General features: G+C 38.3%; 6 protein-coding genes across 12 annotated transcripts in view; 2 read left to right on the top strand and 4 right to left on the bottom strand.

The window, feature by feature from the left end:
• Window positions 1-39,563: 39,563 nt before the first annotated feature.
• Window positions 39,564-202,657, top strand: LOC127622341 (protein furry homolog-like). 4 transcript variants are annotated; one of them, XM_052096417.1, is made up of 62 exons: window positions 39,564-40,299; window positions 80,379-80,593; window positions 84,544-84,597; window positions 92,656-92,795; window positions 94,515-94,611; window positions 94,921-95,000; window positions 96,988-97,068; window positions 102,689-102,857; window positions 106,146-106,238; window positions 106,713-106,811; window positions 107,501-107,602; window positions 111,292-111,336; window positions 112,587-112,690; window positions 117,176-117,284; window positions 117,558-117,644; window positions 117,763-117,934; window positions 118,284-118,416; window positions 119,172-119,279; window positions 119,632-119,869; window positions 123,707-123,871; window positions 124,002-124,088; window positions 124,706-124,974; window positions 132,624-132,831; window positions 134,109-134,233; window positions 135,858-135,915; window positions 136,056-136,147; window positions 136,906-137,078; window positions 137,260-137,420; window positions 137,498-137,608; window positions 141,056-141,210; window positions 141,332-141,431; window positions 141,552-141,720; window positions 142,095-142,363; window positions 142,692-142,832; window positions 143,040-143,208; window positions 143,323-143,407; window positions 143,540-143,652; window positions 144,532-144,682; window positions 144,983-145,086; window positions 146,161-146,343; window positions 146,611-146,806; window positions 150,722-150,843; window positions 151,859-152,046; window positions 152,130-152,224; window positions 154,321-154,967; window positions 155,365-155,633; window positions 155,767-155,907; window positions 158,809-159,009; window positions 159,235-159,396; window positions 160,607-160,681; window positions 160,776-160,952; window positions 164,174-164,368; window positions 165,977-166,159; window positions 179,146-179,531; window positions 186,066-186,273; window positions 187,099-187,248; window positions 187,929-188,027; window positions 190,121-190,189; window positions 194,187-194,204; window positions 196,268-196,378; window positions 198,200-198,393; window positions 200,826-202,657. In XM_052096417.1, exons 1-62 carry the CDS (start codon window positions 40,080-40,082, stop codon window positions 201,121-201,123), a joined length of 9,618 nt encoding a protein of 3,205 aa, XP_051952377.1. In that variant the 5' UTR covers window positions 39,564-40,079; the 3' UTR covers window positions 201,124-202,657. The 4 variants fall into 4 exon arrangements, with proteins under 4 accessions (XP_051952377.1, XP_051952378.1, XP_051952379.1 ...); XM_052096418.1 differs by lacking the exon at window positions 111,292-111,336; XM_052096419.1 differs by lacking the exons at window positions 39,564-40,299; window positions 111,292-111,336 and adding an exon at window positions 63,608-63,690.
• A 1,616-nt stretch (window positions 202,658-204,273) lies between these two features.
• LOC127622441 (zygote arrest protein 1-like) lies at window positions 204,274-206,644 on the bottom strand. Its single transcript, XM_052096547.1, has 4 exons — window positions 205,991-206,644; window positions 204,810-204,902; window positions 204,588-204,662; window positions 204,274-204,417 (listed from the first exon to the last, which is right to left on the bottom strand). The coding sequence occupies exons 1-4, from the start codon at window positions 206,642-206,644 to the stop codon at window positions 204,274-204,276; spliced, it is 966 nt and encodes a 321-aa protein (XP_051952507.1).
• Window positions 206,645-207,875: 1,231 nt separating this feature from the next.
• LOC127622352 (sodium/bile acid cotransporter 4-like) lies at window positions 207,876-212,779 on the bottom strand. Its single transcript, XM_052096435.1, has 3 exons — window positions 212,169-212,779; window positions 210,613-210,823; window positions 207,876-209,782 (listed from the first exon to the last, which is right to left on the bottom strand). Exons 1-3 carry the CDS (start codon window positions 212,726-212,728, stop codon window positions 209,246-209,248), a joined length of 1,308 nt encoding a protein of 435 aa, XP_051952395.1. The 5' UTR covers window positions 212,729-212,779; the 3' UTR covers window positions 207,876-209,245.
• A 2,585-nt stretch (window positions 212,780-215,364) lies between these two features.
• si:dkey-90m5.4 (leucine-rich alpha-2-glycoprotein) lies at window positions 215,365-217,587 on the top strand. Its single transcript, XM_052096131.1, has 3 exons — window positions 215,365-215,504; window positions 216,222-216,579; window positions 216,713-217,587. Exons 2-3 carry the CDS (start codon window positions 216,246-216,248, stop codon window positions 217,360-217,362), a joined length of 984 nt encoding a protein of 327 aa, XP_051952091.1. The 5' UTR covers window positions 215,365-215,504; window positions 216,222-216,245; the 3' UTR covers window positions 217,363-217,587.
• A 153-nt stretch (window positions 217,588-217,740) lies between these two features.
• Window positions 217,741-255,254, bottom strand: slain2 (SLAIN motif family, member 2). Of its 4 annotated transcripts, XM_052096127.1 has the most exons (10): window positions 254,593-255,254; window positions 243,942-244,084; window positions 230,909-231,079; window positions 227,659-227,829; window positions 226,940-227,281; window positions 225,647-225,787; window positions 224,003-224,083; window positions 223,063-223,101; window positions 221,142-221,349; window positions 217,741-219,657 (listed from the first exon to the last, which is right to left on the bottom strand). In XM_052096127.1, exons 1-10 carry the CDS (start codon window positions 255,054-255,056, stop codon window positions 219,591-219,593), a joined length of 1,827 nt encoding a protein of 608 aa, XP_051952087.1. In that variant the 5' UTR covers window positions 255,057-255,254; the 3' UTR covers window positions 217,741-219,590. The 4 variants fall into 4 exon arrangements, with proteins under 4 accessions (XP_051952087.1, XP_051952088.1, XP_051952089.1 ...); XM_052096128.1 differs by lacking the exon at window positions 223,063-223,101; XM_052096129.1 differs by lacking the exon at window positions 224,003-224,083.
• A 1,363-nt stretch (window positions 255,255-256,617) lies between these two features.
• The window catches only part of LOC127622208 (anaphase-promoting complex subunit 4-like), a 19,890-nt gene continuing 14,226 nt past the window's right edge, over window positions 256,618-262,281 (bottom strand). Inside the window, exons 24-29 of the mRNA XM_052096216.1 lie at window positions 259,975-260,013; window positions 259,754-259,855; window positions 259,530-259,625; window positions 259,244-259,411; window positions 258,934-259,057; window positions 256,618-257,154 (exon numbers count right to left, since the gene is read on the bottom strand). Coding sequence (XP_051952176.1) covers window positions 256,909-257,154; window positions 258,934-259,057; window positions 259,244-259,411; window positions 259,530-259,625; window positions 259,754-259,855; window positions 259,975-260,013 — 775 coding nt within the window. The 3' untranslated portion in view covers window positions 256,618-256,908. The remainder of the gene's footprint in view (window positions 257,155-258,933; window positions 259,058-259,243; window positions 259,412-259,529; window positions 259,626-259,753; window positions 259,856-259,974; window positions 260,014-262,281) is intronic.

Below are 262,281 nucleotides of genomic sequence, written 5' to 3'. Positions count from 1 at the left end.
ATCCACTATAAATATTTTGGAGGATGAGGGTTTGAGAGATTTAATGTGCATTGCAATGAAAACGGAAACTACAGGGATTAGATATTTCAATTAGTCAACCTACCACTTAGATTTTGGGAAAGGTTTAATGTCACTTGAATTGGTGATATTAGTGCATTTCTGTCATTATAGTGTGGAAGGCTTTGTTTGGAAAATGTTTAAAAAAATTTTTGTTACATATTGATTTATTTTCTAAGAAGGAACTAAATGCATTTTGACAGAAAATAACTACATTGAGTCAAATTTCAGCACTTTCAAAATCTGTGATTTTAATGTGATTTTAAATATTTTAATCAATTGACAGCACAAGTTCTCAGTAATTGCCTCCTAACTGGAACTAATACTCCTTGGTAATTAGTCCCACATAAATGAAAGAGATATACAGAGTAATTATCCCATGGGACCTGGGACAATTTTGTCATTTAGGAAGGAGAGGAAAGGGATTAATTGGTTTGTGACTCCGTGTCTAATCATGCATCCTAATTTAAAAATTTGCCTGAGGTTCCAGTGTTTTTACACCCTCTTAAACACACTTCTTATTTAATACATTATTCAAGATGTAATCACAACAGCGGCTGCTGCTCATCTCACAAGAACAGTGTAGTTACATTACAGGTGCATTGCATCTTATTCTGTCTCTTGTTTATCTTCAACCTACATGTTTGGATGGCATGTTGTGAAATGTTTTCTACACTTTTCCTGATTGTTTTTTCTTCAGAATCTCATGTCTTGTATGAAAGTGTGAAAGAAAAATTCAAACAGTGAGTGCTTGTGGTTTTTGCACAAAAAATGGTGACTTGAAGGAATGGGGCCGGTCAGTCTGGTGTAGGTGGCAAACTAATGTACATGTGGGCATTTTGGAACTCGGGCCGCACAGAGCTGGATTTTACCACAGATAAAGAGGGCATTTTTGTCTTTTTTTTTTTTTTTTCAATTCCGATAATATAGTCTGACATATTTTTACCCCTGGCCTCTTGTGCCCTTTACGGGTGTTGTTTAGTTGAACAATTGCACAGTGAACTGACAGACTCATTAATCCAGCAGACCTTTGAGCGTTGTGGATGACGATCATAACCGTATTTTCCATAAACCTACTTTGCTGAGAGTTAGCTTGTCATTGTGACAGGGCAGATCTGTTTTCAACTGGCTCTCTGTGATTGCCATTAAAATGAATGCAGCATTTAAATTAGATTAAATATTAAATTATTTCAGATTAAAGACTGATATGATAGTTATTCTAAAGCTATATATGATAGTATTTAGTAGTGAAGAAAGGGATAAGATGGAGAGTTCGACATTTTTGCACATGCACCTTACCATGTGAGATCTATGTATATTTCTGTGCATCTGGATATACTTTGCATGCATGTGTAAGTTCGTATGCTTTTGTTAATCGGGTAGTTCTGACCTTTAATGCTGATGAGTGTTGGGATAACAACTGGCTGTCATGATCTGTCTGTTTCACATGTGCCGTCTGTCACTCATACGATTTCAGACGCGGTGAATAATTCTCTCAAACTTTGATTCTGTCTCACCTTGATGGCAGAAAGACTGATAGTATGTGTGTTTAAGTTGGATGATTGAAGTTAGAGAGTTGGAAGAAATAAAAAATATTTTGGTAACCTGTTTTAAAAATTTACATTATTTTTTTTTTTATATTAAATTCAGGGCTGTCAAGATTACTCAATTCAAAACAAACTTTTACTCAACATGCAATAAAATGACCTTGGTGCTGAACTTTTGCTATACTGAAAGAGTACACTTACCTGAAACATTTATTTGATGTTATAAGGGTGAAGGATGCACCACAAATGATTGTCTTTGGGGGTTGAATGACATTTGTGGAGAGAATTCGTTATTTTTTATGAAAAAATTTGGGTAAATTGAACTCTTCACTCAAATGTTTATTAAAAGCTTTTACTGTTTACTTTTTTGATGGTTTTAGTTGATGTGTTTTAATTCACATCGCCAGAATGTATTGCTGGTCAGAGGGGATTAATCATTTTGATTGCAACTGTCTTGTTTTATATAACAAAATTAAGTTTTATAAGTTAAAATGATATAATATTTATTTATTGAATACAAATGGACTAAATGCACCATTATACATGGGTTACTACCTAGCTCAGACAATGCACTGACTGGTCGATGTGTAGTTTTGCACATCCTTACCATTTACATGCAAATTATACATTACAGAGTGGAAAACAATTGTCATTTCAGATATTTTTGTCAGAGAAAAAGGAGTTAAAGTTTTTTACTTACGGTAATCTTTTTATGAAAATTTTTATCAAAACATCAAATCGCAATATTTACAGAATCGCAATATTGCAATACATATCGAATTGGCTAAGAAATATTGTTGTAATATCGAAACTGGAGGTCTGTGGCAATTCCCAACCCTATCTTTTAAGCTCTCAGGGGAGTGTAAGGAAGTGTGAGGAATGCAAAGAGTCCAGCTGACTGATCTGGACAGCAGGGGCCGGTTGCACCAGCAATATGTAAGTTACAACTTAGCCTAGTTATGGCGTAAATGGGCACGGTCACAATTTACGCTCTACTAAATATTTGAGCGTTGCACCATTAAACCTAGGTAGAATGTAACCCACGTATAAACTATATATTTATGGAAGCCTCTGACCAGAAGCAACGGTTGGAATAAAAAAGCAGACTCATTTAATGACATCAATGAGCTCATGTTTTGCATGACAGGCATCAGTCATTTCAACATACAGTATGATGTTGACATTTACACTAATATAAGAGAGAGAGAAAAACCTACTTTTAAGCTGCTCTTCAGCATGAAACCGTTCTAACGGTGCCGTTTTCAGGGTCTATCAACCGTTCAACACATTCAAAAAATATATAGGATATTATAATTAATAAATGTCTATTTTTCCAGCCTGTTGTATTAGTATTGATTTATCACCCCTTATTTATTTTAGATACGAGTTCATATATATTGTTATTTACACAGGGCAAATAAACTATTTATCAAATCTACTTTTATTACGTATCGTATTTTAATTGGGATATAATTTATTACAGCTGACAGTTTTGTGAGCAAACAAGGTTTGAACATCAACCGTAACAATATTAAATTGAAATTGACAGCTTTTTGACACTTCTGTGTCAAATTTGAAGCCTGTTTATAGATCCAATAAATACAGGTAAACGTCATATGTGACTACGTATATTACTTTACGGATAGAGTTAAGTCTTGCCTTAAGAACAAGTGGTGCAACCAAATTAAGCACCGACTTCATTACAAACTATCTAGTAGTTACTAAGCCCTTAGTGTGAACTTTACGTCCCAACTTACGTAAGAACTTACGCACAGCTGGTGCAACCCTACCCAGATCAATGCTTAGAGGTGAAATCTATCTGTCGAACTCCCGTCCATACATGCACAAGAATGGGGAAGAACAAGGTTTCACAAGCAAATCAAAACAGGTCTATCTGTTTCCAAAGAGTTCAAAGATCATGAAGTGTTTGAATCAGTCTTTCCTACACCGCTGCAAAAAAAGTTGATGTGCGTTTGCCATCCGTCTTGAGAAAAAGACTGGGTGCGAAGTAATGAATATCACAACTTTCTCTAATGTTGTCGTGTATTGGTTGGACTCAAACAACAACAACAATGATGAAGCAAGATGTTGCGGGGCAACTCTCATCTTAAAAGCAGCCCTCTCCCCACTGCAAAGACCGAGTGCGAGCTAAAAGTTGATGAGCAAGCCGATTCTTTGCGAACTAGAGTGCTTCTGTTTACGCTTTAAAAATTGCTTGTGCTCGTTGAGGACCCCCCCCTTACAGAATCCTGTAGGAAATACTGGTTTAAATGATTAAGACATGCACAGACAAAGAGATGTGCCTGAACATGTGAGGTGAGACCGGTATATTATAGGCATTTCCTTTTATTTCTTAATGCAGTGACCAGGGGTCAGCACATTTCTCACTACTGGCTCAGTTGCCTCTTTAATAATTTAGTGACTTTCTACTTTTGCCTTCTAATTAAAGAGAGAGAGGTGGGAGGACATATTGCACACCAGACCTCAACCTGCATTATCCATATGATCTCCACAAACCACAATGAGAATGTGCACTAAAGACTGGTATATATTTCCATCGGTATGGGCACATTTTCCACAAATTGCATGACAAATAAAATATTTGGCAGTCCCACTTCATCAGGGAAAAATATTACATAAAACATCCATGGGAGCAGATTTAATTCTCAAACTGAACCTTCTTCATCAGTTGATAGATAATAGAAATGAGCTCATCCATTATAATGCCATAAATGTTCTTGCACACAGCACCCTTAATGAATATGCAAAAGAGTTCCAGAGAACATAAAACACTAAACTCACGCTTCCCATAAGAGCTGATAAGAAAATGGGTTAAACTTTGACCAACGTTCAGACACATGCAAAACACAACACTGTTCACTAATGCCAAGCTGTTACATGAATTAAAGTGGACAACTAGGTCATTACTCTGACCTTCGACCCTAAAACTCTCTCTAAACCAAGATTAAACTTTAGCTTTCTCAAATATGCTATGCCTTCTTTTTACCCTGGGACTTTTGCATCTTTTAGGATTACATATGCAAAAATAAATACAAACAAAAATCATCTACACCGACAGAGATTGTGGGTCGGTCACAGCTGTTGACCATATTGGTGAGAAACTTTCTTTTGTGCCATATCTTATCGGTTTCCCTTTTTTCTCTCTTTCATATTCTGAGAGGATGTAAGAGTAATCGATTGACCTTATGTTAAAGGGATAGTTCACCCAAAATGTTTGTTATCATTTATGACTAGGGTGGGGTACAAACATAGATTTTCTGGTGCATTGCAAATTTCATTTGAACGATTTTGATACTGATTCCAAGATCGCTATTTTACTCTATGCAGCAATCACTCGCAAATGAGACAAAACTTTGCACTATGCAACTAAAAATTGGCTGCTAAATTCTCTGATTTCTCTCACCAGTGTTTGAGTAGTATAGTGATGAAAAAGTTCAGCACCAAGATCCTTTTATTACATGTTGAGTAAATGTTTTCAGGTTTCGGACACCTCTCTATTGGAATCTTTACACATTTCTCATGAGCAGAATTTTCCAGCTCATTGACATTCTTTGGTTTCTGTGCTGCTACTGCTTCCTTAAATCCCAACAAAGAGTTTCAATGGTATTTTAATCATGGACTGAAAGGGCTCTTCAAGGACATTCCACCACACATCCCTAAACCAGATTTTGGACAACTTGGATGTATCCTTGGTGTTATTGTCTTGCTGGAAAGTCCAGTGATCACCAATCTTAAATTTACACTCTGAAGGCATCATCACATTCTTGCCAAAATGGCCTGATACCTGAAAGAATCCATGGTGTCAGTCACATAGTCAGGATAGCTGTTTCCTGCACCCGCAAAACACCCCCATAACATGACTGACCCACCTCCATGCTTGACCGTGGGGATAGTGTCGTTCAAGTCATCACCATTCTTTTCTTACTCCATAAATACTGCTGACCCATGGGTATAAAACTCATTTTCAGTTTAGTGTCAAACATCCTTTAAACCTTCCAAGACTCCACAGGTCCTTTCAAATTCCTTGAATATTCAAGTCAACAATTTCCTTGATGTTTTGTTTTCATCCACACCCAAGAAGGTTGCTGTTGTTTCATATTTAAAAAATGTATGAATGGTGCTGCAAACTTTGTCTATTGGAAATTGAAGTGCCTTGGATATGTACTTTTAGCCATGACCTTTCTTGTGTAATGAAGTAATCTCCTCTATTTGCTTTTGTGACAGATTATATTTAATTGCATTTTTGCATAAAATAAATTTTTGCTTGCTATGCTAAACTTAAATAAAAGAAAAATTGTGCCATTGTAGAGTGATGGCTTATTTTTGTTTTAAAACAATTACATATGTAGTCTTAAATATTTAAGAAACTGATAACAGGTTGAATAATTATGACATGGCTGTATTTTTAAATAATCCTGCTATTTAGAAATATTAGTTTACATATATTCACACTATGACCTTGAATATGTCACTCAACTGATATAGATGTAATCTTAAATTCTGGTTCATCAGAAAAGCTATCATTTGTAAATCCTTACAGTCTTGGGGTATTGAATTATTTTGATTGCAATTGTACGTTACCATAGGCTATTACTATTGTCATAATGATACTTTAGCAACATAAAATTGGAGGCTAAAGATTAAACTTGTTCAAGAACCATTTCTGGGGCTGTACTAAATGATGACACACATGACAATTCACTAGTTGTCCCAATGTCATTGCATGTTATTTACATATGCATGTAATGTAACATATAATGTAATGTTACATATGCATGCAAGATGGCGGCACGGTAGCACGCAGCAGGCTCGTTTCGTTCCGACAGAAATACAGCTCTCTACGGTAAGACTCACGGTGATGGCTTGTGTGTTTACATCAACACGGAATGGTGCAAGAACTCTATATTAGTCTCTAGTTACTGTTCATCGCTGTTGGAGCTTGTGACTGTTAGATGCAGACCTTTTTATTTACCACGGGAATTCACCACTGTTTGCATAACCGGAGTTTACATTTCTCCCAGCGCTAACACTAAGGAAGTGCTCTGTGAACTGTATGGTGCTATGAGCGAACTGCAGAACGCTCACCCCGATGGACTGTTTATTGTCGCCGGAGAGTTCAACCATGCAAATCTCAAGACTCCCTAAAGTGCTCCCTAAATTCCATCAGTATGTGGACTTTGCAACGAGAGGGGTGAACGCGCTTGATCTTGTTTACACAAACATCCCAGGCGCGTACCGAGCGGAGCCCCGCCCCCACCTCGGCTACTCAGACCCCATCTCTCTTATGTTAATTTCAGCATACAAACCGCTCGTCAGATGCACAAAACTGCTTCAGAAGCAGGTGAAAACCTGGCCAGCAGGAGCCATCTCTGCTCTTCAGAACTGTTTTGAGTGTACTGACTGGCACATGTTCAGGGAGGCTGCAACATATTGCGATTCTATCAACTTGGAGGAATACACAACATCAGTGACCAGCTACATCAGCAAGTGCATTGATGATGTCACTTTCTCCAAGACCATCACCACACGCTCCAACCAGAAGCCGTGATTGACTGCGGAGGTGCGCACGCTGCTGAGGACCCAAGACTCTGCTTTCAGAGCAGGCGATAAGGCAGCCCTAAGAACAGCTAGGGCCAAACTGTCCCGGGCAATCGGAGAGGCAAAGCGCTCACACGCCCAGAGAATCCACAGTCACTTCCAGGACAACGGTGACACGCGGCGCACGTGGCAGGGCACCCAGGACATCACCGACTACAGGACAACATCAGTTGCCTTTGACAAAGATGCCTCCCTTCAAGATGCGCTGAATGACTTCTGCGCTCGGTTTGAAGTGCAGAATGACGTTGTGGCGAGGTAAACCACCCCTCCTCCCAATGACCAGGTGCTCTGTCCTACCACGGCGGATGTGAGGACAACTCTATGGAGAGTCAACCCACAGAAGGCTGCTGGACCAGACAACATTCCTGGCAGAGTGCTCAGAGGATGTGCAGACCAGCTAGCAGATGTTCTTACCGACATCTTCAACATCTGTCTGAGCAGCGCTGTCGTTCCAACGTGCTTCAAAGCCACCACCATCATCCCCATGCCAAAGAAGTCTTCAGTGTCCTGCCTCAACGACTAACATCCCGTCGCACTCACACCAATCATCATGAAGTGCTACGAGAGGCTCGTCATGAGGCACATTAAGACCCAGCTGCCCCCCTCACTAGACCCACTGCAGTTTGCGTATTGTCCCAACCGTTCAACGGACGATGCCATCGCCACCACCCTCCATCTGGCCCTCACCCACCTAGACAAAAAGGACTCATACATTCAAATGATTTTCATAGATTTCAGCTCAGCATTCTACACGATAATTCCTCAGCCCCTGATTGTAAAGCTGAATCTGCTGGGCCTGGACACCTCCCTCTGCAACTGGATCCTGGACTTCCTGACTGGAAGACCTCAGTCAGTCTGGATCGGGAAGAGCATCTCCACCACCACCACCACACTGAACACTGGGGCCCCCCAGGGCTGTGTGCTCAGTCCACTGCTGTTCACTCTGCTGACTCACGACTGTGCGGCAATGCACAGCTCGAGCCACATCGTCAAGTTCGCAGATGACACGACCGTGGTGGGTCTCATCGGCAAGAACGACGTGTCAGCATACAGAAAGGAGGTGCAGCGGTTAACGGACTGGTGTATAGCCAACAACCTGTCCCTGAATTTCGACAAAACAAAAGAGATGGTTGTTGACTTTAGGAGAGCACAAAGTGAACACTCTCCGCTGAACATCGACGGCTCTTCTGTAGAGATCAACAAATTCCTTGGTTTTCACCTGGCGGAGAACCTCACCTGGTCCCTCAACACCAGCTCTATCACCAAGAAAGCCCAGCAGCGTCTCTACTTTCTTCGAAGGCTGAGGAAAGCACATCTCCCACCCCCCATCCTCACTACATTCTATAGAGGGACTATTGAGAGCATCCTGAGCAGCTGCATCACTGCCTGGTTTGGGACTTGCACCGTTTCGGACTTGCAAAGCCCTGCAGAGTATAGTGAGGACAGCTGAGAAGTCATCGGGGTCTCTCTTCCCTCCATCAAAGACATTTACAAAAAACACTGTATCCGCAAAGCAACCAGCATTGTGGACGACCCCACACACCCTTCAACCAAACTCTTTACCCTCCTGCCGTCTGGCAAGAGGTACCGAAGCATTCGGGCCTTCAAAATAATCTGGTGTGTTTCCTCAAGCACGCGTCTTTGTGTCACATCATTTCTTGTCTGCAGTGGTGGATAAATATGCGAAATTACCCGCCACAGCATGTGAATACCCTGGCTGTTGAATTATATATATACTGTGGGGGTGTGAAATGTAGTTTTTGGCATCCAAAAACAGCTAAACTATTTATTAAAGGTGCTATAAGTAAGATTGACAACAAGCTTTTGCTTTTGAAATGGGAAATGCAGTCCAAATTCAAAATATTATAACAGGAGCATTGATCACGACAGAGGATTTTGACGTCCAACAGCGAACAAATGGCATAGCTGTGGCAGGGGTGCATTAAAGGACTAAATTTAAAGAATGAAAGAGACAAAACATCTCAGAGAAAAACTGTTATGTGGAACTCTACACAAATATAGCTTCCTATATATTTTTCTATTGATCATTGTAGCGGTAAGATAAACATGTATTTCATCGGGGAGGCTATTTTAAAATAGTTTGGCTCAAGAATCGTGATTTGTAACGGAATACATTTTTCCCCCCAGCCCTATTAAAAGAGTGATCTGAGTGCTTCTTAAAGGGCCACATTTGTTGTATTTTTTTTACTTGATTTGAACCTGTAATGTAATTTTTATTGATTTCACATATTTGAACATAGAAAAACAAAGCATATATACACAGAATCAATATTAGCCCCCAACAACATCTCAGTGGTCGTACATGATACACACACACACACACACACACACACACACACACACACACACACACACACACACACACACACACACACACAAAAATATAATAATAATAATCACACATCCATAAACCTCAGATATCTGCCCCATTTCTCCACAAACAAGTTAAACTTCCACAGTCTTGTAAATGACTCTTCTTCAAAGACCGCCACCCTCCCCATCTCCGCAAAACTCCTGAAATGAGGGTGCTCCAGCTGACCTCAATCCCCTTAAAATTATCTTTTTGGCTATCATGACACTGGTTAAGAACCAACTCTTTATGTGTCTATTCTCAACTTCAATGACCGCCCCATTGCCCAAAATACAGAGTCTGGGGCAAAACGTTACCGGGTGCTTAATACATCACATAAAAACTCTGAACCTTCAACCAAACCTCCTGGATTTTAACACACTCCCAAAAGACGTGTTATGTCTCCATCCTCTGATTGGCATTGCCAGCAGGTGGGTGTGTCTTTTAAGACCAAGCCTGTACAATCTAGAGGGAGGTCCAATAGAATTGATGTAAAACATTTTAATTGCACAAGGTGCACCCTTGCATCTCTAGATGCAGACTTGATGTTTTTTAGAATCCTAGCCCACTCTCCCTCCTCAAATTCCATGTTTAAATCTTTCTCCCATAATCTCTTGAGAGAAGTTGAAGCTCTGTACCCCAGACTCTGAATTTGTATGGAGTAATACACTGGAACCTCATGATCTTTTTTAAAAGCAGTGATCACCATCCCCATAGTATCTGCCGCTTTATGGGGTGTATGCTATTCCAAAAAATAGTACAGCGCTAGTGGCGCAGATGTAAATACCTAATAAACAGATCTGGGGATCCCAAAATGTTGAACCAAATTTTCGAAGGTTCTCAACACTCCACTCTCATATAGGTCACCAAGTGTAGTAAACCCCCCCCCCCACACACACAATTCACTCTAACAAGGAGAAAGGGGGCTTATTAATACATCATTTGGGGTTCAGCCTTAAACTCGAGGCCACATTTAGATACCAAATTAAACACTCAGGACACTTCTCCATACCGAGTGCAAATACGAGATTACGGGGTGTAATTTAACTTCTCCGGTTAGTTTGATAGAAAATCTTTGCAATGGCTAAATTGGGGCAAGAACGTCCTGTTCAATACAAAACCAGGGAGGGGCTCTTTCAGGTGGAAACAACCAGTAAGCCAAATGTCTGAGACCGAACGCATAATAATAAAACAAAATCATGGGTAGGCCTAGCCCACCTTTGTTAATCGTCCTAAACGGCTTACTGAAATGTAATCTGGGACGTTTCCTATTCCAAATAAAGGACTTCTCTATGCTATCAATTGGCTTGAAATAAGAGAGGGGGACATCTACAGGAAGAGTTTGTAGCAGGTTGTTGAATTTTGGAAAATTATTCATTTTAATAACATTAACCTTCCCTATCATCGATACATTTATGAAGTCCAATGAAATGAAGCCCACCTGCCCACATGGCTCAAACCTTTTTTTATTAAAGGGTCAAAATTAACTAACTAAATCAGACAAATTTGCTGGGAATAAAATAACCAAATACTTAATGCCCTGTTTGGGCCACTGGAAGGCGCACAGCAGAAAAGCCATTACAGGGCAGTATGCTGTCGGAGCCAAAACTTTGGATTTAGACCAATTGTATCCTGAGAACATCGAAAAGGAATTAATAATTCTGTGGCAAAGGCATAGATTTAGTAGGGTCGGAGACAAATAATATAATATCATCTGCGTAAAGCAGAAGCTTATGCGCCATACCTCCCGCCATCACCTCTTGAAAATCATCCTGCTTTCTTATTGCGGCTTCTAATGGTTCCTGGGCAAGACGAAACAATAATGGGGAAAGTGCAACCCTGCCGGGTGCCTCTATCCGGAGTAAAATAATCTGAAATTAACCCATTTGTTTGTACCGCTGCTTGGATCTTTGCCCTTTTAAAGTATCAGACGGATCTAGGCTTGTGTCATGGTTGGCGGAAGATTTCCATTCTTTAATGATTACGTATAAACTTCTAGCAAATGTGCAGCCAGTTCTGTAGCATAATATCTTAAATACTCCATGGCAAAGCCATCTGGCCCTGGAGCCCTGCCTGTAGGCAAGGCCTTAATTAACTTGCTGAGCTCCTCCAAGGTTATCTCAGAATTAAGAGAATTATTTTGCTCCGTCATCAGTTTAGGGAGTTCTGAATGTTCCATCAGTAGACGAAGATGTGGAACTATAGTTTATATACTCCAAAAGATTTCCCCAAAAGCAGATTTACTGAGGGAAAGGTAGAAAAAGACTCTCTCTGCTTTATATCTTTTATATATAGCCAGAGGTTTTCCTGCTTTGTCACCTGACTCAAAGTATGACCGTCTTGCCCTGAATAGCCAAAACTCCACCACCTGTGGCAAAATAGTATTATATCTGTATTTCAATCAGGTCAATTCTCTGTGGCCATCAGGCGACATGAGGCCTTGGCACTTTTAATATCTTTCCAACTCCATGAGTTCTCGTGCTTTTGGATTTTTTGATGAATGAGGCATAATGCATGATCCGACCCCTAAGAACTGCCTTAAGTGCCTCCCAAGCCATGCCCACATAGGATACTGAGGACCAGTTGGTCTCCATCTAAACATTGATTTCAGCCTTTAACATTTGTTGGAAATCAGGATTTTGCAAAAGGTATACATAAAAGTGCATAAACTATATGATTTATTTTTCTCCATATGTGGCAACACCTCTAAACACACCAGGGTGTGATCTGAGACTAAGATGTTTCCAATTTAGCAATCAACAACAGATGAAATGAGGGACTTGGATAAAAAAAAATGTATTCTAGAATAAGTCTTATGGACCGATGAAAAGAATGTATAGCCCCTACCAGATGGGTTCAAAAGTCTCCAGATATCTGTAAGACCATGTTACATATCCTGAGAAGCGTCAATGTTGCTCTAGGGGGCTAACACACTCCATCAAAGTCTCCTCCCAATATTATATCATGAGGGGTGCCAGCGGCTTGCAACATCTCTTCAAGATGTATAAAAAAGACCTGATCATCAGCGTTAAGTGCATATTTATTAACCAAAGTCAACCTTTGCCCCTGAATTTCAGCTAAATCTCTAATGAATCTTCCTAATTTATCTTTAGTCTATTTAAGACATTTGAATTGTAGATGTGTACTTATCAATGTAATGACAGCACTAAAGAAAACATACCCACCCCATATCTTCCCCAATTTTTCAGCTTCCTGTGGGGAAAGATGTGTTTCTTGAAGAAACACTATATCATATTTATGTTTACATTTATGCATTTGGCATCTGCTTTTATCCAAAAAGGGGCCTCCGGAGGGGCTTGTGCATGTAAGTGTCTTTTAATGTCACCAGAGCCTGAGGATTTTGAATTCTTTGACATTGGCTTCATAGAACAATTATGGAACAGTGTATCAAGTCTCACCAGTTTATGACATAAAAAGAATTGAAAACAAGCAAAGTGTGCAGATCTCGCCATTCACACATCTGAACCTTGCATGGTGTCATGTGACTTCTGAACTTGTAATGTTAAACTTTTTCTTCTGGCCTTTTTTGCTTCCGTACCTTTCAGACTTCTTTATGTAAATGTGTTGTAAATGTCTGTACCTTTCAGACTTCTTTATGTTATGATTCTCCTCTCCTGATATGGCCCATTTAAAATCCTTTGTCAAATACAAGCACCATGTTCCAGAAAAGTATAATGTGGTTGGCTACCTGATCTAGTACTCAAATGAAGAGCTTAAGGGCCCAGAGTAATCAGACTGTGTGGTCTTTTTATGTCACTGTACACTTTCTCTGTGTTAAGCTATGGGCTGTGCTGTTTGTGTGTTTTGTATTCTTTAATTTAGCTCAGCTCTGGACAGACACACTTTGCTCTGTTACTGCTTGGCTTTGGGCCTTGGGCCCTGGGCCCTTGGTCTTGCCAAGAAATCAAGCCCCTCCTTATCCTGGGAGTGTAGTTCTTTTTGTGTCTGTGTATACCATTGGGTTTGTTATCACTCAAAGACTGTCTAAACATCTTCAAAGGAAATTATTTGTCAGCTTTAGTGTGAGACCTGTGAATGCTCATGTGAGTATGTTTAGGGCTCTCAGACATGAAGCGCTTTCTAAATGTGAATGTATACATGACCGTGACAGCCGATAGTGGTGTCTTTGTTTTGTGAGTGAGATTATTTTGGAAGGTGAATGCTTAGTTCTTTTTTGTGGCTGTTTTGGTGTAACAGGATGTTCGATTTGCATCTCATGTGTGACTAAAGAAGCGCTGGCAAGCGCTAATGCAGACCGCCTGTGTGTATGTCCACAAGCAGGTGAACCTAAATTCTCACAGTGGTTGGACAGTATTGCTGTAAAATATTTTTTTAATTTGAGCCTTTTGATCGATATTCAATATACTATCACTACCAATTTTTACAGTTGAGTGTATAAGTTTGCATCCCCCTTGCAGAATCTGCAAGATGTTAAAATGAAAGAGGTCTCATAAAAATAGCATTTATTAAGAATTATCGATTCCGAATTGAAGTTTGCATCTTAAAAGGTTAGTCCACCCACAAATGAACATTCCCTCATCATTTACTCATCCTCATGCCATCCCCGATGTGTATGACTTTTTCTTTAGCAGAAATTTTGGAAGAATATTGCAGGTCTATACAATGCAAGTGAATGGGTGCCAGATTTTTTTTTTTAAGCTCCAAAAATCACATATAGCCATCTTAAAAGTGATCATACTTCTCCAGTGAATTAATTAATGTCATCTGAAGCTAAGGGGTGTGTGTGTGTGTGTGTGTGTGTGTGTGTGTGTGTGTGTGTGTGTGTGTGTGTGTGTGTGTGTGTGTGTGTGTGTGTGTGTGTGGCTACATATTGCCAATTTTCTTCACGATAAGAAATACACAGTGACACATTGTATGAATAATATTATCAATAAATCGCGATCCATCATGTTATAATCTAGCTGCATTAAGCATGCATGCTCGAGGTACGAGCGTCCCCGCAAGAGAGTGTGCATCAGCTGGATGCAGTTTCAATCTCTTCTCCCTTAGATTGGAACATTCATGCAACTCATAGAAGAGGCACTGACCACACAGAGAAATGCCAGTTTCAGAGTTGATAGCTATTTACATGATCTGCTTCCATATTATTTGAACTTTTATAAGCTATTACGCATTAAATATAACTGCAATTAAGATGTAACGGCAGGGTTTTTCCTTCAAAGAGCTCCGGCTCCACAATGAGAGTGCTTCTGTATTTAATTATTTTGTTTTTCTGCATTATAATTCCCCTATACTTTGCGATCTACATCACTGTGGCAGGGCGGAGGGTGGGGCCGGGTCCTGATCCTACGCACCCGGTCCCGTATTCGGCTAATCAAGCCTCTGAGGTTTAAAGGCCGACTGCAGAGTATCGTGCGGGAGAGAGAGATCGTTTATGGACATGTCTGTCATGTGTGTGTTTGTGTCTTCTTTTAAGTTTATCATTAAAACTATTATTTATATTGAAAAGACGGTTCTCGCCTCCTCCTTTCCATTGAATACCTTTTACAATCACCTTGAGCTGTTTGTAAAGTTTAAAGTGCATCTGGACTGTGAGCTGATTAATTCTTCCTCTCCTCCGTCAGCTGCGAACTGTAGTACTGCTCTTGCACATCATCATTAGTGTAATGTGATCTCATGTTAAGTTAAATGAGAACATTTTGTCGACAATTTGATATTTGTCGACGTTGTGGATAACGTCATCTAATTGTTTCAGCCGAATGGAAAAGCATTGATTTACCATTTATGTGGTGAAACTTCACATGTAGATACCTTATTAGAATCCTTGAATCCTTTATTTCCTTAATATCCTCACATATTATACACACAGTTTTTTGCATATATACAGTGAAATGTATTAGTTTTCACATATCCCAGCTAAGCTGGGGTCCGAGTGCAGGGTCAGCCATGATATGGCGCCCCTGGAGCAGATAGGGTTAAAGGCCTTGCTCAAGGGCCCAACAGTGGCATCTTGGTGGTGCTGACCTTCTGGTCAGTAAACCTGAGCCTCAACCACTGAGCCACCACTGCCCCTATTAGCAGCTGTTCCTATGGACCATGATACTGTTTCCACACAAAATCAGTTTATGCAGTGGTCTGAGCAAGGAGCTCGGTCTGAGGCGTCTCCATTTACTTGCATTCAAACTGATTCAAACAGCTCTCCTTGTTGATCTTTTCAAAATGGTGCCGCAGTTGTCAATCCAAACCATCCAAATGAGGAATCGATGTATGAATATCTATGCTCTTCTGTTGTAAACAACACTGCACTGCACTATTTTGTTTTATATTTCACGCATCATTTCTAGCAAGATGCTGCGTGACCTTGACCCTTGTAAAAAATATTTTGAATATTGATCTTCTTACACCTAGCGTTTTGCTTCAGTGATGTGGATTACTTTTATGATGGCTATATGTGGTTTTTGGTGCTTTAAAAATTTGGTACCCATTCACTTGAAATGAATTGACCTACAGAGCTGAAACGTTCTTCTAAAAATCTTCATTTGTGTTAGTCCTAAAAGTCCTAATCATCTGAGTAAATGATGAGAAAATTAAATTTTTGTGTGAGCTATTCCTTTTAAGGCTCTTAAACTCGAGTTGCAAAACAAGTAAAAAGTAACCTAATCTAGTGACACAATTTTTAGAAATCTTAAATCCTAAAAGAAGGTGCATAAAAATGATCGCAATATTCGTGATGGTGCTAATTTTCTGTCGCCAGCATAATCATTGCAAATATTTTTAGAATGGGGACTTTCACATCAAATGCATCCTAAAAAAGATAGATGGAGCACAATACTTAATATCTGTGGCTCAGCTGGTAGAGCATGCCGCTAGCAATGCCAAGATTATGTGTTCAATTCCCAGGGAACACACAAAACTGTTACAAAGCTTCTGCCAAATGCTTAAACTTAAATGCTCCTGCACAATATTAAAAAAAATAAACAAGCGCAGCAACAGTCTAGCGCATGTTTACACAAGAAAGCAATTGACAAACGGCGTAAACAGATGGACTGACAGTTGCCAATGCAGGCCACCTTCTCTTGATTGTCTGCCTATTTGTGTATACGTTTATCTCTGGGGATTCTCCACTAGCATTCATCTTGGATTTACTCTGTGGTCCATGTTTGGCTCATTTGATGTGCAGTGTAAATATGCTTCATTATCCACCCCTGTGATTGAGCCACAGTGTCATTGAGCACTGCAGCAGCCCTGAGTAGTAATTATAGCTAATTACAGATAGACACATGTAGTCTGCCTAACACTTAACACTCCTATAAATAATTATTTGGCAGCATCTTGGTTTTTGCTCTAGCTGCAGCGGAACTTTCTGCGCTTGTGTGGGTGGGAAATAGTGTGTAACTGAGTTTACGTAACTTCCTCTTGGACTCATATTTGAATGACTGGGTGGAGAAAGGGAGGGAGGTGGTAATCTGTTGTTTACTTCCCAGGACAAGACCTGTAATCCTGCCTCATACTCCGTCAGATGCCTCCAGACCTGCTTTGGGCAGCCCATCACCCTCCATCTTTACAGAACAGCCTGAAATCACATATTTATGTATTTACTTAATATGAGAGAAAAAGTTGTGGGTGCATTGCATCCATTTTCACAAGTCAAAAATTGCTGAAATAACAAAATTTGCTGTGTAGTATGACACTTACGTTTAGAGAGAGGGAGTTTATTTCTAAGCTCCTGATGCTGGTTGATTGATTTACAGGAGTATTGATGGACATGTTTGATTTTCTGCCTGATGAACACATGAAACTGTTCTATTTTCCCTTAGATTGATGTGACCTGATCCTCATGACCAGCTGCTCAGTTTGACACAGTCCCCTCCCCCAACTCTATGGCCCTCGGGTATGTCTGCCACACCTTTTTATTTTGCCCCTGGCTGGTTTTGTGTCTACTGAAAGTATTTTAGTTAATCTTGTATTTCACTTTGATTCTTGGCAACATCTGCTGTGATGTTGCCAAGTAAGACATGTTTTTGGAACAACATCTTTTGTTTGTCTAACCCTTTCCATATCCCTACAATCTGTTTCTGATGGTTGATCAATTGGTGCCTTGTTAATCCAAGAACATGGCCTACTTGACAAAATCACAGTTAGACCCTTTCACATTACTTCTAAAACTCTAAATATTATTTACCCCAACTACATATTGATATCCCATAACGAAGCACAAAAAAGTACATGATTCAACAACAGAGCTTGAAATAGGATATGCAGTTGTTGGCATGCTGAGAGATTTTGTGAACGCTGGCTTGAGTTAAGCTGAATCATGTTAGTAAAGTCAAAATGTGCAGGATGCTGGTTACATCATACTGCTTTAAAGATTGCTTCATCATAAACACAGACGTCTGACTCTGTGCAGATTTTTCTTGTATCGTGTTAAGGACAGGAATGTGTTTCTTTATGATCGTCAATGATCAAAGTAGAATGGTAGCCAGAGAGCAGTGGCTCTGAAGTCATCAGTCAAATCAAGCTTTGGTGGTTGTAGCATGAAGATTGATGGTTAGGTTGCTACCATAAAGGTCTGCAGGGTTGATCCTAATTAGTTGCGACCTATGAATTTTAAAGTTATTGGGATCCCTTATCCCAAACCAACTAGCTCAGAGGTGAATTGCAACATTAAAATCTTTGTTTTTAGTCAAAACATTTTTTGAAAATCTGACAAAAAGACAACGGTACAAGTCTGTGTGCTTACTGTCTTTCATGAGGGCACGGACTACAATCCCATGAAGCATTGTGATTGACGTAATGAATATAAAACTATGGAAATATATAGTTGTTGACACAACTATAGAAACATTATTGTTTATGGCGAAATATTCTAATATACACAAATATTTAAGTAGTTTATATAATTATTATATATGTATAAGTGGGGTTACTGTAGGGTGCTAGCAATGCCAAGATCATGGGCTAGATTCCCAGGGAATACACAAAACTGTTACACTGTATAACTTGAATGCACTGTAAGTCACTTTGGATAAAAGTGTCTGCCAAATGCATGTAAGTTTGAGAGTGCAGGGAGACCAACTCTTTCGCATTATTCAGAGTGCACCATGAGGGTGAGCTGTTAATTCCGTGCTTATTTCACTGGCTTTCTTGGTCACGGTTCTCTGATTGGTTAAGCTTTCTCCGCTGGCCTATGGGTAATGTTGTTGTTTACCATGAATTCCGCTATTAAAGTCGATATTTAAACAATGAAGTTGAAATAACGGAGACGGATTGATTAAACATGAAGCATATACCATGAATGAATAACCTCGGAGCTCATGGTAGGTCATTCTTTAAATGGGTCATGAAATGCTCTTCATTTATATAGTTTCATTATCTTCCCTGATGCCCACTGATAATGTTTACGTTTTTTTTTCACACCAAGAGAGTCATAATTTTGTAATATATGATAATTTCCCACTCTGTCTCTGACCATCTTTCTGAAAAGCTTGATTTTTGCCTCAGCCTCAGTTTACTTCAACGTAAACGCCCTCTGTTATGATTAGCTAACAGCGTGCAGTCCCTAGAATTCAGCCATTTTTGAAACCCAGTCGGAAGAGAATAAACGATCACCAAAACATTAGAAATGTACATTTCACGGGTTTACACAATGCACATCCAAAACATTGCATCTGAATATATTACACTATTAATTTCAAGCACAACTGTTAACACCGAATGCTATAACCAATGATGCTTTCTACCATGGAAGCCTCCGTTGTGGCGTGCAACTCCAACAGTAAACAAACAGGTGTCCTGTTCCATTTTTTGCTGGCGCTACTTCTGACAAAAACACAAAAAGGAACGTTTCAGAAAGTTCGTGTCGACGCGGCCAGTGTAGATAATCTCACGCTGTAGCCTACTGTTTTTAACTGCTTCATATCCTTCAATGACAATCCCTTCGTTTTATGACTGCTTCACAAGACACATATCCAGTTTGTCATCCAGCACTGAGGTGCACATCGCCGGAAACAACTCCAAACGCTAAAAGGTGTCTATCTAGTCTGTGTTTACATACACCAACAATTAAAAATATCAATGGTAGGCTAACAAACAGTTTGTTGAGCAGTTTAAGCAACAAAACAACAGGAGCCACAGCAGTTGATGAAACGTATCTTCTCTTCAAAGTTGAAACTTGACACAGCGTCTTTTAAAAGTGTACCAGAGAGAGATGACAACAGTCAAAGACGTCTGTTTAGTACATGGTTGTATACACAAATTATTCAAAATAGTTCAGATGGCTACTCTTTTGTGTTCAGAAGTTGTTAGGCCACAGACAGTAGGGCTTTTGTCCTTCTCTCTGTCTCTGTTTATGAGCCAAGTGAGCACCAGTAGGCAGGGCCATGGGTGCAATGATTTTAAAATAGGCATTGATGTTGTTGCTAAAGAGGCCGTCTTGAATTAATGAATACCCCAAGTGACATAGGGAAGTTGCGGAAGTAGGAATGGGGCATTTTGGCAGCTTGGTTTCAATAAATGCTTTTATTGCATTAAGGATTAAGTTTTGAGTTATGGAATTTACGGGATGTTTTATAATAGAATGACCTCTTATATGTTGATCCCTTTAAAGGATTATGAAGGTAACTATAATTATAGTTACATTGAAAATAAATTTGTCTATGGAAGAAATTAATGGAATTTTTACTTCCGGAGCCAGACTTTTGTGCTCTATAGAGCGTAACATTGCCCCCCCCACTTTTGCAGCTTTTGCTCTTCTTGAAGTATTTTTCTCATAAAAATTTTTCCATGGGGATTTCATAAAATCCTTCATAAAACGTTCACTGCTGGTCTTGTTTGGCACGCTTTGATGCTATTCTCTTGATTGGGGGATCTTTCTTGTCAGGATAATGGGTAGTTAAGTTCTTCAACAGAAATTCTGCTATTAAACACATTTTAAAAACATTAAGTTGAAATAATTTGGGTTGATATCTTAGAAGCATATACCATCAATTTACAACCTTGGAAATCATGTAAGATCTGTCTTTAAAAGTTTATAAGTTGTTGTTACAAATCAATTAATAGAGACTGATAATTGGTATTATTAAAATATTCACAGTGCATAGTGTTTTTATTGTTTATATTATTTAGTTATTAAAATGTGTAAAAAAGCAGAAACAAAAATGGTTCAAGACCCCCAGAATACTAGATCAGTGCCATTTAAAAAGCCAGTTTGGTGCAACTTTAAAGCTACACAATGTATCATTTGGCCCTCTAGCGGTTAAATTAAATTGCATTTGGTTGTGGTTCGGCTCTGCTCCTCTGCATGGATGAATGTGGTTCGATGCACCGGCCTACACATGGATACAGCACAGACCGAATGGACAAATAAATAATGAAAGGAAACGAAAAGACTGATATTGAAAATGTCATCTGAGCAGATAAGTGCCATATCTTATGCTGTTGTTTTGACTTATTGGAAACATTGAAGTTTTGAAATAAATGACATTACAAAAGTTAGGCAGCGTTTGTTAACATTAGCCATAATGATTGTTAGTTTGAGAAGGTCAAACATTGTGAACACTGCAGGATATTCTGGCCAAATAGACCACAGTAGTTACTAATTTATATATTTTCATTGTTACCAACCAGTGGTCAACATCATTTCAAGACTCACATGTCCTTGGCATGCCTAGGACTAAATTATTTATTTATATAAATTATTGCCATTATGAAGAGAAATACACACTTGTGCTAGCAAGTGAATAGTTCTGCACCGATTACAGTATAATTATTTTATTTCACTACACACACACACACACACAGACAGACAGACAGACAGACAGACAGACAGACAGACAGACAGACAGACAGACATGTGTGTGATTACACAGCTATACATAAACCATATCAATAAAATATCTTACATGGAAGAAAAAATCCATCTCAGGTTCTCTTTTAAATCCTTTCAGTTGTCACCACCTCTGAATAGCCAAGCCGATGTTGATCCGGGTTTTATAACAAACTCTGTTGCTTTCCCTTTTTGCTTGTATACTCTGCTCTGTTCGGGGTTTCTTTGTTTTTACAAAGTGATTCCCCAGAGGTTTGCCGTTTTGAATGATCCATGGTCAATTTTTCTCATTAGTTTGACAACAAAGTTTCAGCTTCACGCTACTCACACACCATACACGCACTACAGTAGCCGGAGCTAATTTTCTTTGTGTGCGGATATGACATCAACATGCACAGGCGAATGACGAATTTCACGTGAAGAAATCACGTGATTTCTAAAATATAAATGATTATTATAGGTTTATCAAATTGTATTTGGGTAAAGACATGGTTTAGAAGATGGATATTTGTTGCACTCTCATTAATAAGAGTTTATTTTTTTTAATAAAAACGTTACATAGTGTAGCTTTAAATGTAATTGGACACCCCTGTGAGATTTGTATATTTACACTGAAACTATAGTAAGAGTTCTCATCAGACTCAACTCTGTGGGATGTTTCACGACTAGATTAGCCCTGAGTCAGCCAGTGAAGTAAGTTTGTTTAGATTGTTGAATTAAGACCCTGAGAGTGGAGAGGGCAACAGTTTACTTTTGTGAGATCATCTGTTGCACTTGTGAAAGCCAAGTCATTTAACAGACTAATGATTGTCAGTTGTGTGCTTCCAAAATGGTTATGGGCTTGTTTAGTGTGTATTTGAATGTGCATGTTTCATTTGGTGAATGGGTTTCATGGCTTGAGTAGTTAAGTTAAGCTGACATAAATCACTTTAAGTTAAGTGGATGTACCGGTCTAACAAGTTTGATTCTTGACCTCGAATATGTGTGTTTTTTTTTGCATTCTTGACTGATGACGGCTCTGGCCCCATTACAAAAATGTGTCAATCAATCCCAAAACCAACAGGACTCAACAATAACGATTTCTGGCTCAGTTGGACGAGTAGATTTTACCTTTAATAATTTAATATTTTAAAATGTATTAAAAATATATTTGGAGTTTTCTTTACCAATGAAAAAACTTACTACAACAACAAATTTGTCCTGCTGGTCTGATTGGGCAGGTAGTTCAGATTTTTACTTGCCCTACCAATATATTTATTGTCCCCACCGCATATGAAAAAGTGTTTTTTGTTTTTTTTGTTTTTTTTGAACGTGTTAGCCAGCTAGATAAATTTACCTTTACCAGAATTCAGAACAACAATATTTGTTGTAACCACATGTTACGTTTGTAAGGCATAACATACAATAAATGTAAAAATGTAGTGATCACGCAGCCCAGGCCCAATATTGCAAATGACAGCTCTGTTAATTGACCCAAAGGACACTCACACTGGCCCTGGGACATCGAGCCTTTCTTATTGATCCCTAAGACCTTGAACTAATCAGCAGGCAAACAAAAGGGAAATGGAGGGAGTATGTAAATAAAGCAGAAAATGAAAGAATTGTTAGATAATATTTTGGGTTGTTGGAGCTGTTGAAATCAGCATCCTGTGAAAAACTGTCTATGCAACACCGGAAGTATGAATGAGGGACAGTCTGCAACTACACAGCATTTCAGCAAAAGCCTGTTTCCTAAGAAAAGAGATTGTGAGCAGAGATGTGTTCTTGATGCCTCCGTGGTTTAGATTTTAGTTTAGATCACTGGACAGAATCGTCATGCTTTTTGAAGACTTGTCCTGAACCAATTAGATAGCCAGTGCTGCTGTTAATCTCTGACATTAAAGTGCTGATTCAGGGCCAGTTTCGTTCTCCATTTAACGTGTGAGCTGGTTTTCCTGTTTTGCCCAAGTAGGTCTTTGTGTTGCTATAAGAGAGATGTGTTGAGCATTGTTCCTGCTGTTTCCCCTCTGACATTCCTCTGCTGATTTGAATCAGGGGGCGTACAAGGGCTAAACGATTTGAACAAAAAATGTAATTGAAAGTATTTTGAAAAATATTGCAATTGCGATTTGAACTGATATAGGATTATGAACATTTACAAAACCTTGTAAGCATTTCCTTTTGACCAAAAAAGACTCACACTTGAGTTTAGTGAACCAGACTAAAATGAAAATTACACATAAGCAGAGCGAGTAAAATAAATAAAACATATTCACATTACCTTCACAGTGTATCTGTTGTCTGTGTAGATGTTTTATCCACTTTGTGAAAGGGTCTGAGCCTACTTTTCATAATTATTGGGTTCCAAAAAATAAAAGTTTTTATTTGTAACTTTACGGAAACATATGTATTTTTTTATTATAATAATAATTATTATTGCTGTTATAAAACAGTACCATATTTATGTAATAATTTCTTAACTTGCATGCAGTATTGCTATATGGTCAGGTTAAACCTTTAAGCCTTTAGTTTAGCGAAAGAGTTCAATTTAGTTGGGATTGGCCTTGCTATTCTGAGAAATGCTGTGTCATCCACTCTTCTGTCCACAGAAACCCAGTGTTATGAGATTACTTCAGATTCGGATAGTAACTTTTACACTGCATGCCGAAGCAAGACAGAAGCAGTGCATATTATTTCCGGTGTCCATGTTAACAAATGAGTGCATATACATCGGAATCAGAAGAAGCGCGTCAGAGCGTGGCAGAAGCAGCGCGTGGCAGAAGCAGCGCGTGACCTGCACTGCAGCGGGAGTTTTGCCGTTGAGTCTATTTTTGCTGCGCTGCTGCATTAAAGTGAACGTGCACTGTTGATGGATGTAATGAAAATTAGTTAACACAAAAAAGCAAATATTGCACAGATTAAGCATATATTTGTAGTCTAGTGTGTTTTTATTTTAATTACATCTCATAGGGAAACAAAAAATAAATGTCATAATTAAAAGGTAATTATTTTAATCATTTAGCTTAAGCAGACATACAGTTTTATAATGAAAAACTAAAATTTACTGCAAGTCATTTTCTTAAACAAAATGTAACTGCCTTTTTATATACTATTACTTTTAGAGCCAGTCTAAAGGGTTAACAACAATACTATATACTGCCGAGTGTGCTACCAAATGTAAACAAATTCAATTCAAACAGAATGTGTAGTAAGTAAATTCAGAACTTGCCTCACTCTTTTATTGAAAGAAAGTTGTATTGAAGTGCTCTAATGCCATCAACTTTTTATAAGGATTAATTAACAAAGGGGATTAACTTGTACCTGTCTGTTGGTGAAGACAGTGAGTTAACATATCGGAATTGCACCCATTTTGTGAGGAAATTACTCAACCCTTATATACGTTTTGGCTGGTGTTTGAATAAAGAGATGTCGCTATTCAGTGGTTGTGCATAATTACTTTTTTCTGACGATATTGTTAAGCTATATTATTAAATGTGATCGAGACAAACCGAGGGATAAAACCGTCCTCTGTTGTGCAAACAACATTCAGGCTCATCGTACTCCCATTCCACTAAATAATGATGTTGGAAAATGAGTAGAGATTATTGAGTTGGGTGTCACTACATTAAATAATTCTGTAAGTCTGCATTAGACAACACGCATCATGTAAATAAGATTTCATGACGGTCAAGCAATAGCTCACTCCTGATAACCATTTTATAACTTTAATTTCTGTATAGAGCGCATCAGTTTCTGCAGCAGCACACTTGTTTTTGGCTGTGAAATTGTCGTGACACACTGCTTCGGTTCAGCTCACGCACTGCTTCGGCATGCAATGTAAAATGGGCATTAGAGGGCATGCTTATTTTGATTGATACAAATCTGCAATTTGTAATTCTGGAACGCTGTAAGGGTGCTTTCACACTTGTCTCGATGGCTTGGACTGAACCCGAGTTTGTTTCCTCCGCTGCCCCCGCTGGTCACTGTTCACATCATATTATTTGGCTCCAAACTGTGGTTGCGTTATCAACATGAGTACAACTGGGCAGCTGTTTACCACTGTATATAGGTAACAACTCAAGAAGACGTCGGCTTAAATGTGTTAAGTGAAGTAATAAAGTTTGTCTCTGGATTTACCACCAAAACTTTACATGTACAGAACCAAATGTGTTTGTCTGCCATAGATGAATTGAATGAGCAGTAATGTGAAAATGTTTAGTGTTTGTCTGCTGCGAGCCCACGGATGCGTTGCAAGTATGGTTGCTCCGATACCAAAATTTTGGCTTCGGTACGATACAAGCCCTGGTACCTCGGTATCGCTACTAACTGATTTTTTTTAAAGAAATTACACATTATTTTTATTATACAATTACCTAATTGTGTTTAATCAAATACATACTGTACTGCTTTTAATCAAATGAAAATATTATTCTTTTCAACTAATATATATACATACATACATACACAATATTGTGCAAAACTTTTAGGCACTTAAGATAAAACTTAAGAACATTTTTTTTTTAAGAAGGTTATTTATATCTTCAGCTTTTAGTGTGTCAAAAGGAAACTTACATTTTAGACTCCCAAACATTACTATTTTTTTTTTATTCAAGCTTTTGACATTGACAGGGTTTAAACATAATTGGCCAATCTGAGCTAAAACAAATTGCCCAGATGGCTACACTCCACAGAATATCCACTAAAGTACATTATCACAATATATATCACAAATAATTACCACACACACAAAAAGGGGAAGAGGGAAAAAAAAAAAAAAAAGGTTAAAATAAGCACACCAACAAATTACATCAGAATTGTGTAGTTATTTAGTCCTTCCATGCCAGGTTCTGTATTCCCAGCGCTAGCCGATGCGTCTCTCCCACCCCAAGATAAGTGAGGAAGGGGTCCCATACTCTATAGAATTTAAAAGGTTTATCTTTTAATGCTGTTGAAAAAGCTTCATATGGAATAAGGCCTTTGGCTGAGTTAATCCACTGTGCTATTGATGGGGCTCGATCTGTTATCCAGCAAACAAGTATGCATTTGCGAGCACAGTGTAGTAAGATTTGGAGAAGGTGTGCTCCTTGGAATTTGGACGGGAGTTCCTGGCTCATCCCGAGCAAACATGTCTTTGGTCCTAATTGTAAAGAGCAGCGAAATATACTCTCAAGTTCCCTTAGGATGTCCATCCAGAATAGTTGTATTGTTGAGCAGCTCCAGAAACAGTGGATGAGGGTTCCTTCTAGTCTTTTACATTTATTACAGAGGTTGGAGAGTTTTGGGTTCACTTTATGTCTTTGGGCTGGAGACACATGCAAACGATGAACAAATTTAAATTGCATTTCCTAGGCAGACTTGTTGGCTAGATAGGAGGGCATCTCACATATGGCTTCCCAATCAGTTGTCTGAATTTCTTCCCCCAAGTCCTTTTCCCATAACACCCTAGTTTTATCTGAACTATCTGTATTTGCCCTTATCAAAATGTCATAGAAGATTTTGGATGCAGATCGAGATGACGTAAGTTTATTTAATAGTCTATTCTGCTTGCAGTTTTATGGACTCCAGAAAAAAACGTGTATTCTCTATCTCTGGGATGAAGGGCTCGTCAAACATCTACCAGACCAATTTCTTCACAAATCCCATTCAGAGCTTGTGCTCTGTTGGAAGGCCTATCATTAGATGGTTTATTTAATTGTTCCTCAATTGGGGACACGCATAGCCCATTTGAATAGACTCTAAGATTTTTTGTTATGAAACTGCGTATTTGGTGGTATACCAAGAAGAGCTTCTTATTGATATCATATTTTGCAGTAAATTGTTCGAAGGTCATTAGCTGTTTAGTCTCCATCAAATCTCCTATGACATGTATTCCTTTATCTTTCAAATGTATTAGGCCATCATTCATCCCCGGGGGAAAATCTGGGTTGTTATGCAAGGGTGTGAGTAGTGAAAGATGGGAGCCAAGCCCTTCTGTTTTGCGTACTAATCTCCATATTTTAATCATATTTTTAAGGATGAAATTATCTTTAGTTAGAGTTCGCTGTGTTTTGGGCGACAGATATAGTAGATTCCATAAAGGGATTGGCCCAAGAGTTGTGGCTTCTGCGCTAATCCAAGTTGAGTTTGGATCGTTCAAGTGCCATTCCAGTGTAAATCGAAGTTGGGCAGAGAGCTGATATAGGTTAATGTCTGGGGCCGCTAGACCTCCACATCTACTCAAGAGTGTTAAAAAGCTATATCTCAGTCTAGGTCTTATAGGGACGAAATTGCTTTTATACAGACTTTCCAGCCTCTGTGTAATCTTTATACCCAAATACACAAAACCTGCCGGAGACCATTTAAATGGGTGAGAAATTGTAGGGTTGTGGGTGTGCGATTTACTTAACGGCATTGCTTCTGACTTTGAAAAATTTATTTTATACCCAGAGAAAGAGCCAAAATTAGAAATTGTATCAATAAGATGTGGAATTGATTGTTGTGGAGAGGCGAGGTAAATTAAGATGTCATCGGCGTACGGTGAAATTTTATAAGTTTTCTCTTCCAGTCTAAGTCCTTCAATGGTTGGGTCATCTCTAATGGCCGTAGCCAGCGGTTCAATAGCCAGCGCGAACAGCAGCGGCGACATCGGGCAGCCTTGTCTGGTACCACGTGCTAAAGTAAATCTGGGGGATTTAAGACCGTTAGTAATGACTCTGGCTGTGGGGGAAGAATACAAAATCCTAACCCATTTAATAAATGCATCACCCAAGTTAAATTTAGAGAGTACTGAGAATAAGTATGGCCATTCGACCCTATCGAATGCCTTCTCAGCATCTAATGAGATGACCAGTCCAGAGTTTGCGTGCTGATTTGAATGTTGAATTATGTTAAGAAGCCTTCTAATATTATGAGCTGAGGATCTGCCTTTGACAAAGCCTGTCTGGTCAGGATTAATTATTTTGGGGAGAATTGATTCCAGCCGAGTGGCTAATATCTTTGCCAAAATTTTTGTGTCCACATTTAGCAGAGAAATGGGGCGATATGAGCCGCACTCCTCAGGGCATTTACCTTTTTTTAAAAAGACACATATGTTGGCTTCTGTCATGGAGTCAGGAAGCTTATCAGAATCAAATGAATACTGGATCATTTCATGCATTAAGCTCCCTAGCTCCATTTTAAATTTCTGAAAAAATTCCACTGTAAACCCATCGGGCCCTGGTGCCTTTCCTTTGGGAAGACTATTAATACAATTCAAAATTTCGCTCAGCTCAATTGGTTTGTTTAACATCTGTCTTTGCTCCTCAGTTGATTCCTGTATATTTAAGTTTGCAAAGAATTTACTCATATTATCACCAGAAGAAGGGCTTGATTGGGAAGAATAAAGCCTCTTATAAAACGCTGTAAAGATTTTGTTGATTACTTCGTTATCATGATGACACTTGCCTTCTTTATCTTTGATACTGGATATGACCTGGGCTTGGGATCGGCTTTGCAATAAATTGGCTAGATATTTGTTAGGTTTATTGGCAAATTCATACATCCGCTGTCTAGCAAAGAAAACTGACTTTTCAGCTTTATTAGTAAGTATTGCTTCAAGAGAGGTTTTGACAGTTTCTATCTCGGCAAGAAGCACATCTGAGGGACAAGTGTTATATTTTGTTTTTAAATCATGGAGAATAATTTCTAATTTTCTCTGATCTGCCAGCTGCTTTTTTTTCTGGTTGGATACATAGGATATAATTAATCCCCTAATATATGCTTTAGCCGTGTCCCAGAGCAAATTGGGAGACACTTCTGGGGTTCTATTGTCCATAAGAAATAGCTTAACTTGCTCTTTAAGGTAGGATTCAAAATTTGGGTCATGAACGAGCCATGATTTGAATTTCCAGGAAGCCGGGTGGTATATTTGGTTGGATAGGCCTAACCTAAGAAAAACGGGAGCATGATCCAAAATTACAATGTTGCCAATATTACAGTCTATTACATTATGGAGTGAAATTTTGGGAGAGAAAAAATAGTCTATTCTGCTTGCAGTTTTATGGACTCCAGAAAAAAACGTGTATTCTCTATCTCTGGGATGAAGGGCTCGTCAAACATCTACCAGACCAATTTCTACACAAATCCCATTCAGAGCTTGTGCTCTGTTGGAAGGCCTATCATTAGATGGTAGCGATTTGTCAAGTTTTGGTTGCAGCGTACAGTTGAAGTCACCAGCGATTACACTATGTTCACACTGCCATTCAGCAAACTTAGAAAACACCTGTGTAATTAACTCATTAGATTGAATTGGGGGGAAATAGACATTCATAAGGGTAATGGGTTGTCCAGCTAGTGTAGCTTTGAGCAGGATAAACCGTCCTGATTTATCGGAATATGTATTAATATCTGATAATGGTATACATTTATTTACAAGAATGACAACTCCCCTACTTTTACTGGTGAATGACGAGCCATACACTTGTCCCACCCAGTCTCTCTTCAATTTGACGTGCTCGCTGTCTGTTAGGTGTGTCTCTTGCAGAAATGCAATGTGAATTTGTTCTTTTTTTAAGTAATTTAGAATCTTTTTTCTTTTTACTGGGTTATGAACACCCTTTACATTCCAACTACATATGTTTAATATAGATTTATTCGTTGACATAGCCAAGGGGTAGTTTAATATACCAACAGCACCAGTATATGTGAGATGCCCTGCCCTGTTTTAAAGTGCAACTAGTCTGTTCAATTCTAATACCCATAAAAATTGGAGATGAGAGAAAAGAAAAAGAAAAAAAAGAGAAAAAAGAAAAGAAAAAAAAATGAATTTGTGTTGCCCTGCATGTCGAACATATAACATAGAACTATTTACATTTAGCATCTTATAGACATTTTTGAAAATAGACAAGGGAAGTCTGACGCTGGTCGGTTTCACATTTGAGAGCAGTAGTGATCGCAACTCTGTCTCCTTGGAAACATAACATGACCGAAGCTTAGACAGAACAAACAAAAAATGCGCGGTATTCAAAAGGAACACCGCGAAATCAAAGAGCTTTGATATAATTCTCGGCAAACCGCTGAGGCAACAGCCTTCTATATACTTATTGGTTCAGTATTTAAATCATACCATTGTTATATTCTCCTTTTATTTTCCCTTTAATGGTCTACCCCCTAAAACTCTGAACAGAAATTTTCCACACGTACTGGGGGGTGCAGAAGTGTCATTAAATCACAGAGAGCATGAGCAAACTGATACCTTATCCTTCGGCCTCTCCGGGGCGATTTGGGCCTGAGAAACTGGTAGTTGATGGTTCGGGCATACCGTCGAGGAAAGACTCAGCCTCTGTCGGCTGTTTGAAGAACTTCCCGCCGCCGTTGTGCTGTACTCGAAGAGTTGCTGGATATATCATGGCGAAACGAATTCCTCGTTCACGGTGTCGTCTTTTCACATCTCCAAAGGCTTGTCTTTTCCTCACTATGGCCACAGAAAAGTCTTCAAAGATAGAGATGTTTTGCCGTTTGTAGACCAGCTGACTCGCGGCTCTCGCTGCTTGCAGGATGCGCGCCTTGTCTTGAAAATTATGTAGTTTTACCAACATCGCTCTCGGTCTTTCTCCTGATGTGGAAACCCGTGAAGGGACTCGATGCGCGCGCTCTTTCTTTACCTGGCGGTGCTTGAATTCGGTGTTAAGCAGATTGGGCAGCCAGGTCCCTTCTTCCCCTTCAGGTAGGCCAATGATTCGTAAATTGCATCGCCTGCTCCTATTCTCCAGGTCATCTATCTTGTCCAGGGCCGCGTCAAGCTTTTTTTTCATTTCGTTCAAGTCCGCGCTGTCTCTTGAGACCGTGTCTTCCACTGTCGATATACGCGTTTCAGCTTTGGTGATTCGGTTCTCCATCTCCTCGAGATGTGTCCCTACCACCGACAATTTCTCTAGCACTGGGTCAATCTTGTTTTCCAAAGCCTTATCGACGCCCGCCAGGACTTCTGCTGTTATTTTCTTCCCAAGTGCGTCCATGTCGCTAGGACTCATTGGAACATCCGCCATTTTCGGAGAGGAGCGCGTGTTAAAGTTCGTTAATATTCTGTTACGAAGTCTATGACTGGAATCAGGTTGTTTCTTAGGCATGTCTTGTCACTTCTGCATTTAATTTCCGCCCTCCCAGAGATGATATTAAGTTTAAGGAGGGAGATTTTTCAAGGCTTTGCCGGAACTCGTCGTCAACACGACCACTCCATTGAATGCGTCACGTGACCCCGCAAACATTACTTTTGCAAATAGAAATTATTAGAATAGAAGAACAGGGCGCTCTGCCCCCACTGAACATTGTGTCAGTCTGAGATTACACATAGAGACAGAAGCAATTGAGCCTAAATAAAAAAAAAAACTGTGGTGAATTCTCCAAGAAACTTGGGACATCTTATTTGCCAACAACCAAGAAAAACTGTGTCCAGGTTTACCTAGTCAAATTAGGGCTGTTTAAAAGGCAAAGGTGGCCACACCAAATATTGATTTAGCTTTTTTGTGTTTACAGTATTTTGTAAGATGTTAATTGATGAATGAAAACAATTTCTGACATATATCTTATATATAACTTTTGCACAGTACAGCACGTTTTGAAAAAAGATGCACAACAGAGCTTTACGGTATAAATGAAAACAATCTCATTATCTGAGGCAAAAGGATGCAATGGCTGAATCACAACAAGCTGATATTCAGTACACTTGCTGTGATATTTTTTTCCCTCAGGCTATCCATCAAAGAACAATTAAATTGCCCCATTGAGCAATAATTATGTGCAACAAACAGTTTAAGTCCATTTATGCTATCCAACATATCCACTTCTGCCATTACTTACATTGCTCTGTACATAATATACAGTTTTTTGTTCTTTATATAACAGATTGTAATAGATTTGCACTACGTGTGTGTATGTGGGTATGTATGAAGGTGAGTGTATGTACGTATATGTATAATTATTTATTTTAATTCTTTTTGTTTTTAATTACCTATGTCTTGCTGCTGTTTTTGGTATTGTTTGTATTGTTGTACACTGGAAGTTCCTGTCACCAAGACAAATTCCTTGTATGTGTAAGCATACTTTGCAGTAAAGCTGATTCTGATATTGATTACAGATAATACTAATAATATAACCATTTAATGTTTATATTATTTTACTGTAGTAATTATTTTACTGTTGTAATATTTTTCTGTTGTAATATCTTCAGTGTCACGCAATCAGATGAGTAGAGCTCTCTTTTCAGTGGGACTTTTATTTGGAAAGATCTTTGAAGTTCTTCCTGTATACAGTTTATTATATCAAGCTTCCCAAAACTCACAAGCTGAAATCTCCGAGCTGCAATGGATATATATATCATTTGAGAGTTCACAGCCGTTTATACACGAAAGACGCCAATTACATACTTTAATTTGGTACTGAAATGAACAACATGATGATACCCTAGTTTGAAGAGATGTGAAGAATATGAGCTGCTCTCTGAAGGTGAATAATTTGGACACAATATGACACATGCATTATACCATTACAATTGCGATCACGAGCCTGCAAAGATGCAAATTATACATGATCAATAGCGGTTCACTTCCGTGATTTAAGATGATTGCGTGCATATTGGCAGCGAACCGTACTAGAGGTCGACTGATAGTAGGTTTTGCCAATGCGATAACTAAGGTCGAAAAACAGGCTGATAGCAGATTAATCGGCTGATAGTTTTTTAAAATGTGTAATATGAATGAAAACATTCCGCTCAATGTAAAATAGTGCTTAACTTTAGTATCACTTTCAGTGGCAATACTTTATTCATTTTCCCACACTGGTAGAAAGCATTGCCTTACAAAGCCAATAGCCCCTGCTTCATCATGTATCATATTGATCATATTCTATATGCTTCATCACTTCTGACAATATTTATTATTTTATTTTATTGTCATATTAAATATATGAATGATTATATATATATGAATGAACAAGAAAGGGACAAAGAAAAAGGGATAGAAATAAAATCAACTGAAGTCATCTTTTTAAAGGTAATTTTAGAATGACATTGAATAAATGATGATATGTGCCCTCACATGAAAACATTGTATTATTTAATGGTGTACCCTCTCATGAATGTAAAATTTATATTTCAGACATATATATTTTATCCTGCTGTAACGTTTGTTTTGTTTATGTACATAAATATGTAATACAATTAGGAAGCTTGGACAGATGTTAATTTTGTCAGAACAGAGAAAAGTTTGGGAAACTTTATAGTAAAAAAATAAAACTTTATTCATTTCTGACAATATTTATTATTTTATTTTATATGTAATTTGCTTGTGCTTGGTCTTCTGAAGCAAACAAATGGCCGAGAAAAAGCAACAACTCAGGCAGCCTGTTCATACAAGTTTGACAGTAATGATTAATTTACTACTGATAATCAGCTTATAAATCTTCTTTGCAAGCAAAACCTCTTTGGAGTGCTCATGTTTATTATCTGAATGGAGCATATTGGACGCCCCTTAACCCAAGAAAAAATTCTCAACAGATCTGTACGAATTCATAAGTGACACTTTTTTTTTTTTTTCAAAGTGGTGTTTTAAGAGGAAAGGTAAGCAGTTAACATCCTTGAATTGTAACATTGTTCTAACCATTCGAACAGCTTATGTTAGCTTTAATGTTAGCATACTCCCCACCTTGTTAGCAATGCAATTCTCCAGTGCAGTGATCAGTTATTAACAAATTAAATATCAAACCACCTTTGGTTGTCTTAAATGACTGATTTATTGTTCCATGACAATAATAATAATGTCCATGGTATACATAACTTGGCTTTTCTCTGTCAATGTTTCAAACCATTTTGAAGTGTCTCTATAAATAAATAGCCTTGTCACTTTGCACATAAAAAAACTCCATGAGGAGTCAATGTTTTTTTTTTTTTTACCTCTAGAGGGCACCATTATATTGTTAGACCAAGGACATTAGACCGTAGAACCCTCCAGCGCCGGCCCGTTTCCTTTTTTCGATAGCCGATAATTTAATTTAAAAAATGCACCTATTGGCCCCGATTAATTAGTAAGTCTGATATATCAGACGACCTCTAAACCATACAGAAGTTCACATGAACCGTACCCCAGACCACCTTTTCTAGCAGGCTCTGGTGCTGATTGATGGAGCACACAGAGTTCGGAAAACAGTGCTTACAGGACAATCCACATGGAGCAACTTGGAGTTAAGAGCTTGCTCAAGGACACAATGTTGGTAGCTGTGGGGATGAACTGGCAACCTTCTGCTTACAATGTCTGTGCTTAAGCCCACCATCACTCTTGCTAACAGCTGAATGAATGTATTTTTTTGCCATTTCATCATCGACATTGGCAGAGTTTTAGTGCCCTCAGATATTGGAAGACCAGTGGCTTGTGTTTATATATCTGTTATAGTGAAGTGTGGAAATAATGGCTGAGTTAGTAACTTTTCAGAGAAATGTGTGGTTATCCCACGTCACTGTCATAATGGCCATAATGCCACCCGCTTCAAGTCCAGTCTGGCTTAGATTGTATGGTCTGACCTGTGTCGGCTGCAGAAATTTTTTTGAAAATCTTGTATTACTAGGGTTTGTATTTTTTTTTTTTTTTTTTTTTGTGCACTTTGCAACCCTTGCAATGTTAACGTGCTTATGTCTTTCTTTCTTTTTTTTAACTCCATTCACACCAATAACAGTTGATGAACTCTGGGATTTTCTTCTGGGATGGGATGGTTTTCCTAATTGAATCCATTAATATCCATCGGAGAATGACCTGTAGTGTTGATTGTTGGAATTGCTTTTGGGGCACCCCATAGGGCAGGCTTATAAAGACATTTATGTGCACACACACGTTTACTAGGCTACAGTATATAAATGGGAACATAATGTAAACTTTTATTATTTTTATATAAAGCTATAAACTATATTTACTTTAGATTAACCCAAACCCACACCTTATCCCTACATCTGTAATAAAAAAATAAGCACATTTAGAATAAAAACAAATTTTATGATTGACCTGTCCATTTTAGGACATCCCACATTGTTCCCCAAGGGGGATTTTGCCAGATGTAGCTATTGGGTTATATGATGCCAAAACTTCCCTGGCTGAAATATTTGGATTTTGTTGACACTTTTTCTGTAGAAAGATAAACATACATAATGACTAAAACCAATACTATTAATATGGAACCAAAATTTACAATGAATCAAGATTTACTGCGTAATCCATTTGGAGGAGGATCAAAATGATACAAAAAAATGTTACCTATGATTTTAGAGCAATACTACGGGTAAAAAAAAATTTTATTAGAAAGGTGGGAGTGTCATTATTATTATTTTTAATCCAAAATGGGACAAAACACTTTTTGTTGTTTTTCCAAGTGCCTATATTCTAAATCCAGAAGTATTAAATATGTCTTAGTATCCTTTTAGATTCTGGTTCTGAACAAACCTTTCAAGGCTCTACACGATTTAATCCCAGAGAGATGGGCCTCTCAATATGGCTCCATCTATAAATTGTTAAATTTGACCTGTTTTCAATGGTCAAATACCAAATGTGGGTCACATGATATGAAGCGATGTTTTATTGTCCGTCACAACAAAGGTCTGAAGTACAACTAATTTCAAAACAAGAAATGTGTTTGCATATAAACAATAATGTCAAAATGTCTTTTTTTTTTTTGTTGTTGTTTTTTTTGTTTTTGAGAGTCCTAAAATACACAATTATAAAAAACATAGAGTTGGCTCAGTCTAAACTATTTCCCAGTCTGAACTCTGAACTTTTCTTGCTACTTAAAGCATGTAACATTATTAATTAGTTGGTCCGTAAATATTAAAGTGTATTTTTGCCAGAAATGGGTAACAAATTGGTAACATGGAATACAATAGAATGATTTTAGGCCACTGATAACAGCTCTGTGCGTATATTTTGTCTGCTCAAATATTGAGGAATTGAAACTGTAAGATGGTTGGCCTGACATGTTCACACAGTACTTAAGGGTGTGTGCATTTCCTGTGAATCATTTGTGCACACTTGTCTGCTCTGACGCTCTATGTAAGTTATGAAATGCATGGTTCTTGTGCACAATTGAGGTTATATTGTGTCATAGGAACAAGAATCTTTCTGTATGGCTCAGAGATAATTTCCTCCTACTCAAGCTGTTATTTGCCCTCCAGGCTGCGTTGTGGTAGTTCATTTACTGTTTCAGGCAATGCTAGGGCTGAATTGTCCTGACTCATCTGTCCTATAACTATATACCTTTTAGAGGATTTATTTTTTAATTAAACTTAAATAGCTGGCTGAATTCAAAGTGTGAAACCTTTTTCCCTTTCAACTTTATATTTCATTTTTTTTCTCTCTCAAAAAATCAGAACAAGTCTCATTCTTCATAGTATTCATAAATACTATTACTGTTTATATATATAAATAGTTATACATTTTTATTTAATAGTATTTAATTATTAATTAAAATTAATCTATGACAACCGTCATATTCATTTGTATTTTTAACTAGAACCACAACTAGATGATGGTCCAGGATGAGATATTTGCTTCTGTGAGAGTGCAGATGTCAGCTTCTCACCTGCACAGGTTTAAATAACAGGGTTGTTGCTTTAGAAATTTGTCAATCATCTCGTACGCGCTGCTCCATCTCTTTGTTCTGCAACTATAAGTCTCAGGTCGCATGACCCCGTCACAAACGCTACGTTGGATTTCAAACCCTAGTCTTCAGGTGCGCGCACTGTCCAGAAGAATGAGGGAATGCAATGAGCAACAGCCAAAGAAATGGAGAGAGTTCAATAGGGAAAAGGCATTGCAGGAGACAAAAAATAATTAGAAGCTAAAAACATTAACCACGTCTCCCGACCCGCTGTCTGATCATTATTTTCTGATCATGTTTTCATATATATATTCTCCCGTAATTAGTGCGTGGGATTGTGAATGAATTTTGGGATCATAGTTTAATTTGGGCACGAATGGTTGTGTGTTTGATACACCTAGTCTGCAAACAGCTGTGTTTGAGCACTTGGTCCTTAGTTTAAGCACGTCTAATGGGTGTATTTGTTTCTAGTATCTCACTCTGTCTCTGGCGTGCCACTGCACTGCCGTGGTTTAAAATAAACTCAGAATTGATTCTGAATGCTTTGAGAATTGATTCAGAATCATTGTAGAAAGAATCTTGTTTTCTTCCCATACCTTACACCATGGTCATTTTCTTCATGGACATTATTGGTGGGTGGTTTGACCAAAATCTTATATCACGATAATGATATAGATCACGATATAGTAAATGTTTTTTGAAAATCAATAAAAAGTGGTTAATATGAAAATAGCCATATTGTACTGCCTATATTTGGTGAATGCAGTCAATGAATTAAACATTTCCTATTATATAATTTTCTATTCTTTTAAAACTTGACAATAGAAAAAAAAAAAGAAAACACAACTTGGTTTTAAAATAATTGGTTAAATCATTTTTACCATATTGCTAAATTGTTATATGTTGTTGACATGTGTTATTATAATTATAAAACTTTCCTCAAGAATCTCAAAATATTCCCAAAGCAATGCAACAAAGAATAATAATGCACAAGTTATGAGAATAAACACTTAAACTTGCAGAAAATAAATAAAATAATTTGACAGTCTGTCTGGCTGTCTCTCTCTATCGATCTATCAATTGATCGATTTAATGATGAGCGCATCATTTGGCTTTCATAATATTTTGTGAGTGCTTCGTTTGAGGAGATAAATCAAATTAGGCTTGTATTAGGAGTGATTATCATGTTTACATATGTTTACTCACTTGTATGTGTCAGTATCTCACATTTGAAATGTTTGCATCAATGAGCAGCCAAGCAGAACTAACACACCATTTTAAACTAGTGTTGTCAAAAGTAACGGTACTTCTGTACCATGTCGATACCAAAATAAAAAAATGTAACAATACCAGTGTTTCTGTACCGAGCACCATCTCTATCTGGTACCAACACGCAACTGACACATGAGAGCTTTAAAATGCTCACATGCTTAATTTGAACATGTGCTCTGTTACTCCCTGTACGCTGAAATGGACAATTAATCTAATTTAAGTTGTGACATGTCCTAGTGTGATTTATTCAACCTCTAAAGGCTGCACACTTTAAATAAATCTGACCGCTCATCCACTAGAATGTGTTGCGAACTGTTTATACGGAAAAGTGAAGCTTCTGGTAAAAAACCCTTGTCATAATAAAAGCATGATTCAAAATTAAATCTAGATGCCTCAGTTGAAGAAATTGAATAAAATTATACTACAACTGTAGAGTAAAATTTAATATTCACTGTAGTAATAATAATAATAATAATAATAATATATCAAAATATCACAAGCAAGACAGCTGTTGAATAAAAGTTTGGCAAAAAAAAAAAATGCAATGACATGTTGAAAAGTTCTATTTTCACTTTTTAAAAGTTTTAAGAATTTATTGATTAGACATCAATAAACATTAGACATTTTGATGATGAAATGAAATTAAACTAATTATGAAACTATAATTATTAAAATAATTAGCAAATAATTAAAAATAACTGAACTTATATGTTCAATAGCATTTTTTTTGCTGTGGTATCAAACCTCAATTTCACTGGTATCGGTACCGACTACTTACATTTTGGTACCATGACAACACTTATTTATACGAATTCATCCATTACACTGATGCAAAGTGGAAGTGAAACAAGCTCTCCAGATGCGTGGTTGAGAGTATTTTTGATTGTCTCGTTGACATCATAACATCTGAGCTATTTTTTGTCCTACAGGAAGGGAAGTTGTGGTTAATGTTGTGTGTGATGTGAAGAGTAGCTCTAGTTTTCTGCCTGATAAAACTTATCTGAGTGCACCAGCTTGCTGAAGACCTTGCCTTACTTTTTTTTTTATTGTACAATCCCTCACCATCACTGAGAAATTAGTCTTTTCTTTCTCTTTCTGTCCCCCTCCCTCCCTTCTGAGAGGAGAAAAGTCTGGGTGTGGCCATAAGTAGCTGTGTTTTGATTGGCTGCTGTCCCAGGCGTATGTTATGTCCTGTTGGACACATTCTATCTCCGCCCAGATAACACTTGGCAGTCAACCTGAAAGAACCGCCTGCTGTCATCAAATAAACACATCAAAGTGATCTTTACGCTCGTTTTTTTCTTGTCGTCCATAATACATGAACCAACAGGTAGTGAGGTAGGTCTCTAGTTGATTCGGCTCAATATTTGAAGCAAATTGAACTTTTGGGTTGTTTTGGAAGAGCTTGCACACAGCTGGACTGTGGCATGTGGAATACAGGCAGGTGGAAGTACGCTCTACAATCTCCAGCTGCTGGATTTACAGGTGCTTGCTTGCTCCTCATTCCATTGGAGTTGAACAGTAGCATTTGTCTTCTTGGATCTCACAGCCGACAGCTACTGCACTACAACTGAAGAGCACTGTAATCATATGCATTTCATCTTTTTATTCTTGGTTCTTTGCATATATGGACCATTTTAGTTATAACTGACACTACAAGGAGTAACGTGGTGAAGTCAGTGTTTGACAGGCTGTGGTTTTGCCTGGGTGCAGGAGTAGTTCTGCAGTCGGTTGTCTATCTGGTAACAGACAACCTTATTCTTGAGAGGTGATGGTGGGTGGCAGAGCCGTCACTGTGAGCCCGCGCAGGCCCACGGAGTGAAAGTGTCTCAGTACAATCATGGAATTCCTCAAGAGCCTCGTTCCCACAGTCATCTCCGGGGATGGCGGGCTGTTGGCAACAGACTCTGGGGGAGCATGTCCACGGGAGACTGGCCCTCGCTTGCTGAGGATGAGACGTTTGGGGCTGCAGCCTTTTGCACAAGCCAATGAAGAGGAACAAGATGGATCCAGTCAGACCATCCGACCGGCTGTCCGTCTTCAACGGCATCGTGCCAAAGGTACTGACACGAATGAGGAAGGGACTGCAATTCAAACAGGATTTTAACAATAGTGCAGAGAGGGTTGTTTGTTTAGGAGGTGTGTGTGTGTGTTTGTTTGCAACTTTTTTGATAATCGTAAGGTGCTGTTATAAGATAACTCCCAGACAAAAGTAAACAAACACCTATTCTATGTAATCTGATACTGTTTGCAAAGTTTTAAGTTGGAACCCAGCCTTAATGTCAGTCAGCAGATGGACTAAAAGGAGAATTGATCAAATATCAGTTGTTACAATATTAGAATGCTTTTACATTTATAAATAAACCAATAAAATAAATAAATAAACCAATAAAATGGTCCTAATAAAATGCGAGACATGGTCTTTTGCTGTTGTAGCCAATCCGCTTCAAGGTTCGACGTGTTGTGCATTCTGTGATTCTATTCAGCACACTACAATTGTACAAAGGGGTTATCTGAGTTACTGTAGCCTTTCTGTCAGTTCGACCCAGTCTGTCCATTCTCTGTTGACCTCTCTCATCAACAAGGCATTTCTGTCTGTAGAACTGCCGCTCACTGAATGTTTTTGACATCATTCTGAGTAAACACTAGGGACTGTTGAGTGTGAAAATCCTAGGAGATAAGCAGGTACAGAAATACTCAAACCAGCCTGACTGGCACCAACAATCGTGCCACGATCTAAATCACCGATTTCAAATGTTTTCCCCATTCTGATGGTTGATGCGGACTTGGGCTGCAACTAATGATTATTTTGATAATCAATTAATCAAATGATTATTAGAACAATTATTTGACTTCTGCAATTATTGCAACAATTAATCATTAGCTCTTAACCGATTATTCAGCTTGTGCCCGACTTAAAAATGTAGTATTAAACATGCTTACTAACAATAGAGGATAAAATCATCTTTTAAAAATACCTTTAAATGACATTCACTGTTTTATCTTGTTTTCCATTTAAAATGTCTTAAAACAAGATACATGTACTTGAGAAGCAACATATAAGATATTTAGACTTGCTTTAAGAGAATGTATCTTAAATAAACAGTAAGTGTATTTTGTATATATGTATATTTAACTTGGTTATACTTCTGCGAGTTCAGTAAAGACAAAATATACACTTATATATTCTATAAAAGCAAGTCTAAATATCTTATATGCTGCTTCTCAGGTGAATGCATTTTTTTTAGATATTTAAAAATATTTGTGCTTTTAATATTATATTCAACATTCGTAGATAAAACAAATTTTCTTCTGCAGTTTAGTTTCTAAAGTTAATGTACATTGTTTTAAATGAGTTTTAGATATTTTGGGAAAACAAGCCAAAACAAATAAAAATAAACTTATTTTGTGAAGACTTCCTCTCTCACCTTTTTGATCACTTCAATCCATCTTTAACACACAAAAAACAAGTCTCTATTATTAATAAAGCTGCATATTGCCAATTTTCTTCACGATAAGAAATGCAGAGTGACATATATTATGAATCAATAAGTCGCAAGCCATCGCATTATAATCTAGCTGCAGCAAGCATGCGCGCTCGAGGGACCAGAGTCCCCATGACAGAGTGTGCATCAGCCGGGTGCAGTTTCAGTCTCTCCCCCTTAGATCGGGACATTCGAGCAACTCATAGAAGAGGCGCTGACCACACAGGGAAATGCCAGTTTCGGAGTTTGTAGTTAATTACATGATCTGCTTCCGTATTATTTGAACTTTAATAAAGCTATAACAAATTAAAACTGCATTTAAGATGTAACAAAGGGGTGTTTCCTTTAAAGAGCTCCGACTCCACTTATTACACAATGAGAGTGTTTCTGTATTTACTTATTTGATATTTTTGTATAATTACCTTGTACTTTGTGATCTACATCACCTGAAGCTGTTAGGAAGGTTTATAGTGCATCTGGACTGTGATCTGTGTAATTCTTCCTCTCTTCAGTCAGGCGTGAGTTGCAATGCTGCTCTCACGCAACATCATTACAGTTTAATGTGATCTCAGGTTACGTTAAATGAGATCAAACGACTATTCGATAATGAACATTTTTGTCTCCAATTTTTTATTGTCGACAACGCCGACTAATCGTATCAGCCCTACACACAAGTATCTTTTTTTCACAAGCCCAGCACACTGCAAGGTGACGTAGCTTAGTGATAGTAAATGGCACATATCGGTCATCCACGGTTTTAGATTGTCTGTTTTTTTTTTTTTCCCTCGCAGTTTAGAACGTAATTTGTATTTAAGGTTAGATGCATACAGAGTTTTGATTCTGATGGTATAAGTTTATAAGCTTTGATGACAGGTGTCATGCATCCGGTGCGGCCAAAATAATTTTCCACACGCAGTAATTTTCACCTCACATTTGCTTGCACTCTAGAGACCCGTTTTACATTGTAGCATGATGTTTTTTTTTCAGCAAATGAGCTCAACCTTTCCAACAGCGACAAATGTGACATTTTAAAAATACCTTGTGTGAATGTTATCTATGCGTTAGAAAGGGAATACGCGAATGGATGTTGAATGCTTGGAGGGGTACGCCACTGTAAAAAGTTTGGGAACCACTGCCAAAGTTGTTGCCTAATTTTGCTGAGAAAAATACTGTAGGTTGGTTAATTGATAGTCAAATATACAAACACAAAAAAACAAACTGAATGTGAAATCTTTGATTATTTAACCATTCTTCGTCACCATTTAATTTAATTATTTTTGCATTATATTTATTGCATCATATTATAGTATCTAAATGATGTATAGAATTCTTATTTTTATAAATACATTCCCTGCCTTCTCATTTGGTTGGATATTGGAAATATTAGTTCCTCTTTCACTTCACGCTGTAGCATTAGTGAGTAAAACACACGCTCTCTCGTCAGGCAAGAGATGAAAGGAGAATGAGGAAGAGGGCATGCATGCAGACTCAACAGGTACTACTATAAACACAGTTTACTCTGCAGTGATTTAATAAAGATTTTGAATTATCCCTCATCATGTTACCTCCATTATTATTATGATTGTTATGGCCGGTGGCGACTGAGAGGCCGCCACGGACGATAATAAAGACCGCACAAGCCGGTTTCCCTTTGCCATGCGTGGAGCACCATATACTGTATACAACATTTTCATATTCGCCACACCTCTCACACTTCATTCTTGCCTGCTAAATCAAGCACATTTTCTTACAACATTCTGCCAGCGTTCCTTACACTCCAGTGATGACATGACAGCAATACTCAAATCTTAAAGGAGCCGCACATCTTTTGCAACATTGGTGATGTTTATGTGACATGCCAAATTACAAGACGCCGATCGATCAGAGCATCCCTATAGAATAGTAAATGTAAAATGTCCAGATGCATTACAATAATGAACATTTGAAGGTAAAATGTGCTTTAGTGAGAAAGTACTGTCACAATGCAAAAATCAATTTGTTCCTAATGTAGGCTTAATTTTCCTTTATACAAAACGTAAATACCTTGTGTGTATTGATTTGGGGATAATATAACCAGGACATTTTCTTGATGTTTCATAAGAATCATCCATTGCATTGATAGAAAGAGCTTGTTTCACACATAAGCAATCTTATTCTTATTTAGAGTCAAAGTAACTCTCCATAGTGAGAAACTCATTTGAAGAGATCATAAACAGAAAAAATCGTATCCTGCAAAATAACATTGAGATGTCTTCATGGTGCATATTGCTGCTCTCTTAAGAGTGACATAAAGTATGTACCAAACCAAACTGAACCATGACCATAGAACCAGGATACAAACTGAAACGTGAGATATTTCAGCCATTACACCTATGTGTGCTATGTGCTACAAAACCTGACCTAGCAATGAGACTACACTTCCTTCTGTAATGTTAGAGGCCATCTGTATATGAACTGCCTGATATTCAAGAGTCAGGCCACACAGAAACATTTCAGCTGAATCACAACTCAGAATCCTCAGCAGCGCAATCTAGAGACTGCAGGACACCGCACAACTTGTCAGGAATAAGTGAATCTGTTAGAAATAGTGCAACAAACACTCACTCTGCAGGGAGAGAGACATTATTTCAAATTGGTGAAACCTAGTGTGTTAGAGAGAGAGGGACATTGGCTATACTAGCCTAACATTTCCAAGGATCGCTGAGACACTATCACACCCTCTATCACACACATGCGCATGAAAGAAAAACATGCACACAGAATTTTTTTCAACATAATTTACAGTACAGTTTAATTAAGTCTTTGTTCACATGACTGCAGTGATGAGAAGAGAGTTGTGTGAGAAAGAGGGTGTGGTTGAAATGCTACTGTGTCTATTTGAGTGCGTGATCACTGATTCCAGATCAGCATCCCTGTAAACCCCTTGAGGGGACGAATAATATACATCATACACTGCAGAGTCCACATATTGTTCCTCATCCAGCATACAGCTCATCTGCACCCAGCAACATCCAGAGCACAAACACAATTAACAAATCCACCATCAAAAACATCAATATCAACAACAGTGATTTGATGGAACACAAGCCTGTCAGAACATCAGTTTTGTAACACTGAATGGGACAGGTCTTTGATTTTGTCTCTAAAGCTGCCTTCCAGCTGAAGAAACAGGTTGAGCAGGGTAGGGCACAATCCAACAAACATAAAAAGATCCAACCAAACCAAAGAAAAACATTTTTCAATGCTGACTTGTTGTATATCTATTCAGAAACAATCAGAGCAATTAATGCGAACATGCCTCCTGAGCTTCAGGGATTAAAAATCAAAAAGTCATTTGATTATTTGTAAGTCTCTTCCTAGTTTCTGTGATATATTGCAGATAGATTCCCCTTGCAATAATTAAAGTGATAAGCTGAGTGTCTATGTATTTTAAAAGGATCACCTAGGCTCAAAAAGAGGCAGTGCAATGAAAGGTGGAAGCTAGTGGTTGTTGATTAGGACTGGTATTATTCACCAACGTAATCCACATCATCGAATACAGAAATACGTTGATTTGCATAACATGCAGTGCGTCGCAATGGAATAATTAAAATGGCAGCGCCCAGTTTAAGCATGGATTCCCCGAAGAACAAACTGCAGCTAAAAAATACTTGCCCATGGTGATCTAAAGCCTGGGAGTATTTTAGCCGGAGACCCAACGAGGTGGTGCTGTGTAAGATATGCAAATTGGAAAAGGCTTATCACAGCCGTACAGCCGCCTTGAAGCGAAAGCATCCCGGAGCGCTCGTCAAGACGGCAGCACCGTAAGTCCGGTTTACTTTTTGTCCCCACCCAAACATGATATAGTATTACAACACGTGTTTCTGTTAGTAGTAGTCACCTAAAATATATTTTCAAAATGTTTCCTCATAGCCCCCATGTTAAAAGTAATTTCTGCAACGCTGCTAACGTAAATTTATACCAAGCGTCATCTAATTTTGTTATTTGGCCGTTTTATATTTTCTGTTTACTTCAACGGCCATGCAGCCCACTACATTGCGAGTAAATTTCGCACTATGCGACCAAAAACGTCTGTTATTAGCCACTGGCAAGTCAATTTTAATAGCCAGTGAGTGCGGAGGAAAAAGCACTTGTGTCTCATTCACTTGAACTCCAAACATCTCAGGGAACCGCATCGCTGACGTCACAAAAGCAGCTCTCTTGAGAGTGTGTGAAGATGTACCACTTCTCAAGCGCTCTGATGATAATAATATAATAATCATTATTATCAAAATGTAATAAATAGAAGAATTGTATTCAAAGTGAAATTCCGACGAGGTGTGCGCAAAACTCACGTGAAAATATAAACAAGGTATAAACTGATTCGGTTTTTTTACGCAAACCGCTCCAGTTTCACTTTACGGCCATGTAATGTCAAATATCTGTGGTCATTGTGGGTTTATTCACGCAGTGTTAACATGCAAACAAACAGAGGAGATGCTCTATTTCTGTGGAGATGATCAAATGCAAGAAACAGAATCTCAAAGTCTTCTTCATGAGAAATAAGGGCTTGTGAGTTAACCAAAGAGCCTTAAAATAATGTGTGAAAGTGAAGAATTTAAGGCAGAAATATTTTACTATTGCATGATATAATATAATATAATATAATATAAAAGCTATACGGGTTAGCTGGGTTACAAAAGAAGCAAAAGAAAATAAAACGTTGAAAGTCCAATGGATTAGAAGTAAACCGGACAAATAAGAGATATATTTTAGTTATTTAGACATATTTTGATAATTAAAATATTATTTTAATTATTTTATAATTTTATTTGACTGTCATTCATACGTTTTTGAAGCCTGAAAAGTAAATCATATGACCCAATCTAAATTTGTATAAATGACTTTTATACAATAAATGGCATGAAGCACACATGGTGAATTTGTATGGTAATTAATCATCATATTCGTGAAACCTAAAACAGACAATTAATCATAGTCATAATCACAATCATTTGTTTGACAATTAATTGTCAGCCAAATTTCACAATCGTGACCCCTAATTTTCATTATTAGGTTCCTACCTTGTGAATGTAGTTACAAATGTTTAATTTACTGAGAGTTGATAAAGAATGCACAAGTTTTAGTTATTCCTGTTAGAAAAACATTTAAGTGTTACTCAAATAGCTGTAATTGTACTGTAAAATAATGTTATGTTGGACTACTAAACTCAAGGTTGCACAATGTTTTTATATTCCCCCTGAAAGTGACTTGAATTTTACATTTTGTTTAATTTATTTTGTTGTTGGATTGCTAAATGTAGATTGCACTTTCCTTTTACTACATTATCTACATTAATGTCTAATTTTATTGCATTTTACATAGACTGAAACAGATAACATTTGTCATAACCTCAAGTAAATTATATGTTACTTTTTCAGTACCCTTAAGTCTGCGTTTTGTAAATCACAGAGAGATTCATAATCTTTATTCGAAGAAAAAAAAATGATGATTCTGAATTAATCCAGAATCATGCATCTCTAAACCCCATAATGTTTTCCTTTAAAAATTAAAGGAATTTAACATTATATAACTATTGAATGAAACCCCTAATACATTGTAAATATGACTGGATGAGCCATATTTGAAGGCATCATAAAATATTTGCACAGTTGCACAACTGTGGTCGACGGTATGACCGCACATTAGTTCAGCTCTACATCAATGCTTCAAGTCGCTGGCAGCATTGCTTGGCAGCAAAGATGTGCAACATGGCACAGTACGTCAAAACTAAGTCGCTCCCATTACAAACAACAAAGCTGTCTACAGTGGAAGCATCTCCTGTAACAGTTTAAGGAGTCAGCTAAAGTTTTCTGATTGTGATGGACTTATTTGCGCTACGTATATATGAAATAGCACAAACCATACTGGTTAGCACATTTCTACCTTTGCAAATTATATACCATCATACCACCCAGTCCAAACTATATCAGAAGCACACTTTCAATAAGAGAGACTGGGTGGAGAATGGAGGTTTACACATACATACACACAATTAGAAACATGATCGTGTCCCGGCAGGTACATATAAAACCCAAATTCTCGCCCGCACACTCAAGACTCATCAATTTGGGAATAATGAGGTGTGGTTTGGGTGCAGTGTAAAACACACACACACACACACACACACACACATACACAGACATACACCGACTGCATTTTCACTCATCAGCATACTGAGAGAAGCTCTGTGTTCAACCTTCGAAGGATACAGAAAAAACTTGATCCACTTGCGCTAGTGTTGTCTGTCATATTTGAATGTGTGGTGGTCAATTTGCATTTTGAATGCAGTCACATGCAATGATGCAAGATCACACTCCCCACACTGTTCTCCTGTAACCAAAGAGCTGACATACCAAGAAGAGTGGTCAGAGCTTTATCACCCAAGAATGAACACACAAAGATCCTCATTTATCCCTGTATGACCCTGTAAAATGGACAGGAAGATATACTACTGAAATTTTATTGTGTTTAGACACATGCAGCCAAGCCATGAGCGTGTCTACAAACAGTAGAATGAATGTGTTCCTGGTTAAATTAATTTCTCTGGCAGTACCACAGCATACATAGCATTAAAGTCAACATGAAACATGATAGTTCACAAACAATTTCACTTTTCGCAATGCAACGTTATAAAACAGTATATTGGGCGGGGACTTGGTTTTAACCATTGGGAATTAACTGGATTGTGAAAGTGGTCTCAATATGACACAGGTTTGGAGGAGATTAATTAAAGAGGGGTTTGTGAGGTCAGTTTGAAATAACATGTACTGATGAATCATTCACAATAAAACCAGGAACTTAAAGGGTCAATTTAATTTCAGATCGAATCTATAAAGACCACAGTATTTTCTCCAGTAATCATCTGCATGAACACTTTGCCATCCTCCTTGTTCTGCATATACTGTATGTTAGAACCTCACAGATATTTTGTCTTCATGTGTAAAACATTGTTTTGAACTTGGCTCTCAAAGCTCAGAATTGGGAATATTTATGCTAACAGTGACTTACTGAGATACATTCATCATCGTAGTCATGTTACAAAACAATGTTGTTCTGGTTCAATGTCAAAAGAGGGTCATGAAATAGTCTTAAAGCATGAAATAAGTTTGTCATTAAATATAAGCACAGATCTGCTTCAGATCCATGTAAAAAAAAAGAAAGGAGGAAAGATAGAGGTTGGAAGAATGGTTTGAATTAAGAGTGGTGGTATGTTTATTAGTTGCATTACATTAGATGTTTGTGAATGAGAATACGTTATTAGTATCTTTTACAGTATAGCCCATTTATGCACAGATTTTTCTTATAGCCCATTTTTCACAGGTTAAAATTATTTGCACAAGAAACATTCATAGAAACATACTGTGCAGTTATTTTCCTTGGGCAAATATCTCTTTATAGAAACTACAATAGAAACCTACAATCACATAGCACTTTATTAGGAAAACCTGTACACCTATTTATTCATGCGATTAACTAATCAGTCATTTGTGAGTAGATCACAAAGTACAAGGTAATTATACAAAAATATCAAATAAGTAAATACAGAAACACTCTCATTGTGTAATAAGTGGAGTCGGAGCTCTTTAAAGGAAACACCCCTTTGTTACATCTTAAATGCAGTTTTAATTTGTTATAGCTTTATTAAAGTTCAAATAATACGGAAGCAGATCATGTAATTAACTACAAACTCCGAAACTGGCATTTCCCTGTGTGGTCAGCGCCTCTTCTATGAGTTGCGCGAATGTCCCGATCTAAGGGGGAGAGATTGAAACTGCACCCGGCTGATGCACACTCTGTCATGGGGACTCTGGTCCCTCGAGCGCGCATGCTTGCTGCAGCTAGATTATAATGCGATGGCTTGCGACTTATTGATTCATAATATATGTCACTCTGCATTTCTTATCGTGAAGAAAATTGGCAATATGCAGCTTTATTAATAAAAGGGAGTTTGTTTTTTTGTGAGTTAATGATTGATTGTGAACAGAAGTGAACAGAAAGGTGAGAGAGGAAGTCTTCACCCAATTATACACTGCAACAAAATACATTTATGATTTTTTTTTCTTGCTTTCCAAAAACAAACATATAAACTAAATTAAAACAAATGTACATTTACTTTATAAACTATACTGCAGAAGAAAAAAATTGTTATCCGAGAATGTTGAAAATAATATTAAAAACACAAATATTTTTAAATATCTAAAAATCCTTTAAATAAAAGATGCAGCATATAAGATATTTAGACTTGCTTTTATAGAATATATCTTGAATATAAGTGTATATTTTGTCTTTACTGCACTCGCAGAAGTATAACCAAGTTAAATATACATATATACAAAATACACTTACTATTTATTTAAGATACATTCTCTTAAAGCAAGTCTAAATATCTTATATGTTGCTTCTCCGGTAGATTTATCTTGTTTTAAGACATTTTTAAATGGAAAACAAGACAAAAACACTTGATAACAATTGTTTTTGTGCAGTGAATTTCTTTACTGAATTAAACTTAATAAAAAGCATTTTTCCCTTTAATTCAGTGAATGTCATTTAAAGGTATTTTAAAAAAATGATTTTGTCCTCTTTATTGTTAGCAAGAACGTTTAATACAACCTTTTATGTCAGGGCACAATCTGAATAATCGGTTAAGAGCTAATGATTAATCGTTGCAGTAATCGCAGAATAGTCGATTAATTGTTCTAATAATCGTTAGATTAACCAATTATCAAAATAATAGTTTGTTGCAGCCCTACTTGTGTGATGCACGATGCATGAGTAGATACATTTTTTAACTGCAAAAGATTATATGTTTATTTCATTGCATATTTATCTGACCTCTTATGACTAGTGTATCTATACTAGATGGCACAACAGTTATTTTTGCCTATGACAAATACATGAACTGGGTTTCAATGTTATTTTAGACTGTGATGAAATTAAAAGAATGGTAAATCTTAGGATTTTATTTGCATACCTCCATTGTCACCTCACGTACCCAAGTTTGGGAAACACTGAACTATGGTATTACCAGCAGGGATGCTCAGTAAACGGTGACTCTGAGCAGGAATCTTAAAATAAACAAAAATCAGAGCTCCTGATAAAAGGTTAATGTTTGGGATCGGTATCAGCCGATCAGATGACAAGAAAATTTGTAATCGTTTTGGCTGTAAAACCCTGATTGTAGCACCCCTGCTATCCCTGTTGGCGCTGTTCTGAGGCGACAAGCAGCTATAGCTCGTGTCCGTGTTTTTGTGTTTTAAACGTCTTTTAGGGTTTAATTCCTCTTCGTGGTGTGCTGTTTAATGTTGTCTGAACATTGCTGAATATCTGTTGAATATCTGAAGGATGGAAGTCACTTTTTACGCCCTATTTTTACTGACTGTTTTAAACTTCGTTTGGAGCGATCAGCAGCACACGTTCCGATACACCCGCGAATTCCTATTGGGATTACAATGGTGCTATCCTGCCGTGACGGACTTCAACATCAATTCACTGGCTGGGAATTTGCCTCTGGAATTACTTACTGGCAGAAACATTGACTTTACAAAACAAGGCCAAACCAGGAAGCGGGGGAAAAGGGGTGGTTTGAAACAGCGAACCAGGAAGCTATTGAGCAGGAATCGCATCCCCTTGCCTTCGGTTATACTGGCTAATGTGCGGTCCCTCAGGAATAAGATTGAGGAATTACGTGCAAATGTCTTACATCTGCGGGACTACAGGGATGCGTGTCTTATGGCTTTTACAGAGACTTGGCTCACGGAGTCGGATTCAGACTCGGCACTGGATATCAGCGGCTTTGGAGCCCCTCTACGCCTGGATCGGGACAGTGAGGTGACACATAAAACGATGGGTGGAGGGGTCTGTCTATACATAAATCGGAGATGGTGTAGCAATGTTACTGTGAGAGAGCGGATTTGTCACTCTGACATCGAACTGTTGTCTGTGTCACTACGGCCGTACTACCTCCCCAGAGAGTTCCCACAGATTTTTGTGACTGTGGCTTATATCCACCCCAAAGCTGACGCCAAGTCCGCCGCGGACATTGTTTTTAAAACCGTAAACAAACTTCAGTCTATTTCCCTGGTGCTCCTAATTTTATTCTTGGCGATTTTAATCATTGTAACCTAAAGAAAACACTGTACAGTTTTTATCAGTATGTAAAATGTCCCACACGTCGTAACAATACTTTAGACCTGTGCTACGGCTCCATTAAAGGCGCATATACGTCCAAGGCGGGGCCAGCGCTGGGTTCCTCTGACCACAACTCTGTCCACCTCTTACCCACCTACACCTCGTTGTTGAGGAGGGAGAAACCTGTTAGAAAACAGGTGAAGGTCTGGACGGAGGACAGCTCTTCAGCGCTACAAGCCTGCTTTGAGTGCACAGATTGGACAGTGTTTCAGGACTCCTGTTCTGATATTGATGAACTTACTGACGTTGTCTGTAGTTACATCTCTTTTTGCAAAGACTCTGTTCTCCCAACTAGGGAAGTTAAGGTGTTTCCAAACAACAAACAGTGGTTCTCTAAGGACATTAAGGATTTACTAATCAAACGAAAAACTGTTTTTAATGAAGGTGATGTGTATGGAGAGAGGGCTGTGAAAAAAGAGATTAGGGCTGAAATTAAAAAGGCTAAATTAAGGTATAAGGAAAAAATTGAGGCAGATTTGAGAAGTAATAATTTAAAGAAAACCTGGAATGGTATGAAAACACTGATTGGGTCTAATGATAAAGCTAACAGAGTTGTCCTGGATGGTTTTTCATCTGATAAACATTTGGCTGATGAATTCAATGTATTCTATTCAGCGATTTAACAAATTGGATTATGATGATGAAATGGAGGGTTTAAGGGCTATTACACAGGCAGCTCCATCAATTACTGTGGACAGTAGTACTGTGGCTAACATATTTAGGCACACCAGATCAAAAAGTCCGGGGCCAGATGAGATTTGTGGGCAATTATTAAGAACATGTGCAGATCAACTCTGTCTTATCTTCCAGTACATTTTTAATTTGTCCTTATCACAACAAAGAGTTCCTAGAAGTTGGAAGCATTCTATTATTGTGCCTTTAGCCAAGTGCAGCTCCCCAAAATCCTTGAATGATTTTAAACCTGTAGCCTTGACCTCATTGGTCATGAAAAGCTTTGAGAAAATTATCAAAGAGGCTGTCTTACTGCAGGTTGGAGATCAGTTAGATCCACTGCAGTTTGCATATAGGTCTGGCAGGGGTGTGGAGGATGCTGTGATCACACTACTGCACTTTATTTTTAGCCATCTGGATAGAGCAAAAACTCATGTCAGACTTTTATTTGTTGATTTTACTTCTGCTTTTAACACTATTCAGCCCCTTTTGCTCGCTGAAAGACTGATTGCAGATTTTAACCTGGATTTGAATTTGGTGGGCTGGTTATTGGATTTTTTAACAGATAGATCTCAGCGGGTGAGGGCAAACAGCACCCTATCTGAAGTCACTTTTACATCTACTGGTTCCCCCCAAGGATGCTGTCTGTCTCCTCTCCTGTACATCCTGTATACAAACCAGTGTCGCAGTTTGTACCAAGATAGATACATACTTAAGTTTGCTGATGATTCTGTTATTGTCAGCTTGCTATCAGGGAATGAGCGGGACCATGGGCCAGTCCTTAGTGACTTTGTAGAGTGGTGTGATAGTTCATCTTTACAGCTGAAAGTATCTAAAACGAAGGATATGATCATTGACTTTCGCAGGTCACCACCTTCCCCTACAGTCACGGTTATTAAGGGCATGGATATTGAGCCCGTGGAGACATACAAATATCTTGGAGTCATTCTAGATAACAAACTGTGTTTTGAACCGTTGGTTGATGCTGTCTCAAAGAAATTCCAACAAAGAATGTACTTTCTTAGGAAAATGAATACTTTTAATGTTTCAGTCAGACATGATGATTCTGTTTTATCGTGCTTTTATTGAATCGGTTTTATCTTTCTGCATATCTGCTTGGTTTGGAAGCCTCTCCTGACAAATAAAAACAGACTTGGTAGTCTGGTCAAAGTGGCGAGCAAGATTTCCAGGGGAAGTCAGGCTCAACCAGGGGAGTTATACATAAAACAGGTACAGAGGAAAGTTAGAGCTATAGCTCATTCACAGGATCATCCCCTTAGAACAGAGTTTGAGCTTTTGCCCTCTGAGCTGCGTTATCGAAGTTCCTAGATGCAGAACAAAGAGGATGCACATATCTTTCATTTCGGCAGCTGTGAGGCACCTTAATGGCAATTAGCACTTCATATTAACTTGCACAAGTTGCATTTTTGCACTTGACGGTGTCCTGTATTTTACTTATTTATTTATTATACATTATGTATATTGGGCGCTAATGTGAATTCCTTCTTTGCTGGTTGGTTTGTTGGTGAGTGTTGTTGTATGTTATGTGTTTTATGTTGAGCATTGCTGCAAATTCAATTTCCCCTTGTGGGACAATAAAGGTACTTTGAACTTTGAACTTTGAACTGTTTTCAAAAATTATTCACATTACCATAACAAAAAATATGATGTTCAGTGAAATCTGTGTAAATTAAATGCAGTACCAAAGGTGTGCTACTATTAAGTATAAATTTAAATAAATATATCATTTTGTTTCACATTGCGTTAATAAGAATATTTTTAAATATAGTTAGATGTGAGATAAATCACAGTTCAAGCTTTAATGCTAAACATGGGTAGCAAAAGTATGGTTCACTTTTTTTCAATGGTAACCGTGTCACTAATAGCTCAACATAAACATTTACTTGTTAATCATTTTAGTTGATTAACAAGTTCCATACAAGTTTATGAGGACAGTAAGTCCAAGTTTTGGTGTAGCTTTCCAGCTTTTTAATCTGTTGTCTGCACTTTTGCAATTTTGCAACGTGGGAGTTTCAGTTTAAAAGTTGCAATGTACAAGGGAACCTGCTTTGCTCTGTTCGATAAAACCTTCTGCCAATAGTACAACCTCAGATAGAATTACTGTTCATATCGATCAGTCTCTCTTTTCCCTCTCCTCTATTCTTTTTTGGCTCTCCTTTTCCCCATGCTGGGTGCTGTAATGCACAGTACAGGAAATTCACTCTCACCGTGGCCTCATGGGATTGCAGGCCCTTCCACCGACTGTCTGTCTATCAGTGTCTCTGCCCTGCTCACTGTCCAAAAGCACTTACAGTCTCTCTCCTCCTGTAACATCAGCAGTTGATCCCTGAATAGAGCTTGTTTACTTAATCTTCCTATCAGTTGTTTGTATTAGATTTGAAAAGGGGTGTGTTTCTGATCTGGATCAGAATCCAGATTTAGTTACTGTTTGTGACTATCCATGCAGTTACATTATATTAAATAACTTTTTTTACCTTAACCCTCTGGGGTCTGAGGGTGTTTTGGGCCCTGGAGAAGTTTTGACATGCCTTGACATTTGTGCTTTTTTTCAGTTCTTAAAACACATGAATGGCTACAGTCTGATAACACTGTATTCAGCACAAACTGGGCTACAATAATATGGGAGCAACATGTATGTACATGTTTGTATTTTTGAGAAAATTACGTTTATGCATGGTTTTTGAAAAATAACATTTTTAAGTCATTGAAATTAAGCCATATAACACATTCTAAACATTTGTCCAACTGGATAGAGAACTGGATCTTGTAGCCTATAGTTTTTGCTACAAAATGATGTGAAAACCCTCCTTATCACTCATTCATACAAAACAATATAGTAATTTAACTTGTGTAAGACACTTTTAGTGTTAGAAAGGTCATATGCGAGGAGGCATGAATGATCATGAATATTGATTGTAATTCACACATGAGGAGACAAAAGACCCTCCCCTGGGCCTATCAATGAGGAATGTGACAGAAAGAGAATGAATGCGTGGAGACTTAATGATCAAAATCAAGTTTTAAGTTAAAATAAGTAATCTTACTATACCGTTTCTTTACATAAAGACCTCACTTAATTTTAGACCTACACTACCGTTTAAAAGAAGTCTCTTCTGTTCACCAAGACGACATTTATTTGATCCAAAATACAGTAAAAACAGTGATGTTTTGAACTATTTTTACAATTTAAAAGAACAGTTTTCTATTTGAATATATTGTTAAATGCAAGTTGTGATCAAAGCATCATTTCTGCAGTCTTCAGTGTCACATTCAGAAATCATTATAATATGCTGATTTTCTAATATGTGTATATGATTAGTTACATCACATTTGACACATTTAAACCCTAACACATATTTGCAAGCTTGTTGATGATAATGAGGCAGCATAAACACTAGTTAAAATATAATCTAAACATTCATATTATTTTTTATATCATATTACATATCATATTTATATCATACAATTTAAATACCCGCTTTAGCTGAAACAGCATTTAAATGTAACTAAAACTGGGATATATTTAAAATTTCAGAGGGTTAATGACAAACTCACAACATTCCTGTTTTGATTAGCAGGATCCAACAGTTACATCTATAAAGCATCATTTATAAAAGTTCAAATAAGAATGGGAAGAGATTGAATCTTCAGAAATGTTCATTATACATTTTAAAAAAAGTTTTTTTTTGTTTTCTGAGCTAAAGAATCAAAATGCACGATTACCATTGTTGTTAGATTTTAACCTTGTGCAACATTGTATTTTGGCTTTGCTATACGCATTGCATAATTTAAATTAATTTAAGGGTTAAACTTAAATTAAAACACAAACAGCATGAAGTGCTACTACGAACGCAGAGCCAACAAAAGTGCCTTTTGATATGGTGATTAAAAAATATTTTTGTCACGTGTTATTGCGCTAATAAACATGATGTCCATATACTTGGATTTTGGGACATTATTCCCTCAAAAGTTGATAAAAACATGTTAGTTATTTTTAATAACTTTCAACATAAACACATCTGTGGGTCATTTTGGTTCATTTTTATATAATTGTTGTTATTTTATTTGAATCACGGTACAATACGGTTCTATTCATTAACATTATTAAATGCATTCCTATATTCACTGCGCATTTTCTCACTGAGAATCAATGGGCTCAATCAATGGGAAAATATTTGCTTTCAGAGGCTTTATAAAGGATTAGGATAAAAATAAGGTGCATTTCAAACTGTTCTGAGACCAGTTCAGTCAGAGAGCACACTGAAGGTTAAGTCATTCACTAAATAGGGAGCAAGGGGGAATAGCTCTCTATTAAGCCAATTGCATTCACTCCTAAAATCCAACCAAAAGTTCAGTTTCAGTTCATGTATACTTATTGTCCTGTCAAAATGCCTTTATTTTCATCTTAAGAAAACAAAACAATATGTAACAATATAATGTTTATCATTTTCCAAACAAAGCCTTCCACAGTACAAAGATAGAATTGCACTAAAATAACGTCTAAGAGGGAGTTTGACTAATTTAAAGATCTAGTCCTCCCATAGGTTTTATATTAATTGAAATCGGGCATTAAATATCTTCAACTCTCATTCTCCACAATATTAATCTGTCAATAGACTCTGGCTATCTGCTTTCTTACAGCAAACCTGAATTCGCATCAGGGCGGCAACGCCAGTGCCGTGGTGATATCCACATGAAGATCATTTGCATACAAAAATGTCTCATTCTGCATTTCGTGATAGAGATAGGCTTCTGTGGTAATTAAAATCACCTTACACAGGTGGAAAAAGACTTGATTTTTCTTGAAGTCCCTTCTGGGCTTGTTTTGTACATCAAATAGTGTTACAAGCTACTTCTTCATTTTATCACAGATGCGCTGTTGTGTGTGCATAGATTGTTTTATTTATTTAGAAAACATCCTCCACGGCTCTATCATAGGAGAGATCATAACAGTCAACTATCGTGTTACCATATAATGTCCATGGCTTATAGGCTCACCTTGGTAAAAAGGCTCTGTTGTGCATCAATGTAATGACTCCGGGTGGAAAGATTACAAAGTTTCCGCCCTTCAAACTAGTGTTTATGCTGGTGTATTAACGGTAAATGCATTAATTGCGATTGAGAAAAGTTCATCCGTTAAACTTTAAAAATGAATCGCATTAACGTGTTGGTTCTGACAGCTCTAATAATTTTATTTTAACGTGGTTTGCAATGATTGGATGATTCTGGCCATTATTTTGAATCAGAATTAATCAAATTTCTGATGAAATATCTTTAATGTCTCAAAAATATAAATAACCAACACTCATGCAAACATAATAAACAGTTTGATAAAATAAACTTTCTATAGCTTGGTATTATTTATAATTTCACAACTTAGTCCTGCTGTCCACATATTTGGACATCAGTTTCTAGGAAAACTATTTGCTCTTGAATTTGTTTTATTTATTAATTATTTATAAAAATGTTTGCTTGTTTATTAGGTCCTACTAGTTAAAAAAACAAAACAAAAAGGGAAATAGAAAATGCACACAGTAGTCACGCTCTGGTCTCAGGAGGATAAACTATGTTCTTTGATCATAATCTTGATCAACCGTATTGGAGATTTCGGTCTTTCCCCATTCAAGTAGATAGGAGCTACACTATTATGTCACTTGTATCCATCGAAAAATAGCTGCCTGGTAGTGTTCCCAAGATGGCCGCCGAGTAGACTGACGTGCCATAAAAGGGACTTTGAGGAATGCTCCCTGCCATCGGTCACTGTTTACTGAATTTTCAAGTGAAAGTAATGAGTACACATGATCATTTTAAATGTTACTTTTTTATTAATTAGGTTTACACTTATTATCCAGGCCTATAAGAAAATATCCTACTAGGCGTAAACGGATAGTTTACCCAAAATTTGAAATTGTCTTTATTTACTTACCCTCATGTTGTTCCAATTCAGTATGACTCCCTTTCTTCCGTGGAAAATAAAAGGAGTCTGCATGCACTTTCAATGTATGGAAGAAAGATGCAATGATAGTGAATAGTGACTAGGGATGTAACAGTTACACGGTATAACACAGTTTTAAAAAGAGACTGTTATCAAACCGTTGGCATTTATATTTCACGGTTTTGCTTTGATTTTTTTTCTCTTCCTAAAATCCAAGTAAAGGAATGAAAGTTTACAGTGTAAATATCAGTTAAATTAAAACAAAATCAGCTACATTTAAACAGCATCATATAAACTTGATCAACAAAACCTCTAACTTGCGACATCCTCCTATTTATTTTAAACCCACACGCACAACTGCACGGTCATTCAAACGCACGTATGCACATCAAAGCACATTACACACAAACAGATGAAAACATCAGTCATAGAGATGGTAAAAGTGTTTTCAAATGGCCATTTACAAAGTACTTTATGCAACCAGCTTAAATATTCTGTCAATCATAACATAATTGTTTTAACAAACTCTACATTTCATCACGCTCATTCAGTCAGTGAACTGGATAATTAATGTACAGCATAGAGGGTTCAAATATCAGAAATAGCCACAGATAGACAGTCTCTAACGTTAATGACTGTATAGAATACAACAGACATACAGTTTTAGTCACAGACTAAAACCTGTTTATTTGGATACAGACATCTGTATTTCCTGGGGTAATTTAATCTTCATAACGGAGCACGCCTGACTTCTGCACGTATAAGGAAAGTCGGGACTCGGGCGGCTGCTCCCGGGTCCTAATGCCTGTCGTATACAATCTCTGTCAGTGCGACTTGTACTATTGTTCTCTGAACAAAGTAATTTTGACGAAGTGTGATTTTATTTCTGGAAAATATGGTATATCATATATAAATATATATAACTGCCAATAATTTTAGCAAGGCACCTTAATACCGTGATACCACAGTATTTTTTGCGAAGGATATCGTACCGTGAACATTTCGTACTGATACACCCCTCATAGTGACTAAGGTTAACAGTCTACCTGAACTATCCCTTTAATGTCCCTTTTGATTAATATTAAATAAAATCCATTGTTGTAACTAAACATAATGTGACAGTTTTGTGATTTTATTTATTGTCATTGTTTCGGTTACTTATTCAGTTATGCCTCATAATTGTTACTCTCCATAATTAATGTTCATACAGTAATGCCTGACCAGCTCATATCAGTCCATTCGTGCGTATAATGTGTTTGTTTGTGCATGTGCGTTTGTTTATGTTAGTGTGATAGTGGAAACCCTGTGCTCCAGTCTTCACAATATGGGCCTTTGTACCCAGTGTTGTTTACAATGCTGCCTTCTCGCTTTGCATAATTCCAGCTGGGAGAGACAGTCAAGTGATGAGAAAGAGGCTGAAGGAGAGAGAGAGAAAGGTGGGAGGAGGAGGGGGAGAAAGAGAGATTGAGTGGTATCAGTTGAATCTGTTTGTGCTCCCTTTTATCTTAGCTCAGACCCCATGTCAGATAATGTCATGCACTAGCCTAATTGCTTTGTGATCAGGGGTCACAGGCCTTCAGAGGAGCAGGAAGGTTATTTAATTTAGTGTAGGAAGTCAAATGAATGCATATATCAAGACGAGGATCTCAAATATCAGTGCAATATTGCTATTAAAAGAACTTTGTAGGCACAAGGCTGCAGATAATCACAGATGTGCTGATATTCAGTACAACAGCACTCTTGTTTATGTGGTATTGCTTAAGTTAATATTGAGTAACTTTTTGGACACAATATAGCCGGTTATTTTGTTAACAGAGAAGTGAAGTGATACAAAAATGTTTTAGTGCTGTTATCAGCACTCCTGGAGCACCATTTGTTCAATTGAATTAGAGGACCGGAACTAATTGCTGTCTTATATATCCGTATGTGATTGTGTCAACTCGGCCCTAGTTATTTCAGAGGTTTCAAATATCCTATAAATGATCCATGGAGATTTCTGCATACCCAGACAGTTGTCTGTCGCCCAATTCCCTTGAGAACTAATGCATTAATAAGCAATTCAATTGTTGATCAAGCTATATGCCTATATTTTGTTTTATAAAAGATGTGTCATTGCAAAAGTATGATTAGCTTGTGCTGATTGCTTATAATAATGTCAGATCAGGGTTTGTATCAGCTCTGATCAAGTCTGTGATCTCATAGTACTGCTCTCATTTGTCAATTAATAAACCCGGACTGCCACACCCGCTTCTGCAAGAAGGGCATCGGTTACCTCATAGGTCAAGCATCACTCACTCCAGCTGTGTGTGTGTGGATGTTAGTGCGTCAGTGCAAATTGCAGGGGTATGATTATTCACTGCCTGCATAATGGTTATACGTTTTTAGCTTGGGGAACATTTTTGTATTTTTAGACAGATGGTTTCCTCTTTGGAGTTGAACTGAATGAAGTGTGTGTAGGGTCAAGATTAGGTTAATGGGTAGAGGATAGAAAATATTATTAGTCTAGTATAAAAACAATAGAGGTCAATGGAAAGTCCCCACTATTATAGAAAAACGTGTGTGTGCACATACTTTGCTATAGTTTGTGGACAAGATTTGTCTTAAACGTTGGCATATTGTCTTTGATACTCATATCACTTCTATCTCGCTCTCCTCCTCTAGATTCCTTTCTCTTGCTTTCTCCCTCCTTTTCTCACATTACTGCAGTAATTGGTGACAAAGGCTGGGCAAAATGGCTTCAATATTTTTCAGCCTGTTGACTTTTTTCTACATATTTCTTGACAGTAATGTATTTGCTCTGAAATGGCTCAAGTTATTATTATAATTTGTTTTAAATCAGAGGAACCATCTAAACAGCCATTCTAGCCAAGTATATTAAAATTAGATTAAGATTATCTAAAAAAGATTATTATAAAGGCATTGTATAAAAATGTATTTAAAAATCATCGTTTTAAAAAACACAAGTCCGTTAAACCCCTCGCATGCACAGAACAGGGCGTTATCCGATTACTCTGAAGTGCACACAGACCATGTTGATCTGTCTTAAATCGCAGCCTTTTGCAACTTTATAATCACATATGACCGTATCGCCATTTTTATGTTATTTTCATTAAAGGAATATATCCAGTGATCAATACAACTTAAGCTCAACCAACAGCATTTGTGGCATAATGTTGATTACTTCAAAAAAAATTTAGGGACTTGTCCCTCCTTTAAAAACAGCAAAAACTTTGGTTATAGTGAAGCACTTACAATGGAATTGAATTGGCCAATTTTTGGAGGGTGTAAAGGTGGAAATTTTAAGTTTATAATTTGAATTAATTCTGTAAAAATTCATGTATTATTTGAGCTGTAAAGTTTATGGTTGTTTTAGGGTTTGCGCCGTATGCCGTAATCGCAACACAGTTGTAAAATGTAATTCGCTTCACACAGAAAAGGTTTGTAAGTGATTTTTCTCACACTTAAATCATGTTAACATGTGTATTGTGTACGTCTTGTAGCTACACTTTTGAAACGGTGAGAATTTTAACGTTTACGGATTGGTCTCATTCACTTCCATTGTAAGTGCCTCACCAGAAACCAGATTTTTGCTTTTTTTAAGAAAAGGATGGATGTCAAAATTTATATTTGTGGAAATCTATATATAAATATATATATATATATATCCCAATATGGAATGCTCAATTCCCAATGCACTCGAAGTCCTCATGGTGGCATAGTGACTCGACTCAATCCGGGTGGTGGAGGACTAAACTCCGTTTCCTCCGTGTCTGAGACCATCAGTCTGCGCAGCTTATCACGAGGCTTGTTGAGCGTGTTACCCCGGAGACATGGCACATGTGGAGGCTTCACACTATTCTCTGTGGGAGCCATGCACAACTCGCCTCATGCCCCACTGAGAGCGAGAACCACATTATAGCAACCACAAGGAGGTTACCCCATGTGACTCTACCCTCCCTAGCAACCGGGCCAATTTGGTTGCTTAGGAGACCTGGCTGGAGTCACTCAGCACACCCTGGATTTGAAGTCGCGACTCCAGGAGTGGTAGTCAGTGTCTTTACTTGCTAAGCTACCCAGGCCCCCAAATAAAAACTACATTAAAATCATATCGATATTAACAATATTACTTAATTGTATATCGTAAGCAAAATCGTTGTGATTATGCAGTGAATATATGATATATCGCACCGCTCTATTTGGTGACACCTCGTTTTTGTTGTAGAAGGTACAGGAAGTGTGTATTTTGATGAGCCTCTGAAGAGAAGGATGGAGAAGGAGAGGAAAGAGTAAAAGAGCCAAGCAATAGCCATAATGACATGTATTTGAAGCACTGGATAGGAGCCAGAGCAGATGAGCAGTGTGTTGATGACATCACCATCCCCTTCTATTCTGCCATTAAAACAAACCCTCTCTTCACAGAACGAGATAAAGAAAGAGGGAGGGTGAGAGAGAGAGAGAGAGAGAGCAAGCAAGCAAGTACTATCAACCCATAGGGAGTCGATATGAGTGTATGGTGTGGGCTCTAGGACCCAGCGCATACAGGAAGAGTCACATCAGCATTGCTGCTCTCTTCTGGGAGTCCTTCCTCACCATTCCCTCTTTTACTCACATGCTCACACATTCCCGGAACAAAGTTTCCCTGCGTGATTCGAGAGCAGCATTCCGGGCTGGATGGATTGGATAATGTTCCCGCGTGCCTTTGGAATTCCTTCCTGAGGATGCAGCGTTGTCTTTTTTTTGTTTACTCTTTATTCACTTGTCTAAGTTTGTCTTAGAGCTTTTACTCTTTAGAACCTTATGGGCCTTTTTGAGTTATGCAGCTGATCTGAGCTTGTGTATATGTCCGCGTGAAAGCACACATGAATTTTGGTGTGCGTTTGGCAGTATGTGCTTCTCCACAGAGGCTAAAATTTTGCCTGCTTGCAGGCAAGATGTGAAACGCGGGTGAGTGCAGCGGACATTTGGAGTGAGGAGCCAGCGGGTCTGGCTGAAGTAACCAGTGCCTTCTTTTTACCCACTGTCTTCTGGTTGCATCATGCTGAGTCTGCAGGATTCTGTGTTCTTTGAGCTCAGCATCAAGTCTCTGCTCAAGTCCTGGAGTGGGAACTGTGAGTAATGCTCATCGTCAAAAGACACAGTGTGCTTTGTGATGATGATAAACTATATCTTGGACGTCAGGCAAGATAGTCCATGGTGGTTACTAAGTGTGCTTTAAAGTGCGCCATTGTCCTGCTGGCTGCGACAGGCCTGCATACACTGCATACATCTTCTCTGTGCTGCTCAACATTAGTGAATGTTTGTAGTTGCTGAAATTAGCTACTGCATATTTGCCTCTATTTGGAGGTGCGTCATCAGAGGACAGCAAGTTTACTCTTAAGAGGCATATATACACATGCAAGGGGTCTTGAAGTGTTTACAAACAAACACACTCATTGCTATTCTAGGTACATGTAAAGAAATGCATTTTGTAGTGCCTTGAAGTGCCGTGTTAATTATATAGTAGAAAATCAAAGAAGGTGCTCTTGGGTTTGGTTTTTTAAACAGTCATTGAACATAGAAAAATTATAGTACATGGCACTTCAGAAAAAAAAAATGTAAAAAATACTTCATATAAATTTGATTAATTTTATAAGCCAAAAGTAAAAAAAATAAATGGTGACAGGTCTCCCTTTTAGATTTTAGATTTAGGGTGCATCTCAATTAGCTTCCTAGTTCAGTAGTCTGAGCACTAGTTACACGGTATACCAATACTTATGTCACAATACCAAAAATGTTAAATGGTTTGAAATCATCTTGTTAATTTCAGATCCATACTACAGTATGTTGCTATTAGCAACATTTTACAGGATATGACAAATTCGAATCTCAAAATGCCAAGTGTGATTATTAACAGTCAAAAGATGTATTTTAATTAAATAATGTACAGTCTGCATGCACTGCACTCTTTAAGATGGACTAGAGGTGCCACTGTGATGATACGAGAGATTATATGTGATGCTAAATGCATTTTTTGTGTACAGTGTATCCGGAAAGTATTCACAGCGCTTCACTTTTTCCACATTTTGTGATGTTACAGCCTTATTCCAAAATTGATTAAATTAATTATTTTCCTCAAAATTCTACAAACATTACCACATAATGACAACGTGAAAGAAGTTTGTTTGAAATCTTTTCAAATTTAATAAAAATAAAAACAATTCACACATAAATATTCACAGCCTTTGCCATGACACTCAAAATTGAGCTCAGGTGCATCCTGTATCCACCGATCATCCTTGAGATGTTTCTACAACTTGATTGGAGTCCACCTGTGGTAAATTCAGTTGATTGGACACCTGTCTATATAAGGTCCCGCAGTTAACTGTGCATGTCAGAGCACAAACCAAGCCATGAAGTCCAAAGAATTGTCTGTAGACCCCAGAGACAGGATTGTATCAAGGCACAGATCTAGGGAAGGGTACAGAAAAAATTCTGCTGCATTGAAAGTCTCAATGAGCACAGTGGCCTTTGAGCACAATTTGGAATCAACAGGACTCTTCCTAGAGCTGTCCGCCCAGCCAAACTGAGTGATCGGGGGGGAAGGGCCTTAGTCACAGAGCTCCAGCATTTCTCTGTGGAGAGAGGAGAAACTTCCAGAAGAACATCCATCTCTGCAGCACTCCACCAATCAGGCCTGTATGGTTGAGTGACCAGACGGAAGCCACTCCTCAGTAAAAGGCACAGGACAGCCCGCCTGGAGTTTGCCAATAGGCACCTGAAGGACTCTCAGACCATGAAAAACAAAAGATTGAACTCTTTGGCCTGAATGGCAAGCGTCATGTCTGGAGGAAACCAGGCACCGCTCATCACCTGGCCAATACCATCCCTACAGTGAAGAATGTTGGTGGAAGCATCATGCTGTGTGGATGTTTTTCAGCGGCAGGAACTGGGAGACTAGTCAGGATCAAGGGAAAGATGAATGCAGCAATGTACAGAGACATCCTTGATGAAAGCCTGCTCCAGAACACTCTGGACCTCAGACTGGGGCAAAGGTTCATCTTCCAACAGGACAACGACCTTAAGCACACAGCCAAGATAACAAAGGAGTAGCTACGGGACAACTCTGTGAAATGTCCTTGAGTGGCCCAGCCAAACCCAGACTTGAACCCGATTGAACATCACTGGAGAGATCTGAAAATGGCTGTGCACCGACGCTTCCCATCCAACCTGATGGAGCTTGAGAGGTCCTGCAAAGAAGAATGGGAGAAACTGCCCAAAAATAGGTGTGCCATGTGACTTGAGGATGTAATTGGTGCCAAAGGTGCTTCAACAAAGTATTGAGCAAAGGCTGTGAATAATTATATACATGTGATTTTAATTTTTTTTTATATTTTTTTTCCCCTTTTTTTTCTTTTTAATAAATTTGCAAAGATTTCAAACAAACTTCTTTCATGTTGTCATTATGGGGTATTGTTTGTTGAATTTTGAGGAAAATCATTAATTTAATCAAATTTGGAATAAGGCTGTAACTTCACAAAATGTGGAAAAAGTGAAGTGCTTTGAATACTTTCCGGAAGCATTGTATGTAAACTTCTAACTTCAATTTTAGCTTCTCAACAGCCAGTTATGTCCTGCACAGTTGGAGAAATGTCACTTGAGGTTGGCATGCAACAGTAAGTCTATTTCGCTTTTGCTCCCTCCTCTCTCTAATCTTGGGTGTTGTTGCCAATTCCTTTGCGTTGGGCCTCTCTGTTCAAACAATGAGGAGCGAGACCTAGTTTCAAGAGCTGGCAACATCTGACTTAACCAGTAGACTCTTATTTCTTGTTCTGCCCTGTCTCTGGTTGGAGGTCAAAGACATAACTTTACATGTATGAATAACAGCTAAAGCTGTGTAAATGAGAAAAGTGTGGATAAATCCAGATAAATATGTGTGTGTCGGAGCATTGGTTCTGGAGATAGATTCTGAGTAAAGGAATCTGGGCATGTTGAGACACTGCAGAAATAATGTTGACACTTTATAAAAGCCATAACAGATTAATCTCTCTTTTAAAAACACAAATACAGCTTGCCTTTAATCTCCATCATGCGTGAAGCAGGTGGAAGCACACCACAGTGAATCAAGGGGAACTTTTAAAACTTTTTTTTAATTATTATTTATTTATTAGTTTTTTAATAGTTGCTATGAGAGGACAAGAAGCAATCCCTAATTCTCAGCTATTATATTTATTTTTCTTTCTATTGCATATTGTTTTCTGATTGTCTTTATCTGACAGATTCGGTCACAATTTTCTTTATTATGCCTGAGGCATTCGGTTTTGTTAGGGATGAAATGTACTCTTTGTAAATACATGATATGGAACTTCCAGATATGGAACTTTTTTGTCTGATACTTATCTAATATAAATCCATAGGCCGATACAGATTGCGATATTTTGCCATACCTTATTTTGTCTTTTTTGGGAGGGGAATTATGCTTTGAAAATGTACAAAGAGGTACAAAAGCTTTTCTCTGTTCTAACAATAAATAATTTATGTTGAACATGGAGCAGATCTGTTGAACACATGACAGGTCAACATATTTTAGGGAGCCACAATTAAAGCTAAATTAATATGATTACATGATGGTTGATAGGAAAAATAAGGTTAGTTTGTACTTGTAAAAAAAATTTTGCACTTCTGTTTTTGCAGTTTAAGACAACAGAACTCGCATTTTACATGTATGTACTGTGTATGATTGAACATTACAAATCCATATTAGACTTAAGTTGAGCAATTCCATAAAACTGTCAACCACATACTGGAAAAATAAGAAGTTAACAAAGGAACAAAACTCCCTTTTAAATTCTGTATTATAGTTGTTTAATAGAACATAGATAATGCTATCCAGACCACCAGAGAGCACTGCTTGCTCACTCAGCACTCACTGATGTGTGAGCCAGCGGTGAATGGGGAAAAGCAGTTATGTAAGGTTTATGAATCATGCCAGGCCATTTCAGTGTTTGCGGTTTCAATCTTAAAGGTGCAATATGTAACAATTTTCATGTAATATTTGCCTTTTTTTGCTAATGTGTGAATGGCTTGTAATGCAACTTAAAAAAATTGGCCCTACCTGGACTTTCTAGGTTGCCTGTTAAATCCTGTAGACTGATTTTCTTGCGACGGGAGCGTGTTGGTTGCTGGGGAAAATCCAACGGGTATGGTGTTTATGCACGCTCCCGAGAGCCTTGATTCAGTGCTTTCCTTCCGCTATTCAACAGCAACAACAAAATGCAACACTAGGTAACATTATCTTAGAGATGGAATTCAGCAAACGTCCGGCTCCCAGCATAACACCAACTCCTGCACAAACTCAGAGTAAACCCCCCCCCCCATTTGATTCCTGATGGACCTTCTTTCAGTTTTGGGGATCAAAACCGACCTTGAATTTACGTTCTTACATAACTGCAAAGCATGTGAAATATAGTGCCATAACGATTGGTCTGTTACAGTTTAGAAAACTTGATCTTGCCTCTAACACTGATGAATTGCAAGCTACCTTGCTTCGTAACTTTCAAATAATTTTAACAATCTTCTCTTTATACTAAAAGTCAGGTAAACAGGATACATTTAAAGGGGTCATGACATGAGAAACCAAATTTGCCTTGATCTTTTGGTATATAAGAGGTCTTTGTATCATTAAAACGTCCTGCAAGTTTAATATTTTAAGACGTCCTCCCCATTCTAAACGAATCATTTATTTAATCAAGCTCAAAATACAGCTCGTTCTGGATTCATGGTTAGAAGTGACGTGACGGTTAGAAGTGACGTACCAGCGTTTGCATATGACCGCCTCCAGCACAAGATAACTACGCTTTAAGCGCAAGACAACTACGCTCATTTCAGTATCGCCGTGCGCCTCACAAGTGTTCAGTCGATGGACAGCGAGCTCTGACAGAGACTACTTGTGCACAGGAAAATTACGATGCCACACAGATGTGCTGTTCCTGGCTGTGGTCAAACAAAACCTCTGAATAAGCTGCCGAAAGATCCAGACGTCAGGGAAAAATGGATGCAGTTTATTTTTTGCGGACGTTCCAGTCACGGCAGTGTTAACTTAAGCGTTTGTTCTGTACATTTTAAGGATGACTGTTTTGAGAACAAATCTCAATATGATGCTGGCTTTGCCAGAAAACTGTTGCTCAAAGATAAGTCCGTGCCGACTATTCTGGGAACAACGACGACGCAAAGTGTAAGTAATCTATTTTAAACTTTAAACTACTTTTTAAAGCGCAATTTCATTCATTATGAATAATCACAGTGTTTTTACTTAGTTTACTTGCATATTGTTCTGGCTGGGGCGTCAATAATTGATACATAGGCACTGACGTTAGCCAATCATAACAGTGGGCGTTAACACTGAAGTCTTAAATGGAAAACGCCCCAAAACAGACTGTTTGAATCAGAGGATGAGAAACAGGGTGGGAAAAGGTCATAAATCACTAGATTTTAAAAGTTTTTCTTAAAAAAAAAATATATTAATACTATAATTGCACCTAAGGGAACATAATAATACAATAAAAAAAACCCATGTCATGACCCCTTTAAGCAAATACGCTGTTCTTTTATCGTGGTACAACAAATTACATACAATAGTGCATCATTCCAGTGCAATAGTAAACTCTTGTGTAGTTTGGTAGAATGTTGGTGTATGTGTTGTCAGTATGCTATGTTAGCTGATAAGTAGTTTTAGTTTAGTCTCAAAGTTTGAATTAAAACAATCATAGCTGTTATTTCTATTATGCTACCTCATCTGTCAGCAAGATGCCAGTGAATCACGTTCAGTCTTTGTAAGTCACATCATTGTTTTGGATGCTCGCTCGCGTCTCTATGGAGTGTGTGCATGAGCAAAAGGTAGCTGGCTGCAGTTCACTTAACGGCCACAGGTGTCATTGATAACAAGGGTTTCTGAATCTTACATACTGCACGTTTAATTTAATTAGTCATGCAGCATCAATGTATATCATACAAAGTCAGCTGGTTTCAAGCATTTCGAATGGTTTCCCTCATCATTTAGCCTACAGATATGTGCCGTTTTCACAACTGGCACTTCCGTTTAGGCCAGTTTTCCGCATTTACTTAAGAACGAGAAAGAATAAAAATGAAATATTACATGTTCTTAGGAGTGCCAACCTCTTCTACATATTGTGGCTATTATTTCTGGATTGTGCATTTGAAATGGAGTTTTTACAAAGTGTGTTGCTAATTAATTATAAGAAATAATAGTTTTTTTCATATCAGCATTTTCATGCTTCTAACCAATATGCTGATGATTTTAATTTGGTCAATAACTGGCTTATTAATATTGGCAACCGATTTATTTTTTATGCCTAATTTATAATGCAAACCAAGTAATTGATATAACTATAGTGATTTATGTAACCATCTCAAAGTCTGGCAGATTTTATCCGGTTTGATAAATTGGTTGTAGTGAAATAAGTAAAATTTTAAGATAAAAGTTTTCTGGGCTCACTTCTTTGAACTTGTCGTCACACTGCTAAAGGTGAACTTTTATTAGACTGTGTGTCAACTTTCCATTCCCATGAGTAGGGCTGTGTATCGTTCAAAAAATTCCAATACCGATACCTTGATTATACCAGTTCCTAAACAATACCTTTTTCGATACCAATTTTATGAAATCCATTTTAACAAGAATACAAACATTACACATTACCTAAAAAAAACGTTGTTTTTATTTTTTCAGTTTGTTTCATCCTGAGCCTTCTGGCCTCCTCATGCCAGGGTCGGCAGAGGCAGAGGCAGAGGCTATACCATTAAGATGAAGAGGAAAAAAAAAACAAGAAAGCCAAACTGTTAATTCAGCCAACCCTAAGGATAAGTACGGTTTTACAAGATAACTAGTTTAATATGAGTTAAACTTGATCAGTTACTGTCAACCTTAAAGCATTTTAAGCATCAATTTAGCTTGCTATGTATAGCCGTACATCCAAACAATATCTAACGTTATGTAGGTCCCAGTTTATATGACTATCTCACCGTGCTCAGAAACGTTAATTTAACAAGTACACAAGCATATACCACTACAAGTTAGCCAATGTCGATGTCCCAGTCATAGCGCCGCCGCATTCATCAGTTTTTGGGGGGGGGGGACTCATGTGGTGGGCAGGAGGGCACTGAGAGGATGACTGCACCGGCTCGGTCTTCTTGCAGTTGAAGACGGAGCAACTTTCTGCTCTAAAGTTTATTTCGTACACTGTCAAGTGCTTCATCAGATTTGTCGTGTTGCCGATCTTGGCAGCAATTATCTTGTCGCAAATATTGCATAGCGCACTGTTGGCATCGAGCCTGGTGAAATGTAGCCACACTTTTGATCTTTTCCACATCTTTTACATCTATGGGTGTTGGGACGCATACACATTACAGCCTCACATGTGAGCCGTGTCTCTGGGTGTAAACTTGTGTTTTTCCTTGATGCCTAAACACAGCCAATCACCGGCACTTTTAGATTTGGGTGCATCTAGCATGCTACATGCTTATCACTGATGTTGACGAGATTAACCACTTAGGTATCGAAATTTGGTACCGAACAACAAGAAATTTTTCAATATTCGATTGTTTAGAGGCAATTCGGTCGGCGCCTAAAATGTATCAAACTCGATACCCAGCCATACCCATGAATCCAGTCATTGGCACCTATCCTGCATCCAGATCCAGATCAGTGATCACCACTGCGTTGGGCTTTTACTAGCTGAGTATAATGTAGATGATGGATGTCATTCAGGTAATTTGAGCTCCATGTGTGATCGTTCTGTTCCCTCTTGAACAATCCACATCCCCATGACTACCAAAAATCATCCTGTATGAATGTATGCCTCATTTTTGCATCTCCTTATGTATTTACAGCAGCTTAGAGTGAGAGTTTTACCTCACAATATTTGATCTATATTCTAATGTTGAGAATATAGATTTTTATTTACAAAAGTTTTTGCTTTTATTCTTTTTGGGAAGTTAAGAGATTTAGCACTATTTAGAACAAATTTGTGAGAAGACAAAGATACTGCAGCACTAGGTCAATGAACAATCAATTATTTATATTTATTTTAGTAAAGATGCCCTTACAGGTCCTGCGTAGAGCTAGACTGCAAATGTTTTTGTGTAATTATAAACAATGCTGGAACCAAAGTATTCCTTTCTTTTTTTATTTGTATTGTTTTTTCTGACACTAACGTACCAATGCTTAAAGCTACTTCCATGTCTCTGCAATGAAAAAAAAAAACAGGAAGTTAAGCACTTTTTGTGCAAAGTACTAAGTCCAATGAAGATGAATGAGAAACAGGTGACTAAAATATTGCAGTATATAGCAGTTTTAAATGCAATGCACTAAACATAAAGAATTGTAATTTTATCAAATTGCGACCCAAAGATCGATGTAATTTTGTATTTCCAGATCCCTGCTGATTCCCACCCCGACAGGGAATCAGATCTTAAGAACACGTTGTCTTTTTCAGAGTTTGAATGTACCAAGGAACACACACACTCCAAACATGTGACTCCATTCTATGTGACTTTGCCTTAGTCTCAGTCACAAATGTGTGCTATGGGGTTAGCAATAATGCCCAGTGTGTCACAAATCACCCATCGTATAGAGGAATGGAGAGGAGGATAAAAATTGTGAGAAAGAGTGAGGGGTGCCTCACATTGTTTCTATTTTGTTTAATTTGCTTAACCTTTCTGCATCATTTAGTGGAAAGCACAAACTACTTTGGTGTGCCTATCAGTAGGCCTGCTGACAAATTTGAGGAGGATCTAGGGACCCTATTATGCTACCGGCCAATGAACACTAGCTGTGTGACATCATAGGAATGGGGAGGCATTGCGAAACAGAAAATAAAAAGTGCGTGTTCTTACATAGACAAACCAACACACAAACAGCCCTGAGGATGGATTACTGGGTGTCTCCCCTCTCTCAAACTTGCGTGCGTGAATGTTTGTGTTTGTTAGTATTATGATGAGGGAGTTGCTAGGTGTGATCCTGTGTTCTCCTCTGAAAAATCCATTACATTTAACATGGATTTTGTTTTTTTATGATTTATCCTTCTATTATTGTTTTAGCTTCTCTGGCCTCTGTGCGGTTTCCCCACCAACCTGTGGGAGGCAAGGGTTGGGATTTCCTGAATGGAGATAGACATGTGATATACAGTTTTTCCAGTATTTCTGCATTCAGGACTTTATTGTACATGTATGTGGTAATCCACAGATGCAATCCTTTATCTGTACCCTAGAAGGTGAGATATGTGTTTGATAATAAGTTAGGAATGCTCTGATCGATCAATAGCAAATTATTTTAATGTCCTATGACTCGATCAGTGGTCTCATAATTTGGCAGATTACAAAATGATGTCGCAAAAGACGCATGGCTCCGCAGCACCAGTCGTAGAGATGACAAATTGTCAATGCAGTGTTTATCTCTTTCCACAAGGCATTGAGTTGTAGTTAAACAATTGATCACTTGTGTGTGTGTGACTTTTTTTTTTTTTTATGTTATTTATTTATCTGCATATTTTTTTTCAGCAACTGAAGTACCTAATTTTGTTGTAGATATCCCAATGTGGATACTGAATTTGCACTTTTCAGAGAGCTCAAAAAATATTGCAATAAAAATTGTTACATTTGTGAAATAAAAAATGTAATTAATTGTGTAAAATAAGCACATCATTTCGAAAAATGTATCACAGGCCCCTGAATCAAATTGAACTGAAATGGTATTACCAACAGGGTAATTCAGTTATTAAACCAATATCACAAAAGCAAGAGTGATGTATTTCCAGCTATCAGCAGGGCTGTGATTCGGCCGCAGGTAATCACAGCTGTGGTGATAGATGGATAATACAGCACTCTTGTTCATGTGATATTGCTTTTATACAACAATGCAATAAACAAGTAAATCAATAGGGGGAAAAACACAACTAAGAAGTGTCCCAAAAAAATTATTGTTTGTGGAACTACTTTCTTACGCCACAGTATCTACCATTGCTATTTCAAAAGATGTGTACAAGCCTCCGTTCAAAAACCCTTTTTTAGAACTAGTAACGACAGCTTGAGCTGTTTCTAACAAGTTATTGGAGAAACAAGGACATGTGTGTGTGTCTAAAGAGAGGGGAAGATGGAGAGAGAGAGACTTAGCATGTGATTACCTACGTCTGTAACAGTGATAAACATTCTACAGCTGTTAGTTTAACTCTATTCCTCAGATGTAGTGTGATAGTCCCTAATCGTTTTTGGACTCACTCCATTGGCATATAATGCAACAAAGGGGACCGAAGTCAACTGATTTTAGTAATAGACCTGCCTATCTCTATGTAAATATAAAAATTATGCTGCCACCTTTCTAATGTTATTTTTTTAACCTGTAGTTTTGCTCCAAAATCATAGGTGAAATTATTATTAATTTTTTTAACTCTACAAAATAATGGATTACTCGCTATATATTGATGCATAACATTTAATGTTTTGCCTTTCATCACATTTATGTTTATATTCCTTCAGAAAAGTATTAACACAATTAAAAATGTCAGGGACATTTCTGAAATTTGGTTATGTTGCCATTTACCAATTCTGTTTTGTGATGCGTGTGCTAAAATTGCATACTTCACCTTTAAATATTTGGAACATTCTAATTAAAAGATCAGGATCCTTGTTCCATAATGAATCCTTGAACAAATATTTTTTTTGGCATGCACTCTTTGCAGGTGATTGAAAGGGTACTCCACCCTGTGTGTGTTAGGAAGCAGGATATGATGCATGGTCGAAATAATGTGTACAGCCCATTTTAAGGCATGCTCAGACCTCACTTCTCAATTTTTAAGTCAACAGACAGAATGGCATCGTGCCTCAGACTAAAAAGCTGTCAAGTCAAAACATTGTCAAATGAACAGCAAATTCTTAGTGTGCGAATGGGGCAATATCTCTTCATGATGTGGCATAGGTGTGTATGATTCAAGAGCCTTCATGCAAACACACAAAAATTGCATTATATGTATTTTACATATTATATAAAAAATTATATATATATATATGTATTAGTGATGTCAGTCTTTTAAAAAACGTGTAATCGCAATTTAATAGCATTATTTTTTAATAGTTAATCTGCGATTAATTGCAGATTTTGAAGGGTAATTAAAAAAATATATATTTAATGGTTAAGTGCTCATGAAAAAGTTTTGTCTTTAGCTGTTTTTGAAGACAGAGAGGGAGTCTACTTTACAGATTGAGTTGGGAGGATTGTTCCACAACAGAGGTATAGTGAAGCCGAAAGTCCGGGAAAGTGATTTGGTACCTCTTTGTATTGTACCACAAGGCACCACTCATCGCATTTTTCTGGTGGGGATGTAGCTTTGCATGAATGATTTTAGGTAAGCTGGAGCAGACCCAGTGACTGTTCTGTATTCCAGCATCAGAGCATTAATACATGATGCAACTGGCAGCCAGTGTAGAGAGACAAAGAGGGGTGTAACATGTGCTCTCTTGGGTTTGTTAAAGATCAGATGTGCTGCTGCATTCTGTATCATTTGCAGAGGTACATGCTGGAAGAGCTGCTAAAAGAGCATTACAGTAGTCCAGTCTTGATATGACAAGTGATTGAACAAGTAGTTGTGTGACATGATCAGAGAGGAAGTGTCTTTTCTTCCTAATGTTGTAGAGTGCAAATCTACATGATCAAGCTGTTGAAATTTTGTCGGTAAAATTGTATTGGTTGACGAGGATTACACCCAGGTTTCTGACCATTTTGAATGGTGCTATTGTGGATTAACCCAGCTGAACAGTGATGTTGTACTCAACAAGAGGGTTGGCTGTAAAGACGAGGAGCTCGGTCTTCGCCAGGTTGAGTTGAAGGTGGTAATCCTTCATCCAGACTGATATGTCTGCCAGTAAATTTAAATTTTTATATTTTCACAACACATACACCGTTGGCCAAAAGTTTGGAAAAATGTACAGATTTTGGTCTTATGGAAAGAAATTGGTAATTCAACTGATCACAATTTTTAGTCAGGACATTAATAACATGAAAAATTACTATTGCAATTTAATTTACTTAAACTACTTCAAAGGGTTCTCATCATAAAATCTTCCACATGCAGCAATGACAAATTTTCAGATCCTTGGCATTCCACTTGTCAGTTTGTCCATATACTGGGGTGACATTTCACCCCACGGTTCCTGTAGTACTTGTCATACTTAGCTGTCTTTTTATTACCGTCTAGCTGATCCCACAAAAGCTCAATGGGGTTAAGATCCATAAATTTATTTTCCAAAGATTTGTTTCTTTGCCCACTCTAACATATTCTTTTTGTTTTTCTGTTTCAAAAGTGTCTTTATCTTTGCAATTCTTCCCACAAGGCCTGCTCCACTGAGTCTTCTCTTTACTGTTGTACACAAAAACTGGTCGAGCGGGTAGAATTCAATGAAGCTCTCTGAGTACATGTGAGGCCTTTATTTCTCAAACTAGAGACTCTGATCCTCTTGTTTAGTTGTACATTTGGCCTTCCACATCTCATTCTGTCTTTGTTAGAGCTAGTTGTCCTTTTGTCTTTGAAAACTGTAGTGTTCACCTTTTGTATGAAATCTTCATTTTATTTAATTTTTTTGGCCAATTTCGAGCATTGTTTAGAATTCATTCCTCAAAACAATGATTGACTGACGAGTTTCTAGAGAAAGCGGTTTCTTTTTTGTCTTAATATTGACCTAATATTGACTTTTAAGTCATGCCAGTCTATTGCATACAGTGGTAACTCAATAACAAACATAGGGACAATGTTAAGCTTCATTTAACGCCTTATCCCCGCAGGGGGGCGTGGGCGGGTCGTGGGGGCGTGTTTATAATTTTATTACCTTTGTTTTATAACAAATATTCAATCAACTATCATAAACTATGCATCATTTGATAGCTAAAACACTCAAAAATCACGTTCTGAACTTGTTTTTGCAATCAATACACCAGAGAGGAAAGGGTTAAATTAAATGCTGACAGACCGACCCTGTAAATATGAACAAAATGAACGGCAATACTCATCTTTCATCTCCTATGGTTCAGATCAGTCCGGATCGAATCCAAGAAACACCAGCATACATTTCAATGTAAGGGTCTACTCTTCAAAATGCATCCCACTTTTTAATCCAAAACAACAAAAAAATAGGGAAAAAAACGAAATATCCTCCTCAGTTTTCATGAGCGCTTCCAGTTAGAGTAATCCATCATGTTCACTTTCAATGAAATATCGATTCTAATTTGTATTCCAATGTTCAAAAACCATCTCTCCCCCGTAGTTTGGACTGTTTCCGATAAAATGAGCCATTCCCTGTTTCTCTCCTTCAATCACAGGCTCTGTAATGACCAAAATATGAAGGGAGCGCACCAACAGGCTGCGGGACCTGTCACTCTCGCACCTCGGTTTTTGATTGGATAAAAGCCACCCAATGTCTGGTCAGCAAAATTTTGATGGATTGGAGTATTAACCAACTAAAACACGATTGCAGTGATTGACAGTTTGCTTAGTTTACCTCAGAAGATCTGTCTAATACATAGGTCTAATACAAGTGCGTCCACGTGCGCTCTTCGTCATTTTACGCACAGCGCGCACAGTTTTTACCATTGTTTTGCTACACGGAGCTCGTTTCAACGCGCGGATTTATTCTAACATTATATCTAACAATCTACATCATGGATCGTCGACTGAAGAGGAGTTTTTGTGGTGTTGAGAGTGTTTTGGAGGAGGTAATGAGTAGCAGCGATGAAGAACAGAAGAAAGACGTAGAAACCGACATCTTAGACAGAGAGAGCACGGTGTCGAGTGTCGATTCGGCTGAAGAGGAGATGTTTCTCCATGGACTCGATCCCGTATTAGATCGGTAAGTTGAAACACATCGTCTTGAGTTTTTATGTTTATGAATTATTGGCAGTTTTTCTGTTCATATCATGTTTTTGATTATAAAATGACTAGCAAAGACACGAGGCTACACGAGTAGCTAGGTGATAGCTGTATATTATACATAAAGACATAATATTTATATCACACACACATATTATATTTATGATGCATATAATATAACAAAAATGTCTTTATCTTTCCTGTCTTTCAGTGGCTTTGGTTTCCAGTTGGTAACAAACCTTGTTAGTGACTGCCTTGGATCAACATAAATACTGTAAATACTGTAATTGCTTTTTTTTCTTTAGTAATGGGATATTTATTATAATTATCAGTTTATTGTAATTTATTTGAGTAAAAACACTGTTGCAATTACAAATGTTGTTTTCTTTTTATATAATTTATTAATTAGTTGTAAAACGATCACTTTTGAAATGCATACATGAAGTGAGTTTTTTTGTTTCACTGTTTTTGCTATCAGAATTGTTCAAAATAAAGAGTATTTTGTTAAAATGTTAAAATGTTGTGCTGAAATCATTTTTTCTTGTGTGGTTTGATGAGCAGAACAGTTCTGAATTGATATACATGTATGTAGTATGTAGTGTTTAGTCCTTATGTCATTTGGTTACCAGATGTCCATTTGGAGTCTCCAAATGGCCTTTTGGAAAGGACGCCTAGACTTTCCCTGAATAAAAGCTTACAGAAACTACATTTTTGGGTGTATCATCTTCAAATTTGAATCAGAACATGGTCAGACATTCAGTTTTATCTTTATGGTGTTTTCAGGCCTTTAACATAAAAGTCTGATACATTTTTCCCTAAATGAAGTTCATTCATAGAAATCGTGAGTCACTTTCATGTAAATTTGACCTTGTTTTACTCTGTTCCTATGCTACTTTTGAATTAGTATGACTCTTGGGTAACAAAGTTTCAAGTGTCTAGTTTAAAAAAAATATCAGAGTTATGAATGTGGACCATATGGTTTAGGAGCTACAGACATTTGTATTTGGATATGTCATTTTCAGAAAATTCTCAAAAATAGGGGTGCTGGTTAAGAGGTTTACAAACCAAATATCTTTCAGCTTTGTTTGAAAAAAAATGGCATGTCATTTTCTAGTACCAATTTAGCATGACTACTCAATGATAAGGTGTCGGAGTGATGACTGCTGGAAATGGTGTCTGTCTATATTTGATAAAAAAAATAAAAAAAAACTTTTTTCAAATAGTGGTGGTGCTGTTTTTTACATCAGTAATGTCCTGACTATAATTTGTGATCAGTTGAATGCCACTTTTTGTTGAATTAAAGTACCAATTTCCTTCCGAAACAGCACAGTCTGTACATTATTCCAAACTTTTGGCCACCAGTGTAGCTCACTAATAAATAAATGTAATGTCAAACATGTTAAAGATTAGCGATCAGTAACTTAATTTATTCAGTGTACTGAGGTGTCTCCTCCATTGACTTCCATTCAAACAGCCTCTTGGAATCCTGCTTTGTTACGCATTTTTAAGCTACCTCGAAGGCTCATCCCTGGGGAGAGGATTTAGATAAGGGTTTGTTTAGACACATTCCCATGGATATGGACAAGTTGGTGCAAAACACAAATTAAACTAATGCTTTGACAGTTTGGGAACGTAATTATACAAAGTCTCTTACACAAATTCTCCCTCTCAGCCCTGGACGTGTCTGTCTTCACCTATTTTACAAGATAAGCGTGTGATTTTCCTCTGATTTCATCTCATCTTCATCTCGTTTTGCCTCTAGTCCTTGACCGGTTTCTGTTGTGTTTTTAGGAAAGATAGTCAACTCTTCCTTTAAACTAGGTATGCAGCACTAAATCGACCACCCAACACTGTCAGTCAATTTTCATTTTCAACCTGCGATCATATTTAAATTCAGGGCAATATATATATATATATATATATATATATATATATATATATATATATATATATATATATATATATATATATATATATATATATATATATATATATATATATATATATATATATATATATATATATATATATATATATATATATATAATTGGACAAAAAATGCGTAAAAAAGCGTACGCTATTAATCGCAATTCCCCAGGACCGTAATATGGAAGATTCCTGAGAAATGTATGCTTGTAGTACCACCTGTTTACTCCAGAGGGCAGTAAGTGAAATATATCTAAAATAAATATATATATATATATATATATATATATATATATATATATATATATTACACACACACATTTATAAACAAAAAAAAATTATACAATGAATGTTGTATCTTGATATTTCACAAAAATTTGTAAATTCTAAACTAATTTTAGTATGTTTAGTATTTAGTACTTAGTATGCAAACTGGCATATAATGTGTGTATAGGTGTGGCAAGGGGCTTATATATATATATATATAATCTGATAATAACTGCTCTGTCAATTTGATTTGGATAAGATTTAGATTTTGTTCTGAGATCAAAGTCTCTTTAGACAAGTCGATTCACCTGGTGTTAATGTTTGTAAAGCTGGCATTTTTTTTATGTAGGAAATAGGCATACATGTAAATATTATATCTACTTTAATGGGGAAAAAAAGAAATGTCCAAAAATAAAAAAAAATATGTTTGTTGAAAGGAGTTTTCCTTCATTGAAATGGAGACTTTTTGAAACGCTCACTATTATTGCATACATTGAAAAATGGTGACGTTAGGATGCTATAAACTGAAAGGCAGGACTTCTATTCCTACAGCAGCTATATTGAGCAGTTTCTTCAATTAATTTAAACTGTCCCTATTCTGTCTTCATCCATGGCGATTTCTGACTTGCTGAAGTTTGTAACAGCTATATGCATACATAATGCTTTATAAATTACTCTCTCTCTTTCTCTCTCAACAGCCTCTGTCCCTGTAAGCAACATCAGTCTGATAAGGCGAGGAACGTCTCCATCTGCCCCCCCCAGCTGGGAGAAGCGTAGCATCCATCCCGCCATCATGTCCAGCATCACCATCGACCCCGAGCTCAAGCCTGGAGAGTTTGTCATCAAGAGCCTCTTTGCAGAGTTTGCTGTGCTTGCTGAGAAGAAGATTGAGGTGGTTATGGCCGAACCGCTGGTCAGTACCATCTTAACTGTGTGTGTTTGTAAAGTGTAATGTAATATGTAGATAGGGTGATTCTCACAAAAGCTATCAAGGAAACGTCCTGGTCCTAGTTTACTCCAAAATGAAAAAAAAAAAAAAACAAATAAACAAATGTTTCATATTAATAAAATGAAGCCTTTTTTAGGACCATTAAGATTTTTTAAATTGTGACATAACAACAATGCACATTTTACCCCTGTTTCTCGTTACCTCAATGTATAAATAGATGGTCATTTTGATATTCTCATTACTTCAATGTAAAAAAAATAAGCAGGACATTTCCCTGATGGGTTTCGGGAGAACTACCCATATACTCTTAACTTTCACAATGCAAAGACTCCTCCCCAGTGTAGCAAATTTGGCTGACTCAGATTTGCCAGTGTTAATGTCATAACCATGATTGACATTTTTGCATTAAAGCTTTGTATTTAGCACTTTGCCTACCCTGATGAACAACTCAAAGGTACAATAGAAAATATAGCCTGTTTAATTCTAAGGGTCCTACAAATCTAATTTATGTCGTTGTAAGCAAAATACTTCAACTGTCGTCTGCATGAAAAGCACTTCTTGTGGTAATTCTTCTTCATAGTCACATAGCCTCTTTTATTTATGAGCTTTATAGAAAGCCAAAATCCCTCACTCAGTGGGGGCTGACTTGATATGGCACAGTGAAATGGTTTTTAATCTAAAATAAGTTGCTGACATCTTGAGTGGAATATGAATTTCATGATATGTGACTTTAGAAACTAGTTTTGTTATTACCAGTTACCTCAGGAGTTGAGATGAAAGTTAATTTGATGTGCTTGTAGGGTGTGGACTTATAAAAAAAAAAAAAAAAAAAAGATGATGATGTGTGTGGTTTGTGTGTGTGTGTGTGTGTGTGTGCGTGTGTTCATAGGTTGTGTATGGGGCTATACAGTGGCAAGAAAAAGTATGTGATCCTTTTGGAATTAGCTGGTATTCTGTATTACCGAATTTTCCAGAAATAAAGTTGCATCTGACTATAAGTCACACTGGGTCAAAATCGCATAGTTAAAGAGGAAAAAAAAACCACAGATAGGTCGCATCTCTGTATAAGTCACACTGACATTGGTTGAATGGTTGAACGAAAAAATATTATAGTCTGGAATATATGGTAATTGGTCATAAAATGTGATCTCATCTTCATCAAAGTCACAAGTATAGACAAACACATGTACTTTAGCACACAAACAATTATAATTTTTCATGTATTTATTGAACACATCCCATTAAGCATTCACAGTTCTGTGGAAAAAGGAAGTGAACCCTTGGATTTAATAACTGGTCGATCCTCCTTTTGCAGCAATAACCTCAACAAAGCATTACCGATCGCTACAGATTAGACCTGCACAACGTTCATAAGGAATTCTAGACCATTCTTCCTTATAGAACTGTTTCAGCTCAGCCATATTCTTAAGATGTCTGGTGTGATCGGCTCTCTTGAGGTCATTCAAAAGCATCTCTAATGGTTTAATGTCTGGGCTCTAACTGTTCCACTCCAAATGGTGGATTTTCTTTTTTTTTTAAGACATCCTGTAGTTGATGTACGTCAATGTTTAGGGTGATTGTCTTGTTGTATCGCCCAAATTCTACTGATCTTCTGCTGGTGCACATCCACCTTGACATTATCATATAGGATATCTTAATAAACTTGGAAATAAATTTTTCCACTTGATGATGGCAATCGGTCAAGGCCACAAAGCAGCCCCAAATCGTGATCCTCCCATTGGTATGATGTTTTTGTGTTGGAATGTGGTGCCCTTTTTATGACTTAAGTAGTGATATGTGTTCTTCCCAAACAATTCTGCCTTAGTTTCATCAGTCCACAAAACTTTTTCCAAGTAGCATTGTGGACTGTCAAGGTGGTCTTTGGCAAACTTCAGGCATGCAAACATGTATTTGTTGGAAAGCAGTTGCTTCGTTCGTCAATACTGTTTAATGTTTTCTGTATAGTAGACTCGTAAACAGAGATTTTAACCAGTTCCAATTATTCCTTATTCTCTTTAGTTGTCACTCTAGGGTTCTTTTCTTACTGCATTGAGCATTTTGCGGTGTGCCCTTGGCACATCTTTGCTGGACGACCACATAGGCATGGACGTAGCCATGATACTAAATCTTCTCCATTTATAGACCATTTGTGTAACTGTGGACAGAATATATATGATTATCTATGCTCTTTGAGATAATTTTGTAACCCTTTCCAGCTTTATGCAAAGCAACCATTTTGGATCGTAGGTCTTCTGAGTGTACCTAATGTATGTTGGTATATTTTGTCCAGTGGTGCTTAATTTTGATCATGTGCCTGACATCTAAGAGTACCATAAGACAAGAAATACCTTTAGACAAACAAACTATAGAAAAGCAGTCGATGCATGTGTCTCTTTCACTGTTTGTTCAGAGGCTTAGTGGCACTCTTCGCAGCATGAGTGTTTCTCGCCAAACAATCACGTGTGAAGAGTTTTCACTCTTCTCTGTCAGGCAACTCTGCAATATCATGCTGCAACATTGTGACTTCAGGTGAATTGTCATATGTAGTCATATTAATTCAGTACCGCCTAAGAAATGGTGCTTGAACAAGAAGTTTCTCTTCGTCCTTTTCTACTCTTTAGAATTTACTTGACTTTGTATTCCCAGAAAAAGAAGTTTGGAGGTTTGGATTCTTAGAATGCTGTCTACATCTCAGTGAAGTACACGCACTGCAGATTTGTTGCTTCCTCTCCATGTTCCCCCCTCTCTCTCTATGTGTTTACACAGTGGTAGATTGAATTCTCTCTCAGTTTACTCAGCAAAAGTTTAAACTGGTAATGACCGTGTCAGGGGGCTGCAGAGAGGAGCTGCTTTCTCTCTTTCTCCCTCTGCTCAGCTCTGTATTGACTTTCAGCTCTCTGTCTTTGAACTTCTCCATCATAGTAAAGTGTTGGTTCAAAAATAAACTAGAAAACAGAGTTTTCATGGTGTCTTCAAGGCATTATCAAGGAGTCCTTCAGTCATTTTACAGTCCGTACTAACAACAAAGCCAGTCTTTAAGAAATGTGCTCAAGAGATGTACAATTTGCTCAGGGCCTGAAATTCATGTCTGAAAATGTGAAATTTTTGGCTTGCACACATCCGTGCAACCAGACTTTTTCAAGTGTACTCTTTTAACTAAAAAGTGTAGTGTGTGTAGAATAACGTGTTCTAAAGCACTATGACTGCTTTGTGATACTCTTTTAGTACAGTCAACGGCAAGCCTGTGTGCCAACGCTGCGCTCGGTAGAGGACTGTTCAAATGTGGAGAAAATCTGTGCTGTATGCAGACAGACCACACAGACTGTGCTGTTGGCGAAATGGGTTGTCCGCGTGCAGTATGCATGACGCACAAGTATACTTTGGCCTTTACACGCTGGTCAGAATTTTTAACTTGCGTTGTTAACACGCTGTTGTTACTTTAAAAACACTATACGCAATGCATTATCCTAACCTGTCTAAATGTGAGGAGTTCACAACAGAGTAACTTGCTGAGTTTTCAGTACGGTTTTCACAGGTTCTAAATATTAAACCTACTAATCTTTAATATGTTTGATACATGTTTAAATAATTGTATGTTTATTTATGCATTTTTCAAAATATTTGAATATTTTGTTAAAGTTTGGTCTGTTACATTCCATTACATGTTTTTATCATTTTGCACATTATAGTCTTAAAATGTTTGGCTAATATTATATGCCATTTTAGTAAGAGTAAAATTTACTAGATTTTATGTATATTACATTGAAATATTAACACAATTTAAAGGGCATTTTTTTTTAATCAAAAAACAAAAATGATGACCCAAAAATAAGTGGTTTGAAAATGAACACTGCAGACAGTACAATCCTACGGTGTGAACCCGGCTTAACTGTTTGCGTTTTGTGTTGTTTCAGGAGAAGCCCCTGTCCCGCTCCCTGCAAAGAGGAGAAGATGCACAATTTGATCAGGTTAGTTGTGAATGTGTGCTTGAGTACTGGCTCTTACTGAAACAATAGGTTACTGATGTAATCTCGGTTCTCTGAAGCATGGAGTGGAGAGATCCAACTATGGGAAGGGCATCCTTACCTAACCTCTGCAGAAGCATCTAATTGCACCAAGTCTGGCTAGACAGACAGAAGTGCATGACCTATACTCTGTAAGGGCCCACCCCCTTACCTGAGAGCATATAAGAACCTGCACGTGCTGCTGTTCCTCAGTAAGTATATTCGCTTCTCGTGCAGCAAGAAGGGCAAGCTTGTTGGATCTCTCCACTCCCTGCTTCAGAGAACCGGGGTTACGTCAGTAACCTATTGTTCTCTTTCATCATCTCGTGTTCGAGATCCCCTATGGGAGACATTGACAGCTCCCTGATTACACAATACACTCACAGTGAGGTCCTGCAAGCCAGTTAAGGGAACAGTCTCCTCAAAGAGGCGGTGCTTGACACGTCCCATAATCACACACCTGGCAACTCTGAAGCACACAAGTGAGAACTGTGTACAGGTAGAGCATAAATAACATGTTAGTGGGACAAAGATAAAAATCAGCCCAGCAGCATACAGTGAAGATAACATCCAGGTGGGAGTGGAGGTGGCGTAGTGGGCTAAAGCACATAACTTGTAATCAGAAGGTCACTGGTTCGATCCCCATGGCCACCACCATTGTGTCCTTGAGCAAGGCACTTAACTCCAGGTTGCTCCGGGGGGATTGTCCCTGTAATAAGTGCACTGTAAGTCACTTTGGATAAAAGCGTCTGCCAAATGCTTAAATGTAAAATGAATGTGAATGCATGCTTGGTGACATGAATGTGCATGGCCAACTGACCCATAACCCCTTTCCCTTACTTACTCTGTCTCTCTCTCTCTCTCTCTCTCTCTCTCTCTCTCTCTCTCGCTCTCTCTCTCTCTCTCTCTCTCTCTCATATAAAAATGTATATATAATAATAATTAACAGTGTATATACTTTCAGTGGTGTGTGAGTGAGCGTGTGTGTGTGTAGTGTTTGGTGTGTGTGAGTGAGCGTGTGTGTAGTGTTTGTTGTGTGTGAGTGAGCGTGTGTGTAGTGTTTGTTGTGTGTGTGAGTGAGCGTGTGTGTAGTGTGGGTGTATTTGTGTGTGTGTGTGTGTGTGTGTGTGTGTGTGTGTAAATGGGCGCATCACTGTTTGGTCGACTCTTCCCTCTTTTTGTGGCAGGAATTGATGTATTTTGCTGCTAGTGAAATGCAGTCTCTTTGTTCACCAAGTAAATATTGAGCTTGTGCATCATTCTTCAACTTTTTGAAGTTGGGACAAATAATTTCAAATTTGGGAAAGAAGTGTTTTCGAATTTCATTATAATTAGGGCAGGTGGTTAAGAAGTGCAGCTCTGTTTCTATTTGTCCTTGGTTACAGTACGGGCATAACCTGCCCTCTCTGGGCATCCAGCTCTGTCTGTATCTGCCCTTCTCTATCATCAGGCTGTGGTCGCTCAGTCTGTACCTCGTCATGTTTTTCCTCAGTTTGTGGTCTCTGACTGTACTCAGGTATTCTGCTGTCGTGTAATCTTTGTTTAGGGTCGAATAACATTGTAGTTTACTTTGTTTTTGTGTTGTTTCATTCCAATAAGTTCGGTACATTTCTTTTTGTGTGTTAATCATTTGGTTGGGCTAGATTGTGTGGATGAGGGTGTCCGTGTCCTGAGGCTGATTTAATGTTAGTCGTGTTTGTGTGTTTGTGGAGCCTCAGGACCAGCTGAATGATGGGACTCTTCTCAGTGTTCATTTCATGGTTTTTAAGGGCTTTAAAATTATAAGAGTTGGGGTCACTCAGTTTTAGATGTTTCCAAAATTTTATGGCTCTTTTCTCAATGTGGATTAATAGAGGGTATTGGCCTAATTCTGCCCTGCATGCATTATTAGGTGTGTTTCTCTGTACCCCAAGAATGCTTTTACAAAACTCTGTATGCAGGGCTTCAATCAGATTTTTGTCCCATTTGTCAAATTGGATTTAGGAGAGGACCCCAAACTTCACTGCCATATAGTGCAATTGGTTCTATGACTGACTGGAATATTTTTAGCCAAATTCTAAGTGGTATTTCAAATTGGATAGATTTTTTAATGGCATAGAAAGCCCTTCTTGCTTTCGCTTTCAGTTCATCCACGGCCAAGTTGAGGTTTCCGTTTGCACCGAATTTCAGCCCAAGGTAAGTGTAGTTTGTAGTATGATCAATTTTGGTCGTACCAAGGGTGAAATTGGGTCTCTTTCCCTGACATCTGGGTCTTTTCTGAAACGTTAGAACTTTGGTTTTAGTTGGGTTAATGGTCAGGGCCCAGGTCTGACAGAACTGATGCAGGATGTCCAGGTTCTGCTGTAGACCCTCTTCTGTTGGAGACAGCAGGACCAGATAATCTGCATACAGCAGGAACTTTATACTGGAGTCATGTAGTGTGAGGCCAGGAGCTGCTGATTGTTCTAGGAGTTTCGCCAATTCATTAATGTAAATATTGAAGAGGGTCGGTGATAGTGGGCAGCACTGTCTCACACCCCGCCCTTGAGTGAAGAACTCTGTTTGTTTATTGCCAATTTTGATTGCACATTTATTGTTTGAATACATTGTTTTTATGATGTTGTATGTTTTGCCCCCTACACCAATTTCTGAAAGTTTAGACAGAAGACCTTGGTGCCAAATTGAATCAAAGGCCTTCTGGAAATCTACAAAGCATGCAATTATTTAGGTTTTGTTTTGGTTGATGTATTTGTCAATCAGGGTATGTAGGGTGAAGATATGGTCTGATGTTCTAAAATTTGGTAAGAATCCAATTTGACTTTTGCTCAGGACATTGTGCTCTGTAAGGAAGTGAACGAGTCTTGTGTTGATGATGCTGCAGAACATCTTCCCCAGATTACTGCTCACACAGATGCCTCTGTAATTGTTTGGATCTAATTTGTCTCCACTCTTGAAAATGGGCGTTATGAGTCCTCTATTCCAGGTGTCAGGGAAATGACCAACACTCAGAACCAAGTTGAACAGTTTCAGTAAGGCCAATCTTAATGTGCGCTGTGTGTTCTTCAGCATTTCATTGAGGATGCCATCTGGTCCGTTTTCTTTTTTGATTTTTAGGGCCTGGATTTTGTCAATCAGTTCATTTTCTGTGATGGGGTAGTCTAATGGGTTTTGGTATTTACCAATTGTATGTTACATAATGATCATTTTTTCATATATTTGAGTTTGTTCTGGGTTCATTTTTATTTCACTATAAAGTTGTTCAAAGTGATTTTTCTGTTTGTTCATGTTGTTTTTATTCAGGGAATTCCAATAGTCCCAGAATGTGTTAGAATGTATCGATTCTTCAATAGTTTTGAGCTGATTCTGCATGCACTGTTCTCTCTTTGTTCTGAGTGTATTTTTATACTGTTTAAGTTCCTCACAATATTGATGGCGCAGATCTGCATCGTTTGGTTGTCTGTGTTTTTTATTTGATAATTGTCTTAATTTTTTCCTCATTGTTTTACAGTCTAAATCAAACCATTTTTCATTCTCTTGTTTGGTTTTATGGTATTTCTTGGAGGATTTGAAGTTAGATATAGTTGCCAAATAATCAAATATATAATTGAGGTTCTCCACGGCCAGATTTACACCATCTCCATCATGAGGATAAACTCTGCAGAGGAAGTTGTTTATAAGTGAGCATACTTTTGGATGGTCCATTGCTGTCACATATTTTTGTGTGCTGTTTTGCGCCCATCTGTATTTCTTTCTGATGATGTACAGCTTACTGGGCTGTGAAGTTATGTTGCAATGTTTTGTCCTTTTTAGATAAATGGTAATTTGGCTGTGATCTGATAGGGGTTTTAGTGGTCTGACCGTGAATGCTCTGAAAGAGAATAGATCTAAATCTGTGATCATGTAATCTACTGTTGAGCAACCATGAAATGAACTGTAGGTGTACCTCCCTAGAGAATCCCCCCCCCCACCCCCCCACCCTGCCGTTGAAGAGGTACAGACCTAGGCTTTGACAGAGGTCAATCAGAAGCTTCCCGTTTTTAGTCACTTGGGCATCGGAATTAAACCTTGGGAAGTTTACGGTGTTTTGTGGGAAGTTTTGTCCAAAAATATGGTTATTCCCATTTTCTGTAGTGTAGTATGTGTAGTATATGTGTGTGTGTGTGTGTGTGTGTATGTGTGTATATATATATATATATATATATATATATATATATATATATATATATATATGAGCTAACAGGGGAGGGGCTATGAAGAACCCACCCCAAGACAGAATGAGCTACTGGGGACCTGGTAACATCCAGCCGGTAGTAACGTACAAAAGTATGGGGAGAATCCCAGCTGGCAGCAGAACAGATGTCCTGCAATGAAACTCCCCTAAACAGAGCCCAAGAGGTGGCCATGCCCCTGGTGGAGTGGGCTCTGATGCCTTCTGGAGGCAGGACTCCCCTAGATTCATTAACCAAAATTATAGCTTCCGTAAGCCAATGCTAGAGGCATTGCTTAGAAATGGGATTCCCCGAGTGAGGGGGGGGGCCAAGAGATAAAGAGCTGATTACTCTTCCGAAAAGCACTGGTCCTATCCAAGTAAACCTGCAGGGCATGGACCGGACAAAGAGCATTCACCCTCTGATCCTCCGCAGAGGAAAAAGGAGGAGGGTGAAAAGCAGAAAGCTCCATTACCTCACATGAGAACGCTAGGAAGCACGAGGAATGAACAGAGAGTGCATGCAGGTCACTGACACGTTTATCTGATGGTAAGGCCAGGAGCAACGCTGTCTTGAAAGACAGCAATTTTAGGGAAATGCTTCACAGGGGCTCAAAGGTTGCTGAGGTAAAGCCTCCGGCACCATAGAGAAGTCCCACTCAGGAACAGTTCTCCTAGTAACTGGGAGAGAACGACGGGCACCCTTCATAAATCTATGAATGAAAGGGGGTTCTGCCCTGCCGTTGAGCCGTTAAACTCAAAATGACAAGTGGAAATAGTCTCCAGGTAGAGCTTAATAGTGGAAAAAGACCTGCCTTTATCCATAAGGCCTTGTAAAAAACACAAAATATCAGAGACTGAACACTGATGATGTGGAACCATGCCTATCACACCACCCTGCAAACAATTGCCATTTACAGTCATATAAGGCCCTTGTGGAGGAGGCCCTAGCGTTCTGTATAGTGGCAACCGTACGTGGGGGTAGCCCCATCTAGCTTAAGTTTGTCCTCTCACAGGCCAAACCCAAAGAGCCAACCTGTCCAGGTGGGGGTGATATATCTCCCCGTTGGCTTGAGACAACAGGTATGTGCGTAGAGGGGCTTTAGGACAACTGGGTGCTATCAAAATGAGGGACAGGCCCTGCTCTCACCCTGGCCAGGATGGGTATTAACAGGCACAGGGGAAGAAATGCGTAGAGCAGTACTTTGGGCCACAGGTGGGCTAGTGCGTCCAGGGGCGCATCCTTATATGGACAATGGGAGTTTTCACGCGAGGCAAAGAGATCTACGGTCGCCTGTCCGAATCTCTCCCACAACATGCCCACTATCTGAGGGTGGAGGCGCCAGTCTCCGTAGAGCGGGTTCCCCCTAGACAGAAGGTCCGTGCCCCTGTTAAAAATCTCTGTAAAATCCGTGGCACGCAGCCGTGGAGCAGGGGAAGTGGTGAGAGAGAAAGGCAGGCAGCCTGCTGGTAGTTTGAGCGTGGATTGCTTGCAACAAACAGAAATGGCTATGCTGGCGGAGGATGATCTGAGCGACGTGTCCTCCTGTAGACAAAATTAGTGAAAGTCCAATTCCAATCGAGCTGAGAGAAAACAGAGGTCGTGAGAACCGAATGTCAACTGAGGAACAGCAGCGTGTGCAGGTCCTTATATGCTCTCAGGTAAGGGGGTGTAGGTCAAGCGATTCTGTCTCTCTAGCCAGACTTGGTGCAGACTTGGTGCAATTAGATCGAACATGAGATGTTGAAAGCGAACACTAGCATATTTAACAATAGATTGCCATCTTTCGTAGGTGGCGTATCTCTCCTCCTACCTCTTTGATTTTATAGGTAACCCCTGTCCTCTTCCTCTCGATCACTCTTTTCTGATTGATGCTGAAATTTTAACACGAGAGCTGCAGCCGCAAAGCAAATGAGAAATCAACTTGCCATGGTTCCAGCAAGTGCCATTTATTGTGTGTGTGTGTGTGTGTGTGTGTGTGTGTGTGTGTGTGTGTGTAAAACCGAGAGAAAATGTGCTCTGTATGCAGAAAATCAGTGCAATATGTACTTTTGAATGAACAGAAGTTTGTGTGTGTAAGAGAGACAACGTTGCCAAACCCAGAAATGCTGTGTCCTCTGCAGCAGTACAGTCTGGGGGGGGGGGGCAAGTGCCATGAGGGTAGGGAGAGATCAGTTGCATAACTCTCCTTAGCAACATGCATCATCCTGACTCAGTCCATGTATACACAACCACCTCCAATCATTCTAACTTCACAAACATTCACTTTTTTACTTTGCTCATTTTTCTTTTTCCACATTACTAATGCACACACACACACACGCTACTTTGGGTATTGGATTTGCCTGTGCCTAGTTTCAGGAACTGCGTGTTCAGTCAGTGACGTGTTGTGACTGCAGAGAAATTGGCTCTACTGAATCACATCACAATGAACTATACCTCACTCATCAGCATAACTCACACAGAGAGAGAGAGAGAGAGTGTGTGTGTGTGTGAGAGAGAGAGAGAGAGAGAGAGAGAGAGAGAGAGAGAGAGAGAGAGAGTGTGTGTGTGTGTGAGAGAGAGAGAGAGAGAGAGAGAGAGTGAGAGAGAGAGAGAGAGTGAGAGAGAGAGAGAGAGTGAGAGAGTGAGAGAGTGAGTGTGAGTGTGAGAGTGTGTGAGTGTGTGTGTGTTTTGGTGCTGGGTTACTACTGTGAAAGTTTGAGTAGCCAGTGGATGTATCATCCTGCACCCATCCTGCCCTTACGTTAGGACAGATCTATACCTCGCTACACTCTAAAGTGCTGCCATCACATTTTCTTTTCTTTTTTCACTCATTTCTATATTGCCTTCTGTTTATATCTTGCTTGTTAAGGTTTTATTTTCTCAGCCCACTCTAATTCTTGAATAACTGCAATATCAAATCAGATTACTCTAGTTTTTCGCTCCTAAGGTCTTGGATACAACATAAAATGTTATTTCTTTAAAGTGTCATGAAACCCCCCTAGTTCAACACCAATCATTCACACCTCAGAAGGAAAAAAAAGACTCATGATATGAGTGTAAAAATGTAGGTCGGTCACAGGGTGTGGGAGTCAACAAAATGTTGATTACCACAGAAAATAATTTCAAATCATCCCTCTTTTTCTAAAGATAAAAATCACATTCAGTAAGGCTTATACAATGAAAGTAAATGAGTCCAATGCCAAAACATTAAAGACATTGTTTTTCAAAACTATAGCTACAATACTTATGTGTTAACATGATTCCAGTGTGATAAAATCACTTGCTAACCTTGTCTGTGTAAAGATTTCCCGTATTTCAACTCCATAGTCATGACAACATAATACTGGTAAACCATATAGTCGTACATTTTGTAAACCTTTGCACAATAAAAGGATAAAAAAAAAGAGACATGACTTCATTGTCTTCTGTTTTTTAACAAGTCTTCTTGATATCCTGTCCATAACACACAGAGATTATGCGGTGGAATCAATGTCCCAAACAACAGCCTCCTCATATACAGCTGCCTCAGGTCTGCAGCCAAAAAATAGTTGTGCTGGTTCAGTTATGGACTGCGGTCCATTCTGACAGGTGATTTCGATCTCAGAACTGTATTTGGTGTAAAAGTACACTCTCGTGTCTGTTCAGCGAATGCTGTTGTTGGACACACATTGGCCAGGAACCTCACATCTGTGTGTATTTTAAATTCTATGCTGTAATACAAGCTCATGCATGAGGCAGTGCTGTGTTTGGATGGAAGCGTTCTTTCTCCTGATTAATGTGGAGGATCAAGTGAAGTTTAATTTTGTCTTTAACACTTATTAAGCTGTATGAATGTGGTTGTGTTTTACAGTTAATAAGCTCTATGAGCTCTATAGCAGAACACTGTTTGCCTTCGTTGTTGCGGACATTGTTTGACTGGTACAGAAGACAGAGCGGGACAGAGGACGAGTCATACGAGTACAGACCTCGCTCCAGCACGAAGTCCAAAGGGTGAGGAGACACACAAACATATATAGAATCTCTTTGTTTTGTATTTGTCATATTTGAAGTTTCATGATGTTAAGCTGCACAAAATCTGCATGTTTCTTGTGACGCTTCATTTGTCACTATAAAAATTTCTGTTATACTAACTTATCTCAGCCATCTCAACATTCAAGAACCAGCTAAAAACACATCTGTTCTGAGAGCATTAAACGAATCCACTCTAAATACTCTTAATATTTAACTATATTAAAATAGTTTAATATTAAATAATAGAAAATAATAAAAATAAATAATATATATATATATATATATATATATATATATACTCACCTAAAGGATTATTAGGAACACCATACTAATACTGTGTTTGACCCCCTTTCAGCCTTCAGAACTGCCTTAATTCTACGTGGCATTGATTCAACAAGGTGCTTGAAAGCATTCTTTAGAAATGTTGGCCCATATTGATAGGATAGCATCTTGCAGTTGATGGAGATTTGTGGGATGCACATCCAGGGCACAAGCTCCGTTCCACCACATCCCAAAGATGCTCTATTGGGTTGAGATCTGGTGACTGTGGGGGCCATTTTAGTACAGTGAACTCATTGTCATGTTCAAGAAACCAATTTGAAATGATTCGAGCTTTGTAACATGGTGCATTATCCTGCTGGAAGTAGCCATCAGAGGATGGGTACATGGTGGCCATAAAGGGATGGACATGGTCAGAAACAATGCTCAGGTAGGCCGTGGCATTTAAACGATGCCCAATTGGCACTAAGGGGCCTAAAGTGTGCCAAGAAAACATCCCCCACACCATTACACCACCACCACCAGCCTGCACAGTGGTAACAAGGCATGATGGATCCATGTTCTCATTCTGTTTACGCCAAATTCTGACTCTACCATCTGATTGTCTCAACAGAAATCGAGACTCATCAGACCAGGCAACATTTTTCCAGTCTTCAACTGTCCAATTTTGGTGAGCTCTTGCAAATTGTTGCCTCTTTTTTCTATTTGTAGTGGAGATGAGTGGTACCCGGTGGGGTCTTCTGCTGTTGTAGCCCATCCGCCTCAAGGTTGTGCGTGTTGTGGCTTCACAAATGCTTTGCTGCATACCTCGGTTGTAACGAGTGGTTATTTCAGGCAAAGTTGCTCTTCTATCAGCTTGAATCAGTCGGCCCATTCTCCTCTGACCTCTAGCATCAACAAGGCATTTTCGCCCACAGGACTGCCGCATACTGGATGTTTTTCCCTTTTCACACCATTCTTTATAAACCCTAGAAATGGTTGTGCGTGAAAATCCCAGTAACTGAGCAGATTGTGAAATACTCAGACCGGCCCGTCTGGCACCAACAACCATGCCATGCTCAAAATTGCTTAAATCACCTTTCTTTCCCATTGTGACATTCAGTTTGGAGTTCAGGAGATTGTCTTGACCAGGACCACACCCCTAAATGCATTGAAGCAACTGCCATGTGATTGGTTGATTAGATAATTGCATTAATGAGAAATTGAACAGGTGTTCCTAATAATCCTTTAGGTGAGTGTATATATGTCTGTATCTTTATTCTAGGCTTGCTTCTATACTACTCCAGCCACTTTGAGAACTTGGCAGTGTGATACTCCAGATATTTTTGACTTTTGTACAAAAAATTGCTTGCTATTTTTGGATAAAAGCATCTTCTAAATGACAAAATATTTGCTGTTTATCTTTTAACCTCTCTTTAGAGATGAACAGCATCGGGATAAAGACTACCTATTGGAGCGAAGGGACTTGGCCATAGACTTCATTTTTTGTTTAGTTTCAGTGGAAGTTTTGAAACAGGTGAGGTTTTCTTGCTTTTTTTTGTGTGTGTGTGTGTGTGAGTGTGTGTTTGTATGTGTGAGTGTGTGTTTGTATGTGTGAGTTTGTGTTTGTATGTGTGAGTTTGTGTGTGTGTGAGAGAGAGAGAGAGAGAGAGAGAGAGAGAGAGAGCTTCATTGCTTAGGTGTGGTGTCTCTGAAGTCAGAGAGAGCTGTGTTGTGGCATGAACATGCAAAGGCTTGCTAACAGAATGTCAAGGATCCTGATATCCTAAAGGAAAAAATTTACCCATATGTCACAGTGATGATTATGCTGAAATGTTTTCTATAGATTCCCCTTCATCCTGTGCCAGACGCCTTATTACAAGAAGTCCTTAACCTGGCATTCAAGCACTTTAAACACAAAGAGGGGTGAGTGCATGTACACAGACAGACACCTTTCTATGCAAATTAAACTTGTGTACACTGGACTTGTGCAAACCTGATGACACACTCAGTGTAATTCCTAAAACTCCCTATAAAATAACTATATTTATCACTTACAGTATCTCACAAAAGTGTGTACACCCCTCAAATTTTTGTAAATATTTGATTAAATCTTTTCATGTGACAATACTGAAGAAATGACACTTTGCTACAATGTAAAGTAGTGAGTGTACAGCTTGTATAACAGTGTAAATTTGCTGTCCCCTCAAAATAACTCCACACAAATCCATTGATGTCTAAACTGCTGGCAACAAAAGTGAGAACATCCCTAAGTGAAAATGTCCAAATTGGGCCCAATTAGCCATTTTCCCTCCCCGGTGTCATGTGTCTCATTAGTGTTACAAGGTCTCAGGTGTGAATGGAGAGCAGGTGTGTTAAATTTGGTGTCATCACTCTCACACTCCCTCATACTGGTCACTGGAAGTTCAACATGGCACCTCATGACAAATAACTATCTGAGGATCTGAAAAAAAGAATTGTTGCTCTACATAAAGATGGCCTAGGCTATAAGAAGATTGCCAAGACCCTGACACTGTGCTGCAGCACTGTGGCCAAGACAATACAGCGGTTTAACAGGACAGGTTCCACTCGGAACAGGCCTCGCCATGGTCGACCAAAGAAGTTGAGTGCACATGCTCAGTATCATATCCAGAGGTTGTCTTTGGGAAATAGACGTATGAGTGCTGCCAGCATTGCTGCAGAGATTGAAGGGGTGGGGGGTCAGCCTGTCAGTGCTCAGACCATACGCTGCATACTGCATAAAATTGGTCTGCATGGCTGTCATCCCAGAAGGAAGCCTCATCTAAAGGTGATGCACAAGAAAGCCCGCAAACAGTTTGCTGAAGACAAGCAGATGAAGGACATGGATTACTGGAACCATGTCCTGTGGTCTGATGAGACCAAGATAAACTTATTTGGTTCAGATGGTGTCAAGCGTGTATGGCGGAAACCAGGTGAGGAGTACAAAGACAAGTGTGTCTTGCCTACAGTCAAGCATGGTGTGGGAGTGTCATGGTCTGGGGCTGCATAAGTGCTGCCGGCACTGGGGAGCTACAGTTCATTGAGGGAACCATGAATGCCAACATGTACTGTGACATACTGAAGCAGAGCATGATCCCCTCCCTTCGGAGACTGGGCCGCAGGGCAGTATTCCAGCATGATAACGACCCCAAATACACCTCCAAGATGAACACTGCCTTGCTAAAGAAGCTGAGGGTGAAGGTGATGGACTGGCCAAGCATGTCTCCACACCTAAACCCTATTGAGCATCTGTGGGGCATCCTCAAACGGAAGGTGGAGGAGCACAAGGGCTCTAACATCCACCAGCTCTGTGATGTCGTCATGGAGGTGTGGAAGAGGACTCCAGTGGCAACCTGTGAAGCTCTGGTGAACTCCATGCCCAAGAGGGTTAAAGCAGTGCTGGAAAATAATTGTGGCCACACAAAATATTGACACTTTGGGTCCAATTTTGACATTTTCACTTAGGGGTGTACTTACTTTTCTTGCCAGCGGTTTAGATATCCATGGCTGTGTGTGGAGTTATTTTGAGGGGACAGCAAATTTACACAGTTATACAAGCTGTACACTCACTACTTTATATTGCAGCAAAGTGTTATTTCTTCAGTGTTGTCACATGAAAAGATATAATCAAATATTTACAAAAATGTGAGGGGTGTACTCACTTTTGTGAGATACTGTATAAGTAGGAGTTAATGAGCTGTCCAGATCTTAACTGACACAATCATGCCAGATTTAAAACATTAGAAACTATTTAACACACAAACATATGTACATCAAATCAGTTTATTTTATGTACAAGTGTTTTTTAATGTATCAAAATATGAATAATTCTTTCTTGATTCTGTGTGGAATTGTGTGTGACTGATCTTTTTTGCCATCTTTTGTTTGACAGGTACTCAGGCCCCAACACTGGTAATGTGCACATCATCGCTGACCTGTATGCTGAAGTCATAGGAGTCCTTGCCCAATCCAAGTGAGTCCATCCCAGAATCAATAATCTGAGTTTACAGTGCATGTTCAAACACAATTTAAAGGTTCACTATGCACCCCCCCCCCACACACACACACATTTAAAGTTTTACATCAAAAGAATTCAATAGTTCTGCTAACAAGTATAATTTAAAGTGATGTACACTCACATGATATGAATACTTGAGCCTTATCATTGACATGGTTTTAATAAACTGAAGACGGGTCGCCCCCCTCATAGTGACTGCCATGTTGAGGTCGAATGACCAGCTGTGTTTTGTAATTTGCCACATTTTTTCAAGTTAATGAACTAAAAAATTTTTGCATCCGTGCTGACAGGTGTCCTTATAAGTTCAAAACCATGGTAATATCGGTTGTTCGGACAAATAAAAACTTGCGAAACATAAACATGAAATTACTAGTTGCCTCTTATTCAAACACCTCTTATTCTGTCAAATTAACTGACCTGGACCTGAAGACAATCCTCAATGATTTGCACAGACTCTGAACACGTTTATTGGCACTGTAAGTCTATACTCGCCACATGCTAAGACTTCCTAACAGCATCATGAAACTGTCTGTTTAAGCTGTAATATAATTTAGCTCAGCGCTGTAGTAGACTGGGCCTGCAATTGATTTACCACCATGCTCACCCTCCCCTCAAGTTCATGATTTAATGTGCTTTTCCGAAGGACTTTGTTTGAAGAGGCCGTTTTACATGACATGATGCATTGAGTACATTTACATGGGCAGTTACAATTGAGCTACCGCAGGTTTTTGCATAGTCGAGCTACAGTATGCATGATTCTATGCGTAATTTAATTAAATCTTAAATCTAAATAAAGCTTATTGCGTAAAAGAGATTACTTTTTGAGTCATATTAGCGTGTCGAAGAAGTATGCTAACTAGCATCTCTACAGCGTCTCTTAATGAAATTACGCACACAGCGTAATATATGGAGAACATTCCAGCCATGTGAATTTCTTACATTTACGTTTTTTGATTTTGTTGCAAATTAGATGTACATTTTTCTTTCTGTTTATGGTGATGTCCCAAAACAGAAGACATTGTAATTTGCTCCTGTATTGTTTAACTATCCAAGCTCTGCTTTGCTACACTTAGAGCAGGGGTTCTCAACTGTGGGCATTCAAATTAGTAGATGGGGGCGTTAGGGTACAAATGGGGGGCGTTTCTCAGTCATGTTAATCAAATATATCATCTTATACTACAGGGCTGTTGAATGCTTGATTCTGATTGGTTGAGAACGTTCTAAGGTGTGCAATTATTTTCAGGGAAACGCACGGCTAAAGTAGTTCCAGGCAGGTCTTGACCGCATTACAGTTCCATATCACTTCGCGTAGTCAACTGTAATAACGGAAAATAGGATACAATTCATAACAAGAAGTGACAGCGAAAAATCCACTTCAACTTCAAGAGGATTTGTCACCAGACACAGCAGCCCAATATGTCGTTGGATGATTTGAATTCTGTCAGCCCAATGCGCTTGATCTGCCATTTTCGATGTCTGACTTCGCCATCAATGGAAACGTGCAGTTTAATTTTAATAAATAAATTCGTTCGAATTAACGAATGAATTATAACGTATGAATTAATAAATAAATTAAATAATATGACGCACATGATTTTCTGTCTCATTATTGCAACCTCTGTCTCTCTAATAACTACACGAATAACTGCATTAGTCTGCTGTCAGTGGCTCAAACCTCCGTTACTAACTCTAAAATGACGCTTTGGAATTAGCAACGGAGGCATGGGATTAGATGCGTAAGAAATTAGTCCTACATACAATAGCGTTTTAATGACAAAAACTTGACAAACGTCTAGAATCACATCATCTGAACAATGTTTCGAGGTGTGGTAACTGTAGTATAAGCGGAATAATTGACTCCGGGCCGTTGAATTATTAGAAAAATAATGCACATCCGAGGTGTAACGGCCACTCCGCTTCGCGTCGTGACCGTATTACCACCCCGGGTGTGCATTATTTTTCTAATAATTCAACGGCCCGTCGTCAATTATTCCTTACATGTTCCTGTTTGCATTAAAATGTTAATCAAGACTCCATTATATGGGTTGGTATGCATTTGTACCACGGTTCATTTGATTCTGAAGTCTAGCTACGCATCTGAAGTATCTGGTTTAGCAGATTCAAATAGAAAGGTGAGGACAAAACCTCTGCTAATGCAACAATATGGCTCTGTATGTGAATATGGCTCAATGGACAGAGCAGGGCGAGCACAAAGCAGGTGCGTTTTTACTCACAGACCGGTCTTAAGCGCGCACCTCTGATCATTGCAGCACTGCGTGAACCAGTGAGAAGCATGGCGCGAGACGTGGAAACCATTTGAATTTGGCACATAATTCTACATGACCACCCTAAAATATACTATAGTAACGCTAACTGTACTTTAAGGCAGTACTAGATTCATAATACATATTATCATATCACTACTTCAGTTCTATTAAATTTGCCATAGGCTACATTAGGCGATTGAGGGAATATAAAAACATTTTGTTACAACTTTTAAATGTTTTATATTTTGTATTGATTGTTTTAACAAGGGATGTACGCTCCAACAAATTTGACTGTCGTTTAAACTGAAGTTTTGTAGTCGACTAGTCTAAATGTAAGAAACCCCCAGAAGACAGTCAAAAAACTTTGTGTGTATATATGATCCATTTGATTCATATTTTATCTATGAATCAAACAGTCAAATCCCATAATTTATGGGCCATAAATATGCGGTGTGTTTGCCTTGCTTTTTGATCATTTAACATTTTTAGGCTGTCGTAAAAAAAAAAAAAAAACAAGCATACACTCAGCGTTAGCCAATATAGGCATATTTATTAAAATCAACTGGATCAGTGCAGGACCAATAAGTAAAAATAATAAATTGCCTATTATTAACAGAATTTTTCAAATAACGTACTAGCCAACATATGTCAAAAAAAATTAACAGGTGACCGCTATTCTGTTAAGAAAGTTAACAATCAAGGAATAGCATAAATTCGGCCTCTGAAATACGTAATTCATATAGGCTATATTGTCCAAAAATATATGTGTAAATATATAATGTGTAAATCCAAAAATAAAATGATTTTGTTTGCCTTCAGAAATTCCAAGAGATGACTCATTTGAATCAACATGAACCTGATAAAAGGGGTTCCAACTCAGTCACATTGTTCGAATAATTTTGTCACATAAATTAGGTGGTGTCTTTTTACTATAGATGTTATAGATAACCATACTGTTGTTGATACCGATGTAGATGTTCAATTTACATCTATATCCAACTCAAAATCAATGCTGTAATGTAGAATGAGCATTTTCAGTGGGATAAAATATGCAATATTATTGGTCTTTTAACTTTTTTTTTTAAATAAATAATACCACTTTTATTTTTAGATTCTGTCTTTGCATTCAAATTTTATAGGCTTCTAGAAAGTACTCATGGTGTATCGAACCATTTGTGTGTATATTCATAAATTCATGCAGAAAGAGATGCGCCCTCTAGCGGTTCACGCTGAGCAGTGCAGCAATATTAAATAATTTCTCCTTATTCAACTTGCAAAGTTTGTCAAAATGATCGCTTGCAAGATGTTGGCTATAGAGGCTTGCAGTAGATAATGTGTATTTGTAATGTTTACATTCTGCATTCATGGTGCTAATGCTAATACTAGCATGCTTACCTTGACCACAATATGCACAATTTACCCTCTTTGATTGCATTTTATGATGGAATTTGTCATATAGTTCACATAAAAACAGGAAACGTTTTTATACTTGTTTTTAAAGAAAGACATTTGATGCTACTGCAAAGATGATTGTTGGGTGATATGGTTGTTACTATGGCAGACAAATAAGTTGATTGGCAGAAAACAGTCAAAATAACAATAATTAGAGCCACATCCAAGCACAACCACAAGCTAAGGAATGAGGATCATTTCAAGAACAAATCTGACCCCGGACGCATGTGGCAAGGCATCCAGGCCATCATAGACTACAAAACTACTAACCAGTTTCAAGTTTCTGGGTGTCCACATCTCTGAGGACCTCTCTTGGACCCTCAACACCTCTACCCTGATCAAGAAGGCTCACCAGCGTCTCTTCTTTCTGAGGAGACTCAAGAAGGTCCACCTGTCTCCTCACATTCTGGTGATCTTCTACCGCTGCACCATCGAGAGCATCCTCACCAACTGTGTCACAACTAGCAACTGCTCTGCCCATGACCAGAAAGCACTGCAGAGGGTGGTGAAAACTGCCCAATGCATCACCTCACTCCCCTCCATCGAGGCCATTCAAAGACTGTTCCCACCCCAACCACAGACTGTTCTCCTCACTCCCCTCCGGGAGGCGTTTCAGGTCCCTCCACACCCGAACCAGCAGGTTCAGAGGAAGCTTCTTTCCTGCGGCTGTCACCCTACTGAACTCTAGCTCTGCATCCCGGTGACAATTGACCCCCCCCAGACAATTTGCACTACCCTATCCCACTCATTCTGTTCTATTTATTTATTTATTTAAAAATGTACATACTTTAATTACACCTATACGTAGCCATATTCTACTGCTCTTCATACTATTCATCCTGCACATGCACTTATTCTTACTGCTCTTATAATGTTACCACACTGTACATATCTGTCTATATGGTTCATATAGAATATCCATATTTACTCTGTTTTTCTTATTATATATTCTGCTAATACACTGCATATATCTATATTATTCTTACTACTATTTTAATGTCACTGCTACTACATGCACATATCTGTACATGTTGTTCATACACCATTCATATTACATAGCCATATTTAATCTGCACTTATAACACTGCAATATGTTTCTTGTCCTGCCTTTGCACCACCTGTCTACATTTGAATATCACATTGCACCTTTCTGTTTTTTTGCACTTCTGGTTGGATGCAAACTGCATTTCATTGTCTTTGTAATGGTACTCTGCACAATGACAATAAAGTTCAATCTAATCATCTAATCTAATCATTGTGTCACAGATGTGAATGGATTAGAGACAGTTGATCTAAGAATTGTAGCATTCGCATTGATTTGATTTGATCTGCTTTGTTGCATTTGACTTCCGGGTTAAATGCACGTTGCACGGCACCTCTTTTTTTTTTTTTTTGGGAGCATGCACATAACGCTGTTGCTGATTGTGGTCTGATTATAGTGTTTACATGCTGGACGAAACCAAGCTCCAGTCAAATTATCACAAAAACCGGACGAATTCAGTCAGGCAACAATGCACTCTTCTGAACATCAAAACGTAAGAGAAAATATAAGCGAAGAGTAATTCACATAACTCTATATTTAATTTTACTATAGAGTTATTTTTTCTTTTTTGCTCCACCAAAGAAAATAGTTCCAAAAGAAGCCATAGCAGGATAAACTGTTGCTTTTGCCAAACAACCACAGACTTTGGGGCCTTTCTGGCTGAACGCATCAAGCTCAGAGAAGTGGAGTGATCCAAAAATAAATATCAGCACTCTTGGAAAGTCCCTTGTCTTTTCAAAATAGAGGGCCAGAACTAATTGTTGTAAAGTAATAATTCATTATGTTTTTATTTTTATGTTTTATGTGTGTGCAGGTTTCAGGCGGTGCGCAAGAAGTTCATCACAGAGCTAAAGGAACTGAGGCAGAAAGAGCAAAGTCCTCATGTGGTGCAGAGCATCATCAGCCTCATCATGGGCATGAAGTTCTTCAGAGTCAAAATGTACCCCGTCGAAGACTTTGAGGCTTCTTTCCAGTTCATGCAGGTCCAGACACATAAACTGACACACATTCTTTTGGTTGTCTTTCTAACACTCGTTCGGTATCTCATTAAGGGAACGCCACAGGTGTGACCGATTATAGAAGCACCAAGGACACAACGTCTGTCAAGCGTGAGAGACCAATTGTTGTAGCTTTAAAGGAGTCGTACTTGTTGCTGCCTTATTCTTACTGTCGTTGCTGGAAATGTTTTTTGGAAGCAGCCCTCTGCAGACGCACTAGGATTTATTGTTCAACGGTTTGACGAAGAAGCCACTGGTAACGTCCAAATGCAATAAATCTTTTTCTGTGAACTTGTGGACTGGCAATTAATTGTATACAGCAGTAAACTAACGTATCACAATGAGTTTATCTCCGCTTACCGCGCTTCAAATAGAAGTAAAATAAGAGTTATTCGTGGCTCTTTGTATTTTCTGTATACGTTTTCACATTGGGGTGGACTTACCTCAGAATTATGGCAACCAAAGAGCCAGAGAGTTCAGGTGGGAATGGCTCTCCCTGCTTATGTGCACGTGGCGTGTGGATCTCCACAAAAGATTCTCATCTGCTTCTCGTGCCTGGGGGCTAAAGACGCTCAGGCCGTGTTGTCCAGCCCAGATGGTTTACCCCATTGTTCATCCTTCTCATACAAGGTTTGGGAGAGAAATTAGTTTGGTCTGTCACAGAGCCGCAGCTAAACTCTTGATCGACTGGTCATTTTGTACATTGGCAAGAGGCTCCTGTCCTGCCGTCCCAGCCTGTGTGGCAGAATTTATGCGATATTGGGATAAGCCTCTAAGGATCACTCTGTCTTTGAGGTGGGAATGTAGCATACTGTACAATAAGCACACATATTTACAGTAGGCTATATAGTAGCAGATTCACATTCCTATGTTTCTGATTTAATTTCTTGTAAAACAAAGAAAATTATTCAGTTTAATTGTTAGGTTGTGTGTTTTGTCTGCTTGTCATGTCTGCTTCAGCCAGTATATCTGCAATTCTGGAGTTGTCTTTATCCCTTAGTGAGATACCGAACGAATGTTAGAAAGAGAACTTTAGGTTACTAGCAAAATGATGGTTCTCTGATAACATGAAGTGATGTATCTCACAACATCGCCCTCATTGTGGTTTACAGAGAGAGGAGATATGCAGAGAATGAGGCAGCAACCGGTAGCTGTGGTTTATATTAGGGAGGTGGGACCCCTTTTGCTACCCCAAAAAACAATACAGAGCAGGTGGCACAGCTGTAAATTCCTATAGAACTGAGATCTGTGAATCCTAAAATGTTGAACCAAATGTGTAGTAGAGTGTAGTAACCCCACTCACAATCCACTCTGACCAGCAGAAAGGGGACTTGTTAATACATAATTTAGTTTTCAGCCATATGCTTGAGGCAACATTTAAATAAATGTTTGACACTTTTGTCCATACCAAGTGTAAATGCGAGATAAAATGGTGTAACATTTGACATTTTGACATAAAACATTTTTTTAATTGTGTCAAAAATAAAATTATAAAGACCACATTCCAACATTAGTGCAACAATCAAACCCCAACCAAAAAAACAAACAAACAGAAACAATTTAAACGTGCGCATTAACCATCGGCTCTACAGCGCCAACTGGCGCCAATCCCTCTAAACTCAAACAGTCCATATACTCATACAAGAGCCCCCACGACAAATTTGCAGTCGGATTGCTCAAGTCCGGTGTTTCTATAAAAATTTTGTGAGACAGAATTTCAAAACCGAAGATAATCTATAAAACAAATTCCAGCCAATAGGCGGAATAAGCACAAAGAACGTGTAGATTCATCCACATAACTGCCCCGAAGGTGTGTTCCTCCACAAAACAAGCTTCAGCCGCTAGCGAACCAGCACAAAAATAAAAAAAAAGCTGTTCAGTTTCCTCAGGCAGTCAAACGAATGTTCTGTGAGCCGGCCAATTCAACTGATACATGTAAATACTTTGTGGCCATCCATAGCAATTTGGCTGGGATCATCAGTGCAAAAGTGATCTTCCATTGATGTAAGAGTTTCTTGCATTTCTTGAATCGATCACGTTTCTCTCTTGTCGAATTCGCAAAGTCTGCGAACAAGAAAATGTTGTGGTTCCTCCAAGAAAGCCTTCCTTTACTCCTCGCATAACATGATATCTTTATTGGATGATCTCACAAATTTGGCCAGAATTGATCGGGACCTGTCTCCCTCAACCGAGCTGGAACTCTATGAGCTTGCTTGATTTCCATCTTATGGCCTGTTATGTCGAGCCAACTCTGAGTCCTTCCAGAAACTCCACCATATTCTGACCCTCTGGTCACTCAGGAATTTCAACAATTCGGATGTTGTTCCGCCAGCTACGATTCTCTATATCTACCAACACTTCCCAAATGCGCTCCAAGTCTGCCTTGGTTGCTAGCAGATTAGCAGCTAATCCCCTCTCTGATAACTCCAGATAATCGATCCGTTTCTCAACATCTGCCACTGGTGTAACCATCTCAGTGAATTTAGTCTCTAAGTCAGCAGCGACCTTTGTCAGCATTGCAGACATGTTAATCAATTGTCACTGAATTTCCTTCACCTCACCGGCCAAACCGACTCCCGGGCTTGCGGCCTGCTGCTCGTTGGCTTCATCTTGAGCACGTAAGTGTCTTTTAATGTCTCCAGAGCCTGAGGATTTTGAATTCTTTGACATATTGTCTTCCTAGAACAGTTATGAATCGGGGTGTATCGAGTCTCACTAGTTTATGACAAAGTATTAAAACTAGCAATGTGTGCAGATCCCACCGTTCACACGTCCAAACCTTGCATGGTGCCAGTAGACTCTATTCCTTGAATATCAGACACTAGAGATGTTCTCCGGTGTTACATTATCACTGTGTTGTGGGTCAATGAGTATGTGAGACTCGCCTGCACTATTGTCAGTCGGACAGTGCTTTTGTTTTATTTGTGAGCCTCGTAAAATCTCTTGAGTAAAAGTTTCTGTGAGTTTGGGCCTACCTTTGCCAACAGGACTGTGTGAAACAATATCTTTACATTAAGTCTCAATATGTGCTGCATTTAACAAGCACCATAATCCAGAGATGTTTATTGCACTAGTAGTCGCACAAATATGCTGTATTTTATATTGGCCCTCATATTTCTCTACCCACTGTCTTACAAGAGGTTTAGTAGTGTCAAATCCTTATTAATTTTTATATACTGAAAATGTAAGCATTTCTCCCAAGTTCTTTGTGCTAAGATTAGCATGTAATTGATTAAATGTCATGTTTTGTGTCTGTATGTGTTGGTGAGACAGGAATGTGCTCAGTATTTTCTGGAGGTGAAGGATAAAGATATCAAACATGCACTGGCTGGCCTGTTTGTTGAGATCCTCATCCCTGTAGCTGCAGTAAGTACTGTAGAAATCTCCATTCCTACAGATCATATAATATCATTCATTCTTGTGCTCCAATCTTTGCATTTAGCTAGATTTCACAGCATAAGGCAAGAATTTGTTCATATGCGATCTGGCTAAATTGCAATATTGCCACATGTAGTCTGATTCAAATTAGCCTAATTTTTCAATATCGCAACACAAAATGCAGAACATTTCACTACTTGCACCAGTCAAAATATAATTTGGTGCCATGGAACCGTGCATTTGTAAAAAATCAGTTGACAGGCTCAATGACTCTTCTGCAGCCTTCATGTGACAGAAAATGTCCTACAGAGGTTTGAGCTGGAACTTATTGAATGAGTTGCTTCAGAAGCACAATTTAAAATATATTCAGTTTTGCATTAAAGACCAGATGAATAGTTATTTGTGTTGTGTGTTGCTCAGCACAAGGACTCATGTGTTTGAGCTTGTGTGTGTGTTGGCTAGGCGGTGAAGAATGAAGTGAATGTTCCCTGCCTGAAGAATTTCGTGGAGATGCTCTACCAGACGACCTTTGACTTCAGCTCAAGGAAGAAACACTCACTGGTACAGTTTGTTCTGCTTAAATGTGCACTTTCCCACAGTACTCTGTAGTCTAGATCATTGTCCCACCCAACAGGCCTGTATTTAATACCCATATAGGAATGTCACAAGTACCTGTGCTTTGGTATCAAGTCAACACTAAAATGAAATAAATGTAACAATACCAGTCTTTCTACAGTATCATTAGTACAGTGCACCGACTGACAGGCAGCTGCTTTCAAATACTCATGCATATTTGTGAGCATGCTTTATGAAGAGCGTTCATGCTTCGCTGTTATGTGAGGCTGTCTGTTATGTTGTCAAGATTAATCAAACAAAAATAATAAAAGACAATTACACACTGCTTCTTATTTACTTTGTTCTTTGATACAGTTTTTTATTTGAATAATTATGAGAGAAACTTTCAGTGTTTAAGTGAGAAACACTTCAAGGATACAAATAGTTTTAATTTAATTAGTTAATAATTGTACTTGCATTTATCTTGAAAAAAAAAATAGTTTCTTAGCATGTTTATTTTTTTATGATATCGAAATTGGTATTGGTAACCATGAAATATCTCTGGTATTGGTATCGACAACTGAAATTTTGGTATTGTAACAAACCTTAAACCATATGTTGAATAAACTTCTTTTTTTATTTTATCTTTGACATTTTCTTTAAAAATTTGTAATTGTCCCTTTGTCTCTATCCAGGCATTGTATCCCTTGGTGACGTGTCTGCTGTGTGTTAGTCAGAAGCAGTTCTTCCTCAATAACTGGCACATCTTCCTTCAGAACTGCCTTTCACACCTAAAGGTACGTGTGCTTTCAGCGCAGTAAGATAACAGAATGATTTCCATAATATAGTCATGTTCAGTAAGTAAACTACTGGAGCTGACACACACAGCTTTCCACCATGAAACATTAAAAAAAATAGCTATACAAACAACTGAAGTGGGTATAAATCCTAAATTTTTATCAAATTTTGTTTGGGTGTTTTAAGTAAAAAATAAAAAAGAAAACTGTATGATGTTGATCCATACAGATTCTAGAGGGAGATTTGGTGATTTCATAATTTAAGATGCAAATTTACCTTGTAAAGGGATTGGTTCAGTTACATAATACAGATTCAATGGTGTAGTGGACTATTTAATTTTTTGTTTTGTTTTTTGTACATTGCCTGATGCTTAAAGAAAATCATCACCCACTCTTTGCTAAATCTAACCTCAGAAACTTGTCTTTGTGTTCGGATCTATGTTCTTTTTCAATCATTAAGTTTACATGCACAGTTATAATCAAATTACAGCAGGTAGCTTCAGTTGTCATCTGTCTAAGTATGATTGACAATGCATATACAGTTTGAAGTACATCTAAAGCTACAATCACATTATCTAGGTCTGATACAATTTCAGTTGAACTAAAGCATTTACATGACATTTTAAAAAGATGAATTATTGTTTTATTCTTACTGAACTTAGTTTTAAAAGAATAGTTCAACCAAAAATAAACATTCTCAAATGTTTCCGTCCCAGATGTGTATTACTTTATTTCTTCTACAGAACACAAAGATGTTTAGAGGAATTTCTCAGCTCTGTTGGTCCATACAATGCAAGAGACCAAAACTTTGATGCTCCAAAAAGCACATAAAGGCATATATAAGTAATCTATATGACTTATGTGTTTTAATTCATGTCTTCTGAAGCGATCTAATCAGTTTTAGGTGAGTAGACACCAAAATATTACTCCTTTTTCACAATAAATCTTGAAATCAGCAGTCTCCTTGGTGATCATGATTTCAAGCTCGATTAGACTTCCTATAGACTCTGCAAATGCGTCAAGTGCTAGAAAGTGTAATCAAGCTTGAAATCATGATCGTATCTAGAGACTGCAATGGCAACATGTACCGTGAAAAAGGAGCTACATGTTGGTCTGTTTTCACCCAAAATCTATTAGATCGCTTCAGAAGACATGGATTAAACCACTTGAGTCTAATGGATGACTTTTATGCCTTTTTCGGAGCTTCAAAGTTTTAATCACCATTTATTCTATTGACGTACAGTGATGAGAAATTTTTCATCTGGGAAGACTTAAAGGGTAACTAAACCCTAAACCAACTTTTTTTAGTTAATGATCTGTAAGCATGGGGCTTTATTAGTACTGGTCATTGATTCAAGTAATTTTTTTGACATTTGTGTATAAAGTGTTTTAATTCTACAATATATGGTGTAAAAACGTCTGAGTGCTGCCCTCTTCAGGTTGAACGGTGGCTACTGCAGTTGAATTTTCCTATTGGCTGTTGTGACAGTGGTGACAGCTGACGTAAGCAGGTTCCAGCTCACCACGCCAGATTCATGTACATGTCGTCTTGCGACCGTGTGAGGAATAATAATAACATAGAGTCTGACAGCAGCTGTTAATTAATCCGTCACTACGAGTCTCAGGTGCCCCCCCCCCCTCCCCCGCTCAGCCCCGCACTCGGTTCGTTCCCTCTATCCCCGCCGGGGTCTGTCCACTTTTCCAGCATTTTCAAATATTTCTAGTGGGTGGAGTCAGACTCTGAGCAGGTGTTTAGTTACCCTTTAAGGGTGAGTAAAAGATGACATTTTTGAGTGAACTATTCATTTAAAGTGCATGTAAACGAACATACTGTAATTGGTTCAACTACCAAGATGTTATTCTTTTTTGGTTTTCCCAACTCCCCTTACAAAAAGATTGTTTTTACCTCCAATCATTGCAAATGTATCATGTAAATCTTGTGGATTGATCTGTAAAGCTTTTGGGGTATTTGATTTCTGATGATTCACTTGGGTGGTGGAGATTCAATGAATTTGCGATCAAACTTGAATACCTCACTGAGGTTAAGTTCTGTTCTCAACATTTATCCAGATCAGAAACGGATCAGAATCGAACAGTAGTGTGAATCTTGCACCTTATCCACTTTAGACTGGCTCTTACACTTTTCACAATGTCTGTTGAGCTATTGAGGAACAGAAGTGAAGTTTTCTCCCATGGCCTGGTGTAATGTCTTGAGCCCCTTTTGGCCAGGTTTATGAGATTTGTATTCTCAGTGGCAGACAATTCCTCTCCTGATTGATCCATGGTCTCCTGCTTGTCTGTCTGCTCCCCTGTCTGTTCTAACCCTCCTTCATTTAATTTGTCCTGGCCAGCAGACCTTAGTCAGATTAGATGCCATGTTTACTTTGATAACAAAGAAAACGAGGCTACGAGGGACCGATATACATTCTGTTTCATATGCCATTCTGATATGTATCGATCAATTAAACATTTAACTTTAAGGTTTAATGTCTTAATGTCCAAAATTGTTATTGTTTTGTATATTTGAATAAAGGTGCCTAGGTAGACAACAGTATTACATATTGAACTGACTGTACTTCCAAACTTTCTAGCCATCTGTTCAATTGCATCAAATTTTACAGAATCAACTAAATCAAATGTGCATCAAGTTTAGTATTGTGCCTACTTAAACTAAGGTCCAAATGAACCTTAATCAGGGTAGACACCATATTTAGTTTGACGTTAATGAAAACAAGGCTGTGTAACGTGTGAGGGATAGACGTCTACTAAATGGATTGTACTGTGGTAGCTGATGCAAATTTGAAAAGGTCTTTCCAAACAAAATTCAGAAAAAAAAACCTCCAGAAAACATAGGTTGTGAAAATTAGATGTGACACAGGACCTTAAAACACATTCTGTTTCTGTGTAATCATGTGCTAGACATTTTTGACCTTTGGGCCACTCCAGGATGCCAACTCGCGCAGGGGCACCGCATTTTGTAGATGCCATTTCAAGTAAAAAAAGAACTTAAGCTTTTAAAAGTGCATCTCAAGACACCTGCACTCGGCTCCCTGCACTATTTCTTGTATTGCTTCATTTTCCGCAAAAATGTTCGGTCTGAACGGTCCCTAAGACAATGTTCAAATTCAAATTGAAAGTGATCATCCCTATGCCCTACTCAGTGTGCAAAAATGCTGTTTAGAAAACGCCTTATATTACCTATTGAACTAGACTATACTTCTATCCCTTATAGCCTCAATTTAATTTGTGTAAAATTAAATATAGCATCTATCCTTAAGGTCTGTTCTGACTTAAGTCTTCACTATCTCAGTCTTTTGCTTGTAATCATCTATTCACACCCACTAATCCTGCCTCATATTTGTTTATTAATCATCACCTTTCTATAAATTATAATTAAGCTTATTTACAACAAACAAAAAAACTTTATTGAAGCATTTGTCTCACGGGACATTTTTATTCCTTAGTGAAGTATGGATAAATGTAAAAATACTTGTGTTGATTATGTAGAGAATCTGACACCAAGTGTTATATCCCATAAGCCCTGCACTATTGTTTTGCATGTTGTAGTACATGCCAAATAGCTGAAGCTTTGTTTTATTGTTCAAGTTTGTCTTTTTCTAACCTGCATGTCTTCCCCACCACCATCACCCCGTCTTTTGTCATTTTTCTTGCACGTTTATTGGCTCCAGATGCCGTCAAACAACAGCATCCGTAAGCAGATTGAGACCCTACAGGTGAGTTTACATGGCTACCTCAGCGGAGCTAGCCCTGCCTCAGAAAAGGTCATGTAATTGACCTGTGTTCCATGTTGGCTTCTTCGGCTGGTCTTTACTTCCTGAGTCATTGGCTTCTGATGTTTTGCGTGGAAGAAAAAATTGCTAAATTACTGTCCTGCCACCTACAATAATTTAAACGGCAACTAACTTTCTAAGCAAATCACCCAAGTTAAATATGTAGTCTTTGTCTAAACCGTGATCTTTTAATCTTGGGCTTGCATGACTTCTCATTTTTCAAATCGTTGTGTTGCGTTTATGTCAAACAGGAACATACACTCTATAATCCCTGATGCTGTTGGTTTTCGTTTTTGGCTTTTGTTTTTTAAGTTATGGTTAATCTAGAAAATAGAGTCCTCCTATACAAAGTGCTCCCTTTCTCGTTTGATGTAAACTCTACTGCATGCAACCATATTACCCCCTATTGGGAGTGCTGGTCATTACACCCTGTACTGCTGAAGCATCTCTGGTGCAGTCTGATTAGGTGTGTGTGTGTGTGTGTGTGTGTGTGTGTGTGTGTGTGCGCGCGCATGCCGGAAGAACGTGCGAGACTAGTAAGTGACTCGATTTGGACAAGTTGTGATGTGATAATCGTAGATTAATTTGCACAGAATTTTAATGAATCCCCTTTAATCATCCATTGTCTCTAATCAGATGATTTATGAGTCATCTCTCTGTGCATCAATGCTGTTAAAGCAGAAATAACAGCTCTTATTGACTTGTGAGTCCAGTGCATCATAATTCTCATTAGCTCAGTTGTGATTACCTCTGTTATGAGCGGTAATCAAACTATTGACGACCCATCATGATATACATGCAGGAGTTCTTTATGGCTGAATCTGGCATGAATATTTCCACTTTTGATTAAATCTTATTTCGATTTTTCTTTATAAAGCTGCTTTAGATTAATATGTATTGTGCTTTGTATTATGTATGTATTCTGTGTATTGCTCTATAATTACATTTTAGTTTTGATTGTTTAGGTGGATGCAAATTAAATTTCTGATATGTTACTTTGAAAATGGGGCATAAATATCCATCAACAATAAATGTATCTCCAAATTGTTTAAAGTCAATTAGTCCATCATATGCATTAAATTGTTCTTTTTGAATAAGTGGGTCTTGTTTCAAGGGCTTGTGCCATGGGTTACTGTTTTCTGAATGCAGATTGTATGTTTCCCAATTCGTTTTTTTTGTGCCCTTCTTTCTAGAACAAAGACCCCAAAATGTCTCGTGTAGCACTAGAGTCTCTGTATAGGCTGCTTTGGGTTTACATCATCAGGATCAAGTGTGAGAGCAACACAACCACACAGAGGTACAACTCCTCCTTATATACACACACACACACACACACACATGTAAATGGTGATTTATACTTCTGTGTAGAACCTACACCATATCCTGACGTGCACCTCTCCAAATATGTAAAAGCACATTGCATCGATGCAGACCACAACAGCTGCGATTGTTCTGATTTGTAACCAGATTTTCCCCCAGGATGATACAAAGATATTTGAGGTAGCATCACAATTTTCTCCCAAGATTATTTTAAGATCTTTGCATTATATCAAATTGTAGTTGGACTTGTGAGTCGAACCACTCTGTAAAGTGACATCCCCAAGACTTTCAATGGGGTTAAGGTCAGGACTCTGTGGTGGCCAGTTCATGTGTGAAAATGATTCCTCATGCTCCCTGAACCACTCTTTCACAATTTTAGCCCGATTAATCTTGGCATTGTCATCCTGGAATATGCTCGTGCTGTCAGGGAAGAGAAAAATCCATTGATAGGATAACCTGTTCATTCAGAAAATTCAGGTAGTCAGCTGACTTCATCTTATTGCCACATAACGTTGCTGAACCTAAACCTGACCAATTTAAATTGTATGCTGTATGGTATAATTATGATATGTAATATGATATAAAAATAATATTAATGTTTAGAATATATTTTAACTAGCGTTTATGCTGCCTCATCATCAACGAAGCTTGTGTTTGCAAATATGTGTTAGGGTTTAAATGAGTAAAATGCACTTTAAATATGCCCATATTAGAAAATCTGCATATTATAATGATTTTTGAATGTGACACTGAAGACTGCAGTAATGATGCTTAAAATTCAGCTTTGATCACAAGTTGCATTTTACAATATATTAAAATAGAAAACTGTTCTTTTAAATTGTAAAAATTGTTTAAAATATCAATGTTGCTTCTGTATTTTGGATCAAATCAATGCAGTCTTGGTGAGCAGAAGAGACTTCTTTTAAACTGTAGTGTAGGTCTAAAATAAAGTCTTTATGTAAATAAAATGTATAGTCAGATTACTTCTTTTAACTTAAAACTTGATTTAAGTAATTCTCTTTCTGTCACATTTCTCAGTGATAGGCCCAGTGAAGGGGTCTTTTGTCTCCTCAGGTGTGAATTACAGTCAATATTCATTATAGTTCACACCTTCTCGCATATGACCTTTCTAACACTAAAAATGTCTTAGTTAAATTACTAAATTGTTTTGTTTGAATGAGTGATCAGGAGGGTTTTCACATCATTTTGTAGCAAAAACTCTAGGCTACAAGATCCAGTTCTCTATCCAGTTGGACAAATGTTTAGTATGTGTTATATGGCCTTATTTCAGTGACTTAGAATTTTTGTTTTTTCAAAAACCATGCATAAACGTTATTTTGTCAAAAATACAAACATGTACACACATGTTGCTCACATATTATTATAGCCCAGTTTGTGTTGAATACAGTGTTCTCAGACTTTAGCCATTAATATGATTTTAAGCAACTGGAAAAGCACAAATGTCAAGGCATGTCAAAACTTCTCCAGGGCCCAAAACACCCTCAGACCCCAGAGGGTTAAAAAGTTACTAAATAATTTAAAAAGTAACTTTTTGTGGAAAGTAGTTTTATGTCAGTTTTGCGTTAATTTTGTGTTATTTTTGCGTTACTCTATTTTTTTCTCTCACCGCCACTCTCTTTTCTGCCATGCTATGCATTCCATACAAATAAGCCATGCATAGCCATGCATTGCATACAAGGGACATCATAGGTCATGCTAGCTACTCTAAAACACTCATGTCAAAAAAACGTACTAAACAAAAAGATATTTAGAAAGTCTACAATCAGTAGGTCTTCACGTCATATTTATAATAAAGACTCAATAACTGGAATAAGCATGATTTGTTTTTCCATTGACATGGCAGCCAACATGAATAATTAAGATTAACCACTGTATTACCTAATGCAACAAAATTCACAATCTGAAAATGCATCAGATGTCATCATATGCGGTGCCCATCAACAATGCCAACTTGAGATGATTTTCAGAAGTCAAGATAAAAATGTAGAACATTGCTCGCATCCGCTTATCCAGAGTCAGCTTTGCTCATCCCATTGTCACAGTTATGGGGAGGTCTATCATGGAGACGTTCGGCTGCATAAGTCAGTGAATTGAGTGATTATTTCACCCTGTTTATCATGCCATGGCCAGTGAAAGGCTAGTTTTATAATCCCTCTGCCTAAACGTGTTTACTGATTTTATTTATTTTTATGCAGCGTTTATTTACATAAGTCAAATGTTAAATGCTTTAACACCGAGCAATTTGGAAACAAACTGATCCTATAGCAGTAGTTACGAGCAGCTTTAAAACAGAGTAATTTGAATGCACAAACAGTTAGTGATCATTCCACGTGGTATGTAACAGCATAATCATGCCGTTGCCACTGGAATACTTTTCCCGGTAAAAAGAAATGTTGTTTACACACTTTTAAATGCAGCGTACATTAATCAATTGCAAGAATCAAAGTTTCACTAACCCGAATATTTTTATTTAATTTTATTTACAAAATGTTACCTTATGAGGACATATTTTTTAACTCTTCCTTTTATTGTCATGACAACGGCAAATTTTATGATGACTGCACATGTAAGCTCCAGTGCACAACAAACCAAATGCTGCAAATGATGACTACATCTGGATTCTACTGAAGCGTTCAGATTTACATTCCTTTACCAGCAATATTTTGCTGTTTTTAAAACATAAATCCTCAGGGTGGGCTAAAAGAAGACTTGTTGTGCTCTATCCTTTACTGATAAGCATGGCTCATACTCTCTAGAACCACAATACCCATCATGCAATATGTCTCCTCCCTGAAGTTTTCACACTTTTACTCCAGATTTATCACAATAAGTAAAGAAGATGCGAACAAAAGGAATGCGTTACCTTTTTTAATAGGAACTCCGATATTGTTGTGTAACTTGAAAAAGTAATCTGATTACATAACACACATTACTTGTAAAGCGTTACCCCTAGATGGGCCACATAGCTGTTTAGTCCCAATCCTGTAAATTTTCATTGCATTGTGCGTGTGGAAATGCTCTCACTTTTACTATTAAACACAGCTGTGAGTTGTACTGTCATTTTTTTTTACAATGTGACTTCAAGCATTCCAGTGATCTCCGATCACGATCATTCAAGATTTGTTTCAAACCACATTTCATTCGCGAAGCTGATGTTTCACGACTATCCTTCCAGGTTTTAATAATGTGTTGGACCGTTCTTAACCGTTCTTAATCTCCTTAGTTGTTTCTTAGCAGACTAATAATTTGCCTCTTTTCCACGACTAGGGAAACGTCTTCTGACATGGTTGTTTAAGAAATGAGAAGCTATACACTGCATCATTTAGGATTTAAAGAATTGTTGCCAGCTGAAACATATAATGATCCAATCATAGGCTCTTAAGTATCTGCTTATTTAAATCCAAATGGAAATTTATTTATTTTTGACCAGGTGGTGTACATCTGATTACAACTTATAAACTGTGCTTTTTTTCTTGACTTTTACTCTATATCTATTTGGTATGAAAGTGACAATATTTATTGTATTCTATTTGATAACTTTCCGATCTATACAGTGTAGTGGTGGTATGTTTGACAGTATTATGTACAGTAAATGATCATATTTCATAAGTATTTATTTCACACTTCTAATTTGTCAGCAAATTAAAAAGAGCCTGTTAAGAGTTTGTTATTGTGCCTATATGCATTGTAAAGTCCAGCTTATTAGCTTTAAAACAACACAATATGTGTTGGTCAGGATCAAATGAGTAGTAAATTAATTTGAAGCTTTGTTTTTTGCAGCAGGTAGTGTCACAAGTATGGCAAAATATTTATGATAATTATTTAAGTGATTCAAGAGCAAACATACTGTATTTGTTTGTTTTTTCCTCTCTGCATGGCAGACAGTATGTATAGTAAAAAGCATGTCCCAAAATCTCAACATGTTCACCTACTTTGAACTTGGTATTAATGCTACAGTAATTTAATAAATACTTTTGAATTCATGAATACCTTTGCTTTTGTTTATTTATATAATGTATAATTATTTCAGAATTTCAAGCCACTGTGTTGGCAACTATGCGGAGCCCACCTTGTAGGTTCGGAAGCATAATTCCGCCTGAAGGCGCACAATCCTCTATCACAAAGATATAAAAATATGCAGTAGCCACAGAGTAAAAATGTATGAATTTCATTATATTAGACTGCCAAATATAAACCAAGTGGCATCTGCAAATGATTAAGGCATCTAGAAATGATTCTAGAGCTTTTCTCAAAACTGATCTTTTGAAACTGACACATGAAAGTAGTTCCCCTCAAGTTTATCAAATTAACTAAGGACAAGTTCCACAAAGTTTGACAATCAGAAAAAAACTTTTTTTTTTTTTTAAACTTAACAAACAACTTTTGCTTAATGTTTTGGTTATGAATAAAACACCCTCACAACATCCATTTTCCTTCACAGTCGTCTCCTCAGTATTGTAACAGCACTTTTCCCGAAGGGCTCTCGCAGCGTGGTGCCCAGGGATACGCCCCTCAACATTTTCGTCAAGATCATTCAGTTTATCGCTCAGGTAAAAATCCACAGTTTATTCAAGACACAATTCAGAAGAGCTTTACTCTTTTAAATTCCAGTTATATTAGATTGTGTTTCTGTTGAAAGCTGCAGTACTGTCTACTATACTGTGATATAGTGTACTGTTTGACTGTACCATAAATAACATTTAAAAGAGAAATTAACATTTGGGAGTATGGTTTTGTTTTTTCACACTGGTTGGTATTACAGTTTTTTTGGCTTTATTAAGTGACAAGGTGTCATGTTTTTTTTTCTCTCTCTCTCCCTGTAGGAAAGGCTGGACTTTGCTATGAAAGAGATCATCTATGACCTGCTGTGTGTGGGCAAGTCCCACAAGACCTTTACCATTAATCCAGAGGTGTGGGAAAACACATGCGCACTGATCAATAGCCGTGAAGATTTACTCTTCTCTTCTTCTCTATAATGTGCACTGAAGAAACATAGAAGCTAATGATCTCTCTATCTGTCTCTCTCAGAGGATGAATATTGGTCTGCGGGCCTTCCTGGTGATTGCCGACAGCCTACAACAGAAAGATGGCGAGCCGCCCATGCCTACTACAGGTGTCATCTTGCCCTCGGGCAACACACTGCGGGTCAAAAAAATCTTCCTAAACACCACTCTCACAGACGAAGAAGCCAAGGTCATCGGTACAGTCCCTAAAAATTCCTGCACAGCTGTCATATTGAGGATGACCATTAAAGGAATAGTTCACCCAAAAAATTTAATTCTTTCCTCACACTCATGTCATTCTAGTATGCTTTTATTTTTTTTCCTTGCAACATAAAAAGAGAAATTACAAACTCCTCCTTTGATAGGTCATAGTCACCACAGCTTGAATCGAGAACCAGTTCACTGAAACAAACCAGCTCAAAATAACAATTTTTTAATCTGGTCTTTTATTCAGTGGTTGAGGAAATGCCTCTATGTAAGTTTTTCATAAAAATTTATATTTCTTGTGGGAACTAAGCTGGTTCTGTTTGTGGTGTGTGTGTGCAGGTATGTCTCTGTATTACCCTCAGGTCAGGAAGGCCCTGGATAACATCCTCAGGCATTTGGATAAAGAAGTAGGACGATCCATGAGCATGACCAATGTTCAGATGTCCAATAAAGAGCCTGAGGACATGATCACGTGAGTTTCATGATTATTTGTTGATGTACATAAGATTTAAGTGAATATTTACAGCTAAAGTGTGTATTTTCTGCAGCAGTTGCGTAACCAAATGCAATTGTAAAAATAATCACTTGTCTTACCGGTTTCACTCCCTCCATCTGCTATTGGTCAGAGAATTGTATGTTCCTGCCCCCAAACATACGGCATTGATTTAGCCATTAGCTGGATTTCCATGGAAATGTTTCTAAATTATGCTAAAAGCTTAAGTCTAAAAATTAGACTAAAGAAAATGCAAATCATTGCGTGTCATTTTGCGAATAAACTGTTTCATCTGTTTCACTGTTTCAATAAACTGGTCCATCAATTTAATGTGCATTTTAACTAATGTGAAACTCTAGAAAATCCACCTTTTCTTAGCGAATGCGAATTATGCAAATTTTGAGAGTTTATTCCCATATCAAGTGTTTCCATTCAGAATTTCTTATTATGCACAATTTCAAAATGCACATAAAACTACTTGGATGGAAACTCAGATAACATAGCTTTGTTGGGATGGACGGGATGCTCTAACAAACAGGATGTTTTGATAGTGCCACAGAACCACAATGTTTGCACTTTTTGGAAATCAACCTGTAAATGGCCTACTTATAGTTGTCTCATCATATTTAGTTGAAATAAAGTATTTTAACATAGATAATAATTTTGTTTTGCCTACATTGCTTTCATATTGTGTGCATTATAAGTTTAATATGTATGTGTTTGTACTACTCTAGTGGGGAACGTAAACCGAAGATCGATCTGTTCCGGACGTGTGTAGCTGCCGTTCCCAGACTGATCCCAGATGGCATGAGCAGACAAGATCTCATCGAGCTACTGGCCAAGTAATGACCTCTGACCCTCATGGCAACCCTCATCCATCAATTGTCAACCTCAAATTCACTAGTCCTGGAATGTATAATTATTAATCATTCACCGTTAACAGAGAACTAGTCTACACTAGTATAACATATTTCCATACAGTCACGACATCCTGTGTAATAACCCCAATCTGTGTCAGACTTCCTTTTGAAGTCATAATGGCTCATATTTTTGACTCTTATATCTCTGTGATACTCTGCTGACGTCTCTGTGGTTATTAGTTTATGACAGATGCTGTTATGATGATGATCTTAAATAGTGTTTATTTATTGCTTTTATATACAAAGACTCTCCCTCTTTCTCCCATCCTTCCAGACTGACCATCCATATGGATGAGGAGCTGCGTGGGCTGGCGTTCACCACTCTGCAGGCTCTAATGTTGGATTTCCCAGACTGGAGAGAGGATGTATTGTCTGGCTTTGTGTATTTCATTGTGAGGGAAGTGACTGATGTTCACCCAACTCTACTGGACAATGCTGTCAAGATGCTACTGCAGCTTATCATACAGTGGAAACAGGCTGTGCAGAGCAACAACCGCAGCCATGATTCACAGGTGTGTGTGTGTGCGCGTCTATTAGGGGACAGTTAAGTACACTACCAGTCAAAGGTTAGGACACACCTATTAAATCTTTATCATTGCTATTTTTCACATTTTAGAATAATAGTAAACTCAACACAAATGGAAGTATGGGAATTTTGTGGCCAAAAGGTGTTAAACAAATCAATACTACATTATATATGCCTTCTTTTTCATAGCATTCATAGCATGTAGGAACAATTTATATGAACTATTTCAAAGCCTTTAATCATAAATCTTTATAGGCTTTTAAAAGTTTTAAAATTCTGTTATCATTAACTCATGTCATATTCTCATGTTGTTCCAAACCTGTATGACTTCTGTATCTTCCACAGACACACAAAAGGAGATGCTAGGCAAAATTTTAGAGACTGACAACCTCAGTCACCATTCACCTTTATTGCATTCAAAGAAAGCGAAATTTGATTGAGGCTTATATTCTGCTTAATATTTTCGTTTTGTGTTCTATAAACAAAGAAAGTCATACAGGTTTGGCACAACATGAGGGTGAGGAAATAATAATAACATTTTAATTTTTGGTCGAACTATCACTATCACTTTCAAATTCAACATGCAGGTTGAATTTATAACCGAATTAATACTTTATATTGTCTGCAGAGGTCTTTTAAAAACACATATGTAGAAATTACTAATGAAATCTCATTTGATGTAGAGATTTTGATGAAAATGTGCTAGGCTCTGGAATACGCCTTTCCCGCTATCGACGCGTCATATGACGTAGGGCGAGGCAAACAAAAGAGCTCGCGGTCAGCTCTCATTGTGGGTGTTGATGTAGTTAGAGCAGTACAGAAAGTTTTAGAGAAGCCATAATGGTAAATTATTGTGTTTGTGCTGGTTGCACGAATTCCAGCCTGTCAGGACATCGTGTCCATCATTTTCCTTCTAGAAAAAACAAGGCTTTTCGGTCTTGAGTGCGTTTTGTGCAGGTGAAGAGAGCAGACTTCACTGCCGCGTCTGTTACCACACACTCGGTCATTTGTGGCGCACATTTCACTCCGGAGAATTATTGACCTGGAGATTTGTTGGAGTCTCGGATGGGATTTCGGAGTAAGGACCACGTGAGGCTGATTACTGATGCTGTTCCCTCGGTGCACTCGATGGAATCAAGTCCACCGTCAAAGTGTACACCGGATTTTGGCGCGGGCTGGATTAGAGGACAAAGTGCTAACGTTAGCAGACATTCTGTGCAACGAAAACGAGGTCTTAGCAGAGTAAGTCTTACTTTTAATTATTTTAACTCTTAATTTGCTCATAATTATAGGCCTGTGGGCCATCATAGGCATGTTCGTCCACACCGGAGAACTTGGTTTCTTCATTCGCATTCATTGTAACCTGAGCTTGAACTTGACCAGACTCCCTCGCCCATCGTCACTTCCGGTTAGTGCTTTATAGACGCGGAAGTTATTTTATCACAATTTATCTCAAAATATCGTTAATGGCTAAATATATATTACTCCAGTTCAGAAAATCTAGTTGTTTTATCATCAACATACACTATGCTATATAGGGGTGTCCAACCTGCATGTTGCTCTTTAAGATCATGAGAAACATATATCAAGTCCATCCAAACTTTTGACTGGTAGTGTACTTTTGAAAATGATTTATTTCCGTCTTATATTAGGCCTGTCTTTTACAGATCATTAGAACATACAGTGCATCCGGAATGCATTCACAGCGCTTCACTTTTTCCACATTTTGTGATGTTACAGCCTTATTCCAAAATTGATTAAATTCATTATTTTCCTCAACATTCTACAAACAATACCCCATAATGACAACATGAAAGAATTTGTTTGAAATCTTTGCAAATGTAATTAAAAAAAAATTACAAAAAAATAAAATCACATGTACATAAGTATTCACAGCCTTGACACTCAAAATTGAGCTCAGGTGCATCCTGTATCCACTGATCATCCTTGATGTTTCTACAACTTGATTGGAGTCCACCTGTGGTAAATTCAGTTGATTGGACATGATTTGGAAAGGCACACACCTATAAGGTCTCACAGTTAACAGTGCATGTCAGAGCACAAACCAAGCCGTGAAGTCTAAGGAATTGTCTGTAGACCCCAGAGACAGGATTGTATCAAGGCACAGATCTAGGGAAGGGTACAGAAAAATTTCTGCTGCATTGAAGGTCTCAATGAGCACAGTGGCCTTTGAGCACAGTTTGGAACCAACAAGACTCTTCTACAGCTGTCCGCCTGGCCAAACTGAGCGATCGGGGGTCAAGGGCCTTAGTCAGGGAGGTGACCAAGAACCCGATGGTCACTGACAGAGCTCCAGTGTTTCTCTGTGAAGAGAGGAGAAACTTCCAGAAGAACAACCATCTCTGCAGCACTCCACCAATCAGGCCTGTATGGTAGAGTGGCCAGACGGAAGCCACTCCTCAGTAAAAGTCTTCCACAGCCAAGATAACAAAGGAGTAGCTACGGGACAACTCTGTGAAATGTCCTTGAGTGGCCCAGCCAAACCCAGACTTGAACCTGATTGAACATCTCTGGAGAGATCTGAAAATGGCTGTGCACCGACGCTTCCCATCCAACCTGATGGAGCTTGAGAGGTCCTGCAAAGAAGAATGGGAGAAACTGCCCAAAATAGGTGTGCCAAGCTTGTAGCATCATACACAAAAAGACTTGAGGATGTAATTTGTGCCAAAGGTGCTTCAACAAAGTATTTAGCAAAGGCTGTGAATAATTATATACATGTTTTGTTTTCTTCATTTTTAATTTTTAATACATTTGCAATGATTTCAAACAAACTTCTTTCACGTTGTCATTATGGGGTATTGTTTGTAGAATTTTGAGGAAAATAATGAATTGAATCCATATTGGAATAAGGCTGTAACATAACAAAATGTGGAAAAAGTGAAGCGCTGTGAATACTTTCCAGATGCACTGTATATACACGGATGAGCCACAACATTCCACTGTTATCAAACCACTTGCATAATATTGTTTCGGTCTCCCTCGTGCCACCAAAACAGCACCAACCCGCTTCTCAGAATAGCATTCTGAGATGATCATCTTCTCACCAAAATTGAACAGAGTGGTTATCTGAGTTCCAATAGACTTTGTCAGTTCGAACCAGTCTGGCCATTCTCTGTTGACCTCTCTCATCAACAAGGCGTTTTCATGCACAGAACTGCTGCTCACTAGATGTTTTTTGTTTTTGACACCATTCATAGTAAATTCTAGAGACTGTTTTGTGTGAAAATCCCAGCAGAACAGCAGTTACAGAAATACTCAAACCAGCCATCTGACACCAACAATCATCCATGCGATTATCTAATCAGCCAATCGTGTGGCAGCAGTGCATAAAATCATGCAGATACGGGTCAGGAGCTTCAGTTAATGTTCAAACCAACCATCAGAATGGGGGAAAATTTGATCTCGGTTATTTGGACTGTGGCATGATTGTTGGTGCCAGATGGGCTGGTTTGAGTATTTCTGTAACTGCTGATCTCCTGGGATTTTCACACACAACAGTCTCTAGAATTTACTCCAAATGGTACCAAAAACAAAAAACATCCAGTGAGCAGCAGTTCTGTGGATGGAAATGCCTTGTTGATGAGAAGTCAACAGAGAATGGCCAGACTGGATCGAACTGACGAAGTCTAGGGCAACTCGGATAACTGCTCTGTACAATATTGGTGAGAGGAACATCATCTCAGAATCTGAGATGCGGGTTGGTGTTGTTTTGGCCGCGCAATGGGGACTTTCACAATATTAGGCAGGTGGTTTTAATGTTGTGGCTGATTGGTATACATATTTATTTATTTTCTTCTGGCAGGGTCCTTCTCTCCCTCTGGAGCGATCTCCAATCTGGACAGTTCTGCATGTGGTAGAGGGTCTGGCTATGGTCGTGCTGTGCAGCTGTCGACCTGCAACACGTAAACTTGCTGTCAATGTCCTCAAAGAGGTCCGGTCACTGCACATGGCCCTTGGCATCGCTAAGGTAACCAAAACCTCAGATTAACCCTTTGTTCACCTACATAAGATGACACTCTTCATATTTTTCTGTTGTTTTTCACTCACTCACTCACACTCACTCTCTCTCTCTCTCTCTCTCTCTCTCTCTCTCTCAGGGCGATGAGGAGTTGGCTATAGATGTGATGGACAGATTGAGTGCTTCAGTCCTCGAGAGCTTTATTCACCTTACTGGGGCTGATCAGGTGAGGCTGATCCCCACCAGTCTTAACAGGAATACTTCACCCAACAATGCAAATTGTGTCATTATTTACTTACCCTTATGTTGTTCCAAACCTGTATGATTTTCTTTCTTCTGTGAAACACAAAAAGTGTGATTTTTGAAGAATATCCTGGCTGCTCTTTTCCTTATAATAAAAGTGAATGGGAACTGTTTCTGCCAAGCTCCAGTATGATAGAATAGCACCATAAAAGTCAAATAAATCATAAAAGTGGTCCATGTGTTTTGAGTGGTATATTTTAAGTCTTCTAAAGCCATATGATTGCTTTGTCTGAGAAGAGACTAAAATGTAATTTCGTATTCACTTATAATCATTACTGGAAACAAAATGATCGAGTTGTTTTAGTTAGCCAGTGAGACAATGGCTGATGTTTTGCTAGTGAGCATCAAAACAGTGGTGCAAAACAGTGCTCCAACAACTAGACCAGCATAAACCAGCATGGAATTTTTATGCTGGTCTAAGATTATCTTTTCAACAGGGAATGCTTAGAAACTTTTTGTCCAACACCAATAAATAAACAAGTTAGTCTCAATTTCCTTGTTGGTAATCAGTGTTATTATTTTTCTCCCTCTTTCCTGTAGACAAATCTGATGTACTGTCCTAGTGGAATAGACCTTCAAACTCTGGCAGAGTGGAGCTCCTCTCCCATCAGCCACCAGTTTGATGTTGTAAGCCCCTCCCACATCTGGGTGTTTGCCCATGTAACACAAGGTCAGGACCCCTGGGTCATCAGCCTGTCCAGTTACCTGCGGCTAGAGAACCTGCCCAAGCACTGCCCCACAGCACTGAGCTACGCCTGGGTCTTTGCCTCCACCCGTCTGCAGCTGCTCTCCCCACAAGTCGACATAAAGTATGTTTTCAAATTCCAATGAGTTGGTTTGACTATGGCATAGTAAAAAAAAGCAAATTATAGTATTTGGAGATTGTTAGCTTTTAGTCCATTTTCGTAAGATTTGAGGCCACCTATCTGCTAGTTGACAAAGTTGAAAAAATAAAAAATAAGTTTCTACAATTTGACAAAAGTAACTACAAATGTAGCAAATATATGCATACAAAATTTTACTCGTTTTCTCCTCCTGCAAAGTGGCCCAAAAATATTGAAGACTCATCTTGCAACCACTCATTTTGTCCAATAAAATAGTCTCTAGAATGAGAATGTCCTATCCTCTAATACCATCTACCTCTGACAAGCAATAGCAAGTAGCAAATAATTTTCATGTCTATGGTTCTAACTTAAGGTTACTCATGTAACCCCGTTTCTCTTATAACAGGAGTGAAGTATCTCACTATGGGAATTTGCCTCAGGCATATCCTACACGGGAAGCAATGACACCATGTCTGTCAGCTGACTGACCAATCACAGCAGTGATAAGGGGGCCCCACCTCCCTATATAAGACACCGCCACAGGTCTCTTCTTCATTCTCCGCATATTTCTTCTCCATGCAACTGCAAGGAAGGAAGTGTGGTGAGATACCTCACTCCTGTTATCAGAGAACCAGGGTTAGCGTGAGTAACCTAATGTTCTCTTTTAACATTAGTTCGGTATCTCACTATGGGATATAGCCAACTCCCGTATTGCATGTATGCTGTCCGAAGCACACCATCAACTGACTTCTAGTGTATGCAAAGTTAAACACTTATGCTTCACTGTGTTATTGTTGATTTGTGTGTATATTGTTACACATTGGCAGATTGACTACCTACCATGGACTGAATGAGCCAATAACGGCTCTGTAACATTCAGACAAAAAACTGTAAAATTGGACAAAAGTGAGGCGACGCCCAATTTGCTGCTGCACAAATGTCCTGGACTGAAATGCCTTAAACAGCGCCCACGAGGTAGCCATGCCTCTGGTAGAATGAGCTCTCAAGGCCTCTGAAGGTCACAACCCCGACTGTTATAACTTAATATGATAGCTTCCACTACCCAATGTGATATGGATCTGCCTTTAGGAGAATCAGCCCAAGAAACAAAAAGCTGATTAGTTTTCCTCAATACCTTAGTTCTCTCCATGTACAAATGTAGAGTATGAACTGGACACAGACATTTAAGCCATTCGTTCTCTGATGAGGAACATGGCTGTGGGTGAAAATCTTACAATAGAGCATGGAGTTGCTGACCCTGGGCACAAAGAAAGGCTGGATTAGTTTTAAGAGACACTCTCGACAAATCCACCGCAAAGCAAATTCAAGAGTGATGTACCGACAAAGCATGGAGTTCACTAACTTGCTTCGTGGTCATCGGAGCCAGTAGGAAAGCTGCCTTTAGCGAAAGGCGCTTCAATTCCATACTTCAAAAAGAGACTGAGGATGCGCGTTCAGAATCATGGACAGAATCATGGACTATCTCAGTCGCATCAATAGTCCCATTGGAATGACTGACACTGTCGAGGCCATCAGACCCAATAGGCGTAGACACGTCTGAATGAGACTTCCCCTCTCTGAAAAAGGGACAAATGTGGCTCAGAATCAATCCTATGCGTTACTCTGACAGAAACGCTCGATACAGATCGGAGTTCAATCTCTGTATATTATTTACTGCGAGGGCACCAATCTAATTTATTTTTAAACCTATGTTCTCTAAATGAGACACCAACGCTCTCTTATCTATTTTTGCTTGTTGCCGCGATGGAGCACAGAGCAGTAGATCGTCTAGGTAAGCTGACACTCTGAGCAGTGTTGTAGTACTCGAGATCGGTCTTGGTCTCGAGAACGCTTTTTGAAGGTCTTGGTCTTGTCTTGGTATTGACTGCATTTTTACTCTGTCTTGTCTCGGCCTCAAACACAGAGGACACAGGATTTTATTTCAAGACCAGTCAAGACCACAACTGCGGGGATATCACTAAATTGCCTGTGCATTGCCTGATTTATTTGTTAACATTATTACTGTGATTTGATGTAAAACTTCCGGCTTCAAATGCGAGCAATAATTTGACTTATTTCAAATTTGTTACTGTTAAATGCTGTCACCCCTCCACGCCCCCTTCACACACACTCTAAGTAAATGCGGGATACAGGAGAAGAAACTGTGGTTGTCTGAGAAATGTCAGCCACATCTTTTGTAACACAATCTGGCTACCTGTGTTTCCCAACCATTGTGCCCACTAGTGTGCCGTGAAATATTGTCAGGTGTGCCATGGAAAATTATTAGTTTATTCCTGGTATATTAGTGAAGGCATAGACTGTAGAAGAGATTTAAAGTTGCCAATTCAGTATATTTTCCTTTACAAAGTATTTTATGCAACCAGTTTAAATATTTTTTTTCATAACATAATTGTTCTAACAAACTCTAGTCCGCTGTCAAACGCAACTCACATGCCCACAATATGATGCTTCATCTTCACACTTGTAGTAAAAACATTCAGTCAGTGAACCGAATGAATGAATATAATACAACAGGTGTGTTGTTTTATTCAGACTAAACGCTGTTTATTTGTGCACAGCATAGTTACAGATGTTATGAACAGATGTGGCTTACTTGTCGCGTTTCTCTCATGAAACATGAGAAACTGTTACATACGATTACTAAAAGCAAATTCACAATGATTCGATGTGTAGATTCTTAGGTATTTTAATCTTCACAGAGCACGTTTGACATCTAAATCAGTGAATGGAAAACACACAGCAGTATGTAAATTCAGCAATGCTTAACTTTTATTGGCACTTAGAAAGGAAGCATAAAGAAAGGTAAGCTAATAATAAGTGATGCTAGCTAGCTAATGTTGGTAATCTGCATCTTGCTGCATTCCATTCAACTCGCAAAGTCTGATTTTCCAACTTCCTTCTGGAAAAAGTTAAATGGAATGCAACTTAAAGGTGTAATTACAACTTGGAAGTCGTGTGAAAATTTTAAATTCTGATTTCGCTGAGATGCAGGTGCATGACATCACACAATCTTGTCGGCATCCAGGAAGGTTTTATTAAATAATATCAATGAGTCAAAGTTCCTACATTACATGATTTAACATGTATTAGCTACCTATGTATTTACTGTTTTTTTGGGTGCTGGATTCAGTTGTTTGCCAGCTATTTGCCATCTAGCTAGGTGCGTAATTAGTTAACATATATTGAGGAATATAGCTAATGCAGTATTAACTTTGTGAGCGATTGAGGGATCAGGGCATGTAATGACAAATTATTGTTCCCAAGTTACATTTTTGCTTGTGATAAACTATGACGAGACAGGCCAAATAAAGCTATGTAGCTAATGTATATAAAGTAACGTTACATCAACGTTAGCTAATGTCAGCTCCGACATAAATGCTACACACCATGGTAACTCCCTCACTCCACAGAGAATGAAGACCTAGTAATGCGCCTCCACTTATATGAAACATTTTAATTTGAAATAGGCTGCTTTGCTTATGTTTGGCATTCTTTGTTCTATTTTCTAGATTTAGCTATGTGGTTAACAAATTACACACATTTATACAAGGCTTGTTGTTTGTTCAAAAACTATATTGTTTAAGAAAAGACAGAGAAAAATGAAGACTAAAGTATTGAAAAATGATTTGATATATTCTGTTCTTAATGATGGTTGCTAGGGGAAGAGTCATCCAGAAAACCTGATGCGATACTTACACAACCTTTTTATTGTTTTAGGTGGATTGTAAAACTTGGAAAATGAGTGTTGAATAAAGATGGTTAAGTTGATTTCAGTTCCTTAGTGTTTGTTAGTATTTGTTTGCTCATTGAAAACAAAGGAATTTTATTGTAAGTGTGTCATGCAGTGTGGGACTCGCACTGGTCTGGTCTGGTCTTGGTCTTGGTCTTGACCTGGTCTCGCACTGCTTTGGTCTTGACTTGGTCTCAGTTTAGGTGGTCTTGACTACAACACTGACTCTGAGACCTATTAAACTCAGCACCGTTAGCTCTGCTTCCACATGCTGAACGCTCTCGGTGTCCTCCTCTTGAGGAGGCTATTTCTTCCTTCAAAATCTGAGCTGACTCCCCCTCTGCTGTTGACATTAACACCTTGTTGAAGAGAGGTGGTTTTACAGTGAATTGTAGGCAATAACCCTGTTCTATTGTGAATAAAACCCAGGGGTGGACTGCATATGCACGCCAACTTTCTGTGTGAGTAGAGAGGGGCCCGCTGTAGCTCTTGCTCACTGATGGTGCTGTGGCACCATCTAGCAGCAGAGCTGGGGATTGTAGCTCTAAATTGGACATTATTTGGGAGCTTTCCTGGGTCCTGAATCCAGATTGCACACCTCTAAAATGTGTTGGGAACCTAGAACGTGATTGCTGCGGAGCTAGAGCAGTGACTTTTCTGGGAATGCAATTTTCAAGCGCCTCCCCATCTTTCCTCCTTGAAATGCACTGCTGTCACATCATAGAAACATAGCCCTGAAAAGGGCTTTCAGTTCCACCGGGCATCCAGGAAGTCCATCTTCTCTCTCTTTCAGACAAACCCGAAAAAATCAACCAAAGATTCGCCCATGACGTCGAGACCCATGCTGTGGCCGCAGCTCTGTTGGCTCCTCTTGACATGCACAGGTTGAGATACGCAATGACTCAGATCTACTCCCACAATGCTGCGTCTGGCACCCCAGCATCAATTTGCTGCCCCATCTCTTACATTAGCTCAGCCTTATACTCTGTGAGGAGCGAGTTGGCATTAAGAGCCTTATTGCTAAGGCTGAAGATCGGTATATCTTCTGATAAATGAAGACTGACAATCTCTTTGTCCATCCTGGCAATGATGGGGAGCGGACGAAATGGCCGCCCAATGATTGGGGTGGAGGTGATTGCCTCGACCGGAGGGGGGCTGGACATCCCTATATCATCCATCCCGTACACATCCAGCCTAGAGAAACCTTTTAACAGGCACTCTGTAAAAACTGCTTGACCCAAAATCTTTGCATCTCCATGACGCACACTGTGACGACAGGAATCGATTGTTTTACAGGGACAGCACAAGACGGCAGCCGTTTACCGTCATGCATGTCAGTCTATGCCCCCTGGCTCACCTGTTGCGACAGCCAGTCGATGGAGCATTTGGCTGCCGCCCGTCTACACATTTCAACCATGTCCAGCTATCCCTGGACAGGAGGGGAACACGTCCATTGTGCTGGCCCACCATCGTCCTCCAAAAGGCGATCATCATCGTTATCATCTTCCTCGTCTTTCCTGTCCCCCACCAAAGGGGCAGATTCAAAGAGGGGAGGCAGATCGGTAGAAACCTCCTCCAATTATTCGCCCCACCTGTGCTGTTCCTGTGGCTGGGTTGGGGGGTCTTTCTCCGCTGACGGCAGAGAAAAACAGGGATCCCCATTATTTGACGCCGCAACCTACATATTCCTTTCCAAAACTCACCATATGAACCGGGAACAGTGCGGGCAGCACTCTAGATTAGCGAGGGCAGCCTGCGCATGTCTGACACCGAGACAGATGATACAGAACTTGTAGTATGGAATGATATTCCGGACATTATTCAAAAGGAATTGCAAATTGTTTTGCAATTGCGTTTTCAATTTGTGGACGCATAAAATGTGACATAATCCAAACGCAATTGCAAATCGCGCATTACCGTTTGCATTTTCGTTTAAGCGAACGCACAGTGACTGCCAAATTTCAAATGGAAAAGCAAAGTCTGTTTGCAACTGTGTTTCCCATATCTTACGAGTTTTGGCCCTGTCATATTTAAATAGCAATTTCAATTACCACGTCTGCTTTTTCACTTTCTCAGCGTCGCGTATGTAGCCAGCCAAAACTCAAATGGAATACTAATTTCCTTAGTATTTCCATTTCCGATGCCTTACACGGAAACCTGTCAATCAGGGTCAAGGGTGGGATTATGCTATGGGGCGTGTTTGTCTTGGGAAGTGACGTCACTCACAGTCGACGGTCAAGAGGTGATGCCCTGAACAGACGCCGGTTTATCAAATCAAATCAAATCACTTTATTGTCACACTACCATGTACACAAGTGCAACAGTAGGTGAAATTCTTGTGTGCAGTTCCGAGCAACATAGCAGTCATGACAGTGACGAGACATATACCAATTACAATAAACAACATACTTACACAACACAATTTACATATCAAATGTACACATACTTACACAACACAATAATTATATACAATACACACAATATACAATACAATAAGTAGGAGTATATGAAATATATATATATATATATATGAAGTAGTATATTGAGGAGAATATGTTGACAGTCCAGTGTGAGATTATAGATGAATAAAGTGCAGTGCTAATTATTGATCGTGATAGACTGTGAGTGACATCACTTCCCAAGACAAACACGCCCCATAGCATAATCCCACCCTTGACCCTGATTGACAGGTTTCCTTGTAAGGCATCGGAAATGGAAATACTAAGGAATTAGTATTCCATTTGAGTTTTGGCTGGCTACATACGCGACGCTGAGAAAGTGAAAAAGCAGACGTGGTAATTGAAATTGCTATTTAAATATGACAGGGCCAAAACTCGTAAGATATGGGAAACACAGTTGCAAACGGACTTTGCTTTTCCATTTGAAATTTGGCAGTCACTGTGCGTTCGCTTAAACGAAAATGCAAACGGTATTGCGCGATTTGCAATTGCGTTTGGATTATGTCACATTTTATGCGTCCACAAATTGAAAACGCAATTGCAAATACAATTTGCAATTCCTTTTGAATAATGTCCGGAATATCATTCCATAGTTTAGGAATGCTAGGGCAAAATCATATATTCACACAGACAGGAGAGATCCTTTCCCTTTGCTAGACAGATGATACAGAACGGGTAGGAATCCTATGGCAAAATCATATATCCACACAGACAGGAGAGATCCTTTCCCTTTGCTACGCCGTTCGATGATCTCACAGTTGCCATTACAGAAACCTGAGCTCAAGAACACAGAGCCAGTTCACCACAATGTGACACTCAATTCTGTGTTAATCTGCAGATCTATCCTTAATGTGATCTGCCACAACACCATGACGTGCAGGAGAGGGTAGAAGCTATAACTACTTTAAACTACGTAAACCCACTTTGACATGCTGGTTTACACCCACCTCGACAGTGAATATATTTGCAAAAGAACAAATTTGCTCACTGCAACGTACCTGAACGACTCGTCTAACTAACGGTTTAGGAACTACTCCTTGTGAGTCCTGCTGAGGATAGCTTCCAATAAGCTTCACGGAGAAGAGAATGAGAATGAAGAAGAGACGGTGTCTTATATAGGGAGGTGGGTTTCCCTTATCAATGCTGTGATTGGCCTGTCAGTTGACAGACGTGGAGTCATTGCTTCCAGTGTTGGATATTCCTGATGCAAATACCCAGTGTGAGATACCAAACGAATGTTAGAAAGAGAACTTAAGTCTATTGGCTCGTTTTAAAAAGAATCTTGTTTCAATAGGAAATACTTGTACACAGAAATGTAAACTGGATTTAGTTTATATGTTCGATTATGTATTTTTAAATGCCAGATTATGTGATGTTCCTTCAATATGTATTGTAAATTGTGTGTGCCACCTTTGACCTTGCAGCAGCCCAATCAATGCTAAGAAGGTGAACAGCATGAGCAGCAGCAGTGACTCATACGTGGGGCTTTGGAGAAACTACCTGATCCTCTGCTGCAGTTCTGTCACCTCATCTTCATCATCCACTTCCTCTTCGGCCCCTAGCTCTGTCCGCTGCTCCCCGCCTGATACGCTGGCATCCACTCCAGACAGCATATATAGTTATGACTCAAAGGTAAGAGGTCATCACCCTATTGTCATAACACCCTACCATCTAATGTCAAATGCTGTAATTTGTATCATTAAAGAAATAGTTCACCCAAAGATTTTCATTCTCTTATCATTTACTCACCGTCATGCCATCCCAGATGTATATAACTTACCAGTACTTTATTCTGCTGAACACAAACTAATATTTTTAGAAGAATATCTGAGCTCTGTTGGTCCATTCAGTGTAAGTAAATGGTGGCCAGAATTTTGAAGCTAAAAAAACTAAACAAATAAAAGCAGCATAATAGTAATCCAGACTTCAGTGGTTAAATCCATATCTTCAGAAGTGATTTGATAGGCGTGGATGAGAAACAGATCAATATACAAGTCCTTTTTTACTATAAAATCTCTGTCTAGTAGGTGGCGATATGCACAAAGAATGAGAATTGCCAAAAACAAAATACGAATGTGAAAGGGAACGTGGATATTTATAGTAAAAAAGGACTTAAATATTGATCCGTTTCTAATCCACAGTTATCATATCGAGACTTATGGATTATTTTTATCCTACCTTTTATGTGCTTTTTGGACCTTAAACGTTCTTGCCATCAGTTGTATTGTGTGGACCTACAGAGCTGATATATTTTACTAAAAGTCTGAGTTTAGCAGAAGAAAGTCACACATATCTGCGATGGCATGAGGGTGAGTAACGACGAGATAACTTTTATTTTTGGTTAACTATACCTTTTTAAATTATGTTTTTAAAAGACCCAATTAAATAAATACTGTAGATTTTAGTCCATATCTGTGATCTATATGCTATTGTACTCCTAACCATTCACAAAACCCTTTTTAAGTACATATATGTATTTCAAATTTGGTCTTTCTCTTCCGGGAAATTGAACCAAAAATATTGATGACTCGTCTTGCTTTACGCAGATTTTTGTCCCAATCAAATGCTCTTTAGGATGAGCATGTCTCTCCCCCTAAAACTTCCTGCAACTTACTAGCAAGGATCAAATCAAGCTTCATGCCTGTGACTTAACTAAAGTCTATTGGCTATAAAAAAAAAAAGTGTTGAGGCCTTCGAAAAGTCCCACCCAAACGTTCTGTTTCTATTAGAAACATGTCACCACAGGAAAGAAAATGTATGGGGTCTTTTACATCTTAGAGTGCTGACTGTTTTTGTCCATTGCCAGATTTGGGAAATTACATTTTAAATTATTTGACTTGATAAATAATTTTTCTGTGAAATAAACAAATCTGTATGAATGTATCTATGTGTGTGTTTTATTTGAGCAGATTATTAGCGTTCCGTCCCCATCCTCCTTGTTCAAGCATGTGGTTCCAATGATGCGCTCTGAGAGCATGGACATTACTGAGTCTCTTGTCCTGGGGCTTGGCCGGACCAACCCCATTGCCTTCAGGTGCGTCTTTGTGTGTCTTTTCATTCTTTAGCAGGGTCTCTGTTGGTCTTAAAAAGATCTTAAAAAGTCTTGATTCGCCCTTCCGTAAAATAAGGCCTTAAAAAGGTCTTAAATCGGAGCAACAAGTCTTTAATTCATAAGGTCATGGCATTAAATGTTATATGAGGGATTGTTTTCTCGTTGCGGGATTGTTTTCTCGTTGAGTTTATGTAGGGTGACCAGACGTCCCTTTTTGAAGAGGTGTGTCCTGACAGTTCTCTAAACATTGTAATTATGTCCTGGTTTCAGCTGGTAGGCTCACAGATTATTTCTACTTACATTTGATTAACTCATTTTCCTTCTCGCTATTGTCTTTGGTATTGTTTGCAGAGAAGAGAAGCAATTTCGAAGCGTTGCACGTTGATATGACGATAATTTCATTCTAGTCTTTCTGCAAATCTGCTGAAATGCAATGACGTCATATGCTTGGCACGCTCTCTTTGTCATCCTGTCTGTCAGCACAAGTAGAAATGCTCCAATAAAAAAATTTGTTTTCAACAATGAGCTGAAAGAAACTGATCCATTTCTTCGTGCAGCACGTGAATATGTATTCTGTTATTTTAATTTCCCCAAGAGCACGGAGGTAAATCAGACAATGCCACATTTAGACAGCTACACTGCACTTTTTACGTAGTACTAGCACTTATATTTTCAGATGTGGGGGTTGTATTTTGAATTTTTGGTTACAATGTTGTGAATTTTTGTGAAGTCATTTCATAATTACACCTGCAATATGACATCATATGGATAGGATAGGCTACATGGAATTTGTACATTAAAAAAAACTAGTTAAATTGTGAAAAAATAAATCAAAAATAAAATATACTTTTTTCTCAAACAATATAGCCTATACAGTTAAGTGCAAAAGTTTGCATAACCCTTTTGTTTTTATATGTTTCCACACTCCTTTCAGAATGTATACAAATAGCCTATAAGAGATTATATTTTTTTATGTAGTTCTGCCCTTCAAAAGCTTCATAACACAAAATGTGCTCTTATTTACACAAATCATACTGTTCAAAAGTTTGTACCCCTTGGTTCTTCTTATGTTGCCTTCTTGAGCATCAATAATTGTTTGCACCTTTTGTAGTAGTTGTGTATTAGTCCATCAATTGTCATAATCTGGACCTTATATATAGCCACAATTGGGAAGAACTAAAATGTGCAGAAACCAAATAATTTTACTGTAGTTGGGGTTTTTTCTTCAGAAAAGTGTACATCTTCACTGCTCAGGACAAAGCAGGGATTCATGAACAATTATTACACAAACAGTCATTGATCATCAAGAAAGAAACCTATACATATTAGAAGCCAAGGGAATGTAAACTTCTAAACAGATTCATGTGTGTAAATTCAGTTACTATTTTGTCATGTGGAAAATATGGTCATAAAAACGGTCTTTAAAAAGTCTTATATTTTTAGCTTCATAAAACCTGCAGAAACCCAGTTTAATGTCTTAAGGCTTATTATTTTACGCAGATGTATTTGAGCATTTTAGAGTACTTTAATTTATCCTTATATTGTGTTTGTATATCTGTATGTTTGTGTGTGTAGTTGAGCTTTAACGCAATGGTATATGTTACAGAGAGCTGTTGGAGGAGTTAAACCCCATCATCAAAGAGGCGCTCGAGAGAAGGCCAGAGGTGAGTTGACCCTTGACCCCAATGTTGCACTTCAACTATGGGTCAGTGTGTGGCCTACCTGAAAAGTTACACGTTTATGCTCATCTATTCGCAATAAATTAACAGTTTCATAAATCCCGTCTTTTTTTTCGTTCATGCAGAACATGAAGCGACGCCGGCGTCGTGACGTTCTCCGAGTCCAGCTGGTCCGGATTTTTGAGCTACTGGCCGATTCTGGAGTCATAAGTCAGATGTAAGTCTCAAACACACATGACACCTCATTGTCTCGAACAAACACTGAAGGAACCCCACAGTCAAAGTAAAGCTGCTTAAACTTACACTGGAGCAGAATAAGGAATTCTAGATTGTTCCAAACATATTGATGTATGTCATGAAGATTCATGAATTTTTAGAGAGGTAACTTTGAGGTTACTCTTTACAATAGGGTTGTATATGCAGTTGTAAACATGAAATAACATTGAATCATACACTGGTGGCCAAAAGATTGGAATAATGTACAGATTTTGCTGTTTCGGAAGGAAATTTGTAAGTGCCATTCAACTGATCGCTAAGTATAGTCAGGACATTACAGATCTAAAAAACAGCACTATCACTATATGAAAAAAGTCATTTTTGATCAGTTAAATGCCACTTTGTTGAATAAAAGTACCAATTCCTTTCCATAAGAGCAAAATCTGTACATTATTCCAAACTTTTAGTCACAGGTGTAAATACAATTTTATTTTATTTTTTTAAGTTGCTTACATTAACATTAGTTAATGCATAATATACTGACAAATATTAGCATACTTTATTATAAAAAATTAAAATGAACCAAGATGAATAAATCCTGTTAAAATTGTTCATAGTTGCTTCATATAGTAATGCTATTATATTGATTAAAGTTGTGAAGTGTTACCAAACATTGTGGACAGAGCAGAGATGCACCCACATACCAATGTTTAATTGTTCGCAGTTTTAAGTAAAGCGGTTTGTGCATTTTGTGTGCAGTGCGAGTGGTGGTTTGGACGGTGAGTCTCACTCTCTGAACAGCACTCTATTGGAGTATGTGGATCTGACCCGACAGCTTCTGGAGGCAGAGAACGACAAAGACTCAGACACACTGAAAGACATCCGCTGTCACTTCAGTGCCTTGGTGGCTAACATCATACAGAATGTACCAGGTACACGCATGGAAGGCCTTTATGTTGTTTTGTTTTTTATTAAAGGTGGAGTGTGTAATTACTGTAGCACTAATGGCACGAAATGAAATTGCAAACATTTCCAATAGGTTTCTGTTGGAACACCCTGTATCACACAGTTCTTTTAATACAGGCGATCTCATGAATGTTTGTGTTTCTCCAGTGCACCAGAGGAGAAGTATCTTCCCTCAGCAATCTCTGAGACACAGTTTGTTCATGCTCTTCAGTCATTGGGCCGGACCCTTCAGCATCATGTTTACACCACTGGACCGATACAGCGACCGCAACATGCAGATCAACAGATACCAGTACTGCGCACTGAAGGTACACACAGCACACTTTTACACTTCACTTAAGACACATCATACAGTCTGAATTTGGAATGTAATGCGTTTCCACAGGCCATGTCTGCCGTACTGTGCTGTGGACCGGTTGCTGATAACGTTGGTCTGTCTCCTGATGGATATTTGTACAAATGGCTGGACAATATCCTAGACTCTCAAGACCGCAAGGTATCCGCACTTTATTTACAAACCCACAAATAGATTGAAGAGACTTTTACATATTAAGTAGTTTGAAAGTATCAAACTCTAGATCTGTATATTTCAAATAATTTCATAAAAAAAACTAAATCCTGAAACGTAACTAATTTATTCTCAACTTTCTTTGGCTAAAATTGGCATAAATAAATTGAGGTCGTACACGTTCGACTCGACTGCACATCCTAGCAATAAAACTGATTGTGTGGTGCAGTGCATGCTTCTTCATTTCACACAATGCATCTCCGGGGCATAATAAACACAGGAGCAGATTTACAGTACTGAGGATGGAGACTTCAGTGGGAGAGATACAGGTTAGCTGCCTTTTATCTCTTCGCTTCTCTCACTGTCAGCTGAACCAGTGGCAAAAGCGAAAGAGTGTGAGAGTGTATGCGAATAGAAACTGAACGGCAGCCGGAGAAAATAATATTTTTGAGATTTAAAACTTCAGCATTCAATTTGGTTATATGAATAGTGCTTATAATGCATTGGCAAAAAAAAAATTCCCCTCTCCCCATTTCTCCCCAATTTGTAATGCCCAATTCCCAATGCGCTCTAGGTCCTCGTGGTGGCTTAGTGACTCGCTTCAATCTGGGTGGCGGAGGATGAATCTCAGTGGCCTCCGCATCTGAGACCGTCAATCCATGCATCTTGGTGACTTAGGAGACTAGGCTGGAATCACTCAGCACACCCTAGATTCGAACTCGCGATTCCAGGGGTGGTAGTCGGCGACAATACTCGCTGAGCTACCCAGGCCCCCAGAAATTTACACTTACGTTTAATGAATTGAATCTGCCCATTTGATTCTAATATTTTTTTTAAAAGTCCAATAAAAAAACACTAGATTTTTCCAAAATTTTTATTGCAGCCTATCTACTGATTTTATGGCACATATAATGTATCAAAGATTTAGACCTGTAAAAAAATTATAATTTAACTCTATACTCAAAAAACGTAACATATTTAACATTTATATTTAAGTAATTACCGGTAAAATAAATGATGACTAACAGAAGGTTACTGTTCACAACTCCGGTTCTATGAAACATCGAGTGGAGAGATCCACCTATGGGAAGGGCATCTGTACCTAACCTCTGCAGAAGCATCCAGTTGCACCAATTCTGGCTAGGCAGACAGAAGCGTGTGTTCTATTGCAGGTAAGGCCAGCCCCTTACCTGGGTGCAAGATGCAGCCTTAATTTAATTTAATTTAATTTAATTTGACCAATTGTCACACATTATACATACATTTCTGCATATACATGGTGAAATTATTTATTTTTCACATATCCCAGCTAAGCTGGGGTCAGAGTGCAGGGTCAGCCATGATACGGCGCCCCTGGAGCAGATAGGTTCAAGGGCCTTGCTCAAGGGCCCAACAGTGGTGTCTTGGTGGTGTTGGGGCTTGAACCCACGACCTTCTGATCAGTAACCCAGAGCCTTAACCGCTGAGCCACCACTTGCCCCTCATGGGTGAGTTTTGAGGTCTCCTGGAGAGTGCAATCCCTTGGGTTCAAATGCCAAAATAATAGCTTCCACAAGCCAATGTGAGAGTCATTGCTTGGAATTGGGAGGCCTAAGAGATGAAGAGCTGATCGCTCTTCCGAAAGGTTCTAGTCCCATCCATGTACACCTGAAGGGTACGCACAGGACACAGATCATTCAGCCTCTGATCCTCTGCAGTGGAGAACGGAGGAGGGTGTAAAGGAGAAAGTGTCATTGCCTCACAGGCGAACGCTATGAATTATTTAGGCATATATGCCGGGTTAGGCCTAAGAAAAACCTTATACCCACTAAGAGAGAATTTATGTGCACAAGAAATGAACAGAGAGTGCATGCAAATCACTGATGTTTAGCAGATGCTAAGGCCAGGAGCAAAGCTGTCTTAAAAGACAGCCGTTTTAGGGAATTGCTTCCCAGGGTCTCAAAAGGCTGCTGAGATAGAGCATCCAGCACCATGGAGAGGTCCCGCTCAGGAACAGTTCTCCTAGTAACTGTGAGTGAACAGCGGGCACCCTTCATAAATGTATGAATGAGGGGGTGCCGCCCCACCACCCATCACAACACCCCTTTGAACACTCGCACTTACAGTCACATAGGGACCATGTGGAGAGGGCACTAGCATTCTGTATAGTGGCAACCACACGTGGGGGGAGCCCCATTGGGGGGAGCCCTCACAGGCCAAGCCCAGAGAGCCACCCTGTCCGGGTGAGAGTGACAAGTCTCCCCATTCGCTTGAGACAGGAGGTCTGTATGTAATGGGAGAGGCCACGGCTGGGCATGCAAAATAGGAATGATCTCTGCCAGCCACAGAGCCTTGGGCCACCTGGGTGCTATCAAAATTAGGAACGGGCTCTGCTCTCTCACCCTGGCCTTGGTGGGGGCAATCAGGCACTGGGGAGGAAATGTGTAGAGCAGCACTTTGGGCCATGGAGGGACTAATGCGTCCACACCGAGGGTCGCGTCCTCTTCCTTTAGTGAGAAGAACATTGGACAATGGGTGTTTCAGTGCGATGCGAAGAGATCTACGGTTGCCTGACCGAATCTCTCCCACAGCATGAAAGTCCAATAATCCAACTGAGCTGAGAGTGAAAACAGAGGATGCGAGAAGCGAATGTCAACTGAGGAACAGCAGCGTGTGCAGGTCCTTGTATGCACCTATGTTAAGGGGCGTGCCTTACCTGGCATAGGTCATGCGCTTCTGTCTGTCTACCCAGACTTGGTGGAATTGGATACTTCTGCCGAGATCATGTAAGGATGCCCTTCCCATTGGTGGATCTCGAGATGATGAAAGGGAGCCAATTTCTAGTAATTGTATACAACATTTAAAGTAAATATATTTATATTTTATTGTTTTATGTACGATGTGCCATGATTTATCCCAATTAATGAAAGAAAACTGCGATTATTTGGTAAAAAAAAAATTTCATTGATTCACAGCCCTAATTTTAAATATAGGTCAACAGATTTATCAGATTTATTTTATTTTTGCAGATTAACTGGTACCAGTATGGGTAAAAATGAATGCAGATTGAGAGCTCATACATTTAAAAAAATAAGTCCCTAGTGTATTTCTGGCTATATAGTAATTTTTGTAGTAATTTATTTTGGTTTTTTTTCTTTCTTATTTTAAATTTTTTATGTTGGTTGTACACATGCACTGTAAACTGCACCTGGGATTTTTGAACATTTTCACATATTTTGTAGTCTCTATGGGTCGCCCCGTCACAGGCATAAAGAGCTATATAAGCATAAAGTATTTATTTTTTTTATCACATTTTTAAAACTGTTGGCAGATTATACAGAAACCAGCTTATTTTTTCCCACCTTAGTTATCATCTCTGCAAAATCCCTTACCGGTCAATTAAATTTCCAAAAGAGGAGGTGAGACCTATTAACTGTGATATGCATGTGTGCTCAGGTTCATCAGTTGGGCTGTGAGGCAGTGATGTTGTTGTTAGAGCTGAATCCAGATCAGAGCAATCTTATGTTCTGGGCTGTGGATCGCTGCTACACAGGCTCACGCAGGGTCGCTGCAGGCTGCTTCAGAGCCATCGCTAATGTCTTTCACAACAGGTACACACCACAATGTTCCTGTGATTAATGGCAACAATCCTGCAAGTGACTGTATTTTTGTCTATCTGTATGTTTAAATGTAGTATATGAATAGATTTCTTCTGTTTGTTCTCTTTTGCAGGGATTATCAGTTTGACACAGTGGTTCTGCTGAATCTTATTCTGTTTAAGGCTGCAGACTCTTCCAGAGACATTTATGAGGTCGCCATGCAGCTACTGCAGGTGAATAAATAAATAAAGTTTCGAATATCCAGACATTTGATTAGGGGTTGTTAATGGATATAAAATTTGAATTGAATTAATTACATGGTATTCATTAACTAAATTATGCCTGTATTTTAGATACTGGAGCCAAAACTGTTCCGTTACGCACATAAACTGGAGATCCAGCGTGCTGATGGGGTCTTGTCTCCAGCCTCCCCCCTCCCTCACCTGTACTCTGTGTCCTACTACCAGCTCAGTGAAGAACTTGCCCGGACTTACCCTGAACTCACTTTGCCCATCTTTTCAGGTACAAATACAGAAGATAACGGTTAACAGAAAACCTGGAAATATCAGGACATTTTTTAAATTGTGATTTACAGGTCTGGAAAAGGAATGGAAATTAATAAAACATTTCAAAATCATGGAAATTCCTATAGTGAATGTCCTGTAATTTTCCTTGTTGTGCTCAGATCTAAAATGTTTATTTGACAAGAAATTGCTATTTTTGAGTGTTATCTCTGTGGAAATAAAAATCCTTCAAACAACTGGGATTGGTCAATGCCAAAAATAGTTGAAACCCTGACATATGCTATGTTCAGAATTGCATACCACCTTAGCCATTCTGTTTAGATGAGATTTCCACCAGTGTTTTGAGTTAAATGAGACCGATTCTCATTACAGAGGTGAGTCAGAGAATGCAGACAGCACACCCTGGTGGCCGACAGGTGATGCTACATTACCTCCTGCCCTGGATGAACAACGTGGAACTGGTGGACTTCAAGCCTTCAGCACGACGTCAGGAGGAGCCTTCAACCACAGAGGAAGAGGAGGATGTCCATGAGAGAGAGATGATGATGATGAACAGCCGGCGTTGGCTGAGAGGAGAGGGCTGGGGCTCTCCACATGCCACTACCATGATTCTCAATAACCTCATGTTCATGACTGCAAAGGTAAACGTATACATGCAATCTGTGTGTTAACTGTGGTACAGAGTTTCCAAGGTCATGACCATTTATTTTTTTGAGAGTTGAGATTTTCTTTGCGAAGCACATTGTGTTTGTTTAGTTTTAGCACTAAATTAGCTTGTTACTTTTACTTTAATTCCAAGCATACTGTAGGTGTCTGACATACTAATGGAAAAATTGTGTTTAAATCATAATTATAATCATGAACCATGGGAAAAGTGATGGAAATTCATTTGTCAAAATATGTTGGATCCCTGATGGTACTAAGATGTACACATTTAAACCCAACCTTGTCTTCATTACTTTTTTGCAGTATGGAGATGAGTTTGCATGGTCAGAGATAGAGAACGTCTGGACTACTTTAGCTGACAGCTGGCCTAAAAATCTCAAGATTATCCTGCACTTCCTCATCAGCATGTCTGGAGTGAACAGTGAACCAAGTCTCCTGCCTTATGTGAGTGATGGCTATCCCAGCCAATCAGAAAAAAGATACCCATTGCCTGAGCAGATTGACTGCTATTGAGGTTTTGGTTATATTACTTGGCATTAGTGCTATTACTTAAACTTTCTTTGCATTATTATTTAATTGTTACAGGAAACTAAACGTGCTGCTGTGTTTCTTAATGTGTAGTTAATGTACTGTTTTTCATGTGTTTTGCAGGTAAAGCGTGTTGTGGTCTATCTGGGCAGGGATAAGACGATGCAGCTGCTAGAGGAGTTAATGTATGAGCTGGAGCTGACAGACCCTGTATGCTCAGCTGTTACTCACATGGATAACCCACCTTACTACCGCATCACTTCCTCTTACAAGATCCCCTCTGTTACGTCAGGTATATACCTTTAACCACTCTGATTATGTTTCTCAACATTACCAGTAGTAAAGGTGAAATGTGTATATTTTCATTCTGACTGTCAGTGTGTTTTATATGTTTACCTCTTATCAGGATCAACATCCAGTTGTAACACTATGGTCCCTGGACCTGATGGACACCATGACAGCAAAATCAAAGACCCCAACATAGAGGACAAGTAAGAGTTAAATTATACATAGGTTGTGTTGAAGAGGAAAAGTTCAGTATGTGTGTATCTTTCACATTTTGTTGCCATCATACACTATTATAATTTAAAAATGAAACTGAAACATTCTGTATGTGTGTGCAGTTACACTCATTTGGACATCTACAGTGGTCTGAACAGTAATCTGAACAGACAGCATCATCGACTGGAATCCCGTTACAGTAGCAGCTCAGGTGGATCCTACGAGGAGGAGAAGAGTGAGTACATTAACATCACAAACCAACAGATGATCCCTTCCTCATTTACATGAACCAATATCATACCTGCCAACACTCCCGATTTTACCGGGTTTCTCCTGTTTTTATACCCATCCTCCCGCTGTATTCACGATTTACAATTTCTACCGGTAAACCCACATCCACACTTTGTTCATGACTTGAGAATGTATTAGACCTGTAGGTTGGCTTGTGGTGTGTTAACTGACCGCCTTAAAAGTCCACACATTAAACTAAAACTATGGATTTTTTTTACTAAAAACAGAAGGTTCAATATACAGTATATATGTTCAATAAGGTGTACAAAATTACACAGATCCAACAATGTATGAATACGATCACTGAGTCATAAAGACAAGAAGTACAGGTGAAGGAATTTATTGATTTATTTTTTAAAGTAAAAAAAAAATTTTTAAACACATATAAACCAACACAGATTTATACATAAATAAATATTTAAAAAAATTATCTTTTATAAGTCATGGATTAGGGAAGTTCTCAGCATCCATCCATCCATCCATCCATCTTCAACCGCTTATCCGAAGTCAGGTCGCAGGGGCAGCTGCTCCAGCAGGGGGCCCCAAACTTCCCTATCCCGAGTTCTCAGCATATAAGAAATAATATACTCTTTACACAGACACATATACATTTATGTTTCGGTAGTTTACTCTGGGTTCCAAACCTGGAAGTGTGAAAAGGGTCTATAGGAGATAAGTCAACACTGGAACGAAAACCGCATTTCATGGGGTCTTGAACACACAGTCCTTCAATAACAACCCAACAATAACGTGGTGTTAAGTTCATGTGTTTTTCTCTTACAATACATGCATTCAAAAATTAACCTGTTGTTTCTCCCTGTAGGTGACTCAATGCCCGTTTATGCTAATTGGCGTCTGAAGGTTATGGACCATAACCGGCCTGAGCCCCTCCCTTTACCACCCACTGGTGGCTGCTGGTCACCTCTGTTAGATTACCTGCCTGAGACCACCACCCCTGGAGTCTCCCTGCACAGGTGACACACATACTCAATGTGACGTAAATGAGGAATTCTTCACACTTATGTCCTCTTTCAGAACTAAACTCAGACCAGTTATGTGGACCAAAAAGTGAACAGAGTGAAAAATAACTTTATCTTTACATTCACACATCAGTGTGCTTTCATGGGGTCTGACATCATTGGGGGCCTTTAAATATAAGACAAAATTCTTCTGAACGGCTCTCAGACCATTTGAATCAAACCACAAGGATCAGTGTTGTTTATCTCCTCAATATTTGGCCGCTGCATGAAGCTCATCTCATGAACTCTTTACAGGTGTAACATTGCAGTGATCTTGCTGACTGACCTCATTGTAGACCATGGGGTCAAAGTGGAATGGAGCGCATACCTTCACCTGCTTCTGCACGCCATCTTTTTAGGTAACAACACACCTGGACAATTATCTAAAACAGTGGTTCCCAAAGTGTGAGGCACACCTCCCAAGAGGGCACTGCATGGGAGGCGCAGGGAGATGGCAGGATTCGAGAAATCCATTTAAAAAACACAAGCTGTATTATTATTATGAGAGTAAACTTTTGAAGCATGCTTTCAATCCAATTGAGTGTCAATAGTGCAATTGATTGATATATTTTAGTTGAGTCTGTAGAGGACATTAGTGAAGAGAGATGGCTGCCATGCCAGTTTGTTTTGTTTTTGCACATTTTAAAATAATAAATCCATTGTTAAATACTCTGCTTTTGTGAGAACAGGGTTTTTCCTGCATTGAAAATATTTCGGCAGCCGCCAAAATGAAATTTCGGTCTGCCGAAGCAAATTCTATGACATTCAAATTAATTTAGCTTTTGCCTTTTTATAAGCACTACATATGCTTCTCATCCCGAACGTGGATGAGTGCAGGATGCTTAAAGACTGGTTTCACGTGAGTGTTGTGCGATCCACCGAGAATCACATGCGAGACGTGCTCTGCTCCATCCTACTGTATCTTTGAAGCAAGCTGGAGCAGTTGCGTTCCACAGCATCAACCAGCTTCGCTCGATATGTGAGCTCCGGTGACAGGATAGTGCAGAGTGGATTACATGACTGTCATTTAACTGGGCTTCTCTCAATATCATGGCACAGACGACAAAATGTTTGCAACCCATTTGAATCCTCCATGAGAATTTTCTATTTTAAAGTGCTAAAGAGCAATTCAGCCATTGCAAACGGCTACAGCACTTACATTCTGAACAGTTCTGACAAGGGAATGGGAAAACCCCTGCTCTTCACCAGCATTAATTCAAGACTTTTCACATCTGCAAATCAACATCACCCTTACTAACATTTATTACAGTAATCTGTAATAAATGTTAGTAAGGGTGAAAATTGTTCGATTAGTAAAGGGGGGCTTGACTGAAAAAGTTTGGGAACCACTGATCTAAACCATCACCATTGAAAACAAGTTAATTGTAGAGTATGGCTTCTAATGTTGTGTGTATTTGTGTGTGTGTGTGTAGGTTTAGATCATCAGCACCCAGAGGTTTATGAGCACTGTAAGCGTTTACTGCTCCACCTGCTGGTCGTACAGGGAACCAACAGCAGCGTCCAGTCACTGGCATCTGTGCTGCTGCGGAACCGTGAGCTTAATGAGCCCAGGGTTCTGACAGTAAAACCTGCTCTTCAAGAGTTTAACCTCACAGGTACATAAAAAACAATCAGATAGTCAAGGGATAGTCTTTTTCCCTCATAGGGAATCCAACAAAAAAAGACTACACAATTTTGAAAGCGCCATTTGTATTTTAGCTATTTGGTCTACTTAGAAAAGTTAAAATGCCAAAGGTTAAATTTCCGGTATCAGTCACAACAAGCTTGTGGTCGGTTATTGACAATGGCCTTGAAATTAAATATGTGCATCCCTAGTTGTAGAAACTAAGAATAATGTAAAAGTGTGTTTCTTTATCTCTTAGGTGTCACAGAGCTGATGCCAGACCACCAGTCATCTCCAATGACGGACTCTGGCCTGAGCTCCAGCTCCACATCATCTAGCATCAGTCTGGGCAGCTCAGCGCTTCCTCTCCTGCCCCCAACCCTTATCAGTGAGGTGGACCTGTCTGCAGAGCAAGATGAGAAGGTCAAGAACCTCATTGAATTCATCAGCTCAAGGTGAGGGTTTACTACAGGAAGAAACAACAATTTGTTTCTTTCTGCTTTTCTTTTACATTTTAAATTTGCTCACTGTGGCACACAATAATATGCAGTCCTTTATACAATCCTCATTCCAAATATTTGTATTTGCTGGAGAGGTTACTTCAGGAAATTTGACCATGTAATAACATGTCATGGAAAATGTCAGTGCATTTTAAAACTGGGATTGTCATGGAAAGATAAATAATTAAATAAATAAATAAAACATTTGAAAATGACTATATAATTTTTTTTCTAAAATATTTAATTAGCTACAAAATGCTCTATTTGAGTACAATCTATATAAAAATATATATTTTTAATCCCTTTTCAGATTTTGTTCATTCAGAAGTCATGGGAATTAATTTGGTCAAAATGTGTGATAATCCTGTAATAAATGTACTCTAAGTTGCTTTGGATAAAACTTAAACTAAAAAAAAACTTAAGGACAGTTAACAAGTTTACAACTTTTAAATGTACTCTTTTCATTATAGGCGTGCAAGAAAAATTTACAAGAAACGCTGCATAACAGGAGAAATTGTAAACACAGTGTAAAAGTAAAATAAATCAAAATCTAATAAACAGAGATATTAAGAAATAATAGTATAAAATAAGAAAAAGGCAAAAATTCTTATTAGCTGATGTACAGTAGGTATTCATTTTTATCTAAACCAAGTCTATCTAGAAAGTTATCTAGAAATTATTATCTATAAATTATCAAGTTTATCTAGAAAGTACTCAGTGTATGTCAAACAATTTGTATGTATAGTCATAAACCCCTTCAGATGGAGTCCTGGGCATGTGGCGTCCTCTTGCGGTTCATGCTGAGCAGCGCATCAAGATTAAATTATTTATTAAAATTCAACTTACAAAGTTTGTCAAAATGATCGCTCGCCAAATGTTGGCTATATATACAGTACACTTGAAACACATCACAGAACAAAGCAAAAATTTTCGAAGTATCTGAATCATCATGGTAAAACATGGTAGAGGTAGATGTTTGATTCTCCCATATATAACCTATCCATCTTATTTTGTGCGAAGCCTCTGTAATTGTCACTTAATTAACACTAATTATGGGTATTTAAAGAAAAGAAAGAAGATCGGCCAGTTATGGTCTTAAGCTGGTGTATACATGCATGAAGTTGAGCTACAATCACATTGTACAATCGTACTGGAAATATTACCAGTGTCTTTAATATTAATCTCCATGTTGTTAACCTGTTACGTTCATTTGGAGCACCCACATGTGTGACTCGCCTCAATCCGGGTGGCGGTGGATGAATCTCAGTTGCCTCCGTGTCTGAGACCGTCAATTTGCGCATTTTATCATGTGGCATGTTGGGTGTATTACCGTAGAGACGTGTGGAGGCCCATGCTTTTCTCCGCGGCATCCATGCACAACTCACCAAGCACCCCACATTACAGCGACCACGAGGAGGTTAACTCAACGTGACTCTACCCACCCTAGCAACCGGGCCAATTGGTTGCTTAGGAAGCCTGACTGGAGTGGTGTTGATCATTCTTAAAGTGTGTAGAATAGAATAGTTCATAATAAAAACTTGACCCTTTAAATGGGGCTGGGTAAAAATATCGATTTTCCTGTCTTTTTTGAAAGACCTGATATTGATTTTTATAATCCCTAGATCGATAGAACACCTAAAAGCCCTAGAATATTTTTTTTTACTCTGTACAGCACCTTAAGACACCTCTGCAATGGTTGCTGGAGTCCTGTTCTTAAAGATTAATATTTTAGCACTTGTTCTACTTCTCAATGTACATTTTAGTCAGACGTTTACATACACCTTAGCCAAATGCATTTAAACTCCGTTTTTCATAATTCCTGATGCTAAATCGTAGAAAACATTCACTGTCTTAGGTCAGTTAGGATCACTACTTTATTTTAAGAATGTGAAATGTCAGAATAATAGTAGAGAGAATGATATATTTCAGCTTTAATTACTTTCATCATATTCCCAGTCGGTCAGAAGTTTACATACACTTTGTTATTGTTTGGTAGCATTGCCTTTAAATTGTTTAACTCCACAAGCTTCTTACCTGGAATTTTAGCCCGTTCCTCCAGACAGAATGCAAATGCATTTTCAGTTCTGCCCACAAATTTTCTATCGGATTGAGGTCAGAGCTTTTGTGATGGTCACTTCAGTACCTTGACTTTGTGCTTGGGGTTCCTAATGATTGGGGTTCCTAATGATGCCATCTATTTTGTAAAGTGCACTAGTCCCTCCTGCAGCAAAGCACCCCCACAACATGATGCTGCCAACCCCATGTTTAACGGTTGGGATGGTGTTCTTTGGCTTGCAAGCCTCTCCCTTTTTCCTCCAAACATAACAATGGTCATTATGGCCAAACAGTAAAATTTTTGTATCATCAAACCAGAGGACATTTCTCCAAAAAGTAATATCTTTGTCTCCATGTGCACTTGCAAACTGTAGTTTTGGAGCATTGGCTTCTTCCAAGCTGAGCAGCCTTTCAGGTTAGGTCGATATAGGATTTGTTTTACTGTGGATATAGATACTTGTCTAGCTCCAGCTAGATACTTTCCTCCAGCATCTTCACAAGGTCCTTTGTTGTTGTTCATTTGCACTTTTCGCACCAAACTACGGTCATCTCTAGGAGACAATGTGTCTCCTTCCTAAGCATTATGATGGCTGTGTGGTCCCATGGTGTTTATACTTGCCTACTATTGATTGTACAGATGAACGTGGTATATGAAGGCATTTGGAAATTGCTCCCAAGGATGAACTAGACTTAAGGAGATCTTGGCTGATTTCTTTTGATTTTCCCATGATGTCAATCAAAGAGGCACTGAGTTTGAAGGTAGGCCTTAAAATACATCCACCGGTACACCTCCAATTGACTCCAGTTAGCCAATTAGCCTATCAGAAGCTAATTGTCTAAAAGCTTGACATAATTTTCTGGAATTTTCCAAGCTGCATAAAGGTACAGTTAACTTGGTGTTTGTAAACGTCTGAGCTACTGGAATTGTGATATAATCAATTAAAAGTTAATCAATCTGTCTTTACATGACATGACAAATTTTTCCAACAATTATTTACAAAGTAGATGTCCTAAATCACTTGCCAAAACTATAGTTTGCTAATATGAAATCTGTGGAGTAGTTAAAAAATTAGTTTTAATGACTTCAAACTAAGTGTATGTAAACTTCTAACTTCAACTGTAAATACTTGTAAATATTACAAATTATGCATGTAAATGATAAACATGTAACAATATGCAATAATATATATGCAATTTCATAGTAAAGTATTTATTGAGTGAAAGCATTGAATTTTGAAATAAAAAAACCTAAAATGTGACTGAAATTTTTATTTTTTTTAAATCTTATTTTCTCAATATACCAAGTTAGACGGTTCACTGTATAATAATGAAAAAAACATTTTTTTTCATATGCAAGCATAATGGGCATAACTGAAGTATACCTGAAGTATATATAAATCAAGAGCTTGTGAATCCGTATCAACACCTAGCCCTACCTTTAAATAATGTGTGTTTGTGTTTTAAATACCAAACATAATTTGTTTTTGTCAAGTTTCCCTGGAAACATTTTTAATGTATTTTTATTTTTAAGTTATTGTATTTTTTCCTCTGCCTGCAGCCATGTCTAACAAGAAAGGGTATTGTTATCTTGCATGTGTGTGTGTGTGTGTGTGTGTGTGGGTTGGTTTGTGTGTATGTGTGCTCTGTCTGATCTCTGTGTGTTTCAGAATGTTTGTTTTATAGTGTGTTCATAAATAATGGTTGTTCAATAGATAGCTTGAGCTGTGTTGCATGTTTTGCCTTGTTTTGTTCTGTGTTTGACATTTCCTGTTATGTCACTTTCTAACTCTTAACTCCCTGTTGGTTGGCCTGTAGGAAGCGGGGTCCACTGTGGAACCATGAAGATGTCTCTCCTAAAAACCCCAATATCAAGAGTGCTGATCAGCTTAGTGTATTCCTCTGTCATGTTGTCAATGTCTTCAAACAGACACCATCAGGTAAGAGGAAGTCTTTTACATGACAAAAGCTAATTTGTTCAAATGCTTATTCTTGTGTTCTGTCCGTTTTATGTATATTTAAAATTGTTGGTCGATGTACACATGCACCAGATGAGCACCTTTGACTGTTGCGCTACTTTCTGTATTTTAAATATCTCACCATGAGTACCTCATTTTTAAGATGTGTAAAATTTACCTAACTTTTCATATGCAGTAGATCTATGTCAGTTTTAAAACAATGGTGTAAAGGATCTCTGTTCGTCTGGGAAAGGAGGATGCCGGAGTCGGATCCACATTCAACAAGACTTTTAATTAGACAAATATTTAATTAGGCTCTTCCCATATCTCCCTCCCACTGATTAGGCAACGCCGAGCATGCATTCTTATGGCCCGGCCACACCCTCCTCCTTGTCACACTCCTCCACGGCCCGGTTCAGGCCGGGGTGCTATCCGGACTGGCTTACACCCCCCTCCCCCCCACCCCATCTCTGGAGGGGAGACGCTGCCATTCCGGCCGTTCCACAATCTGATGGTCTTCCCTGCTCGAATTTGAGAGAGACAAGGGTGTGGGAGGCAGAGACCGAATGAGCGAGTGGGGGATAGAGATTGTTTTGTTTTCTCTCTTCTTCGGTTCCGGCAGGCTCGCCACCCACCTAGTCCTTAGCCGCTCCTTTGCCTCTTGGCTGACGGCAGCGACGGGTTCTCCCAGACAGCATGCCCTTCGTCTTTTTCCTGGTGTCGGTACCAATGTAAAAGATCTCTGTTTATCTGGGAAAGCAGGACGCGGGAGCCAGTTCCACATTCATCAAGACTTTAGTTAGACATGCTGAACTGAAATCATAACATTACAGACGTCGACACAGCTCCGTGTGTCTCTCTCTCGCTGGCGTCGCTAGCTTACATAGTCACTGCATAATATGGGCAACCAGCTTCTTCTGTATAATGTAGTACTTGAAGGAATACTTAATGTTTCTTGTCTTTCTTCTGATGCATGTTCTCTCTGGTTTTTTATCAGGAGTTCAGTTGGTGCAGGAGATGAGTGAAGTTGCTCTGCAGACCGCTCTGTCCTGCTCATCACGGCACTATGCCGGTCGCTCTTTTCAGATCTTCAGAGCATTGAAACAGCCACTCACAGCCTCCACCTTGTCAGATGTGCTATCTCGTCTGGTAGAGACTGTGGGAGATCCAGGAGAAGAGGCTCAGGTATGCTAGAAATATTTTACTGTTGGAGAAGTACCGATAGGACAGCAGCAGTCATACTCAAACATTTCATCTTTTCCTCTCAGGGTTTTGTTATCGAGTTGCTTTTAACTCTAGAGGCTGGGATAGACACTCTGGCTGAAACGATGAAGAACTACGACCTGCTCACTGCACTCTCACAGTAAGACATACTCTTACACAATGTGGCCAAATATAATACAAGCAGAAAACTATAGTATGTGAACCCTTTGGAATGAACCATTTATGTATAAATTTGTCTTAAAATCTGGTTTGATCTAATTTAATGAACAAACACAATCCGTTTGAACTACTAACACAAAAAAATTGCTTTGTTCTTGTACATATTAAATACATCATTCAAACATTCACAGTGTAGGTTGTAAAAAGTATACCCCTAGGTTAATGAAGTAATTAAAGGTAATTTGAGTCAATTAATGCAAAGAGATTAATGAAAAGAAATTGGTGGTGTGGGTTACTACTTTGACTTATAAAAAGCACTCAAACATTTTGAGTTTGGTATTCACAAGAAGCATCTGCTGATGTGGACCATGCCTGGCAAAAAAGAGATCTCAGAAGACCTACGATCAAGAAATGTTGCTTTTTAAAGCTGGAAAGGGTTACAAAGTTATCTTGAAGAGTTTAGGTACAGGGACTGAAAACGGTTCAAAGATGGAAAACTTTATTTTTAAATGCTGGTAGCCGGTTATAACAGGTAACAAGAAACCAAAGGCTGAATGGTTTATAACAGTTCATTTTTGTAACTACTGCACATCACGTTGCCTGTAAAAATTAAACATGTGCTTTGATCCTGAAAGAAACCACTGCATCACACATTTCTTTGCATAGTTGTCCATTGTGGATGTTGCATTCTGTGAATGAAGACCTTTTAACAACTATGTATAATTACTAAATATACATGGTTAATCCAGATATAAGGAAAATATAATGCTAAAAAGCATATTTCTTTGTTCTTTCCAATTCTTAACTGAATTAATGTTAGATATGATGCATAAATGCAGATTTTATGCTGCTAGTTTTGATTGACAAGCAGATCTGTAATTAAAATTATACTTAACTGTTAATTAACTGTATGCTTGTTATGATTTCTCTGCTGATAAACCCACCTTACATGGAAAATAAAATGTTGCTTATTTTTGCTTATTTTGGTGAAGCAAGTGGCTTATTTGGAGTTTATTTTTCCAGACCAGGTTGCTTGTTTCTGTTGCGAGATCTGACAACATGGTAACTGGTATTTCATCCACCCTTAGCGCAGAGTACTGTCATTTTAAAAAGAACATTTTTAATCATTCTTTTATTTTGTTCTAACCGGTAATCATTTGGAAAGGAGGCTGCGGAACTTCTAAACCAGAACAGACAAATAGACCGATCCAAAATTATAAACATTTAGTTTTTAGTCCCTGCTTAGATATTAATCTGTCCATACTTTGACAAATTGTCTATAAATGGAAATTATTTAGTACTATTGGACATTCTAGGCTGTTCTCCCTAGAAGTGGCCGTCTAGCCAGGATGACTCCAATGGCACCCCGCAGAATGGTCAATGAGGTAAAAAAAAGAACACTGGAGGGACAGCTAAAGACTTGAAGGAATCATTGGAACTGCTTAACATCTATGGAAAACATTAAACAGGCATGGTGTCCATGGCAGAACACCACAAAGGAAGCAGCTGCTTTCCAAAAAAAACATTGCTTGTGTGCCTGAAGTTTACCAGAGACCACCTTAACACAATGCTACTGGGAAAATGTTTTGTTGACTAATGAATGGTTGACCAGCTGTTAAATCCAGGTTTTCACTTTCTTTTTTCATAGCACTGTGAATGTTTTATGGGATGTGTTCAATAAAGACATGAAAGATTATAATTTTTGTGTGTTATAATCTTAAGCATATTGTTTTTGTCTAGACTTGTGACTTTGATGAAGATGAGATCACATTTTGACCAATAAATGCAAGTTAAGCTCAATCAACACCATTTGTTGATAATTGCATAATATTGATAACAGGGTTCCCCACAGTCATGGAAAACCTGGAAATATCAGGGAATTAACAAATTGCGTTTCCAGGACTTGAAAAGTCATGGAAATTAATAAAATCAGTTTGAAGAGTTTAAACTTGCTCATTCCACGATTTTCTTTTTACCACACTTATTACTTAATACACATTATTTACCTAAACATGGATGATTACTTGTTTGATTACACAAAATAATCTACTGAGGCTCTGTCTCTATCTCCTTTAGGGCCTCCCATGATCCTTTGCAGGGCACCAAGTTTGCCAATAACAGAAAAAGTACTGGTCAGCTGAATCTCAGCAGTGGAGGTTTCTTGCATGCTTATTACAGCCCAGCTCGCAGCAACTCTCTCCGTGCCAGTCTCATGGGTGAGCGCCTTGGAGACCGTCACCGCAGCAATACACTCGATGTCGCTGACCGCTTGGGCGGTAGCCATGGCAACTTAGCCCGCACACGCAGCTTATCATCTTTACGAGAAGGTGGTGTTCGTGGCAATGGAGGAGGAGGAGTTGGAAGTGGACCTGGAGGAGGATCTGGGTTTGGTGAGGTGGTGCCACCTACCGACCCTACCAACCTGCTGGCGACGGTGTTCTGGATCGCTGCATCACTGCTAGAGTCCGATTATGAGTTTGAGTACTTGTTGGCGCTCAGGCTGCTGAACCGGCTGCTTGCCCAAATGCCCCTGGAGAAGCCAGACAGCAGGGAGAAGCTGGAGAGAGTGCAGACCAAGCTAAAGTGGTACAACTTCCCTGGCCTGCTGACACTCTTCCTGAAGGGCTTCACTTCAGCTGCAACACAGGAGCTCACTATTCACCTCCTCAGTAAACTCATCACTGTGTCCCGACAAACACTTATAGACCCCTCACTGCTAGCAGGTGTGCCTAATGGTTTTGGGAATGTTTGAACCTTTTATTTCCTTAAAGGAATAGTTCACCCCAAAATGAGAATTTTCTCATCATTTACCAACTCTTATGCCATCATAAACTCGTATGACTTTCTTCTGCGGAACACAAAGATATTTTAATGGATGATCAAATATCGGCATTTGAACAAATACCTTCGTTTGTGTTCCTCAGATGCAAGAAATTCATAAATGATGAGAGAATTAGCATTTTTGGGTGAACTACTGTATACCTTTTAATATAATATTGTCTGTTTGAACAGTGGAAGTAGAACAAACTTAAATACAGTGAATCTTGCTTGTTGCTGTTTTAATTTATGTATTTAAAAACAATCTGTCCGTCATCCTTTTCATATGTCATTTCCTGTTAGGTTTCCCACTAAATATCCTGTGCCTACTTCCGCACTTGGTTCAGAACTTTGATAACCCCACGTCATTCTGTAAGGAGACTGCCGACCGTATTGCCAAAGTTTGTGCTGAGGAGAAGTCAGCCACACTGGCCAACCTAGCACATATGATGAGCCTGTACTCAACTCACAGCTACTCGCGAGACAGCACCAACTGGATCAACGTGGTGTGTCGCTATTTGCACGACTCCTTCTCTGAAATCACCTTTAACCTGGTTACGTACCTAGCTGAGGTGAGATGATGTCCCAAATGTCTGTTAAATTTGGCCAGTTTAAGTAAAAGCAACAAGAGCAATTGTAATGTTGTAAACATTGTAACGTTTCAGAGTGTATAATCTCTTGACCTTTTGATCTCTTATGTTTTAGTTATTGGAGAAGGGGCTGAACAGTATGCAGCAATCTTTACTGCAGATCATCTACAGTCTGCTGAGTCACATTGATCTGTCTGCTGCACCTGTCAAGCAGTTCAACCTGGAAATCATGAAGATCATAGGCAAATATGTGCAGGTAAAAGTAAACCACATTGTGTGTCAGAAATATTTTTATAAACATTCTACTGTTGTCAACACTTAAAATATCAGTCCCTCTAATGATGTATTTTAGCATGCCTGTGAATGCAGAGTAGTCTGTGAATCCGTGTATCATTCATTCATTGCATATTCAATTAGGAATTCAAAATCAGAAAAACAAAAAACTACTCGTTTCATTATTAGTTTACAAAACCAATATTAAAAAACAAAATGACTTGTTTTTCATAAATTGATTTAATGCTCAAATTAAAAATAGGAAATTGGAAAAATAGCCACTGGACACTGTGCTTTTTGATTAATTGATTTCACTAATATATGGCTTGAATATTTGGTTCGCACATTTGGGTGGAGCTGAAAGCCCCCTTTCTTCTGATTGGTCAGCCTGCAACGTCGTATTCCTCAATGCTGTCAGACAGAATAAAAGTTCTCTGCTGTTTAATTGTTCAAATAAAATTATAAGTTAATATTAAATTATTTACCATTTATTCTCCAAAACTTGCCATGTTTATTGCAGCTGAGCTATTGTCTATTTATCAGACAGCCCTACATATAAACCTGCTGTCTTTGACATTGCTCCAGTTTGAAAAGGCATGGTTTTAAATGAGATGATGAAAACCATACATTCATAATACTATTGAAGCACCTGCCTACATTGTAAAGACATGTAAAGACAAAGACTTTCGTTTAACTGCGTGGTAAAGTTAGTGATAGATTTGATATTCGTTGGATATGATGTGTAAGTGGCCGCCTAAAACGTCACTGGCGTGTTCTATCATAAAAAAAAACATTGTTTTTCCAAAAATAAAACAAACAAAACCAAAAAAAAATGAAAAATTCACAGGTTGTAGTAGATCGCTAGAGTGATGACCGTGCAGATGAGTGCACAGTATTCACTTATATTATGAAAGAAAATCTAAAAAATTTACGATAACCTTATTTTCACATTCCAAAGGTTGTAGTAAGTTCCCAGTGGGCAGACTGATTTACTACAGGTGAGATTTTTACAGTACGTCCAATAATATGAGTAGGATTAGATTATTTTTTTAAATGAATTAACAAAATGTTATTTTCACATTTCAAAGGTTGCAGTAAGTTCCCAGTAGATAGACTCACTAACTACAGGTGAGATTTTTTTACAGTTAGTCAGTCACTGCAAAGTTACTATAACATTTGGAATGTGAAAATACAATGTCAGGAATTTTTATGTATTTCCTAAAATAAATTAAAACTGTACTAATATTATTGGATTTACTGTAATAATCTCACCTGTCTGAAATCAGTCTATCTACTGGGAACTTACTACAACCTTTGGAATGTGAAATAACATGCACCTTACTGTAAGTCTGTATATTCCTATAACCATGTCTTGCTTTGCTCATTTCACTGCAATGTGTAAAAATTTAAATAAACCAATTCATTCCATACTCTTTGATTTCTCATTTCAAAAATAAACTTGATATCAATTTAAAATGCTTATTTAAAGCAATGAAACTATAACTGCCTTATAATAATAAGAGTATTAGTACAAATGGTGTTCCGACTGTAAGTCCACTATTACGTGGTACGTGACTTGTAAAATCAGGATTGTCCCCAGTTTTATTGTGACGTCTGTCATGCTAACCGTGAATGCCAGCTAATTCCCCAGTGCAGTGTAGACCACCAGTGCCCAACTGATCAACTGCACTGCATGGTACCACTTATAAATGAATAAAACAAGAATGATTACTGTGAGAAGGCATTTGGCATACAGAGCAAGGGATTAATCTCAATAAACACCTTAAAAGTGTGTGTGTTGTGTGTTGTGTGTGTGTGTTGTGTGTTGTGTGTGTGTGTGTGTGTGTGTGTGTGTGTGTCATAATGCTGAATCGAATGAAGACGAAACCCTGTCTGCATTCAGTGAACAATTTGCGGTAATGTGAAGGCACTGTGTCTGACTACTTGATGAGAGATATAGCTCAGCTGCAATAAACATGGCAAGTTTTGGTAAATGGTAAATAATTTAATATTACCTTGAGACAATTGTATATGAACAATTAAACAGCAGAGAACTTTTATTCTGTCTCACAGCATTGAGGAATACGACGTTGCAGGCTGACCAATCAGAAGAAAGGGGGGTTTCAGCTCCACCCAAATGTGTGAATCAAATATTCAAGCCATATATTAGTGAAATCAATTAATCAAAAAGCACAGTGTCCAGTGGCTATTTTTCCAATGTTCTATTTTTAATTTGAGCTTTAAATTGAAATTACGAAAAACACGTAATTATTTGTTTTTTTTAATATATATATATTTATATATGAAATATATAAATATATTTTTAAACAAATAATGAAATAAGTCTGTTTTTCTGATTTTGAATTCCTAATTGAATACGAAATGAACGAATGATACACAGATTTTTGTGTATGTGTATTTGAATTCCTTTATCTTTATCTCACATGCCTGTTGTGTTTAAAGTGATGGAGAGAGGAAATTGTTAGTGTGTGTTTGTGCGTATGAAAGGCCTTTGTGACACACGTTGAGGAACTATGAGCTGCATCAGTGCTTTCCTCTTTGTTCTTTATTGAAGCTTTTTATCTTTGAAGTCCCTGAAGATAACGTCAAGATAAAAGGGTGAGGAGGTGGAGTAAAAATGACTCAAGTATTTTACATTTACATTTACATTTACGCATTTGGCAGACGCTTTTATCCAAAGCGACTTACAGTGCACTTATTACAGTGACAATCCCCCTGGAGCAACCTGGAGTTAAGTGCCTTACTCAAGGGCCCAACAGTGGCATCTTGGTGGTGCTGGGGCTTGAACCCCTGACCTTCTGGTCAGTAACCCTGAGCCTCAACTACTGAGCCACCACTGCCATTTTGTTGTGTGTTTACACAGAGTCCATACTGGAAGGAGGCTCAGAACATTCTGAAGTTGGTGGTCTCTCGCTCAGCAAGTCTGGTGGTTCCTGATGAGGTGCAGCGCTCCTACAGCACAGAGTCGACCAGCTCGCCAGAGATTGCATTCACTCGCATTTTCAACAATTCATCCAAAGAACTGCCGGGGAAAACACTGGACTTCCACTTTGACATCTCTGAGGTGCTCTGTTTGCTGTCCTCCTTGACATTTCTGTATCGATTGGAATGTTCACCTTCAGACACTTTTTATTTAACCCCCTTTAACTTTGTTTTTTCTTTTTAAATACAGTATTTCTATAAACATCACAAAACTTTGTATGAATGACTATTTAATTCCATTACTTGTCATATCTTATTTGATTGTTTTATTATTTTTTTTTTTTTTTTTGCAACCTGTGACCCACAGACACCTATCATAGGTCATAAGTATGGAGACCAACGCAGTGCAGCAGGGCGAAATGGAAAACCACAGGCCATTGCTGTGACGAGAAGCACCTCCTCCACTTCCTCTGGGTCCAACTCAAATGGACTTGTGCCAGTCAGCTGGAAGAGACCCCAGCTCTCACAGGTATAGTCACTTATTGTTTACAGTGTGTTTTTAAAGACCCTGTTAGACCATAGATTTTTAATGTATGCATACATGCTAGAGTTTTTTTTTTTTTTTTGGGCTGTGAATTGATTGAAAATTAATGATCTAATAAAACGAATTAATCACAAATTTTTATTTTTACGTTGTCTCAAAGAACTTGCGAGAAATAGATTAGTCATTATTTATTTTTATAATTTTATTATATGTACATATTAAAATTAGGTCTGTCAATCGATAACGTTTTTTAATCAAATTAATTACATGGTGCCCCGATTAATTAATCGCATATACAAATATTTGCTGTGAAAGCCCCTTATATAACAATAACTCAATATATAATGATTATACATATTTATATCAATATATAATTATACATAGTTATCTTTAAATATTAAAAGATATTATATATATATATATATATATATATATATATATATATATATATATATATATATATATTCAGATAATTACAATGCTTTACATTCCTGTAGCAGAAGAGTTGATCATTGATAAGACAATACAAAAAGCAGCTTTAGAATACAATGTATTGTTTACTACCATATTATTATTGATCATAAGACAATCATTGGCACACTGTTCACAGCAATCCATTTCACAAGTGAATTTGTCAATCAGTTGGAGATTTATTTTGAGGGCTTGTTTAGGTCACTGTGTCAAGATAAATATAGTTTAATACTCAATCTTTAAACACATCTTGAGATCCCTTAGATCGAATTTGCACTCCTTCGAGTGTTTTGAACGCAAGAACGTAATGCATGTTTTTGTTGTTCTGCCTACTGAAGTGTTTTCTTCACTGTATAAATTGCGTGTTGCTCATGCAGCTTCCCTCTGGAGTAAACAGGTGGTACTGCAAGCTTGCATTTCACAGGAATCTTCCTTATTACGGTCCGTGGGCATGCGATTAATTGCATACATTTTTTTTTTTTTAATGCATTAAACAGTCAACTAATAATCACAGAAATTAATTTCTCAGCCCTAGCATTTTTTTAATCAACTCTTAAGGGTACACTTGTATAGAAATGGCTTAAAAACTAATAGGCATGGACTAAAGACCACAAACCTACACTTTTTTTTAATGAGATCTTTAATTTGGAATAAGATTTGTAATAAGAACATTTAATTATTGAGCACTGGTTTCAAATGCTGCCATTTTGTTATCTGATTGCAGAGGAGAACTCGGGAAAAACTGATGAATGTCCTGTCTCTGTGTGGCCCTGAGTCTGGCCTGCCCAAAAACCCATCTGTACGTTTCTCTTCATATTACCAAAAAAAATAAAGTTTTGTGTTGCACATTTTGGCTTATTCGATACAATGTCTAATTCCACCTTTGTTTCTAGGTGGTGTTTTCATCAAATGAGGATTTGGATGCAGGTGACCAGCAGACCAGCCTGATCCCCACTGTAGAAGAAGTGACACGGGAGGAGGAAATGCAAGCAGAAGATGCAGGAAGTGAACAGCAGTTTGGTGTCTTCAAGGACTTTGACTTCCTGGATGTTGAGTTGGAGGATGCAGAGGTAAGGGCCAAGGATTTGACTTCTCCAAGTTCTTTTGCACTGATGCTGTAGGTTTAGCATATTTCCTCATTAAAATACTCCTGAGATCATGTTTTCCAACAGCAGTGGAAAGTCCTTGGTTACAAATATGCCAGAATTCAGAAATTGTTTCAGGCTTTTCAAAGCTCCAGTCATGTTTTGCGGCATCATCCTTAACAAAAGTATGAATAGAGAGAAATGTGTGTATGTCTATTTACTGTCTGTCTGTGAATATCCACATTATCTCATTGTCTTCACTCCCTAACACTTTTGTTATCTTTTCCTCCTCTCTTGCGTCCAGGAGTTTCAGGTAAGTTTTAAGCAGATCTCATGGTCCGTAAACCCAGAGAAACTTTGTATTCTTATTCTCAGTGACTGATGGCCTCTCGTCATTCCCTTTGAAAATATTTCCCCATTCATAAGTTTCACAAAACCCTTGAGGATTTATTTTTTATTATTTATGATAATTGAAGCTAATGAGTCCATACCACAGTTATACAGTTGGTGCATGTATGGTGCAAATGCATTTAAATATTTTCTGCTTTTGCTTATTCTTTATGTTAGTTTAAGCTGACTGCACATTATGGCTCTATTCTAAAACCTAGTGAGCTTCCTACACAGGCAGCATTTTTAAGCCATCATAGACACTCTTTTTTTATCGCAGAGGCTATTTCAAAGTAGATACCTTATTTAAGCCACATTCTGAGGCAGCATTCTTATAATACTCTGCAACAAACTCAGTAATCAAAATCCATTCAAGATGGTGAGAGAAATAGAATAGAAATAGAAATAGAGATATTCATTATAAATACGTTTATTATTGATTCAATATAAAAAATAGTTCCATCTAATTGCAAATGGATCGTTTTACCTAAAATGTGTGTGTGCCGAGTGTTTTTGTGCCACATTAGCTTAGCAACGTAATGTCAAACTCTGTTTTGGATCCATTTCAGTCATGTATGCTTATGCCGGCATCACACTAGCTGATAACTCAATTTTGTCCAAGGGTGTCACACCTAACGACTGTTTTGCAGTGATCTTGCACTCTTCAGTCGGTTGTTTGTTACACTAGCCAATTCAGAATGGTGGAAGTGTCACAGATATACAGAATCCCTCCGACTTTCTCTCCATGTCCCTGTCACATGGAGCTCACTGAAATAATAAGAGTACCAAAACAATTGTAATAAATTGTATTAGGATGCAATAGAGTACCTTTACCATGTGAATATGTGTGACAGTATTTATCCAATCAGGGATTCCCTTAGAAAGCGTTTATGCATTCACAGCTCTCAGTGAGTAAGGGATTTGCATTAAAATTAAATAAACTGTTCTGCCTCCACTTTCTGATTTTTATTTAATGTAGGAGAATCACAGAAAAACACTTGGTGACATAATCACTTAGGATTACAATCTGTGTTTGAGGTATGTGGTTAAGTGCGGTCACTTGATAAGACCACAATAGCCCATTGACTGAACACATTTTTTTTTTTTTTAGTTTAATGTTCCAGTTGCTGGAACCATTAACTCAGCGAAGAATTCAGTCAGTCAAGATATTAACAACCTCCCGCAGGCAGATGCAAATGCAAGTTCCAACTCCTGACTGGTAGACGTTTGTTTAAAAGAACATTTTTGACTGATAATCAGAGCAAAAATCAGCTAGTTTGACAATGGCTTTATAAGGCAGTAGACAGCAAGGCAGCTTGAAACAGAGCGTAGGTGTCCATTCAGAAGTCCCATATTTACCTTTGAGTTTTGTGAGATTTATATTCAATTGAGTTACCGTACTTTCCGGAAATAAAATTGCACCTGAATATAGATTGCACCTGATCAAAATCACGTTCTTGAGAGAAAAAAACAGAAGTCGCCTTCCTATTTAAGTCGCACCGACAGAGGTTGCATGCGGCTGCCATTAGGATCCTGGAGCAGCCCCCAGACTTTCCTTCAGCGGCACAGTACCCTGTTAAGATGCACTCTGTGAAGATTACCATAAGATCTACACATTGTGTCATGCATTATCTGTCCTTGTTTTAATAAGGAATCGTGCATAACAGTTTTTCATATTCTGTTTATAACTTGCGTAACTCTATGCTGTATACAAATAAACAGCTTTTAGTCTGTGAGTAAAGCAATATGCCTGTTGTATTCTATCTATTCATTAACGTTAGCGACTGTCTGTCTGTGGATATTTCTGGTATTTGCAGCCCTTTTGCTATACATCAATTATCTGGTTCACTGACTGAATGTTTTTACTATGAGTGTGATGAAACATAATTTTCTGGAGATGTGAAGAGTTGTGTTTGACAGCGGTCTAGAGTTTGTTTGAAAAATAATGTTATGATGGCACAAATATTTAAACTGGTTGCAGGAAGTACTTTGTAAATGCTCTGTATGGGCTACTTTAAAACTAAGTTATTTGCGGAACACCAGTTCTCTGATAACAGGAGTGAGGTATCTCACTATGAAAATCATCTAGGGGCGTGACCAATCCTGAAACCACCAATAACACTGCAGATGTCAGTTGACAGACCAATGACAGCAGTGCTCAGGGAGTCCTGCCTCCCTCTTATAAGTCTGCATTAGGTCCCTTTATTCTCCACATATCTCTTTTCTGTGCAGCTGCAAAGAGGGAAGTTTGGTGAGATACCTCACTTCTGTTATCAGAGAACGGGGGTTACGTGATTGCTGATATACTTTCCGAAGCAGGCTTGTCAACCAACAAGTTGTGGCAGACCTAACATAAAAACCCCTTTCCTTTTTACACTTTTTTTTTTTTCTTCACATGGGCAAATTTACTGCTCAAGCTAAGGATTGAATGAGCCAATATAACATCCAGCATAAAAAAAAAAAAAAAAAAGGCTTTGGTCGGCTAACATCAATTATGTGTAAATTATGTAAATATGTCGCTTCGGACTATAAGTCACAGGACCATTCAGATGATGGAATAAAAACACGATTTATATTCCGGAAAATACAGTACATCATTACGTTTTTGTGCTTTTACAAAGTAGAACATAAAGCATCTTGAAATGGTCCTTGTGTCATTTATTCCATTTTACCCAACTTCATTGTTCTTTGTGGTTGTGTGTATTGTATTGTGTTTTGAGTGCAACTTTTTCTTTATAATGCAAATTTCAAAACCTATGTTGTTCAGGTTTGATCTGTTTTACTCTGCTCTTATTGAATTTATCTTGGTCCACCTACAGGGGGAGAGCATGGACAACTTCAACTGGGGTGTGCGGCGTCGCTCTCTGGACAGCATTGATAAAGGTGACATCCCGTCCCTACAGGACTGCCAGTACTCTGGCAGCACGCCCAGCCTCATCCAACCGGAGGACACCGATGAGTCATCTGAGGAGGAGGTACTGAGCGCTAGCCAGATTCTCACCCGCTCCAACCTTGTAAGTCCCCTCTCCTCTGGGCCCCCTCCACACAGGGGGCTCCGGCATGGTGTGCCTGTGTGCCAAATTGCGCTTAGACGCTGCAGCGGCCTTCCTAAGTGGGGTTAGATGCTTGCTTTCTGCTCGTAACCCGCACTACTTTAGACAAGTGCCCTCCACACTTCTCCCTGCCACCAAGACATTTGTTCATTTTTAGCCCTCCAACCCCCTTTGTCCAATTTTTTCCATTTTGATTCCCTCTTTTTATTAATTGGGGTAAGTAATAATAATAAATGTAAACTGTTTTATGTAGTGTCTTTTTTAAGGTGCTTTACATAGAAAAAAAATAGAATTAAATATAAGATAACAAAGAATAAAGAAAAGACAATATAAACATGCATATCAATATAAAGAAGACAAAATAAAACATAATACATAAATAGATTAAAAGTACAAGCTTTTGTAAAATCATATGTTTTAAGATAAGATTGAAATGTGCTAAGAGTCTGTAAAGTGATGGAGACCAATCAGTATTTATTTCTTTGTTTCTGTCTTTTGGTGGAGTTACTTTCTTTTCCAATCAGAGTAATGTAATACAAGGGTTTAGTTATCTTGTGTGCTTACACTAACTTTGCAATGATTATGTAGATATGTGGTTCTCAACTGGATTTGCTTCAGGACCCAGATTTTACACTGGACATTCAAGTGTTGACCCAGTACCAAAATTATTCATCGTACAGAAGTAAACAAAAATGTCTTTAAAATCAAGCATTAAATTGTATAATATTAAATGAAAAATACACAAGTTGAGAACCACTGATTTAGACACTTTATATAAGCATGATCTTTATTACTGAAACTGCTTTGTATTTTTTTTTTCTACATTAATGTTTCAACATGAGCCTAATATTTCTCTATTCTAAACCTCTAATAAAAAACATTTTGCTTGCAATGAGGCATGCGCTTCTAAGCAGACCTAAAAAAAACAACTAATCCTTTAATGTTGCTAAGTGAAAGTCATCTTCCTTTTTTTTATTTTTGTATATCCTTTTCCTTCCACTTTGTGAATTCTATGTGAATAGGTCTAAAGTATCTCTGCTGAAAGCTGAGTGTTATTAGTCTTGCCAGACTCACGTTATTCTAAAGGCATGCTGCATGAAGTCATAATATAAGAGAAATGAAATATGCAAATATAAAGACATGAACTACTTTTGATCAGAAGTGCTTGCATGTGGTATTACACTTAGTTTTAAAAGTTCAGTGGCAGATACTAGTCATTCAAAGCAGATGCAACATGATAATGTTTTAAAGGAATAGTCCACTCCAAAATTTAAATTTAGAGTTGCTCCAAAAATTTGACTTCTTCTGTTGAACCCAAAATGGTGAATTTCTGAAGGATATCCTGGCCAATTATTTCCGCATATTGAAAGTGAATACGGACTTAAGACCAAAACACCATAAAAGTAATATGGACCACTTTTCTGGTGCTTCTTGTTGTTGTTTTGGATCCTGACAGCCCCAGTCCTCATTCAATAATGCATGGAAAAATGCAGTTTGAGGGAAAGAATTCACCCCAAAATAACAATTCTTTAATGTTTTTCTAAATTATTTATTTTCCCCTTTACGCAGCTTAACAGTGATTCCGCTACCGATGACGCTATATCCAATCACATGGACTCTCTCCAGCAGTCCCAGGAGTCCTCCAGTAGTGTCCTGACTGAAGAGGCCACGCCCACTCCACCCCTGCCCCTCCTTGACAGCCCCACCCCTGAGACCGCCCACTCTGACAGCAATAGCAGCCAGCTGCCTGAGGTGGGATCAATCAGGAGTCTTGATAAATTATGGCGCACGGGTGCTTTTTAGCCATTGCTTTTTGCTGTTTGCTCTTCTATTGAGCTAGCTGTTACTGTTTTCTTGCCTATTAAATTCCCCCCATCGTCCAGTGGTGTCCCGCTCCTATAGCTTTATAAATGCACACTAAATGATACTAGTGTTTCCAAGTGTTGTGTTTTAGATGCTGGGCACTGTCACATCTCTTTGTCCTCCAATTGTTTCCTACAGTGTAAAAGTATCATGCCTTTTTCTTTTCCTCTTTAACTTGGTGTTGCTTTGTGGAATGACCACCAGCATTGACATTAGATTATGATTGACTTTTATGCGGGTGGGGCTTGCTTGCTTAATTTGTGATTTGGGGAGAGATTATCATCAGGGTCAAACATACACCTCAGGCCTGCTGTGCTAGAACTACCTCATTTGGTCCCAGAAATGTTGAAAAACAAAGAGGTTAACATGAAGACTACTCGCTGCTATCTGGACCTGCAACCCTGTTGTGAGTATAAGTGAAGACTATTCCACAATTGCTAAGGGTTTAAAAGGCAGTATCCTCAGACATGGGTTTTCTGTGTGTGGGTTTCTTAATTTTTGGCCCCTTTGAATTACATCATCCCTGGCTGTTTTTATACTGGCTGATTAAAGCCATTGATATCAGATGATCAGTTTCCAGTGTCCATTTGCCAGCCAGCAGTGTTACTCCAAAAAGCATCTGGAATTTGTTCCAGAAATGTAAAATGTTATCGTGAGTGCCTGTAAATGCAGCCAGGGATGAGGATAAATGGCATGTTAAAAAAGAACACTCATGTATATTGATATTGTCCTTTTAAATGCCTTTTATAGAGGTGATTCGTCCAAAAATCATTTACTCATTTTCATATTCCAAACCTGTATTATTTTTTTTACAAAATGATAACATTTTGGAAGAATGTGCACACTGCTAATTTTCTATCAGGTGAAAACACAGAGACCATGGTCTGTCGAGCTAAAAATAAAATACAAATAGAAAAGCAGTATGCAACTAAAAAGTATCAACTTAGCAACTGGCTGGTAAATGTTTACATTTCACTCACCAGCGTTTGTGTAGTGTAGTGGTGGACTGCGTGTTGAGAGTAAAAGTTAATGTTAATGCGTGTCCAAAGATGACATCCACGCAACCCATTGAATAGTGCCTTTTTTAAGACCCTTTCGGTCCTCTACAGTCAGTTTGTTGATTAAAAAAAAGAAAAAGAAATGTTTAATTCTAATCATGCATTTCACAAATGAGATAAAGCCATTGGATCCCCTCTCGTTAACATGCACTCCGTTAATGATGCTCTTTACAGAAATGCAGTTTTTTGTTAAAGAGACGGTTTTAGCACATATTCAACAAATGTAAATATTCGTAAATAGTACATTTTAAACAACAAACATGTAACAACAAAGAATATATGAAATCTAATATCTTATATATTGATTGATTACATGGCACAGCCAAAATGTGTCCAAAATGATGAAAAACAAATAACATATAATTTGTCAAATTAATATTTTCATAATGTAACAAGTATGTACAAGTAATCCCCTGTATAATTAACAGCATTAGCTAGGAGATAATTTTTTTCAAATGTAAGTAAAAGGAACATTATAACAAAAATACCCATATGAATCCATATCAAATCGAATTGGAATCTAATCGAATCGAGAGCTTGTGAATGGGAATCTAAATGTGAAATCTGTATCAATACCCAGCCGTACATTTTGGTGCTATTGAGGTCAAAACTGATGCAATGCTTCAAGTTTGAAGATGTGCAAGTGACGTTTGAGAGTTATAGCAAATAAAATCATTTTAATTATTAAAATGTCAGTCTGTTACTCACACAAAGCTATTATAAGGCTTCAGAAAACTTGGATTATAGCACACAAGTTGTATGGACCACTTTTATGGTAGTTATAATATTTTGCTGTACTTTTTGGAGCTTCACAGAGCCCCTAGTCTCTATACTGTATGCTTTCATTGTATGGAAAAGAGCAGCATGTAGATTCTCCCAAAATTTTGACAACAAAAGCGCACAGGTTTGGAACAACGTGAATGTGAATAAATAATGGCAAAATTTTACATTGAAGAGCATCCAGAAGTAATTAAGCAAACAAAAAGTGGCACAGCCTGACTGAGAGAAAATATTTGAGACCACTAAGAGGCTTTAGCCAGCTCTGACTTTTTACTAACAGCTATCTGGTGATATTAGCCAAATTGTATTTTATTCCATTTGATTGCTGTTTAAATGCCAAACACAGGTACACTCCAGAAATGTTTTTAAAGATTTTACCACTGGTCAAACTTCATACAACCAATATTGCTCAGATGATTCTCAATGAAAGTTAATGGTGTGTGTTCCCTGGTCACCATTCATAGAAGAACAGCCCTCACATTGATGGTAATGAATGAATAACTTCTGATCAGTACTAGGGATGGGCACGAGTAGTTGAGTACTCAGAATTGACTGTAATGATTGATCATGAAAATTATTATTGATAATGATCATGCTCGATGTGACTTTTTACTAAATTCAAAATTCGGTGATAAATACAAAAACGTGTGTTAAAAAAAAGAAAAAGAGGGACCTTATATTACATTTTTATATTGATTGTTATGATTATTATGAATTTTAGCTGTACCTTTTGGTCCAAGTCATCACAGCAACAAACTCCAACAGCGCAGTGATTTTTTTAAAATTTTTTTTTTGTCCATAACCAAGACAGCGCATAAAGCTCACCAGAGTTTTAAAATGTCATACTATTGAAATCGAAAAAAAATGAGTTTTACATAATTTTGAACTAAATCTGTCCAAAATAAAGATGTTTTTCAGTTTTTTTCAGTAGTTCATAACAGCTTGCCAGCCAGAATTTCAGAAAAACTGTACCGGCTGCTAAACACCTTCTAACTGCCATTGGTCCATGTCATTGGGAGGTGTAACGCTAACTCCAGTTAGGTTGTTCAGTCAGTTAAGACCAGTACAAACTTGAACACACCAGCGTGCAGTTATTAGTGTGCTGGTGCAAACTTACATCTGTTTAATTGCTTGTGTAGTGACATGTTCAATGACATTTGTTTTCACATATCTGGCCAAAGTGAGAGATGCCTCTTATCATCATTCTTTTGACATTATTCTGGCCATTAACACCTTTATACACACTTTTATACATCTTTGCTGTAGTATCAGTGTCATCATAAAATACAACAGAATGTAACCGGTGAATATTATGGTCGCATATAGAATTTTAGCACATCATTTAGAATGCAGAATGTAAACATTAAAAAAGATTACATATTATCTACTGCATATTACTTGGTTAAAACAACTATTTTTACTTATCTCATGTGAATTCTATTAATAGAATGAGGCATGAAGGCATTGGTTACAAATGTTATTGTCACATTAGTTAAGGTCTTACATGCAGCGTTCTTATTTTTAAATGCACCTCTAAATGCCTCCCACAGTGGTGGACCGGTGTCTGAATGTTTACAAACAGTATACCATTGCTCAGCTTTTTCAAATTTCTTTTTGGTTTGGAGGGAAGGGCTGGGAATCCATTCCAAAAAGAATATTATTTTCTATTCCGAGGCGTTGGGAATCGAGAATCAACTCCAAAGCTGGGAAGCAACTCCGCTTGGGGGATTCGACACTACTCAGAGCGTGATATGTTTGGACTGTATATTTCCTCGACCTCTAAACTATGAACTTATTTAAATTACAAATTATAAAATGATTTCATTTAAATTATCATAATTTCTCGACTGTTCAACCCGACTATAGTCCGTTAGCCATCAGTAAATCTCCTCCATTCTTTTTTTTTTTTTATATCTGTATGGGAATCGCACAAGCCCTTCAATACATCAGACAGATGCTTTCCAATCCAGTCGGTATTTTAATATGGATTAAAAAAAATAATTAAATGTCAAATTTGTAACAGAATATTGTCATACACTAACATCTTCCCCAATCCCGATGTTGCATCTGTCCGCAACCAGGAGATGGCAGAAGAGGATCAATTAACTGTGAGTTAGCTCCCCCCCCATTTCACATCAATAAATTGGTGTGCTAAATTTTAAACAACAAATGGACTACACTCATAAATCAAGAGTCTAATGCTTGTCAACTCAGTCTAGCACTCATATTTTTACAGTACATTTGAAATCTTTTGCATAATTATTTTCAGTGTCCTACGGGTGCCGTTTTACCTATTCAAGAATAGGTAAAACCTTCCAACTGAAGTTTGTTTTGGACATTTCATTCAGTGTACTAAAGGTAGAGGACAATTACAGACTATACATAATATAAACCTCTATCTAAACAAGAAGTGATGAGGGGTAAAAGTAAATTTGGCTGTAGGCAAAATAGTGCTTTTAACATTATTTGCGGTAGTTCTTCGAAATATAAAAGTCATCCAGTGGCATTGAAGCATTGCATATTGGGAATTGCATTTGAACACATTTATTTTTACAATAGAAGTATTAATGGTTAAAATTAAAAAAATCATAAAATTTCAAAACCTTTTGTAATTAATTATATCATACATAGTGCAAAGAACACTTTATGTTGCGCTGTTTTTATTGCCTCCCATTTTTTGCTGATTCAAAATAAAAAAGGAGAAAAGGGATCTGGAAACGACACTTGGAATCAATTTAAACTGTTCTGGAAACAAACAGCCCTACTGAGTGAACAGCAAAAAATTACTTTGAATAACCATGATTATACAGAGATGCAATGCATAGCCAAAGACTTCTGACAGATATGCACATATGTAGATACAGTTGAAGTCCGAGTTTACATACACTTAGGTTGTCGTTAAGTCATAAACACAAATTTTTTTAACCACTCCACAGATTTAATATTAACTATAGTTAAAAAATTGTGGACCTCCACAAGTCTGGTTCATACTTAGGAGCAATTTTCAAATGCCTGAAAGTACGACGTTAATCTGTACAAACAATAGTACACAAGTATAAACACCATGGGACCACACAGCCATCATACTGCTCAGGAAGGAGACTCATTCTGTCTTCTAGAGATGAATGTAGTTTGTTGTGAAAAGTGTAAATAAATCCCTGAACAGTAGCTTGTGAAGATGCTGGAGGAAACTGGTAGGCAAGTATCTATATCCACAGTAAAACAAGTCCTCTATCGAAATCACCTGAAAGGCTGCTCAGCAAAGAAGACGCCACTGCTCCAAAACCACCATTAAAAAGCCAGACTACAGTTTGCAAGTGCACATGGGGACAAAGATATTACTTTTTGGAGAAATGTCCTCTGGTTTGATGAAACAAAAATTGAACCGTTTGGCCATAATGACCATCGGTATGTTTGGAGTAAAAAGGGTGAGGCTTGCAAGCCGAAGAACTCCAACCAAACTGTGAAGCATGGGGATGGCAGCATCATGTTTTGGGGGTGTTTTGCTGCTGGAGTGACTGGTGCATTTTACAAAATAGATGGCATCATGAGGAAGGAAAATTCGGTGGATATTTTGAAGCAAGATCTCAAGACATCAGCCAGGAAGTTAAAGCTTGGTCGCAAATGGGTCTTCCAAATGGACAATATAGCAAATTTGTGGGCAGAACTGAAAAAACAAGCAAGGAGGCCTACAATCCTGACTCAGTTACACCAGTTCTGTCTGGAGGAATGGGCCAAAATTCCAGCAACTTATTGTGAGAAGCTTGTGGAAGGCTATCCAAAATATTTGGCCCAAGTTAAACAATTTACATTTACATTTATGCATTTGGCAGACGCTTTTATCCAAAGCGACTTACAGTGCAATTATTACAGGGACAATCCCCCCGGAGCAACCTGGAGTTAAGTGCCTTGCTCAAGGACACAATGGTGGTGGCTGTGGGGTTAGAACCTGTGACCTTCTGATTAACAGCCCTGTGCTTTATCCACTACGCCACCACCACTCCGATATTTAAAGGGAATGTGATGAAAGCATAAATAAATAATTCTCTCTCCTATTATTCTGACCTTTCACATTCTTAAAATGAAGTTGGGATCCTAACTGAACCTAATCAGTACTATCTCAGTCAAGCAAGACTAGTCCAATGCATTCATACCTCAAGAGCAGCTCAAGGGCATCTGCCCTGTCATTCTCCAGCTCTTAGCGTAATGAGTCCAGATAAAACCATCAATAGTCTTATTCATCTGCTTGGCCGACCCTTAAAAGCTTTCTGTAATACTGCATCTACTTTGGCTCCACGCCACCCTCTCTTCTTCTGTTAATGCATTAGACTCTTAAATGGATGAAGGAAGAGGTAGAAAAAAAAGAAACTCAAGTTCGTTGAATTAGATGTTGTTTTTTATCTTGGTTGTCTGCTAAAGTAGGTTTGAATAAAACATGAGTCTATATCAGAACAGTTTGTTCCCAGAGACGTGTTTTACTATCACTCATCTAGTTTGTTGAAACTTCATATGTGATTCGCCTCAAAGATCACGAGTTTAGCTTTTATTTGGCATTGAGCTCCATTGTCAACTTTTGCTTCCTTTTTGTTATCTTCAAGAGTTCGAACCTTTAATTTTAAGCAACTAATGCTAAACCAAATATTTTCAAAATCATCTAGCCAGTGGGTTACATGATTAGTCGATTAAGGGGCTGTTCAGACTGTTTGTGTCCTTGTGCTTTTAGCGAGACGCAGCACAATTAATGGAATTGGAATGGAATTCTTTTTAATTTGAAATTAAAAAGAACAAACACTACTCATATAATGCTAAAAACACTTGAGTTTTTGCCTGCCGTGGGCAACAATGAAACAACTTCTCTCACCAAAATCTTGCCATACAACTCTACAGCATGTCTTGGTCATGTTTCAAATTCTTTGGTGCACATGCTTGTTATGTTGCACTCCTCGCTGAGTGCAACATTATTTGACCCTTTTGTGATGGATCTAGCTGAACTTGCATTGAAAGCGATGGGTGTCATTGCTAACCACTGCGGCATAGCTTTGGGCACTCTAGTGCAAGCACGGGACCAGGTGTGGTTTGCCCAATCCCGTTTGCCAGAGGTCTGTCGGAACAACTTGAGATGGTTGTCACTAGTACCTGGTCGAATCTTCAGACCAGCATCACAGGAGACTCATTCCCATCATGTAGGGACAGCTTCAGGCTGCAGGGCACCAACAGTGACCCTGTTGCTCGCTCTCAGAATTTTGGTGCAAAACCTACATTTAAGCCTCCTCATCAGTTTTTCCATCGGAGTCCCCAATCTCCACCTCCTGTGAGACATGATTGCACCTTACTAGCTGGGCATTTGTCTCACATACGTCATCAAAGCTCCCATCATCCCATCGAGACTACATTCTCAAGAGGCTATACAGTATTTTAATTTCACACCATGTTCACCCAGTTTCGCTGTCGACCCCTGTACACACTGGCATTAGATCCACAGTAGTTCACGATCAGCGCCAGGTAGATGCCATAGCGCATGAAGTTAAGGTGTTGCAAAAGGAGACATAGAACTTGTCAACCCCCAAGTTCTTCCCGGAGGATCTTTTCCACTTATTTTCTGATCACAATGAAAGATGTCAGGTTTCGGCCAGTCTTAGATTTGAGGAATTTCAAATGTTTTCTAAAGTCCCTGCCATTCCAAATGTTGCACACGGCAGATGTTTTCCTGGCTGTTATGCCTCAAGATTGGTTTGTGATGATAGATTTAAGGGGCACCTGCTTGCATATTACAATTTTCCAGAAAACAGGTGATTCATTCAGTTTTAATTTATGGGTCAAATATTTCAGTTTAGAGTTCTTCCATTTGGCCTTTCTCTGGCATCAAAGGTGTTTTCAAAGTGCATCCAGGCTGCAGTGGAATGACTTCACAGGAACTGCATGAGAATGTTTCTGTACCTGGACAAGTAGCTTGTCTGTGCAGTATCACCACAGCAGGCAATGGATCAAAGTCACCAGTTGCTATACCATTTTACGGCTTTGAGGTTCACAGTGAATTTGGACAACTGCAGGCATGTCCCAACACAGTCTACCCATTTTATAGGTCTGACACTCAATTCTCACACGATGCTGGCCTCCCCAATACTGGAGAGGGTAAGTTCAGTTCTGACAGTGGTGAAGCATCTTCGGGTGGGCCACATTCAATGCTACATTACTTTAATGAGGCTCTCAGGGAAGCTCACAGCGGTAACTGCAGTGGTGCCACTGGGATTGCTATGGCTGAGACCATTCAAACGCTGGCTCATTCAGAAGCAGCTGTGTCCAGTGCGGGACAAATACGCAAGGGTCAAAATCACACCATGTTGCATTCAGGCCCTGGCTCCATGGTCACGGAAGCAGCTCCTTCACAAAGAAGTTCCACTGGGTCCTCCACCTTCACGGTGGGAAGTAATAAGGACGGGTGCCAGTCTTCTCTGTTGGGATAGAATCTGGCACTGGAGACGAGTTAATGGCACTTGGATCGGGGCTTTGTGCGCAGCACATATAAATGTTCTGGAATTGACTACAGTGTTTCTCACTTCATTTTCAGACGGTGCTCATGGAAAAACATGTCTTGGTGCGCTTGAGTAACGTGGCAACGTTTTTTTTATCAATCTTCTCACGTGGCAGGATGTTACAGGGAGATTGGAAACTACACCAAGAGGTGTGGTGCAAATTGTATGGCAGACTAATGGGGCCGCAGTACTCAATGCATTCAAAGACAGTGAGACAACGCACTGCCCTCGTTGGTTCTCAGACGGACGAGCCAGGATCACGATTGGCCAGACGTAATGTTGTATGCTTTCCCACCATTAATACTGATTTTGACATCTCTGTGCCGTGTGTGTGACTGCAGCCACTGTCTGCTGTTAGTTGTTCCTCAATGGCCAGCGAGGCCTTGGTTTCAGACCCTCCTGTCATTATTGGCAGGGCCACCTTGTCCTCTACCCAGCAGATCAGATCTGCTTTCTCAGTTGGAGGGGAGAGTTTAGCATCCTCACCCAGACCGGCTGAAATTGTTGGTGTGGCCACCGGACCTCTCTTGGAGTGTTCACAGGGAGCCAGTGACATTGTTTTCTGTAGAACCAATCATCTGCAAAAAAAAATGTATGCTAGTATTTGGAAGGTGTTCTGTGACTGGTGCGCCGACCATGCTGCTGATCCACTACACTGTTCTGTAGGACAGATTTTTTTTTTTTTTTTTAGATGAACTGTGTCTCACTTGGTTCTGACCGGTTAGTTGTGGCCTTTTTGAAAGGGGCTAATTGCCTGTGCCTTCCATGAGGTATGTGAAGCCCAACGTGGAACTTAAGTGTGGTGCTCAATTCCTTATGTCATGCACCATTTCAGCCTATAATAGACTCTGCTTTTATAACTAAAGACAGGTCATGCGTCACAGGGTGACAGCTTTCAAATTCGAATCTTGGTCAAAGTGCAAGTGTTGTCCACTAGTGCTTTCAGTACTGCCTCTGGAAGTCTTCCACTCAGTCATAGAACCACAGTTACATACGTAACCTCTGTGTGTGCAAATTTTAATTACAATCATTTTTTTATTTGGCTATTTTTTTAATCTAGATGATGTTGTTTATGCAGTGTTAATTTTTTCATAAAGATACGAAGTTCAAAAGTTAAAGGTTGAACTTAATTACAAAATTTCAAGTAATCGATTACTCTAAATTTTTCTAAATGCAAATATCTTGTTATCGCTTTTCAGTCATATATATTTATGTATATTAGTAACCATTTGATGCATATTGTATGTTATTTTCACAGAAAGTATCATGTATTTGACAAAACAATTCAATATCATCAGCGAGAATTAACCTTGCGTCCTCCATTATTCATTTTCATTTCACATAATAAAGAAGTGGGAAGAACATCAGAAGTGGGAAGTAGGATCATTCACAAGTAGACCTTAGTAATCAACTAGTTGGTTGTTGGATTGACAAGTCGACCATCATGAGCCATCACTACTTATGATAGAATAACTTTTTGTGCTCTGTGAATTGTTTTTCTAGCCTCATAAATTAGAAGACAAAATCAGTCATTCCTACTTACTGAATTACATGATTGTTAAAACTGTTGCTCAGTGTGTGACTTTGTTTTAGAAAATATTGTTGCAAGTCCTGTGGAGTCCCTGTTGTCAAGGGTTTACTTCATTTAAAAAATGTTTCCTGTGAGTTTGATTGATTTTATGGGCAGTTGCTATTTAGCTCAGTGCTCACATCTGATTTATGAATGGACATATAGTGCTTACATTTAATATAGTTCCTCTGATGTCACAGCATTATTCCACTGCAGGTCACATTTGTATTGTAAGTGAATGGTAAAGAATTCACCTTATGCCATTTATTGATTAGAAGCACTGAGCACATATTGCAGGGCCATTTTGAGAGTGGCAATGTTTAAGAGTCCCTTGGTGATCTTAATTGTAATGTTATGCCTGGCCACCTGGTTTAAATGTGGGCTCAAATATACTGTCATCTATAATGTCTATAGCTGCTGACAAGAGCCATGCAGAGAACATGTTTTCACAACAAAGTAGCTTCTTTGTTCTTCATTATTTGTGATGTTAAGCTGAGATTCTGTTTTTGTTCAATTATTAGTGAATAAAGTCCTCACAACGCTGATATTTTCTTTCCATGTACAGTAGGGATGTGCATCTCCATAACTGAGGCTGATGTGATACACATCTCGATGCATTGTCAACGATATGATACATTATTTATATATATATATATATATATATATATATATATATATATATATATATATATATATATGAAGCAGCTACCGATGTGATACTGATTCACCCCTATTACGATGCAGAGTGATCTGATTTCGATTCAACACGATGCGATTCAATGCAATACGATGTGGTAGGCTACAGATAGTCCGCTTTTATTTCTTTGGTTCAGACAGACAGCAAGTCATAAATTAAATGAAGTGCCTTCTAACTTCTAATGTATGGACCTTTCACAAAAAGGCCTTTTATAGTGCAAAAAAAAAAAAAAAAAGATTAAATAAAACCAGATGTTCTTTTCCTGTTCTGTCTCCAGTTACACTTTTAACAGTTCACACATTTAACAGTGAAACAATTTAAGGATGCTCAGGGATAAACAATGAAGAAATGTTCAGTAACTTGCAAGCAGACGAATGTGCTTTCGTGTCGGCGCTTCAAGTGTGTTGTTAAATTAGTCGTACTGCCTGTGTATTTTATAGCGGCATGACATATTTTACAAACTGCATGGTTTTATCAAAATCTCCATCTCTCTCATAAAACCCAAAGTGTTTCCATACGTTGGATTTGTAATTATTTGGTGGAAGATGCAGCTCTGCCATGTTAATCTATATTCTATGTCAGGGGTGCCCACACTTTTTTGTGTGATGATCTAATTTTAAATGACCAACTCAAGATCTACCAACTAAATAAAAACACAGTTTCATTTAAAATGCTTGTTGGGACTACTGCATGTATCCCTACTTGGAATTCGTCTTCTAATTAATAAAAAAATATATAATAATATTCAATGTTGATATTATTCAGTTTTAACACTAAACCCAAAACACCTACAGCACAATAGATTACAATATCCAGGGCATTTACCTTATTCTGATGACTTGCACTGAATGGAATCAGACAGTTTTGCATAATCCGAGCAGCAGCTGCTGGTAGCAGGTCTCAAACACTGCTAGCTTCGCAATTTCGCGCTCTGTTCTCAGAAGCCCTTGGAAGGCGCAAACCTATTTGTCATGACAACTGAATAAACAAAAATCTCACCTGGTCAAAATGTATTCGTCAAGTGCAAGTCATACAGAAACTAAAAGAAGGAAAGACATTAAATTTATTTTTATAAAAATTTTACGAAAGCACATTTACGTTTTGTGCGATCTACCAGCATTGCCTTTGCGATCGACTGGTAGATCGCGATCAACGTATTGGGCACCCCTGTTCTATGTGACTCTCAGGACACGGTCCTCGGTCTATGTGACTCTCAGAACCCGCTCCTCGGTCTCCATAGTGTTGTGATACGTCATGTTCACGTAGCAGCAGTGGTAATGAGAGACCGTGCTGGAGAAACAGTTTAGAGAGGAGAAATCAATCTAAAACATTAAATAAAACATTGGCCACAAATGATTAAAAAGTAATAATAAATAATAAAAAGTATAGCGCATCTACTAATAATTATATATAAATAAATCTGTTTTTACTGATGCAATATGTTAGAAAGGATGCATCGTGATACAAATGCCATTTTGTATCTGATGCACACTTTTTAAATCGATGCATCGTTAACTTTTATGCCGATGCACCGATGCGAATCGGTGAATATTACCATCCCTAATGTACAGTGGGTTTGAAAAGTCTGAGTGTACATGTGAAAATGCTTCTATTTTGTTTGTATATTTTATATATATATATATATATATATATATATATATATATATATATTATTATTATTATTATTATTAATAATAATAATAATAATAATAATAATAATAATAATAAAATAGATTATATATAATGTTATCAGCATAAATATTTTAGTGAAAAGTTACATTTGAAAAATTTAAGCAATTAGTATAATAGTTCAATAATGGAACCATATGTAAACAATATGAGGTTGAGTACATGATAATTTAATTAACTTTTTTGGGGGGTGATGATCCATGTTATCCCAACACGATTTGATAATGTTCCAAACAGCATCTTGTGTGCTTTTAAATAAGCATAGAATCTGACCTTTCATACAAAAGAGCTCACATGGTCAATGTCAAAAATGTACTTGTTTCAAATTCTGCACTATTTCTAGTTCAATAATCAAATATTTCTTATTAATTTTGATACATTTATTTTTGTACTTTTCTGAACCCAACATGTTTATTTACAGGTTTAAAATAGATCTTGAATCCCAGATATTCAATGTGGACCACACTGTATTTATTGCTCCTAAAATACATTTGACCCTTTTGCCCCAGCTCCTGACTTCCCCCTGTTGTTGATGTTCAAATGTGCAGGATGCCAGTGTAACTGCAGCGGATGAGTTGAGCAGTAGTGTCAGTGAGGATACAGGGTTTGGCAGTGTCCCTCCTCTACCCTCGTACCCCACAGAGTTGTGTGACATACCTGACTCCCAGGACCCCACCGATGACCTGGATCCTGCCCCCCCTCCACCGCTGGCCGTGGACAGCCCACCTGGATCCCTCTTTGAGGAGGACACAGTGTTGCCGCCACCCATCATAGACTCAGCTCTGGGCTCAATGTGCGAGGAGGAGACGTTTCTGCCCCTGCATGCTCTGGACTCGGCCCCTGATTCAGTCTGTGAGGATGACGTGACACTAGCTCTGAAAGAGCTAGATGAGAGGTGTGAAGAAGAGGAGGCCGATTTTTCCAGCATGTCCAGGTTGGTCAGTGATTTGGTTTTGCAACCTGTTACCCTTCCTTCAGATTTGGGTAACAAGTAGTAAAATGTTATACAAGTTCCATTCCAAATCCTAGGAGATCTACCTTGCTGTCTACTGCCTACCTTCTGAGGCAGCATCCTAATCAAAATGGAACCTTTTAACTGATCTGAAAAACTCTTTATAGGCAACAATTCAGTTAATGGTCACTCATATGCACCACACAAATGGCACTTTTCATGTGAAGCCAATAGGAGCCCCAAGTCACAATAGAGTTTGACATGAACATGTTGCCAAGCAACCAACATGAATCTCCATGCATAAAATATACATACAATATCACACACATAAAATAAGCTATTTTTAATTTGATAGTTATACCATGTGGCTTTTGAATATTCAATTCTGAATGGTTTATGGATGTTCTAAGGTGTGTAGTTATTTTTCAGTAAACGCACAGCTATGAAGTAGTTCCAGGTCTTGACAGCATAACCATTCCATATTACTTCGCCAAATTATATCAGTTAGAGAGCCGTATAATCTACCACAACAAAATAACAAAATACAAAAAAAGACATTGGCTCGATAAAGAATGACAATCTATTTCTATAATATCCTAAATTTATTTCAATTTCTATGGAAAGCACCCTTTGCTCTCACACATAGACACTCGTGGGCGACACACAGAGCCTTGATGTCAATGCACTAGTGTTGTCAAAAGTACCGGTACTTCGGTACCAAGTCGATGCTAAAAAATAAAAGATGTAACGATACCAGTGTTTCTGTAGTACCAAAAGTATTGTAGTACTCTTCCCGGTACCAGCGCGCAGTATGACTGGCATATGACTGCTTTAAAATGCTCATTTTGAGCGCATGCTTGGTTACTACTTACACTGAAATTGACAATTTGTCAAATTAAAATCGGGACATCCTAGCATGATTAAACCGCTAATGGCTGCAATCTAAGTGTGGAGCAAACACTAGAAACTCCTCATACATTGAGAATCATTCACAAAACGTTGTATCAGATGACAGAGCAGAGCACTAATCTACTTTGAACCACGCAGCACATGTACACAATATATTTATATAATTAAATCACAGCATTTGGGAGTTTTCGGGGAGAAATAACAAAAATGGGAGGGGGTCGTGAGATGGGTGTGAAATAAGGGAGACTCCCAAGAAAAACGGGAGTGTTGACAGATATGTCCGGAAAAGTGAAGCTTACGGCAAAAAATACACGTAATAAATCCATGTTTCAAAATATAAGCTAGAGCCCTGAAATTGAAGAAATTGTGGAAAATATATTACAACTGTATAGTTAAATGTAATATTCACTGCAATTATATTAATAATAATAGTAATAATTAAGCAATATATCAAGCAAGACTGCTGTTGAAAAAATGTTTGGCAAAAAAATTTATTGACATTTTGAAAAATTAAGAATTGTTAAATTCTTCACGACTACCATCCCAGTTTATAATCAAACCTGTTCCTCTTTCTGCTTATTACCATTTTACCATCTATGATATCTTAAAATTCTGTGTAGGTAGCCAGCTCTCTAGGACCATAGCTAAGAAGTGTAGAATAAAATAGCTAATATAATCAATAAAAATTTTTATTTTTTAGCTATGAAATATGCAAACATGTTAATCAGCTTAAATTGGTATTATCTTACCAAAAATAATTGTTTTTACCCTAAATGTGTTATGAAAATGTATTCCATCTGGAAATAGATATTTTAATCAGATATTTTGTGCAGAATTCCCTTTTAATATATAAGATGACTTGTTATTTGGTTGTACAACTGCTGACCAAATGGCCGCTTTCTGGCAGGAGCTCTGGCTACCCCTGGATATGAAGGGCTATTGACTGTAAATGGGTTAGGAATATTCATCGCTCTTTTTGATGCACACATGTAAATGTTTGCGTGCATGTAAATGTATTCTGCCTTTTCAGTCCTGTAATATAAATGAAAGCGCTATCCTTTTGAAGTTTTACAATTGACTATTAAGTGATAGTTCACCCAAAATAATTAAAACATTTCTGACATAATTTACTCACCCTTATGCAGCCTTTTTGCTGACCTCTGCCAATAAATTAGCCAGCCCTCGTCACCTCTCTCGAACCCCCTCACCTGAACGTGCACAATTATTGACGAGCAGAGAGCATTTCTGAAAAAGCAAGGCAGTGATATCTGTCAGGCAGTATGGAAATTGAGTGGCATTCCATAAATGTGAAAGGTCTCTAAAGCAATACAATATCAGAAAACCAATCAGATTTTTACATACACCTTAGCCAAATACATTTAAACTCCTGTGTGTCAATTTCTGACATTTAATCGTAGAAAACATTCCCTGTCTTATGACCGTTAGGATCACTACATTATTTTAAGAATGTGAAATGTCAGAATAATAGTAGAGAGAATTATTTATTTCACTTTAATCACATTGCCTGTGGGTCAGAAGTTTACATACACTTTGTTAGTATTTGGTAGCACTGCCTTTAAATTGTTTAACTTGGGTCAAACGTTTTGGATAGCCTTCCACAAGCTTCACACAATAAGTTGCTGGAATTTTGTCCCATTCCTCCAGACAGAACTGGTGTAACTGAGTCAGGTTTGTAGGCCTCCTTGCTCGCACATGATTTTTCAGTTCTGCCCACAAATTTGCTATCGGATTGAGGTCATGGCTTTGTGATGGCCACTCCAATACCTTGACTTTGTTGTCCTTAAGCCATTTTGCCACAACTTTGGAGGTATGCTTGGGGTCATTGTCCATTTGGAAGACCCATTTGCGATCAAGCTTTAACTTCCTGGCTAATGTCTTGAGGTGTTGCTTCAATATATCCACAACATTTTCCTTCCTCATGATGCCATCTATTTTGTAAAGCAAACCCTCCTGCAGTAAAGCATCCCTACAACATGATGCTGCCACCCCCATGTGTTCTTTGGCTTGCAAGCCTAACCCTTTTTCCTCCAAGCATAACTATGGTCATCATGGCCAAACAGTTCATAGGACATTTCTTTGTCCCCAAAAAAAGATCTTTGTCCCCATGCACTTGCAAACTGTAGTCTGACTTTTTTATGGTGGTTTTGGAGCATTGGCTTCTTCCTTGCTGTGTTCATCCTTTCAGGTTATGTCGATATAGGTCTCGTTTTACAGTGTATATAGATACTTGTCTATTTGTTTCCTCCAGCATCTTCACAAGGTCCTTTACTGTTGTTCTGGAATTGGTTAACACTTTTTGCACTAAACTACGGTCATCTGTAGAAGACAGTATGCGTCTCCTCGAGTGTTTTGCACTAAACTACGGTCAGTTATGATGGCTGCGTGGTCCCATGGTGTTTATACTTGCCTACTATTGTTTGTACAGATGAAAGTGGTACTTTCAGGCATTTGGAAATTGCTCCCAAGGATGAGCCAGACTTGTGGAGGTCTACCATTTTTTTTCTGAGGTCTTTGCTGATTTCTTTTGATTTTCTCATGATGTCAAGCAAAGAGGCTCTGAGTTTGAAGGTGGGCCTTAACCCTCTGGGGTCTGAGGGTATTTTGGGCCCTGGAGAAGTTTTGACATGCCTTGACATTTTGTGCTTTTTTCAGTTGCTTAAAAACATATTAATGGCTAAAGTCTGATAACACTGTATTCAGCACAAACTGGGCTATAATAATATGTGAACAACATGTATGTACAGGTTTGTATGTTTTAGAAAATAACGTTTATGCGTGGTTTTTGAAAAAACAAAAAAATTAAGTCACTGAAATAAAGCCATATAACACATACTAAACATTTGTCCACTTTTGAGAACTGGATCTTGTAGCCTAGAGTTTTTGCTACAAAATTATGTGAAAACCATCCTGATCATTCATTCATACAAAACAAAATAGTAATTTAACTTTTGTAAGACAATTTTAGTGTTGAAAGGTCATATGCGAGGAGGCGTGAACGATCATGAATATTCATTGTTATTCTCACATGAGAGACAAAGACCCTCCCCTGGGCCTATCAATGAGGGATAGAGAATGAATATGAGGAGACTTAATGATCCAAATCAAGTTTTAAGTTAAAAGAAGTAATCTGACTATATATTTTCTTTACATAAAGACTTTACTTAATTTTAGACCTACACTACGGTTAAAAGAAGTCTCTTCTGCTCAACAAGACTGGATTTATTTGATCCAAAATACAGAAGCAACATTGATATTGTGAACTCTTTTTACAATTTAAAAGAACAGTTTTCTATTTAAATATATTGTAAAATGCAATTTGTGATCAAAGCTGAATTTTAAGCATCATTACTGCAGTCTTCAGTGTCACATGATCCTTCAGAAATCATTAAAATATGCTGATTTTCTAATATGGGCATATTTAAAGTGCATTTTACTAATTTAACCCTAACACATATTTGCAAGCACAAGCTTTGATGATGATAATGAGGCATTATAAACACTAGATAAAATATAATATAAACATTCATATTATTTTTATATCATATTACATATCATAGTTATATTATACAGCATACAATTTAAATACCTGCTTTGGCCGAAACAGCATCTAAATGTATCTAAAACTGGCTTATTAGGAGTCATATTTCAAATGTCAATACTCTGAATCCTGGCTGGCAAGTCTGGAAACAGTCCCACTAGTAAAATATGTACATGTTTATATAAAATAGCATGTCAAGTAGTGAAAACTAAATGACTTACTCGTCCGAAATTGTATCCTCGGCTGGATCAAGTGTCTCTTCAAAATACAAATGTTCATCGGAGTCCTGCTCTTCTTCTGAGGAAAATGTTAACTCTTCCTTAATATCCTGGAGCTTTCTCGCCTGTGTATCGTTGGGAACGAGCAGAAAAATGAATAAAATGTGTTTACATCAAACCTCACTGTCGTGCACCATTTTCATTGATCGTCTCATCACATTAGCGTATGAATGGCACGCTCTGCTGGTGGCTATGATCACATTACAGATAATCAGATATCCAAGTAAAAACTGTACATTGCTTTGTTTCAAACAGATTGCATTGCAGGAGAATATTTGTTTTAAATTTGAATTGTTTTATTTAAAAGTAGACATTTTAAGCTTTCTTTAGACATATGTTTCATGTTTGTGTGATAAGTATTCGCGGAGTTTAAGTTAATTTTTGTGATGTGTTTCTGAAATATGCTCGTGAACACAGAGACTGCTGAAACCTCACCCTTTTTATTTTCTTTATTTTACAAAAGCACAAGAATTTGTTGTTATTGTGAGTGTACACAAAAAGTAGACCTGCTGTAATGACGAAAACATCCAGCAGGACACGCCGGCGTGTCCGTCGACCCCAGAGGGTTAAAATACATCCACAGGTACACCTCTAATTGACACCAATTAGCCTATCAGAAGCTATTTGGCTAAAGGCTTGACATAATTTTCTGGAATTTTCCAAGCTGCTTAAAGGCACAGTTAACTTATTGTAAATTTCTGAACCACTAGAATTGTGATATAGTCAATTAAAAGTTTCACAATCTGTCTGTAAACAGTTGTTGGAAAAATGACTATGCACTAAATTACTTAAGTGGTTAAAAAAATTGTTTTAATGACTTCCATGCATGTAAACTTCTGACTTCAACTGTATTTATCAACTATGTAGATGCGTTGCTTATGTTCTGCTGTGAGTTATGAGGTTCACTAGAACAGTGTTTGGTGATCTTATTTGGCAGCAGTCGTGCTTTAGCCTGGAACATTGCTTTGACGTTTAGCCACCTATAAGCAAGTACATGACGTAACAGCAAGAAGAGCTCCAACAACTCACTTTATTCATTCTTATTCACAGACACACATACACTTATTTCCTTTGCAGTGCTATAGATCATCCTGTAAGCCTCTTCCATTAACGATTAATACAAATTATAGACAATGATTCAACAGAGGGACTCTAAATAGATTTGTCCGCATGCACAGCATGATGAGGGTCTTTCCTTGCTCTCACCAGCAACTTGAGATCCATTTAACAGAACAGGAGTCTGCAGCCACATGTATGTGGGAACTGTTTGTATGCGGAGCAGTACTGCCGAGCTTTGCAGTGAGTGGGGGAGGGCAAAAGAGGGAAAAACAGAGAGCGTCACAAATGCAGCGGGAGAATTCAGGCTTGCATGTGAGCTGAAGAGCGGGAGAGAAAACAGGAGCATCAGGGCAGAAAGAGTGAGAATGAAGATGAAGGCCATGTCCTCCACATCTTTCAGCAGCTCTAGTCTGAGATTCTTCTATTCGGTCTGCTTTATCAAGCTCTTCGGCGCTACAGGCCTGTAAGTGTGTGCTTGTGTTTATGTGCTGGAGCTGGAGCTGTTTTCTTGTGCCTTTTGTAGTAGATTCGGACTCTAACAACACTGCAGTATAGGATATCTGCAGAGAAGGAGAGGGGGGAGGGAGAGCAGAGAGAAGGAACAGCATGTTTCTGTTTACATTTTGTCTTTCCTTGATGATGTAATGCTGTGGTACTCGCCTCTCTTTATGGTATGTAGCTGAGGTTTGCTCTTTCCAAATCCATTTACAGTCAAGATGAGGGTGATGCAGATGGATTTCCTGAACTCCAGGCCTCGCCACCTCCGTCGCCCTTTCTCTCTGCTATTTTGGCAGCGTTTCAGCCCGTAGCTTATGACGACGAGGAGGATGCCTGGCGTTGCCATGTCAACCAGATGTTGTCAGACTCTGATGGGTCGTGTGCAGTGTACACTTTCCACGTGTTCTCGCGACTATTCCAGGTGAGAGGAAGTGAGGGTGTTTTCAACTAGGGTTGTCAATCAATTACAAGATATACTGATTGGTTCATCAATACAGTCTCAAATGATCACATACATTTTTACAAAGAAAAGTCCAAAATGAAGAAAGCTCATATAGAAGACATTACATTACTGTGGCTGATGATAGAAACATTGAGTAGACATTACAACAAGTGGTTTTAGAAGTAAATATATTGTTTATTTTTCATATCATTAAGCATAAGCCTATCAATGGCCTACAGGCCACAGCAACCCATTTTGTAATTAAGTTTGTCAGTCTGTCCAAAGGTAGACTTAAAGGGATAGTTCACCCAAAAATAAAAATTCTATCATCATTTACTCTTTTAGGAAAAAAAAAAAAAAAGAGTTAGATTTTTAGAAGAATTATCTCAGCTCTCTTGGTCCATACAATGCAAGTAAATGGTGACCAAAATTTTGAAGGACCCAAAACCACATAAAGGCAATATTTAGGTCCTTTTTTACAATCAATCCCTACTTTCACATTCTTTATTTGTTTTTGGCAATTTGCATTCTTTGTGCACCTACTGGTCAGGAATGAGAATTTTTAGTAAAAAAGGACGTATTGATCTGTTTCTTACCCACACGTATCATATTGCTTCTGAAGAAAGGGATTAAACAACTGGAGTTTTATGGATTAATTTTATGCTGCCGCCTTGTGCTTTTTGGAGCTTCAAAATTGTGGTACCCATTCACTTGCATTGTGAAGTGTGTGAAGAAGAGGAGGCCATTTTTCTTGGCATGTCCAGGTTGATTTGTGATTTTTTTTCCATGCATCTCTGTCTTTAGCACATTCAGAGGAAATTTGATTTGATTACTCATGCCTCTGTACGCTTCCTTGGGGAGGGGCTTCAACGAATGGGAAACCAGTTCCTAAGCTCTCTAGAGGTCATGACCTCCTGCTCCCAATGCCCTACAGTTCTACTGGATGCTGAAACTGTGAGTTTACTGCCCTCCACTCTGGACTTAATGTACACTTCCTCTGCACCTCATACTTGAATACCTGCTCTCGAATCAAGACTCTTTAAGATTGTTTATTGATGTTTAGTTTAGATGCAATTATAACTGCAAAGCTTATATCCATGTCAAATCATTTATCTGCATGTGTGATAATTTGACATAATAATTTAAAATGATGGTAGATAGGGCCTGGGTAGCTCAGCGATTAAAGATGCTGACTAGCATCCCTGGAGTCACGAGTTTGAATCCAGGGCATGCTGAGTGAGGTCCCCTAGCAGCCAAGTTGGTCTGGTTGCTAGGGAGGGTAGAGTCACATGTGGTAACCTCCTTGTGGTCACTGTAATGTGGTTCTCGCTCTCAGTGGGTGTGTGGTGAGTTGTGCGTGGATGCCGCTGAGAATAGCGTGAAGCCTCCATACACGCTATGTCTCCACGGTAACGCGCTCAACAAACCACGTGATAAAATTCGTGGATTGACTGTTTCAGACATGGAGGCAATTGGGATTCGTCCTCTGCCATCCGGATTGAGGCGAGTCACTACGCCACCACGAGGATTTGAGCGCATTGGGAATTGGGCATTACAAATTGGGGAGGGAAAAAAAAATGTATGCTAGATAATGTAACTCATTTGTTTATGAACTGTTTGTTTGTTTATTACAGCTGGTCTCCTGTGGGCTCTTGGAAACACTGAAGTTCAGTGTTTTGGAATTACAGGAGCATCTGGACACTTACAACTGCAAGAGAGAAGCAGCTGAACAGGTGAGATCACTGCCCATACCTCACTATCTACCCCTGTTACAATCCATGGCCATTTGCTAAAGTCAGTCAGACATCAGACACATTAAAAATAAATATATTATATATTATACATACATTTTGTATATAAATGTTACTTCCATGATTTAAAGACCTGCATTTTAGATTTTAAAGGTGTTTCAATTGTTTTTGTATTGTCAAAATCCAGATTTGTAAATTTTCTAAAGTGAATGGTGATTCAAAACACACCACCACAATGCTAGGGTGGTTGCTAGGGCCTTCTGGGTTGTTGCTTGGTGGCTGCTTCCCAGCCCATGTCAAAAGAGTCTGCCCCCATTATAGATGAATGGATAGTAGTAATATATAAACTATGATAATTACTTTTGTAGGCTATATCAATCTGACTGACATGGAAGGTCAATTTACAGCCTCAGAATTTTGTGTGCAGATCATTAGCAATGTGTTTTATAAACAGCCTGCCTCTAACGTTCTTGAGGTAGGGTTATGTAATGGAAAAGAGAGGGAGGCTTAGACAGCAGAGGAGAATAAGCTAACATAAAGTGCTTCTTGACGTCTCTTTGCAGTTATTGTTATGTTTAGTTATTAAATCAAATCAGGACATGAGTTGATTTAGCCAGTGTTAGATTCCGTTCGCACCAATCTAGAAATCCATGCAGTCAAGTTCCATGCACAGTCACTAAGAATAGCCTGACGGAGTCCCTAAATCAGTTAGCTGGGCAGACAGCCTACAGGAAGGGGAGTAGAGGGGGAAGATGGGAGAGTGGATGACTAGGTGAAAGTAATTGGATGAGACACAAGCACTGCCTCGAGAGCACTGTGTCCTGACCCCCTATGTTATTAAGCAGACCATCTTTAATTTGCCAAGGAGCCCACTGTTATTAAATTTACCTCTCGCACACTCTCCCATTTATACTATTTGTCTTTCTCTCTCCATTTTTGTTTCACGCTCATAGAAACAACATCTGTTTTTACCCCCCAATCACCCATAACATCAGCATTTACTGGGGTTCCCATGAACATGGAAATATTAGGAACCTTTAAAGAGATAGCTTAACCAAAAATGAAAATTCTGCCCTTGTTAAAAACCTGTTTGAATTTTGTTTTTGTGCATAACACAAAAGGAATTGTTAGGTAGATTGTTCACCTCAGTCACCATTCACTGTCAAGGAAAGGTGATTTAGAAAGTAACAGAAGTAAAATAATTTTTAATGAAATTACTTTTTAGATGAAGTGAAGTAATCTGATCTGACCCTTATTTACAGATGAAATTTCAAATCTGCCTTACCACATCATGGTTCCCACGGATCCTTAAAAACAATAAAATGTCTTTAATTCCGTTTTTCGCAATCATTAAGTCATATCGGAAATGTATGACAAGTGATCACTAATGATCAACTGTTGATGATGATGACAATGTTTACTTTTAATTGTTTATATTGTAATATGTTGTAGATTATTTTAGGAGTGCACATTTTATTTCCTGTATTTGTTTATTACTTTAAGCAGTGAAGCACAAACATTTTAAAATAAGAGTCCCAGTGTATTTCAGATTTTTAAGTGAAACGTTCTCAAATCTTTTTATTATTATTATAATTTTTGTCCTGGTATTGGTATTTTGGTTGCACCATAAATTGCATCTAAATGTAGCCTCTGCCTGGCCTATCACAGGAAGAAAAGACTAAGAACATTTAATATAAGCTATCAATTTTAAAAACTATTGGCAGATTAATTGCCTTACAACACATTATCGTATCAGCAATTCCAATATTGGTCGACCTCTAATTTGTATTTATATAATGGTGCATTAACCAATTATAATGTGATATATATATATATTGAGTATTTTAAACTTTTTTTGGATAGGTTTGTTTTGGTATGGGATACAGTACTAATTTGATCTGTACAGGTCTTGAAAAAGGTCTTAAAAAGTCTACAACTTGATTTTAAAAACACTACAGCAACCTTGCACATGTCGTTCACACTCTCTCACACACAAAAATAAACCTCTGCAGTTCTCTGCTATTATGGAATAATGTGATTTTAAAAGTGTGTTTCATCTCCCCTTCCCCCTGCAGTGGTTGGAGAACTGCAGAAAGACCTTTGGTGACAAAGACAGCAACCTACAACACAGCACCCAAACTCAGGTATGAAGAAAAAACACATTTGTGGTTCACGGTGTTATTGTTGTGTGTATTTTGTGTGGTTATATGTTTTACACATCAGCAGATTGATTACCCACACCAAGGACTGAATGAGCCATAGGCGGCTCTGTAACATCCAGTCTATAAAATCGGGAGGCGATGCACAACTCGCATCTGCACAAATGCCCTGGACTGAAATCCTTTAAACAATGCCCACGAGGTAGCCATGCCTCTGGAAGAATGAGCTCTCGAACCCTCCGGAAGTCGCAATCCCAGGCTATTATAACTGAATATAATAACCTTTACTACCCAATGCCACAGGTGCTGTCATGATATGGGTCTGCCCTTAAAAGAATCAGACTGAAAATGCTGATTACTCTCCCTCAATGCCTACATTCTTTCAACATACAAATGTAGAGTAAACTGGACACAAACAGTGGAGCTGCTTGTCCTCTGATGAGGAAAAACGCGGCAGGTGAAAAGTTAGTAAAGTTAGTCAAGTCACCTTAGGCACATTAGGCTGGATTCATTTTAAGAGACACTCTCGATAACTCCTCAGCAAAGCGCATACAAGAGTGATGAACTGCCAAAGCATGTATTTCACTAACCTCCTTTGCAGTTGTTAAAGCCAATAATAAAGCTGCCTTTAGTGAAAGGAGCTTTAATTCTGTACTTTCAACTGGCTCCTGGGAGGCTGAGAAAGCGTTTCAGGACCATGGACAGATGACGTATCCAGTCACTTTGACTCTTTTAAAAGGTCAATCCCCACATGACAAGCCGATATGGTGGTGAGATTAACCTTGATTGTAAAAAAGGCCCTGCCTTTTACTAAAAATTCCCACAGAATACAAAAAACACTGCTCAAACACAGCCCACTGCTCAAACACAGCCCATTTACGATCATACACGGAGCTTGTTGAAGCAGCTCTCATGCTCTGAATTATTTCAATCACCCTGGGGGGTAAACCTGTGGCACTCAAATTTAGTTTCTCACAGGCCAGCCCCAAGAGCTACTCTGTCCGGGGTGGGGTGAAATATTTCCCCCCGTGCTTGCAACAGGAGATTCCTGTGCAGCGGGAGCTGCCAAGGCTGGTTGCACAAAAGATTCCCTGGCCAGTTCGAGGCAGTCAGTATCACTGAATGGCCGCATTCTCTTACTCTTTTTAGAGTTGGAATGATCAGACTCTGTGGAGGAAATGCATAAAGTAGTGCGTTTGGCCAGGAATGCGCTATAGCATCCACACCCATATGAGCACCATCTCTCGCCAGAGAGAATAACAGAGGGCAATGAGCATTTTTGTGTGATGCGAAGAGATCTACGGCAGCTCTTTGTCTCATTTATTTTGTATTCCAGATTCTCTAAATGAGACACCAGCACTGTCTTATCCATCTCTTCTTGCTGCAGTGATGGCACGCAGAGCAGCAGATCATCTAGATAAGCAGACACTATGAGACCCGTTAATCTCAGTGACGTTAGCGCTGCCTCCACACACTTGCTGAAGACTCTCTGTCTATGAGAATCTGAAAGGCACCATCAAAAAAATATATATTATTCACTGAAAGGCAAATCATAGGAATTTTCTGTGTTGGGTAGATACAGACATGAAAATATGCGTCCCTCAGATCGACTGACGTAAACCAGTCCTTGGGATGAATAAACTGAGAGAGTGTTTTGAGCATGAGCATTTTGAACTTGTACCTTCTGAGGAATTTGTTCAGATTTCGAAAATCCAGAATGGGACTGCGACCTCCTCTTCCCTTTGGGATGACAAAATACCTGGAATAAAAACCCTGACAACTGTCCTCCAGCAGCACAATCCTTATTGCTCTTTTGCTCAGCAATTTGGCTATTTCCTCCTCTAAAATTCGAGCTGACTCCTCCACTGTTGACATTAACACACTGTTGATGGTGGTTTTACAGCGAATTGCAGCTGATAACCCCGTTTTATTGTAGGAAAAACCCAGGGATAAACTGCCAACTTTTTTATTTTTGTGTCACATTTTTTCTTTCCTCCTCTCTGTTTTCTGCCCCCATGTGTGGATAGGGGGATGCAAACTGAGAGGCACTGGGGGATCAATTGCCAACAATATCATTAAATTGTTTGGGCATGAATCATGTAACACAAAACTTGGTTTGATTCCCCTTCTGAGTCCTCTGGGCTTGAGGGGTGGAAAACAAACTCACTTCTTGAGGGAGGACTGGAACAAAGACTGCGAGTGCTGTTCACCCACTCCATGTCCCGAACCAGAATGCGAAAGAAGGAAAGAAGCCTTGTTTCTCGCCTTGGGCTGTTTTGGCTGTGAAATTCCCTGCCCTGACTGCTGGGGCAGTGGGGGGAGGCCTGGTCTGGGTTCCAAAACCAGATTTTCCACCTCAAAATGGGTTGTCAACCCAGAACGTGATGGTTGATGTGGAGTGAGCAGTGGATTCTTGGGGAAGGCAGGTCTAGAAGGCTTCCCCATCTTTTTTCCTTAAATCACACTGCTGCCACATTGTGGACACTGTAGCCCCGAAAAGGGTTTTCGGATCCACTGGGGCATTGAGGCGATACATAGCTGTTGGGAATCCTTTGCCGAGATCATAGATCAACAAGTGCAAGGACGGGAGGGATCCTTCCCCTTTGCTCTGTCGCTATGTGAGCTCGCAGTTGCCACAATTCCTTACATTTATATAGCGATTTTCTAGGCACTCAAAGTGCTTTACATAGAATAGGGGGAATCTTCTCAACCACCACCAGTGTGCAGTATCCATCTGATTGATGCGACGGCAGCCATAGTGCGCCAGTACACTCACCACCCACCAGCTATTGGTGGAGAGGAGAGAGTAGAGTTATAGAGCCAATTAATTGATGGGGATTATTAGGAGGCCATGATTGAGAAGGGCCAATGGGATGAATTTGGCCAGGACACTAGGGTTACACCCCTACTCTTTACGGGAAATTCTTAATGTGTCAAGACAGGCCAATCTGCCACACCACCACAACGTGCCGTAGAGGTAGAAGCTATAACAGCTCGAAACTCTGCAGAAAATACAGAAACCCACCTCGATGTTGGTTCATGCCACCAGGAGAAAATAATATAAATACAGCAGAAAATATATTAATTTTTACAGTGAATATACTCGCAGAAAGAAAAGCCACATTCTGTGACATACCTGAACAGCTCGCCTAATTAACTGTTAAGCTACCGGTTCTTACGAGTTCTGCTGAGGATAGCTTCCAATGATCTTCACAGGTAAGAGAATGATAATGAAGTGGGCACCTATGACAGTGGTTTATATAGGGAGGTGGGACTCCCTCATCACTGCTGTGATTGGTCTGTCAACTAACAGACTGGGTGTTACTGGTGCTTCCAGGATGGGCCACACACGAGGCATTACCCATAGTGAGATACCGAAGGACTATTAGAAAGAGAACCGAAGTGAAGATTTTAATAAGCACATTTCAGCTCTTTTTGTCCATACATTGCAAGTAAACAGGTGCCATTCGGCTGATTGATATTTGACAGTCCAAAAGGCATATTTAGGCAGCATAAAACAAATCCACACGACTCCAGTTGATCAATTAATGTGTTTTGAAGCAAAGCAATAAGTTGGTGTAAAGTAATAAAGTCAGATTTTGTAATGATGTCTTCTTCTGTTTCAGGACAGTTAATATTCCTACTTTTACATTAGGCTCTCTTACTGCAACTTACATTTGTTTTCACCTCTGTCACTCTCTTAAATGTTTTTAAAGATAAAGCAAATCTTTAGGTGTCTTACATTTAGGAGTGTACATATAAACAGTGAAAACATATTTCAAGTTATTTATTTTCCTAAAATGCATTGCATGTTACTGCAATCTTTTTGTCATTTTTAATTATCAATGAACTGCATTATTTCTCTTTCCATCACTCTTATGGTGGTCTTGGGTGTTATGAACTCACTAATTTTTGGTCTTTCTCTTATTTCCTGTTTCCTTTTTTTTTTTTTTTTTTTTGACCTGCTGTCCTTCTTGCTTAGCAAATGGAAAAGCTAGCAGTAAGTGGCTTATCATTTTTTCAAGCCTTCCGCAATCCTTTCAATTCAGCCCACACACTAAACATTCCTCCATTCTATACTGATTTGAGCCAGAGTTTATCTGTGCCATCATGATAGACCAATCAGAATTCAGAACAAAGCTCACATCTTATCTAACACCGCTAAAGACTTATAATTCATGATCATTCATCATTACTTTATGCTTCATTAATGGCTCAGACTTGAATGAACCTGCGGTGTACTTATGGTTTTATCTTTGCTACCTAAATGCTAGGGCTTGGCGATACAGTTAAAACATTTTATCAATATTTTTAGGCTTTAGACGATAATTTAGACGAAAAGTGTTCGTTTTTTATTATTAAATATATTTTATACTACAACTTTTTAATTAAGACTCTCAATTTTATGTAAAAAAATATATATATATTTTGAAATCAACAATTAAAAATAGCATAGACAGAATAGCATAATCGTGTCCTGTGACAACACCATTAGGGTTCCCAACCGTTCCGAATGAAATCCGTATGGTATGCTGTTTGTCCCGTATTTTAGCATCTCGTGTATTGTGTGAGATATTGTCTGTGTTAAAGGTTTCACATACACAACACTTGACAGACGCGGTCATGAGAAAGATCAGTGAAAATCAGTGCATGTTTTCTATCAGAAGCAGGATCATTTTATCAAATATAAAGCATTCGAGTGCATGGTCATTGTTTCTCACCATTTTGATTACAGAAACACCAGTAAAACCGTTGCACAGCATCTCTCGCTGGTGCCCTGCTGTAAAAAAGAAAGGAAAGGAAAAGTCCCTTATTTAAAGCTGGAACGTCCTGTATTTGAAAATGGATTGCTGTCAACTGTAAGCTTATGTTAAAAAAGCATATAAATATTGTCTGCCACAATAATACAAAATATTTCAATTTCAAATCTTATATCAAAACAAAAAAAAATATATATATATATATATATATATATATATATATATATATATATATATATATATTACATTATAACATATATTATTATTTATTAATTTTATTAAGTTATCTTTCTCAAATAGCAAATATTGATTCTGTATATGTAATTAATTTGATTTATTAATCAATCATGCATTGATGAATAAAAATCAATACAAATTTTTATCTAATTTGAATATATAAACATTCTACACTGCCTTCAGTGAACATTTTTTTATTGAGGATGCAAACAAATGGTTGAATCTGAGTTTTTAATTGATTTAATGAAATGGACAGTTTTAACTGGTTCACAGAAATCTTACGCTGTTTTTGCTACTGAAGTTCAGAGACACTATTTAAAAATCAGTCTTAACATTCTAATACTCACTAGTCACTCAACAAGGAATCACAAAATGAGTCTGGCATGCCATTTTTAAAAACAGCACATTTAAAATCATCACAATAGACACAATGTTTCTTAGTTTGGTATCACCAACAAAATCATTACAAATATATTATGAATATTCAATATATCGCCCAGCCCTACTAAATGCTAATTTGCTAACAGGTTTTTTGCATATGCTTTTCAAAACATGTATGAAACATTTATTATGCATTCAGTGTATTCATGGACATTGAGCGGAGGATGGATAAAAAGGAGTTGCTTAGATTCTTTGTTCCTGTCATGTTGCATGCCAACCTGCCATTGTGTCTGGCCCCTCTGATCTCTCCGGACTTCATATAGTGTATCACTCCAGTCAATTCTATTTAGCTGCTGATCTGAAGCTTTCCAAAATCAAAGAGTGGAAGCACAGGGATTATCACTTTCTTTCAGAGGTTTGTTCAGATTTGGGAACCATACAAGGGCCATTCTGCACCATCTCTGGCGTTTAGATGGGCACAACACAGTGTAACCCTTATAACCCCTCCTATCCATTTCAAAGCCAAGATATTCATGCATTCGTCTGCTCATCCCTTCATTTATTAGTTCATCTGGCTGTCCATTCATCTGATCATGTCATGCCATTACTGGCAGTGCAGATGATTAAATCTGACGTTGTTAAGATAATGGTGTAATTATATTTCTCTATCTCTGTCTCTCTCTAGGAGCTGGAGTTGTGTAGAAGGTTGTATAAACTACATTTCCAGATTCTGCTGCTCTTTCAGGCATACTGCAAACTCATAAGCAGGGTGGACACTATCAAGAGAGAGGCAGAGGTTTGTATATCTTCTTATACTTGCAAATTAATTGTACTCTCCAACTATATGAAAGAAATGATGTTGCATGTAAATGACACAATTACAATTCACGCAAACAGGAAACGGATTTAATTTGTGCAATTCATTGTGTATGGTCAGTACAGTATACATTATACTACAATACACACCAAGGTTGAAAATCAACCAGGCCAGCTGTAAGATACTGTATCTTTATTAGAAAAAATAAATGCTTTCATCAAGGTAAAAATGGCCCCTGAAAATTAACTCCAGGGGGCAAGACAGACTTTCTCTCAGACAACGTGTGAGTGTGTGTCAGTATAGATTCATATAAAGATCTGTCAGGGTAACATCATTAAGCTCACTGAGAGAGACTTATGCTGAACACAGACCAGAGCAAAGCCATTCAGTCTATCGTCCATCAATACTAAACCACTTATACTTTATAGACTGTACACACAAACATAGACTTCCTCTGACATACACAGATCAGCCACAACATTAAAACCACCTGCCTAATATCGTGTAGGTCCCCCTCGTGCCACCAAAACAGCTCTGACCTGTCGAGGCATAGACTCCACAAGACCTATGAAGGTGTCCTGTGTCTGGCACCAAGACGTTAGAAGCAGATCATTTACGTCCTGTAAGTTGTGAGGTGGTGCCTCCATGGATCAGACTTGTTGGTCCAGCACATCCCATAGATACTCAGTCCGATTGAGATCTGGGGAATTTGGAGCCCAAGTCAACACCTTGAACTCTTTGTCATGTTCTTCAAACCATTCCTGAACAATTTTTGCAGTGTGGCAAGGCACATTATCCTTCTGGAGGAGGCCGCTGCCATCAGGGAATACACTTGTCACAGGGATGTATGTGGTCTGCAACAATCTTTAGGTATGTTGTAAGTGTCAAAGTAATATCCACATGAATGCCAGGACCCAAGGTTTCCCAGCAGAACCACCACATTGCCTCCACCGGCCTGCCTTCTTCCCATAGTTTATCCTTCTGCCATCTCTCCCCTAGGTAAATTATGATCCCGGACCTACACATGATCTAAAAGAAATCGTAATTCATCAGATCAGGGCACCTTCTTCCATTGCTCCATGGTCAGGTTTTGACACTCACGTGCCCATTGTTGGCGCTTTTGGTGGTGGACAGGGGTCAACATGGGCACTCTGACCGGTCTGCGGCAAGACAGCTCCGTACGCAGCAAGCTATGATGCACTGTGTTCTGACACCTTTCTATCATGGCCAGCATTAAGTTTTTCAGCAATTTGTGCTACAGTAGCTCTTCTGTGGGATCAGCCCAGACGGGCTAGCCTTTGCTCCCCACACGCATCAATGAGCCTTGGGCGCCCATGACCCTGTTGCCGGTTCACCGGTTGTCCTTCCTTGGATCAGTTTTGGTAGGTACTAAAAACTGCATACCTGGAACACCTCACAAGTCCTGCCGTTTTGGAGATGCTCTGACCAAGTCGTCTAGCCCTCAAATTTTGGCCCTTGTCATAGTCTCTCATATCCTTACGCTTGACCATTTTTCCTGCAATTCAAGAATTGACTGTTCACTTGCTGCAGGTGCAACAAGTTCATCAATGTTTAATGAGATAATCAATGTTATTCACTTCACCTGTCAGTGGTTTTAATGTTGTGGCTGATCAGTGTGTGCCTGTACTGAAAGGCTTGTAATCACAAATGTATAGCGAGATATTGTTAGATTTTTTGGCTTGTGTATTGTCAGTTAGTCAATTTTCAGGAGTGATTTAGCTTTAATTGAATCAAAATATTTTGATCTGTTTTAAAATCATGATGCTCTGTGCTTCTCAGGTGACTAACATGTCAGAGGAGCTGGCCATATTAGAGAGCTGTCTAAAGGAGGCGGAGTCAGGAGGTGATGGACAGGAGGGATTGGTGGATTTTGAGGTGGACCAGTCAAGCACAGAGACAGCCATCCACTCACTCATCAAGAGTCTTAGAGTACGTGACTTCCGCACAGCCATTGCTCAAGTGAAAGCCTTCAGGTAAGCATACAAACACTTCGACTCGCTCACTAATTGAAAATATATACTATAGGTTGACCAAAATTGGATTTTTCCGATACTGAAAACTAAGGTGTTGGAAAAAAGCTGGTAACAAATTAATTGTCCATTCATTTTTAAAATCAATATTTAATGTGTTATAAAATGTTCTTAGTCTTTCCTGTACTGTTGTCATTTATTTTTGATGATAACTGATAGTTCCTAAGCAATTATCGGTGCGATTAAACGGCAGAAACACTTAATTGTAAACCTGTAATATACAGTGGCAATGTATAAATTTATCTTAAAATCTGGTTACAATAATGAACAAACACAAGCCGTTTTAACTAGTATTACACACATTTTTGTATTGTTCTTGTACGTATTGAATATGTCATTCAAACATTCACAGTGTAGATTGGAAAAATTATGTGAACCTGTAGGCTTGTAACATCAACAAAACTCATTTCAGTCTGGAGTTGGCAAGCCTGGCATCCAATTAATGAAATGAGATTGGAGGTGTGGTTTAGAGCTGCTTTGACTTATAAAAAGCACTGAAACATTTTGAAATTTCCAGAGATCTCAGAAGACCTACGATCAAGAATTGTTGAGGGATAAATGAATACCCAAGTTTATCAAGATATCCTACAGGATATTGTCAGGGTGGCTGTGCACCAATAGAAGTTGCGTGATGTAGCAGGACAATTACCTTAAACATAGAAGTAAATCCATTACAGAATGACCTCAAAAAAAAGAAAACCCACCTTTTGGAGGGGCCCAGTCAGAGCCCAGACCTTAACCCAATAGAGATGCTGTGGAATGACCTCAAGAGAGCCGATCACTCCAGACATCCTAAGAATATGGCTGAGCTGAAGCAGTTCTGAAAGGAAGAATGGTCTAGAATTCCTTCTGAATGTTGTGCAAGTCTAATCCACATTTATCGGAAACGCTTGGGTGAGGTTATTGCTGCCATAGGAGGATCGACCAGTTATTAAATCCAAGGGTTCACTTACCTTTTCCACACCACTGTGAATGATTAATGGGATGTTCAATAAAGACAAGAAAGATTATAATTGTTGTGTGTTGTTAGCTTAAGCACATTGTTTTTGTCTATACTTGTGACTTTGATGAGATCACATTTAATGCAGAAACCAGCTAATTACAAAGGGTTCACATACTTTTTTTGCCACTGTATTTGTTTGTCCAATAGAAGACTAGCAGAGTGTTTGGGAATCTGAAACCTGTTTTAAAAAGCAATTATCATTTGTATTATCGTGGAGTGCACAGAAATCCAAACGCATTATAATTTCCAAATAACATTGTTGCCATCCCATTAACCTTTTTTCTTTCACTGCTCTATGGAATACTTGATTCTGAGTGGTCAATATGGCATTCTTTGGTCAAATATATTTGTATAATGCACTAAATTATAATTTGATCATTGTCCCTGGCAAATGATTTCCAACATGGCCGTGCCAGTTTCATGTCTCTCCTAGCAATCTATGGTCCCTTATCAAAAATCATTTAAACTCAAATTGGTATTTCATGTCTATTTATTATCTTGTTTGGTAAGTAGCTATGTAATAAGCAGGATAATTAATGAAAATGTATATAGCACTTTTCTGACACTTCACTCTAAGCGTTTTACACAGTGAACAGAGGACTCTCCTCAACCACCACCAGTGTGCAGCATCCACCTAGATGATGCAACAGCAGCCATAGAGCACCAATACACTCACCAGCTATTGGTAGACAGGAGAGTTATAGAGCCAATTAGTGGATGGGGATTATTAGGAGGCCATGATTGATAAGGGCCAATGGGTGGAGAATTTGGCCTGGACAATGGGGTTACACTCCTACTCTTTACAGAGTGCTCTAGGATTCACAAGAAATGTCCTGGGATTTTTAATGACCACTGAGATTCAGGACCTCAGTGTAACGTCTCATCCAAAAGACGGTGCCTTTTTACAGTATAGTGTCCCCGTCACTATACTGGGGCATCAGGACCCACACAGACCGCAGGGTGAGCACCCCCTGTTGGCCTCCCTAATACCTGTTCCAGCAGCAACCTTAGTTTTCCCCAGGAGGTCTCCCATCCAGGCACTGTCCAGGCTCAACCCTGCTTGGCTTCAGTGCGCAACCGGTCTTGAGCTACAGGGTGATATGGCTGCTGGCTAATAATCAAGTCATCCAGTCATTATTCTAAAATAACCCCCCTCAGGGTGATTCAAGACTTTTCTGATTTGCATCAGGCTCTTGATTACCTTGTTAATAATGACCGTCTGACTTTACGTTACCCCCTTTACTTTACCTTAGTTTTGCATAAATCTGGTGTTTGTGTACTTCTCGTTCTTCTATGTTACCTCCATTAACCCTTCCACTCTCTCACCTTCTCTTTCTTTTACCGTCACTAATTTCCTTCCTCGTTCCCTCAGGTTCCTGTGGCCTAATGACATATTTGGCTGCGAGAAGGATAACGCTGTGCAGACACTGCTGCACATTTACTTCAGGCACCAGAGTCTGGGTCAGACGGGCTGTTTGGCCGTGGTCGGCCCCAGCAGGGATCTTTCTCAGGCCAGCGCACGCCTCATGGAGCTCAACCTCCAGATTCGTGAAGCTCTCTGCCAGGCTCAGACACACACACACCAGACACGCATCCTTTCCCCGACCTCCACACCTCACATCCAGACACAAATAGACACTCAAAGCACAGTTCTCAGCACTGGACTGTGAGAGTTTCAACAGAACCAGACTGGGTCAGAGCGGGAGAGCAAGAGCTGAACTCTCTTCCTCGGCCCAGAAAGAGGCTGGGGGTGATGAAATTGTTTGGGGATTCATGTAGATTTCACCTCAAAGGGCTAAAGAATGTGTGGACATTAGTTACTCAAAACGTATGCACGTCCCCCTTTTTCACCCTCCCTTTAGTCTCCTTTCTCAGAAATAGTTCAACTCAACCAAATGTCAAGCTGCAGTCAGGTGAAAAAGTACGAAGGACGGGATTGGTCAAAACCATTCGTAGGAGGGACACTGGGGGATAATGATGCTAAATTTGATGCTTTTTGGCGGAATGACCTCTGTGTGGTGTCCTTAGAAGAATCGGTATCCATATGCACTTAAGTTTGGTGACCTAGAACATTATTGGAATCATTCATGGTGTAGAACGGATGGATTGGCGAGAGATTTGTCAGTCACAAAGAGACAAAGTTTTCAAAAGCATGCTTGAAAGAGAAAAGCCTGCAACAAATATTTTTTTGAGAGATTTATTTTTAACAGTCTTAGGTTGTAAATGTTAAGATATTTAACATGGAATTGTAAGCTGGGGGGCTGTACCCTCTGTGTAAAGAGAGGTTTATCTGTTTAACTTTATTGACCTTTTTTGGGACAAACTTTCAGCTTTCACTGGGTCGCTCTTACAAACCCCTTAATCTATTACCAAATAAGTAGCTGCCTGTAGAAAACCATAGTCTTGTGTATGTGTGTGAGAAGTGTGTGTGATTGACATAGACTATATTTGCACACACAAGCTCTCAAACATGCACGTTAACAAATTGAGATGCACAGGTGAAGTGCAAACTGGCTGAAACTCATGGAAATATCAATAACTTATTTTACGCTGTATAAATTTTAGAAAATGTATAGTGTAAAAGCAGTATTTTTCCCTTGTATATTTGTGTAATGCACTGTTCAATCAGAGAGAGTAAAGACTAATGCAATAAATAGTTGAATAGCTTTTAAGTCACTGACTACCCTCTCCTATATAGTAATATGCCACCTTAATCTTCTACATTTTCCAACAAAATTAGCTAGGCTGAGGTCAGTCATCTCTTTCCTCTGTGACGGTTTCAGTTTCACTCAGCTGAGCTTGCCATATGCATTCCTTTAATACCCACTGTGATTTCCATGTTGGCCCATAGTCCCCCACAGAGGGGAAAATGGGGCTTTGTCCATATTGGCTCTGTCTTATCCCTAGACTCAGGGCTTCAGGGCTCTGTAATGCTTCTGAAGGGTGGTGGAGCAACAGGAGGGGGTTAGTTTTTCATGGCACATTGAAAAATAACTTGTTCACTGTATTCTTTCCTCTCAGAGAACTCTTCTGTTGCTTATTTGGTACATTTTGAATGCTGTTCTTAATTATTTAATGGATATAATATTTACCTGGAAGATACATAGTTTTTATCTAGAGCTGCATTATCAGACCCCCCCCACATTTCTCTCTGGTTTGTCTGATTTACCTGCTTTTCCCTGTACTGTTAAATAAAAACCTGATAAGCAATTTCTTTTGTCAGTTTTACTCGTTTGTTGTAGAGAATAGGGCTGGGTACTGATGCAGATTTCTCCATTTAATTTCCATTCACAAGCTCTTGATTCAATATAGAATAAGACATTATTCCATGACAAATTGGTCATGTGGATCTTAGACTACTGTCTATAATTAGTGACAAGAGACTGCTTCTGTGAAAATATCTTCAACATTTTCAGCTACTTCTGTTCCAAAGACATTAGAAACTGTTGTCAATCTTAAAATTGAAAGTGTTTAGTCTCCCTGATGAGAGAGGATACTTCATTCTGTAATAATTCACACCTGTAATGCAGCCAACAATCCTAATTGAAATATTAAATTTATTTAGGCTAAATCCATTTGTTTGGATATATATATATATATATATATATAACACACACCAAATATCCGGATGACCTTTATTTCCGATGTGCAGTCATTGGAGCTCACGGCGTCGCACACCATTTCTAGTGTGAAGGATAAACCTGAACTAACCTCTACTGCAATTAACAGCTTTTTCTTGACTCATTTGATTTTAAAGAATGTCAACATTATTCAAAGATGATAACTGGACTTAAATTTAACATGAAATGTCACTTTTATATGGTTTAAAACTGTGGAAGGACATCACTTACTATTTAAAAAGACAATACATGCAGTAGTCAGCAAGCATGAAGGCATTATTCCAATAATTATTTCAATGCAAACCACACACAAAGTAATTTTCTGGAAAACCAAACTGGAGTGTGGATCACAATGGTTCACAACCAAATACGATGACACAAGGTGCTCTTATTAGGGTGCGAGGAAAACATCCCATTGCCCTTCCTGTTAAAGAGACCATTCACCCAAAAACCACTTTTCATTTACTCATGCAATCCCAGATGTGTAGGACTTCTACAAATTAAGATTTCTAGAATATATCTGTTGATCCTCACGATGCAAGTGAATGGGTACCAAAATTTTGAAACTCAAAAAGGACGAAGGTATCATAAAAGTAATCCATACAACTCTAGTTGTTAAATCCATATCTCCAAAAGCTATATAAGTGGGTGAGAAAAGGATCAATATCAAGTCCTTTTACTATAGATTCTCCCTGCACAGTAGGCTGTGAATCACCAAAAAGAGTGTGAAAGTGGATTTATAGTAAAAACAATATTGATTGGTTTCTCACCCATACTTCTGAAGATATGGATTTAACCACTGGAGTTGCACAGTATGGATTACTTTTATGCTGCCTCTGTGCTTTCTGGATCTTCAAAGTTTTGGTCACCATTCACATTGAAAGGACCTCCAGAGCTAAAAAAAAAAAATTTATCTTTGTTTGGGTTCAGTAGAAGTAATATTCACGCACACATCAACCTTCGCTTCTTAAAAAAAAAAAAAAAAACATGTACTGCCCTCCACACAAAAGAATCATGGCTTCAAATGTGCTAGTAATTGCCATTTTATTTCTTTTCAGAACTTAAGTGCAAATTAAGCAAACAAAAAGTAAATGAGACTGGTGACTGATGGGTCTCACCAATGCAGTCTAGGAGCAAAGACTAGTGAAGTGGATATTCCAGCTAGGCAAGAACCATGTTTGACAGCAAGTCAAAGATCTGCTAGATGATGTATTTGAAGCTGAATGTGCTGTCACAGGAGAGCCGCTTGCCCTTGCAGCGGCCACAGAGATCCTGCCGGTGAGGTCTTTTTGGGTCCACATGACGTGATGTTACAGAACACGTGCAGCGGGTCTTCTTGCAAGTCTGAAAGAGATGGAGTTTTGTAATGATTTCTTGTTACTACAGGGGCACAATGGGAAATGAGCTCTATATTGCTCTCAAAAGTTGGCTACTTTCAGTTTTAGCAAAGATCAGGCTAAATTTGTCTGACATGGACTAGGTGGGGTAAACCGGGTCTAGAAGGGCTGGATTACCTGACAGGTTATGTCCTCAACACGGTATGGATTAAATGACTTCTGACATGTTCTGCAAAATTGCTTGAAATACACCTGGAAATGAGGCCGTACAGGTTTGATCACTTTTTAAAAAGTGTAAAGTGGGCATTTGCAACATTTCAGATTATATTGAGAAAAACAATCCTCATTTAAATCTTAAATGCATTACATAGATTAATCTGCAAGGGTGATATCAAATACCTTGTTTGTGCCTTGGACGCACCACACATAGGCACTTTCCCAGCGCAGGTTGCAGTCTTTGCAGTGATAGTAGCCATACTTCTGCTCCAAAAACTGCATTAAAGAAAAGATGTTTGGCATTATGTTGGTCTGTCACCATTAGGGTTGACACCTTGGCAACAAAATGTTAAATGCCTGGACACCTAAACAATGATCAAAAAACATATTGCTGGCCATCATACAAGAAATAGAATGCTTATGATTGTGTACTCCTCGTTTGAGATGAAAATGACTGCATATAATTCAAACAATAATATAAATACTACTACCTACTAATTTCATACAGTTCCATAAAAGTTACCAAAAATAAATATATATATATATATATTAGTGTGTTTGTGCATGCACGTACAGGTTTACTTATTCTAGCACCATGCAAATAGTCTATGGTTCACACGGAGTGATGTATAAAGTTGAACAATGAAAAAATAAAAGTACATTTAAACCAAAAGGAAATCAAATTTCATAAACTTTCTCGAATTGTATGGGAATGCGTGTAAATCTTTGATATTGGAGTAATCTTTTAAAAAAAAAAAAAAAGTTTTAAGAATTTAATTGTTAAATTCGTAAATCACATTCATCACTTTTCCATTTAATGGTAATTGATGAAACTGAAATAAAAAGGCCTTTTCCCTTCGTTCTTTTGAATGTTGGTCATAACTATTGTTCTGGAAAACATGTAAAGCATTACAGTAATTGTCCATAAGTGAAAATTTTTAATTATCTGAACAAACCAGTTAATTAAAATTAATCCATATTTCTTATGATTCATATAAGAATGTGCTCGGTTCTCCTTGCATTGTGTGCTTCTAATCAATGGTTCACGTGTGAGAATGGGTCCGGAAAATACTGAAATTCCGGAACATTTTAGGCCCTGAAATGGGAATTACATTTTTCCAGGATAGATGGCCAAAATCAAGGACGATCCTGGAAAATCTTGGACAGGTGGCAACCCTAGAACTTCGCTTTCATTGCATCAATTTGCCATTCAGTGAAAGGGGTTGGTGACTGAGATAAACAATCGTATGTTCCACGAAGTCAGCCAAACGGGTTAGGAACATGAGGGTAAATGACAAAGTTCACGTTTGGGCGAACTATCCCTTTAAGAACACGTCTTTTCACGAGAACCGATAACTTCTCACCTGAAATCTTACTCGAGCCTTGAATTTTGGTTCGTCTTGTCCGGTTTTTACAGGCTCACATCGGTTTTCCTCATTCGTTTCGGTCTGTTTTGTATTTTCACTGGTCTCGGGACTAAGCGTTTTCTTGGACTTCTCTTTGGTCACGTCAGGACTTTCACCCTTATCAGCGCAGTCCACCTTTGCCGAGTCCTCAGGCTCCGCATCCTCCTCGTCGTCGTCCTTAATGAGAGACACTAGTCTTCTGGACGCGACAGGAGAATATACGGCTTGAGTGCGCGGGAACCGGACGCCTCCGCTGACGGGGCTCCCGGGTGTCTGGACCTCCTGCCGCCTCTGCAGAGCCTCGCGTTTCCGGGCCAAAAGAGTGCGCGGACCCAGAGAGCACTGGACGGACGCGTCGGTCTTCGGGTTGACTTGCACGCTGATGTCTTTAGTGTTGGCTTTTCTCAGACGCGGGGTGAGGTTCGGGTTGATCCGAGACAGGATGGACTTCAGCTGGGCCCTGTCGTGGTTGTCGAAGTAGGTCTCACCCTCCCCGTAATTGGCAAAGTAAGCTTTCTGTCTCCAGCTCTTGAATTTGGGATATTTGTAGGAATAAGGGTTGTAAGAGGAGTAAATATAGTTGTCGACTGTTTCGTTACCATACCTAGCCATTTTTCGCTTAGCCAATTGTGGCAACGGACTGATGCGGTTTAAGTAGGCAAAGGGAAGCAAATTAGGGTCAGGTATGTAATTAGGTGTAATTAAGAGTTGACTGATAAATTCAGTGGTTTTGCGTCTGGTTTAAGGAATATTCCGGGTTAAAGAAAAGTTAAACTCAATCAACAGCATTTGTGGTATAATATTGATTACCACAAATATTTATTTTGACTTGCCTCTCCTTTTCTTTAAAAAAATAAATAAATAAAAAAGAAGCTGAAAATCTGTGTTCCAGTGGGACACTTACAATGGAAGTGAATGGAGCCAATCCGTAAACTTTATAATACTCACGGTTTCAAAAGTATAGACACAAGACACAAAAAAATATGTTTTTTAAAATGATTTTAGTGCGAAAACATCACTTTAACATTTTCCGTGTAAAGTTATAGCCAATTTTACAACTTTAAACCCTAAAACCCCCATTCACTTCCATTGTAAGTGCCTCACGATAACCCAGATTTTTGGGGCCAAAAACAAGGGGTCAAGTCGAAATACATTTTTGTGATTGTCAACATCATGCCACAGTTGCTGTCGACTGAACTTAACTTGTATTGTACCCCGAATATTTATTCAAGGGCTGCTCACACCAAACACGTTTTTACGTCCATCTACGGTGGTTTTCCTGATTGTTTTTGTGCAGCATTTTTGGGAATCCTATGCGCGGGTCGAGTCAGCTAACGTTCACTAAAAGTTCTTTCAAACGTATGAACACACGTTCTCTTAGTAACGTTAACAGAACGTTCTTTCAACGTTTTCTCTTTGATAAACGTTCTCAAAATGCTAGCATCATTTCTTTTTTCATACATCGTTTGTGGAAAGTTCTTTAAAAATTTCAACATTTTATAACTTTTTCCAGAAAGTTCCTATAACCAAGAAAAAAAAATGTCTTTGTTGTCCGTTTTGAATGTTTGAATTAAACATTCTGAGATCATAACATTTTAATTTGTGTAGATACTCATAAATGCTGTCTGCATAGGCAGCACATTGTATGTTTCATGACCTAGCCACAATCTGGCAATTATATTATGATATATTACAAACATTTCTTAGAGAAAGCATAAAATAATAATATTAGATGCTTGTTGTAAACATTTATTAATCTTGCAGGTGTATATATATATATATATATATATTCTAATAAATATACAATATTTCTATTTCGAATACATAAGTATTGCATGTTTGGTTATTATCAGAGGGAAATTTACAAATGATAATATTTTTGTAGAATCAATATATCTATTGAATTGCCATAGGCTCTCACATGCTCTTGTAGTCTTTGGTATTTGCCACATCATGTTTTCAAAGCAATGTTAAACTCCATAATTTTCCCAGTTTTGGAACCAAAAAAGAGACAGACAGTGGGATAAGAGTGCAATATAAGATGAAATCCATATGGAATGTGAATTAGCCCTAGCTTCCTCTGGGTGCACATTAACACAATCAAATAAGCCAGTGTAATCCTTTTACTGAGGGAATAGCAGGATTCATTTACAGACAGCAGCATCAATCTATATTAATGGCTTATGATTTGCAGACCTCTGTGACACTTTCGAAGTGTCTTTCCCCGTTACATTTTTTTTTTAATGAACGAATGACGAAATTAATGAAGGGTCATTCTGTGTCAGCTCAACCAGAGGTACCTGGCTCAATTTCTTTTTAGATAATTTTTTTTTTACTGGTAAAAGATAAACATAAATTATGGTGAAAACAAAAATATTAAATTCCATGGATCAATAAAAGTGGCAGCATCATAATTGTATTTTATAATTGTTTTACTATCACTAAAATCAGTTGACTCCAGCATCCCTTTTTGCATTATATGTAAATATGACACTATTGTATATTGGACTATTTTGTATTTTTATTTTTTGTGAATACATAAAAATGCTTTTTTAGTTACATTACTTGTACTTCAGACCTTTGATCTGTGACAAGAATCACTAGCCCATTTATCAGGGATTTAAACATAAATGCCTTTAAAATAAGTGTTTTTCAAAAAAAATTGGCAAACGGCTTATAATGCAACAAGGGGAGCTAAAATGAACTGATTTTTGTTTTCAGTAATATAATATAGGTGTAAAAATAAAATTATGATGGACACCTTTCTACAATATTTTTTTACCTGCATTTTAAAAAAGAGCACGTCACTAAGGTATTTTGTGTCTAAACCTATTACCATTCTGTTTATAATTATTTGAGAAATCTTTCCCAGCATTTGCATTTAAATTTGGCATTATAATTTATGCTGATGAAAGAAAATGTCATTGAATGGTAGGCCTACTAGCCGCATATTTCTAATCTGCATGAACATCAAGTTTACCATCTTGGTAATATCTGACTTGGATATTTAACTTTTATATTGCTGTGTGATGGCACAACATTAGTTTCCATTTTGACAATCTTGCATTATTTTTTGGCACATATTCATTAGAATGCTGTGAGTGAGTAGTTAGAAATTCAACTGTGAGTGATGACATGAAGAATTCTTAATGTATATACATATCACGCAGGTCCATTGTACATAGTGAGTAGCAAGTCAGTTGTTTTAGCCCCTTATACAGGCGTGGGGCTTCCAACAACATCCTGTGACTCTAGCATGATGACATTGGGGTCGCTCACTGTTACTGCACCATACGTTGAATCAAACGGCACATCTTCTTCCTTCATTCTTCTGTAGCTTATGTTTGTATCATCATCATCCTCCATTAGGTCCTGTTTATGTAATACCTCCTTCCTATACATGCGGTAAGCCAGAACGAAGATGCCAGCCTCGGCTGCCTGGAAGAGCGCGTAGAGCAGAGGAAACATATACATGCCTCCCATCAGCTGTGGCGGGAATGCCAGCTTCAGGATGGCAGTGCAGAGCTGCACGTTCTGGCATCCAGTCTCTAAAGACACTGTCCTTCGGCTGTTGGGGGGGAGATCGAAAAGCATTGCCAGGCCATATCCTGATGCATAGCCAGCCATGGGCATGAACACTGCCACCAGGTAGACTGAGGCAGGGATGGTGGCCAGTAGCTCTGGTCCCAGCATAGTTCCAGTCATGATAAAAAGCATCAACAGAGTGACCAGGAGAGACCACAAAGACACCTGGAGCAGAGGCATAAAGCACAGATAAACACAGTGACCTTCCTAAACACCCAGTACATTGTTAAACATAACCCTGGTCAAGAGGAACTGGCTGAGATAACATTAGTTAGCTGTAAAGGGTTTGCTCTAATAAAGCCACCATATATGGCTGCATTGGGAGCAATTAATGTGACATATTTATTTATGACCTGGGGAATTCATTCTGAAAGAAGTGAAAAGCAAAGAGAGTCTCATGATAAAACAGTATCATATAAAACACGGCATATATAAAAGGAGAAAAAGAGGAACAGTGACAATTCAGCAACCTACTTCTATCCACTCTACTTAATGTGCGCCCCCCTCCAAAGCATCACTCTGTCACACACATCTAGAACCTCCTCCTTTATCTCTTTATCACTCTCTCCCTCACCCCCACCCCTCCCACCATACATCTCACAGTCACCACTGTGCCCTTACCAGGCTGTTCAAAGATAAGCTCAACTGAATGGAGGAACCCATGCACGGATGTGACGTCACCTTGTCATAGGCAGTCCGGTCTTCTTTTAATGGCCAGACGTTGTGAACATTAATGTAATTTGAAAGAAAACATATGCGGCCCAAAACAACCAGTGATATTTGACAAAAAAGTCTAAATAATTGTATAAATGCTCGTTTTATTTTGATGAAGCTATTCCATTAAGGCCTACCAGAATATGGGGAATCCTTCAAATCAAGCCAACATTAATGCCCTAAAAGTTAAAACATTAATGACATGCCTGTGACTCTACTCAAGTTCACTCAAAATTTAAACACTGATAAAAAAAATTTTTGGTAAAGTTTCTTTGAGTTACCTTAAGGATGATGTCAGCTACTCGAGTGTATCTGTGTCTAAGCCAGACCCCGAGTCCGATAGGAATAAGCGTGCTGCAGAGGGTGAGAATGATCGCACCGAAGGGGAGCAGGTTTACCACGGGCGTGTTGATCCACGCACGACTGTACATCCACAGACACAGCGGCATGAGCACGAGTGCTAGGAGAGTGGATGAGATGGTCATGATGATACTGGAAAACAAAACCAACCAGAAGCAATATATTACCAAAGACAGTCAAGGGCTGACTTAGTAACCAACCTTTAATTAGGTTTTATGAACTTCATTATAGGTCCTTTTCATTGATATCAATGCATTATGTATCATTAACTAACAATGAGTTTGTTCATGTTAATTCATAATGCAGTAAAGAATGTTAACATATACAACGTTTCATGTAAAATATGTATTGGGGTGTACATAGAAATTGACCAACATTATTCTAACTTTCTTTTTTGGTTAGCAAGGACTGTTCTCTTTAGGTTTGGAGAACGTTCCCCTAACAGTCTCTGTTTCCTCTCTGCAACCCTGCTATACCTCAGAAACAGTGTTGGAGCCAGATGGGCTGGTTTGAGTATTTCTTTAACTCCTGATCTCCTGGGATTTTCACACACAACAGTCTCTAGAAATTACTCCGTTCTATGGATGGAAATGCCTTGTTGATGAGAGAGGTCAACAGATAATGGCCAGACTGGTTCAAACTGGCAAACGTTTACAATAACTCAGATAAACACTCAACTGTACAATTGTGGTGAGAAGAATATCATCTCAGAACGCTATTCTGAAATGCAGGTTGGCGCAGAAGGTTTTAATGTTGTGGCCGATCGCTGTGTTATTTATGTTAAATACATGAACTTTGGCCCTGTAATGAGAGATTTATTAAGGAAATTTTGAGGTGCTGATTTGTGTGTAACAGTGAACAAGGAAGTAATATAGACATTGTAATCTACAATCCATGTCATGTTATGACCAATTAATCATTCAAATAAGATAATCACATAACCACACATAATATGGTGAACAAAAACCTCACTGCAACGTTTTGTGAAGGTTTGTTTATGGTTATAAAAATAAAACTTAAAAAGAACCATTACATTCTAGTATACAAGTCCTTCTAAGGTTGTCCCACAAAAACCTCTCTGCAACGTTCTGAGAATGATACAAATTGGTTCCCCAAAAAAATAATCAAATGGAAACCATAAGCTAATGTTGGGAGAACGTTCTGTCTTTGCTGGGTCAAGGTGAATTCAAACTTATTGTAAAGTGTTACCACTTAATTCACTATGCAAAACTCAGAGCCATCGTTTTTATGCAAGTCATTATTCCACACTGTAAAAATAAATACAAAAATGAAAACTCTTATTGGCTCTAATCTTTTGCATTTCACATATTTTATTTTCTGGGTCTATTGAACATATTCTCACAATACCTTTAACATGAAATATATATATATATATATATATATATATATATATATATATATATATATATATATATATATATATACCAATTGGATGTACAGTTCAACATATAGCTACCTGAGGTTCATGTCTCCATTGACCAACAGTGACATGATGTTGGACAGGTTGCCCCCAGGGCAGCAGCCACACAGCAGTACAGCCATAGCGGCCACATCGTTTAGGGAGAAGGCCAGAGCCAGGAGGAAGGCAATCAGGGGCATGATAACAAACTGGCACACCAGCGCCAGCAGAACTCCTATGGGTTTGCGAATGTGCTCGCCAATCTGACTGATCTCCACTGTGCAGCCAAGCCCAAGCATAGTGAAGCACAGGACAAATCCAACAAACACGTTAATTCCGTGACTCAAGGGCGAATCCCAGAACGCGATGATCAAGTGAGTGGGCTCTTCGGATGGGGAGAATGGACCGGCCAATAGCCCCGCTGGAGTCAAGGCAGTCCTGAGGGTGCTGACCACCACAGACAACGGCACTTCAGTGGCGCGCAACCGAGCCATAGAAGGGCTCTCATAGACGCCGCCACGATCCTCGGAGAAATTGACGACATCATCCGTGAAGTTATGAAGTCGGCTGAGCGCGACTGTGGACGCATCGGTGCTCGGCACACTGGAGGTCTCCATCGCATCTCCGGGGGACTGGAGCTCTCCAAATGATCCTTCAGTCTCCGCTGGTGTCCCCTCCCTGAACGAGATTTGTGCAGCAGCGCGATCCCCTAGCGGCGCAGGATCATTTTAATTCTGTCACCAGTGACTGCAGGGGCGAGGCCTCCAGCGCTCTGAGCGCACGGTGGCACCGGGAGGGGTTTGCCAATATTGCGCACGTCATAAAATGCCATTTAGAGGCGCCATCCACCCAGATTGGCTTTGAAGCTGACCACCACGAAATAGATAACCAAAAAAAGACATCGAGTTAAGTTCTCCTTATCACAGGTATAGGTTGTCAAATGTGAAAAAAAGTTTACTTGTTTGATTGCCTATTTAGATGGCAAATAACATGTTCACATTTATAACATGCGATTTTCACTAACTGCATAGGTAATATAATAATTAGCTCATTCAAAAATGAGACATTTAGTTTCAAATAGTTTTAGATGAATTATACCATGTCATGACACTGCATAATATTGAATGTCAACTAAACACTGCCCTCAATACGCACGCGTAATTGCTGTTGAAGAATAAACTGACTTTGCAATTCTGGATGTGGACATTTATTTTTCAGTGATCAATTAAGATTTTTTTTTATCCATAATAAAAAGTGTGTGTGGGGTGGAGGGATCTTCTGGAAAACAAAAAGCCTACTTTTAGGCAGGAAAAATGTATTCATTATAATGTGGGAAACGACTAATAAAATGGAAGTTGCTCCGAAATTCACTTCTTTTATTTTACTCTGTATAGGTCTCCCAGTTTAATATACAAACTTTCATTATTTGTTTCACATCTTTCATGTCTTGTGCTGAAATGTTTGCAGTATTGTCACTGGATAAACAACTTCTGCTCACCAGTTGCAAACCAGAGACATCTATCAGTGTGCAGATTATTACTGTAAACAATAATGCTCAAAATAATTCATTGTTTTGAGTAGGGAAAAATTAAATCAGACAAAATAAATTAACCTTGATGAGTATTAATAACTTTTTCTTTCTTTTGAGTTCACGAACCTGATTGCTTTTAAGTAACTTTAATTGTTTTGTTGTTTTAAGATAAATTAACTTTGTCTCTTTAAATTTACAGGAACTATAACTGAAACTGGGCAGGGGAGTACATTTTAAAGTTTTATAATGTGTTATAATGGGGGTGTTAGGGTTTAATGCTTTGTTGTGTTATCTAGAAGAGTTTCTGTTCTGTTCAAGTTTTGGGGTCTTACTGTTATGGTGAATATGTTACTGAAGTTATGTATGTCTTAGCTCATTAAGCATGCAATTACTGTGCTAATCAAAGCATAGTGTTAACAATTAGTGTGCATTCAGCATGTTAGCATACTAGCTAAGTTTTCTCTAATGGAGATATTTAAATTAAGATTAGATGGTGATTTTAAGTTCAACCAAGGAGCTAAATTCAAATTTAAGTGTCATTAAATGTCCGGCTACTCAATATTTCAAGTTAGAGGGAAATATTGAAACCATTTACTCACCCTCATGTCATAACAGATGTGTATGACTTTCGTTCTTTTGCTGACCACAAACAAATATTTTTAGAAGAATATCGCAACTCTGTAGGTCCGTACAATTCAAGTGAATGGTGAAAAACATTTTCAAGCTCCAAAATGCACATAAAGGCAGCATAAAAGTAATCCAAAAGATTTCAGTGGTGAAATCTATATCTTCAGAAGCAATATGATAGGTGTGGGTGAGTCCTTTTGTACTATAAATCTCCCTTTTCACTTTCTCATTCTTCTTCTTTTGTTTTTGGCAATTCACATTCTTTGTGCATATTGCCACCTACTGGGCAGGGAGGAACATTTATAGAGAAAAAGGACTCATATATTTATTTGTTTCTCAACCACATCTATCATATCACTTTTGAAGATATAGATTAAGCCACTGGAGTCTTATGGATTACTTTTATGCTGTCTTTATGAGCATTTTGGAGCTTCAAAATGTTAGTATCCATTCACTTGCATTGTATGGACCTACAGAGCTGAGATATTCTTCTAAAAATCTTTGTTCATGTTCAACAGAATAAAGAAAGTCATACATCTGGGATGGTGTATATTCATTTTTAAACTATCCCTTTAAGAGCAATGAACATGCATGTGTAGTATAATTGAATCTGAAACTTCTCATTTAAACTTGGGAGTTTATTAAGTTAAAAACAAAATAATGTAACTGATTGCCTCATTTTTTTTTTTCCTGCTAAGTAGGATGTAGCCTAAAAACTGATTCTGTTCAAATTGGCTTTTTTTTTTTTTAATTAATTTTAAATAAAGACCTCTATTTGTTTATGGCATTTGTTGTGTAACCTCTTGTGCATTGCGCAATGGTTGTTCAGCCGAAACATAAATCATTTACATGTATTGATCTAATACTGGATTGTTATGAAGGGTTAGGTATAAAGTTTTCTTCTTTTTACACATAGAAATTATGCTTCAGTCACAAATACATCCTTATTTGATTCCCTCCTTTTCAACATAACAGCAAGTGTAACACCCCTGCATTTCAGACAAAGCTGTTTCAAATCATTTTCTTTTAAGAAACATCTTCTGTACTTCTGTACACATTTGCCCTCGGCAATGTGACGTGAACTGCTCTCTCTCTCTCTCTCTCTCTCTCTCTCTCTCATTATTTACACAAGTGACGACTGTTCTTCCAGTAAAGAGTGCTGGAGTAACACAAGTGATTTAGCAACATTTTCGAATAACGCGACATCCTGACATTAAAGTCCATAAAATTATAAGGTAAGGAGTCTTATTTTATGTTTTAGCTATTCAAAATTATAGTTCAATCAAGAAATATAATTGTGTTATCATTTTCTCACCATCAATTTTGTAGCTAATGAGAATTCCTGAAATGATCACATTTGCTTTTATTTATTTGTCATTTTCAGTTTTGTTCGAGGTGGTTAAATCAAAGGTTTTTTTTTAATATCTTTCCAATAAGTGAAAGGGTAATAATTGGGCTAAAATCCCTATAAAACACTGAATGCAAAATGCTCAAAGTGGGCTCACTGATCCAATCACAATGGAGATTATTCTTGTTTATAGAATCCTTGAGATGTTCTGAAACGCCAAAAGTGATTGAAATTAACAGGAAATGTTGAAACATTTTCTGAAGTGGTTAAGGTGTGCCCTCTCTCATTTTCTTTTTTTAAAATAAAGAAATAAATGGTCATATAGGGTCAGGAAATGGCTACTGATTTTTATTTTTATGAACTATCCCTTAAGTCATTTAAGACCAGTGACAGATAGAAAAACAACATGACCTGATAAGACTTTACAGGTCAAACTACATGTGATATTTAACTTTCTACTTCTAAACAAGAGGGCTCTATCCATTAAATTATGTCATCTTGGAGTAAAGACCTCTTCAAAAAGAAAAGAAAGCAACAACTCTGTAGCTGCTTGAAACAAACCAACAGCTTATTTGATCAAACTCCATTACAAATTTCTATACAGTATCGATCTGAACAGCTTGTGAAGATGAATTCCTGGCTCAAGCTCGCCCTTGCGGTGATGGTAGTCTTCTGTTGCCATGACGCCCTCTCCTGTCCAAAGCGATGCACGTGCCACTTCAGCACCAAAACAACTGAGGTTGTGTGCCCTGATGCTGGCCTATCTCATTTCCCTGGAGATGGTCTCCCTGGCAACACCACCACCTTAACCATCCAGTTCACCAACCTCAGCGTGCTGACCTCTCAAGACTTGGGAGCCATCCCACTCCTGGAGGAGCTGCACCTGCCCGGCAACAAACTGAGCAGCTTACCAGTAGATCTTCTGAAGGGCCTTCCTCACCTACACACCATAGACCTCACAGGTGAGTGTATATCATACAGGGGGACATAATAAATACTACGAAATTCTGAAATTCATCTAAAATTTTCAAATTAGAAGAATTTTCACAAATGAACTTCACTGCATTTTCTACATTTTCTCTGAAATCTGCTCAGATAATGAACTGCGGGAGCTTCCCCCATGTGTTTTCCATTATGCTCCACTTCTTAACCTGGTGCTAAAAGACAACCGCATCTCCAGCATCCATCCAGACTGGTTGCCCAACAACAGCAATCTCATTTGGTTAGACTTGTCAGGAAACAAGCTTGTAAAATTCCCAATGGCCCAACTTCAGAGTCTGAGCAACCTAAAGGTTCTGCATCTCTCAGAGAATAAACTTGAGGAGCTTCCAGTTGGGTGTCTAGATGCTCACTCTTCTCTAGAGAGACTTCATTTGGAGCAGAACAAAATCCTGTCCCTGGATGTAAAGGCCTTTAGCCACACTGCTAACCTAACTCACCTTTTCCTGCAGAAAAATAAACTAGAGAGCATCCCACCCACTCTTTTCCAGGGACTCGACCGCTTGGAGTATATTGACCTCAGTGACAACAGGCTGCAGTTTCTGCCCCCTGGCACATTAGATATTAATACCAGTTGGGTGGAGCTGAACTTTAACCCCTGGCATTGTGATGCTAAAATAGAGTACCTGTGGAAGAAACTGAGCACGGAGTCCCTACAGTCAGAGCCCAAATGTACTTCACCAGAGAACCTGAAAGACCGTAACATCGCAACACTTTCCCGCAAAGAAATTGGCCTGCCAGAGTAAGAGAAATCTGAAATGAAATGGTTAGGAAAATGTGAGGAAAACAAATGTTTAAAAGAGTAGAGAACAACTGATGCAAATAAGGTACAGTAGACTTTTATAGCTACGCACCACATTGGATGTTTATGGTCAAAACATACCGTGTAACAATTGTTTTTTGTAAACGCAAGCAAGGTATTGTACTTTGCAAATAAAACAACATTTAAGAACGTTGCTAACTGCACACAATTGTGACAAGTGGCATAGCAGTTATTTTCTTAAAGCTGAAGTGTGTAATTTCTGCGCCTGCGCCAAAGAACGGAATTTCAAAGACTAACAATGTTTTCCAAACAGCACCCCGTGGTCAAACCATGTAGCCCCGCCTCCAACTCACCCCATTGGTTTAGTAACGTTGGGCGGGTCTAAGCAGGTTCAGACTGTGTTCACAATGTTTCGAGAACATTTACAGACGAGTGGCTACTAATAGTTGTCTCTGCATATTAAGTTAGATTATGAGGAAGTATTTTAACAGAAAAACACAGACACTTAAGATTATTATGAAGACCTTCTAATGCTTCTAAAATATACGCAGATGGTTCATGTTAATTCCACTGTGAACAGTTTTGGTTTGAAATTTTGAACCAAGACCTCTAAATAAATTACATTTCTCCTTAAAGGACAACTACAGATTCAAATGCAACACGTCTATGGCCAGCAGTGATGTCCTCATTTCAATAAACTATGGACACGTAAAAGACAGACCACACACCAGTTTCCAGCTTTTATTTGAAATGTGATTTAACGCAGAGGAAACCAAGCATCATGTTTGTGGAGATATAAAAGCCTTTACCAAAAACAATCCACAAAATGGCATTTCATGTATTCATGACCATACTAAGCTCAAGCATCCCACTAACTCTATATCTCACCACACTGAGGCATCTCCCCATTTAATAAATAAGACTCTTTTCAGAGAATTTAGTCATAAATATCCAGGGATTTTTATAATGTACTTCTGTTACAAAAACCATATAAATGTTATGAAAGCAATTACAAAAATCAAACTAAAACTGAGCAAGAAATGCAAAAAACCCTGAAGTAACTTATATTGGCAAAATAAAGCAATTGGCACAAACCAAAAACAGTTGTAGCAATCACAGAATTTGATCAATTATAGGCACTCATTTTTTTCTTTTCTTTTTTAAACAAACTTACGCCGTCTCATATGTATGAAGTGTGCAGCGGGATGTCATTACAATGTGTTCAGGTGGCACAGCCTTTTATCAATTTCAATGACAACAAATTACATGACCAGGTATTTTCCCAAATGAATAGTACATAACCACACTGCACTTTACCCACTGAGACATGAACCGATTGACATTTTTAACTAAATTTGATAATAACAACAGTTCATCCAATTCAGTTATTCTCAAGCCTGTATTTTAATTAGGACATGCAAACACAAATTGGGAAATTTGCCTTTAACTTCTTACTGATCTCTGTCTCAGCCTCATGACTATCTCCTTGAGAAAAAGCATAATTTCTACAGTATATTCGAGGACTCAATTTAAACACATTTGTTCGCAAATTCTAAAATGTGTCCAACATTTCAGACATCAAAAGTGCTTTGGAAACTTAGCTTTGCATGTGAGGTTCAATAATGACATTCAGAAAGAAAAAGCTAAAGAAATGTATGCGCATCCATTTATAGAACACAATTCTGTGTGAATACTCTTTGAAAGAAATATTTTAAATAATGATTTCAAATAAATAAGTCACATAGATATGAAAGACATTCTGACAGAATGCAATTGCCACAGTGGTGACTGTATCGCCAAAAAAAAATCACTCTGACTTGAGTTTAAAGAGCCAAATGTTCAAGTCAATTTGCAACATACTAAAAAGAGATTGCCACTAATCTGTTACAGAGAAAATAATTCAGTTGTCTCATTTCTTCTGTGGTGGGGTGGTTTGCAAGCAGGATTGATGATTCGAAGCTGTTTGCAGTACAGGTGCTGTTTGGTAGGTAAGAGCGCCCCGAGTGGCTGAATCCAGGTCTGTTTCTTTGGCTTTCTTTGGTGTCCAGCCTGCCTTCCACATCTATGAATATCAACTCTGATGTCAACTGGAAGAGGGTATAATCAGTTGTTTGGAAGAATGAGCCTCTTATTTGTGGGGGTTATAGTCGTATCTCAATAAAGTGCCAGGTTATACTGAAAGCCTGTTTGTGCTGTTGATTCTGGGCATGCTCAGTAGCAGCCCTCTCTCCAGCTCTCATCTCTGATTCCACTATATGTCCTTGGAGCTGGAAGAGACCTGCAGAACAAACAACATACTTAGTATACACACTTCACATACATTTACTAATGTACATTTCGCATGGATTCTTATTCTATTAGAAGTCATTATAATCATACTTATAATAGTTATCCCAAAAATAGTTATCCCAAAAATTATCATGATTTTCTTTCCAATGCAAAACACAAAAGGAGATGTTTCCATGAATATCTCTGTTCATCTTTTCAATACAATATGGACATATTACTCTATTTTCGTGAGTCCACAAAAAGCAGCGCAAAGCACTACGTCCTAATAAAGGATTCGAATTAGTGCTCTCTGAAAACTGTATAAATGCAATTTTCATGCCAGTGCAAAGCGCAAGTGGCCGTGGGTGGGACTGTTTGCGCTATCTTTGGGTATATGCATGCAAACTGTTGGTGTACTGTTAATGAAGTGGTGCAAAGCGCAATTAGTGCAATGACCTATTTTTCAAGAAAAAAATACTTTTCAAAAGCAGGTCTTTTTTCAGCATAATGTCCAAACTCAGTTCCTGCATATTCAGTTTGGAGATTCCACCAGCAGGTGGCAATAAAATCCATGTCCAAACTGAAAATACAGTGAAATATCAAATTATGTCCATGCTGATCACTGTTAAAGCCGTTTTATGAAATAAATATTTATGAGATTTGTATTCAAATATCTTTAGGTCATGTTTTTTTCCGCAATTATCATTATTATATTTACAATTGTGTTTATGATCTAATTTATATTGGTATTTTTCCACCTGTTGTCGTAGAGTGACTTTGAAGTAACAGCAAAAGGGGCTGGTGGAAGGAGTTGGAGGGGGTAAAATGTTTGGATTTGGTATGAGATTTATTTTTACCACTTAATATCATTTGAAATGTAATTTGACTTTAGAGATATTTTTTGGTTAATTTCATAATTTCATGTTTCAATGAATGAATTAAATATTTCAAGATCAAAATCGTGAAAAAAAGTGTTTTAAAAAAAAGTAGTATTAAAAAGTTAATACTAGCAGTATGTCAGTAGATGAAAATGACATTTTCCATACAAACGGGGATGCAGTTAATGCACAAAAGAATGTAAGTCCATATTCTTTCCTATTGGATGTTTTTCAATGAACGCTTGACATGGACAACTGACCCAAGTGTGGCGAACTGGATTCATCTGGCGATCACGTTTTCATAAAAAATGTATGAAGTCTTGTTTTGATATTGCGTGTTTTCATTTGTAATCCTGGCACAAATAACTAAATTTCTGTTTCTGGAGCATTGCTATCGTGAAACAGAAATCAGATATCAATGTTGAACACTTAGACCTTTGAAAAGTAATCAGTTCTATAACATTCATTACATATATAGACGGTAAATTATATATTCAATGTAAGCAGTCACCGCCGCCTGCAGGGGAATTGCGCAACAACAGGTTAAACAAGAAAACTAACATCAGTTGGACTATGAGGCTTTGAGGAAGATGATGTTATGTTGTCCTGTGTGTACCTGCGCACAGGCTGGACCAGTTTGCTGCGAGGCGCCGGTAAACCCCCTCCTGTGCTAGCACTGGGGCGGGGCAGGCCACTGCGGGGTGGGGCCATAGAGCGTGTGGGTGTGGCTGTGCCTGAACCATGATTAGACATGACCTTCATGGGCTGCCGGAGAGCCAGGGGAGATGGGGCAGCGGGAGTCCGCAACTTACTGGATGAGGGCACTGCAGACAGCAAGAATGACACATGGAATAAGAAGTCAGGGAAAGGAATAAAGGATTAGATAGATAGAAAATAATTCTATTAAAAGATAGAATAAAAAAGGGGATGCCACATTAAAATATGAACTGAAACATTACAGACATTTCATAAAAGGTACTGATGCATATTACAGACTGAATAAAGAACCCAGAAGTGCTTTTATTCAGTAGTTTGTCTTCTGTCTGTAACTACCTGATGCAAGCCATTCAAGGGATAACAATCACGGGTTAATGGGAATAGGGTTTTAATGGCAAACAAAGACTTTTGATCGGGATGCAACCCTGAATACCAAACCGATGCAATTAGAGACGTACAATTCATTTCATGAAGCTACTTAAACATCATCATAATGAAACAAACACAGTCCTATGTAACATGTAGAGGAACTAGGGCTGGGTATTGATACAGATTTCCGATTCGATTCTGATTCACAAGCTCTCAATTAGATTCGATATAGACTCATATGGGTATATTTCAATTATAATGTCCCTTTTGCTCACATAGCGTGAAGCCTCCACACACACACACTACATCTCCATGGTAACGCGCTCAACAAGATGTGATAAGATATGCAGATTGACGGTCTCAGACATGGAGGCAACTGAAATTCATCCTCCGCCAGCCGGATTGAGGAGAGTCGCTACGCCACCACGAGGACTTAGAGTGCATTGGGAATTGGGCATTCCAAATTGGGAGAAAAACAAAAAACAAAATTCACTGACAAATGGGTCACATGGATCTCATTTTTGGACACATTTCATGGAACAACTTTTACTCTTAACACACAGTGAAAGGATCTCACTGCTGAGAACTTCTCCAGTATACTACACAATTACTGATGAGTTAATGTAAACATTTATCAGCAAGCTGCCAAATATATACATTTTAGTCACATAGCATAAAAATTGGTAGCATATGTGAGCGATTTCCTCTCAGTAAGCGTGTTTGGTCATGTAAACGCAATAAACGATGTTCCTTTATCAGTATAAGTTCATAAACTGCCTAAGAATAAACCGGTTGATACGGGAAGATTTTAGCCAATTACGACGATTTCGCGCGGCATGTAAGCAAACACATTTACAGAGTGTTCTCACCAGCTTATTATATGTGCGCAAGTGTTGAGCGTGTATCTTCACTAGCATCTCTAATTTCAAATCTCATGTACACATGGTTTTTCTTAAATAAGCTGATTTGTGGGAGTGATCTGCACATTGGTGAGCATGTAAACATGCTCATAGTGGTGGAGTGTTGTTCTTAGAGTAAAAGATTGATCTTGGGATTTAAAAATCGATATCGAGATCATTCAAATGAAGATCGTGACACATCAGGAAATCAATATTATTACCCACCCCTAAGAGGAACTTTAACATTATGAATGTACCACAATCACAGACCTCAACAGAATGCATTACTGACAATCAACACAATGTTCATATAAAAAATGAAACAATAATTTGCAAAACATAAATGAACAAAGAATGGATGGATTAAAACTTTGATTTGATTACAGTAGTTGTAATTTTGTAATTTTCACATTACTCAAGTGAAATACGGCCCCCTGCTTGCAAAAAACAACTACAAAAACAAAAAAAAAACAGTACAAACACAATCCATCATTCACGCACAAAAACAAATATCACTGTAGTGAAAAAGCTGCATCATCAGTGTATACTCACTGAAATCTCCTTCCTCTCCAAAGCAACACGAGAGAGGAACTGGGTAAAAGATGGAAAACAGAAGTTGGGTTTGTATCCGCTCACTTCGCTGACCAATTCATAGTCAAAAAGTTGTCAAATGGCTCAGGACTTGGGCCAACATGTGTTTATTTTTTATTCATAGTCATTTGCAGTTACCTTTGCAAATGATTTAAATAGAGTAATAAATAAAAAAAATCAGATATCTGGATGACATGGCACATATGCATGAAGATCCCTCAAAAAGTATTCAGAGGATCATTTGTAAGGCATCTCAACAGCATCACTAACTTTAAATCTAAAATATACATCACAATGATCAAATCCACAACTGCACAAATACAACTCCGGAGTCAGTACTGAAACTCAAGCAGGTGCCACTTGTGTCTGTCCACTGCAGATGCATTGCAAGAGATGAGTACAAGCTTTTGCCGAAAGCACATTCTCTTGATCGAGGCAGTGAGAAATGCATTTCTGTATATAATAATGGGAAAATGTAATTTCATCAAAAGCAGTTCCCTTCCTTCCGCAATTTGGAATGCAAATAGAGTGCAACCGTCAGCTTCCGGAAGAAAAATTCCCATCCATTTTTTCCAAAGAGAATATGATGTATAAACCTTTCAAGACAGACCTAGCAGGTTTATAAGCAATGATATATATACTTCCATAGAATAAACAAGTCAGTGCCGTATTTCAACTCCATTTTTAAAAACATTGTTTAATTGTCAAAATTTTCGAAGTACTTCACTACCCATACCAACACTGGAAAAGTCATTTCAGAAAACAGCTTTAACACAAACCAAACTTGGTCTTGGGTTCATACAAAAATAACCCTAAAATATCTTGCATCATTCTCCTTCACTCTTAACATATGAAAAGGTCATATAGGCTTATTGTCTGGATGACCCAATCAGTTCATTACCTCGTAGAGACGTAGGGCTCTGCAGTCTCTCTTTTGGTTTTGGGGAGGAGCGAGCAGGCGCTGAGAACCTTTGGTGCAGCGCTGAGATGAGAAACAAGCACATATTATGTGTTGATCCATGCTAACTTGTACTCAGCCACCACCTCACCTGCAGGCCTCCAACACTTAACCTCAAACCAGAACTGATTCAGAATCAGTATTAATCCAATAGTTTAGGGTATGCTAAAAGATGGCCAGCCAGGGTCGGGTTTAATTAAAGGCAGAGACAGCCATTCTTCAGAACACCACTTCTAACTAGCCACCAGAGGGCAACACAGCCAAGAGAAAAAATTAGACCCTGTGAGAAGGGAAGACAGGAGGCAGCACTTAGCAAAGTGTGGATCTAATTATATCCAGACAACCAGCATCTCAGCCAAAGACAAAGTGGGTGAGAAAGACAGAGGCAGAGAGAGAAGAAGGGAAGAGAGCATGCGAAGCAGGAAATAATTTTTTTTTTTAAATGTTGACAAGGGGAAAAGTCTATATCCTTAAACTCTGGAATTCTGCTTACATTCAAAAAAATCACTTTAAGCAAACTGATGGGGAGTCTTGGCCTGTGCTGTTTAAGAGATTAATGCTGGCCTTTACTCTTAGGCACTGAATGCATTATCCATTATAATCTATTAAACATTCGAGCGACCCTACCCTCTCAAGAGACTTGGACTGGATAAGGTAATAATTGAAAAGAAGAGGGCCTCATTAGGCCCTTAGTCATTTTACTTACATGGATAAAATTTCCTTCAGTGAAGATGATCATACAGGTGTAACAGCACATGATAAATGTAATATAAAAGGGTTTTCGCATAAACTATCGTCTTTCTGTGCCACATTAAACATGCCTTCAAGATCCAACATCTAAAACATTCCTAATAAAACATTTAGTAATTTACAAGGGCTTTGTTTGGAAAATAATTCATTCTAAATTAGTTAGAAATGTATGCCAAGATGCCAAAAAAAAAATATTCAAGAGAACGTGAAAATATTAAGAGTCCCATCCAGCCAGCCAAGACACCAAAGGTGCAGTTAGAAAGTGAATTTGTGTCAAAGCACAGAATCCCAATCCCATTAACATTTATGCACAGAATAACATTTATGATTAATATAACATGCAACGGAATCCAATGAATGGTGTGTGTGTGTGTGTGTGTGCATCTTCTGTGTATGTGAGGGAAGCAGACATAACATTTTTACTCAATATCAATATTTTAGGTTAAAATATATATGATCGCACAAGGAAGTTTATATCTTAAGTCCTGAAACTGGTCAACATTTAGATTGTGCTTTTAAAACATCTTTTCTGCATTTGCTAGTTTATTCAATTAGTTCAGCAAATTAATTTGTACAAAAACTCCATGTAGTCTTTGAGGTTATAAAAGTTGTGCAAAATAATACAAAAAGAATAAGTCAAATGCTATTTATAATAGTTTTAAATGGATACCATGTCACACCTCAACTTCTCAAAGTATTTTATGTCAAACGCGTGTTTATATGGATGCTCGGTTTATTGACAGTTGGAAGCTCTGCATGTATGTGTGTGTGTAGTGAATGCATGGATGGGAGTGTGAATATTCACAAATGAACTGACTGGTGTGTGTGTACACTCACTGGCAGACTGACTCTGGTGTCTGGGTGACCCTCCGTTTGGCACTTGCAGGTTTGACTCACAGCTCCTGCTGTTCTTCACCGGCTCTGCAGTGGGACCAGAGCTGGTTCGTGTGAGGTTAGGGAGACTCCGCCTCAACTTTTCTGTATGTGCACAAACACACAAAGGAAACCATAAAATAAAGTGTAATGATTGTATTAAAGGGATAGTTCACCCAAAAATGAAAATTCTTTGATAATTTACTCACTCTCATGTCATTTCAGATGTGTATGACTTTCTTCCTTCTGCTGAACACAAACTAAGATTTTTAGAATAATATTTCAGCTCTGTAGTTCCATATAATTGTGAATAGCAACCAAAACTTTTAAGATCCAAAAAGCACATAAAAGGCATTATAAAGTAAACCACATGACCTCAGTGGTTAAATCCATGTCTTCAGAAACTATATGTTAAGTGTATGTGAGAAACAGATCAATAATAAATTCTTTTTGAACTTTTTTACTGTAAATCTCCACTTCCACATTCTTTTATTTTTTATTTTCTGCACACTATATGCATTCTGCATTCATATAGCCAGATAATAGGCAGGAAGGAGAATTTACACTGATCAGCCACAGCATAAAAACTAACTGGCTAATATTGTGTAGGTCCCCCTCGTCTATGATATTCTGAGATGCGGGTTGGTGCTGTTTTGGTGGCACGAGGGAGACCTACACAATATTAGGCAGGTGGTTTTAATGTTGTGGCTGATCGGTGTATAGTAAGAACTGAAAGGACTTACAGATTTATTTGTTTCTCACCCACACCTATTGTATCGATAAGATATGGATTTAAGCACTGGAGTATTATGGATTACTTCTATGTTGCCATAATATGTTTTTGGAGCGCCCACATTTTTGTACCTATTCACTTGCATTGTATGGACCTACAGAGCTGAAATATTCTCCTAAATTCTTTTTTTTTGTGTTCAGCAGAAGAAAGTCATACACAACTGAGATGGCATGAGGGTGAGTAAATGATGAGAGATTTTTAATTTTGGGGTGAAATATCCCTTTAAAATTACAAATATTTCTAGCATTTGTTTTCTTAATAAAAACAGAAGCAATCTGGGTAGTTGATGTATTACATGTCTAAGAAATAATATTTTGAAATAATACAAATTTTAGGTTAAACCATGTAAATGTGTACTGAAAAATTTACATCTTAGGTCCTGTACTGATTGCTATCTCAAGTTCCCAATTTTTTAACATCAACTTTTCAACTACACGTATCCATATACAGAAATTGACTTCTACCTTCATTCTTAATGGCATTGGACTGGGAGTCATGGCCCTGCAGAGAGTGTCGGGGCTGCTGAAGGCGGCTCATGATTGGTTGGGGAGATCCACGGCTGTACTCTAACGAGCGGACGGGTGAGCGAGAACGGGGTGAGTTCCTAGGGGAGACGTGAGGGGAATGCCGAGGGGAGGGGCTAAAGCGGTTGACAGGCGTGTGAAAGGCATGGTGGACTGCGTCCTCGTCATCCTCCAGGCTCTGTGCGTCTAGCTCTTGATCACTCAGTGTTCCCCGTCGCAACGATTGGCATGAGGAACCGGAGCTACGACGAGAAGCTGTTGCAGCGTATTCTTGTCTTAAACCTATATGAGGGAAAAATAGATATTGAAATTTACAACATTTTTATATCGAAGAGTTTATAAGAATAGTACATGATAATAGTTTTTATTGCTGTAGTCTGATTATTAATCGTTCTTGTATCAAAAACCTGACATGAAACAATTTTAAATTAACTCTGCATATTGTTATCGGACACTTCCAGTATAATTTTTAGTAGTATCAGATGTAAAACAACAACATTGTCCAATCTCTAGTTATCAATATTTTGAGCAACTTGATAATCAAATTTGTAATAATAACTGCTTTTATCAGACTAAAAGGTGATATGAAATATCCAAGCAACACAAACTCAAAGCTCTATAAAAAAAATGACTTCAACAGAAAAGACAACTTCACTCACTCTCCTCCTGCATGCGGGCGAGTATCTGCACATCGGTGACATCATTGAGTTTATATGTGGTCGACGAACCAACAGAGTCTTCGTCCATCTCTGATGTGCTTAACTCACTGTCTACTGAGGACTGAGGGCTCACTGCCTGAGTGTTTCGGTCAGCTGATCCACGCTGTTGACCTACACACATACACACAAAATAACAAAGAAGAAATACATTAAATGCATCAACACTAATAAATAATAGAGAACGGGAATAGTTGATAATTTTCAAAAAGATAATCATAGGTAGATCTATAAAACCTGGATAGCTATCTTGCGTTTACAGCTTAAGTCATATGGGCTATGTTTGGAATTGCACACTAGGGCTGTCAACAGAGCTGACAAACCAAATAAAAAATGTTCCCTGAAATATCACAAAAATTTGTATTATATTCAAATTTTAAAATACATTATTTCAGGTTGGGGGGAAAAAAATCTACCAGCCATCTGATTTTTAAATTGATGTTGTCTCCTATGTCAACAAGAGTGCACAACAAATCAATATAAACCAATCACTATCCAGTTGTAGTGAATGTTTTTTACAAAGAACATATCTGACTGTTAACAAATGTGCATAAAGCGATAGTCAAAAAATGTACCCTGTTAATTTTCTCAAATATTAAGTAAAAAAAGTAAAACAAGAAAAGAAATGCTTCAATGGACAGTTCTGAGTTAACTTAGTTTTGCACAGTAGCCTATACTGGTGCCATAGTACAATAGTACACCATGCATTGTTTTATTTGTTGCACTGCATCTAATTTAGCCCAGAAAGTCATCATCTGTGCTTGGCACACATACTGTACAAAATTAAAATGCTCATTTTAGCATTCGAATGTGCATTTTTATAATAAATTCTAAGAATATAAAAATTCTAGCACTTTTTTTTTTTACAGTAAATCTCCACTTCAAAATTCTTTTATTTTTCATTTTTGGCAATTCGCATTCTGCGTACATATATCCAGATACTAGGCAGGAAGGAGAATTTACACTGATCAGCCACAACATAAAAACTACCTGCCCAATATTGTGTCGGTCTCCCTCTTGCCACCAAAACAGTGCCAACCCGCATCTCAGAAAAGCATTCTGAGATGATATTCTTCTCACCAAAATTGAACAGTGTTTATCGGAGTTACAATAGACTTTGTCAGTTTGAACCAGTCTGGCCATTCTCTGTTGACCTCTCTCATCAAAAAGGCATTTCCATCCATAGAACTGCTGCTTACTGGATGTTTTGTTTTTGGCACCATTCGCTGAGTGACTCCAGCCAGGTCTCCTAAGCAACCAAATTGGTTCGGTTGCTAGGGAGGGTAGAGTCACATGGGGTAAACTCCTCGTGGCCGCGATTAGTGGTTCTCGCTCTCAATGTGGCACGTGGCGAGTTGCGCGTGGATCGCGGGGAATAGCACGAGCCTCTACATGCAGAGTCTCCACAATGTCATGCACAGCGAGCCACGTGATAAGATGCACGGACTGACAATCTCAGAAGAGGAGGCAACTGAGACTTGTCCTCCGCCACCAAGATTGAGGTGAGTAACCACGCCACCACGAGGACCTACTAAGTAGTGGGAATTGGGCAGAAAATGGATTAAATTTTTTTTTTTAACGTAATTTCATTTGCACACTTCTGTATAAACAGAGAGAGAGTACACATCTGGGCAATAACAATGTGATTTCTGATGGTATCAGATAGTAATACCACAGTACTTTGGTATACAACCATTTATGCATCATTCTGTAGTGCTTCAAGGTAATTAAAAAAATACCATGGTACTTCGCAGTATTACCACATTAATTTACCATTGTATTAACATGATGCTCACAGGTAATGGTACATGTCCATAAAACATGGTAATGTCATGGTACAGTAAGTGTTTTCGTGTAGGCTAATAAGTGTTTTGATACTCTTTTGGTTGGAAAATGTATTTACCTGCAGAAGTTGTTTACAAGTTGTGCACGTATTGAACTTAATAAAGACTTTCTTCATCAATGGAAAACAATAGGAACAGGGCTCCAGACTAAAACAAATTACTGTAAGGACTGAAACATACATTATATATACACACACATATATGTTTCAGTCCTTACAGTCATTTTTTCTTTTTGTCTGGAGCCCTGTTCCTATTGTTTTCCATTGATGAAGAAAGATTTCCATATACACACACACACACACACACACACACACACACACACACACACACATTGTGTTTCCATGTTTTATGGGGACTTTCCATAGACATAATGGTTTTTATACTGTACAAACTCTATATTCTATCCCCTAAACCCAACCCTACCCCTAAACCTAACCCTCACAGAAAACTTTCTGCATTTTTACATTTTCAAAAAACATAATTTAGTATGATTTATAAGCTGTTTTCCTCATGGGGACCGACAAAATGTCCCCACTAGGTCAAAAATTTTGGGTTTTACTATCCTTATGGGGACATTTGGTCCCCATAAAGTTATAAATACACGCTCACACACAGACACACACACAGACACACACACAGACACACACAGACACACACACACACAGACACACACACACACACACACACACACACACACACACACACGGTTTCCATTGATTGATTGTAGATCCACTGCAACCAGCATTATCTTTATTTGCAGTGTTATAAAGTATTCCATGAGCTTGTTGATGAGTGAGAGCGCACACCATTCAAATTGAATTGTGAAATGATTCAGAACGCTTTCCATTCACATGTGAGCAATTCAATGTAAAGAACCAACACAAATGAGCGATTCATTTATGATCAGACATTTTTAGTTCTGATTTAAAACTGGCATTAGTAAACACCAGGTACAAAGCATGCTGTAGCGGTGTCGCTTTTTTTCAATGCCACGCCACTACCTTGTCAAAAATATAGCTTTGCTACTGAAAAGCTACTTTATTTAAAAACTAGAGAAGCTACCATCTCGCTACTCAGAGATGTAGTTAAGCTAATAGCTTTGCTATTTGTAGCAAAGAAATGCCATCACTGCATTTCTATACAAAATAGAGTTAAAAATACTAATCTGATAATCTGCAAGTTATATCGTGGAATGATGCCTCATTTTTTTTACTTTGATTTATTAGTAATAGTGAGCAGTATACTGTATACTTTGTAGTGTGTATACTGTGCACAGTATTCAGTTAGTAAGCTAATATTCCATTCCGAACATGGCCACAGAGTTCTTTAGAAGTAGAGGAGGATTTTACCTGCACTGCCAGGCAGAACTAGTTGCTTGACGATAGGCACTCTAGATGGAGTGGCTGAAGGGGAGTTGAAGCCACTGCTGTAGGGACTGTTTGCTGCGTTTGTGCTGTACGGGCTTCCGCAGCCTACTTGAGGACTGTAGGAACTGTTATACAGACTTCTCCGCTTATTTGCTACAAGAGAAACAAACATAGTAAGGGCACTAAAGAACTTCCTGTTGAATGTAATGTGCAAGCATATCTTTTTCTTGTCTTGTTACTTTTAAAAGACACCCTTCATTAAAGATGAACAAATGCCTGTGTGTGCAGATGTACTCAATAAGTTTTGCTTAATATTATTCATCTCTGTGTCTATTTAAGCATATGGCATTGCCAAAACAAAGTGTCCTGCTAGAGGGCAGTTCATTTCAGACAATACAGTCTATTCACAGCCTAAGACAGTCTAAGAGGACAATGCTTCACTCTCAGATGCACACACACACGAGCCGTAGTCACTTATTGGAGGGAAACGCCATTAACATCCAACCATTTCTCTCAAACATAGAGACTTAATGTAGCCATTGAGTTGTATTAAAGTTGCAGTTGCAGATGTCTATGATTCATAAGGTCACGCTCTTGTTCCAGCTACAGTAGTACACTGCTCAGGCTTCTGGGAACGCCAGTAGCTAGAGAATCTAAACTCCATTTGTTTAGTGAGTGAGACTCTACTGTCTCGGGAGCAGAGACACACTTCAACTATTTTCCTTGTGGATACACCATCGCATGATCTCTGGTTAACTGATGTGTGCGCAGGAAAGAGAGAGAGAGTGGGGGAAGGGGAGGGTGGATACTGGACGATAATATACTGTATCTATAAATCTAAATATTTTTCAGCCTTTTTACTTATTTAATATCTCAATATTCATGAATTTGTTCTGAAATGACTGATGTTGCTTATTTAGCCAAAAAAAAAAAACAATTGTGATTATATCAAGTCAATTACATTCTATCTATTGTCCAGCCCTAGTTTGTGTGTGTGTGTGTGTGTGTGTGTGTGTGTGTGTGTGTGTGTGTGTGTGTGTGTGGCTATACACTCAAGAGGTCATTACAGCACTTTTCCCCCGACCTCCTACTCTTTCCTTCCCTCTTTCCATGCATGCATGCATCCTCCCTTCTCTCTCTATTCACAAATTACTTTCGCTCTATTCCTATCATCACTCAGTGTGCTTTATTCAGGGAAACAACAACATGCCCTTTTAACTCACTTCCTTACAGTTCAGCCACTGAAATGTTAACACAACACCATAAGCCATGCACAAAAAATAGCCATTAAACTCATAAACGGGGACAAAATAATGAGTAGTCACATTTGCATGTGACTGGTCTCCACATAATATTGTTAATAGGGGTCAGTATTAGGGGATTACTTTGTTGTTACGCTGTTACTTTAGTCAAGACTATCAAAGCTCTGCTGAAACTCTGAAATCTCATTCACACATGCACTGATTAAACATGACACACCAAAACATGTCGTGCCAGGTTTGGCTTCAATAATGCCCATTGGTTCCCATGCGTCTCGCAACCAATTGCATCATGGCAAGTTTGAATATGTGGAAGACCAAATAATGAGACCTACCCATGACTTAAATTTCAGTCTGTTTCTCACTCAGTGATCATATGCTTCAGAAGTCTTGGACTACATTTATGGTGCTTTTTTGTCTCTCTTATACCTTGTTGTTACAGGACCCATCCACAAAAATTCCCCTCAATAATTAACTTGTTTAACTTGGATCAAACATTTTGGGTAGCCTTCCACAAGCTTCATACAATAAGTTGCTGGAATTTTGTCACATTCCTCCAGACAGAACTGGTGTAAAGGAGTCAGGTTTGTAGGCCTCCTTGCTAGCACACACTTTTTCAGTTCTGCCCACAAATTTCTAGGATTGAGGTCAGGGCTTTGTGATGGCCACTCCAATACCTTGAATTTGTTGTCCTTATGCCATTTTGCCACAACGTTGGCGGTATGCTTAGGGTCACTGGTATGCTCCAGACAAAAATTTTAATTATAAATTTAGTCCTGGTTCGTTTAGCGTTCACACTGACATTTATTACTCCAAACCTAAAGATACAAAACCAAAAGGCATCAGGGAAAAGTCACGACCTGATTGGACAGCTTTTATGATGTATATTTTTTGACAGAACTTACCGAACTTCCAAAAAAATGCTGGCGAAATGCGCTAGTTGGATGTATATATATATGTATAAATGGTGGTATTTTTACCAGCTGAGAACAAACGAAGAGTTCATAAAATGTGTAAAGGAGTCAAAACAATGTCAGGAATTCCTCCGTTGTACACACAAATGAAGATATGCTAAGATACATTTTTCATCAAATTCTCTGACGACACAGCAATATTGAGCTTACTGAACAAGACTACAAATCCCTTGCAGCATTTCTCTGTTGTTGACAGATTTGTCAGCTGGTGTGACAATAATTCTTTGGTTTTAAATGAAAGGAAGACTATATAAATACTTAGGAGTTTATATGGACAATCCACTATGCTGGTCTTCTCACATCGACAATCTTTGTTCCAGACTGCAGCAGAGGCTATACTTCCTGCGAAGGTTAACAATGTTTGGAGTAAACCAGAGGATTTTGTTTCTATTTTATCAGTCTGTTTTTGAAAACTTAATTAGATACTGTATTACTGCATGGTATGGAAATCTGACTGTTCAATCTAAATCAAAACTACCACGACTGGTGCATTCAGCTCAAAAAATCATAGGGTGGGAGGAAAAACGAACCATACCAGAACTGTACGAGGCATCTATTTCAAGGCAAGCTAAAAGAATTGTCTCTGATGATACACATATTTTATACAAGTATTTTAAATTGCTACCATCAGGGAGAAGATTCAGGGTCTTGATGTGCAAGTCTAATCGTTATAAAAACTCTTTTGTTCCAACTGCGATCAAAATTTTAAATAGAGATTTTTTTTAATTGATGTAGTATGCTGCTAGTTTTTTTTATTATTATTTATTTATTTATTTTTATATATAATTCACAGAAATGTGTTATTGCTTATTATTGCATGTTGTTGTATGCATTGTGTTGTGTGTGATTGATGTTGTGCACTGGCCGTGTCATGCGGTCCAAGACAAATTTCCCAGGAATGGGACAAAGTATAAAGTAAAGTAAAAGTAAGTAAGTAAAAGGACGGCTGAAGGCGGTTCCGACGAAAGTAACAAACTGTAATGGGAAACATGGCTTGTATGATGAGAAGAACCAGGTATGCTTGAGGTCAGTATTAGGTAAATTACTTCCTGCTTTTGGTCTGTTTAGACATCTTTGGTCCATGTTGCGTTCATATATCAATCGAACTGTACCAGAGTTCATATGGAAGAGGACAGAGACCCACTTTTCAGGCAGTCTTGGTTCGCTTGTTTAGTGCGCAGCAAGGTTCAGATGACAGCGTTCACACTTGTTCAAATGAACCGCACTAACAGAGCAATCGCACCAGAGTTCGTTTTAATCGAAACAAACCTGCCAAGTGTGAACCCACCCTTAGTCTATGTGAACTTATGACCCACTGGAATTGTGATAGTCAATTAAAAGTGAAGCAATCTGTCTGTAAACAATTGAAGGAAACATGACTTGTGTCATACACAGAGTAGATGTCCTAAACAACTTGCAAAAACTATAGTTTGCTAATATGAAATCTGTGGAGTTGTTAAAAAATGTGTTTTAATGACTTCAAACTAAGTGTATGTAAACTTCTGACTTCGACTGTACAACCATAAAGTGCTTCATTCGATTTTCTGGAAAAAAAAAACAAATACATTTAACTAGATGGTGAAACTGATTTTTTATTTTTTTTTACAGAAATATATTACTAGTGTATAGTAAAATGTAATGTTTAATGTAGTAATATCAATAATAAATAATCACATATAATTGATAATTACATTATATTTAGGCACAAGTAACTGTGCCGTTGTACTGAATCAAAGTTTTCATCAATGCTTTCATTAATACTGTGATACTCTGTTGTGAAATAAAATAAACCTGATTTCATAGGGCCCTATATGTCAACACAACAGATAAAATACTAACTACATGCAGACTAGACATATGGGGTGAAGGATTGCTAATTTATAAAAACATGGACACACAAATTTGTCATATGAATGTTTTACAGTGTCTTCAACAAACAGACACTGACTTGTTGTTAAAACCTTGCCTGAAACAATGTAGCTCACAAGTCAGACAATCTGCTCAGTCTGGTCGATATTGTAATTTATTATAGCCTAAAACTGCTGACTTGGACAGGAAGAGTCAACCAGACTGGTATAAATGGACCAACCACAGTTGCTACCATAGTAATAACATAATAATAGACTGACATCATGAAGTGGTAACTCAAATAATTCAAATAATGGCACAGTAGTTTCTGAATAAAAGTTGTGGAGACGAAACCAAAGAAATTAGTGGAAAATGCAGTGCATTCAGAAAGCACTCAAACCCCTTCATTTTATTCACATTTTGTTATGTTGCAGCCTTGTGCTAAAATGCTTTAAATTAATTTTTTCACAACAATCTACACTCCATACCCCATAATGACAATGCAAAAAACAGATTTTTGATAACTTTACAAATTAATTAAAAATAAAAAAATGAAATATCACATTGACATGTATTCAGACCCTTTGCTATGACACTTTAAATTTAGCTCCGGTGCATCCCATTTCTCTGGATCATCTTTGAGAGGTTTCTACACTTTGACTGGAGTCCACCTGTGGCAAATTCAATTGATTGGGCATGATTTGGAAAAGCACACACCTGTCTATATATGATCTCACAGCTAAAAATGCATTTCAGAGCAAAAATCAAGCCATGAGGTCAAAAGGAACTGCCTGCAGAGCTCAGAGACAGGACTGTATCGAGGCACAGATCTGGTGAAGTCTACAAAAAACATTTCAGCTGCATTGAAGTTTCCCAAGAGCACAGAGGCCTCCATAATTCTTAAATGGAAGTTTGGAACAACCAGGAATCTTCCTAGAGCTGGCTGCCCGGCCAAACTGAGCAATTGGGGGAGAAGGACCTTGGCAAGAGAGGTGACCAAAAACCGATGGTCACTCTGGTTGAGCACCAGAGATCATGTGTGGAGATGGGAGAATCTTGCAGAAGGACAACCATCACAGCAACACTCCATCGATCTAGGCTATATGGCAGAGTAGCCAGACGAAAGCCTCTCCTCGGTGCAAGAATTTGCCAAAAAAAGCACCTGAAGGAGTGAGAAACAAGATTATCTGGTCTGATTAAACAAAGATTGTACCGTTTGGTATCAATTCCAAGCATCATGTCTGGAGGAAACCAGGTACCGCTCATCAACTGTGCAATACCATGCTGGGGTGTTTTTCAGTGGCAGGGACTGGGGGACTAGTCAGGGTTGAAGAAAAGCTGAAAACAGAGCCCAGACTTGAGCCCAATCGAACATCTCTGGAGAGACCTGTCCAATGGCTGTCCACCGGCAATCCCCATCCAACCTGGCAGAGCTTGAGAGGATCTGCAGAGAAGCATGGCCAAAATCCAGCTGTGCAAAGTTTGTTACATCATACCCATAATGCTTTGTCATTATGGGTATGGTGTGTAGATTCATGTGAAAAAATTATAATTTAAAGCATCTAAAGAGACATTCCCCTCTTTAGAGCCTGAACTTTTAGAATGTAGAATCTTTGTGACATCTGCGCTAAAAACAATCTAGATGCAGTGCAAAGAATGAAACAGAGCGCAGGTGTCTCGACTTGTGTTTTTGAAAATGTGAAGTTCTTTTTAACTTTCACAGTGTTTAAACAGTGCCTTTCCTGCGTGAGACGCTGAAGAAACAGCAAGAAATGACACAACAGTCAAAGACATTCGTCCAGCATGTTTACATAGGAAAACACAACAGACTCCCGCTAAAACAAATTTGGTGTAAACCGCCCCTAACTTGTCCATTCGTGCACGAGCGCGCATGCGCAAAAACAAGTTTGGGTAAGTCTGTTTATTTTTTCATTAAATACAAACCCAAACCCGACCCCCTACTTGAAAAACCGACCGGACCCGGCCCGAAACCCGTTGGATTCTCGGGTCTCGTCGGGTTTCAGACCTCTAGTCTGAATACTTTCTGAATGCACTGTATGTGTTCACTATTAGGGATGTGCTGAACGACTAATTTAACTGAGGTTTAAATGGAAATTTTGAAGTAGACTAGTCTAAAAAGAAACCAATCTTCAGAAAACAGTATAAAAAAAAAAAAAAAAATAAAAATAAAAAAAAAAAAAGCGTTTCTGAAACCCATTTAAAATACTTAATCTATTCCAAATCCGAAATTAATCCACTGAAAAGGAACAAGTCTCAGTTGCCTCCACTTCTGAGACATCAATCTGCACATCTTATCACGTGGCTCACCGTTTATGACACCGTGGAGACTCCCAGCATGTGGAGGCTCATGCTACTCTCTGCGATCCATGCACAAATTACTACATGCCCCATTGAGAGCGAGAATCCCTAATCATGACCACAAGGAGGTTACCTCATGTGACTCTACCCACCCTAGCAACAAGTACAGTTTGGAGTCAAACAGTATGCCCTGGTTTTGATCTCACAACTCCAGGGGTGGTAGTCCACTTGTTAAAATTATAAGAATTAACTGATTAGACACCATTTTGATGATTAAATTAAACTTTAAAACATTAAAATAATTATAAAAAATAACTAAACTCATATAATAGCACATGATCATATAAGCATATTTTTGCTGGGAAGGTTAACATTGCTGGGGAGGTTAACAAGTACATCAAACTGATGTGATAAACATGAGTGACATGGTTGTCAGGGAAAGGGTTTATGCTATATTAGTTATATTGAAAAGGGAAAATTATGGGGTCACTGTTTATTAACTTTCCAGTATGCATTTCACAAACTTAACTCCACACTGCTTAACTCCGCACTGTCTGCAGAATTACCGTCAGATTAGCTCTGTAAACAGTGGAGTCGGAGTGTGCTCTGCTGGACAAACTATGTAATGACACCAATTCTAAAGCATTGTTTTCTGCATTATATGTTATGAAAAAAAGTTTTCATATCTGCACATCTGTGTAAGGCTAATATCGGCCGATATAATATAATATCAGATAAATCGGTCAGGCACTAATGGAGACAAGGGTGTAGATTTGTCTTGAACATTGGGAGGGTTGCAGTGTCAAGCATTTACATGTTTCCATTGATCATGGTATAAATATTGTGGTTTGAGGGGGTACTATGGGGAGAGTGATGTTGAAAGTTAACAAGATAAGACAGAGCTGTAGATGAAAAGTGAAACGAGAGTAATAAAAAAAATGAAAGATATCAAAATGGAAACAGTGTACTCCCAAGTGTCTAACAGGATTGAGATGAATTTGTGAATTTCACTGCAGGGGCAAGATAAGGTTAAGGAGGAAGGGTGAAAGTTCATGGTTAAGAGGAATGCAAAAGTATGCAAAACCTGAGAGAATCTGAGAACTTGCACAAAAAATATTTGAATAAACACTGTTAATATTGGCAAGGATGTTTTAGTTTTGTCAGTGGAGCATGTGATCAAGTCCAAATCCTAAGAAAACCTCTATCAAACCCCTGTGACTCTCAACCTTCTGGGATTGTTTGCATTTCTGAGGAAAGTGTGAAGCCCTTGGATGGATTACCATGGATAGAAAAAACAGACACAGCAAACAGCAGACCCACTGCAATATATCTGCCATCTAAATATTTTACAAAGCAAAGGAGAATGCAGTTATAAACTTTAGAATAGAAGCATCCAGCTCAAAGCTAACTCTGTGGCTCTGTTACAAAACCTGGTGAGATTTACATTTATGCATTTGGCAGATGTTTTTGTCCAAAGCGACTTACAGTGCACTTATTACAGGGACAATCCCCCTAGAGCAACCTGGAGTTAAGTGCCTTGCTCAAGGACACAATGGTGGTGGCTGTGTGGATTGAACCAGCGACCTTCTGATTAACAGTTATGTCCTTTAGCCCACTACACCACCACCACACCAGATGCAATGTTGTCTGCTGCCTAGAAAGGCAGCATCCTAACTGAAATGGAATTTCATAAGTCAGCGATTTGGAGCGCTGGGCTTATGAAAAAGCTGGGCTTTACTGGGCTTGGCACAATGTAGGAAGGTATCTTAGAAGGTATTTTACCTTTTGGAACAATCTTAGCATCAGTAGTATGTATGTCTTAAAATCTGGTCTATGTAGGCAGCTCACCAAGTTTTGAGCCTCAATTAGTTTAAAATAGTAAGAGTTTATAAGTTGATGTGATAGAACTTCATAAGTGTGGCAGCAGTGCAATGCATAATATCATGCAGATACGGGTCAGGAGCTTCAGTTAATGTTCACATCAACCATCAGATTGGGAAAACGTTTTTATCTTAGTGAATTGGAGCATTGCATGATCGTTGGTGCCAGATGGGCTGGTTTGAGTATTTCTGTTGCTACTGATCTCTTGGGATTTCCACAAACAGCCTCTAGGATTTACTCAGAATAGTGCAAAAAAACAAGAAACATCCAGTGAGCGGCAGTTCTACGGACAGAAACGCCTTGTTGATGAGAGAGGTCCACGGAGAATGGCCAAACTGGTTTGAGCAGACAGAAAGGCTATGGTAACTCAGATAATCACTCTGTACAATTGTAGTGAGCAGATAAGCATCTCAGAATGCACAACACATCGAACCTTGAGGCGGATGGGCTACAAGAAACCGACACTGAACTAGTGGCCAGAAAAAATAACACAGATCATAGCTTGGCGATATCTTTCTTTCATCCTTAATTAAAGTTCATATAATACGGGAGCGTACCATGTAAATAAACACAAACTCCAAAACTGTCATTCTCGGTGCGGTCAGAGCCGCTTCAACCAGTCCGGAAGACACAATCTGAGAGTGAGTCGAGACCGAGAGATATAAAGTTCTGCCGGGTGATGCGCACACTAACACGGAGACGCTCGTCTCTCACCGTCGCTGTATGCAGCTTGCAACGTGTAGCATCATTGATGAGATCATCATGATAAGATCAATCTTATGTAAAAAATAACACTAAAATGACAACAACACTAAAATGTGTGTGTGTGTGTGTGTGTGTGTGTGTGTGTGTGTGTATATAAATATATATATATATTGGTTTTGGATAGACAAGATTGGCAAATGCTAATCAATAATACTCTTATTGCTAAAATGTTTACAGTTTTCATTGACTAAATCTACATTAAAAAGCCCAGTAAACAAAGCACAATTACAGATGTGTTTGCGAGTGTCACGCCATATGACAAGTCTTCACAGAGATATAAAGAGACATGATGCACCGTTAGCAAAGTGGGGTTTCAGAAAATGATCCACACACTGGACAAGAGGTACCAGCGATAAGTAGAACTTTTTAGAAAGAGGATTTGGAAATACCAGTTGGTCATTTAAAAAAACAACAACAAAAATACACAACAACAACAGTTTTAGTGGTTTGAAATGAACCACACTTTTATATCCAGTTTCCTTTTCAAAAGAGTTTATAGAAAGTACATGTTACATCCTGATTAAAATGTCCCTGTTTGTTTGGACAATCTTATTTTCAAGAAAACGTGTATGTTCTTATTTATTGTTCCATTTTATTTAGGTATAATATTGAGAAAAGAACAAGTTTGCAGTAATGCAAAGATGTTATTATTAAATTTTGTAAAAATATTTACGTTTGAAAACACTGCATTTATAGTTGTTGTTGTTGCTAGTTTGAATGTTTGAGTTGAGAAATACACATTTCAGCATTATCAGTAATCTATTTGTGCATTTTCCTTGATAACCAAGCAAGTTGCCTTATGTTACTATTTGTTTATTATATCGAATTCGCAATTGCATATCGCAATATTAGCCTCAATACTCGCAATATGACATTTTCCCCAAATCTTGCAGCCCTAGTTACGAAGCAATGTAGCTTACAATTCATCAGCATTAGCAGACAAAATCAAGTTAGCTAAAATTACACATTAATAAGCCTTATGGCACTTTATTTCACAGGCTTTTCAGTTATGTAAGCTTACCTGTCCAATAAGAACACCACCAATTCAGGGACGGTTTTGATCCCAAAACCGAAAGAAGGTCCCTGCAGGAATCAAATGCCCTGCCGATGTTCACTCTAGTTTTCGCTCGTCCACGATCACATTCCTGCTATGCCAGATGGATTACTCAGTTTGTGTAAGAGTCAGTGTCTAGGAGCCAGATGCTTGCTGGATTCCATCTCTAAGATAACATTATCTAGTACACGGGAGCGTGTATAAACGTCATATCCGTTGGATTTTCCTGGTTAAAGCGACCCGCTCCCTTCACATGAAAATCAGTCTACAGGCTTCAATAGGCAACCTAGGAAGTCCGGGAAGGGCTTATTTTTTAAAGTTGCATTACAAGCCATTCAAACATTGGCAAAAAAAAGGTGAACATTATATAAAAATTGTTACATATTGCACCTTTAAAGCCTACGCTCAATGCTGCATGTTGCTGAAAGCCCTTATATGGGGATGGTTTGGGCATGTTTTATACAAATTACTAACTTAAGGTACATTTAGAATGATCCATAATTTTTAACATTAGAAAGAAAGAACAAATTTATGTGTGTACGTACGCTCCCGATGCTTATCTGGTGGAATGTTCTCGTAAGAACTTTTCCTGTGCGTATATCTACCGGTACACAAAATGCATGCAGTTATAAGTGAATGAGACCCATCGTGCTTAGTATTCATTATGTTGCATGGTCTTTAACTGCACCGTGGTTCCAGTAGTCACTGGATTTCATTCACTTTCCTACCAATAAACCAACTCTGACTTAAGAGCTTATAGGAGTGCTGAGTCAGGCCAAAAGTTCAACAGACTCTTCAGCCTACTATGTGGAATTCATTAATCTGTGCAAACATGCTTCTTTCTCACATACACACTCGCTCTCTCTCCCTCCCTCTCCCTCTCACATACACACTCGCTCTCTCTCCCTCCCTCTCCCTCTCATGCACACATGCACACATTTATGCATTCTGCATTAATACTCATTTCTGAAAAGGGCAACAATAATCACAAACTGAGAAACAAGCACTGAGAGAGAGAAAAAAGGATCTAAAAGGTGTGTCCAATAGGACGGAGATTTGAAATGCATCCAACACGCAGGCACTGGCTCTCTTCACTGTCTTGGCAAAGGCTCTAGGGAACCAGTGATGACTCAGGTAACCTGGAAACCATGCTACACACACCGCACCGTCAGCATGGGGTGTATATCCACTAGCAATATGTTTGTGTGAGATTTACACAGGAAAGGATGTGAATGAGATTTCTTTTATTGAGAGATCTTTTGTTGCTTTATCAAAACACAATGCAATTCTATTATCATCATCTCAATCAATGTCTTCTGCAGGTTGTTTGCACTCAAAGTTCTAACTGAATAACTGAAACTAATTGCTCCTTTTTTCCCTTCCACTTATCTTGGAAATGTGACATGGAAATGTAAAAAGGATGAAATTTTGCTGTATGCACTATGATGACATTACAATTCCGTTTAGAACAATGATATCATACACCAGTCTCTCACACAATGTCAAGTATGATTCACGCCTGGACCTGTTCCAAATTGTAATCAAAGGCTGACACTGCAGATTGGATCTTTTAATGGAAAACTCTGATCTATGATCTGGGAGTTATCTGTAAAGTCACTCAAGATGATACCAGTTTAGAAAGCAAAGTCAAATGTAGGAGAATGCCAAGAATTATCTCTGATAACAGTAATAAAGTCACTTACTCCACAGTATAAGACATTTGTGTGCCACATATTGCTGTATGAAGCGTGTGATGTAACATGTGCGTGTGTTTGTTGTTGTGAAAGTCTCGGTTAGGTGGTCACATGTCAGTATGGTGGAGCATGGACAGTCTGTGTCCTTCTATAGAGTTGCTCAATTTAAGGAATGTCACATGGGCATACCTGACTATAAACAGCAATAGCCCTACAAATAAGACCACAAGTGAAACCTGTCATAACTCTTCTCTACTTACAATTAGAGGAGAGATAGACAGATGTGTACACAAACACACAAATGTAGAGGCTCTCAAAAGCCCAGTGAACATGCTAGGCCTCATGTTGAAAAAATTCACACATGGTAACAGACTGATCACAGCAAGGAAGGGGGATGAGAGAGAGAATCAGCGCCAAAATGGAGCTAGGTGGATAGGTAAAGAGCAAAAGAGAGAAAATTGAGGTCAGAGGAAAGGAATACAATAGCACAGATAGACAGCCATGACACTTGTAGTATAAAAGTAGAAGCTTATGAAAAGGTTCAACGAGGTTCAACTCGCTTGTCCAGTTCATTCAGATTTTTGCTTACTCTGCCAATATTTTTAACACAAATAATGAAAAACAATAAGCAACATTTTAAAGGGGTCATATATATATATATATATATATATATATATATATATATATATATGTGTGTATGTACAACTGTAATGTAACAGATGTAATATACATCAAATACTTTTGCTGGAAAATGACTGCATATGGTCTAGTGGAAAACATTACTGAGGCCATGTCCACACTAAAATGTTTTTGCTTGAAAACCGTTTCCTAACCATCATTTTCCAAAGTGTGTGGTACTAAATTGTGATTTCGAAAGTTTCGAAAGCATCCTTGCTGGAGGAAAACTCCAATGCAGTGTGGATGAGATCCATACATGCAGAAAAATCAATGCACATTCAACCGGAAACTTGTGGCCGTGGCCAGATTTCTTTATCATTTTCAACCCATTCTAATCAATTCTTCAAAACAGTCACACATTTTCAACAAAACTCAAAACCTCATTATGCCAGGCAACTTGATAACTTTACCTTAAGTGACACATTTATATCAGCAGAATTCCCAAAACATCACAGAAAACCAAATGTTTAAGTTTTGCAAAAGTTGGCAGAGTGGAAATAAAAATTCAAACAAAGAAGAAAATAATTTGTGTGTGCTTGGTACCTGACATGGTAAGGTCGAGTCTGTGTAAGAGAGATCGTTTGGCAGACTCCATATCAGGACTGGGGTTATCAAGAGCCTGTCTGCACCACACAATGGGACTCAAGACTTTCTGCAGAGGACTGTTCATCTTTGCCTCATACAACCTGCAGAAACACACGCAAGAGGTCAGTCACATGGAATAAACATGCTCTAATCACAAATTATGCACACAAACATTTAATTAAGAAACATGCTGAGAAGCACCGATGTATCAGCTGCCAATATTTAGCGGCCAATTGTGGACCAAATTAAAACCATCAACATATAATAAGCATGAAATCACTGACATGAAAAAACGATGGTTTATTTATAATGAACAAGTAACACACTTGGTAAAAACTCTGTGATTTCAAATGCACAATCCAGAAATAATACGCTATTAGCTACAATATATAGAAGTTGGGTTGGCACTAGAGCTGGGCAATTTTCGATATCGATGATAAACTTTAGAGTAACTTTTGATATTTAGTCTATGTTCTACATCTAGACAATAGAATCAGTTAAGTCTTACTAAAAATGTGAGCAGTTCGGTAAAGTTATAAACACAACTAGCTAACAATATCACGGTCATGAAATCAGTCTGTTAGGAAGATTTAGCAGGCAGCCCTAATGTCATGAAAACCGGCCATGAGGCTCGGTAGCTGCTAGCAGAACACAACAACAACTCCAACATCAAAACCACTGCTGTTTAAGTACCATTTACTTTTTTTTTTTTTAAATCATGATCCATAGCACTGGTCACAGGCAAGAAAGTCTTTCTTATTCTTGTGATGTTTATTGGTGGTTGGGAATCTAGCTTATGGTGTATTACCAACACATACTGAACTGGACTGTGGAGCATCACAAGAAAGTCTTTTAGTGGAGACAAACGTCAGCTGAAGAGGATGAAATTGGCTAAATTTAATCAAAAAGAGGTTACACATCTTATGTAGGATTAAATCCTAAACTGAGTATACAGTTGAAGTCAGACATTCACATACACTTAGGTTGAAGTCATTAAAACTCATTTTCTAAACACTCCACAGATTTTATATTATAAAACTATAGTTTTGGCAAGACGTTTAGGACATTCACTTTGTGCATGACACAAGTAATTTTTCCAACAATTGTTTACAGACAGATTGTTTCACTTTTAATTGATTATATCACAATTTCAGTGAGTCAGAAGTTTACATACACTAAGTTAACTGTACCTTTAAGCTGCTTGGAAAATTCCAGAAAATTATGTCAAGCCTTTAGGCAACTAGCCAGTTAGGCTAATTGGAGGTGTACCTGTGGATGTATTTTAAGGCCTACAGAGCCTCTTTGCTTGACATCATGGGAAAATCTAAAGAAATCAGCTAAGACCTCAGAAAAATAATTAAGGACCTCCACAAGTCTGGCTCATCCTTGGGAGCAATTTCCAAATGCCTGAAAGTACCACTTTCATCTGTACAAACAATAGTATGCAAGTATAAACACCATGGGACTACGCAGCCATCATACCGCTGAGGAAGGAGATGCAATCTGTCTCCTAGAGATGAAAGTATTTTGATGCGAAAAGTGCAAATCAATCCAGAACAACAGCAAAGGACCTTGTGAAGATGCGGGAGGAAACGGGTAAACAAATATCTATAGCCACAATAAAACTAGTCCTATATCGACATAACCTGAAAGGCTGCTCAGCAAGGAAGAAGCCACTGCTCCAAAAATGCAGTAAAAAAGGCAGACTACAGTTTGCAAGTGCACATGGGGACAAAGATCTGGTCTGATGGAACAAAAATGGAACTGTTTGGCCATAATATTCATCGTTATGTTGGGAGGAAAAAAGGTGAGGCTTGCAAGCCGAAGGACACCATCCCAACCGTGAAGCAAGGGGTGGCAACATCATGTTGTGGGGGTGCTTTGCTGCAGGAGTGACTGGTGCACTTTACAAAATAGATGGCATCATGAGGATGGAAAATTATGGATATATTGAAGCAACATCTCAAGACATCAGCTAGGAAGTTAAATCAATGTTCCTAAGCATACCTCCATAATTGTGGCAAAATGGCTTAAGGACAACAAAGTCAAGGTATTGGAGTGGCCATCATAAAGCCCTGACTGCAGTCCAATAGACAATTTGTGGGCAGAACTGAAAAATAATGTGCGAGCAAGGAGGCCTAGAAACTGGACACAGTTACACCAGTTCTGTCTGTAGGAATGTGCCAAAATTCCAGCAATTTATTGTGAGAAGCTTGTGGAAGGCTACTCAAAATGTTTGACACAAGTTAAACAATTTAAAGGCAATGCTACCAAATACTAACAAAGTTTATGTAAACTTCTGACCCACAGGCAATGTGATTAAAGATTTAAAAGCAATAAATCATTCCCTCTACTATTATTCTGACATTACACATTCTTAAAATAAAGTAGTGATCCTAACTGACCTAAGACAGGGAATGTTTTCTGCAAATAAATGTCAGGAATTGTGAAAAACTGAGTTTAAATGTATTTGGCTAAGGTGTATGTAAACTTCTAACAACTGTACTTTAAAAGGTAGCTTACCCTTTTGAGTTTCCTTGTAAACAATCAAGATATGTTTAATTAATTTGTGAGGTCTAACTAGACTAAATGTACATGCTAGTCATTTTATTTTGACAGTTCTGGTCATAAAAATGCAGCTATCAGAAATGATTCAGGGCAAGACATATGCAGTAGAGTTCTTAATCCTTTGTTATTGTTTATCTCCTTGAAATGGTCTTTGTTAAATGTGGTATTGATATCGGGCAAACATTTTCAGTTCATCCCCAATGCTGAGTGAAGTTTTAAGATGACTTGATTAGTGGTGGCCTATTCAGCAGTACACCCTTTTCCCTTAAATAAAAACTGTCCTTCTGCCAAATTACCCAATAAAGGTTTATTTAATCCTCAGAGTAAGGTGTAAACTGCACTCTGTATGCAGCTCTTTCATATTGTGCAAGCCAAAGCACTTTGCTTAGTCATTGAGACCTGAATTAATCAGGCAGCATGAAAGCTCTGGTGTGGCACTGTTTAGGTCAGCTGATCAAGGAGTTTGATTACTATCTGGTAAATATGGGGCCAAATGATTATGACTAAAGTATTTTAGTAATTTATTTTTTTAGAACCAAGAGGACAATATAATCAGTCTGCTTGTGGAAATTTCATCCATCCTAACTGGTATAATTGTAAACTTGGCAATATTTCTGTAAATCAAATGGATTGCTGAAACACACCAGTTAGTGTCCAATGAGTAATCCAATGATTAAATATATGTATGTTAAGTGCTTCTAAAGGCAAGACGGTTCAGAACTGACAACTGTCAGAGACCATAAGAAATGCATGAGAAATATAAGAGGGGGGTAGGGGGGACAAGACAGACAAGTTAAACTGAACAGCGGCACTGCATATGTCTTGATTTCTGCTGACCTCAGACAAAAGCAGCTGTTGTTGTGGATCACATCACAGCAGGAAGTGAAGTGGTCAACAATGTTTTTGACACAGCATCCTAAAAACACAGTGCTTAGGTGATGAAAACTAGTGACGCAACTAAAGCAAGACACTCAGAAAGTGTCCGTCTGCCAGACGAGTAAAACAACAATTAAAAATAGAGCAGAGAGATCTAGGTTCAAAGATATAGAAATAAAACAAAATATTTTGACTTTCAATTTTTTGTATTGTCTAAATGCTTTACTTAACTGCTGCCACAATATAGATGATTAAGATATCCTTTCAATTTTCTGAATTATAGCCTAATATGTAATATATATATATATTTATTTATTTATTTATTTTAATTATATTCTAAATTATTTATGTGAGGGCCTTTCATATTCATGGGTAAAATTTTAATTGACTGACAGTTCTTAAAAAAAAGAGGCCATGAAATCAATTAACAAAAAAATAGTAATGTAGCAGGCATGCATGTTATGCTTCTTTGATTTAAATCTGCAAATAAAAGATTTTTTGGTTAAAAATTAACAAATTGCCATCATTGATTGAGTACATAAACAATCAGTGTTCAAACAATGTCCTTATCTCACCATGATTCACTACAATAAGCCTATAAAAACGTATTTGTATTTTGAGCTGTCGGTCTGATTTGGTGTGAAATCACTGGCTTATGACGTACATCCTTGCGTCATTACGTCATGTCAGTGAACATAGGAAAGAAGAACCAGCTGTCTAGTTCCCATATAAAAAAGTAGATGGCGGTCACTGTTTTAGTTTGCGAGTAGCAATTAAAAAGAAGAAATGGAGGCCTGGGTAGCTCAGTGAGTATTTACGGTGACTACCAACCCTGGAGTCTTGAGTTTGAATTCAGGGCATGCTGAGTGACTCCAGCCAGGTCTCCTAAGCAACCAAATTGGCCCAGTTGCTAGGGAGGGTAGAGTCACTTGGGCTAACCTATAATGTGGTTCTCGCTCTCAGTGGGGCACGTGATGAGTTGTGTGTGGATGCTGTGGAGAATAGTGTGGGCATCCACACGGGCTAAGATGTGTGGACTGACGGTCTCAGAAGCAGAGGCCACTGAGATTCGTCCACTGCCACCCAGATTGAGGTGAGTCACTACGCCACCACACGGACATACAGCATTGGGAATTGGGCATTACAAATTGGGGAGAAAAAAATAAGAAAGAAACTAAAGTTCAGTCTGTAACACACAGTTACAGAGAGACAGAATCACAACAATCTGGATGGATGTTAATCTGTAATTCGTTTAGCAAAGTTGTTTACCAGCTTTAATGCTTGGATATGTTTTCTGGTAAGGTTGTTGAAGCTTATATTGCTTGTATGAATCGATCATTAATTGTGTGTTATCCAATCGCAATGTATCTACGTTGTCAGTGGAAGTTACTGTGACACGTTTACTATATATTAATAAGCTAATATATATGACTTCTGAAATTGACTTCTTGTAACTGTTATATTGCATTTTAAGCATATTTTTTCATGTTTAATAAAGTATATTTTATCCCCATCATTATTAAATCCTTGTTTTATGTTTTTAGTTTACTGCATAGACATACTATTTTAGTATTACAGCTCACTTGCATTATAAACTGAAGCTGTACAATATAATAACAACAATTAATGTATAAATATGTCATGTACATATGTAAATATGCCATTCTATGTAGAGGTCGACCGATATTGGTTTTTTTTCAGGCCGATGCCGATCTTTTGAAATCCGGGTCGGCCGATGGACGATTAATGCTGCCGATTTATTTTGGCCGATATGTGCTTGTTTTTAACCTCTTATTTGAACCTTTTATTTGAAAGATAAAATGTAACACAAATAATTACTTAAGATAGACAAAATTTCTCAACAAATACATTTATTGAACACTTGATCAATCTGCACTTGTACACTTAAATAAAAAATGTATAATGTAAAAACATATTGTATAAATAATGTATAACAAATATATTAAATAAACGAAGCAGGTGTTACAAACTGCTCCGAGACACGAAGGTTGAGATCCAAATGCAGCTTTAATTAAGGGGCAATCCAGACACGTAATCCAATATTCAGAGCATCCAAGAGAAGCACAGGCATAACTAGGGATGGGTATCGTTAAGGTTTTAATGGTACTACTATCTTATCAATCCTGCTTATCGCTCCGGTACTTTAACGGTATTCTTAACATTTCTTTTTGTTTTATATATATATATATATATATATATATATATATTAAACAAAGATAAACGTTATATAGGCACAGTGATTTAATTTCAGGAAGGTCTACTAACATTACTGTTCAGGTGTGTTCTAAAAAGAAATCTAATAAAGTTATCAATTGTAAAATAACACTGCATAGTTTATCATAGATAGATTAATGCTTATTAAAGCAGAAGTTATTCATTCAAGAGCTGTAAGTGATTTTCTCTTTGCCTTCTGTTGTTTGATTCGCAGTAATGGCTCAATTGTCAACATGTTCATTAGACCGCTTCCCCTTTAAGACCGAGTCTAATAGACTCCTGATGCACCATATTTTCTCCCAACTATTTCCATAACTACGTCCATTTAAGACATAAACTGTATTTAAGTGAATCTCCAAGCCGGTCGTTTTGACATATTTTTGTGTATATTTGATCGTGACGCGCACATGAAACCCAAAGTAGCCTATACTTTGCTTGTCTCTTTGCGGTGTGTTTCGAGCGCCGCGCTTTGGGAACGGTATCTCTTGCGCTCTTTTTATTATTAAACGCGTCCCGCAATTTAGCAACAGTAGCTAGACTGCATTTTACAACAATCGGCAATCGTGCTGATTCTGACGCTAAGTTTGAGTTTTAGGAGAAATGTCAGTGCACCGCTGTGAAGGGAAGGAAGTTGTGCTAGACAGAATGCGGCTTATGTATAAATATTCTTTTATAATCTTTGGAAGGCTGAAATCTAAAATAAAATCAGACTAATATCACAGATCTAAACCAGGCTACGCTTGAATGTTTAGTTCTGTCACTCATTTAGCTGGGCTCGTGTTGTCATGTGCCATCTCTCTCTCTACTCTCTGCTCTCTCTCTCTCTCTCTATCTCTCTCTCTCTCTCTCTCTCTCTCTCTCTCTCTCTCTCTCTCTCTCTCTCTCTCTGCTCTATCACTCTCTAGCTCTCAATATCTCGTCACTCTCTCCACAGACAAATGCAGCTGTTTCATATTATTATACATAGAAATGGCTGGCGAGATAAAATAACTTTCTCTTTATAGCAATAAAGAATGTATTTTCTTAATTTCTCCAGTGCAAAAAAAATGCAATGCAAAAAAAAATTCGGCTGGCCGATTAATCGGTCGACCTCTACTTGTCATTGTGACATGATAGCAACCCTTCTGCTGTGATAATGCAACTTCAACTACGCTATCAATATCCAAAGTAGCCGAACGTCATGTCGCGTTTTTTCTCGAAGTTGGCAGTAACATATCAAAAGTTTTTAATTAAATACAAAGAAGTTATACAAATTTAATCCTTACCGTTTTCTCAAAGGAACTTAGCTCCTTCCTTAGGCACTGGATGAGGTCTGTTCACTCTGCTGGAAAATGACTCTAGGGCCAGTGTGCTTCAACACTAGGCTGCCCACAGATGCGCCTGCCTAATAATCGGCTTGATATACTTGGATATTGGCCGATGCCGATTATGTTAAAAAATCGGTCGATTAATCGGTCCTACTTTTTTTTTTATATTCTGTCTCACTGTAATGTTCTGTGCACTTGCTTGTTTCTCTTATTAATGGGGTTGCGATGGTGAGATTATCACGATATGATAAAGAAAATATCACGGTATTACACAATTATTATTATCAGTTACAATGACCCTTAAAGGAGTGAAAACAGAAGGGGTTTTTTTGGGTTGAACAAACGCTTTATTCTTATTGAAACCAATTTTTTAATTTTAGTATGTGTAAAAATCTACGGAACTGTTGTCAGCCGAGGGCGCTATTTTGCTGCTGTTGTGTTTGACAACCGTTTCTGTTCAATATCCGTCTCAATAAAACTAATTTAGTATCTCTGGAGTGTGGGGTTTTGGAAAGAGGGGGCATGGCTTATCCAACGGCTCAGTTTGTGGGAATTCTAAAATGGCTAAAATAGTTTACAACCCAGATTTTTGCTTTTTTTTTTTTTTTTTAGAAAAGGAGGGACAGATCAATTTATTTTCGTGGTAACAAACATTAGGCCTATGTCTGAAATGCAGTCGATTCAACTTAAATTGAATTGAACCCAGAATATTCCTATAACCTTCTATCATATACCTATTGCCTGCAAATATGTGGATACCTCATTTAAACAGATTTAATTCAAAAAACTTGTGCAAATACAATGTTTTCTTCCTGTGCAGCACTCATATATCTTCCTCTGAGAAAAGTATTCTATCAGCCTGGATCAAAACTCTGTTCCTCCGACTCACAAATGTTTCATGACCACCAGTTCTAACACTGGATATTCCCTTTCACAGAGAGAGAAAAAGAGAGGAGGATATGCATTTCTTGTGGCAAGCTATTCTCCTGAGAAGCAAAAGAAACTGCTATAAAAGCAGCATTTACATTTCAAACCATAGATCTGATTTTGGATTACTGTGCTCTGACAGATCATGTCATAGGTTCATTGATTTAACACAATTATAAACACATTATCTTGTCAGCAGATTTGCTTACAGAATGCCTTGAAAAGCGATTGATAAGCCTGAGACCCATATGAATCCGTTATGTGAACTTAAACACCACTAAATCCTTTATAAAACAAGCAAACTCCATATGCTCTTTTACTATTATAACCATGACCAAGACAATTAAATAAATCACATACACTCTTTGCTGTAATTACTTGTGTTCTGTTAGGTTTGATAAGTCTGTTTTAGGCCTACCAACTGTAATGAGTAAATCTAATTGTATTTTTAGTGCTATAACAGATGCTTTTTTTTTTACTAAAGTGAGCTCATTCATCTGCAGGAGTCCAGCTGTTGCAGGGATTTCCCAGCATTGTGCTGCCACTACAAAGTATCCAACCAAACAGGATTGAGTATCTGGATTACAGCATTCTGAGAGGAAAGTCTGAGTACATTGACCTAAGGCACAGAATCTCTCAGACACTTACTAAAGCAAACACAAACAATGGATTACACACTGAAATAGATCCAGCCAAAACAGGATGACGCTCATTATGTTCACAAGCATACACCGACAGTACCTGCAAGCACAATAAGAAACAGAAGCCACATCCCAGATGAGATAAGTGAGCAAAATTCTACATATATGGACCACAATCTACATTCAACTACTATACTAATCCATTATTTTGAAAAGAACTGAGGCACACAAGCAGTTAACAAGTACACATTTACTGGGCTGTGTTGTCAGTCATAGTGAATTTTAGGATTTTTGCCATTTTAGTGTTTTTTAAGCATTTGTCACCCGAGCCAACTTGCAATTGTCTTGAGCATTGTCAAAAGTTTGTGTGATTTAATACAAACCAGCAACGATATATAATGCAGTATGTACATCTAGTGGAGCTGATCTGCTTGAGCCTGTCTGAGGCCTACACAAGACAGATGCAAATGCCTAATTTGTGTGATTTAAATGACAATGTTGAAATACGACACTATTGCTGTCATTCAGCATATGTGGTTGTCAAAGAAAAGTCCCGGTTATATATATATACATATATATATATACTATATATATGATATATATATATATATATATATATATATATAGTCAACAGTTTTGGCCCATTAAGATTTTCTGCATTTGTGACATTATTTTCAGGGCACTTACAGGAATATTCAGGTTTTAATACAAGTTAAGCTCAATCGACAGCATTTGTGGAATAATGTTGATTACCACAAAAATACATTTTTAGTTGCCCCTCCTTTTCTTTAAAAAAAAAAAAAAGCAAAAATAGAGGTTACAGTGAAGCATCCAAATTTTTTACATGCATCCTAACTTTTTACTTTTCTATTTAATTTATTTTACTGTATTGGCATATAGTAAAAAAAATGCCATTGCACAATAGAAAATGTTCAAAAAATTTGAAAAAATATGTTGTACAATGATTCTTGTAATAAAAATGAGAATATTTAAATAATGTAATGAAAATAATGTCACAAAAAAAAAAAACATTTTAAATGGACATAAAATAGGCTTCATTTTCTATACCACAAATGTATTTACAACTCATCAATTATTTTCTTTAAAAAAAAACAAGTGCATGGGGCCAATTTATGTTAAAATACTCACCGATTCAAAAGTATAGCCATGAGATATAAACAATATGCGTGTTATCATAATTTTAGTGTGATAAAATTGCTTGCTAACCTTTTCTGTGTAAAGTTATATGCAATTTTACAACTTTGTTTCCATGACGACAACAACACATGTAAACACTGCATGTCCGCTAAAACGTCGATTTTAACTAACTTTAAAGCTCAAAATATATATGAGCTTTAACAGAAGAATTAATGCAAGAGCATTTATAAAATTATCAGCTTCACATTTCTGCCTTTAAACCCTCAAGACATTGCACCATTTACTTCCATTGTAAGTGCCTCACTATACAACCCAGAATTTAAAGAAGAGAAGCAAATCAATTTTTTTTGTGGTAATCAACATTTTGCCACAAACGCTGTCAATTGAGCTTAACTTGCACTGAGCCCAGAATATTCATTTAGGCCCAACTGAAGGGCTGATGAAAATGATCCACAAATCAGAAATAACTGCAGGACAGGCCGTGGCGTGTTGCCAACTCAATCATTCCAGTCAGCAAACTGTTGCTTACAACAACACATAAACTACGAGCCAGTGATGTGATTCGATTCGATTGGTTTCGAGACACGGCCTTTGACAGACAAATGTTGGGTATTAATCACATTGAACAGAGATGACTGACAACCGGATGACCATCAGTGACAATCGTTCCGCAGTCTACAGATCGAACATACTCAAACTAACACCAGCCCTTAGCCAAAGGGGCAGTGGAGCTTATACAATGCAGTAACAATACATCCAAGCACATTCCTCCAAAGACTCGTCATTCTCTGTGGCGTCTGCACACAGCTGCGCTCGCCTGTCAAGCAGAACAACGTATGAAGGGTGTGTGAGGTTATTCCTCTGATCAGCGTTCAACAGCAGTCTGCCTGTACTCACCAGCTGTCTTCCTCTTCGTTCAGGCAATCCATGTCCTCCAGATCGAGGATCTCCACCTCGTCCAACACCGAAGTTTCCCCGTCCGCGACATAATCCAGCGAATCGTTGTAATAAGACGTTACACTCGTGTTGGAGGTGGCACAAGAAGCGCTGTCACTGTCATATCCCCCTCCGTAACTGCTGCCGTGATATGACCGTCTGGGGCTCAGCCGCGAGTTCTCCAAAAGCCCACCGAAACCCCTCGATCCACCGAACCCCACCCCAGTGAACCCCGCTGCCTCTCCCGGGGAATCGTACCCGGCGCTCACGGGTCTGGGGTTACCCGACATTCCGCCGGAGAAAGAGGAAGAAAGCAGGTTGGATCGGCTCCGGAGCTGCTCATTCTGCTGCTCGAGTTTCTTCACCAAGTCTTGGAGCTTCCGCACCTCCAAGTCCGCGTTTATGTTTGAGTTGATATCCTCCATGATAGAGCCACAGCCGGTTGAGTCCGTTAGATTTGATCAACTGCCAACGAAGTCAACAAGTTAGCGTGCCGTTGTCGGAACGTCTTTAAAGGGTGCACTGTCAACGCCGCGGCTCGAAAGTCACTAATCTTATCATCGTCGTCATCTTCTCCGAGCATTCGCACACACTGTCGGCTCCGTCGCCATCTTTACTGTCCGTCAGAGTCGCAAAGTGGGATATCTTTTGAGAAGCGAGAGGTGCGAGACGTCATCACGTGTTTCAGCGGGGACGAGCACGTTTGGGAGCGACCCTTCCCAAGAGCGCGCATTTTTAACTCCGATAAACCCCAAGATATATACACCATCTAGTTACTTTTGATTAATGAAAGATTATGTTGTCTGAAAGATTGTAAAATTCTTCAGAATAACACTCTTGTTAACCTTATACAACCATATAAGGTATAGGATAAACAAAGGTACCTATTTGCATCTAAAGGCTGTTCCTGAGATGCATGTTGAAATCATTCAGTGTCTCGATTTTCTTCGATTTGCTTTCTTTTCACGTTCATTTTTTACGTTTTTATGACAAAAGCAGTACATTTATATTTTCAGGCCATCCCAGACATGTATGACTTTCTTTCTTCAACAGAACACAAAGGTTTTTTGAAGAATATCTCATCTCTGTTGGTCCATACCATGCAAGTGAATAGTGGCCAGAACTTGGAAGCCCCAAAAGCACAAAGGCAGCATTAAAGTAATCCATATAACACCAGTGGTTAAATCCATATCTTATATGATAGGTGTGGATGAGAAACAGATAAATATGCAAGTCCTTTTTTACTGTAAATTCTCCTCACTGCCCAGTTGGTGGCGATATGCACAAAGAATGTGAATAGCCAAAAACAAAAGAAGAAGAATGTGAAAGTGAAATTGGTAAAAAAAAAAAAAAAAAAAGACTTAAATATCTATGTTTCTCATCCACACCTATAATATCGCTTCTGAAGACATTTAACCACTGGAGTCATGTGGATTACTTTTTATGCTTTTTGAAACTTGTTCAAAAAGCACATAAAATGTTCTGGCCACACTTCACTTGCATCGTATGGACCTACAGAGCTGAGATATTCTTCAAATTAATACTCATTTGTGTTCTGCAGAAGAAAGAAAGTTATACACATCTGGGATGGCATGAGGGTGAGTACATTATGAGATAATTAACATTTTTATGTGAACTATATCTTTAAAGTTATTTCTAAGGAATGGAAATAGATAAAGTGTTCATTTTAATGGCAAATGACACCGGTTTGGAGCGATTTAGACAACATGGGGTGGAGAATGACATCACCACTCCCAAAAACATTATTGCTATATCTAAGGAAGGGCAATAGTTACAGCATTTGTTTTAACGGCACAAACCAAGCACAAATGACCAGCACTGGTTTGGAGCAAGATGTGGTGGAGAGTGATGTCACACAGCCCAAAAAAGAATGCTTAATATCTCAAACACCAAACTAACACAAATGTACATTTTTGCAGCACAAATCAGCAAACACAGCACAAATGAATGGAAAAGTTTTGGTGATTATTTAATTATATGTGGTACCAACTTCACAGAGGTTTAGAAGCTTGGCCCTAGGGAGACACCTACACATTTAAGTTTTTATTAATACAAAGGGGATTACAACCCTACTCACTCATGTAATAAGCTTATTATACAGTAAATCCATTTATTTACAAATGAGAATGTGAAATGTTCTTTAGATTTTTTTATCACAATATATTGTTTTTTAGTACAAGCCCAAAACTGGTGATCATGAAGTGATTCTGAGTTTGTAGAAGAGTGCATAGTTCAGGTGTCAGATATGATTAATGTTCAAAGTGTATCTGACACTGCAGTGTCATTCAGAATGCCTCCTGACCCTTGCCCTGTCACCTGAGAACCCTCAGCCCCACCCCCTCCATTTCCTCCTTCCCCAGTGTCACTCTGACTTGTTAATGTATCCTCAAGTCTGTCCTGGTCTAAGCTCATTTCCTGTGTCTCATCAACACCCTCTTCCTCCTCCTCCTCCTCTTCTGCATCCATTTCAAACACACGTACATGCCTCAGATTGGCACTCAGCTGATGAGACAAGAGAAGAGACATAATTTACATATGCTATATGACAGCTGTAGGAGTGTTGCATCATTGTTGCTCATAATACTGAATGTTTTCTTGTAACTTCAATGGGTCATGTTTTGCGAATATCAGATGTAGGTGAGCACAAAGGAAGATAAATTCAGTTGTTTTTTTTGACTGGGGAAGTGCACCAATTTTTATATTTGTCTTGAACTAGGAGGTGAAATATCAGTTTTTAACTTTAAAATTGGAAGTACCTGATCCTAAAATGTGGATTTAATGGTGAAATATATTTGCTTATGTTGGAAAACTTTGAGTCAAGTTTTAAATAAAGAAACTGAAACTAAAACAAAGTAATGTAATTTATCTGAAGTCAAAAGCCAGGAATATACCAGTCACTACAACAGCCTTGTTGAAACCCTGATTTTGATTGGTTGCCAGACACTTCAAAGTGCAGATTAATTGCAAGGTTTAAAGTACAGTAGTTCCAGGTTTGTTGAGCGTATTGCATTTTTGCTCAACCAGTAAAGGCGGCATGGGCTGTTGGAAGCTGTGTGGGCTGTGTGATAATTGGTTGCATAAGAAATGTCTTGAGATAGAAAAAAAAAAAACATTATATAGACATGTGGTATCAGCAGAATAACTTAATGCTATTAAATAATTGAAAATTTATGCACCCCCCAAGGAGGTTATGGAAATGTTACATTAGGCTATTGTCCAAACATAAATAAACATATAAAATTAAATGGTCTGATGTTAATTATTACTTTTGTAAAAAAATAAAACTATATTTCCATATCTGTAAAACAGTTTTCAGTCACTTCTCACTAACCTCTTCCAAAATGGGGTGTTACGTTGTAAAAAAAAATTACAGTCTCCGAATACATAAGTCAGGCATGTGCAGTATCATTTGAAAGCTTAAAATCTGAAAAATATTATATTTGTAAGACATCAAATACAAACATCTCCTTTATGTGCCAATCACTGCTTCAGTAAGTCCCAAATAGCAAAAAACTTGATATCTGCTTTTACCTTAGGCAGTTTTCTAAAAACAAAAAGCTATTTTTTACTTGTCTGTGAGCTTGCATGTGTGAAAAGCATGCTAAACAAATCACTGGAAATATATGTTATCGACATTGATATTGATGATGAAATGTTAGACATCTTGCTAAGAGGAGGATCGCAGCTTTCTAATGACACCTAGAGTGAGCTTCTAGTCAACTCACAGGCCGAGATATTTGATGTAACATTGGGGGTGGGGCATGAACTGAAAATTAGACTGAATGTCTATGGACGTTCACATCTGTATAGGCTAAAATGTGTTAGAGTGTTCAGATCGGCATTATGTAACAGAAAGTGATAGAGAACAAAAATGTCTAGTACTTGCTGCTGTCTAGTGAAATAAAATAAGATTTTTTTGGAGGGAGATGGTGTGAACAGAACCAGAATTACATTCTTACAAAGTTAGGACCACAAAAAAAAATATATATATATATAAAAAAAACAATATATATATATATATATATGTATATATATATCCATAAAACTGTAAACATATACAATATTATTTAATATGAATAAGTTTTTTTTTGGTTGTTTTTTTTGGTGGGGTTTCTGAAAATTCACAGTATGTGTAAATGTGAGCTTAAAATTTTGGATTGTGAAAAATTGCAGACGGCAGCCCAAATAATGCTCCAGAGCTAAAGAAGTAAAATTAAACCGATACATAAAATTCAAGTATTTGGAAATGATCAATGACGCACTGAAGGCTGTCACTCTTACCAGACAGGCCACTTTGCGAATCCCATTAACAACAACAAACTGAGCTTTGATGTTCTCCAGATCTCTGCTCTGGTTTCCCCAAGTCAGACCGTGGACAGGGATCCCTTTAGTCTGCTGCTCCAGTCTGAGAGAGAGAGAGAGAGAGAGAGAGAGAGAGAGAGAGACAGTCAGACACACACACGCACAGAGCTCTTATTCAGTACCACCATGGCAAGCATTGACATTATTACATTGTATTACATTATTTTGTTCAAGCTAAATATGAGATTCAACAGGTTGCTGATTTGTGTAAATCAATAATGAGCTGCACCTGAGCATAATGTCCCAGGTGAACTCCTCCTCCCAGCATAAAGCAGATTTTAGAGGAAGCTGAACAAGGACACGCATCTTATTCTCATCATCTTCCAGACTTTGCAATATCACAGTCAATGTTTCATCATCATAGAAACGGGCATCAAGGCAACCATACATGGAGTCACTAAAATAGCAATTGTACTGCCATTAAAATAGTGATGCTAACACACTGACAGAAATGCATAGTCAAATATAGAAAAAAAATGCATCTTTTTATTTATTTTTTTCTCAGGTGGACTTACACAGAATTTGATGCTGGTGCTTCATCATCTATACTGGATATACTAGAGTTGAGAGGAGAGCTGATGTTAAGGGCCACCAGACCATTAGGCACAGACCTAAAACACACACACATACACACACAAATGATTATACATGTCAACTTTACACAATATGTTTCTTTTTAAATCAATATAGTAAACTTAAAAAGACAAACTCCAAGCATAAAAGAGAGAAGTATGCATACCTGCTAGGGTCTGTTGCTCTCCTTAATATAAAGATTTTGTTGGGAGAGATTTCTGGCATGCAGAATACTATATAATGCATACCAGCCTTCTTATCATTCCACCTGCATTGGAAACATGGTGATCATAACACTGTTTAGAAATATTATCTGTCTTCCATGTGTACTTTATAATAAAACACCTTCTTTATTTTCAGTTTTACAGATATAACTAAATCACTTACAGTGATGGCAGCTCAAACAGCCTTTGTGTATTTTCAGAGCTATCAAAAATATAATGAAAATATAGAAATCATTAATATCAACAGTCAGAAATAATATAAACCTTGATTCAATAAATTGCTGTCAGGATTGCTTAAAAGGAGTTTTTAAAAATCAAATGTAAGACTTTTTAAAGACCTGAACAAATACAATTCTACTGTATTTTCAGAACAAACCCAAAATTTTAAATAAATTCTCTTTTACTAAAGTTGTTGCACACATTCAACAAGCTGCTTATCAGCAAAACAGGGTATCTGCCAGTTTAAATACTCAAGACATGTTTTCCAGTTTTCACTAACTCCATGGAAGAATTATACTTAATCTTATATCTTATTAAAATTGGTTATAATGTCTTAAATACAGGTGATAATCGATTAATCTGCAAAAAGTTTCTAAAATAGACTAAATGTTAAATGTGTTAAAAAAAGGTTCTTGGTCTTTACTTTATATAACAGGGCAACCCAGACAGAGGCTACAAAAGTCCAAATTGAATAAAATCCCAGATGCGGTTTATTGTGCAACCAAAATACCAACAATAGGGTTTCCACTCTTTTCAGGGCACAATTTTCCAGGACATTTGTTGTGCCCAACAACTCTAATATTTAAGCAAAATTGATGCATCCATTTAAATCGAGCTTTAATTTGGGCATTTCTGTGTTTTTGACAGTAGTTTCTCACCTCCAGATAAGCAGTTTGCTACATGGCCCAGTGTGATTTTTAATTACTGTAAAGCTGTGATTTAATTAAATACATATATAGTCTGTATGTGTTGCGCTCTTCAGAGTGCTCTGCTCTCTGTTAACTCACACACAAGAGTGCGCATGATGATTATGATGTGGTGTTTTCAGTGTATGAGCACGTATCACTCGCATATTATAGATTTATTTAATTAAATCACAGAATTTTGCAGTTTAATGACCACACTAGGACATATCACAATTTTAATTTGATTAACTGTGCATATAAACATTAATTTTCGTCCAAAAATATAATATTTCATGACAATTTTATGACTAGATTCCATGATTCCATCTGTGTATTCCACATACTAGATGTAGTAACTGCAGTATAAGCAGACTGCGATTGTTGAATTATTAAAAATGTATTCAAATCCAGGTTCCCAACAACACTACCAACTCGGTGTAAATTTAAATAAAAAAAAAAAAAAAAATTTCAAAAAACAAAAACAGTGGTCTGAAGTTTATAACTCAAATGTTTTTGTGGTTAACTGCAATTTTGAAACAAAAATTTGTATTTGTTCAATATCAATACTTAAACCATTATGTTGGAACAGAGCAGAGATCAAATTTGTGTATCTGACATATATTCCGAGTCCCGATCGTTAATTTAAAAAAAAAAATGTAACAAAAAACTTGTTTGCAACACATTCAAACAGTTCTATTATACTAAAATATTTTCCAGGACAAATTATTATTTTCCAGGCCATTTAGGTAATTATATTATATGACTGGAAAACTACACTGCAAATTTCCAGGTTATCTAGGTTTTCCAGGATGTATGGGAACCCTGCAATAATAACCAGAAAAAAAGATCTGGAGAATAACATGGGATTTTAACTATAAACAAGCTTGAAATTCACAGGGGACTCTTATGTTGAAATGACTTTGCTCCCAGTTGAACAGGCAAACAGATGTGGGAAATAAAATATTCACCCTTACAAACACCTACAGCTGTGGCCACAAGTATTGGCAGTGACATCAATTTTGTGTTTTGCAAAGTTTGCTGCATCAGTATTTGTAGATAATTTTTTCACGTTTCTATGGTATACTGGAAAACAATGTTAAGTTTTTCATAAGTTTTAAAGGCTTTTATTGGCAAAAACACTAAATTTATGCAAAGAGTCAATGTTTACATTGTTGACCCTTGTTCATCATAACCTCTGCAATTAGCTCTGGCATGCTGGATATCAGCTTCTGGGCCAAATCCTGACTGATGCCAATCACAATTTGTGGGCTTCTGCTTGTCCACTCGCCTTTTGAGGATTGACCACAGGTTTTCCATGGGATTAAGATCCAGGGAGTTGCCTGGCCACGGATCCACAGTTTCAACGTAATGATCTCCGAGCCATTTCATCATCACTCTTGCCTTGTGACATGTTGCTCTATCATGCTGGAAAATGCACGGATCATCACCAAATTGCTCCTGGATTGTTGGGAGAAGTTGCTCTTGCAGAACGTTTTGATACCATTCTTTATTCATGGCAGTGATTTTGGGCAGAATTGTGAGAGAACCCACTCCCTTGGATGAAA

The sequence above is a fragment of the Xyrauchen texanus genome, chromosome 28, assembly GCF_025860055.1.
Source record: "Xyrauchen texanus isolate HMW12.3.18 chromosome 28, RBS_HiC_50CHRs, whole genome shotgun sequence".
NCBI classification, from domain to species: Eukaryota; Metazoa; Chordata; class Actinopteri; order Cypriniformes; family Catostomidae; genus Xyrauchen; species Xyrauchen texanus.
This window is presented reverse-complemented; position numbering and strand designations above follow the sequence as displayed.

Bases quoted from the DNA above. Each gene is read 5' to 3' on its own strand.
- LOC127622341 (XM_052096417.1), top strand. From the start codon at position 40,080: ATGGAATTCCTCAAGAGCCTCGTTCCCACAGTCATCTCCGGGGATGGC. The intron at 136,148-136,905 runs GTAAGTCTCAAA...TTTTGTGTGCAG, and splicing joins TCTGGAGTCATAAGTCAGAT to TGCGAGTGGTGGTTTGGACG. The intron at 146,344-146,610 runs GTACATAAAAAA...TTTATCTCTTAG, and splicing joins TCAAGAGTTTAACCTCACAG to GTGTCACAGAGCTGATGCCA.
- LOC127622441 (XM_052096547.1), bottom strand. From the start codon at position 206,644: ATGGCTAGGTATGGTAACGAAACAGTCGACAACTATATTTACTCCTCT. The intron at 204,903-205,990 runs GTGAGAAGTTAT...TCTTTAATGCAG, and splicing joins AGGCTCGAGTAAGATTTCAG to TTTTTGGAGCAGAAGTATGG. The intron at 204,418-204,587 runs GTAATCCAGCCC...CATCTCTTTCAG, and splicing joins TTGAGGACATAACCTGTCAG to ACTTGCAAGAAGACCCGCTG.
- LOC127622352 (XM_052096435.1), bottom strand. From the start codon at position 212,728: ATGGAGACCTCCAGTGTGCCGAGCACCGATGCGTCCACAGTCGCGCTC. The intron at 210,824-212,168 runs GTAGCTATATGT...TTTGTTTTCCAG, and splicing joins AATGGAGACATGAACCTCAG to TATCATCATGACCATCTCAT. The intron at 209,783-210,612 runs GTAACTCAAAGA...CCTCTGCTCCAG, and splicing joins TAGCTGACATCATCCTTAAG to GTGTCTTTGTGGTCTCTCCT.
- slain2 (XM_052096127.1), bottom strand. From the start codon at position 255,056: ATGGAGGATATCAACTCAAACATAAACGCGGACTTGGAGGTGCGGAAG. The intron at 227,830-230,908 runs GTAAAATCCTCC...GTATGTGTGTAG, and splicing joins AGTTCTGCCTGGCAGTGCAG to GTCAACAGCGTGGATCAGCT. The intron at 221,350-223,062 runs GTGAGTATACAC...TGCTGTCTGCAG, and splicing joins TGGAGAGGAAGGAGATTTCA to TGCCCTCATCCAGTAAGTTG.
- si:dkey-90m5.4 (XM_052096131.1), top strand. From the start codon at position 216,246: ATGAATTCCTGGCTCAAGCTCGCCCTTGCGGTGATGGTAGTCTTCTGT. The intron at 216,580-216,712 runs GTGAGTGTATAT...AAATCTGCTCAG, and splicing joins ACACACCATAGACCTCACAG to ATAATGAACTGCGGGAGCTT.